The sequence below is a fragment of the Delphinapterus leucas genome, unplaced genomic scaffold, assembly GCF_059928025.1.
Source record: "Delphinapterus leucas isolate spDelLeu-1000000601 "Yukka" unplaced genomic scaffold, BTC_Dleu_Yukka2 spDelLeu_asBTCV2_sq25, whole genome shotgun sequence".
Taxonomy (NCBI): domain Eukaryota; kingdom Metazoa; phylum Chordata; class Mammalia; order Artiodactyla; family Monodontidae; genus Delphinapterus; species Delphinapterus leucas.
In genome coordinates, this window is record NW_028322234.1 from 10,359,684 (window position 1) to 10,637,544 (window position 277,861).

Sequence of the window (277,861 nt, forward strand, 5' to 3'; positions counted from 1 at the left end):
GACATCAGTCTTCTCTTGCCCCAGGACTGGGATGTACGCCATCGGCTCCCCTGGTTCTCAGACTGGAATTATGCCACCGGCCTTCCCGGGTCCCCAGCTTCCAGACAGCAGCTTGTGGGGCTTCTCATCCTCCATAATCACTTAAGTCAATTCCTCATGATAAATCTCCTTTTATTTGTATAGATTTTATATAAATACATAAAAGGATACACATGCCTATATATGTAAAAGGATATATATAGCAACTGTATTATATATATCCATATATACTATATATACACATATTTTATATATATACGCACGCACATTTTATATGTGTGTGTGTGTGTATATATATATATATATATATATTTCCTTGAACTGCATGCGTCCACTTATACATGGATTTTTTTTCACTAAATTTGTGCTACAGTACCACACCATGGCGGGCTGAATCTGTAGATCTGGAACCTTGGATTTGAAGGGCCAACTGTAAACTTATACACGGATTCTTGACTATGCAGAGGGTCAGCGTCCAAACCCTCACACTGTTCAACGGTCAAATGTATATACGTGTATATTGGGCAGGCAAGATCATTCCACAGAGCAAACAACCCCAACAGTTAGTGACTAACATCAGAGTCGGTCATCCCCACACCGCGATCTCAATAGATCAGCAGCAGGGGCCTCGGAGCCACAGTCACTCTGCGATCCAGTCCAAGAGAGACCGCACTGGCTTGAACAGCAGCCTCTGCGTGGCTGGCGCAGTTGAAGAGAGAGACTCCCCAACACTTTTTCAGGGCTTCCACTCTGAAGGGCCCCTCTACCCTCCTGCTCGCGTCTCATTGGCAAGGATTAGTCACGTGGTCCTGCGTGACCGCAAGGAAGGGAGAAATCGACGGGGGCTGGGCGGGGCACCGGGCTGGCGAAGAGAAGCAAGTGGAATATTAGGAATATTACCCTCTCTGCGACACCCAAGGACCAGCCATCTCTTCTTACACAGCCCCAACACGTAGGCACAAGGACGTTCCCTGCAGGCGCGTTAACTGGAATAAGAATTCTCTCTTGCTCTCCATCTCACAAGGCTGGCAACTTCATTTCCGCAGAGAACCGCCCCCCCCCCCTCACCAAATCCCCTGATCAGAAGCAACTTTTTGGACTCTGTTTCCTCTTCCCTGCCTTATTTTTCTTCCTGGCATTTCTCACATCCTAATTTATATTTCTGCCCACTGGCCGTCTCCCCCACCTGAATATTAGCTGTATGGAGGTGGGCACCAATGTCTCCCCAAACCTAGAACAGTGCGTCTTGAGTGCCAGGTGATCCATGAACATGTGTTGTGTGAGCGAGTGAAAAAAATCCCGTAAGAGGGGAATAGATAAACAGACAAAAAAAAAAAGTGTCCTATTAAAATAATAGACAGCAAGATCTAGGACGCACAAGGGACTCTACACATATTGTATTCATTTCCTGCGGCCATTGTAACCAATGACCACAAACTGGATGGCTTTAAACAACATCAACAGATTCGTTTCAGAAGTCCAAATTATTTATTTGGACTTGTGGAGGCTAGAAGTCCAAAGTCGAGATGTTGGCAGGGTTGGTTCCGTTCGGAGACTACTTTGTCTCTCTTCCAGTTTCTAGTGGTTGCTGGCAATCCTTGCTGTTCCTGAGTTTGTAGCTGCATCACGCAAATCTCTGCCTCAGTTTCCACGTGGCCTTTTCTTCTCTCTGTGTGTGTGTCTGTGTTTCTCCTCTTCTGTCTCTTTTAAGGACGCCGGTCATTGGATTTAGGGCACACCCGGTTAATCCAGGATAATCTCACAATCCTTCATTTAAATATATCTTTTTTTCCCAATAAGGTCATACTCACATGTTCTGGGGGTTAGGACGTCAGCACATCTTTTTGTGGATCACCATTCAAACCACTATACGGATTAGTGTGAGTCGAGCTAATCTTGTGAAGAGAAAAAAAAGTTGCAGAGCCAGGCTAACAATAGCGATCATTTTCATAAACTAAACATTTTCATAAGTTGGCTGTCTCTGAGGGGAGAACTGGGTGGCTAGTGCTGAGAGGAGAGGGGGCTTGCCACCAAATATCCTTGTATATCTGTTGAATAAAAAATTTGATTGAGATATAGATGACATACAATAAAAATGAAAATATTTAAAGCATAGATGAGTCAAAACTCATTTCTGCCACTGGAGACTGTCATACTAAGTGAAGTAAGTCAGAAAGAGAAAGACAAATACCATATGGTATCACTTGTATGTGGAATCTAAAATACGACACAAATGAACCTATCTATGAAACACAAACAGACTCACAGACATAGAGAACAGACTGGTGGTTGCCAAGGGGGAGGGGGTTGGAGGAGGGATGGAATGGAGGCTGGGGTTAGCAGATGGAAGCTTTTATATAGAATGGATAAGCAACAAGGTCCTCCTGTAGAGCACAGAGAACTATATTCAATATCCTGTGATAAACTATAATAAAAAAGAATATTTTAAAAAAGAATATATATTTATAACGGAATCACTTTGCTGTACAGCAGTTAACACAACATTGTAAATCAAATATACTTCAATTAAAAAAAAACTCATCATTTCAAAACTCAACATGGATGCACCTGTGATGAAACCATCACCATGGTTTAGTGAACATTTCCATCACCCCCAAAAGTATCTTCATGCCCCTTTGTCAGCCTTCTCTCCCTCCCTCCCTTTACTCCCCACCCCAGGCAACCACTGGTCTGCTGTCACCATAGATTAGGTTGCATTTTCTAGAAATTAATATAAATGGAATCACAGAGTGTGTACTTTTTGTTGTCTGACTTCTTCCATTTGGTAGCAAGGTTTATCCATGTTGTCAAATGTAACCATAGTGGTTTTTAAAAAATTATCTTTATTTTTTAAATTAAGATATAATTGACATAAAACATAGTTTTACGTGTACCATAGTTCGTTCTTTTCTATTACTTGATAGTCTCCAGTGAATGGATAGACCAACTTTTTTTAATCACATGTTGATGGACTTTTGGCTTGTTTCCCATTTTTGGATGATACAAATAAGGCTGCTGTGGATAGTCATATATGAGTCTTTGAATAAACATATGTCTTTTAAAAAATATTTATTTATTTGGCTGTGCCAGGTCTTAGGTGCAGCACGCAGGATCTTTGTTGCAGCATGCAGGATCTTTAGTTGCAGCATGTGGGATCTAGTTCCCTGACCAGGGATGGAACCTGGGCCCCCTGCATTGGGAGCGCAGAGTCTTAGCCACTGGACTACCAGGGAAGTCCCAAACATATGTCTTTTAGAAACTTCGGTAAATATGTAGGAGTGAAATGGCTGGATTGTATGGTAAGTGTACATTTAACTTTTTAAGAAACTGCCAAACTGTCTTCCAAAGTGGTTGTGTCATTTTCCACTCCCGCCAGCAGTCTAAGAGAGTCCTAGTTCCTCCACATCCTTGCCAACACTTAGTGTAGTCAGTCTGTTTAATTTTAGCCATTTTAGTGAATGTGTAGTGGTACATCATTGTGACTTTATTTGCTTTCCCTTAATGACTAATAATGTTGAGTAACTTTTTATGTGCTTACCGCCCATTCTATGTCTTCCTCCTGCTGAATTTTCAATCGTGTGAATATAATACTTATTAAGAATCAAATGATTGCACCCATTAAGTTGGTTTGTATCAAACAAACAAACCAGAAGATAGCAAGTGTTGACGAGGTTGTAGAGAAATTGCAACACTTGAGCACTGGGAGGAATGTAAAATGGTACAGCTGCTGTGGAAAACAGTATGGCAGTTCCTCAAAAAATTAAACATAAAATTATGTTCCAGCAATTCCACTTTTGGGTATACACCCAAAAAAACCAAAACAGGGAATCGAACAGATATTTGCGCACCATGTTCATAACACCACTATTCACAATAGTCAAGTGTCGATTGGTGGCTGAATGGATAAACAAAATGTGATATATTCACACAATGAAATATTATTCAGCCCTAAAAAGGAAGGAAATTCTGACACATGCTACAACATGGATGAACTAGAGGACATTATGTTAAGTGAAATAAGCCAGTCACAAAAGAACAAATACTTTATGATTCCACTCATTTGAGGTCCTTAGAGTTTCAAATTCATAGAGACAAAGTAGAACAGTGGTGGCCAGGGGCTGGGGAAGGGGGAATGGGAAGAGATGTTTAGTAAGGACAGAGGTACTGTTTGGAGTGATGAAAAAGTTCTCGAGATGGAGGTAGTGATGGTTGCACAATGATATGAATTTACTTAATGCCACTGAATTGTACACCTAAAAATGGCTAAGATGGTAAATTTTTTTTTTTTTGTGGTACGCGGGCCTCTCACTGTTGTGGCCTCTCCCCTTGCGGAGCAACAGGCTCCAGACGCGCAGGCTCAGCGGCCATGGCTCACGGGCCCAGCCGCTCCGCGGCATGTGGGATCTTCGCGGACCGGGGCACGAACCCGTGTCCCATGCATCGGCAGGTGGACTCTCAACCACTGCGCCACCAGGGAAGCCGTAAGATGGTAAATTTTATGTTATATACATTTTACCACAATTTTTAAATGTGATAAAAAAATTTTTTTACTACAAATAGGCAAGCTTAAGTGGTGGTTTCTTTAATAAATTGTACTTGTTACAAATATGTGTGTAATATATATGTATACACATACACATACAATTTAAGTACAGACCTCCCTGACAGTCCGGTGGTTAAGACTCTGCACTTCCAGTGCAGGGGGTACGGGTTTGATCCCTGGTTGGGGAACTAAGATCCCACATACTGCGTGGTGTGGCCAAAAAGTTAAAAAAAAACAACTTAAATACAATGAAACGAATGTATTTATATATGTATATATAAAAAACTTAAGTACACTGGAATACAAAATGTATATGAAATGTGTATATACTATATACAATATGTATACAAATTGTGTATATTTATTAAAAAGAAATGTTATGTACATATTGTATTAGTTTGCATACAGGTTTGGCCACAGTAATTAATAGTGGCTTCATGAGGGCATCTTGTATCCTTCTTCTGATCCCATGCTTGCCACCATCCCAGCAGGTGGACCCCTCCTCAGAAGCTACCATGTTTTTCTGTGGGTTCTACACATACAGTAGAATCTACATATCTTAAACGTGTGTCAACCACAAGTCCATGGAAACAGTAACAATGCCGTTATGGGAGAAGGAAACACAGAGAGGCCACCAAGCTTGGGGGAGGAGGCTTCCTAAGGGAGGTTACACCTTTTTATAACTAGAATACGGATACCTTTCCTGATTGGGATACTCCCAGCAGGGATGAATGACACATCAGTGCTGTGTTTCTGACCTGGTAAAGGACACGTCTGAAGAAGTCTCACTATGTCAAGTGTTGCTGCAGATGTAGAGCAACTGGAATGCTCATACATTGTTGCTACAGGTGTAGATTGGCACAACCACTTTGGAGAAACAATTTGACACATACCAGCAACTCCACTCCAATGTATGAGCCTCAGATAAACTCTTGCACAGGTTCCCTGGGAACCCTATGTACAAAAAGGCTCATAGAAGCACTGACCATGATAGCCCTCAAACTGGAAATAGCTGCACTTTCCACCAGCAGGACTATGAATAAATAAATCATGGGGCATTCACTATATGGTAGTGAAAATAAATGCATCCCCAACTACTCACAATATGGATGAATCATAAGAGCATATTGTCGAGTGAAAAGAGCAAGTCATAGGAGACCCCCACCATTATGAATCCACTTATATAAAAGTACAAAACAGGCAAAACAAATAATATATTATTTAGGGATATAAACATATGAGAATGATAGAACAAAATTCCAGAATATTGTTACCTTGAGGAGGAATAAAGATAATGGAATCTTCAAGGATATTGGTAAAATTTTTATTCTTATACAAGGCATATACATGTATTTAAAATTATTATTTTGTATATTCAATATTTGATAATTCACATTTATCAACATTTGATAAGATGACTATGGCAGATTGTAATTTCCAAAGGTGGCCGTAACAATAACTCAAATGCCATGTGCTTTTAAAAAAATATATTAAAACTTTAGGGCTTCCCTGGTGGCACAGTGGTTGAGAGTCAGTGGTTGAGAGTCAGTCTGCCGATGCAGGGGACGCGGGTTCGTTGTGGCGCGCAGGCTCTTCGTTGTGGCGCGCAGGCTTCTCTCTAGTTGTGGTGCACAGGCTCTAGAGCATGCAGGTTCAATAGTTGCAGAGCGCGAGGGCTCAGTAGTTGCAGAGTGCCAGGGCTCTCTAGTTGTGGTGCATGGGCTCTAGAGCGGGCAGGCTTAGTTGCCCCATGGCATGTGGGATCTTAGTTCCCCCAAGAGGGGTCGAACCTGCGTCCACTGCATTGGAAGGCAGATTCTTAACCACTGGACCACCAGGGAAGTCCCCTACTTTTATTATTATTCCCTCATCTTCTATAAGGAAGATTGGTCCCTTCCCCCCCCAATTATTTATTCAATCATTTATTTATACCAGTATGGACTCATGGGTATTTAATTCTTTGGATCACAATGATCTTTTAAAGTTCATCTCAGATTCCATCATCTTCTGTTAAACACCTTCCAGAGACTTCCTTTTATGCCTTCCCTCTTCCTTAAGAGTGAAATTCAGGTGTCTTTCTTACCTACAAGCCTCATACACTCCCTACCTGCTTCCTGGTCCTTGTCTGTTTTCCTTTCTTACTTTCTTCCTTGCTCATTCCTGCTCTGGCCCAACTGGTCTTTTTATGGTCTCTCAATCTTGCCACCCTGAAACCTTTGTTTTTGCTGGAATATTCCTCCTCCTCACCTTCACAGGGTCCCTCACTAACTGCCCTGTTTAAGCAGCCTTCTTCCTTCCTCTCTAATCCTAGCTGGAATTAGATAACATAAATTAATTTCCTTGTTTATTACCTGTCTTTTTTACTGCTGTATCCCCAGCGCTTAGAACATAGTAGGTGCTCAATAAGTATTTGTTGAATAAATGAATGTGAGAGGCTTGGAAGAATATGAGAGCCAGATCCATTTAATTCTTCTCTAATTATAGTAACAGTTTGCATCTGGGGTATATATGTACCATTCAGGAGCGCTACACTGTAAGGCTCAGTTTCATCGTGTGTAAAATGAAGATAATAAAAGGACCCATCTCCAAAACGGTTTTGAAAGTTAAATGAGCTAAAAGCACAGGAAGATGATACTCATAACAGACATTAAACAATTGTTATTACTATCATCTATAAAAAGGGCATAACAGCGACCTACTACATAGAACCGTAAGCTCAGAACTGTTTCTGGCAAGTGTAAAGTGATATACAAGTGATTAATGTTGTCATTATTACCATCATCATCATCCAGTCTGGCCGCCCCCCAGGCCATCTGAAAGATGTTTTAATCGAATTTCTTCCTTTTATTTTGCAAATCCCTTCCTTCGGCCCGGCCCGGTGGCCCCAGGATGCTCGCCAGGCCTCCGCGCACCCGGACGGGGCGCGGAGATCCCTGGGCTGGGAATTCTGGCCCTTCTGGACCACAGGCTCCCATCGCCCCGCCCACAGGCCTGGACCACCTGGGTCTCCATGGAAACCCACCAGCCACAAGGGGGCGTGACGCCGTGGGGACTGATGGGCGCCTCTGCCTATTGAGTCAAAGTCATCTCGGCGAGGGGCGCAAATGGGGCCTCTGACGGGGGCGTCCTTGCGGGAAGGCGGGAATACGGCGACAGGACGCGGGGACTGTACCGTCTCTACCAATCAAGGGCCGAGGTGGCTGTGATGGACAGGCGTAGCGGGCAAAGGCCCTGAGTGAGGGCTTTCACCCAACCCGCGGGCGGCAGTGCCGAGAAAGGGCCAATGAAGAGGCGGAGGGGGTGGGGCTAAGAGGCCGGTTGCTCCGGAAGTGGAGGGAGGGGGTGAAAATGGCGCCCAGCTCGAAATCGGAGCGGAACAGCGGGGCCGGGAGCGGCGGCGGCGGCCCCGGGGGCGCCGGGGGGAAGCGGGCAACGGGGCGGCGGCGGGAGCACGTCCTCAAGCAGCTGGAGCGGGTCAAGGTGAGGCCTGGAGTCTGGGAGGAGCGCGTCGAAGGGTGGGGAGGAGGGACGAGGGAGGCGGAGGGAGGGAGGGCGTTCGCGGGGTGAGGGGTTGGGGGCGGAGCCCCGGGGGAGGGGGGCTCGGAGGAAAGGGGTTGGGCGGGGCCCCGGGGAGACGGCTTGGATTGGGGGGGCTGCTGCGGGAGCTTGGATGAAGGGGGTTGGGGGCGGGGTCCCGGGGATGGGGCTTGGATGGAGGGGCTGGGGGCGGGGCCCCGTGAAGGGGGCTTGGATGGAGGGGGCCTTAGAGGCCGCTGGGGGAGTAAGGAGGAAGGGGGCGATCCAGGGTCAGACTCATTTTTCAAAACCCTGCTCCCACGGCCCTTCCGTTATGGAGCTTTACCGCCCCCTTGGCAGAGCCCTTGCTACCGGCTTTGGGATTCCTCCGCCTGGGGTTCCTCTCTCTGTCCAGCTCTGACCACAGGGGAGCTGGGAGTTCCTGTAGCTGCGTCTGCCTCCCGCATTGAATGGGACGGAGCTCCCTGGAGAAGGCCTGATCTTCAGCTACCTGAGCAGGGCTCTGTCTCCCCATGATACTGTAAACTCTCAGTGTGCTGGGATCTTTCCCCCATCAGTTTGGGAGCTCTGGGAGGGCGGACAGTCTGCTGTCAGGTCAGCAGCAACTGGGGCAGGTCTGTGTCTCCATGGATTGGGAGTAGTGTGCCTTGTCCATTAGGCTGGAAACTCTGTGAGCGCAGGGCTGTGGCTTCTCCTTTTGACTGGAGTTCCTGGGGCAGGGACAGTCTCCACCCTCAGCTTGACTGCTCCCTGGGTTGGGCTGTGGCTCCGCCCTTAGCTTGGAAGCTCCCTGGACAGGGATTGTGTCTCCCCAGCAGCCTGGGCCTCGCTGACAGGGCTGTTCCACCCTGGGATCTCCTTGAGGGCTGGGTTGTATCTCCCCCATTAGACTGGATAGCAGGGTCCAAGGTGCTCTGATCCCCCAGTGCCCAACTTGTGCCTGCCTGGCCCCCCAAATCCGTCCTTGGTGAAGTTTTTGGGATGAGGGAGTCTGTTGGAAGGGGGAATTGGGCAGGAGTTCGAAGGTCACTGGTCAGGTTTACCCTTCTGTCTGACTCAGCTGGCCCCCGAGGGGCCTGTGTGCCCCGTGTATGGGCTAGTGGGTCAGGAACAGGTGAGTGTAGTTGGTCAAGCCCCCATTCCAGGCTCCTTAGCGGTTCTCGATGCCCACAGCTCACTGTGCAGTGAGGCAGCCTTCAGGAAGGCAGCTCCGTGGCCCAGTGTGGGCCAGGGGTGACTGGGGGCGGTGATGCCAGTCCTAGTCCTCAAAGGTTGGGGGCTTAGGCAAGAGGAACCTTGAGGCTATGGAGGTGGGAGGATGGCTCGGGTCCCTGGTGGAGAGTCAGGCTCACACCGTTTGCACCTTCCAGAGCTTGGACCTCCCTGGACCGTTATGGTTGGCAGGGAGTAGGCCTGCATGGCTGGGCTGGACCCCAAAGGTGCTGCTCGGCCTTGGGTGAGGGGACTGGGGGGCTGCAGGCTGTTTCCGCCACGTGGTGCCTCAAGAGCCCTGGCTGCCCCTTCCTCAGATCAGTGGGCAGCTCTCTCCTCGCCTCTTCCGGAAGCTGCCACCCAGGGTCTGCGTGTCTCTCAAGAACATTGTGGACGAAGACTTTCTCTATGCAGGGTGAGGCTGGGGCCAGGCAGGGGGGTGGCTGGGTGGGGCGTCAGGCTGGCCCTGACCTGGTTACTCTGCCCCTCCCCCCATCCACACAGACACATCTTCCTGGGCTTTTCCAAGTGCGGCCGTTATGTTCTCTCCTACACCAGCAGCAGCGGGGACGACGACTTCTCTTTCTACATCTACCACCTGTACTGGTGGGAGTTCAACGTCCACAGCAAGCTCAGGCTGGTAGGGCCAGGCCTGGCGCTGGGCGTCCCTTCCAAGAGCGTGGCTCCCACCGGTCACGGCACCCCTCTGCGCCTCGGGTTTCATGTCCACAAATGAGAACAGCGCACTCGTGGGGCCGTGGCTGAGACTCCGAGTGTCAGGTCGGAGTGTAGGAAATGGCCATTTTTAGAGTTGAAAATGGGTCAACGGTAGCAATTTCATATGGTTTGAGGGCTCAAGCCAGGAGGGCCCGTTAGCTTTGTTAGGGCCGAGCAGGCTGCCACACCCACTTTAGCCCTGACCTCGACTCCTCAAATGCCCTACCCCAGGAGGTGAGTGCCGCTAACCCCAGTTTACACACGAGCTCAGAGAGGAGAACAGGTTTCAGGGTGGGTTGGGCTTGGAACCGATGTGTCTGGCTGAGCCCCCTCTGCTGGGGCAGGGCTCTCCTTGGCCGTGTCCTATCCTGGGCCCGGCCTCCCTGTGTCCCCCACTTGTGAGGGGAAATGCTTGTGAGTCTCCTCAGCCTGTCCTCAGGAAGGCAGAGGGGTGCTGGTGGGGGCTGTTTGGGGCTCCCTGGCCCGGTACTGCTGGCTGGTGCAGCCTCGGGTGGGCCTTGGGCCCGCTCGGACCCCCGACCCAAACATGCCTCTCAGGTCCGGCAGGTACGGCTCTTCCAGGATGAGGAGATCTACAGTGACCTGTACCTGACCGTGTGCGAGTGGCCCAGTGACGCCTCCAAGGTCATTGTCTTCGGCTTCAAGTGAGACTTAGGGATAGGGTGGTCAGGGGTGGGTGGGGCGGGCGCCTGGGCCAGGCTCTGAGGCTGTGCTGGCCCCCAGCACTCGCTCAGCCAACGGCATGCTCATGAACACGATGATGATGAGCGATGAGAACCACCGAGACATCTACATCAGCACCGTGGCCGTGCCGCCGCCAGGACGCTGTGCCGCCTGCCGGGACGCCAGCCGCGCCCACCCAGGTGAGGGGCCGGGGCCGGGGCGCAGGCTGCCTGCTTCCCCGCCCTGGGGCCACAGCTGAGCCTGCGTGGCCTGTGTCGCTGCAGGTGACCCGAGCGCGCAGTGCCTGCGGCATGGCTTCATGCTGCACACCAAGTACCAGGTGGTCTACCCCTTCCCCACTTTCCAGCCCGCCTTCCAGCTCAAGAAGGACCAGGTGGTGCTGCTCAACACCAGCTACTCCCTGGTGGCCTGCGCCGTCTCGGTCCACTCGGCAGGTAGGCCCCCAGGTCTGAGGACAGGCCCTTTGCGCGTGCGCTGTCAGCCTCGGGGCCCTGTGACCTAATGACTTGGCCAAGCGGCCCTGCGCGCTCGGTGCTGTCACTACCCTGCATCACAGATGAGGAGACCAGGGCCCTGGGGAGGTGAAGTCCCTCATCCAAGGTCACACAGCCAGGAAGTGGGAATGTGGCATCCAAACCCAGCCACTCCCCACCCCAGCGCTGTCCACTAGAACTTTCCACAGGGCTGGGATGTTCCAGATCTGCTGTATCTAATTTAGCTGCCACCAGTAGCCACTTGACCGTGGCTCATGTGACCAAGGAACTGAGTTGTTCAATTTAATTTTAGTCATGTTAAGTTCAAGTAGTCACATGCGGTCAGTGGCTACCATGCTGGACAGCGCAGTGCGTTCTTCTCCGCGAAAAGAGAAACGTTGATTAAAAATTTCAGGGAGTGGTTAGTGGACAGATGGCCTTCTTACATCTTTGATGATCGCAGAAATGCCAGTGAAAATCAGGTGATGTCCCCCAGCAGAGTGGCAGATGTTAAAAAGCTGGATAATGCCACTGGCTGGTGGCAGCGTGGGGCCCTGGGGGCTCTCCCGCTCTCCCAGGGCCTTATGGCAACAGACGTGCCTGTGGCCCAGCAGCGCTGCACCCAAACATGTCTGAAGGTTTGGTGGCAGGAGCCAGGGGCTGCCTGGTGTCCATCGCTGGGGTTTGGGGAGGTAGGACAGGGTGGGCACTTCCCTTGGGTCAGCAGGGAGAGCCCCAACGTGAACATCTGTGGAGAGTGTACCTTAAAGACATGTTCAAGTGCAGAAGAAACACAAGAAGATCTGTCACCTGATACTGATACCACTTATATTTAAATTTAAGACGTGTTCCAATTTTGCCAGAATGCAGTCAAATAAAGATGCCCACTGCGAATTCCCTGGTAGTCCAGTGGTTAGGACTCCGTGCTTTCACTTAGGGCCTGGGTTCAGTCCCTGGTCGGGGAACTAAGATCCTGCAAGCTGCGCGGTGCAGCCAAAAAAAAAAGATACCCACTAACTACATTTAAAATGGTTGTCCCTAGGGGTGTGGGAGGGTATTGGACATGAAAAGAGGATTCTATGTATATAACTAAGCCCACAGACCAGCAAGGGGCAGGGTGCTTTGTCCTCAGGCCTGTCCAGGGGGCTCCCACCCCTGCCCTGGCCACCTGTGCCGGCACGGGCAAGGCCCTGCTTCTCGCCAAGCCGTGAGCCCCCAACAAGCCAGGCCTGGATGGGGCCGCCACCCCCTGCCCCGTTAGGAAGGACCACATGGGACAGGATTCAGCCCGTGTGCACACAGCCCAGGTGAGGGGCATTGTCATCAGTGTTTAACACTCATCTCACCCTAGGAGGGTATTCACACAGAGGGGCAGTTTTGACTTGAACATTTTCCACTCACTCCCCCTCCCCTCCAGAAGAAGTGCCACCACTCTGGCAGACAGGAGTTCGTTGGCAGACTTGTATTATCTCTCAGTGTGACCTTGGACAAGTTTCTCTGAGCCTCAGTCCTGAGTCTGAACTGGGAGGACAGTTCCCCTCTCCAAGGGTTGCTTGAGGGGGGCCCAAATGAAGCAGGGCAGGCAGAGCCCAGGGCCTGGCCATGCTGCTGCTCGTGAATGCGCTGGGTTCTCCACACTGACATTCCCCAGAAGGGGATCTGCCTCCCAGTCAGATGGAGTCATAGAGGCCTGGGATTCGGGCAGTCTGTGCCTGTGCTGGTCTGGCTCGCGTTGGGAAGGACAGAGGGCTGTGTAGTAAACTGTCAGACTTAAGTGGCTTTTACCTGGTATGATGATGGCATGTCAGCTTACCAAGCGCAGGGATTTTTGTCTGTCTCGTTCACTCCTCAGTCCTCAGTGTGTGGCATACAGCAGATGCTCAAGAGTAAGGTTTGAATGAACATGATTTTGTGTGTGTGTGTGTGTGTGTGTGTGTGTGTGTAAAAGTCCTTTTTCCCTTTTGGGTGTTTCAGACTGATCTCAGAATATGTACATCTTCTAGAGGGGTCTCCTCATGGTGGATTTCTAAGAACCCCCCAGCATAATGAGGGAGATCGGAAGAGCATTCTGGACTTGAACTCATCTGTTGACCCCCTTCCCACATCCATCACTTTATTTTTATGTTCCAGGTGATAGCAGCTTCTGCCAAATCCTGTACGACCACACCACCTACCCCCCGGCCCCTCCCAGCCCCCCTGGGCCCCAGAGCCCAGAGATGCCCCCTGTCCTCCCCACCCTCTGCCCCGAAGCGGCCCCAGCCCGGCCCTCTGGGGCCCCCGAGCACTCGCCTGCCATCGCCAAAGCCAAGGAGTTTGTGGCTGACATCTTCCGCAGGGCCAAAGAGGCCAAGGGTGGGACCTCGGAGGAAGTCCGGCCACCCCCCTGCCCGGGGCCCTCTAGCAGCCGCTGCCGCCTGCCCTCTGAGCCCCTAGCCCCAGGTGGGGAGGCGGCGCCCCGGGACAGCCCCCTTGCAGCAGAGGTGCCCGCCTCCGAGCCTGGATACGTCAACTACACCAAGCTGTATTATGTGTTGGGGTCCGGTGAGGGGACGGAGCCAGAGGATGGTGAGCGGGGAGCCCACCTGGTGGGGTCCCAGGCGTGGGAGGCTGGCCTGGAGGGGCCTCTAGGCCTCCTACCGCCATCCCTACCCCCACATCCTGCCCTCTCAGAGTTGGAGGATGACAAGATCTCCCTGCCCTTCGTGGTGACTGATCTCCGCGGCCGCAACCTACGGCCCATGCGGGAGCAGGCTGCTGTCCAGGTTGGTGCTGGCAGCGGGCAGGCCAAGGGGCAGCTCCCGGGGGACCTGCTGGGATGGCAGTTGGCGCAATCCTCCCCCTCCCCCTCTGCCCACTGTCCACAGGGTCAGTACCTGACAGTGGAGCAGCTCACACTGGACTTCGAGTATGTCATCAACGAGGTCATCCGCCATGATGCCACTTGGGGTCACCAGTTCTGTTCCTTCAGTGACTACGATATTGTCATCCTGGAGGTGGGCCCAGGTGTCGGGCAGGGCAGGCCCAGGGCCTCCCAGCTCTGGGCAGCACTCTCAGTATGTGTCACCATCCACACCCCGCCCCCCAGGTCTGCCCAGAAACCAACCAGGTCCTCATTAACATTGGCCTGCTGCTCCTGGCATTCCCGTCCCCCACCGAGGAGGGCCAGCTCCGGTGAGTGGGCAGGGACCCCACCCTCACCCTTGCCCAGCGGGGTCCTGCACTCAAGACCTCTCAGTGGGGGGAAGGGGGGATGTGAGAAGACTCCCCCTGCCCACCAAAACTTGGACTGGCCGCTCCATTACTGCTTCAAAGATAAAGGCCCCTCTGGGTAGCCTGGGTTCAAGCTCAGGGACCCTGTGGTCCCACTCCCTTTCTCCTCTGCTCACCATCCCTCCCCGCTGTAGACCAAAGACCTATCACACCAGCCTCAAGGTGGCATGGGACCTCAACACGGGCATCTTTGTGACAGTCAGCGTGGGCGACCTCACTGAGGTCAAAGGGCAGACCAGGTGAGGCAGGGCCGGGGGCCAGGGCTGGGGGTGGGTTGGGCCAGGGTGAGGAGAACTGCTCACCCCCTCTCCCTCAGCGGCAGCGTCTGGAGCTCATACCGCAAGAGCTGCGTGGACATGGTCATGAAGTGGCTGGTGCCTGAGAGCAGCGGCCGTTATGTCAACAGGATGACCAACGAGGCGCTGCACAAAGGTGGGCCCCGTGACCTGACGACAGTCCAGGACTGAGGTCCTTATCCTGGGGCCAGGCCAGGCCCAGAGCACGCACTAATCCCTAAGTGTTGCTGAATGGAGGAGCACATTGGCTGAGCTAGTGGACACCGTGGCATTGGGTGAGGGGAGGGCAGCCCAGGCCAAGGCCAGGGGGCCAGCTCAGGTGTGGCACCTGGGGGCCCCCGGCCAGTCATTCAGTCATTCAACAGACATTTTATTGAAAGGCTGCAGGCAGGAGGCAGACATAACTTTGCAGGGTGCCTGCCTTCCAGTACCTTTTGGGCCCATATCAAGTCAGGGAAAGAGGCCTCTCCTACAGCCTGGGCAGGCCAAGGTTCCAAGGCTTTGTCCCCACCCTTCCCTGCAGGGTGCTCACTGAAGGTTCTGGCAGACAGTGAGCGATACACGTGGATTGTGCTGTGAGGGCCCGGCCGCCCTGGACACTGACTCCAACTACCTCCGCGGCCTGGGAGCTGGCCGCCTTCCCGGCAGCCTCTGCCGACCGACCGATGACCGGCACTAGTGTTAGGCTGCGGGAAGGGGGCTGGGCGGGGCAGCCCCTGGTGGCCTGAGAGTCTGGACGCTTCTTATTTATGCCTATTTAAGTTGGAAAGGGGCAGAGGGAGGGAGCCCCCTGCCCCACCAGCCTTGAGCGCCCGCCTTCACCCTAAGCTGGGCGTGGGCCCTCGTTCCTCACGAGTTTGCCCCTTTTCTCGGCTACAGGTGTGGACGTTGCCCCCCTACCCCCACCCCAGGGAGGCCAGATGGATCCCATACCCCTGCCCTGTCCACCCCCAGCCTCTCCCCTGACCTGAGGTGGTGAACCTCGTGGCCATCACACCTCCCCTTCCCGGCCCTGTTGTTCCTCTTCACATAATAAATGTTTTATTTCTGAACCTCACTGAGTTCCCTTTCCTGCCTGCCACTCAGGTGCTCGGGGCCCAGCTGGAGCCCCCAGCCCCAAGGTTCCCACCAAGGCCCGGCAAGTCAGCAGTAGGCAAATATCACAGCGGAATTTATTGTGTTTTAAGAAAGACTACAAAAAGGTAGAAAACAGCTCGGCACACTAGACTACCACACGCGTGGACACTTCCACCACCAGGAGAAGGGAGGCCCCGAGGGGTAAGGAGGGGGAGTCGGCAAGCCACCCCAAAAGCTGGAGCACACGGAGCACACAAAATAGTGATTTTTATACAATAGATCAGGTTTGTTTTTTCTCTTTTTTCGCTTTTTGCCATAAACATCTATCTCACAGGTTGAAAACACTGAGAAAACCGGAACAGATAAGGCCATGATGGTTGGAAAAAAACCCAACAAGTTACCGACTCCGCTCAGGCGGCGCTCACAAATCGCACAATAGTCATGTGGAGGGCGGGGATCGCACGCATGGAGGAGAAGCACGGTCTCCAGGGAGAGTAGGAGCGTAGAGATTCCATTACAAACCAGCGGCGAGGAGGGCCCAGGACTCAGGGTCCAGGATCTGAGCGAGTGGAGCACCCAGCCCTGGCTGGGGCAGGCGTGGGCACTTCCGGGCCCGCTGCCTGCAGCAGGTCCCTCTGGGCTTGGCGCCCGGTCCAGCCTGCTGCTCTTTGGAAGCTGGAGGTGGTGCCCCTTCTGCCCTCCCCCTATCCAGGCCGGGCAGTGCCCCCCTCTAGGGCTGCGGGGCAGGGGAGGGCCCAGCTCTGGAGAAGATGCGACACCCACAGCTTTAATTGCACTTATACCAAGGAGTGGGAAGCGGCGGGGCTGCTGGGGGAGGGATCCCGGGGCTGCTGCTGACAGTGGCGGGTCCCCAGGTGATGCCCACCTGCGCCCACCCGGGGCTCAGGGCTGGGCCTAGGACAGGCTGTGCAAAGCCAGCGAGCTGAATAAGTTAACAGTTCTGCAAGGGAGGGGGCCTGCCTGCCTGCCCCCTGGGGGGGGTGGGGGTGGGGCTGGGGGAGGGAGATGCTGCGGCCTTTGGGGCCAAGGGCCAAGCTGGCTGCCCCAGGGGGCACCTGGGCACGTCGGCGGGTTCCTTAAGGCACGTCTTTTGTGTCAGAGTTTGCAGCTGCGGCTCCGCCCGGCCCTGTGATTGTGCCGGCTCCATCCGGGGCAGGGACCCCCTTACCTTCCCTGTCTCGGAGGCCCCCTCCCGGCCCCGGCCGAGGCTGGAGCGGTGACAGCGAAGCCACAGAAGCTGTGAGGGACCCTGGCGAGGAGGGGCAGCAGGGTAGGGCGGGCGGGGCGGCGGGGTGCGGCGGGGGAGGCCACGGGCTTAGCTGGAGGGCAGCGCCTGCACGAAGAGGCCACGTGCGTCTGTCCGCGCCAGCTTGGCCGGTGGCTCCAGAGTCTCGGGGCCCAGCGCGGGTGACTCGCCACCGGCCGCGAGCGAGATGTCCTGCGGCAGCTCGTCCTCGCTTTCCTCCTCCTCTTCCTCCTCCTCGTCTGGGGTACACGGACCAGGCCTGGCTCAGCGTGGGGTGGCGGCGCCACCAGGCCGCCACATGGCTCCCCAACCGCCGCCTCCTCCACCCCAGCCTCGCTGTACGCCACCCCCTGGACTCTGGCCCTCGGTAGGGGCACGCTTTACCTACCTTTGTCCGGGTCCAGGGGGTTCAGCGTGGTGGCCAGGTTGGCGAACTGGAAGGAGGGGAGAGGAGAAGGAATGAGGGTCTTGCCTAGGGGCACCCCTCCCGTGCCCTCAGCGGACCCGTCGTGCGCACCTCGCCCATGACGGCAATGGGGGTCTCGCCCTTGGCCTGGGCCACGCGATGCTCGATCAGGTAGTACATGTACTCATCGTAGAGCAGCCGTATGAGATGGAAGGAGCCGAAGCTGGCGGCGCTGCGCAGAGTCAGGTCCCGGATCACCATGGAGCTGTGGGAGGCGACAGAGAGGAAATCCTCAGGCCGGGACCCGCCCCGCGCCCCTCTTCCCTGCCGTAAGGACCCCAGGCCCGAGCAAGCCCAGTTACCACCGCCCGGCCCCGCACACAGGATTCCCGGTCAGAGAGGCAGGGCGTCCCTCAGAGAGGGAGGAGGGCCCGAGCCCCGCCCACCACCAGCAGGACCCTCGACTTTCTAAAAGGCACCCGAGTCCCCCCAGGGGGTGGGGCTTTCTCTGGTCCAGCCAGAGAGGGTGGGGCTGGGGCCCTCATCCAGCCCCACCCTCCTCGAAGAGGCAGAGCCTTCACTGGTCCCATTTTGGCCTGATCCCAAAGCAAAGGAGCCTTCTCTGGGTCCGGCCCTGGTGGGAGGAACGTCCTCCCGCCCAGCCCCTTCCCCGCCCGCATCCCGCCCAGCCAGAGCGCACCTGTAGAAGGACCACTTGAGGAGGAAGAGCTTAGCGGCCTTGGGAAAGCCGGCGCTGCCCTGGTAGGGCTTAAGCACTTGGCTCACGACGCCGTCCAGCCAGGCCGCCCACTGCTCCAGTGAGTTCTGCTGCTGCAGAGTCACTTTGAAGTCCTGCTCCAGCCGCTGCACCACGCGGTCCTCGCAGCGGCATACCCACGAGGCCTGCTCCTGGGACACAGCGGGCAGGTGCCCGGGGCTCAACCGCCGCCCCGGGCCCGAAACGCCGGGCCGCCCCGCGCTCGCCTGCCCCGTCCACGCTCACCTGCACGTTGGCGAAGTCCACGCGATTGAGATCGCTCAGCATCTGGTTGATCTGCGCGGTGTTCTGCAGCACAGCACGCGCCGCCTGCGCCAGGTGGTTGAGCGACGTGTAGCGCCGCAGGGTCTGCGCGAAGGCGCCGGCCGCTGCCACCTGTGGGGCCCGGGGCTTGTGGCTTCCGCGGAACCCACCCCGCACAGCCCCCTGCCCCACCCAATGCGACCTCTCTGAGCCTGTTTCTTTCTCCTAAAAGGGAGGAATGTACCTTGTTGCTTTCGTTGGGAGATCAAAGGGTCGGGGTTTTCAAACTTTGGGCGACCACCCACCCAAAGAATGCCTCCCAAAAAAATCAATGTATTGTATCTGAAGAGCATTATTATTTTTCATCAAAGGACACAAGTAAATCTCGGAGGGCATTGCCCAGAAAGGGCACTACTTCCATAACCTTTGGTTTCATTTTGTTTGTATTATTATTCCCTTGAATGTCAGCTCCGGGAGGGCCAGAGTTTTGTGCATCTTGTTCATTGCTGTGCTCCCAGCACTCAGAACCATGCCGAGCACACAGCAGGTGCTCAATAAATGCGTGTGGAATAAATGAATGAATACATAAGTCTTACCCGTTCTGAAGGGCTCCCCCGGGATCCAGCTTCTACTCTCTCCACAGGCCCCCAACCCCAGCCCTGTGTCCAGCGTACCCAGGGGTCATTCTTCAGACATCCCTTTCTGTTTAGCTGTCTTGTTGGCATTTTCGGGACTTTGAAAACAAACTTTTTTTTTTCTCTCTCTTTTCTTTTTTTTTTCTTTTTGCTCAAGAGCAAGCACACTCCATCTAATTCCTCACATCTTGGTAGTTAGTGAATGTGCAGCATTGACAAAGAGGGCTATTCTGTTTCCTTATAGATGTTTTTGGTTTTGGTTTTTTTGGTTTTTTTAAGATTTTATCTCTTTCTGAACACCTAAAGCACTTTCTGTTGAAGCTCTCTGAAGAGAACTACTTCAAGTGTGCATTTGGTTTTAATTTTTTTAAGATGCTGTGTTGCATACAAAACACCACACACAGGTTGTGTTTCAGAAGTGGGCTCCTGAGGAAGCTGGTTTGTAAAGACAACGCCCAAAGCTCACTCTGATGGGACAGACACGGGGACAAATCTTACTGCCTCTGTCAGGCAGAGGAGACCGAGGCCCCCAGCCCCGCCCCCCCCCGCAGCCGGGAGGGAGGCCCCGGGCTGTGGGCCAAGCTGGCCCCTCAGCCCCCGTCACGCCCTCACCTTCACCCGCAGCATCTCCTCAGGTATGTTCACCATGGCGTGGGTGAGCCAGCTCTCCAGGCTCTTGGCAAAGTTCCGGATCGCTTGGGTCAAGGCACCTGTGGGCGGTAGGGGGGCTGGTCAGGACTTAGGGGTGGGGTGGGGTGCGGGGACCGGGGGGCCGTGCACTTACTGGGGATGGGCCGCAGCACATCGGGGATGAGGATCTCCACCAGGCCCTGGTACAGCACGTTGTCACAGTGCTTGGTCCACTGGAGCACGGGCTCGAACTTGGAGAGGAGCACCAGGCTGGCCTTGGGCAGCCGCTTCTCGGCCTCATCGTGCCTGTGGGCACCCACCCCACCCGGGGGTCACAAGGACATTCCATGGTCCTGTACCCAGGGTCAGAAGGGCACAGCGCCCTCACCCCACCCTGGGGTCAGGCAGGTACTCTCTGTCTCTGGAAGACTCCCGGGGTCAGGCTGACACAGACCCCACTGCCCCCAGGGTCAGACAGGGATCTTAACACCCTGCACACTGGGGCACAGGCATCTACCCACCGCAGGGAGGAAATGGCTTGGTGGGGCACGCCATCCCAAACACCGAGCATCAGACCGGTACCGATGCACACTCTGGAGGCGGGCTCAGAAGGCCACGTGCACCCCACAAACTGCAGGGGTAGAGAGGAGCCCCCACTCCTGCATGAAGTCTGAGGTCTGGCCGCCCCAGCCTTGGGGGCTGACTCACATGGTACCCAGCCTCCTCCCTTCCTCCCCCACTCCCCCAAAGGCACTCACACAGCCAGCGGCGGTGCCTCGCTGGGCTGGCTCAGGTTGTACCTCCAGAAGGTTTTCCACAGCGTCTCCACCAGGGTGAACTGCAGGTTCACCATGACATCGACGATGGCCTGTTGGGGAGGCTGGATGCTCAAGGGGGCTGAGCGGCAGCGTGGCCCTCCCTCGCCCCTGCCCACTGCCCAGATGCCCTACCTCACAGTGTTCCCGGTACAGGACCTGGAAGGCCTTGATGTCCCCAGGCCCGATGCCTTCGGGCAGCACTTTGCCCTGGAGGTCGAGCTCTGAGAAGTCAGGAAGGCTCCTCGAGGCATCTGGGGGCAGAGGAGACACCGTGAGCCCCTGTATCCCCCAGCTGCCTGCACCCTTGAGCCTCATCCTGGGATCCTGCTAAGTCGGCACCACTTTGCTACCAAGCAGAAGTTCCCCCGTGCGCACTGGGGGCGAAGAGGTTCCGGGAGGACAAGTGAGCCATCTGCACACTCTCCGGGGGGCCACAGACCCTGCCCTGGGCCCGCCCCAGAGGCCAGGGAGCCCTCACCCAGAAACTGCTGGTACTGCTGGACCTGGGCGCTGATGTCCGACAGCCCAGTGGCCTGCTGTGGCCCCACGGCCACACCGTTGGTCATGCCCTCCATCTTCTGGATGGGTTTGAGCCTGGAGAAGGGATAGACAGGGGACTGGAGTGGAGATGGGCTGCCATGCCTTTCCCTGCCCGCCAGCACCGGGCCAGCCCTGCCCTCCTACCTCTGTTTTTGCGAGAAGGGTTGGCCCCGCATGGCCATGTGCTGCTGGTCCTCCATCAGCCGCAGCAGGGGTGAGCTGGCCTTGATGCGCAGGCCATAGTAGTGGTACTTGGAGTTGCCCCTGGGAGGGAGGCAGAGGATGAGGGCTGGGCTGGGGGTGGTCACCGATCGTCCACCGGGAGCTTCACATCACACCTGCCTCTCCTCTCTGCTAGGGGGCCGAACAGAGCCCGGGGGCGAGACCCATATTTCCACAGAGCTGGGGGTGCTGGGCTGGGGAAGCCACAGGGACTATGGGTGCCAAGGAGAGGCCCCCAACTGCAGACTGAGCTCTGTGAAGACAGGGCCAGAGTCAGGGGCAGGCACTTAGCAGGTGTTTGCTGCCTGCTAGTCATAACAATCTTCCAGGCACTGTTCTGAGCACTTAGCATATTCGAATCCACCTGCTCCTCATCCCTACCCTATGAAGGGTACTCCTAGCATCCTAGATTGACAGCTGAGGAAACTGAGGCACAGAGACATGCAGTACTTTGCCCAAGGTTCCGCATGTACACATGCATGAATGCATGAATGAGGTGATGTCTAAGGCCTAAGCTGGGAGCTGGAACCAAGAGAAGAGCGGGGCTCAGCCTGGAGAGGTGTGGGGGATTGCAAAGGAGAGGCAGGGAAGAGCGGGTTCATGGGAGGGCTCCTTGCTCCTTCCTAAGTGAATTCACTGACTCATAGGCCCTGATTAAGCAATGACTGTGTGTAGCCCCTGCACTCTCAAGGGACGTGCATTTCAGCACTGGAAAACAGATCAGAAAGGAGAAGTAACGTAAGAGGCATGTTGGATGGTGCTCAGTGCTAAGGAGAATAAAGTAAGGGGGTTGGATGCCAAGGAGGTGAGGGAAGCCTGGAGTTTTAGTTAAGGGGGTCAGGGGACGTTTGAGTCAGGAGGTGGGGAAAGGTACGTGAGGCAGAAGGCACAGGCAGTGCAAAGGCCCTGAGGTAGGAGCATGCAAGTGTCAGAGGAGCTGTGAAGAGGTCAGTGGGGCTGGAGTGGAGTGAGCGAGGGGACAAGGGGAGCTGAGGACCTCGATAACTTAGGGTGAGGTTGGGCCCTGTGGCTGCTAGGGACTGTCAGGGGCAGGTGGCCCCACCTGGTGCCGAGACGTCGGGTGCGCAGGCCCATGAAGACGGAGCGGATGAGCTTGCCGAAGGAGGCGGCGTTGACGGGCTCCAGCTTCTGCTCCTGGCAGTGCAGCAGGTAGTGGCAGTAGAGGGTGCTCCGAGGCAGGCTCACGCCCTCGGCTGTCTCATAGTTGTCCAGGAGCCACTGGACCTGGGGCCCGAGGAGGGATGGAAGAATGCTAAGAATTGCTTCCATTTCTCAAGTGCTCGTTGCTAAGTGCTCTCTATATTTATTTCTGATTGTGATCTTGACAACCACACTGCAGAGGGTGTCATATCACAATCACCCATGGGAGCTAAATCCAGTGGAACTCTCTAGAACTGCACTGTCCAAATCAGTCACCACCAGCCACACAGAGCTGTTAAATTAATTTACACCGAATGGAAAAAGCCAATGTCAAAAGGTCACATAAAGTATGAGTCCATTCATAGAACATCCTCGAAATGACAGCATTAGAGAAATGGGGAACAGATTCGTGAGTGCCGGGGGTTAGGGATGCTGGGAGGGGGGAAGGCAAGGGTGACTACAAAGGGTTAGCAGGAGGGGTGTGTGGTGACGGAACAGTTCTGCATTTTGACTGTGATAGTGGTTTCCCAAACCTACCCATGTGATAAAAAGACACAGAAGTAGACACCCTCACATTGTACCAATGTCAGTTTCCTAGCTAGATGCTGTGCTACGGTTACGTAAAATGTAATTAGTGGGGTAACCTGGGTGAAGGGTCCACAGGGATCTCTGTACTTTTGTGCAGCTTCTGTGACTATAATTCTTTTGAAATAGTTTTTTAAAAAAACAACTCAGTTCCCGGGACCTTGAAACTCACATTTCAAGTGCTCAATAGCCTCACGTGGCCAGAGGCCCCTGCACTAGGCAGCACAGAGAGAAAATATTTATCACTGGGGGATGTTCTATCAGACGGCACTGGTCTAGCAAAGCATGTTTTCAGGACCCATTAGGGAGTCATGAAATCAGTTATGTGGGTTATGACCAGCATTAAAATATTACACTTAGAAGCCAGGCTGCATGGGTGCATAAGGGAGGTCCTGTCTTCTGAGAAACCTTCTGTCTTGGTTATGGGTCCACAATGGGTCGCCATGGGAGAGGGCGATAGTTAAAAATGAGGGGAAGGGACTTCCCTGGTGGTGCAGTGGTTAAGAATCTGCCTGCCAGTGGAGGCGACACGGGTTCTATCCCTGGTCCGGGAAGATCCCACATGCCATGGAGCAGCTAAGCCCATGCGCCACAACTACTGAGCCTGCGCTCTAGAGCCCGCGAGCCACAACTACTGAAGCCCGCACGCCTAGAGCCCGTGCTCCGCAATGAGAGAAGCCACCGCAATGAGAAGCCCACGCACCGCAACGAAGAGTAGCCCCTGCTCACTGCACCTAGAGAAAGCCCACGCACAGCAATGAAGACCCAACACAGCCAAAAATAAATGAATGAATAAAAAAATAAAAAAAATAACGAGGGGAAGCCATCGCATCAGACGTCAAGCTCCAAGAGGACAGGGACCACCCCAGGACAACCCACCTACAGTCACAGAGCTGGTGAGGGGCCCAGTCAGGATTAGGATCTAGGGCTGCTCCACAGAGCCACGCTAGGCAGAGGAAGGTTATCTCGCTGCCTTCGGGATGGACACAGAACCTTGCTCGGGGCAGCTGCTTGCATGGTGGTGCCTGCATCTCCCTCCCCTTGCTATCTATCCGCCATCACCAGTTACTATCAGAGTAGATGACACTTCTTGGGTAATGGCTCCAAGAGCGTCATGCATATTAGCTGAGGCCCAGAGAGGCTGAGTAACTTGTATGAGGCCACACAGCGAGGATTCAATCCAAGGCCATCTTCACCTGAGCATCCTGACACCAGGCTAACCAGGCTCCTGCTGACGGTGGCCAGCAACCACCATCCACCACCCACCACTCCCACCCAGGGTCCCCCTCCCACCCCCGCCTCCCCTGGGGCCTGGGTTGGCACTTACAGTGGCTGGTGAGGCACGGGTGGTGTGGGAGTAGGACTGGCTGGCACTGCCCAGCATGTAGCCGCCTTGGATCACGTAGGTGCCTGCTCCGCTGCCACTGCTGCTGCCACTGCCACCGCCACCGCCACCGCCTCCCCCGCCGCCACTGCCGCCGCTGCTGCTGTTGCTGGCCCCACTCCCACTGCTGGTGGAGCTGGCGACGACCTGGCTGCCGGACACGTACATGGGCACAGAGCCACTGCTGGCCACCGCCTGGGAGGTGGCAGGTGTGCTGACCTGGGCAGCCGTGCCCGCAGCCTCGTAGTAGCTGGTGCCTGCCGTCTGCGTGTACAGCGGCGTCTCGGGGTAGGGGTAGGTGCTGGAGCGGCTGCAAAAGTAGAGGGAGGGAGTCAGGGGACAAGAGCTGGGTGGCACAGGGGCATGACTGAGGGGGCAGAAGGAGAGCAGGAAGCAACAGCCCCGTGCATCACCCCAGGTGCATGATGGGCAAATTTTCACTTAATCCTCAAAGTGGCCCCCTGACTTGGGAGTCCCTACTTCAGATGGGAGGAAGTGGAACTGGAAGAGCTAAGTAACTTGCAATAGGCTACACACTTCAGTAAATCATAAAAAGAGCTACTGAGGGAATTCCCTGGTGGTCCAGCGGTTAGGACTCACGCTCTCACTGCCAGGGGCCCGGGCTCAATCCCTGGTCAGGGAACTAAAATCCCACAAACCACGCACTGCAGCCGAAAAAAAAAAAAAGAACTATTGAGTGCCTGCTGTATGCTGGGCACTGTTCTAGGTACGCTGGACCCAACAGTGGATGAGAGAGAAAAGGTCCCCCACAGGGGAGTTAATGCCTTAGCGAGGGAGCCAGAGGAGAAGCCAAGTGCAAAGGTAAATTGAGGGCACTTCAGAAGGTGGTACACACCAAGGCACATGAGGCAGGAAGAGGGTGCTGGAGAAGCGGGGGCTCTACTTCTAAATCCAGCAGCCGTCACCCTGAGGGGCTGGTCAACAATGACTATCGGGGTACAGATGTGTTTCCCTTTGACCCAGAAACCCACCCCACCCCGGAGAGCTCTCCAGCTATCCCAGGATCTGCATCAGGTCACATGAGCTCAAGGCTGCAAATCATAGCAAGAGAGTAAAAATGACTGGCGGCGGGGGGGGGGGGGGGCGGTCCATCTTTAGTGGGATGTCAAGTTAAAAGGTGATGGAATCTTACACAGGGGTGAGGAAGGAGGAAGAAGGTCTTGGGGTCCTGCCAAACAAGCTCCAGAACATTCGGTTAGGTGAACAAAAGAGGCAGGGAAGGGTGCAGAGAGTGGGAAGAAGGGGGAGATTACATGGCATTTCGTATCTATATCTGCCATCTGTGAGGGTGGAGGGCCCGCGGACTGGGGGCAGGCACTTCACTAAACGTGGCTGGACACAGTTTTGAATTTTGAGCCCTCTCAATGTATTAGTGATTTAAAAACATAAGTTAAATTTTTAGAATCCAGAAAGGGAGGGAGGCCCGTCAGGAGCGGCCTGGCTCAGAAGGTGCTGAAGGATGCAGCGGAGGGAGTCTTGGGGGCCTCTGCGGGCAGCAAGGAGAGGGACTGGGCTGGGGGATGTGATCACTTGAGGTGCGCAGCATTGCCCATCAGACACCAGGATGCAGCTCTTGATCACTGTGCCCTGGTTCGCATCAGTTCACATCTACTGCACGGGTGACACCCAGAGTGCGTGACCTGAGCAGGGACTGGTAAGTGCCCATGCCCACCTCGGCAGGAGCCAAAACCAGCCCAGCACCCTACACGCGACACGTGCTCCCAGAAAACATTGCTTTGGTAACTGTTTGCTGAATGACTGAATAAATGAATGTGTGTATCTCTGGACACAAGCTGGACAGGGCCAGGGACGGAGGCCCAAGGGCTGTGGCTTTGGTCAGCGTGGGGATCTGGACCAGCAAAGGGCTGGGAACATGGTAATGACCCACTATGAGGGAGAGGTAATATACAGTGTCCTCAAAAACTTCACATAGCAGAAGAATCTGATGGCAACAATGGACTCCGTGTGATCAAACACATAAACACAGAAGGAAGAACTGAACCCAGAAGCAAAAGACAGACCGGGACTTCCCTGGTGGCGCAGTGGTTAAGAATCCGCCTGCCAATGCAGGGGACATGGGTTCGAGCCCTGGTCCGGGAAGATCCCACATGCCACGGAGCAACTAAGCCCTTGCACCACAGCTACTGAGCCTGCGCTCTAGAGCCCGTGAGCCACAACTACTGAGCCTGTGTGCCACAACTACTGAAGCCCGTGTGCCTAGAGTCCATGCTCCGCAACAAGAGAAGCCACCACAATAAGCCCGTGCACCACAACGAGGAATAGGCCCCGCTCACCGCAACTAGAGAAAGCCCGTGCGCAGCAACGAAGACCCAATGCAGCCAAAAATAAATAAATAAATAATTTTATTAAAAAAGAAAAAGAAGCAAAAGACAGACCAGGAGAGGCAGAAGAGCCCCTGGGGGCCCTCGGGAGCCCGGCTCCTCTTTGGAATGTCCTCTGTGGTCCCTGCCAATTCTGGTCAACTGCACAGATAAGAGAGACTGGCAGCACTGGAAATAAATCAACAGAACTATGAGGTAGCTGCATGCTGTAGACCACGACTCAGGTGCCAGGGTCACACCCTTTGGGGTCAGCCACAGCATCAGGACCCAGAGACCAAGTCGTTCCATGAGCTAATCCACCCCCAGCATCATGCCCACAAGAACAGGTGGCAGGGACATAAGAAAAAAATCAGGCAAATGCAAAGAAAGCCAAATGAAGCTTCCAAAAACTGAAACAACAACTAGAGACTATAAGCCCTGGAAATATTCCCATGGAGAAGGGGAGCTCCTTCTCCATGGTAATATATATGGAGCATCCCCAGCAAGGAGCCAGAGCCGGGGTTAAGGCAGGCCTGGGGCTGACATCTGCCTGATGTGGCACATGCTGACGCTGAGCTGTGTGCAGCACCAGTGAGTGGAAGTCACCTACGTGTTGGCTGGGTGGGGACTGGCTATGTCATTCATGCTGCGGCTGTATGATGGAGTATCACACAGCAGTTAAAGAGGGTGACTGGGACCCACATGGTCGAAGAGCTTCGAGCTACATGGCAGGGGAAGAGATAGGGGACAGAACACGCTGCCTCTATTTCTGAACAAAGAAAGGGGGTAATTTCTATTCTCAGAGTATCTCTGGGAGGAAACAAAGAAATGGGCCACAGCCTCCCCTCTGGGGCATGTTTGGGGGTCAGGAGTGAAGGAAACTTTTTTTTCACAGTTTAACATTCCCTATTCCTTAGAAATTTTTATCTTGTAAAATTAAAAAAAAAATTTTCCCATTTTTGTTTTCTGTTTTCTTGCATAGAACCAGACCAACCTGATTCCAAAGCTCTTATGCCTTGCTGGGATGCCCTTCCCAACTTGCCAGGGTCCCCTCTGCTTTACCGCCACTTGAGGCCTTGAAGGCTGGCTGGTCCGCTGGGGGCTGGGGCCTCAAGTCCCAGGCGGTCCTGAGCAGACCCATGCCCCTCCTCCTGTCCCCTCCCCACTCACATGGCGCTGGCCGTGTAGCTGGCATCACTGCCCTCCACATACTGCACTTGGCTGGAGTACACATGTGGGACTGGCACCTGCTGGAGCTGCTGCACCTGGCACAGGAGGAAGGGTACACAGAGGGTCAGGGGTGGGCCAGCTCCTCGCCTCTGCTTCTAAAAGTCTGGCAGCTCCCCAGCTGGAAGGCTGCACTTCTGGGCTCTCTGAATACCCTGGACGGGGCCAGGGCTGGGAATCAGGCACAGCTGTGTCAGGAGAAGCCAGGACTCTCTGCTTGGGCTGGGGACAGTAAAGGTAGGGCCTGAGGTGCACAGAGGGGACCCCAGACAGGGTCCTACCGTGGGCGTGAAAGTTGAAACCCAGCGGCAGAGCCAAGTCCTGGTACAAGGCTGTCACTAAAGCCGGAGCCTGGAACTACAGACATGGCTTCAGGGCTGGAGCCTGCATCAGGGACGGACCCCAGTCTACAGGGACGCGGCCTAGAAACCTTGAACCGGATGCTAGGGGCGGAGCCGGGGCCAGGGGTGGGGCCCCGTTTGTGGGCCAGAATCTGGAACTACTGACAAAGTCTTTGGGGCGGGGCCTGAGTTCCCCACCCCATCCCCCACCCCAGTCTGTAGTGGCAGAGCCTGGGACCTGGAGCCCGATTTAGGGGGAATCAGAGGCGGGTCCCCAGACTGGCTGGGTGGAGGTGGGGTCTACAGGGCCTGCGGGGCCGGGCGCGGGCCGGGGCCGGCGGATCCCGCCCCCGCCCGCTCTTTGCACCCCGCCCATTCGTCCGCCACCTACTTTGAGGGCCGTGGCGGCCGTGCCGAACACTAGCACTTGGGGGACTCTCTGGATCCTGACCCTCTGGTCGGGGCTGGCTCGGGCCAGGAGCCCGGGCCGTGGCTCGAGGACCACTTTCTGCTGCGGCAGGAGCAGGTGCGGGGGCAGCACGCCCACCAGCTCCACCCACTGCTCGGCGCCCGGCTCGTAATGGGGCGGCGGCGGCTCGGGGCTGCCTAGCTGCGGGGCCTCCCCGCTGCACGCTGGCGGTTCCGGGGCCAGCACGCCCGGCCCGGGCCCAGGCGTGGGCGGCCGGGGCGGCGGCTCCGGTGGCGGCGTGGGCCGGGGCTCTTGCTGCTCTGCCTTCCTAGCGGGAAACTGACTGCCTGAGCTCTGGAGGACAAACAGAGACACTGGGGGGTCACCGGGGGCGGCCGCGGGTGGGGCTCCAGGCCTCCACCGCCCACGAGGCTGCTGAGCTCACTCAGCAACCCGACCAGAAGATCCCCACCCCGTGTGAGGGAGGGAGAACCGAGATCTCTCTCAGCGAAACCTGGGCCTTAAACTGCCAGGTGCCCGGAAGGAGTAAGGCTCCAGGACCGCATCCGCAGCCCAGGGCCAGAGGTGGAGCCCAGGATGGGGCTGGGGTTCTGAAGGCTCCAGCTGCCTCCCCACCTACCCACCCACATCCCCCCAGGGGAGCTCCACTCCCTCCCTGCGGCCTGAGGGGCCTGCACCCCTCCCCAGCTCAACCCAGGCCTAGCCCCAGTTTGCCCAGAGGTAGGTGGGGGAGACACACACCTCTTGAGCCACGTGGACCGGCTGGAGCCCTTGCACTGTGAGCTGCTGCACGGGGCCAGCTTTGGGCACTTGTGGAGTGGCCTGGACCACGGACCTCTGGGGAAGGAAAGGCAAGTCAGACTACGGTAACGATGGCGATGATGGCTGCCCACCTGCCCCTAAGCACCACCCCCTGCCCACGTGAACTCATGTAAGCCTCACAGCAGCCCCATAAGGAAAGACGCCACCTTTCTCCGGCTTTTCACTGCTGGCCCTGCACCTAGTGCCTTCCAGGTTCATTATCAGGTTGCCTCTGGGCGCCATGTTACAGGTGTGTAACCCAGGCTCAACAAGGTGAGGCTGATGGGAAGTAGCACTGAGTTGAACTTGGGACTGACTGAGGGGTTCCCTGCGCTCTACCCCCACTCCCTACATGGGTTATCCCGCTCGCCCATGATACTGGCTGTCCTTACTTCCATGCTATGGAGGGGATGCGGCATTACCCTCAGGGTACAGAGTGAGGGACAGAGGCTGGGAGGCGGGAAGCTGCTCAGTGATGGGGCCAGGACTTGAACCCAGGCCTAGAGGTTCAGAGGGGCTCTGGTGCCAGGCAGGAGAATATCTGTGAATCCTTCAGGGTGGGGTTTCTGCTTTCCTCCAGGGAAAGGGTCTATGGTTTTCATCTGGTTCTCCAGGGGATTGGGAACCTCCCAACCTGAGTGGTAACGACCAGATGGCAGACAGCCCTTGCCTCTTAACCTGCTCTGGCTGCCGGGGGGGGGGGGCAGCTCAGAGTGAGGCCTCCTCCAGAAGACTGGGCATGGTTTTGGAGGCTGAGGCCTCTCGCTGAGCCCCCGAGGGGCGAGCCAGGACTTGGCCTTGGGGTTTCCTCCAGGCAAATGGGCCCAGAGAGGCCAAGGCTGTTTCTCGAAGCTGTTTCCAGTGCCTGCTCGGTGTCAGGTGCTTTCCACGAGGACGCACTTCATCCTCACGGCGGCCCCAACCGCCCTGCTCCCAGGCCCTCAGGGAGGAGCCGTTATTTAGGTGAGAACGTGAAGTCTGGAGAGAAGCAGAGGTGCTTGCCAAAGGCCTAGGTGGCAGGCTGGGGCTGGACCCCCATCTGCTGGTCTCTCACAGGCCTTCCCCACTGCAACTCCCACTGACAAGTGAAGGAGGACGCAGAGGCCGCCTGGCCAGCACCCTCGCCCCTGCCACTGCCCGCCTTTGCCTGGCACCTCTTGGGTGACGGGGACACTCTGCTGGACGCCGTGGACTTGCAGCTGCTGAGGCACTGTGCCCGTGGGGGCCCCAGCCGTCTTGCTGGAGGAGCTATTGGCCTGCACTGGCGACCGCTGCAATGGAAGGAGACACGGTGTGTGTGTGGAGCGGCCGGGGCCTGACAAAACGCTGCTCGAAAGGGCTGTCCAGAGAGCTATTAGGGGAGGGCAGCAGCCAGAGGGGACGTAGCCAACCACCTAAGCTGGTAACCATCCTTTGCATCCAAATGCCTGGTCCCCACCACAGCCCCAGTCATCCCAGATGCAAGGCTCAGAGTTCAGACCCATCTTCCCCAGCGAAGAGGGCTGGGACTCGAGCCTCAGCTCATGGGCCACCTGCTGCCTCCATCATCAGATGGGCTGCAGCCCTGAAGTGAGAAAGGATAGGTGAGGGCACCCCTGCTTTCCAGATGATTTGCTGACGCACAGATGGGGAGGGACGTGTGCAGGGCCACACAGTGGTGAGTGGTGGCACCGGGTGCTGACCCCAGGTGGGCTGGCTGCAGAGCCCGACAGCTCTGGGCCGTGCTGTGTCACAGTGGGCATCATTAACTGTTTCACACATTTCTAACTCGGGGCTCAGTAGGCTCTGAGGGCCTGCCCAGAGTCGCCAGGACTGAATGGCTGAGCCAGGGATCTGACCTGGAGCTCTGATTGCTGACACCCATGCTCCCGGCCACCCACGGCTCGCCTGCCTCCACACCCTCACTGGTGTTCAGGGGTCCCTGGATTCCATCCTGTGGTCAGAGGAGGAACCTCTACCCACCCTGTCAAGGGAAGAGGGGCCCACTTTGCCTCCTGGGATGCAGTGCCCTGAGCTGGAGCTTCAAGGCCCATCTCGACCCAGGGGAGAAGCTGCCTCCTCCTCCTGGAGCCGGGCTCAGCTCAGAGCCAGCAGGGGTAGGATCTGGCGGCCGAGCCACCCCAGCCAGGGTCAACAAAGACTTGGGAGGAGTGAGTCCTGACTCCTCTGGGGAGAGGGGTGGGGAGGGTGGCCAAAGGGGCCGCCACCTACCTCAGGAGGTGAGTGCACCTGCTGCGTGCCATGCACCGTCAGGGAGACCTGGCCACTCTTGCCGCCCGGGACTGTGCTCTGCACCACCAGACGCTGTGTGGGGAGAGCCTGGAGCCAGAAGGACCACAGTTCACTGACAACGGCCTGTGTTTTTTTTGTTTTTTCTGTTGTTTTTTTTTTTTGCTGTACGCAGGCCTCTCACTGCTGTGGCCTCTCCCGTTGCGGAGCACAGGCTCCGGACGTGCAGGCTCAGCGGCCATGGCTCACGGGCCCAGCCGCTCCGCGGCATGTGGGATCTTCCCGGACCCGGGCACAAACCCCTGTCCCCTGCATCGGCAGGCGGACTCTCAACCACTGCGCCACCAGGGAAGCCCCGGCCTGTGTGTTTTTAATGAGCACCTGTGTCGTGCCAGGCGCCGTTCTAGTGCTGCATGCCTGCTAGCTCACAGAATCGCCCTGACAGTCCTGATGCTGCAGTCACTCCCCCACTTCACAGAGGTTTAGGACAGTGAAAGTACTTGCCCGAGATCCTGGAGCCCATGTGCAGCAGAGCTGGAGTTTGTGTCCAGGGAGCCTGGCTCCACAGGGCACAGGAAATGTGCTCTCACCCTTGAAACCTGACAGGACTTTGTCCCGGTCCACTCTGGATGCCAGCACCCGGTGTGTAGCCTTCCAGGCGACAGACCACCGTGCACTCACGCCCCTGTGCTGGCTATGGGTTCTTGGTTCCTAACCGGCTTTGGCTTCTCTGCTTTGGGACACTGGGGCTGGACCCACCAGCCACGTTCCTTACTGTCAATCCTCAGGTCTCTGTTAAGATGACTCCTGCAGCTCTTCCTTCCCCAATGGGCCCTGACTGACACGGCCTCACCGGCTGGAGGCAGCAGGTAGGGCAGCCCCTGGATAGGCCCCATAGCCTATGATGCTGGTGAGGGTAGATAAGAGCAGGCCACAGGGGTGGGTTCTGCACCCTGGGGAGGCTGTGAGGGTGGGGGCTGGATGCGGGGCGCTTACCTGTTGGGGCACCGGGATGTTGGTGAGCTGGAGGGGTGACACGTGGCCCGGCTTGGTCTGCACACTCGTCTGGACCAGCAGCCGCTGTGGGGGAAGGAGGAGGGACCTGAGCCACGCTGGCTTCCCCAGGGAGGCCCGGCCCGGAGCAGGGAGGTGGGGGGATTTGCTGGGGCGGCAGCAGTGAACATCTTGATAAGAACAGGTGAGCAGATGGTTCGGGCAGCAGAACCAGGGGGGAAGCAAGGTACCCACGGCCACAGCCTCGCTGCCCCCCTCAGGTGCCCTCTCTACACACCCCTGGGGGAGGGGTGTGTGTCCTACCTGCTGGGTGCCCTGCACCTGCTGCACCACCTGAGTGGGGACTCCAGTCTGGCTGGCCGTGGAGCCCGGGCTGGCCTCTGACACAGTCTCGCTGGCCCGCATGGCACCTTCTGTAGGGAAAGGTCACCAGGTCAGCTCTGCCTGCCGCCACTGCCCCCACCCTGAGCCTGAGCCCGCTGGGATGCGACAATGCAGCCTGAAGCTAGCTCTGGATGGGGCTAGGCTCTCCAAGAATCCTGCCTGGCCCCTGGTCAGCCCCAACACTGCCCAACATTGGGGTGGGCTGGGGGCCCCAAGGGCCTATAATCCTTAACACCCAGAAGCAGCCTCCCTCCTCACCCCTACCCTCACTGTCCCGAAGTCAGACCAGAAGCGGTGACTGAGAAGCCATGATGCAGCGGAGGCTTGGAGGGATGGATGCCTCTGCCCAACAGGCAGGACTGTGGACCGTGACTGACCCCGCCCCCCGCCCCCCCGCAGGTCCCACAGCCTTGCAAGGCGTCGGGGCCACCTTCCTTGAAATGACCCCTGGCTTCCCAGGGATGGAAGCTGGTCAGAGAAGTCGCCCCAGAAGATCTCACAGGCCTGCGGCCAAACACCCCCTCCCTCTCCACCGTCCCTGCTTCCCAGTCCTCACTGGGGTGTAGGGGGGCAGAGGGCTTGGAGCTGGGCGGGCGGGTACTCACGCTGACAGGCAGCCAAGAAGAGGCAATCATAGAACATGGTGCCCACCTGCCCCACCGCCCCGGGGGAGCCTGCCCAGCACTCTTCGCCCACCTCTTTGGGAACAGCAGGCTGTGCGGGCGGCTTTATACCTGCAACCTTGGGGAGCTAATCCCCCCAGTGGATGCAGAGTTCCTGGCTGTCCTCTTAGGATAAACACACTTCCCTCCCAGTGGGCAGAGCCTTCGTGGGGCCTTCGTGGGGCTGGGGCCACTGTGTGGGGTCAGGAGGGAGGCTGGTACCCAGAGATGCTATCAGGAAGGCACGGGTCGGGTTTCATGCACATCTCGCTAAGTGATTAACAGGGGAGCTGGGGGCGGGGGAGGGGCGTGGAGCACGAGTGTCCCTGAGAGGCACTGGTTGGGAGACCCTCACCCCAGCTGGGACACAATCCACCCCACCCCCTCTGTGTCGCCTGGTTGCTCCCAGCAGTTTCAGTTGTGGGGTAGGGCTGGGGGCACACATGCACCTGCCCTTCCTCCAATGTGCTGCCAGAAGGAGCCAAGGTCCCAGTCCCATGCCCTGGGAGCCCTCTGGTGGGATTGGAGGGCAGTGGGCAAGGAATAATAAAAGTAACTATAGCACTTCCGGTGCCCCAGGCACTGCAGTAGCATCTTCCTGGGCAGCTGGAAATGGAAAGAACTTTTATTACCTCTGTTTTTAGCGAGGGCAACAGAGACCAGAAGAGGGGAAGTAACTTTGTCCGAGGTCGTCCAGCCGGGAACTGGCAGACCAGAACACAGGCTCGTGTCTGTGCCCACATGACTGTCACACCATGTGTGGAACCCAGAGTCAACGGTCAGGCCCAGGCTGAGGGCCCAAAGGCAGTGGTGTGCAGACTCAGGCCTGTGGGTACCGGAGGACAGTGAGCCAGGGGCCTATGGGGACACCACAAGGTCCAGAGCATCCCTTTGGGGCTCAGCCTCCAAAGCGGGGAGCTGGGCCTCAGCTGCTGTGGGGAGACATGGAGAAGGGCCTGGCCGGGACAGAAAGGTCACCCTAGGTAGAAGCAAGGACCTCAGGGGCCAAGTCTGGGGCAGAGCACATGAATGTATGTATGTTGGGTGTGGGGGAGTGGTAGCCAGATGTGGGGCGGACAGTAACCGCAGGCCTGCTTGGCCAGCTGCCTCTGCAACCAGTTCCAGGGGTCACCGATTCCTATGTTTTGCTGGAATTGTCCCTCGCATCTATTGTACTTAGGCTTCCCTGAATGGTAAAAGAGGAGGCCCTCCCTGAGCTGGCCCGCTGGGAGGAACCCGAGAAAGCCCCACGTCATGTGAGGGGCCCGGCACACCTGGGTGTCCATGAGGCACAGGAAGCCAGGCACAGCCCAAGGGACAGTGCCTGACAGAGGAGGCCCGTGGCAGGTTTGGCCTGGCTCAGGGTGGGCAGCGAATGGGGGGCTGGCCCCAGCCGCCTCCTAGGCCCCGGTGCCCTGATGAAAATGCCAAGGCTGATCCTTAAGCGGGACCCTGAGCAGTTGGAGGCCTGGGGACTTGCTGAGATCAAGCATCTGCCTGGGACAGGGAAGCCCTGGGAGCCAGTGTTGTTGCCCATCTCCTGCCTCTGGGGTAGCCCTCAAGGCCAGAATCCCCATCTTTGCCAGGCCAGGAGGGCATGCCGGGCAGGTGAGGTTCCAGAGTCTACTCTCTGGACAAGGGGCTTCCGATGTGTGAGCCCCTGTCTGCCTGTAGCCAGGGCAGGCTTCCTACCATTGTGTCTAGCCCTGGCTCTGAGTGTGTGTGTGTGTGCGCGCGTGCGTGCAAACTCCATTCTGGGCATGTGCACCAGACCAGAGAGGGCCCTGCTGTCTCAAGTCTCCAGTCAGGAAGCGGCAGCTGACTCCTGTCCCTTAACCTGATGAGTGTCTCTTCCTCCCTGGGCCTTGCACTTCCTCACTGAGACCTACTCAGGCCTCGAATGTCACGAGCTACTTAGGGGAAGACGGAGGGAAACCTGAGGCTCGACTCCAAGCTGGGACCCAGTTCACCACGGACAACAGATGGGGCAGTCATGGCCCTCTCCCTCCTGATCCTTTGCTCCCATCCTAACGATGATTTCAGTCAAAGGTTCTTTGCGGGGCCTGTGGACTCCTGCTGCCCCCAGCGTCCTGAGTCCCTTGTCTGCCCTGACCTCGGTTTCCCCATCTATGCTTGGGGACACTGACAAACACCCTCCATGTCCCTCTCCTGGACACAAGTCTTGTTGGACTCCCAAGGACTCCAGGTCAGAAGCAGGGAAGAGAGGCTGGACATGGTCCCTCCTCCAGCCCAGCCCTATCCCCTTCCACAGGCTCACTTTCGCTTTCCTAGGGACAGCTGGCGGGACCCTTCCACCCGGGTTTTGGGTGAGAGTCCGGTTGCCTCTGAGGACAGGGATTTATGGATCTAGAGGATTGCTCCTAAGCCGGGAAATTTGAGCTTCCTTCCCATCACCTCCAAAGTCACCTTAGGGCAGAGCTTGCAAGGATCGGGTTAGTTGAGCTGCTTCTGGTGCTGCTCCTGGCTGGCTTCCAGCCTAGGCTCCAGGTCTGGGTCCAGGGCCCCTCCCTGCCTCCTCCCTGCCACTCCCTGGGTCCCTGCTCAGCTCAGATTGCTTCTGGCTCTGGAGGAACCCCAGGCACCTTGCTGAAGCCTTTGCTGGTGTCAGTTACACCCCCACCTCCACCCCTAGGACTGGCTCACATGGCCCAAGGGCCACCCTTAGATAAAAGGGACACTAAAAGTGGGAGAGGGTTATGGAGGAACCCTAGGAAATCACGGCAAGGGGATGGCGGAGGGGTGAACGGAGCAGCACAAGTTCAGTGACAGGGCGCAACCCAACCTCCTCTTAGAACAAATCAAGGAAGCACTGCCCAGTAAGCCTTCCGGGGACAGGCTTGCTCCTGGCAGAACTGGGAGCAGAAGGGAAATGAAATTCCCCAGGACCACTGTGGAAGACAATTAAGCCACTGCCTGACCAAAGAAGGGAGGTTAAGATTCACGCCAACAGCCATTCACGCCAACACTGCAACCTGTCCACACTGAGTGCCCCACAGCAAGATGGGGGGACCAGGGGAGGAGGGAAACAAAGGCTTTGACCTGTAAGCACCAGGGACTCCCTGGGGGAGCGCTGGGAGGAGCTGGAGAAGACAAGGGGAAGGGAGGAGGTAGGCTGGGACTTGGGGTGTTCTGGGGCCTGGAGATGTGCCTCCATTGCAGACCCTTGTTCTGGGGACCCTGGACACCTGAAGCAGCAAAAGCCAGCACTCAGGAGGTTCAGGGCCAATAAGATGCCCTGTAGGCTACGAAAAGTCCTCCAGCAGTGACAGACAAGCCCTCCTACCTGCTCTTGGCTGCCCAGGGGCTAATGGGGTATGAGGACTGAGCTGGGTCAGGCCAGCATTCGCGAGGGATGAACCACCAGAAGGTCTGGGATGGGAGTGCTCCCGGCAGAGGGCAACGCGAGTGCAAAGGCCCAGAGACGAACTAAGCCTGGAAGGTTTGAGGAGCCACAGGAAGACCAGTGGGGCTGAAGCAGGTATGCTAGGGGGCAGGTTAGTACCAGGTAGGGCTGGGTGGCCAGCAGGCCTTGAAGGCCAGAGTCAGGAGGTTGGACACTTGTCAGCAGGGGCACAGGGAGTGTGGAGCTTTTTAAGCCCCTTCCTGTGAGCCACAGGGGGCCAGATCTCCTAGGGCCAAGAAAGGCCAGGCCAAGGTTTCTCAGAGAGTGCTCCCAGGGCCACCTGCCTTGGAATAATCTGGGTTGAGCTGGGACATGATGGAACCTAATCAAGAGCTGGCAAGAGGCTCCCTCTGGTTGCTGTGGGGGGAGGACTGTGAAGGGTATGAGCAGAGGCTGGACCAGGGTAGGGGGCCGTGGAGGTGGGAGAGGTGGTGGGTTCTGGCTGCATTTAGGAGGTGGAGCCAAGAGATCTTGCTTGCTCAAGGGTGGGTGAGACAGGGGACTTCCTTGGCGGTCCAGTGGTTAAGACCCTGCGCTCCCACTTCAGGGGCAAGGTTTCGATCCCCGGTCAGGGAACTAAGATCCCACGTGCCACACGGTACAGCCAGAAAAAAAAAATAAAAAAGGATGGGTAAGACAGGAATCAAGGCTGACCCAGACCTGGGGGTGATATTTACTAGGACAAGGAAGTCTCAATGGAGGCCAGATTTGAAGAAGGAAACAAATCCAGACTTCTATTTGGCCATGCTGGTTTGAGAGGTCCCTTTGATGGCTCCCAGGTAGCTAGGGCTCAGGGCTGAAGCCCAGGATGCAGACCTCAACATGGCACTGTCAGCATAAGAGGTGGCATCGCAAGCTGAGACACTGGACAAGGCCACCATGAAGGGAGAATCACTGGAGCAGAGAGGAGACGTCAGACCTGATGAGGTCATTGCTGACAAAGTCAGGGAGATGAGGAGGAAGGAGGGACGTGGGCAGAGACCAGGGCAGGAGGGCAGCTCTGGGAGGAGGGGGACCAGTGTGTCAGGCGCTGCCCAGAGGCTAAGGAAGAGAAGAACAGAGAGTGACCAGTGGATCGACAAGACAGGGGCCATGGGTGACCCTGACTAGGACTATGGCGAGGGAAGGTGCAAGTGGCTGAGGTGAGGGAGAAGAGACTATGGAAGGGAGCATGAATCCTTTGAGGAATTCGAACTTAAAGGGAAGAGAATCGGGCAGCAGCTGAAGGGGGTGCAGGGCCTGGGAGGCCCGGTTAAAATGGGAGCTGTTGCATCTTTTCAAGCAGGTGGAGAAGATCGGCAAGAGAGGGACCCAGTGAGGAGGCCAGGATGGCAGAAGCAAGTCTTGGAGGGGGCAGCCTGGAACAGGCAGGGGGCCGATTCACCCTTCCAGAAGCCAGAAAGCAGAGCTGGTGGGTGCAGATGGACCCCGGGTGCTGGGAGGCTGGCTGGGTGGGAGAAGGGGTCCTTCTTGTCATGTGATGATGCCTTGTCCCCAGAGAGGTCAGCAGCAGGGTCAGGGGTCAAAAGCACAGAGTGAGAGGGAGGTGACAGAGGTGAGAGATGCGGGAGTGGGTTTCTCGGACAGTGAGGGGTATGCTGGCTAGGAAATGTAGCAGGATCCCTGTGCAGCACCGAGAGCCCCCTGGAGATCTGTGGCCCGGTGACCCTGGCCACGTCCTTGGCCTGGCCTCACTCTGCACTCAGCTGACTCTTGCGTACCATCCCTCCACACCAGTCTGTGTGTTAAAGAGTCACTGTCCTGAGCCCCTGCGTGCCCCACCCCCTGGCCCTCCCTGGGGACCCCGACACAGCCAGGAGCCTCCAGGATGCTGCCGGGGCCCAGCTGCTTCTGTCCTGGTCCTAAGGGGCCATGTCAACTGCCACAAATTTTGACCCTTTATTGTCCTATGGTCCTAAACGCAGTCTTGACCTGCTCCTTCCGCAGCCTCCCAGGATGCCCTTAGGATCCCCACCACTTCCTTTTCCACTCTGGGAGGACCAGGGCCAGCCTCAACATGAGGTTTTGCTGCATCCTCCCCTCTACACAGAGCACATCAGAAACCACTAATGACGCCGAGCCCTGTTCGGAGCTCCACATTCTCCCTTAGGGGAGAGACTGCCTGTCGTGACCCTGTGCTCCCACTTCCCTCTGCTCAGCCCATCCCCATTCTAGAATAAGCGGGCATGGGGAAGATGCTCTAGGCAGGAACCATGGGTGCCATGACCCAAGCTTCCTGGTCATTTGCTCCACAGCCTCAAGGGGCGGCCACAGTGACAAACAGGAGCCCTTGGCCACATCACATGCTCACGAGCTCGCCCAGCCAAGAGCCCCGCTTGGCCTGAGTCTTGCCAAAAATGAAATGGGAGGGGAGGGGAAGTGGTCCCTCCAGGCCTCCCAGCGGACCTCCCTGAACTGCCACAGGGAGCACCTCACACGCAGCCCCTGAGCGCTTGAAGCTGTTATGATCCCTTTACGGATGATGGCTGTGTGTTCACCCTCCATCTCCAGCAGGCGTTTGCAAATTAACTCCACTGCCCAATCCTTTCTTCAAGTGACACCTTACTTGAGGATAGAGACAGAAACAGCTCTAAGAGCTGCCCCGGTGGGGAGGAGTTTGGGGGCACAGAGGCCTCCCTGCTTGGTCTGACTACTCCTTCCCCAGAGGTGCCCCCCAGATCCCACCTGGGAACCCCAGAGAGTTTAAAAGCTGCCCTCCTGGTAACAGGCATAATAAGTGACAATGGGAGGGCGCCAGGGTGCCCCGACATCCAGGATGCTAGGCTCCCCAAAACTCCCTTTGGGGTTGTTCACTGAGTGCCCTCGCTCTGAGCACGTGTCCACTTACCGGAGACGGTGACCACGATGTACTGCTGGGACGCCGGGGACGGGGCGGGTGTGCCGGCCGGCTGTGAGGGCGTGGGGGTGGCCGGGAGCTCTGTCACGTACTGCTTCTGGCCGCCCGGTGGCTGTGCCTGAGGCTGCGGACTCTGCAGCTCGGTGACATACTGGGGCTGAGGGTTGGCGGTGGTGGCGGGGGGCTGGGGGGGCTGGGGTGCTGCTGAGGCTGGTGGTGGCGGTGGCTGGGGCTGGGCTTGTGGAGGGGCCTGTGGCGGCTGGGATGGTTGCGGGGCTGCCTGTAGCTCAGTAACGTACGCCTGTGTTGCCATGCCAACAGTGGGGAAAATGATAATAAATAAGGCTTTTCTTTTTTTTTTTTTTTGCTTGCTTGGGAAGAAAGGTGGGGCGGGGCGGGGGAGAAGAGGAGGAAAAAACAAGAAGGAAAAACAAGAATTAATCTACAGGCAGAGGAAACCAGGGACAGCTCCTGGCTCCCTAGAGACACATTTGAGTTCATCAGTAACTTAATTAAATCCTGAGGCTGGTGGCAAGATATAACAAATCCATCACTGCAGGGCAACTAAGTATGGACTGGAGCTGGTCTGCACCTCTTCCACTCATCCCTGCCCAGGATTCCTGCCTTCTTCCTTCCTAGGCCCCAGTGCCTGGGGGACCCCTGTGCTGGGAGAGCTCCGGCTCTCACCCAAAAACAAATAATACAGCTCTCCTGAGGGCTCCTGCAGGCTGGGCACTGTGCTGAGCGCTTTCTTTACATTACTCAATTTTAATTTTTGTTTTTTGGCCGCGCCACGTGGCACGTGGGATCTTAGTACCCTGACCAGGGGTTGAACCCGTGCCCCCTGTAGTGGAAGTGTGGAGTCTTAACCACTGGACCGCCACGCCAGGGAAGTCCCTACATGACTTTTTTTTTTTTAAGCTTGTGGTTTTCTTTTTTTTTTAATTAATTAATTTATTTTTGGCTGCATTGGGTCTTCGTTGCTGCGCACGGGCTTTCTCTAGTTGCGGCGAGCGGTGCCCGGGCTTCTCATTGTGGTGGAGCATGGGCTCTAGGCACGCTGGCTTCATTAGTTGCGGCACGCGGGCTCAGTACTTGTGGCGCACGGGCTTAGTTGCTCCGCGGCATATGGGATCTTCCTGGACCAGGGCTCGAACCTGTGTCCCCTGCACTGGCAGTCAGATTCTTAACCACTGCGCCACCAGGGAAGTCCCCCCCCCTACATTACTTAATTTAAGACTTTGCAACCATCACATCTGAATTTGGGTTCCTTCTGCCAGAGGAGGAGCTGAGGCTCAGAGAGGTTGAGATTGCCCCAGGCCACACAGCAGGGAAGTGGCAGGACTGCATCTGAACCCTGGGCATTCTAAGCACTTGACTAGCTGGCTAATTGCCAGAAAGGAAAGTCATGGGGAAAGCTATCTCCCGGCCAACCTGTGCCAGTTCCCTAATTGCCTGCCATCTGGGCTTGGATCCTTGGCTGAGTATCATTCCCAGTGGGGTGCCAGACACAGGGATGCTGTTTGAGTCCAAAAAGCCTCCTGAGCTGCTTGCTGCCACAAAAGTGAGGGCAGCTATGGGTGGTGACACCAGATGTGAGCTCCTCAAGGAAAGTGGCCTTCTAGGACCAGGGGCAGCTGGGCTGGGAACAGGTCCTGGCCACAGGGCAGGCCCAGCAGCCCCCGCTGACCTCAGAATGGGGCCCACCTGACCAGGCAGAGGCAGCTTTTGTGGCTGCTAAAAGGTTGTGGTCCCTCTCCCAGGAGCTGGGTGAGGCACATGGTCTCTCTTGCCAAGGGGGAATGGGCCCTGGTTCAGGTCCAGGGGCGCTGTTCTGGGCTTTCCCACTGGGCAGGACGGAAGGGTGGCCTGCCAGGGACTCAGGCAGCAGGGGGAGCTTGCCCACCGGGAGAGGGAAGAGGCTACTGCCTGCCATGCACACAGAGAAGACATCTTCCCCCAGCCCCTGCACTTCCCAAACTCTTTTCTGCCAGCATTAGAGAGGCCCACCTCCTCCGGTCTCATGCTACTGGGTCCAAACTCTGGCCCAGATCAGGTGCTCAAGTCACTGCAGCTGATCAGCACCTGTCTGCCCAGTGTCAGACCCACCTCCACATGAACCCTGGCCTGTCTCTTAATTCATAAACGTGTAACTGACTTTCCTCCGGGCCTCAGTTTTCCCATCTGTCACCTGGGGATGATAAGAACACCTGTTTCATAAGGCTGTTGTAAAGATCCAATGTGATCAGCCCAGCACCCAATAAGCACTGAGAAATGGAAGTTGCTATTATTATTATTCATTCAACAAACATCCATGCCAGTTGGGGCTGGAAGGGGGAGAGAGACACAGTCCTCAAGCTCTTGGAAAGAGGTGCCAAGGGGGACTCTGACTCTGGTGTTCATCAGCCTCACCTGGGGAGTTAGTTAAATGCAGGTTCCTAGGCCCCACTGCCAGAGTCTGGGATGACCCTGGAGTTTGCTGTTTGAGCTAGTCCCCTGGATGATTCAGAGGCAGGTGGTTCTGGGGGCACTGAGAAACCCTGGCTTGGACCTTCCCAGCCCTAAGAGAGCTGGCCCCTAGGGGCCCCTCCCACCACAAAAGGGCTTTAAAAGCTCCACACTTGCTGGTGCTTTCTCCTCCTCGAGGTGCCAACCCTGCAGGCCTCCTCCCTTCCCCTCAGGGGCAGGGGGAGGTGGCGATGAGACAACTGAAAGGCTGAGCTCAAAAAGGGGAAGAGGGGCTTCCCTGGTGGCACAGTGGTTGAGAGTCTGCCTGCCGATGCAGGGGACACAGGTTCATGCCCCGGTCCAGGAAGATCCCACATGCCGCAGAGCGGCTGCGCCCGTGAGCCATGGCCGCTGAGCCTGTGCGTCCGGAGCTTGTGCTCCGCAACGGGAGAGGCCACAGCAGTAAGAGGCCTGCGTACCACAAAAAAAAAAAAAAAAAAAGGGGGGGAAGAGGAGATGGATAAAACAGTTAAACCAACTTCTCTGTTGGGAGACCTTCTCAGCACTGTCATTGTTAGTCTCCAGGAAGAATGATACAGAATGACATATTTCCCATAACTATTTCACCAGGGAACCCCCATTTTTTTGCCATTTGTGGAAGACTAGGTTAAGCAGAGTTCTGTAGGGTGTTCCCTAGAGAGGAATAAGTCACAAATATTTATACAGGATGAGGCATTCCCGGTCTATCTGAGCATGACTCAGCAGATCTGTTCCTTAGCAACGAAACTGCCAAAAAAAAGCACCAATGGCTGCACCTATCTTCAAAGCCAACACCTGTTTTTGGAGAATGTTTGAATCAATTCTTTAGGTCAGAGGCTGGCAAATTTCTGTGCAGTCAACATTTTTGGCTTTGAAGGCAGACAGCCTACTGCAATGACTCAGCTTTGCCCCTGGAGTATTAAAGTAGCCATGGACAATATGTAAACAAGCAAGTGTGGCTGTGTGCCAATAAAAGTTTATTTCTAGATACTTAGATTTGAATTTTCATAATTTTCACATATCATGATATATTAATCATGTCACAAAATATCAGTCTTAAAAATGTAAAAATCAGTCTTAGCTCACAGGCCATATAAAACAGGTGAAGGCTGTAGTTTGCCAACTGTTTTAGATGCCAGATACTTAACTGAATGGTTTACATCTTGGACAAGGCCCTCCCAAGGAAATGGAAAGAAAACCTCACTTCCCTCACTTGTAGACTGGCTTCAAAAATGAACTTTTGGGGGAATGGGGAAATTAAATATAATAATGTGTGTTTCCTTTATCCTCTATATCCAGTTTTTTTGTTTTTTGTTTTGGCTACACCATGTAGCTTGTAGGATCTTAGTTCCCCAACCAGGGGTTAAACCTAGGCCTCAGCAGTGAAAGCATGGAGTCCTCACCACTAGACTGCCAGGGAATTCCCTAGCCACTTAGTTTTTAAGACTTGTCAATAATTCCTCCAAAATAGATCCTAAGGCTGGGCATTTCCCTCCATCTTTATCAATACCATGCTAGTCTGGGCTACCATCATCTCTTGCCTGGACCCTCTCATCACTGGCTCCTGGCTTTACTCTTGCCTGTATAGTCTATAAGATCCTTTGAAAACACAAACCCTATCATGTCACTTCTCTATTGAGAAGGCTCTAAGGCGCCCCATCACAGAGAATAAAATCCAGAGCCCTCCCCATGACCCATAGGGCCGTGTGGGATCTGGCCCTTTCCCCTTTCTCATTCTGAATGTTCTAGCCACAATGTGGCTTCCCAAATGCTCCAGGCCTCCTGCTGCCTCAGGACCTTTGCACCAGCTCTTCCATCTACTGGCATGCTCTCCTCGCCTCCAGCTGCTGGCTCCTTATCACTCATGTCCTAGTTCATATGCCACCTTCTCAGGTCTCAAGTAACCCCCTTCCAAGCCCTCTGGAGTACATACTCCTGTTTTATTTTTTTCCTGGCCCTGTATCCTGTTTATTTTCCTCTTCCCTCCACGACCAGGAAGGTAAGCTTTCCCCAGGGGTGGAGATGTGACCTGCCTTGCCCATGACTCTATCCCCAGCTACTTAAACACTGACAAGCACACAGCTGGGGCTCAACTTTTACTGTCAAATGAGTGTCCACAATGCTGGGAACACACTGCTAGTGACTGTCAAAAGCCGGTTCAAATCTGCCCACTTGGTAAGACCTTGTGAAAAAGTTACTGCCTCCTGCCAGCAGCAAGCTTGTGCTACAGGGGCAGGTGATGTCTCCTGGTCCAGAACAGGCCCCTTAGGCCAGGAAGACTATGCGCTGTGTGGTTGCTATCTGGAGGCCGTGTCCCTAGTAGGTGGTGATGGGGAGGGGGGTGGATCCTGCCTAGCCTATCCCCTGTCTTCAGCCCCAAAATGCTGGAGCATGTGGCAGGAAGGGGAGGGAGAGACCCTTAGCTCCAGAGACACCCTTCCCAGGTCCCCACCTTTCCCATGACACCCACAGCCCCAGCTCATCCAGCTGCCTCCCGGAAGGTTGAGTCTGAGCCTGGGCCCAGGGAAAAATTTTCTTTCTGGCTACCTCCTAAAGCTGGAGAAGGGCCTTAGGAGAGTGACACTTTCCCACTAGAAACTAGAGTCCTAGCACTCAGCTTCCCGGGAGCCCAGTCATTGGCCCACACAGCAAGTGAGTCAAGCCTTAAAGCCACTAGGCTGTCACCCGATTCAAAATGATAAAAATAAATGCGAATGGTATAATTCCAAAGGCTGAGCAGGAAGCAACAGCCATCATAATAACAGTAGCAGCCAACATAGTTTGAGCAATTACTATGTATTTGATGCTCAACATGTATTCTTTTATGGGATCCACAGCATAGTAATATGAGATTAAAATCATTACCAATGATCACTGTCCCTAGTTTAGACGGGAGGAAACTAAGGTCCAGAGAAGTTAAGTTACTTGCCCAGGAGCATACAGCTAGAAAGCAGTTGATTGTTTCAAGGACAAGGGACCAAAGCCAGTGTTCCCTTCAGGAACCCCTCTGGGCTTGGGCCTTTCAAATGCATAAGATATAAGAACGGGGAGGGGCAGTTAACAAGACTAGATCACTTTCTGCTCAGAGCCCGCCTTTCTAACAGGTACCGATGACCTGGCAACTTGGTTATTTCTAGAGTTTAGAAATATTTCCCAGATCAGGTTATTTCCTGACCTGGGAAAAATCCCTGGAGAAGTGACACTCCCAAGCCTTATCTCAAATTCTTGAGGGAAAGCTTTGGGAGAACCTGAAACGTTCCTTCCCCCTGAAGTTTACTGATTGATTTTAAAAGAAAACGGCTGCAGCATGCACTCGGTTCTGCTGATGCCAAGCTCCAAAGCAAGACAGAGAATAAGCACAGTGGACTTGGCCCAGCTGCTGTTTAAAAAAAAAAAAAAAAAAATTCTTCCCCAAGCTGGCAGATCTTGTCCCGGCAAAGCAGTCACTCAGATTCTCCTCTAACAAATGTGGAACACTTCCCCTTCCCTCTGATCTCGGTGTCCCAGCTCCCTGCCCACGTGGCTCTGTAAACCGGTACCTCCTCAGTGACATGTGACCCAGTTGACACCAACTTGACTGACACAAAAACATGTGTCTAGCCAAGAGAAGCAGCGTCAGAAACTTCCTCAGGCGCCCTTTACTCCATCATTTACTTCCTTCCCCAAAGGAAGACCAGAATGGGCAGAACAGCTAGGAATGGTCCCATCTCCAGGAACAAGCCCCCTGCCCAGGGACAAGACGAGATCTTAGATCTTAGAGCTGCTCACATAGAAGCAATCAAGTTTCTGTTCTTCTAACTCAGTCACCCAAGATCACTCCTCTCTGCCATGGGCTTCGCTTTCTGCGAACCAAATCGTCCAGACTAAAGCCATACCCCTATCCCACAGCTTCATGAAATTGTCTACCTTCATCTCTTCTCAGAGAGAAGGCAGACTTAGGAGCGAACAGCATTGAAATCAAGACTAACAGTTAATCTATAAAAAACATTCAGAAAAAGTAGATAGGAGTAAAAAGTTCAAGAATGAGCCCTAGAGAAATTCCTGAAAGGAATTAGGAGTCCCTGAAATACAAAAAAGAGGCGATGGCAGTGATTCTCCCCACTTTACAGGATAGAAAACTGAGGCCTCACATGTGGTACACACTTGAGTCCTGGCAGGTTCTAAAGTGACAAAGCACAGGCGGCTTCCATCTCTTACGCGAGCAGGAATGCCTAGGGGGCAGCTGCCCCACCCAGTTCCCGGGGCACCGGCCGGTCCCGCCCACACCTTATGGCCCGGCCCCGCCCACTCACTTCGGTCCCGCCTCGCCCCTCCCTCGTTCCCATTGGCCCAGCCCTCCCAGTCCCGCCCCCTTGTGCCTCCCGACATATAAAAGCCCCCCGCCCTGGCTGGCCGGCCTACCTCCACTCGCCGTCTGCCTGCGAGCGCCCGCCCCTCGCGGGGGCCGGGCTGCGGGGCCCGGGGGCGGGTGGTGTAGCCCCAGCCGGGCCCCAGCCCCCTCCCCCACGGCCCCGACAGTCGCCGCCGCCATTTTGACCGCCCGCCCCTTCCCCCAAGATTATGATTACAGAGACACCCGCCGCCCGGGCCTCGCTGTCCTCCCCGGCCCGGACCGCCACCCTGGGGCCGCACGGGTTACCTCGGCTTCTCCCTACTTCTGTCCGCGGAAGGGCTTTCCACAGGTCTCGGAGGCGATGTTGGGAGGGGGACAGAACGTGCCGGGGTCCCCGGGCCGGGCCGGGGGGGTGGGGGTGGGGGTCGGCCGGTCGGTTGTTGTTGTTGACTCGCGTTGCCGGGTTGCTTGGTCGCCACGACTACCGTGGCTATGGCGCCTCCGTTTCCCTCACCGGGGCAACTGTTGCTACCCACCCTACTTACGTCACGCGCTGGGGGCGGGGTCCAGGGTGATTGGCGGCACTGGGAAAAGTGATTGGATGGCGCCAGGCCCTGCCGCTAAGCTATTGGCTCCAAGGCACGTCTTTCAACAGCCTCTCGACTTCCCGACGCTCTGATTCATCGGTGTGAATGTCCATCAAGGGAAACTAAGCCTTCAAAGGCAGAGGAGCCCGTCACTCCCTCAAGGAAGCTGCGGGCTAAGAATAAAGGGGTGGGGCCTGTAAGGTCGGGACTGGTTTGCGGCCGTAAAACTTGCCTTTTGGTTCGACTAAAGGGACGTCAATCTAGCCCAAAGGCTTGCCGCGCGCTCTCGCTGGAAGCTGTGCGCAGGCGCAGCACGCAAGGCCAGATGGGAGTGGTAGTCCGTTTCTGCGTACTTTAAACGCCTTACCAAATATGAAGTGCGAGAAAGTAAAGATCTTCCTTCAGACTTCTCCCTTCCCCTATGGGCCAGTTCTTGGCCTTGCGCGCTGACGTCACGGGAGGAATGCGGTGACGCTGCGCTGCTTGTCTGTGACGTTGGCGGCGGAGGCCGGGCTCGGGGTTCGATGACGTCACCGGGCGCTCTTTCCCTTCCCCTATTACCCTACGGTGGTAGGATGAACTTGGGGAGCCGAGACGGGCGGGGTTCGATCCCAGGGCCGCGATACCCACCGCCACCATTTCCGCCTAAATCCATCCCGCTCTCTCCCGCCTCCCCGCCCCATTGGACTCGGAAAGGTCACCGCTGCCGGGGCTACCGCGGCTGTCTCGGCCCTGTAGGAGGCGCGGGCCGACCTGGGAAAAGTCTCCCGCAGGCGAGGGAGACTTAATTAGCTGCTTATTCCGCGGGCGATAAGCAAAGGTCACCGTCCAGCCCCTCCCGGGGCAGCTCGGGTTGCTCAACCGACTCCACACAGCTCCCCCATCCTTCCCCCACTCCCACCCCGAGTCCTCCGTGCCTCAGTTTCTCTAGGGGAGGAGAAGAGACAGAAGCGGGGCTTGTACTAGGGTGAGCGTCTTGGGTGGAAAAACTCAATCATCAAGATGAATAACATTCTAATGAAGTATTGCAATATTTTTTAAATATCAAAATTAATGGGAAAAAAATAAATCCATGGTGAACAGAATAGCAAAATTTTAAATAAAGACGGGATCTGCCAGGACTGGGATTAGGGCGGGGTGAGTCATGCGAGTGCAAGGTCGAATCTTATCTTTTGCTTTTTGTTGACATTAATTTTTTTTTTTTTTCCTGGCAGTGACACACAGCTTGCTTCTTTCTACTTTTTTTTTTTTTCCTGGCAGCGGCACAGCTGGCCAGGATCTTAGTTCCCAGACCAGGGATTGAACCCCGGCCCTCCGCAGTGAAAGCGCAGAGTACTAACCACTGGACCGCCAGGGAATTCCCAATTTTGACTTTTAAAAATATCTCGATGACTAATTTTTTTGACAACCCTTAAGTTTTGTGTCCTAATCCCCACCAAAGAGGGAGGGAAAAGAAAGCAAAGTCTTGGAGCCTGAAGTTCTAATTCAGATTTTGCTGTGTGACAAATGAGAAAGTGGCTCCACCTCTCTGGGTTTATGTTTCCTAGTTCAACGAACATTACACTTTCCTCAGGCAAGGCCCTGCCTGTAAAAGTGAAAAAAGCAGACAAGTCCCTAGACTCTGCATTCTACTACAGGAGGAGACACAATAAGCAGTGAAATTAATACTCAAGATAGGTTCGTAAGAGCTGTGAGGCGCTACTATGTAGAAAATAATCAGAAAGGACTGATAATATAGCACAGGGAACTATACTCAATATTTTGTAATAACCTATAAGGGAAAAGGATCTGAGAAAGTGTATATATATATATGAATAACTTTGCTCTACACCTGAAACTAACACAACATTGTAAATCAACTATACTTCAATTTAAAAAACAACAACAACAAAGACTCTTAAAAAAAAAAAAAGCAACATTAGAGTGTGCGTGATAAGAGAGACCGCTGTAGCCCACGTAACCTGAGGAGGGGCTCATTCGAACTGCGCCTGAGTTGTAGAAAGCAAGCAAGCCCCACAAAGCGGAGGTGGAGGGAACTGCAGAAGCAAAGGCCTGGGGACTGGAACAAACATCTGGCAGGGGTGGAATTAGCAAAGAGGAAAGTGCCAAGAGGTGAGGTCAGAAATGTAAAGGTAGTCTGATGATTCTGCTGAAATCCTCCCAAGAACCCAGCAAAGCGGAATATTCCCCCCACTTGACAGGTAAGCAAACAAAGGCTCAGAAGGGAAAGTACCTCCTCTAGGATCATGTAACTGAAGGCAGCAGAACCCAGACAGCCTGTCTCCTTCTCTGGGACTTTCCAGTGTGCTTTTCTGCCCCTGGGTGTGACCCTCGATGGAAGACTAGAAGGGGCAGCCCCCGTCTGCTTGGAAATGCTAGCTGAGCCCCAAGAATTAATGAGACTTCCAGGCAGGAGGTGCCCGAGATAAACCCTGACTGGCAAAACAAGTCGCTCGACCCTTGCAGCTACTTCTGTGAGACAGGTTTGGGTGCCAGAGCCAGCCATGTTGGGTGGGGGAGTGCCAAGAAGCCCTATTTTTACTTCTCACCCATTTTCCCACCTTCCTGAAGTCCTTGAACCCCCAAGATGGGTACAATCAAGCCTGGAAATCATTTCTTCAATTAAAATTACTCATTATAAAACTTAATGGCAGGGAAGGCAGTGTGGGATTAGAAATGCTCTATATTTTTATCTGGTGGTGGTTGCACGGGTATATAGCTGTAAAAATTCCCTGAGCTCTCCCTTTAAGATCTGTGCACTTTATGTATGTTATACCTCGATTTGAAAGTTAAAACACACACACACTTATTAACCCATTGGAAGTAGCTCTCAACCAACTCCTTTCCGAAAATGTTGGTAATTAAAAGTAAGGAATTAAGCACGATCTTGCCTTCCCAGTAGTAACTTTTCATGGTCACCAAACAGTCTAAGAATGCCAGCTAAAAAATGTGGAAGGAGAGAATTCCCTGGCGATCCAGCGGTTAGGACTTCGCGCTTCCACTGCAGGGGGCCTGGGTTTGATCCCTGGCCCCATCCCTGCTTGGGAAACTAAGATCCCGCAAGCTGTGTGGCATGGCCAAAAAAACTGGAAGGAATGAGAGAATTAGAACAATCACCATTTTGCAGAAGCCAATAAATAATTGATTTGGGCAGTATTCATCGATGGGTGTTCTCAAACAGCGGGTGAGAAGATGTTGGGGAGCAAGATACGCCCAGGGTTCACTAGGTGTAGGGATGCAGACTTCATCACAGAGGCCAGACTGTCACCAGTGTTAGCTGCAGTGAAGCTGAGCATCACAGTAGAGGGACCCTTGGGCCTCCGGGGCCTCCTGATGTGATACCAGTGGAAGTTCACAGCTTCCCCTGGGACACATCTTGCCAAAATGTTAAACTTGACTCTGATCAGGTCTCTTGACCTAACATCCAGTTTGCAGGAAATGGGAAGCGTAGAGGAACAAGTTAAATGACATCAGGAAGCAACTGACAAACCCCAAGGGTGGAGTGTGCTACAGGACAACTGTCCCGGTGTCTTCAACGCGTCAGTCATGACAAAAAGGAGTGGGGGACTTCCCTGGTGATCCAGTGGTTAAGACTCCACGCTCCCACTGCAGAGGGCACAGGTTCCATCCCTGGTCGGGGAACTAAGGTCCTGCATGCCTCGCAGTGCGGCCAAAAAAGAAAAAAATAAAAGATTGGGGACTATTGTAGGGCAGGCGACATCATCGACATTTGAGGCCAAATTGTTCTTTGTCGCAGGGGGATATTTTGTGCACTGTAGAGTATTGAGCAGCATACCTGGCCACCACTCACTACATGCCAGGAGCACACAACCTCCCCAACCCCTCCCTTTGCCAGGTGTGACAACCGAGGATGTCTCCAGACACAGCCAAATGTCCTTGGAGATACTGCCCTGGAGGATGGTGGAGCAACTGACAGAAGGACCCAGGGTCCTCAGGCTGTCTGCCAGCAGAGACAAACATTCTCTCTTGTTTAAGCCAGTTATTGGATCCCTGTTAAATTGAGAGAACTACAACTTTGGTAATTCTCTTCCAAGTTTTTATATTCACTGAGTTTTGCACCAGATAAGAATGCTCATTGAAGCAGGAAGTTGGAAGCAATGTAGGTGTCCCTCCCTCAGGGACTAGAAAGATGAAATAAGAATGCTGAATGATAGAGTACTAATCTAACAGCGAAAGCAACAAAGTAGCTCTTAAAAAATGTGATGCTGATGCGGTGAAACTCAGACACTATAGCATTTTAAAATAAGGCAACCTTGCTCCTGACCCAAGAGTGAGAGGTCTTCATGGAGTTTTGCTAAAAGAGAGAAAAAAAGAAATTAAGAGCCATCCATTAATGTGCCAGTGAGTAATGAAATAAGAATCTGACACTTGGTGCATTGAAATGCAAACAAGATGTCCTTCTGTTATGCTGGAAATTCATCTTAAAAGCCTGTGCATTTCTGCTGATTAAACATGAGGTGTAGTGAATGATTAGCAGGCTTGTTCTTTTTTTTTTTTAAATTTTTAAAATTTATTTATTTTTGGCTGTGTTGGGTCTTTGTTGCTATGTGCGGGCTTTCTCTAGTTGTGGTGAGCGGGGGCTACTCTTCATTGCGGTGAGCGGGCTTCTCATTGCGGTGGCTTCTCTTGTTGCAGAGCGTGGGCTCTAGGCGCGCGGGCTTCAGTAGTTGTGGCACGTGGGCTCAGTAGTTGTGGCTCGCGGGCTCTAGAGCGCAGGCTTAGTAGTTGTGGCGCACGGGCTTAGTTGCTCCGAGGCATGTGGGATCTTCCCGGACCAGGACTTGAACCCACGTGCCCTGCATTGGCAGGCAGATTCTTAACCACTGTGCCACCAGGGAATCCCAGGGTGGTTCTTCTAACTTTTCAAACTATGTACACAGTAGGGTAAAAGAAATATATATATATATATATATATATATTTATTTATTTATTTATGTTTGATATATAAACACTGTGCAGATATATCCATGAATCTGATGCATGAAGACAATCTTCACGCGTGGAAGATGAGGAAGTCATATTCTATATCTGCACTGTCTTATATGGTAATTGCTAGTCCTGTGTGGCTATTTTTACGGGAGGGGATGCCTTTTATTTCTTTTTCTTGCCTAACTGCTCTGGCTAGGACTTTCAGTGCTATGTTGAATAGAAGTAGTGAGTGGGCACCCTTGTCTTGTTCCTAATTTTAGAGGAAAAACTTTCAGTGTTGAGTATGATGTTAGTTGTGGGCTTGTCGTATATGGCCTTTGTTACATTAAGTACATTTCCTCTGAATAGCAGTTTGCTGAGAGTTTTTATCAGGAAAGGATATTGAATTTTGTCAGATATTTTTTCTGCCTCTATTGAGATGATCACATGATTTTTATCCTTCATTTTGTTAATGTGGTTTATCACGCTGATTAATTTACAGGTGTTGAACCTCTTTGCATCCCTAGAATAAATCCCACTTGATCATGGTGTATGATCCCTTCAATGTATTGTTGAATTTGATTTGCTAATTTTTTTTTTTTTTTGGCCGAGCCACAGGGCATGCAGGATCTTGGTTCCCTGACCAGGGGTCGGACCCTAGTCCCTGCAGTGGAAGCTCAGAGTCTTAACCACTGGACTGCCAGGAAGTCCCTGATTTGCTAATATTTTGTTGAGAGTTTTTGCATCTAGCTTCATCGGGGATATTGGCCTGTAATTTTCCACGTGGCTATTAAAACTTAAAGAAAGTAAAATAAAATACAATGAAGAATTCAGTTCCTCAGTCTCACAGGAAACATTTTAAGCGCTCAACAGCCACATGTAGCTAGTGACTACTATATGGGAAAACACATTCTCATCATCAGAGAAAGTGCTATTGGCCAGCACTGCTCTAAACCAACTCTGAACAGATATTTCAGAGACTCGGGGAAATGTTAACATTCGCTTTGGTGTAAGATGATACTGAAGAATGACTGTATATTTTGTTAGGTGTGAAAATGGCATTATATTATGTAGGAAAATGTGTGTTGTAGTATTTAGAGATGAAAAATGGTGTCAATAAGGTTGAACAGAGATGGTGTGTTTAAAGAACCTAGGACAAAGCCAGACATGTAGCAAATCCTCAATAAATGTTAGTGGTCAGTAATCTTAAGAGTTTAGGGAAATGACAGATCGGGAAAAAATATTTACTACACGTTTCATAACCATATGGTAAGCTTCCTTAACATATAAGAACTGCTAGGGGAGTTCTGGTGGCCTAGTGGTTAGGATTCTGGGCTTTCACTGCCGTGGACCGGGTTCAATCCCTGGTCAGGGAACTGAGATCCTGCAAGCTGCATGGAGTGGCCAACAAAACAAAACAAAACAAAACAAAAGAAGGGACTTCCCTGGTGGCCCAGTGGTTAAGAATCCGCCTGCCAATGCAGGGGACACGGGTTTCAGCCCTGGTCCAGGAAGATCCCACATGCCATGGAGCAACTAAGCCCGTGCACCACAACTACTGAGCCCACATGCCACAACTACTGAAGCCTGTGCGCCTAGAGACCGTGCTCTGCAACAAAGAGAAGACACCTCAGTGAGAAGCCCACGTACTGCAACAAAGAGTATACCCTGCTCGTGGCAACTAGAGAAAGCCGGCTCGTAGCAACCAAGACCCAACGCAGCCAAAAATAATTAACTAATTTTTTTAAAAAAGAAAAAAATTAAAAAAAAAAAACTCCTAGAAATCAGGAAGGAAAAGATCAACAACCTGAAAGAATAATGGACAAGGAAGGTGACCAGAGAGGAAAAAGAAAACTATAAATAGCTCTTAAACACATGGAAATATGGAAACATGTTCTGCCTTGCTTGTGGTTAGGCAAATGCAAATTTTCTCTACTCTGAGATACCACTTTTCACTTGTTCTTTTGGCAAAAATCCAAAGTTTGATAATATTCTATTGGTGAAGCTGAAGGGAAACAGGACTCTTATCCATTGCTGGAGGGAGTGTGAATTAATCTAACCCTCAAGGAAGGAAATCTGGTAATATCTGTAAAAATTACAAATGCACATAATCTTCGAGCCAGAAATCTCACATTGCAGAATTTATATACAGATACACTTGCATACGTGTGAAATGACATTTGTGCAAGGTTCTTCACTGCAGTGTTAACCTAAGAACAAACGAATGAAAAACTGTCTGTCTCTGGCAGTGAAATTAACCATGGGGTATCTACATGGCAAAATACCATCCGGCTGTAGAAAATGACAAGGATGCATAAAGAGAGCTTCGGAAAGGGGAGCACTCCAGCATTTGTTGTTAAGTTGGGGGGGGGTGTGGAGGAGGAAGGTGCAGAAGAATATGTAAAACATGTTACCTTGAACTGAAATTCTGACACATTCTACCACATGGATGAACCTTGAATGATTACGCTAAATGCAAGAATCTAGACGCAAAAGGGAAAGTCCTGTGTCGTTCCAATTTGCAATGTACCTTGAAAAAGCAAATTCATAGAGACAAAATGTGGAATGGTGGTTACCAGGAGCTGGGAGAGGGAGGAATGGGGAGTACCTGTTGAACTGGGTACAGAGATCAGTTTGGGAAGATGAAAAATTTCTGGAGATGGATGATGGTGATAATTGCATGACAATGTGAATGTACTTAATGCCACTGAACTTTATACTTAAAAATGGTATATTTTATGTTATATATATTTTACCACAATAAAAAACCCAACATTTTAATGCTACCTTTAATGTAAAAGCAGGTGTGTGTGTGTGTGTTGGAGGGGGTGGAGGGATAAGGACTTGTATTCATATTTCTTTTCATATGTGCACAGAAATTCCAGAAAGATACTCAGGAAATCAAGAGCAGTGGGTTACCTGTGGGTGAAGAGAGGGGAACTAAGACTTGGGAGGGAGATACTGCAGCATAAACCTTATACTTTTCAGTTTTTGAAGCCCATGAATGTATTAACTGTTCAAAAATAAAATTAACTGGACTTTCCTGGTAGTCCAGTGGGTAAGACTCCACACTCCCAAAGCAGCGGGCCCAGGTTTGATCCCTGGTCGGGGAACTAGATCCCACATGCATGCCGCAGCTAAGAGTTCACATACCACAACTAAGAAGTCCGCATGTTGCAACTATGAGCCCGCATGCCGCAACTAAAAGATCCCGCGTGCTGCAACTAAGACCTGGTACAGCCAAGAATTAAATAAATAAAAAAATAAAAATAAATAAAATTAGTTAACAAATTAGGAGAATGGCTTTATTTAGGATTGATTGGTAAGATTTGAGTGCTTTTTTTTTTTAAAGATCTGGGTTGTGGGTGTTTTTTTTAATATAAATTTATTTATTTATTTATTTATTTTTGGCTGTGTTGGGTCTTAGTTGCTGCACACGGGCTTTCTCTAGTTGCGGCGAGCGGGGGCTACTCTTCATTGCGGTGCGCGGGCTTCTCATTGCGGTGGCTTCTCTTGTTGCGGAGCACAGGCTCTAGGCGCACGGGCTTCAGTAGTTGCGGCACGTGGGCTCACTAGTTGTGGATCACGCTCTGGACTGCAGGCTCAGTAGTTGTGGCACATGAGCTTCGTTGCTCTGTGGCATGTGGGATCTTCCCGGACCAGGGCTGAAACCCGTGTCCCCTGCATTGGCAAGAAGATTCCTTTTTTTTTTTTTTTTTTTTGTGGTACACGGGCCTCTCACTGTTGTGGCCTCTCCCGTTGCGGATGGAGCACAGGCTCCGGACGCGCAGGCTCAGCGGCCACGGCTCACGGGCCCAGCCGCTCCGCGGCATGTGGGATCTTCCCGGACCGGGGCACGAATCCGTGTCCCCTGCATCGGCAGGCGGACTCTCAACCACTGAGCCACCAGGAAAGCCCTGGCAGGCAGATTCTTAACCACTGTGCCACGAGGGAAGTCCCTTAAGTGCATTTTTATGCTGCCCATGATAATGGTGGTGGTGGTGATGACAGTAACAATAATGATATTGGCAGCAGATAACATTTCCCAATTCTTATATATGAGTTTCCTATGGCTGCTGTAACAGTTCACCACAATTGGGTGGCTTACAGCAGTGGAAATTTATTCGCTCACAGTTTTGCAGGCCAGAAGTCTGAAATCAAAGTGTCAGCAGAGCTGTGGCTCGTGCCCAAGGCTCTAGGGGAAGATCTTTCATTCTCTTGCAGCTTTTGGTGGCTCCTGGCATGACTTGGCCTCTTTGGCTACATCACTCCAATCTCTGCTTCTATCTTCACTTGGCCTTTTCTCTTCTGTCTCTGTCTATTAACACTTGTCATCGGATTTAGGGCCCACCCAGATAATCCAGGATGATCTCATTTCAGAGTCCTTAATTATATCCACAAAGATCCTTTTTTCCAAATAAGATCACATTCACAGGTCCTGCGATATATCACCAGGAGGTGATCACCATTCAACCCTCTGCACTTGGGTGTTATGCCCAGTGCTAAGCGCTTTGCATAATTTCACCCAAGTCCTCAAACAACCCCATAAAGTAGATATGCTTATTATCTACATCTTCCCAATGAACTCATAGAGGTGCAGCGCCTTGCTCGCAGGAAGTGGGATTTGCACTCAGCTGTGATGGGCTCAAAATTCTGATTCTGTGTGAGGCACAAAAGAAGCTTCTGGTTCTGGGACAGTCAGTTAAAGTCAAACAGGCAACAAATATTTCCTGACGTGTTTGTTCATCAGCAGCCCCTGGGCCAGGATTGGGGATATGGAGAAAAGGGCAGAAGGGTACATCCGTAGAGAGCGGCCAGGAGAAGAGGCAGAGGAGGGGAACATATTATTCATCAACCCTTTTGAAGCAGTACAGTCAGATACGACTCCTGTCTTCTGGAGCGTTGTCCTTGGCCTTGGGGGCAACCAAGGCCAGGAGTCTGTCATGAAGAAAAGGACAAAGGAATAAAGTTCAAATCCAAAAGGGATGTGTCAAGTAGACATAACATTTAAGGGGCTTCCCTGGTGGCACGGTGGATAAGAATCCACCTGCCAATGCAGGGGACACGGATTCGAGCCCTGGTCTGGGAAGATTCCACATGCTGAGGAGCAGCTAAGCCCATGCACCACAACTACTGAGCCTGAGCTCTAGAGCCCGCGTGCCACAACTACTGAGCCCATGTGCCGCAACTACTGAAGCCCGCACGCCTAGAGACCACACTTCACAACAAGAGAAGCCACCACAATGAGAAGGCCACACACCACAATGAAGAGTAGCCCCCGATCGCCACAACTAGAGAAAGCCCTCGTGCATCAACAAAGACCCAACACAGCCAAAATAAAAATAAAAATTTTAAAATTAAAAAAAAAACATTTAATTAAACAGCACTTACTGCATGCCACAGGCTGTTTTAAGAATTTGACGCACTCATTGAATCCTCCTTGTTTTACAGGTGAGGAAACCAAGGCACAGAGAGCTTAAGTGACTTGCCGAAGGTCACACAGCAGGAACTAGGCAGACATGGGATTCGAACCCCGCTCTGCCCATCACCAGAGCCCTTATTGTTGTTTTTTTGTAAATTGAGGTGAAATTTTAAAATATATAATATAAATAATTAAATAGGACTGCACTTCCACTGCAGGGGGTACAGTTCCGATCCCTCACTGGGGAAGCTACACAAGCTGCACGGTGTGGCAAAAAACAAAAAACAAAAATAAATAAATAAATAAATTGAGGTGAAATTGACATATAAAATTAACCGTGGTAAAGTGAACAATTCAGTGGTATTTATTATATTCATAATGTGCAACCACCACCTCTGTCTAGATCCAAAATGTTTTCGTCACCCCAGAGACATACCGGTAGGAATTACTCCTGATTCCTCCCTCCTCCCAACCCTTGGCAACCACTAGTCTGCTTTCTGTCTCTATGCGTGTGCCTATTCCAGACATCTCCTATAAATGGAATTATCCACTATGTGACCTTTGGTGTCTGGCTTCTTTCACTCAGCATAATGCTTTCAAGGTTCATCCACATTGTAGCATGTGTCATTGCTTCGTTCCTTTCTAGGCTGAGTGATATTCCATTGTATGGATGGACCATATTTTGTTTATCCAGTCATCTGTTGATGGGCATCAGGGTTGTTTCCACTTTTTGGCTATTGTGACTAGTGCTACTATGAACATGCATGTACATGTAACATTAAAATGGTCAATTTTGGGCTTCCCTGGTGATGCAGTGGTTGAGAGTCCGCCTGCCGATGCAGGGGACACAGGTTCGTACCCCGGTCCGGGAAGATCCCACATGCCACGGAGCGGCTGGGCCCGTGAGCCATGGCCGCTGAGCCTGGGCATCCGGAGCCTGTGCTCCGCAACGGGAGAGGCCACAACAGTGAGAGGCCCGCGTACCACACACACACAAAAAAGGTCAATTTTATTTCATATGAATTTTACCTCAATATATTTTTTTTAAAGTGATGCTGTCAGCTGAGAAGGCCCAGAAGCAACAACATCAACTCCCACCCTCAGTAGCAATGAGCAGACTCAGCATCCAGGTCTTGGCTTCTCAATGCCACTCTCCAGTAAAGGGAACACAGGCTCCTTGGGAAAATGGCTGATACTAGGACTGGGGCAGGGGAAATGCAACATGAGCCTGGAACATCTTGTGGTGCCAGACAGTAAGAAAGTACTTAAAAAAAAATATATATATATATATATATATATAGAGAGAGAGAGAGAGAGACAGAGAGACAGACAGACAGAGAGACAGAGAGACAGAGACAGAGAGAGATAGTCATGTCAAAAGAGCAGTGCCTGAAAGAAAATGCTTAGAGCAGAGACCAATTGAAAGAGCTCCCAATGGCCAAAGCTGGAACAATTTGGGTGGTGAAATAAATAATAATAGTATTGAATTTTAACCCAAAGAATAAAAATAACTATTCATGAGTCCATATTGGTATAAACAAATAATTGCACAAGTAAATAAATGGAGATGAAACAACTCTTCCTTACAGAAGAATTCCAAATAATAAATAATAGCATATGCACACGATCCACCAATGAATGCTAATATCAGTGGGTGGAACGGGAAACAGGATCTTTGCATAGCCTCAAAGCATTTATTAGTTAGTATAGTTTTAACATATGTCCACAAATTCTTCCATACTCCTCCTCCCAGATGGTGGAGTTTAATTTCCCTGCTCTGGATGGAGGCTGGGAATGTTCTGTTTCTGGACCCGAGGGGTGGATGCAGAAGTGTGTTCAGTTTGTGAAAATTCTTCCAGGTGTCCACTGATGATCTGGGCACTTTTCTGTATGTGCCCAGATCTGTATGAACTTTGATAAAAAGTTCAACTTGTTAGAATGAAAAAAAAAAAAGGAAAAAAAAAAGATATAGACTCAGTTATGTTTCAGAGATTCAGTTATCTGTTTCAGAGATGCCCAGGTTGGTGTTAAAACTAATTAAAAGCAGGGAATTCTCTGGCGGTCCAGTGGTTAGGACTCCGAGCCCTCAATGCAGAGGGTCTGGGTTCAATCCCTGCTTGGGGAACTAAGATCGCATAAACCATGCGGCATGGTGACAAAAAAAAAAAAAAAAAAAAAAACGAATAAAAAGCAAAGAAGTGGTGATGGCTGAAGTCAGGATGGTGGCTACCTCTGTAGGGGAGAAATTGTGACTGGGGATGCGGGGCGGGGGGGCTTGACACCTGTGGTGCTGGCACTGTCCTTCTTCTTGATCTGGGTAATGATGACATGAGTGTTTAAAAAAATCATTATTTTTTAAATTGAGCGAATTGCAATGTTTTTCACATTTTGGTGGTGTCCTGGAGCCGGCTTATACTGACTTGTGAAAACTGATTGTTACCTTTTCAGGAATTTGGCAACATCACACTGATATCACGCTGGTAGCTTGAAATTGGCCAGAAACCTATAACTGGTATAAATCAGGGCCTTTTTTTTTTTTTTTTTTTCCCGGAGAGCCCATTGGGGTTTACTTGTTTTGTTTTGTTATTTTTTTTAATATTTTTAAAAAGTGAAGTATAGGGGACTTCCCTGGTGGCGCAGTGGTTAAGAATCTGCCTGCCAATGCAGGGGACATCCCTGGTCTGGGAAGATCCCACATGCCGCGGAGCAACTAATCCCGTGTGCCACAGCTACTGAGCCCGTGCTCTAGAGCCCACGAGCCGCAACTACTGAAGCCTGCACACCTAGAGCCCCCGTGCTCTGCAGCAAGAGAAGTCACCGCAATGAAAGGCCCGCGCACCGCAACGAAGAGTAGCCCCCGCTCGCAGCAACTAGAGAAAACCTGCATGCAGTAATGAAGACCCAACGCAACCAAAAATAAATAAAATAAAATAATTTATTTTTAAAAAAATTGAAGTATAGGGACTTCCCTGGTGGTCCAGTGGCTAAGGCTCCGTGCTCCCAATGCAAGGGACCCGGGTTCAATCCTGGTCAGAGAACTAGATCCCGCATGCCACAACTAAAGATCCCGCGTGCTGCAACTAAGGCCTGGTGCAGTCAAATAAATAAATAAATAAATATTTTTAAAAAATTATTTAAAAAATTGAAGCGTAGTTAATTTACAATGTGTTAGTTTCAGATGTATAGAACAGTGATTCAGTTTACACACATATATATATATGTGTGTATATATATATATATATATATACATATATATATTCTTTTTCAGATTTTTTCCCTTATAGGTTATTACAAAATATTGAGTATAGTTCCCTGTGCTATACAGTAGGTCCTTGTTGGTTATCTATTTTATATATAGTAGTGTGTATATGTTAATCCCAACCTCCTAATTTATCCCTCCCCCACCCCTTTCCCCTTTGGTAATGATAAGTTTGTCTTCTGTCTGTGGGTCTATTTCTGTTTTGTAAATAAGTTCATTTGTATCTGGAAAGCCCACTGTTAAACATTGCCCAGCACACGACAGTTCCTCTCTGTATATGATATTAGTTAAACGTTTAAAAATTATATTTAAAATTATGGTAACATACACATAACATGAAATGTACCATCTTAACCATTTTAAGTGTCCAGTTCAATGACATAAAGTACATTCACATGGTCGTGCAACCATCACTACCATCCATCTCTACAACCCTTTTCATCTGCGAAACTGAAACTCTGTTCCCATAACAATTTTTTAAAAAATAAATTTACTTATTTATTTTTGGCTGCATTGGGTCTGTTGCTGCACGCAGGCTTTCTCTAGTTGCGGCGAGCGGGGGCTACTCTTCGTTGCGGTTCGCGGGCTTATTGCAGTGGCTTCTCTTGTTCGGGAGCATGGGCTCTAGGCGCGCGGGCTCAGTAGTTGTGGTGCATGAGCTTAGTTGCTCTGTGGCATGTGGAATCTTCCCGGACCAGGCCTCGAACCCGTGTCCCCTGCATTGGCAGGCAGATTCCTAACCGCTGCACCACCAGGGTAGTCCCAACATTTTTTTTAATCCTTAAAAATTTTCCCTAGGGGGAGGGATACATTTGGAGATTGGGACTGACATACACACACCACTACAAATAAAATAGATAACTAATAAGAACCTCCTGTATAGAACAGGGAACTCTACTCAATACTCTGTAATGGCCTATATGGGAAAAGAATCTTAAAAAACAGTGGATACATGTGTATGTATAACTGATTCACTTTGCTGTGCACCTGAAACTAACACAACATTGTAAATCAACTATACTCCAATAAAAATCAAAAAAAATATTTTTTCCCTTGGAGAGCATGAGCTCTGGAACCAGAGGCTCTGTTTGAACCCCAACTCCCACCTCCACTTACTAGCTGATCTTGGGCACCTTAGGTCACTCTTCTGTATCCTCACCTGTAACCTGGAGACAGTCTTAGTCCTAGTCTCATAGTCCAGTGGCTCTTAAAGTTGTGGTTTCTGAACAAGGACCTACTGTAGAGCACAGGGAACTCTGCTCAATGTTATGTGGCAGCCTGGATGGGAGGGGAGTTTGGGGGAGAATGGATACATGTGTATGTATAGCTGAGGCCCTTTGCTGTGCACCTGAAAATATCACAACATTATGAATTGGCTATACTCCAATATAACGTAAAAAGTTAAAAAAAAAAAAAAAGTGTGGTTTCTGGACCAGCAGCATTAGCATGGCCTGGAAATTTGTTGCCAATGCAGATTTTAAGACACTCTGCACATAGGGCCCAGTGATGTGTGTTTTAACAAGCCCTCCAGGAGATTCTGAGGCTTGCTCAAATGAGAACTATTATCATAGGCTGTTGGGAGGATTAAATCAATTAAACAAATATACATATTTAGAGCAGTGCCTGGCCCCACAGTGCATACTGTGTAAGCACTCATTATTCTTGTTGTTATGGAGAAGGCCTGGGACCCTAGCAGTATGGTGGTGATGGGGGGCTGGCTGTGCCCTCTCTCCCGGTCTGGTGGGGGTCTGGGTTCCTGGTCTCTGCTAAGTGGAGGCCTTCTCACCTCTCCCTGTTGAAGATGACAGTGAGCTGGACCACGTCACCCCATCCCTGGTGAAAGGTTATCGCTTGGTCTAGGAAACGGGAAAGGTCAGTGCTGGAGGGGTGGAGGGGGCCACGTGCCTGCCTCCTCTCTGCTAGTGGAGATAAAGGAGGTCACTTCGCTCCCCCATGACAGGCATGACAAGAGGGGGGAGCTAAGATGTATAAATGGGGGGCCAGGAGGCGGTGGAGGCACCAACCACAGGAAGCTGCCTTGCTGTGCCACCTCTCACATCTCAGGCAGTCCTGTCCAGCATGGCCAAACGTCCTCTGCTGCTGCTGCTGGCCATGGGGGTGCTGGCTGGGGAGCTGTGGACCGAGGCCCAGGCAGCACCCTACGGAGTGAAGCTTTGCGGCCGTGAATTCATCCGAGCAGTCATCTTCACCTGTGGGGGCTCCTGGTGGAGAGGTCAGACATCCAGGCCTGTGAAGCTATGGGTGAGGCTGGGGAGGTGCTGTGTGTGTGTTAGGGACATTGACAGGACACAAGATGGGTCCAAGGAGCCAGGGACAGAGGTGAGATGAGGGGCTGGGGCAGGAGAGTCCCTCCTCCACCACATGCAGCTGGGGAGATGGGCCAGGCCCTCAAAGCTGTGTCAAGGCTGGGGGAGCCGGATGGGGGAGGGGCAGCAAGCCATCCACACCAGCTAAAAGTCTGCTGCTACTTGGGAGCCCTGTGCCCTGCATTAGGCAAGGCTGCTCTTTGCACAACACTGGGAAGTGCCTTTCAGAAGCCGAAACTAAAGTGTTTTCCAAGCCTTCAGAGAAGGGAGTGTGAGGGGTGTGGTGAGTACAAGGCTAGATTTGCCACCTAGTAGGTGACCCTCCTACCAAGTTGCTTTCCTCCCCTGATCCTCTTTATCTGCAAAAGGGAGGCACAGCCCCTGTATCTTGCAGGTTTGTTAAGCAGCAAAATTCAGTGAAAACAGATTAGGACAAAGTTGAGTGCCTACCATGTGCCAGACACTATTCTAAGTTTTTTTTTTTTTTAATGGGTATTAATTAAATCATCTACTCTGTATAAAACCCTGGAAGGTAGGAGTTATTATCCCCGTTTTGCCGACAAGGAAACGGAAGCTGAGAGATGATAATGGGATTGGTGCTCAGTCAGTTCAGCTCAGCTCCCAAACACATGTTCTTAACCATCAGGTCCTCAGTAAATAAATAGTAGGGGAAAAGATACGACAGAAGAGGAAAGTCAAGCTCAATGAGGTTGAGTAAGCTGCCCATCAAAGCGGGAACCCAGGTCTGAATGGAATCAAAATCTTTACTCAGGAGGCTGAGTCACAAGAACAGAGAAGTAGCTGGACCAGCCAGGAGCCTGGACTCTGGGTTTGACAGAGTCCCAAGCACTAACTCTTTTCATCTTTTGCAAGGGATGCCTTCCCAGACGCAGATTCCAATGCAGACAGCGAGCTGGATGAGGCAGTGGCCTCCAGCGAGTGGCTGGCCCTGACCAAGTCCCTCCAGGCCTTCTATAGAGGCTGACCGGGCTGGCAGGGCACCCCAGGGGCTCTGCGGGGCAGCCGCAATGTCCTGGCTGGCCTCTCCAGCAACTGCTGCAAATGCGGGTGTGGCAAGAGTCAAATCAGCAGCCCCTGCTGGAAGGGCAACTGGGCAGCCCGGCAGCACCAGGGTGAACGCCCCAGCCCTGCCATCCACCTAACCGGTATCCAGCTGGGCACCTGTTTCTGGCCCCTCATGCATTCATTCATCAGCGAGTCTCAGAGGTCAGGCACTGCGGACTTGGACAGAGTCCCCCCCGCCCCGACCCAATCCTGACCTTTGAGCAGCCTGCCTATCCTGACCCTGAGCAAGCTGTGCCCCTACCTGGCCAAATGGGGACCCTGACCTCTCCGCAGCCCATATCACGCCTTTCCTGTCCTATACTGTCTCCCGCCGCAAAGGACGCCCCTACTCTACCCAAACTGGCCACACCGAGACCCTTACCCAAACTGTGACTCTCTCCTGTCCCAACTGTGGCCGCTGTCCCCTTGCCAGCCCCAATTATACCACCACCCCATTCCAGCCTTTGCCCGCTCCCGTCCCCGTCTGCCAGCCCCTCTTCCTCCGACCTCGCCTGCTGGGGGTTCTAAAGCTGCGGACCCCAGGGTTGGTGGAGGGGCCCCTGGGTTCCCTTCATATCCTGGGGTGGGAAGCTCAGTGGGGAGAGCGGATCAGAACCTTCTCCAACCCCAAAGATAAAAAGTTCCAAAGGACTCGGCAGCCTGTTGGGGGAGAGGAGGGGCAGGTGTCTGCGGAGCTCGGCCACGCCTCAGCGCCGCCCACCCCCTACTACCCCTCCTCAGCCCCGCGAGGGACTTTCCGGTGCAGCGAAGGGGCGGGAAGCCGAAGCGCAAGGTGCGGAGGCGGCTGGGAGGGGCGGCTCCGCTTCCCTTTGCTGTTCGGGCGCTGGACCCAGAGAGATAATCGGGCGGCGCTGCAGCGCTGGGCCGGGCAGGGCCGGGCCGGACTGGGGGCGCGGGGACGCCATGCGGGGAACCCGGGCCGCTCCCTTCCCGCCGCGGCGGCGGCCGAAGCTGGTTTTGCTGCCTCTGTTGATGCTGCTATTCTGCAGGACTCGGCCCCAGGGTGAGTTACGGAGCGAACTCGTGTCGGCGCTCTGCCGCCGCGCTCCGCGGAAACGCACATCCTCCAGGGTGAACCGCAAGTTTGTGGAATGAATGACAAAGGTCCGGATGCCACTCTGCTCCCCCCCGGGACAGGGACCGGGCGATGAGAGGAGTTGGGGAATGGGCGGCAGCGAGGTGGGAGCCGGGGTCCGGGGTTGGGGGGCGGTAGGGGAAAGGGCTCTTCGGGTGGTAACAGGATGTAGCTGGTAGAGGGAGGGGAGGAGTTATGCCCGAAGCCTGGGGAGCGGTACCCAACGCCCCCTTCCTGCCGATCACTTCCGTCAGGGGTGGGGGGAGTTCAAGTTCTGGGGTGTGAGGGCGGCTTGGGGAATTGACCCCCTTCCCTCGGACCCTCCCTCCTCCCTCTCCAGGCAGCCCTGGGCCATTGCAGTGCTATGGATTTGGACCCTTGGGCGACTTGAACTGCTCATGGGAGCCTCTTGGGGACCTGGGAGCCCCTTCCACGCTGTACCTCCAGAGCCAGAAGTAGTGAGTGCGATGGAGTGATGTGGGGAAACAGAGGCTTTGGAAGCGTCACCACTCAGGTTCTAGACTTCTCAGGTTGAGAGGACCCATGAGTCCTGCCCACCCGCACCCCCCAGCCCTGCCCCACTCTCAAGCCCTTCACTTCCAGGTTCCCTCATGTCCTTGCTGTGTTACCCCGGACCAGTCACTTTCCCTCTCTGAGCCTCTGTTTCTTCCTCTATCAAGTAGTGATAATAATGGAACCTGCCTCTCAAGGCTGGTTCTGAGAATTCAATGAGTTAGGCGCTTGGGAAAGAAAATGCTTAATGATTAGAAGCTGTTTTTATTGCTGTGTGACCTTAGGCAAATAGCTAAACCTCTCTGAGCATATGAAAAGATCATTTGGTCTGGTGCCAGGGATGCAGCAGTGAAAGAGACACAGAAAGCCTTGTGGAGCCCACATTCTGAGGGGGTGACTGATGTTGCTTCACAATGAATCACACCTGGAAACACAAATTCATTTCAAATTTGGCTAAGTGAGAGGAGAGGGAAAGGAACATTTGAAGATGGGAACTGGGATGGGAGGCTGGTCTTTTTTTTTTTTAAACGATGGTAAAATACACATAAAATTTACCAGCTTTTTTTCTCAGCCTTTTTTAAGTGTACAGTTCAGTGGAATTAAGTACAGTCACGTTGTTATGCAACCATCACTACCACCCATGTCCAGAAGGGGGGCGGGGGCTGGGGTTTTAAATTGGTAGAGGATGAGGGAGTAAGAGAAGGTCTTCCGCTTTTTTTTTTAACGAGGTGAAATTCACATAACATGAAATTAACCATTTGCAAGTGAACGGTTCAGTGGCATTGAGTACGTTCGCAATGTCGTGCCACCAGTGCCTCTATCTAGTTCTGAAACATGTCCATCACCCCAAAACGAAGTTCCATCCCCAACAGCAGTCACTTCCTATTCCCTGGCAACTACTAATCTACTTTCTGTCTCTGAATTTGCCTGTTCTGGACATTTCACATAAATGGGATCATATGGCATGTGGTCTTTTGTATCTGGCTTCTTTCACTTAGCATGTTTTTCAGGTTCATGTATGTCGTAGCGAATCAGAACTTCGTTCCTTTTTGTGGCTGAACAATATTCCACTGGACGGATATACTATGTTCATCCACTCATCTGTTGATGGACATTTGGGTTGTTTCCACCATTGGGCAATTGCAATTGGGTGATCGTGACTAGCACTGCTTTGAACATAATGTGTACAAGTTTTTGAGTCCTGTTTTCAGTTCTTTGGGGTATATGCCTAGGAGTAAAATGGCTGGGTCATATGGCAGTTCTGTGTTTAACTTTTTGAGGAACCACCTAACTGTTTTCCGCAACAGCTACGCCGTTTTATGTTCCTACCAGCAGCGTAACATAACACATGTGTTTTTGTTGTTTTTTTCTGAAGGCCTTGATTTGAACCTTTGAAATCCAACCTTTTGGGATGTCCTCAACTCCTCTCTCTCTCTCTCTCTGTCACCCACAGCAGGCCTTGCCAGCTCTACCTTCTACATTATCCAGAATCTGGCACCCCTCACTTCCTCAGCACCCACCATAGTCCAGTTCCCATCATCGCTGGCCTGGACCGTGCAGTCACCTCCTCCCTGGACTCGGTTTCCACCCTTAGCCCCACAGTCTGTTCTCCACCAAAGCATCCAGAGGACACCTGTGAACTTCTGTTTTATTATTTTTTTTAATATTTCTTTCTTTCTTTATTTGGCTGTTCTGGGTTTTAGTTGCAGCATGTGGGATCTTCGTTGCGGCATGCGGGATCTAGTTCCCTGACCAGGGATCGAACCCGGGCCCCCTGAATTGGGAGCACGGAGTCTTTTTTTTTTTAATTAATTTATTTTTTAATTTATTTTATTTTTGGCTGCGTTGGGTCTTCATTGCTGTGTGCGGGCCTTCTCTAGTTGTGGCGATTGGGGGCTACTCTTCTTTGCGGTGCGTGGGCTTCTCATCGCAGTGGCTTCTCTTGTTGCGGAGCACAGGCTCTAGGCGCGCAGTATTCAGTAGTTGTGGCACACAGGCTCAGTATTTGTGGCTCGCGGGCTTAGTTGCTCTGCGGGGCATGTGGGATCTTAACGGACCAGGTCTGGAACCCCTGTCCCCTGCATCGGCAGGTGGATTCTTAACCACTGGACCACCAGGGAAGTCCCGCACCTGTGAACTTCTGAATCAGGGCATGCCCCTCCCCAGCTCACAGCCCTCCAGGGCTCCCACCTCACTCAGGGTAAAAGCCGAAATCCTTCCTGCAACCCATCAGGCCCTGTATAATTTGCCTGTCACCTCCCTGCCCTCACCTCCTCCCACTTTCTCGCTCACTCACTCTACTCCAGAGTACAAGCCTCCTCCTCACTGTTCTTCGTAGAACGCCAGGCACAGTTTGGCCACAGGAGCTTTGCACCAGCTGCTCCCTCTTCCTAAAATGCTCTTCCCGAGGTATTGCGTTGTTCCACACCACATCCTTCAGGCCTTTATTCATATGTCTCATCAGAGAGCTTTCCTGACCACCTTTCCTAAAATAGCACTGTCACTCTTCATCCTATCATCACACTGAATCCATCTCACCCTGCTTTATTGTTCTCTGTATCGCTTATACCACCATCAGTTATATATTTATGAGTTTCTCATTTGCCTCCCCCACTGGAACACCAGCTCCGGATAGTGGATCCTTGCCTGCTTTGGTCATAGTCCTGTTCCCAGCTTCTACAACAGAAGTATATATTTCCTGACTGAACAGTTGCATAGAAGTAAATGTGCGTATATGTAATAGGTGCTCAGTAAACAAAATAACCAGTGCTCATATAACATGTATTGTGCCCCTGACACTTGCTGTTCTAAATGCAGTCCATTTCTCATCTCATTGTTCCCCTCCCCTATCCAGCCCTTTCAGCAAGCACTTTTTTTAAAAGACATTTATTTATTTATTTATTTGTTTGGCTGTGCCGGGTCTTAGTTGAGGCACACTGATCTTCGTTGGGGCGTGTGGGATCTAGTTCCCTAACCAGGGATCGAACCGTGGTCATTGGGAGCACCGAGTCTGAGCCACTGGACCACCAGGGAAGTCCCTCAGGAGGCAGTTTTATCACCCTCGTTTTGTAGATGAGGAAGCTGAGGCACAGAGAAGTTAAGTTGCTTGCTCAAGGTCACACAGCTCTGAAGCAGGAGAACTGGGATTTGAACCCAGGCAGAAGATATGTTATCATTGCGGCTCTGGGCCCAGTCCACCGTATGCTGCCCCGATTCTCGCATCTCTCCTCACAGCCATTCCAACAAAACCTGGACTGTGGCAGTGCCCACTGGGCAGAGCTGGGTGACCATTCCACGGGAACAGCTCACCACGTCTGACGAACTCCTTGTCTGGGTGGCCAAGGCAGGACAACCTCTCTGGCCCCCAGTCTTCGTGAACCTCGAAACCCGAAGTAACAGGCGGGAGTGGGGGTTTGCTATGTGTGGGGTGGGTGGTCTTGGAGGCCCTGGCTCAATGCACCTCCTCTTCCTCAGTGAAGCCGGATGCCCCCCAACTGTACCCTGATGTGGACTTCTCAGAGGATGACCCCCTAGAGGCCACTGTCCAATGGGCCCCTCCTATGTGGCCACCCCATAAGGTCTTGGTCTGCCAGTTCTACTACCGAAGATGCCAGGAGATGGCCTGGATGCTGGTGAGTGTCAGGGACCCTTTTCCCCCACCCTGCTCTGGGCGGGGCCCGGGACATCATTCCCAAATCAGACACCTAGCTCAGAGCTCATTCCTCAGCTGGCCCTGGAGTCTGTCCACATTCCTCACAGAAGGCCTGTACATGCATCTTGTTCAGCTAAAAAATGTTCCCCCAAGATAACCTATAAACCATGCAGTCCCAATCCAAATTCCACTTGGAATTTTTTTTTTTTTTTTTTTTTTTTTTTGGCCACGCCGCAAGGTTGTGCTTGCGGGATCTTAGTTCCTCGACCAGGGATTGGACCCGGGCCCTCGGTAGTGAAAGTAAGGAGTCCTAACCACTGGGCCTCCAGGGAATTCCTTCCACTTGGAATTTTTGAGAAACTCAGTAAACTTCCTCTAACATTTTTGCGAATGAATAAAAATCCTCAAATAGCTTACATTAACCTTAAAATAAGAGGTTAACAGCAGACACTTAGCATCTACTGTGTGCCGTCCAGTGTTCTAAACTGTCTATTGAATCCTTACAAGACTCTTTGAGGTAGATGTGTTTTATGCCTGCCCATTTTACAGATGACGAACAGAGCCTGGTTTTCAGTAAACGCTCAAAAGTAATAAAAGCAGCTCACATTTCTGAGCACCTGCCCCGCATCAGGGCCCAAGCTAAGCAATCTGCATGGATTATCTTGATGAGTACCAACCTCCCTATATAGTAGATGCTTTTAAGATCTCTATTTTATAGTTGGGGAAGCTGAACCTCATAGAGGTTAAACAACTTTCCCAAGTTCACACAGCAAAAAAAAAATGAAAGACAACTCCAGTGCAATGGGACCCCAGGAGTTGGGGAGCCTGCCCATGCACTTTAAGAGCACAGCACCAAAGTTGCAAGTATTTTTCATCTCATCTCTCATTGGCCAGAACTTAGTCACATGGTCTCACCTGATTGCAAGGGAGACTGGGAAATGTAGTCTTTATTCTTGACACACATGTTCCTGACAGATACTCAAGGGTTCTATTTCCAAAGGAAGAAGGGGAGAATGGATATTGGGGATAACCCACTGTCTCAGTTACAGCTTTTCATGCAAAACGCTACAATATAGAGCAGAGTTGTCGTCACTGTGAATATTCATGCAATTCAGAGCAATGCTAAGATGCAGACTTTGCAATCTAACTGCCTGGGTATGAATCTCAGCTCCAGAACTCACCAGCTATGTGACCTTGGGTATGTCACTTCCCCGCTCTTGGCCTCAGTTTTCCTCATCTGTAAAATGAGAATAATATTAATAAATAGAATTTACCACCTACTGCTATACCTGGCACAGAGGATAATCAACTTGTCTCTTTTTTCCAGGGATTGTCCCAATTTTAAAACCAAAAGCCCTGTGTCCTAGGAACCCACTTGATCCCAGGCAAAGCAGGACAGTATTGGTCATCCTATTGACATATAGGGCCAGGTACTTTCAATTCAATCTTCAGTCTCATCGCTCTCCCCTGTCTCTCCCCCAGCTGGAACCTGAAGTGAAATCCATACCCCTGACCCCTGTTGATATCCAGGACCTGGAGCTAGCCACTGGCTATGAGGTGTCTGGCCGCTGTCAAGTGGAGGAAGAAGAGGATCTGTGGAGCGAGTGGAGCCCCATTCTGTCCTTCCAGACACCACCCTCTGGTGAGGATCTCTGGGTTTACCCCTACACCCCTCAGCCCCTCTCCTGGAAGTCTGGCCAATCATGCCATTCTCATTTGTCATATTTTATAGTTGGGAAAGCTGAACCTCAGAGAGGTTAAGCAACTTTCCTAAGCTCACACAGCAAAAAAAAATTGAAGACAACTCCAGCGCAGTGGGACCCCAGGAGTCGGGGAGCCTGCCCTTGCACTTTAAGAGCGCAACCCCAAAGTTGCACGAATCTTTCATCTCATATCTCATTGGCTAGAACTTAGTCACATGGTCTCTCCTTTTTTCATCCTGGCCAGCTCCAAAAGATGTGTGGATATCAGGGAACATCTGTGGGGCACCAGGCGGACAGGAACCCCTGCTTCTGTGGAAGGTGAGTTGTGAGGACCATGTCTCTGCACATGTCAGGAAACCCCAAATAACAGTGATGTAGAGGACTTCCCTGGTGGTCCAGTGGCTAAGGTTCCGCACTCCCAGTGCAGGGGGCCCGGGTTTGATCCCTGGTCAGGGAACTAGATCCCACATGCTGCAGCTAAAGATCCCACATGCTGCAACTAAAAGATTGCTCATGCCACAGTGAAGATCCTGCATGCCGCAACTAAGACCCAACACGGCCAAATAAATAAAATAAATAAATATTAAAAAACCAAAAAACAATGTTGTAGGGAGTTCCCTGGTGGTCCTGTGGTTAGGACTCTGGGCTTTGTCTGCTGAGGGCCTGGGTTCAGTGCCTGGTTGGGAACGAAGATCCTGCTGAACAGTGGGGCAAAAAACAAACAAACAAACCAAGAAAACAAAAAAAAAACAAGCCAAACCAAAAAACCCCCCAAAAACAATGATGTAAACAAGACAAAGGTTACTATGCTGCCCTCTTGAGGTTGCTTCAGGGCTTCAAGGAGGGGACGCTCAGAGAGGTCCTGGCATAGTGCTGGGTGCAGAGAAAGACTCCACCAACGTTGGCTGAATCTAGGAGATCTGAGCTGAGACATGAAGATGGGTACAAGTGTTCCAGTCAGGGGGGACACCAGGTGCAAAGATTTAGAAGCAAGACTAGGCTCAGCTCCACAAAATATAGCGGAATATGCTAAGGACTTTGATGCTAGTGTTAAAGGGCATTGTGAGATGACAGACAAGAGTGAAACAGTCCTCACTGAGGCAAATCTGCTGAGCACCTACCGTGTTCCAGACATTGCAAGGCCCTGGCTCAGAGTAAATATGGCAAGAAACAAAACAACAGGGCTCATACTTTCTTGGGCCACACAATCTAATATCACTAACTTTAACCATGCATAATACTTACAGAGCTCTTACTATGTGCCAGGTCCTCGCCTACAACACTTATTTACATTAACTAACTTTACAGATGAGAAAATGAGACATAGAGAGGCTACCCCAAACCAAACAACAGCTACGTGGCAGAGCTGAGGTTCTTTGGCTTTCAAACCTTAATTCACAGTTTCAGTGCCTCTGTTTTATTTTTTTTTTAATTCATTTTTTTCTTACTTTTTTTGCCATGCTGCACGGCATGTAGGATCTTAGTTCCCCAACCGGGGATCAGACCTGTGCCCCCTGCATTGGAAGTGCAGAGTCTTAACCACTGGACTGCCAGGGACGTCCCTCGTGCCTCTGTTTTATAACACATACTTTGTAATGCCCCCTTACTATACTGAAATGAAATACATAGCTAATATAACCCATATATACATATATTTTAAAATGTGTATAATACAGTGTATTGTATTATAGCATACAGTGTACAGTGTATTGTAATATTCAGTAGAAAATAAAGGGGAAATAAGGCTACAACATAACGGCAAAATATTCAGTTCACCAGTATGATATGAATACTAAATCTCTACGTACCTCATAACGTGGCTTTGAAATACATAAAGTAAAAATTGACAGAACTACAAGGAGAACTTATGAATCCACAACCGTCGTGGGAGATTTTAACATAGCCCTCTAAGTAATTTCACAACGAGCAGATGGAAAAACAAGTCAAGATCCAGAGAATCTGAACATATGCATAACAAACAACCTAATGGACTCACAGAGGAAACATCAGAACATGCATTCTTTCCGTATGCAAACAGGACATTTACCAAAATCATCCACATGCTAGGCTATTGAGCTGGTTTCCAAGGACTTCAAAGGGATGAGGTGATGCTGGGCACATTGAAAAATTCTCTGATCAGAACACAGATTGTGCTGGAAATAGATAATAAAAAGTGCTTAGAAAGTCCCCATATGTTCAGAATATTTCAAAATTCAGTGAATGTTAAAACCAGGTCCCAAAAGGTTTTGTATTTATACATCAAAATATGTTTGGTTCTAGGATCAGTTAAAATTATTAGACAGGGTTTTTCATCTACAGAAGTTTCCAGTTGGGATGACCTTCAAAAGTCACAAGGGACGTGGGACAATTTTTTTATTTCTAGGAGAGGGTAGTGTCCCTGGCTCTTGCCCATCAAATACCAATCATTGAGGCAACCAAATATTCTCACAAGTTTCCCCAAAGCACTCTGGAGGGTACTATCCTCTTTGCTATGCATAATTACCCCTCTATACGACAGCGGGAATTTTGCAGTCCCTAAGAACTGCACAAGACAGACTAAGGTAAGGTGAGGGAAGACGGGGTCATATAAGTGCATGGTCAGATCCTGCCTGTCTTTAGTTAAAACCTTTATTTATTTATTTATTATTTATTTATTTTATTTATATTTTTGGCTGCATTGGGTCTTCGTTGCTGCGCGCGGGCTTTCTCTAGTTGCGGCGAGCAGGGACTACTCTTTGTTGCGGTGCGCGGGCTTCTCATTGCAGTGGCTCCTCTTGTTGCAGAGCATGGGCTCTAGGCACGCGGGCTTCAGTAGTTGTGGCACACAGGCCCGGTAGTTCTGGGTCGCAGTCTCTAGAGCGCAGGCTCGGTAGTTGTGGCGCACGGGCTTAGTTGCTCCGTGGCATGTGGGATCTTCCCGGACCAGGGCTTGAACCCGTGTCCCCTGCATTGGCAGGCGGATTCTTAACCACTGTGCCACCAGGGAAGTCCTAGTTAAAATCTTGATAATTTGTTTGTCATGGTTTTTCTTTTTTGCATTAATATTTTTTAATTAAAAAAAATTTTTTTTGACCGCGCCGAGCCTCATGTGGGATCTTAGTTCCCCGACCAGGGATCAAACCCACGCCCCCTGCATTGGAAGCGCAGAGACTTAACCACTGGACCGCCAGGGAAATCCCTGCATTAATTTTGATTGATTAAAATATTGCGTACAACAGGGTCCTACTGTATAGCACAGGGAACTATATTCAATACCCTGGATAAACCATAATGGAAAAGAATATGAAAAAGAATGTATACATATGTATAACTGAGTCACTTTGCTGTACAGCAGTAATTAACACAACATTGTAATTCAACTGCACTTCAACTACAACTATACTGAAAAATAAAAAAAAATTTTTTAAATATTGCATTAAAATATAATTCATCTTGATTGGATTTTTGGTATCCTCTTGTTTTGCCACCGAGGTGAGTGCCTCACTCACCTCACCCTAGTTCTGGCCCAGGAGCTGTATTCTAATTCCACCTCTGCCACTGAGCCACTCTTGAGACTCGGTTTCTTCATCTTAGAGTGAAACAAAAATATTTCACAGACTGGTTTGTCAGGTGACCTCACTGAGAAGCACAGTATGTGCCTGATAACGGGGAGATATTAACCACTTCTTCCCCTCATCCCTCAGGCCTCGGGGCACTGCGTGCAGGTGAGCTACAGAGTCTGGTTCCAGATTAAAGATCAGGAGGTGATCCAGGAGGAGACCTCATGTTGCAACATCTCCATCCCCACTCAAGCGGAGTGGGCTGGGGTGTCCGCCATCAACGCCACAAGCTGGGAGCCTCCTACCAACCTCTCTTTGGCCTGCTTGGGTAAGAGGCTGTGAGCTTCCTCTGAGCAATGCCCTGGAGGTGCAAGAGGGGACTTCCCGAGTGGACAGCTGAGATTTCTCCTCCTTATCCTCTAGGTCCAGGCTTTGCCCCTCGTGGTGTGGTGGTCAGCATCATCCCTGTAAGCTCGGACCTGCTGGTGACTTGGCAACAGGGGTCCGGGGGGCTGCAGGAGCATGTGGTGGACTGGGCTCGAGATGGTGACCCCCTGGAGGATCTCAACTGGGTCTGGCTTCCTCCTGGAAACCTCAGTGCTGTGTTGCCAGGTGAGGTCCCAGGACACCTGGGTTCCCATTTCAGCTGTTGGAGAGCGGACTGATGGCTGGATTTGCAGAAGAGAGTGTTAAAGTATCATTAATTCATGCAAGAAATATTCATCGACTACCTACTGTGTGCCAGGCCATGTTCTAGACACTGGTACACAGTGATGGCCGCTGATGTGTATTGGCATTTACCATAAGCATTAAATCATTCAAACTTCCTTATAAAGTAGGTTTCTGCTATTATCATACAGATAAAGAAAAAGGCCCAGAGAGGTTAAGCAACTCACCTGAGGCCATACAGCAAGTATGTGGTAGAACCAGGATTTGAACCACATAGTCAGGCTCCTGAAGCTAAACCCTGAACCATCACCCTACTCTCCTCTCAGCAGCATCCCCACCCTCATCCCCACCAACATCTCCATCCTCATCTTGTAGGGCAGGCACCCAATGACACAAAAAACAAGTACATCTGTAATGTAATTGGGGCAAAGTAAATCAGGGTCAGGGAGAGGAGGGAGGATAGCTATGTCAGAAAAAAAAGGTAGGAAAGGTCTCTCTGGGAAAGTGCCATTTGAACTAAGACCTGAAAGAGGCGAGACAGAGAGCCATGAGGATGTCTAAGGGAAAAGCAAGAGGGAACAAACAGTGCAAAGGCCCTGGGGCAGGATTGTGCCTGATGTGTTAGAGCAGCAGTGAGGAGGCCAGCGTGGCTGGAGTGGAATGAGCAAGGGGGAAAGTGGGAGGAGGTGAGGGCAGGGAGGTGATGGGGCCGAGTGTGCAAAGCCTTGTGGGTCATGGGGAGAACTTTGGCTTTTTCTCTGAGTCAGGTGGGAGCCACAGAGGGTTCTGTGCAGAGGAAGGATGTGTCCTGACTCAGGTGCTTACAGGCGCCCCCTGGCCGCTGTGGGAGGAACAGACTGGGAGGGCAAGGGTTGGAGGTAAGAGACCCAGGAGAAGGGACTGTGTATGTCCAGGTGGGACATGGTGGGAACTGGACCAGGTGGGGACCAAGGAAGGGAGAGAAGCAGGCAGATTCTTGTTGGGGAGTCTTAGAGCAGAATTTTGGGGACCCGTTTGGATATGTTGCACCTCATATGCTCATCCAAGTGGACTTGTCCATGGGACTATCAGATACTCAAGTCTCAGGTCTAGCAATAAGTTCTAGGCGGAGATTTAACACTGGGGAGTCTGTCCTTGGTGTAAAGACCTTGGGAGAGCATGAGAAGGTGTTGAGCGAGAGATTTAGCACAGAGTCCCAAGACCCATAAGTATATATGGACAAAAGAAGAGGAGCCCCAATTCTGGAAAATTCCCAGTTGGGGAAGCCCATATGGCAGCATTAGGTTTTGAGAAGGGATTTCAGGAGCCTTACTTACTGTGATGGGCGGTGTCAGGGCCCCACTCATAGTCCAGCATTTGACTATCTCCCAGCCTCTGGCACCTGCATTCCTGGCCTGAGGGCTTTTTCTGATCTGAAGCATTTTGCCTGCCTGGACAGCTGGAAGTGCCGGGGAATCAAAGCCCCTCAGATGCGGCCCTCTACCGATGACTGATAACGGTTGATGGATAAATACCCCAGCTCCCACCCTCCTCGGGTGGGACGGTGCTCAGGACTGCGCTCTCTGCTGCCACACAGAGTTCGCCAGCAGGACTGAGCCTTGGTTGGCCATGTTGGGAACTTGTTCTCTAACACATATTTACTGGGTGACTCTCCTTCCCTGCTTCACTTCCCCACTGCCCTATTGGTGTTTTCTGGGGTTGCCTCCCAGATCAGTTACATTTATTCAAATTCTTATATCAAGGTGTCCTTCTGGGGACACAAATGAAGATTCCTACAAAATAAGAAATGAGTCGGGGAGGGGAGCCAACTCTAACTGGTCTTTGCTCCTCCCCCACTCAGGGGATTTCGAAGGAGGGGTGCCCTACCAAATCACGGTGACAGCAGTCTCTCCTTGGGGCTTGGCCCCTGCCCCCTCAGTCTGGAAGTTCAGAGAGGAACTAGGTAAGTGGTGGGGCTGGAGGATGGAGGGTCCTGGAACCCTGGCAGAACTTGACCCGCTGACTTTCTCTCACCAGTACCCCTGGCAGGGCCAGTGCTTTGGCGACTCCAGGATAGCCCCCCAGGGACCCCTGCTGTAGCGTGGGGAGAGGTCCCAAGGCACCAACTTCGGGGCCATCTCACCCACTACACCCTGTGTGCACAGAGTAGGACCAGGCCTTCTGTCTGCATGAATGGTGAGCTCCACTGCCGCCTGCCCCTGCTCCCAGCCCTGGCAAGACCCACCCATCAGCCTACCCCTCCCCTTACCCCCAGATGGGCCCCTTTGGCTCCCTCTCAGCCCCTGGGAGAACACACACTATCATGGGTTCCCTAGTGGATAATAACCCCGGTGGCTATCAGTGTAATAGACTGTCATTTGGCTGTTAAAAATGGAGACTCCGATCTATATTTATTGACATTGAAAGATGCCTGTCATATTTTATTAAGTGAAAAAGATAAAAGGATTGTAAAACTCTGTGGGGTTCCATTTTTGTAAAATAAACCCAGCACTGAGTGAAGCAGAGGCACAAATATGAAAAGAAATTCCCCCACAATGTCAATAGGGACTGTAGGATTACATATGATTTTTTTCTTTTTTTTCTTTTTTTTTTTTTTTTTTTTTGCGGTACGCGGGCCTCTCACTGTTGTGGCCTCTCCCGTTGCGGAGCACAGGCTCCGGACACGCAGGCTTAGCAGCCATGGCTCACGGGCCCAGCCGCTCCGCGGCATGTGGGATCTTCCCGGACCGGGGCACGAACCCGTGTCCCCTGCATCGGCAGGCGGACTCTCAACCACTGCGCCACCAGGGAAGCCCTACATATGATTTTTTAAATTTATTTATTTGGCTCCGTCGGGTCTTAGTTGTGGCATGTGGGATCTAGTTCCCTGACCAGGAATTGAACCCAGGTCCCCTGCATTGGGTCTTAGCCACTGGACTACCAGGGAAGTCCCTAAAGATGACTTTTATTTCTTTTTCATACGTTTGGGTGTAGGCCAAATTTTTACACTGAGCACAAATTCCTTTTTAAAATACCTTTTTTACCCTTTCCACTCCAGTTTTATTGAGATGTAATTGACAGCATCACCGTGTAAGTTTAAGGTATACAGTGTAACGGTTTGGCTTACGAATATTGTGAAATGATTCCCATAAGTTTAGTTAACATCCATCATTTCATATAGATACAATAAAAAGAAAGAGCAGAACAATAATAAAAACTCAAAATACCCTTTTTTTCTAATTACCAAAGTTATCTGTTCTTTTTTGAAAAACTGACACATTGAAGTATACTCAAGTATATCGTCATTCTCATCATTTCACTGATACTGACAATGCAGCTTCCATATTTTGCCATGTGTACGTTAACATAGAGATAGGAGTTGTGCTTTTTGAAAATTTTAAACTTTTTTATTATAGAAAATTTCAAGCACAAACAAAAGTTGGAAAAAGGGCTTCCCTGGTGGCGCAGTGGTTGAGAGTCCGCCTGTCGATGCAGGGGACACGGGTTCGTGCCCCGGTCCGGGAGGATCCCACATGCCGCGGAGCGGCTGGGCCCGTGAACCATGGCCGCTGAGCCTGCGCGTCCGGAGCCTGTGCTCCGCAACGGGAGAGGCCACAACAGTGAGAGGCCCGCATATCACACACACACACACACAAAAAAAGTTGGAAAAACAGTATAACAAATCCTTGTGTACCCACCATCCAGTTTCAATGGTTTTATGCATTTTATCAATCTTGTTTCAATTTATCCCCCCACTTTTTTTTTCTAGAGCCTTTGGCATCATTTCACCCCTAAATAATTTGGTACTTCAGCATTTGTCTCTAACCGATAAAGCCTTTTTTTTTTAACATAGATACTTTGCCATGATTGCAACTTGCACAAGTATATAGATATCATTAGGTTAAAAATCATATATATTTATGTGTACATGTACCTGTAATTAAAAGAGGACTATGTTATAGGCCCCTGAAGCTTATGAACGTGATGGTTTGCAACTTTCTTTTTCTCACCTGATTTAACTTGGACATCTTTCTGTGGCAGTATATCTTGATCCGTATTCATGTCTCCTGTAATCCTATAACAAACCAAAAAGCTGCTTCCTCTCTTGGCTTAAAAACCAAAAAGGGCAATTCAGTTAAAAAGTAAACAAAAACAATTCCGGGAGATGCAAATGTATTCCCCTCGTCTGGGGTGAATTTCCCTTCACTGGATTCTGTGCAGGTGAGGGATATGATACTCATGCATCCTTTTATTTATTCAAATATACAGTTGACCCTTGAACAACAGGTTTGAACTGCGCAGGTCCAGTTATACATGACTTTTTTCGATAGTAAATAGTACAGTACTATCTGTGTTTGGTTGAATCTGCAAATGTGGAACTGGGCATACAGAGGAACCGCAGATAAGGAGGGTGGACTATAAATTATACTGTACTTAGATTTTTTAAAGAGTGGAGGGTCGGCACCCCTAACCTCTGCATTGTTCAAAGGTCAACTGTATATCTTTTGGTGTCGTTGGGTCTTTGCTGCTGCACGCGGGCTTTCTCTAGTTGCGGCGAGCGGGAGCTACTCTTTGTTGCGGTGCACAGGCTTCTCATTGTGGTGGCTTCTCTTGTTGCGGAGCGTGGGCTCTAGGCGTGCAGGCTCAGTAGTTGTGGCGCACGGGCTTAGTTGCTCCACGGCATGTGGGATCTTCCCGGACCAGGGCTTGAACCCGGGCTTGAACCCGGGCTTGAACCCGTGTCCCCTGCGTTGGCAGGCGGATTCTAAACCACTGTGCCACCAGGTTAAGTCCCCTGTATATCATTTTTGAGTGCTTTTTATGTGCAGGCGCTGATCCAGGTGCTGGGAATATGGCCCTCGTGGAGCTAACTTTCTAATGGGGGACATGAAGGTATAGACAAAGTAAATAAGGTCTAAGCAGTGTGTCAGATGGTGATAAGTGGTGGATAGAGAATAAAGCAAGGAAGATGAGTGGTGAAGCAGGCGCTATTTTACTCGCGGGGCGGGGGCGGTCAGGGAAGGCCTCACTGAGAAGGTGACCTTGCAGCAAAGAGCTGAAGGAGATGAGGAAGGAGCCATGTGGATATCTGGGGGAGAGTGTTGCAGACAGCATGGCACGTGCAAAGGTCCTGAGATGGGACTTGACTGCCTCCCCAACCGCTCTGGGTGTGTCCTTCAGTGAGCGGCAGCACCCGGACCATCACCCTGCCCGACCTTCACTGGGGTACCTGTGAGCTGTGGGTGACCGCGTCCACCATCGCAGGACAGGGCCCACCGGGTCCAAGCCTCCGCTTTCACCTACCAGGTATGGGCCTGGGGCAGGACTGCCATGGGAGGGGTCCCGGAGGGAGGGGCATTGGAGGGGGTTATATAATCATTACTGAACTTCAGGGGGTGGACATTTAGACTTCGGGATGTTGATGATGCATTTTGATGCTGCTAAATACTGCTGTGGATTATCAAGCAATGTGTGTCTCCGACCCTTTCACCCCATCCCTGACCTTGACCTTTTCACAAGCCCCACTCCCACCCCAAGATTTCCCCCACCCTTAGCCCCTACCCATTCATAGGCCCTGCCCTTTTATCCACCTCCCTTACCTATTCCCAGCTCCACCCATGAGCCTTACCTGACCCCTCCCCACCTCCCTGGTGTCCAGATGTTCTTCTGCCCCTCCCCCCTCCCTCCAGATAACACCCTGAAATGGAAAGTTCTGCCAGTTGTCCTTCTCGTATGGGGTTTGCTCCTGACGGGCTGTGGCGTGAGCCTAGCTACCTCCGGAAGGTGAGGCTGTCAGACACATGGGTCTCTGCCCAGGTTGGGAGGGCAGCTGGACGTTAGCTGAGCTTGGGGAGAGATGTGGTAAGGGGATGATGCTTCAGGGCTCTGTGACGTTCCTGGACCCTACGATCTGGACATGGGTGTCTAGCCGCCTGGATTCCCTGCCCTGACTCTTACCTGCTTGCCAGGTGTGTCCACCTGCGGCACAAGGTACTACCCCACTGGGTCTGGGAGAAGGTTCCTGATCCTGCCAACAGTAATTTCAGCCTGCCCCACATGAAGGTGAGCAGAAAGCTGGGCTTATCAGGGCCCTCTGGGGGATTGGGGAAACCTCGGACAGTGGGGCGTAGGTGAGAATTGGCGGGTATGAGGGGAGGAATCTCAGCCTCTTCTCTTCCCAGGAGGTGCCCCAGGCCCAGCCCCCTGGGGACTTGCCCATCCTGGAAGTGGAGGAGATAGAGCAGGTACCGATTATGGAGGCCCCCCAGGCCTCAGCCCCACTGGACTCTGGATATGAGAAACACTTCCTGCCCACACCCGAGGAGCTGGGCTTTCTGGGCCACACCCCAGGTTCCAGGTTATGGACTGAACCAACCCCAGGAGGGGAGAGGGGTGCTCATTTGACAGATGAAGACACTGAGGCTCAAAGAAGCTGAGTCACTTACTTGAGGACACCCAGCCAAGGAAGAGCTGAGATTGAAGGACCCCTACAGAAAAGGGCCTGGCCCTACAGGGAATATACGGATGGATGAGGGAGCAAAGAAAAATATATAAAATCCAGAGTGTCAGCTGCCTTCCCAAATCTGTCCTGCTGCTATAACAGAACTGTAGTTGGGTACACTCCCAGCCTCCCTTGCAGCTAGGTGCAGCCATGGACTGAGTTCTTATGAGTGGAACATAAGCAGAAGTGACATGTGCCTACAGTGGGTCTGCGTGGGGGCTCTTCCACATTCCCTTCCCTTTCCCATGAGCTGGAGCATTGGTGTGCCCTGTGATCCAGCTTTGGCCATACCCAAGGTGAAGGTGGAGCAAGAAATGGAAAGGAACCAGAGCTCCTGAGTGATGGCATGGATCAGAACTGCCCAGAGAAATAAATTCTTTCTGTTTTGATAGCTACTGTAGCTTGAGGTCTTTTTGTTACAGCAGCCATATCTACACTCTCACTGATTCAAAATCTTTGATTCTAGCAGAGTGAAGCCCTCCACTTCCCACCAGGAGACGGTGAGGTGGCTCTGTGGCAACAACACACACACTCACACTGTCCAGATGCTCAACATTTTATTTTCAAGTATAAAGGCTTTGTCACAGAAAGGGGCCAGGGTCACGGGCAGTGTGCAAGGGGTCCAGGAGCCCAGGTGGAGATGGACATGTGGACCAGCTGGCTCCCAGGTGCCACCACCAGTCCCGTGGTGCCCTGTCTGCGCCTGGGACCATCTGCTGATGCCAAGAGGCCGAGGTAGCTGTGAGAGGAGCTGGGAGTGGGGTAGAGGGCGTGGGCTCACATAACCGCACAACACTGGCACGTCTTCTGCTTAGGGCCACTCGCCTCTTCGCCCTCAGGAGGGGCAGATGGCTCCGGCTGCTGGGCAGGCGCGTAGGTGGGCACAGCGTGGGCACTGGGGTTGGCCCTGGGCTCCTCCACCTGAAGCAGTGGCTGGCACTCAGCAGGCTGCTCCTGAGCTGGGGTCTCTGCCAGGAGGGGTGTGGCATCCCCAGAGGGGTCCTGGCCCTCATCAGAGGTTTGGGGCTTCACTGCTTCTGCTTCTGGGGAGCCTTCCTGCTTCTCCTGGGGCTGCTGTCCTTCTTCCTCCGGCCTTGGCTCCTCCTTGGCCCCCAGGGGAGCCACTTCCTCACTCACTTCCTCTGCCTGACACTCCTTTCCTCCTCCTGACTCTCTCTGCTCTTCCGGACTCAGATCTCCCTCGACCCCTTGAGTCTTCTCTGTCTGCAATGGCTCTTCACCTGCCATTCTCTCTGCCTTCTGTGATTCCTCATCTCCTTTTGTCTCTGCCTCCGACGGCTGCTCACCGCCCGTTCTCTGTACCTTCAGTGGTTCCTCATCTCCTTTTGTCTCTGCCTCCGACGGCTGCTCACCGCCCGTTCTCTGTACCTTCAGTGGTTCCTCATCTCCTTTTGTCTCTGCCTCCGACGGCTGCTCACCGCCCGTTCTCTGTACCTTCAGTGATTCATCTCCTTTTGTCTCTGCCTCCGACGGCTGCTCACCGCCCGTTCTCTGTACCTTCAGTGATTCATCTCCTTTTTTCTCTGCCTCCGACGGCTGCTCACCGCCCGTTCTCTGTACCTTCAGTGACTCCTCGTCTCTTTTTTCCTTTCCGTCCAGTGCTTCCTCACCTCCTATTCTCTCTACCATCAGTGATTCCTCACCTTCTTTCCTTTCTGTCACCAATGGTTCTTCAATTGCCTCTAACTTTTCCTCACCTCCTTTCTGCTGTACTCCCAACGGCTCCTCCCCTCTTTCCCTCTCTGCCCTCAGAGGTCCTTCAACTTCTTTTCTTTCTGCCGACAGTGGTTCGTCACCTCCTCCCATCTCTGTCTCCACCTTTTCCTCAACTCCTCTCCTCTCCGGCTCCAAGGATTTCTCGCTTCCTTTCCTCTCCACTGCCAGTGACATCTCTGCTCCTTCTGGCTCTGCGCCTGCCATTCCCTCACTTCCTCTCTTCCCCGCTAATTCCTCTGCCCACCTCCTCTCCGCCCCCCACGTTTCCTCCCCGCCTCTGCCGCCTGCCCCCAGTGGACTGTCATCCTTTCCCTCCCTTCCCAGTGCCTTTGGCCCTTCCAACCCCTCCACCGCCAGCTCTTCCCACTGCTCACTGAGGGTCACTCTCTCCACCCAAATGAAGGACCCCTCCTCTCCTCCAAAGCCCCCCTGCCCATCACCATCAGCGCTGCCCCTGGGGGCACCTTCCCCTTCTCCAGAAGCTGCTGCCCCCGGTCCCTCCTGGAGCCTCAGTGAGCTGGTGTGTGCAGCCTCCAGGCCTCTGCCCGCCTCCCCCATGGCCTCTGAGTCGCTGCCCTCTGTGCCTCCCACCCCTTCCCAGACTACCTCCACGATATCCCTGTCCTCCCTGACCCATGAAGGGAGCTCTCGGCGTCCGGCTTCCTGTCTGTCCCCGATGGCCTCCATGACCATCTCCTCCACCTTAGCCTCCAGCTCTGGGCCTGTGGCCCCCGTGGTACAGTCCTCCGTGGCCCTCAGCCCCTCCCAGACCACCTTCACCGTGCCTCCCCCTTTGGCCTCATTCACTCCCCCGTCAGACGCTGCCACTCCCTGACTCGGCGCCTGCTCCGGAGGGGGGCTGGATCCAGGGCAGGGGCCATTGGCTTCTGAGGAGGCCACTGCTGCCCCAGGGATCCTCCTCGGGGCTGGTGGAACCCCGACAGACTCGTCTCTGGACTTAGAGGGGGACTCTGGGTATGTGCCCACTGGTCCGGCTGGTATGGAGGCTCTCTTGTTTAGATCAGTCTGGCCTGGGGGCGTGAGGGGAGAAGGGGAAAGGAGAGATGGGGCAACAGAGTGAGATTCAGGTCCTTCCTCTTGCGACCCCCAGACCTCAATACACCCACCTGCAGGACCTGCCTCCACGGTGGGCTGGGATAGAGGACGGTGACCCTGCAGGGATGGAAGAAACAAGGTCAGGCCGGCCCACATCTCCACTTCCAGCTTCCTGCATGCCAGTACCCCTCCCCTGCTCAAACACCATCGATGGCTCCCCATTACCTTCAGGACCAAACCCTCTGTTGTACCTCAGCCTTCCTCACCTGTCTCATCTCCCTCTGCTCCACTGCGTTGCACACAGTAGGTGCCCAATCAATATTGTGGCCATGCAGCCAATCCCTCTGTATTGGGGACCTACTCTGCCAGCTACTGAGGTTACTTAAGGGACACTTAAGCCTTTTGCTATTGGAACTTACATTCCAGTGGGAGGAAGCAGGTAATAAACATAAAACAAATCTGTAATTCAGGGAGTGAGAAGGGCTATGATAGGAAAAAAAGAAAAGAAAAGAAAAGCAGGATAAGGGGCTGGGGAATGCCTGGGAGGTGATGGGGTGCCTCCTTTAGGTATAAGATGCAGAAGGGCCTCTTGGAGGAGGTGACATTGAACAAAGGCCTGAAAGGTGAGAAGAGCCAGCCTTGAGTCAAAAGGTAGGAAAGGGCATTCCAGGCGGAGGGGACAGCAAATGCAAAGGCCCTGGGGCTATAGTGATTTAGACAAGTTCAAGGAATAGAACAGAGGGTCAGGGTGGCTAGAGTGGAGTGAAGGAAGGGATCAAGGGAAAGATGAGCCCAAGGGAGGGGAGCTGAGGACAGCCCTGCAGGCCACCTATGCCAAACCCCACAGATCTCCTATCCTACCCTCCTCTTTCCAGCCTCTAGGCCTTTGTCCAGGCTGTTTCCTCTGCCTGTATTCCTGATTCCCTTCCAGATTCAGCATAGATGTCACTGCCTCCAGGAAGCCGTCCCTGAGCCCCCAACCTCACTCAGGTGCTTCTTATGAGCTTCCCCTATATCCTGGGCTCCCCCCTCACAGACTCTTTGCACCCCATCTCCTCATCTCGACCGTGAGCTCTCTTGGGCCAGGAATCATGTCTTGCGCATCTCTAGCAGGGAATTCCCGGCTTAGACTAAAAACCCAACAAGTGCTTCCTATCCCAATTAAAGGTCTCCTCTCCTCTTTTGTCCTGAAACAGGCACCTGGGAGCCAAGGTAAAGCATCAGGGAGAGGTGGGGACTGTGGAAAACCCACACATCACCATGGCCAGGTGCAAATATTACTGGATCTTTGGACTTCAAGGACAACACGGAGAGCCAGATTTTAATGTGAAGTTGTCTTGGTTTTCAAAAACCTGTATGTTGTATGGCCTGCGTTGTATCTTAATAGAGGCATTACCAAAACAAACCCCAAAACTCCAAAAGCCACGTAGATGCCCCAAATCATGAGAGCATCTCACGATGACCCTTTCCCACCTTTGAGACTGAATTCCATGAACACTTCCCCACATTTGCTGACTGCTTTCCTCATTCAGGTCATATTGGCAACCATATATCAAAACGGTCCCTTGTGCCTGTTCCAGGTACTAAGCTATGATCTCACCAACCCTCTCTCACACCTCTTCCAGGTGTGTGCTGTTGTTATGCTCATTTTAGAGATGGGGAAACTGAGGCTTGGGCAAGGAAAGTGACTTGCCCAAGACCACAGAGCAGAGGACCCAGAATCTAAACTGTACTTGGAGAGGTCCTGCTTTGGGTTCTGCTTGCCACACCCCCTCCTCCCACCGCCTGCTCCCCTAGCTCCTCACCTGTCGGCGCCAGGTGGGCCTGCCTGTGGGCTTGTGCTGGGCACCTGTGGATGCACTTTGTAACAGCTGCAGCTGGGACTGGAGTCTGGGGAAGAGAAGGGGCTGCTGGGAGCCTGGACCTCGGGCTTATGGACCAACCCCACCCGAAGTGTCAATTGGAGTGGGCTGAGGGGCCTGGCCTAGTCAGGCTGGGGCAAAGCTGTCAGGCAGGGGCCCTACTCACGTGAACAAGCTGCCTTCCAGGTTCCGGATGCGGGCCTGAGCCTGGTCCTCAGGTGACTGGGGGTCCTGTGAGGCGGGGTCCTGGGGCCGCTCCGGCTCTTCAGCTGCCCCGTCCATTAGCCAGCGTTCCCGGAGAGACTTCCTCTGGGCATGGGAAGGGGCACATGGACTACCCCATCTCATGTAGCGCCCCCCTCTGGATGTCCCACCCTGGGCAGATTTCTTATTGCCCTACGACCACCCAGATGGGACAGACATTTCTCCCTCAGGCTGGGATACGTGCCCCAACGATGCCAGGTGGGGCAGACACCCCGTTACCAACCCATAGCTTTCCCACGCTGGAAAAAAAACACCCATCGATCTCCCCAACCTTTCCAGAATGGGACAAACACCCCCAAAGGTGAACTCAATGTCCCTATTAGCCCCTCCCTACCCCAAAGAGGAACAAACACCTCCATTGTCCCCATACTCTTCCCAAAGGTGGAACAAATGTCCCCATCACAACCACCCACTCTCCCAAGCTGGGGAGGATGCCCACCCCCAAAGCTGGAACCAATGCCCCCCCCATGTTTAGACAGAGCCTCCTTTGGTTCCCAGAATTGACTCTCACAGACACCCCCACTTCATTGCCCGGGCTAAGCAGGCGCCCTTGCCCGCCCCCAACCTTGAGCCGCTCCACACGGAGTTTCTCCTCCTCCAGCTCCCGGCGCGCGGCGCTGATCTCCTCCTGCAGCCGCCGCTTCTCCTGCGCACAGAGGACCCGGAGCTGCCCGCGGGCCGGGTGAGGCCGGGCGGGGCCGCCTTCCCCCCTTCCTCCCTCCCTCCTCCGCCGGGCTCCCGGGGGCTCCCGGGGGCTCCCGGGGCTCCCGGGACTCCCGGGACTGAAAGCCGCGCCGGGGGCGGAACACAAGTCTGGGCCCCGGGCCGGGAGGCGGCTGCGGAGGCCCTGACTCAGCAGCGGGTGGGGGCGGGGCCGGCGGGGGCGGGGCCGGCCGCGCCCGGGATGCTGCAGAGGCCTCGCCCGCGCGGAACTGGGGTCTGTGGGTGGGAGGGCCTTGGAATGGGAATCCGGGGGTAGGGGGTGTCTGAGATATGGGGTTAAGAGGGACGGGATTCAGAGAGATGGGGGTCCAGATATGAAGATCAAAGGGAGGGGGCTAGTGAGATGGGGGTGTCGGAAATGGAGGTGCAGTCATGGGGATCCAGCGAGACTAGGATGTAGAGAAGGGGTCCAGAGAGATGGGGGTTAGTGAGATGAGGGGTTCAGAGAGATGTGGTCCACAGAGATGGAGATTTAAATATGGGAGTTTAGAGAGATGAGGTTCAGATATGGGGGTCTGAGAGATGGGGTTCAGACATGGGGTATCTTGGAGACTGGGGTTCAAGAATGGAGCATCGGATGCTATAGATTTCAAGAGTGCGGAGTTCGCAGCTCTCCATTCTAGGGGTGTCAGTGATCAGAGGAACTGGGGAGCGGAGGGGCCTGAGGATTTAGGTGGGGCGCCCCGAGAAAGGCGCACCTTCAGAGCCCTAGGCCTGCTCCCTGTGATAGGAGGGAGGAGAGGAAAGGGCTTGGGGCAAGGTTAGGGTTGCCCAGGGCTCCAGGCTGACCGCACTGGTAGGGCTTCACTTACCGCGATGACCTCTAGCCGCTGCCGGTAGAGGGAGCTCTCTGCCATGGGCCTGCAGGGAGAGGGAGGCGGCTGCCAAAGGGGTCTCCCAGGGGCCCACACCTCAGCAGGCTCACCTCTCGAATACCCCTCTCTGAGCCAAGATCCCTGAGCTGCTTGGAAGCCAACCAAAACCCAGCACTTTCCTCTATTTCCCCTTTGCACCTGGGAGGGGTCGGGGCAGAGGGCAGGGGTTCTGTGAGGGAGAGAGAGCAGAGACCATGACAGACTGAGCTAAATCCCTTCCTAGGCTTGACAACACCTCTCTGAGCCTCAGTTTCCCCATCTGTAAAATGGACCAGGATAGGTTGACCTTCACCTTGCAGAGAGAGATGGCCTTGCAAGGAAGTATCCATGCAGGAAAAAACTTAGGACATAGTGCTCCAAAAACAGTAGCACAGTTTATTATTAACAATAATTTTAGGGAATTCGCTGGTGGTCCGGTGGTTAGGATTCCGTGCTCTCACTGCCGAGGGCCCAGGTTCAATCCCTGGACGGGGAACTAAGATCCCACAAGCTGTGTAGCTCAGCCAAAAAGAAAAAAATAAAAAAATTTAAATAATTCCCACGACTAATAATGTTTTTGATTAATTATAATAACCATTCCCAGAAACTCTCGAATCCCACCAAACCCGAACAAGGTCCTTTCTGGACCTTGGCTCCTACACAGCATCCCTTAAGTGCTGGGGGGTGAGGGAGTCTGGGGAGAAAAGTGTCCATCCCACCATGGACACATGCCATTGCCATGGTAACTCCGGAGTTGCCTCCTCCACCTGCAAGCCACCATCCCTGGGGGCAAGGGTCACCAGGTCACACTGCCTAGTGCTGGACTCTGAACTGGGAGGAGGGGGAGGGGGACTCGCCGTTTAAGGTTTAACCTGAGATTACCCCCATTGTTGTCCTCCTCAAAGCACCCCAGGATCCCCAATTCCCAGCCTCCAGGGCCACCCCTAGTCCGTTTGGGCTCCCCCTGGAAGCTGGAGGCTGACTGGTACTGCAGGGCACTTCAGGGACAGTCATCATTACATCAGCCTCTCATCAGAGACATGCACTGAGCACTGACTATGTGCAGGTGCTTCACAGGCCAATAACTAGAAGGATATATCTGTCTGCCTGTTGGCCCTGACGCTTAGCCCAGGGTGGGCACAGAGCAAGCCCTCAAACATTTATTAAGTTGAGCACTAACTAACCTCATTGCCCAAACTCTGGTGGGGCCTCCCAGATCTTCTCTGGCCTCACCATGAAGTTATAATAGTGAGTTCACATTTAGCACTTACTATCTATAGCGCTCTAAGTGCTCTATGGGGCTTTTGCTAGGCTCCCACAGCCACCTCCCCCTCCCCCTCCCTGCCCTGATCTTGAGACACTGTAGTCAACTTTTTGCTGAGTTGACATTCCAACTGAGAAGAAAATCAGCCAACCATTAGCCAGTGCACACCAGGTGCCAGGCACTGTTAAATGCTTTACTCACAGTAACTTATTTAACCCTCTCTACCATCTTAGAAGGTAAGTATCAATAGTAGTACTGTCCCCATTTGACGGATGAGAATACTGAGGCTCCAAGAAGTGGCAAAAAGACTTGTCTAATGTCCCTGAGTCAGGACTGGAACTCAAGGCTCTCAGATCCCAAATATTGGGAACACTGTGGGGAAGAGGGAAGTCTAGGCATCCTCCTCTTGACGGCCAGGAGACAAGAGATCTGTCTGGGGTGTCCCCAATTCCAGTTGGGGCAGGATGCTGAAGTCATGCTTTCCAAGGTATCCCAAAGGAAGCTCAGACCCCCTGTTAATAAGTTTGCCCCTGGGGGGAAGGCTAAAGTCCCCCCTCTGCTCTCCCACCCCCAAGATGTAATCTCCCTGCCTCTTCCTTGCTGGGGGGAGGATCAGATTCCCATTGCTAGGCAACCAGGTTTGTAGTTGGTGAATAATGCAACGGGGAACCCAAAAGAGTGAAGAACCAAATTGGGGTCCCTGGGGGGATCCCCTTTTCCAGAACTCTTTACAAACCTCTGGAGGCCCTCCACCCTCTTACTTTAAAAAGCCCTCACACCTCGAATATTAAAATAATCTGCACATTTCGTTAGATGTTGCTTATCTCTAACTCTACAAGAAGAACATTCACAGTGGTGGCTTTTTGCCCCACCAAGAACAGTTGGTGGTCATTTCATTAAGCAGGTGATCATTTCCATTTTCCCATTCTCTTTCCCAGTTTGGGAGCTGTTAACTTTTTCCTGTTGGATCTCAAGCATTTCCTCCCACCCTGGACACTGAGGGATGATTCTAGAGGCAAAACATAGGAGTCAGAGACCTTGACATTCCCTGCCCCTCACCCAAGTAATAGCCCCACCCCCCAGGCTGGACTTTGGGCTTGGGCCTGCCAGCGGAAAGTCCCCAAAAAAGAAGGGGGTGAGGGTTCACACCTCCCACCCGACTTTCTGGGGAGGGGGGGCATTGAAGAGCCTGGGGGGCTGGCTGCCGGCCGCCCTTCACTCTCCCTGGCCCCCTTAGGAGAGGCTAGCTGGAGCTCTCACCTCCCCTGCTCCGTGGAAAGGCCAGTGTCTTCCATGAGCCCCTCCCAGGCCCTGCCCACTGGCCCCCCTGACCCCAGACACTTACATGGGTGTGGCCGGAGACCACACCTGGCTTTGCAGGGCCATCTCTGCCCAGAAGCCCACGTTCTGGTCCCTGAGTCCAGGACCCACCACCCGCTTGCCGAAAGGTGCCCTGGAGGCTGTGACTTGGCTGTCGGGAGTGGGGGGGGGCTGCAGGCGGGCACTGGGAGAGCTGGTCCAGCTGGTTTGGGCCAGGAGGCGGGAGACGCATGGGCCGGGGCGAGGGGGGCCGGGGGCTGGCGGGGCAGTTCTGGGGAGGTACTATCAGCTGTCCTGATCAATTATTTACCAGCCAGTGGCCTCGTTGCTGCACTCAGCTGCCTCCTGGCAAACACACTCTCACATGTGTGGTCTAGCGGGTGGACGGACGTTTGGAGTCCCTGACCCCCTCAGACAATGGCACCTCCACTTGCCACCCTAGACATTTCTAGTCCAGTTGCCCACCAAGGGTCACCCGCCTTTGAGTACTGTTGAACACCACACAAGGGATACTTTTACAGGCTAACTGCCCTCCCTTCTTGGACCCTGGTTCTGGGGCGAGGAGGAAGGGCTGATCCAGCTAGAGGATTCTGGAGACCAGAGCCTGTGCCCCATGGGAACCAGAACGTCTGGGCTCTGGACAACTCTGGGCAACTTCCCCTAGGTTTCTAGGCTTCGGTTTCCCCTTTGGGAGAATAAGAGAATTAGATCAAACAGCCTCCAGGACCCTGGACACCCCTTAGATGTGATAACTATTGGGGGAGTGTGGTGATGGGAAAGGTCTAGAGAGCTTCCTACCTAAATCTTGAGGGTCCCTGTTCTACCCCACATCCCATTCTTAAAGGGCCAGCACCCCTTTTCTCAGCTGATTATATGTTTCATCCAACCACTCTCTTGGGGAAATCATTTTTACTCTCCAGGCTGGTATCCTGCAGCCCCCAGTGCTTCCCTTATCACAGCCCTGGTCACACTGTGCAATTCTGACATAAACCTCAATGAGAAGAGCCCTTGTCCTGGGCTCTTTGCTTTACTTATTTATTTTTTAAAATTTTAAATTCATTTATTTTTGTTTTTTATTTTTTGTGGCCACACCGCACTGCATGCAGGATCTTAGTTCCCCGACCAGGGATCAAACCCCCTGCATGGAAGCGCGGAGTCTTAACCACTTGGCCGCCAGGGAAGTCCCCTGGGCCCCTTGCTTTAGAGGGCCTGCTCCCCATGGGGCAAAGGGAATGTACCCAGCTAAATCGTCCCTCCCTGCTCTAGATCCTACGCAGGGTGTCCAAGAAGTGGCCAAGGGCAGCTGTGGGCAGAGGGGTGAGGAAAGAGCATGGGCATGTGGGATGGGCTCCTTAGGTGCGTGCACAAGGCTCCTCGCTGTGTAGGACAGTTGGGGGTGGGAAGTAAAAGGGGCCAGACTGAGGGCTGGGGTTTTCCTGTGTCCCACATTCAAGTACAAAACTCCTAGGGATTCAAAATATTTTCAATTGAACGTGGTCATCTAGGTCATTCTACAAGTATATTTGTCATGATAGGAAGAAGGAAATATATATATATATATATATATATATATATATATATATATGCAGCGCCACACGGCTTGCAGGATCTATTTCTCGACCAGGGATTGAACCCGAGCCTCGGCAGTGAAAGGGCCGAGTCCTAACTACTGGACCATCAGGAAATTCCCCTGAGAGAACATTTTTTTTTTTTTTTTTTTGCGGTACGCGGGCCTCTCACTGTCGCGGCCTCTCTTGCTGCGGAGCACAGGCTCCGGACGCGCAGGCTCAGTAGTTGTGGCTCACGGGCCCAGCCGCTCTGCGGCATGTGGGATCTTCCCGGACCGGGGCACGAACCCGCGTTCCCTGCATCGGCAGGCGGACTCTCAACCACTGCGCCACCAGGGAAGCCCCGAGAGAACATATTTTTAAAAATTAGTTTTTAATTGTGGTAAAATACACACGACAAAATTTACAATTGGTGGCATTCAGTACATTCACAGTGTTGTGCAACTTTTGCCACTGTCTCATTCCAGAAATTTTCCTCACCCCAGAAGGAAAGCCGGTACCCATTAAGCAGTCACTCCCCATTCCCTCCTACCCCCAGCTCCTGGCAACCACCGATCTGCATCTGTCTCTATAGATTTACCTATTTTGGACATTTTCTATCAATGGGATCATACAGTATGTGGCCTTTGGTGTCTGGCTTCTTTCACTGAGCATAATGTTTTCAAGGTTCGTCCACATTGTAGCATGAATCAGTGCTTCATTCCTTTCTATGGCTAAGTAATATTCCATTGTATGGATGGATCACATTTTGTTTATCCATTCACCTGTTGATGGACATTTAGGTTGTTTCCACCTTTTGGAGGAGAGAATATTTTTTACTTCATTGCTTGTAGTTTGATTTTATAACTGTTAACTATTTGGATGTATAATATATAGGCTTCCCTTTGTACCCTTGTCCTGTGTTCCACCTTGAGGCAAGATTGTTCTGTTTATAATTGTGTCTGTCTCCCAAGCTCAACTGCAACTTCCAAGTCTGGTTTATCTCTTTGTTCCCAGCATTGGGAACATTCTTAAACAAGTGTTATGTGTCAGGCACTGTTTTAGGCGTGGGGGAGTTTGGTGAGCATGACAAACAGAAAATGCTGTAATGCAGCTCACTTTGCAGCCTGGGGTTGGGGGAGACAGATAATATACAAATAAAGGAAGAAATAAAGGTAATTGATGATAACTGCAGTATTGGGTGAGTTACAGAAAATAACAGGGATAGGGTTAAAGAAGAGCTGTGTTTGATGTAGGCTGGGTGATCAGAGACCACTTCTCTGAAGAACCAAGACCTGAATAGCAGAAGCCAACCATGTGATGAGTCATTCCAAGCAGAGGGAAAGGCAAGTGCAAAGGCCCTGGGGGTGGGAATGCAGCTGGGGGGTTTGAGGAAAGCATGAAGGCTGGGATGGAGGAGTGATCAAGGGAGATGTCAGGAGATGAGATCTGAGAAGTGGGAAGGGACTTCTAAGCCAGGGTAGGGAATTTGGATTTTTCTTCTAAGTTTGGTGGGGAGTCACTGGAGGACAGTGAATGTCTGGGACAAGGGTGGTGAGAAGTGGACGAATTCAGAATACATTTTGCAGGCAGAGCAAACAGCAATCCAGTATATGAATGGATTGGGGCAGGGGCTGAGGGAAAAAGAGAAATTGAGGCTGACTTCTACATTTTGGGCATGAAAAACAGAATGAGTGAGTTGCTATACATAGTAGAGAGGAATAGAGTTGGGGGAAACCAAGAGTTCAGTTTCTAAAGTGTTCATTTTGGCATATCTATTAGACTAGGGACTGCTGGATATGAGTCCAAAACCCAGGGGAGAAGTCAGAGCTAGAGACATAAATTTGGGAGACATCAGCATAGAGATGGTATTTAAAGCATGACATTGGAGTTTGTCAAGGTCTGAGTGTTGGCAGGAAAGAGACTGTATACTTGAACCAAGTAATTGATGAGAACTCAGTAGAAGGAAATAATCAAGGCATAGTGCATACCCTGGATTCGCCACAGCCAGGAGCTGTTACCACCCCATGGACCTGGAGGGAGAGAGCTATGTGGAGCTGCTGCCTGCTGTGGAGGGACACAGCCAACAAAGCTTGGAGGAAGGGGGCATGGGATAAACATCCTGACCTCACTCACCTCTCTCCCATCAGCCAAACCCAATGGAAGCCAGAGGGGAAGGAAGCCCATTGATGCAGGTGAACCAGAAGTCTGAGAAGGGGTGCCTGGGAGGTAGGAGGGAAATCAGGAGAGGATGGTGTCCTCCAAGACCAAGGAGCTAATGGAGAGGGAATCAGGGAGGAGCCAGTGATCAGGTCTGGCAAATGGAGGTCACGGAGGTCCTTGGACAGAGAAGGTTCAGTGGCATGGTGGAACCAAGAGCCCAGTAAGCATGGCTAGAAGAGGGACAGGAGGTGATAAAGAGTCCACTGTAGAGACAACTCATTCCAGAAGTATAGTTTTCATCCTCATCACCTCCTGAGGGAGTAAGCACTATTATCCCCATTTTACAGACAAGGAAACTGAGCCTTGGAGAAGGCTGACACTTAGGTTCTGAGTGGGCGGGAATCAGGTGGGCCTGATTCCAATTGGGTCAATAGAGTCAGAGGAAGGAAGGAGGTCAGATGGTCAGAGGGAGGAGGGTAGCAGCTTGAGATTGGGATCAAGGAGAGAGTAGAGTGGGAGGGTGGACAGAAAGGGGAGTCACCAGGGTAGGCAGAGAGTTGGGGGATTATTGGGGCTCCTGAGGCTGTGTAGCCCCCCACTTTCTTTAGGTAACTATATCTTTCTTACTGGTCACCCCAAAATGGTGGGGGGTGGAGGCAGGTTTTGGAGAGAGCCCAGGGGAAGAGAGTGGAAAATGTCCCTGGGGGTAGGTCGCCTGCTCCCGGCATCGATCCTGGCCTTGAACGTCACAATCTGGCCCCAGCTGCAGGGAGCTACTTCCTCCCGCAAGTCTGGATACCTCTCTGAGCCTTCCCAGTCGCCTGGGTCCAAGGTGACCGCCTTTCAAACCTCAGCCGCTCTGCTGAGCCCTGGGCGTTCTGTGTGTGCGTCCCTCCCTCGTCCCTCAATCTGGGAGTGCACTTGGCGGTGGACGCCTCGCGTGCTTTTCCTGGAGAGGGTGAGGGGAAGGGCCCTCTGGGCTTGGCGCGGGCGCTGGCTCACCGCTCGGAACCTTGCTGAACCCAGGCACTGGGAGGGAGACTGGGGCGGGCGGTGAGGCGGTTCCTGGCGCCCCCTCCAGCCCGAGCTGTGCGCTGCAGGGGTGGAAGGTGGAAGGACAGCCCAGAGGCCGTGGGCGTTGCTGCTGCGCGGGACAGGCAAGGCCCTGGAAAGATGGCTTCGGGGGACACCCCACCAGAGGACAGCGTTCAGAGGCCCAGCCAGGCGTGCAGCTAGGGCCAAGCCTCCTGGCAATGCCGGGGACGTGAGGCCGAAAAGGTTCTAGGGTGGCGCCCCCTGAGTGAACACTGCACCCAGACTGGCGTCCCAGGTAGCGGGCTAGGTCTAGGGAAGTCCTCTTTTAAACGGGCCAATGCCCTGAGCTGACTTGAGGCGTGCTAGTGGAAGAAATCCAGCGCCCAGCTGAGGCGCCCCCGTCTCGAGGGCGGGGCCAGGGCGGAGCCCGGAGTCCTGCCTGCAGGTGCAGGGGGCGTTGCCCGGCCCTGCCCCCGGGGACAGTTCTTGGAGGCCAGGGGCGGGTCAGAGAAGCGGCCGGTGCAGGCTACGCCTTGGAACCCGCGGACGGCGACTGCAGCCACAGGTGCCGCGCAGGGCAGTGTGTCCCAGCTCTGGGCATCAAAACTCCAGCGCTGGGAGCTAAGGCTTCCCAGCTGCTCCCAACCCTGGACACCGAGGCCCTCGGGCCGGAGAGCGAAGCCCTGGGGTCGTCCGAAGAGCGGGGCCCTGAGCCCCCCGGGTTAGACAGAGAAATTCCCGGGCCTGCCGCAGAGCAGGATACCGAGGTCCCCAGGCCAGGAGGCGAGGTCCCCGTGCCCTCCCCAGACCAGGGCGCGGAGACCCCCGAGCAAGAGAGCGAAGTCCTCGGGCCATCAGCGGGGCAGGAGGCAGAGCGCCCTGGACCGACTGCAGCTGAGGGCTTTGAGAGTCCTGGGCGAGGCAGCGACGACGCTGAACCGTGTGAAGCGCGAGGCGCGGGGCTCCTGGAGCAGTGTCCCTCTCAAGGTCCGGAAACCTCCTCTGAGTCAAACTCGGAATCCCCCCAGCTGCGTTTTCTACTGCGCTCCGAGACCCCACAACAGCCCCCAGAGCAGCCGCTCATGGAGACGCCCATCGAGCGCGAAATCCGCCGCAGCTGCGAACGCGAGGAGAGCCTGCGCCGGAGCCGGGGCCTGAGCCCAGGTCGCGCGGGCCGCGAACTCGTCGAACTGCGTGTGCGGCCGGTGCTCAGCCTGCCGGGCCCCGGCTCCGCGCTCCCGCGCGCCTTGGAGCGCGCTCGGGCGGGCGCGCAGATGCAGCGAGACATCGAGCGGGAGGCCCATCGGCAGGCGGCGCTAGCGCGTCCCGAGGTCCCAAAGCAGCGCGCCCGGCAGCCGCCTCAGCCGCTGGGCGAGCTCAAGCGCTTCTTCGAGGCTGCCGGCGGGTGCGGCTCCTCGCTGGCGGCGGAGGGCAGCGCGGACCCGCAGCGGCTGCCTGAGCCCGGAGGCCGGCCACGTTCAGTCGTGCAGAGCCGGTGCCCGGTGCTGGCCCGCGCCCCGCCGCCCATCGCACCATCGCTGCTGGAGCAGGAGGTGCGCGAGGTGAATGAGCGCGAGCGGGAACTGCAGCGCCAGCGCCTCAGCGTCTACGGCACCGCCGAGTTCAAGGAGCCCGCGCCCAGCCTAACTGGTAAGCCACTGGCGCCCCTACGCTGGGAATTCCCAGGGCTCCAGCCGCTCTCACCGACTGCCCAACTCCAGTGGCCCTCTGATCCTCAGGGTCCCCCTTCCTGGCTCCCAGACTCCTCGGGCCCCTCTCAACTCACCTCTTCTGGGCTGCCCATCCCTATGCTCCACACCCCCGGCCCCCGTCGGACTCCCAGATCCAGCCCCCCTAGGCTCGTGGTGGGGGAAGGGAGGAGGATCCCACATGTCTTTGTCGGGTTCCAGGGAACCCTCCCTGGGTTCTGGCACACCTGGATCCTCCCTCTGAATTTTCGGGTTCCTACCTCCCCACCCTGGGTTTGTTTGCCTCTCTCCTCCCTCGGGTTCCTCCCTCCTCCCTCATGATGGAGGCCTCCATGGGGAGGAGGGGGGTGAACGCCTGTGTGTGTTTAAGGGGCGCGGCCGCTCTCCTTCGTCCTGGCCGCCTCCAGCTGGTGAGAGGAGGGGCAATCTCGGCTGAGCGCCCCTTCCCCCGCAGCGAGCAGGGGCGACGGAAAGCTGGCGGTGATCTGGCCTCCCCGCAGAAAGGCTTCGGAGAACTGTCTGGAGCAGGTGGGAACCCCTTTCCCCTCCTGCCTCAGGCGTTTGTCGCTGCCCCCCACCCCAACCCTCTGCGTGCGAGAACGCTGGGCTGGGGAAAGGACCCCCTGGGAAGTCACTCTGCGCTAGGATCCAAAGTCCCGGACGTGGCCCAGGGGTGTCGAGAAGGCGGTGGTCCTGGGGCCCAAACTGCCCCACCCGGGGCCTGGGTGTCCCCACTCGCGGTGCGCGGGCCCCCGAGGCATGCCTTCGGTCTGGCCCCTCTCTCCAGGAGGAGCCGAAGCCTTGAGGTTCGAGCCGGCTGGGGTCCCCGGACGAAGGTAACATGCCCGTCACAGGACCCAGGCAGGGGCGCCCAGGAGTGCCCTCCGGATCGGCGGAAGACCTAGAGAGGGGCTACAGGTGTGAGCCAGGAAAGACGCAATCGATCAGCCCCTCCTCGAACCTGACTTTGTGAAATTGACCAGAATCTTCTATAAAACTGTTAGTCCCAATTGGGAAACACCACTATCACAACCCCGCCAGTAAAACTGCCCCGCCCTTCTCCACCTAACTGCAAACGGAGCTAGCCTCTCCTTCCGGCCTTGACTGTTAGATAGGGGTCACCTCCTCGGCTGTCCCCACTCCCCAATAAAGCCCCTTCTTTCTGGGCAGTGCAGGCTGCTTTTTTCTGGGTCCTCTTCGTCTGCGGTGGGGTGGGGCGGGAGCGCGGCGAGAGGAGCAAGGCTTGAGAAAATCGCCGGAGGCGCCGGCCGGAATGCAGAATGTCCCCTATCTCCTTGTTCCAGGGCCGCATATCTCCCCCTGCCCGGCCGGGGCCCTAGTGCCCCCTGGCGACGCGGGCGCGAACTGCGGCGTTGGGACAAACGAACTCATGCCCACCCTTTCCAGATTTCGTCAACATTTATTGGTGCCAAACCACATGCCCCGCGCAGGGTGCTGGCTAGACAGAGGTGATAAGAGGTTGTTCCCGCCCTGGGGACATAAACAATGGCTACAAAAAAAAGGGAGTGGTATTGGTTCAAGCTCCTTAGTAGGGCATGCAAGGCCATTTATAATCTGCCTAGCAATTGCAAACCTCACATGCCTACAGACCTTAGGCAGATATTAAGAGAGAGACAGGGTGTGCTGTAAAACAAATGCCTCATTTCAACAGGCAGGTCGGTGTTCTTGCATATCGCCAGTGCTATGAGTGAGTGAGCTTAGTGGTGTCAAGCTTCTGCTTTCCAAAAGCAACTGGAGGGAATTCCCTGGTGGTCTAGTGGTTAAGATTCTGTGCTTTCACTGCCCAAGGCCTGCGTTCAATCCCTGGTCTGGGAACCAAGATCCCACAAGCCCCATGGTGCGGCCAAAAAAATAAAAAACAAACAAACAAACAAAACCCCCAAAGCAACTGGAAGCCCAGGCTTTAAAAGAGAAATCTACCAAACTTTAATTGTGACTATTTAGAAAACTTTAATTGGTGGGGGGCAGGAGGGGACAGCAAGCAACACCTGTTTGCAGTAGGGCTTATGGCTGTCAGTTGGCAAGCCCTCCTTAATTTCCCTCTGTCCCAAGACAAGGGGTCCAAGGCTCCCCTGGATGGGATTCAAGATAAGCTGTAAGACTGCATCTGTGCAGTATATTCTGCGGTGTTAGTGTATCAGCTTCTTAGAGGTGCGCTGAGACCCAGAAAAGACTTTTAGAATCATTGTTTAAACTCCTGGATTTGTCCAATTCTGTATGCCCTGGGTCTAGCTCACACAGCACTGCACCCCAACAGTAGCTCAGCCCAAGGACCCACCCCTGACCCCATCATCAGCACACTGACCACATGGTTGACCGTGACTCTGGGAGGTGCGGAGAGAATAGCAGGAAAGAGCCAGCACTGCCAAAGTGGAAAATGGAAACGCCAAGAACCTGTTCTTAATCCCTGGCAGGGGAGCTAAGAATTAGGTATGTAGAGTTGACAGAACTGCTTAAGTGTAGGCCTGGGTTCTCTAACTTTCTTGCATATTAAAACTACCTGAGGCACCCTTATGCCAACTAAATCAGAATCTGATAGAGGCCTTGGCATCAGTAAAGCTCCCCGGGTGCTTCTAACATGGAGCCAAGTTTGAGAGCCATGAGGTCGATGTAGGCTAGCATTTCTCAAAGTGTGGTATCTGGACGAGCAACGTCAGCATCACTTGGGAACTTGTAAGAAACACACATTCTTGGGCTCCATCCCAGACTTAGTGACCAAACCCTCGACATGATTCTGAAGTTAGAGAATCATGGGTGTAGACAGGACCCAAGAAATTAAGCCTGTTTCCTTCCTCTCTCAGTGTTGTCACCACCCACCAGAAATCTAGTTTTAAGTGGCTTGTGGATTTGCCTTAAGGGAGATAGATTAAATCTGCATGTCGCTAGTCCAAATTGAGATGTGCTGTAAGTGTAAAATACACAAAAGATTTTTAAAACCTAGTACAAAAAAAGAGGGATATCTCATTAATAATTTCTTACATTGATTATATGTTGGAATAATATCTTGGATATATGAAGTTAAATAAAAATATCACTAAACTTATGACCTCTTTTTCTAATGTGGCTACTAGAAAATTTGAAATTACATATATGACTCGCATTTGTGGCTCATTTTAAATTTCTATTGGACTGGGCTAGTCTAAACAGTGGAGGGGGGCCTCAAATCCGTGTCAGGGAACTTCAGAACCCCTTTGGACCCGTTCAGACCTGAGTTGTGGACTAAAAAATCCTTGATGCAGTCAGAAACTGTCACCAGAAGCCTCCAATCCCACCCCGAATGAACAAGGGTTTTGGTCCAGTCCTGATTTACTTCACCTCTCACGTTCTTTTTTGTCATTTGTAAACTGGGATAATCATAATATTTATGATAATACTATGTACCAGGGACTATTAGGTAAGCGAGTGTTTTGCTCCATGAAGCAGGGCTCCAAGTCTCTCCTCCCACTCTGAAAATGCTAGGGGGAACCAAAAGGTGTCCCTTAGTTTAAAGCGGGGCGTTGCTCGCAGCTGAGTGACAGCCGGGTCAGCAAGGACACCCCTCCCCTCGCAAGTGACCAGTTGCTATCAGAAGAACCCAGCTCAGGTCCAGGCTCCGCCACTTGGTCGCCGTAGCTCTCGGCAGGCGAGTTCACCTCTCAACCCGTGTCTTCTCTCCGGTCCAAGGTTGGGGTGAGGCTTAGCGACCCTAAGTTGGATTGCCTCCAGGCTCTCCCACCCAGCCCGCGCCCCGGACACCCCAAGGGGTACAGCGACCTGCACAAGACAAGACCGAAAAGCTGGAAGAAAAGATCTAACCTCGGCTCTTAGGAAACTGATGGCTGGCCCTTTCCCGGGGCACGTTGGGAAATATAGTCTTTTTCGGTACAGGGAAATAATTTCCGGGTCAAAACATAAGAGTGGGCGTGGCTCTGCGTCCCTTCCCACAGTGGGCGTTGAATTTCCCGGCTACCCAAAACTTGAGGTTTTCTGGGTTCCGGTTGTTGACAGGAGCAGCTACTTCCCTTTTTGCTTCATGCGCGCCTCTGCGCATGCTCTGAGCTTCCGTCCTCCCGTCGGTGGACTATGGTTTTGTTTCCAGAGACTACATTTCCCAGAAGGCCGCGCGAGTGGGCGGGGCCCCCTCTCCCCAAGGGGAGGGGAGCGGCGATCCGAGCGGACGCTGAGCCTGTGACCTCTTTCTTTCTTTTATTTAACATAAAACCGGTGTGTCCACCCGCAGGGCCCCGCGGCCGGGCCGGACCCAGTGCGGACGGGCTAGCTCGGCCTGGCCCCTTGGAAGGCAAGGCGGAGCTGCACTAGGAGAACGAGTGAGCCCCTCCACTACTCCCTCTCCTGGAGTTTGGAACTGTCAAGCTCCAGCTCCCATCCTCTCTCCAGGTTCAAGGCTCCTGCGCGGCCCACGCCGCGGGCCCGGCGGCGCTCGGGGGCCGGGCCGTGCCTGCCTGGCCCGTGAGGATCTGCACCAGCAGGTCGGTGGCCAGCATGTGCGACGGCTCCTCGAAGCCGATGGTCAGCAGCTGCTCGTAGTCCCCAGAAGGCTGCGGGGACAAAATCCTGGGGGCCGGGGAGAGACAGGCCTGGATGTGAGCGCCCCCTGCTACTCGGGAGCCCCTCCCCTTGAGTGAAAGGCTGCGGCTGAGAGAGGCTTTGTTTCAGCTAGGGGTGGGAAAAACCCTGGGGGAAAGTGATTTTCTTGTTGATGAGAAACATAGAGGGTAATGGCTCTGGGAGGCTGAACAACTCTGGCCCTGACCTGGCCAATAACTCAGCTAGCTGTGTGTCCTTGGGCAGGTAATTTATCCTCTCTGAGCACCTGTTTCCTTCTTTGTAAAGTGGGGCCAGTAGTATAGACCTCAGTGGGTTGTTAAACGAGTCTGCATAAAGCGCTTTTCGGGGCACAATAAAATGCTATCATTATTACCAATGGAAACAGTGTTGGGGGAGGTAGATGGTGTTTGTTTGGGTTCTGCCCCTCCCTCCAGACCCCACGCCCACCTTGCCATAGCCCTAGCTCCTACCACGAAGAAAGGTCATCCTCAGCTGGTCCTAGGGGCACCCATCGGCCGATGGACCACAGCTTCTGAATCTGGGGGCATGAGTTGGTTGGACTCTTGCCTGTGTCTTCCCATGTATCTCTATAGCACAGGAAGTAGCTGGGAGGGGAAGGGGCAGCAATTAAATGTGAGCAGTTTCCTAACTTCTGTTGGAGGGTTTTAATTTTGGAGGTAAGGTAGAAACTCCTCAGAAGTTGCCTTCAAGTTCTCAGGTAGGGATATGATTCAAGACTGAGGCTTTTTCTCACTGTCAGCCTACTTTTAAGATGAGGGCTTTTATTTTGATGGGGGCATATATATATTTTTAAAGGTGGGGATGACCTTTCAAAGGTCCTTGATTTCCTGCTTGGCTTTCCATTCTTTGATGGTGGTGGTTCAGTGGCCCAAACTGGCATTCTCCATAGAGAGGGGAGGACTTTGATTCTGATAAGGGGACTCACTAATCCACACGGGAATCTTGCCCCTGGCTGCTGGACTCTGGGGTGGTTTCCAGGTTCCAGCGCATCTTCTTATAGAGGTATCGGGGGAAGCGGCTGGCGGTGTAGGCGGCAGGGGCACAGTATCTAAAGATGGACACCTCGTGGGAAGGACTGATGGAGAACCTCCCGCAGAAGAAACAGGAGATGCTGGCAGGAGATGGGAGAGTGGGGAATGAGGGTATGCCCTGGACTCCTCCACCCCTGACCCCAATCCCAGTCTCCTAACCTTTTACCTTAGGGGGTCAGTCTCCTCCAGGTTCACAAACCCAAATGATGCATACATAAGGACCAGCTGTTCCAGGCGCAGAGTCAGCTGTTGGGAGATCTCCAACAGCTGCATGGAAGAGGGGGCATTAGCTGGCCTGATTAGCTGGCCTGCCATGAGCGTCCTCCCCATCCCCCAGGCCTGAGGCATGAAGAAAGGGACATAGGGTCTAGGAAACCTGCTCCACACACCCCCTTTCGGATCAGCTCCTGCAGGGCTCCAAAGATGGGGGGCACACTCCGTGCAGCTGCCTCCAGGTACAGGAAGTAGGGCTCACACATCTGCAAGAAGGTGGGCATGGCCCTCGCCAGCTGTTCCTTCTGCACTCGGTCCCTGCTGAAGGGAGAAGGGGGCCTTTGCCTGAGGTCCCTGGCTCCCCCACCAATTTCTCCCATTCCACTCACTGCCCACCTGTATCCCTGACCTGGACCCCAACTACAAACCAAATCCCCCAGTGTCAGGCCCTTCTCAGAGCATATTCCAGGACCACCAGCATCAAAAACATTTGAAACACTTGTTAAATGCAGACACCTGAGTCCCAAGACTGACTTTGACTTACTGTTCCCTGGGTGAAGCCCAGAAATCTAGGGTTTAAACAACCTCCCAGGGGATTCCCATGGACATTGATATATGAGAATCACAGTCCCCTTTCCCTTGGTCTGGGAATCATATTATCCTTTGAGGCCTCAAACTGGTAGCCAGTAGGCCAAATCTTGCTCAGATAGGTTTTGTTTAGCCTGCCCAGGGTTCAAAGCCTAAGCCAACGGCTACAAAGTGGGAGAAGAGTTCTAGCGATTTGGCAACCCCAAGGGCCCACATAATAGCCCGCACTCCCTAACCCCAAATTTCTACACAGTCCTCATAACTCTTCGAAATTGGATTGCTGATCAGCTAGCTTCATTTACCTCCTCTGGCTCCTAATGCTTTTGAGTTTGCAAATCTAGTGTCGTCTGTCACCTATTTTGTTATCCCCTTCTCCATCTCCTTATCCATGGGTAGAACCTAGGACCCCGTCCAACATCACCTGTAGAACAAGTAGCTCTGGAAATCATCTGCCTTCTTGAGCAGGTAACGGAGCTGTTCGCTGATGGGGCCGAACATGGTGTCCAAGGGTAGGCGAGGAGGGGCGGGCCCGGGGCCTGGGGCCAGAGGCTCAGGGAAAGGCGTAGAGGTGGAGGCCTCGGGCAGCTGCCCCTGAATATCCTCGGGCTCCGCCTGGGGTGAGTCCCCAGGTCGGCCAGTGGGGTCTTCGCAGGGCTGTACCCGAGGTTCCAAGTCGTCCGGGAGCGGCGTTTCCCCAGGGCCCGCGGGGAGCGGCCCCAAGAACCACTGCCTGGTTGCCATCGTGCGGCGGGAGGCGGGGACCAGAGCTCTTTAAGCCTCCGCTGCTCACATTGGCCGCAGGTTCGACCCCGCCCAGGGTACCTCGGACTTGGCTGGGAGCGCGTCCCCCTCCATCTCACCCGGGCCTCGACCTCTCTGCCGGCGCTGCGTGGAGGGAGTTCAGTTCATTTGAATTTCAACACGCAGGAGGGGCGAAACGTTCCGGCTCGCGCTGCGCGGCCCGGCCGCGGCGCCTCGCGCACACGCGCGCTCCCGGAACCTGGCCGTGGGGTACGCGCCGGGGGAGGCGACCTGGGCCGCTGCTGGCGCGGCAGTGTCCTGGGGGTGCGACCTGGGGCCAGCGCATTTGACTCTCTGAGGCGGTTTCCTAGGGAGGAGGGGTCTCTACCGAGCGTCCAAACCCCGGGGTTGCAGGTATAGAAAACGAGGACGGCCCCGCCCCACTCGCTGAGTCTCTGACTCCCAGCACACGGAATCTGTATATTTTTTTAAAAAACTAATGGAGTTGAGAAACTGCACTAGAACTTAGCAGCACTTGTGATGTAGTGGTTGTTACTAACAATAATAAAAATTTTCACTTGGAAAAATTTTCCCATCCCATGACCTCATCTGATGGCCCAGTCCTTTCCGCCCCTTTTATGGAGAGGGCCAGGAGGCCTGGAGACCCTACCATGGGCCCAAAACAGACCCCTGCCCACAACAGTTGTAGGCTGGATTCTTTGTAACGTGCAAAGGTTGTCAGATAATAGAGCTATGAAGCCAAACATATTAATTATACTTAAAGACTCTGGGTAAAGAACTCAGACAGGTGTCAGGCTGCACCCTGCGTGACCCTGAGCAAACATCTTTGCTGTGATGAGCCAGTTGCCACATCTGTAAAGTGGATTTTTCACGAGCCCTGCCTCATGGGGCTGTGGTGAGACCCAGAGAATGCCCGTAAAGCCTAGAGTTAACTGCTAGTCACTTAACAAATATTTGAGCACCTACTGTGTGCCCAGGCGCTGTTCTGGGAATGGGGAGATGGCAGAAGCAGCAAATATTCCTGTCCTCCTGGAGCAGTTAGCTGGCTGTGGGGCAGCCCCATTCACTACCTGTCTCCCTCCTCAAACAATTCTGTCCTAACCCAAGACTCCCAGGAGGCTGGTGTGGATCTTCACGTCCCCGACTACATTCATAAAATGGACGCTGTGCCATGTTTTTCTTCTCTCTTTTTTTAAAATTTTATTTAAAAAACCTTCGGTGCAATATTAAAAAGCAATACAGCCAGCTGGAGCGACAATGAACAGAAAGAAATGGGAGGGGTAAGGAAGATCCAGGGACCCCCCTCCCAGCTGCTCCCAGGGGCTGGAGGCCAGGGACAGACTGGGGAGGGGCCTGGGTGGTGGGGGAGGGAGGAACGGCCACCCACCAAAATGAACAGACAGAATAAAACATTTATATAGGAAACATCTGGCTGAACTGAAGAGGATCTAGGGAAGATGGGAAGCCCCCATTTTACTTTTCCAAAAATGTCCTAGACTGGGTGAGGGGGAGGGTTGGCCTCCTGGGGTGAAATGAGTAGGCCCTGTCCCACCCGACACTCCTCTATCATGGAGTACAGGCTGTGCTGGGCGCCAGAGGTGTGTGTGTTGGGGAGACACAGGGAAAAGATGAGTAGGAATGCCCCCTCACTGGAATCTGTTGTGAGGGCTGAGGGTGTCCCCGACCAGCTCCCGGACTCTGGGGGTCTTGTGTAAGATGGGGACTGGAATGGGTTGGGGCAGGGGCGAGGCTTGGCGCTCAGCCTAGAAAGCCATCGGGGTCGTCATCCTCAAAGTGGCCTTGTTGCAGCACCTTGATGTGGTGCTCGTAGATTTTCAGGGCTGGGCCGAGGCGGATGGACAGGCCGGTCAGCACATCTGTGCGCTGCATGAGCAGCAAAGACTTGCCATCGATTTCCTGGGTGGGACAGAGAGAGAGAGAGAGAGAGAGAGAGAGAGAGAGAGAGAGAGAGAGCGAGCGAGCGAGCGAGCGAGCAGGGTCAGAGCACACCCCCCCACTAAGGAACGCTGGGGCTAAGTTGAGGGTCAGGAACTCACTTGCTCTTGGAAAGCTGTTGCCTGCTCGGGGAAGCCGGCCTCGGTGAAGTACTCTACCACATCTGTCACTGTCCACTCCACAGGATCAGCCGGCTTCTCCTTGCGCCCAGAACTGTGTTGGAACAAAGGGAACCAGTGAGCAGTGATGCTCCTCTGGTTCTGTGATACACACCTGGGCGGCACCCCTGTGTCTCAAACACCCCAACTTACGGACAGCCAAAGGGGGTCCCATCAGCCCCAGGTAGGGCTGGTTTTCCTGGGGGCAAAGGCACGGGGGATGGGGAGTCTGGCCCAGTGGCAGCAGAGGCTGGGAAATAAAAAGCATATGCCTGTGGTTTTGTCTTGGGGCTCGGTTCCTTCCCACCAGGCACCCTCCCCCACCCGGCGGGGTCCTTACCTGATCCCCCTTCCTTATTCATGGCGGCCATGGAGAATACCTGTCGGGTACCACTGCCTGGTGCTGGCCCCCGCCCTTCATCCTGGCCCTGGTGGGGTCCACAGGGTGTCCACTCCTTGATCCTCTCCTTGGCACTCTGAGGGCCCCGCTCGCCATTAAGCTGCTGGTGCTGGGCACCTGCAGGACGGTCACCCTCGGGCACCTCGGAGCCCTCAGACACTTCGTCTTCATCATCTTCACCTACATGATCTTCATCCTCCTCTTCCTTCTCAAGCACTCGCTCTTCTCCACCTCTCTGGTGCAAGGGAGACAGGCACGCAAGGTTAGTAGCTGTTCTGGCCCTGGGCCCAATCCCTGGGATCCAGGACCAAGTGGTGTGCCTCACTACCACCTTTAATATCAACACGGACTAACTTTTACACATTCACTCCATGCCAGGCTCTGTGTTAATAAAGCCCTCAGTAGCCCAATCTCATTAAACGCGCTCAACAACCCCAAGGAGTCGCTACTGTTATTAAGTCGCGTTTTACAGCAGAGGAAACTGAGGCTGGGGAAGATCAAGTCACTTGCCAAGGTCACCACCCGCCGAGCCCGCCGGGAAGAAGCGCAAAGCCCCGGCCGCCTGCGGCCCGGTTACTCCCGGGATTCGCGCCCCGCTACCAACTTCGCCCGCACCTGCCCACCGCGCGGCGCCCCCCTCCGCGGCGCGCTCACCTTGCTCCGCGACGCGCGGGCGCTGGCAGCCGATGGTGCCCGCCCGGGCCTGTCCCCGCGGGGCAGCGCGAGCGCTCCGAGGCGGGTGCGCTCCAGGCGGCCCCGCGCCGCCGCCTCCTCCTCTAGCAGCCCCTGCACGCGGCCGCGGGTTAGGCGGCCGCCGGCGCCGCCGCTGCCCCCGAGGTAGCGCACGACTTCCCGCAGGCTCACGGGCCGCGCCGGGCCGCCGGCCCGCGCCGCGCCCCCCTCCGGCGGCTGCTGTGGCTGCGGCGGCGGCTGCTGCTGCTGCTGTGGCGGCGCCGGCGGCTGTGGCGGCGGCGGCAGCGGCGGCTCCCGGGCGGCGACGGCGGGCGGGGGGGCGCGGCGCGGGCCGGCCGGGGGCGCCACTGCCGGAGGAGCAGCGGGAGCGGGCGGCGGCGCGGCCAGGGGCGCGGCCCGCTGCGCGCGGGGGCCCGGCTGCGCGGGGCCGGGCGAGGGGGGCGCTGTGGCGGCGGCAGCGGCGGCCGCGCGGGGCGCCCGGGCCGGGGCGGCGGCGGCGACGGGCGCGGGCGGTGGCGGCGGGGCGGGCGTGGGCGGCGGCGCGGCGGCGGCGGCGGCGGCGGCGGCGGCGGCGGCGGGGCCCCCGCGGGGGGCGCGCGGCGGGGCCGGCGGGGTGGCTCCGCGCCGGGGCGGCTGGACGCGCGCCGCGTTGCGGTACGAGATGCTCCCCTTGTAGCTGACCCGGAGCACGGCGCGCTGCTGGATCAGTTTCTCGAGCTCGGCGCGCGTGCGCTCCGGCTCCGGGCCGTGCCGCCGCCGCACCATCCGGCAGATGCGCTCCAGGTCCGGCCGCGCCTTGCGCGAGCGCAGCGAGTCGATGGTGTCCAGGATCCACTCTTGGTAGTGCGGGGAAGCGGCGGACGACGAGGCAGCGGCCGCCGTGGTGGCGGCCGCCGCCGTCTCCGGCGGGGGTAGGGCCGGGGGCCCCGCCATGCCTCCCGCCCGGCCCGGCTGCACCGTGCGCGCTGCCTCCCTCCCCGGCTCCCCTCCCTCCGCCGCTGCCCGCCTCCTCCGCCTCCCCCCCCCGGGGGGCGCAGCGCCTCGGCGGAGCGGCGGCGGCGCTGCTGTTTCTTTGGAAAAAAAAAAAAAAGAACGAGAGAGAGGGAGCGAGAGAGAGAGAAAAAACAGTGAGAGAGAAAGAAAAGAGAGAAAAATATATGCACACACTCACTCACTCGCACGCACGCACACACAGACCCGCTTCTGCTGGGCGCGCGCGGGGCCGGGGATGCGAGGAGGGAGGAGGGGAGCGCGGCGCGGCCGGCCCCTCCCCGCCGCCGCCGCCGCCGCACGCGCGCCCTGCGCCCGGGACACTCCGGCCCCCCTTCCTTCCCTCCCTCCCTCCTCCCCGCCGCCCGCCTTCCTCCCTCCCACCCCCACGCGCCCGCTTTTAAGGTGGAGCCCGGGCCCCCCGCCCGCCCCCTTTACCCTGCGCTTTCGCTCACTCAGGCTCGCTCCGGCCCCCCCTTACAACTCCCGCGCGCTTTTTAAGGAGGCGCCGCGGAGTTGGCGCCGGGGCGGGGGCGGGGGAAAGCGGCGGGCGGGGGAGGGGGAGGGGAGCGCCTGGGGGAGGGGAGAGGGGGCGGGCGGGGCGGGCGGGCGGTGCTCGGCCGCCCTCCAGCCATTGGGCGCGGGACCCAGACGTCCCCGGCGCCCAGCCCCCCTCTCCACGCCTCCCCGGCGCGCTCCGCTCCCGGGACCGCACTTACCGGGAACTCGCCGCCCGTGGGTCGGGCCACCGCGCTCTGCCGGGGCTGCGGGGATCCTCGGACCACCGACGCCTCCGCGCCCCTTGGGCGCGCTTGGCTCCGCGGGGAGGATGCGGGAAGGGGGGCGCGCACCGTCACCCCCACCCCATACCCCCCTACCAGGGCCGCCCCCGCCGCCGCTCGGCCTCCCGGCGCGCCGGCCCCAGCTTCTCCCTAGAGCGCCCGCCCTTTCGGCCTCTGGTTGGACGCAGAGGGGGCGCGCCTCAGAATGTGGGGACCCCTAATCTGGGGTCAGAGGGCAGTTTGGCGCCCCCTTCTCCTGCGGGGCGGGGAGAGTGGCAGAATTCCAGCTAAACCCGGTTTTACAAGGACTGCAGACCAGGTGCTGGTCAGCCTGGACGCTGTGGTCCGAAATTCCCTTTCCAACCCCCTGGGGGTGTGTGGGTGGGTGCCCGAAGTCAGGAACACCAGCGACACTTTTTTTTTAAACAAAACTTTATTGATAATAGTTTTCAAATATGTTTACAACAGCACACTGTTCAAGAGGAAGTTGCGTCCTTCGCAGCACACAGGTTGAATCGCCCCCGCGCCCACCCGGGGCCCCACCCCAGGCCTGAGAGCTCCTCCTGGGATGGGGAGAAATTATGAGAGGGACAAATATGGGGATGAATGGGGTGACTCCCGACTTTTCTATTGAGAGAAAAAAACCACAATGGGGGGGGCGGGGAGAACGGGTGATTGACAGCGGACAGCTAAGCAGAGGAGGAGCGCCCAGGATGGGGGTGGGTGGGGGCGGAGGCTCCTGGGTGAATAAAACAAGCAGCCCCTCCCCAGCAACCTTGGCCTTGAACTCTGGGCCGTCTGCGGGGTGGGGGGGGGCTTGGCCTCCTTTTGCGGGGGTGGCCTTCCCAACTGAAAGGAGGCTGGACATTAAAATCTAGTTGAGAATAAAATTAAGAAGTTTGGGGAGAGTGTTACTGGGAGGAAAGACCCTGGGCTCGGGGCTCCCCCTCTATCTTTTCAGGGGACAGCTCCTCTTTGGCAGGGAGAGGGGCAGCTGCTTTGTCTAGGTCCCGAAGCCCAAGGGTGAAGACAGGTCTATTGGGGCAGAAGGGAGTGGGGACTTCCTAAAGGGGCTGAGACCCTTCCAGGCTTGGCAGGGGACCCCGAGGGGGCAGGGGGTCGGGGGAGATTAGCAGCTTGGGGGAGAGGTTTGAACCCCAGCTCCTTCCTTTACAGTCTGCTTCCCAGCCTTGTTAAAATGGATTTGGGGAGGAGGGGCATGGGAAGGGGTGGGAGAGGAAGGAGCGTGGGAGGCATTGGTGGAACTTAAATAAGATTGTAAATTGTTTTTTTAAAATATTGTATTAAGTAGCCCGCTGAACATGTCACTAAAATCTTTCCTTCCCTGGCAAGATTGCTCTGAAGGGAAGGTTAGCCTTTCATTCATTTGCCCTTAGAGAGTGGTGCCTGTGGTTTTTTTTTTTTTTTTTTGGGTGGGGGGCAGGTGGCAGGAGTTAAGTTTGGGCCCCTCTTTCCACACCCTGTCCCTGACACACCAGCAAGACCTGGTCTGACCTGAAGAAGGGAAGAACTGAGAAACTCGTTTAAAACAGGCAGAAATGGGCTAGGGTGGGGGGCTGTGGGGGAGGAGGGAGGCAAAAGCAGTAGGGGGGGCGGGGGGGGCAGGAGGGAGAAGGGGGTGGGGGGAGCAGCTGGTGTTTCCCTCCAAATATCTGGGCTTCCTGCTCCCCCTACCCTGGAGGGTGGGGCGGGGGCGGGTGAAATTAGATGCAAGGGACTCTGGGGCCCTCTGGCTGTTCAATCCAACCCTCCCACCCACCACAAAAAAAAAAAAAAAAAAAAAAAGAAACAAAGAAAGAAAACCCATGGGGGCACAGGCACACCCCTAAAACTCAGAAAACTCCTTGCCACACTTCTCATTGATGGAGACTCGGATCTCTTCCTCCTCATAGTCGTCAAAGTTACTCGTGTCCCCAGGGCCTTTAAACTTTGGTATGAAGGGAGCTTCCACCTGGAGAGGGGTCAAGAGCCATTCAGACCTCAGCAGTCAACATAATCATCGTTACAACAATAAATGCGAATGGGCTAACATTCATGAGATCACTTACTCTGACCCAGGCCTGATCTTAGCATTAGGGTATGGACTCATCTTAACAACCCAAGAATCTTATTATAGCCAATTCACCCACAGGGAAACTAATTTCCAGAGAGGGAAGTCTGTTCAAGGTCACAGAGTGGCCAAATGACCCCACAATTCTGTTTCTATACCCCCAATGCTCTAAGTTGCCTTATCTAAACTGACCCAGAGCCCGCAGCCTACTTTCAAATTCCCCTTCCCTTTTCATCTCTCCATTGGCAATACTCCCTGGCTCTTGCCCACCCCCCTCCAAAACCCTCAGAGCACAAGGGGAAGGGGGGGGCCTACCTTCCTTTGGTAGATGGCGATCCAGTCGGTCGTGGCAAACCACTTGTGGTTCTTGATGTCATTGACCCCGTTCTTGAGGTTCCCAAAGCGTTTGGTGAGGTCCACCTGCAGAAGGTTCCGCAGCAGATCCTTCAGGTCGGAGCTGAAGTGGGACGGGAACCGCACCTGGAGAGGGGGTAACACAGACAGATTGGGAAACTGATCTGGAGCTTGGGGAGCCCAGAACACTGCCTTCACCATCCAATTGTCTTATTGGGCGGAGGACCCCAAACCAGAGTGTGCATCGGAATCCCGTTAGAACAGCTTGCTGGGCCCACTGGAGTTTCTGATTCAGGATATCTGATTCAGGTGGGGCCTGAAAGTCTGTATTTCTAGCCACTTCCTGAGCCATGCTGATGCTGCTGGAGAGGTAAGAGCTATGAGGTTCCCATTTTATTCTTCTGTCGGCACCATGCAGCTTGTGGGATCTTAGTTCCCCAACCAGGGATTGAACCCAGGACCTCGGCAGTGGAAGTCCAGAGTCCTAACCACTGGATTGCCGGGGAATTCCAGAGGTTCCCATTTCTATTTCCTGAGAGAAGGAAACTGAGGCTCGGAAGGATTAAACAGCTTGCCCAAGATCACTCAGAGGAGCAGGGCAAGTTGGTTCCATCTGGGGTCTGCTGGACTCCAGAAGTTGCATTCTTAGCCACTGCTTCCTAAGGCAGCTCTGCTAGGGTCTGGGGACTTCAAAAATATTCATGCTTCTGAGAGAAATAATTGTTTGTCTATTTCTCTCTCTGCATAGCTAAGGCTCTTCCATTCTCTAAGGCTCAGTTCAACTCTTCCAGAAACTTTCCCCAAATGCTTTGAGTCCACAGCTTTGTATGCAAGCAGTCACTGGATTTAGAGCTGCAAGAACCGACTTCCAGCACTGCTCTGCCTCTTCCATGCTGTGTGACCTTGGCCACGGCCCTTAACCTCTCTGGGCCTGTGCCTGCCTCTCTGGCATGGGGCAGATATCCCAGGGTTGCATGAGGGAGATAATCCCGCTGAGGGTGCGTGGGAACTGTGAAATGCTACAAAGAAGGGAGTCACGCTCATTTCTCTCCCGCCTCGAAAACTTCTATGGCTTTTTCTTTTTTTTTTCCCCCACTCTGGGCCATTTTCTTGGCAATTTCTGTTCTGCCTGGTGGCAGACACCTCATCTTTCCCTTTTTTAGTGACCCCACTTTGCAGGTGGTGATTCTCTCAACCTCTCTGAGAGGCAAGTGGCTAGTTCCCCAGTTCTGAGATGGATAAGACTCAGAGAAGCGAAGACATTGGCCTGAGGTTTCAAAGCTGATGGGTGGCAGAGCTGGGACTTAGAGCCAGGTCAGCCCACCTAGGCTGAGCTGGGAGCCACTCACACCATTTCCTGGGCCAGATGGAGGGATGGTTGGTCCTCCTGGTGAGGTGGGTGAGCTGCAGTCAGAGGTGGGGTCCCCAACCTCTCTTGAGACGATGCTGCCGTGTGATCTTGAACCAGACATGTCCAATCTCTGCACCTCGGCTTCCTCACTCCCTCAGAGTGGTGGGGTACGACCGAGGGGGTGCATGGGGCAGCGGGTACTTAATGCACTCCGGGGCTCTAACGGTTCCGCCACCCCTTACCCACACCCTGCAAGTTAGAAAGTCTGCATTTGGGAAAGGAGGCAGGGCCTTATGTCCAAAGTGACTCCCCGGAGGGGTCTGGGGCAGCGTCTGGGAACTGAACATGCTTGCTTTTTTGCTGTGAAACGTGTGAAAATTCATGCTAACGGGGCCGACTAGAGACGAGACCAGCCTCCCGGCAGGCAGGGCAGGAGTTTGGGTGAGACCTGGGGTTTTGAAAACCCTTAGGATTTCGGCACTGTGGTCCAGAATCAGACAGCGAGGTTGTGTGAAGTGGTGGCCTCAGTTAGCGCAGTGGGTGTGTCTGGCTTCACCACCCGGCCTGACTTGATCAACTTCTCGATTGTTCTTTTTCTGTTTTTCTTTGGCCGCCCCACACAGCACTCGGGATCTTAGTTCCCCAGCTAGGGATCGAACCTGTGCCCCCTGCAGTGGAAGCAAGCTCAGAGTCCGAACCACTGGACCGCCAGGGAATTCCCTAGGCTGTTCTGACAATGAAGATCAGGGCTCCACAGTGAGCAGGACAGGCAGGGAAGGGTCAGGCTTAGGCCTGAGCCCCCATATCCGGGCCTCACCTTCCCAGAGACAATCTTCTCATAGATCTGGATGGGCTGGTCAGCGAAGAAGGGCGGGTAGCCAGCGGCCATCTCATAGATGAGAACGCCCAGGGCCCACCAGTCCACAGCTTTGTTGTAGCCCTGGAGCGAGAGGAGGGGAGCAGGTGAGGGGAGAAGGGTGAGGAGGGGGCCGCCGGCAGTGGAGCAGGCCTCACAGCGGTGGGAGGGGTAGGGAAGCGCCTACTTTACTCAGGATGATCTCGGGGGCCAGGTACTCGGGGGTGCCGCACAAGGTCCAGGTGCGGCCTTTCACACGCTTGGCGAAACCGAAGTCTGTCACCTGTGGGCACAAGAATGGGCGGTTGGCCGGGAGGGTGGGAGGGTTCAGGCTGTGGCCACCTGGGGCTGCCCCTCGCCCAGCCCAGTGGGCACCTGAATGTAGCCCTGCTGGTCGATAAGGAGGTTCTCCGGCTTCAGGTCCCGGTAGATGAGATCGAGCGAGTGCAGGTACTCAAAGGTCAGGACAATCTGGGCTGCGTAGAAGCGGGCATGGGGCTCACTGATGGGGACAAGCAGGGAAAGGATGGGTGAGAGTGGGTGGCCACACCAGCAGGACCTGCCCACCCCCTAACGGTCCAGCAGGTGGGCCTATCGAGCTGCCTCCAGCCCAGCGATCAAAATGCATCAGCAGAGAAGCCTTATTCATATACAGCCCCAAACTGGAAAGAGCCCAAATGTCCATCAACAGAGGAATGGAATCACAGATTGTGACAGATTCCTATAATGGGATCCTACCCAACACCACCACCAGGACAAACGATGAATATACCCAACAATGTGGCTGGATCACAAAACGATTATGTGAAGCAAGAGAAGAAAGGGACAGAAGAATATGAACTGTGTGATTCCATTTATATCAAGTCCAGACCCAGACCAAACACATTTGTGGTGTTTGAAACCATAAAGGACGTTTGCCTTTGTTGGGGTGGTGATTTGCCAAGAAAGGCATTTGAAGGAATTTTCTGGGGTGGTGGTTACACATGTGAATGCAGCTGTCAAAACTCATGGAACAGGGTATTGAAAACCTGTGCACTTTATTGTATGTAAAGTGCATATCTATATAGATAAGATAGCCCAAATTTTAAAACGACATGAAATTGCCCACTTACATGGTGACGCCTAAGTCACCGTGTCTGTTTTGTTTCGTGGTGGCTGAGACATCGTAGATTCCTCAGCTCGGGGGAACAAGGACCCACAGGGACCTGAAGAGGCCACTTCCACGGACGACACCCATGCACACCCCAGGCCCAGGGTGGCAGGGGGCGTCGGGCTCACCTGAACCTCCCGATCCGCCGCAGGTGTGAGAACATCTCCCCACCAGGCACGTACTCCATGATCATGTATAAATTTGAGTTGTCCTGTGGGAAGCAGCAGCTCATCAGGGCCCCACTCCCCAAGCCCCAGGCCCCACCTGAAGGCAGGTGTCAGACATAAAGCGACAACAACAATTTTGGTTCCCACGTGAAGCACGTTCCAAGCGCCAGGCACTGTGCTCACTGATTACCTGTCTCATTTCATTCTGCCCGTGAGAAAGAAGGGGCAGCCATGATCCTGCTTACGGGGGCCAAAAGCGAGGGCTGGCTAGAGATACATCAGGGACCTGGCTGGCATGCCTGAGCTGCAGAGAGAACTCTGTGGTGGCTCCTGTCTGTGACTGTCTTGAGCAAGGCTCTTGGGGCCACAGTTTTGTCATCTGTCACATGGGACCAGGATGGGCTACAGATTTTGTGTCCCCCCTCAAAATAAAAGTGAGGCCCCTTGTTAAAAAAATGATTATGAATTTCAAGATGGTGGCAACAGAGCCTTAAACAAAGCATGGGGTCCTTGTGGCTGCTAGGGTCACAGGCCCCGAGGGGCCTTTCCCAACTCTCACAGTCATGGCTTAGGACGGCACCCAAAACAGCTCACGCAGGGTGCTCATGATGTGGTTGGAACTGTCATGGCAGCCCCACCGTGATGATCCCCATTTTGCAGATGAAGAAACTAAGGCTCATGGGGGTGAAGTTTCTTGCCAGGGTCACACCGCCAGGAAGTGCAAGGCTGGGATTTGAACCCAGGCTGAGCGGCAGTTTGTGGCTGTGTGTCAGGTTCTTGCTGTAAATGGATCGATGATTTTGAGGGATGTTATCCAGGTTGGGGGACTTGCCCAAGGTTATCAAGCTATAAGTTGGCAGGCCCAGCTGAACTTGGGGTCTATGAGAGCCCCAGGCTGACTTGCCCTCCACCCCCGGGGGCCTTCTTCACCGCTCCCCCATCAGTGGGTCTGCCTTTTCGGGCAACCACTGGTTGTGGTTGGCTGAGCCCCAGCTCTGGGAACCCAGAGGCTGCACCACCTGGCAGTGGCCCTGGTCTGCGGCCGCTGGGACCCCACCTTGAACGAGAACTCGAGTTTGACAAGGAACGGAAAGTTGACCGCTTGCAGGATGCGCTTTTCGTTCAGGGTGTGCTCGATCTGCTTCAGCTTTACCACCTGCAGGGGTGGGAGGGGAGAGGAGCGAGGAGTGGGTGTGAGAGAGCTCTTTTCTTCCCTGCCACCCAAAAGTAGATGTGCCAGGGCCGGGCTGGGTCCTCCATCCAGAATCGTTTGAGTGCCTGGGGCCTGTCAAGCCCTGGGCTGGGTGCCTGTCCCCACATGGCATGCAGTTCAGGGCAGGAACACATGAGTCACCAGGCCACAGGGGTCAGAGCTGTGGTGGGGGAAGCTTGGGGCCTGTGGATGCCCAGATAAGGCATCCGGTGAAGCCTGGGGAGTCAGAGAAGGCTTCCTGGAGGAAGGGGCAGCTGAGTTGAAACCAAACAGACAGGTGGGAGTAGCACCCAGGGGGTGGGGGATTTCGAAATACCTTCCCTGCATCTAGAGGACACCCCGCCCCCCACATCCACTTGAACCCAGGGCTAATTCCTCCTCAGCCCTCAGCTGTCCCCAGCAGCCGTCTCACACTCTCTGACAGGAGCCCTGAGGGGTATGCAATGGGAGCATGCAAGTTTGGAAGCCCAGACGCAGAGAGGGGAAGTGCCGTGCCCAAGTTCACATGCAGCTAGTCAACATCAGTCCAGCTTGTCACACGCAGGCAGCCTGGCCCCTTGGTCAGCTCTAAGCCCCACTGCACTGGGGCTTTTTCTGCTTTGCTCACAGCTACATCCTTTGGGTCTATACCTGCACTGTCCAGTAGATTCCACACTAGCCACGTACGGTTGCTGAGTACTTGAAATATGGTTCGTTGACTGGGGAACCAAGCTTAAAATTTGAAGTATCTAAAATGAAAATTTAGGGCTTCCCTGGTGGCGTAGTGGTTAAGAATCCACCTGCCAACGCAGGGGACACGGGTTTGAGCCCTGGTCTGGGAAGATCCCACATGCCGCGGAGCAACTAAGCCCGTGCGCCACAACTACTGAGCCCGCACGCCACAACTACTGAAGCCCTTGCGCCTAGAGCCCGTGCTCCGCAACAAAGAGAAGCCACTGCACTGAGAAGCTTGTGCACTGCAACAAAGAGTAGCCCCTGCTCTCTGCAACTAGAGAAAGCCCGCGCTCAGCAACGAAGACCCAAGGCAGACAAAAAGAAAGAAAAAAAAAAAAAATATATATATATATATACATGTAAAATGAAAATTTAGGGACTTCCCTGGCAGCACAGTGGTTAAGAATCCACTTGCCAATGCAGGGGACACGGGTTTGAGCCCTGGTCTGGGAAGATCCCACATGCTGTGGAGCAACTAAGCCCGTGTGCCACAACTACTGAGCCTGCACTCTAGAGCCTGTGAGCCACAACTACTGAGCCCATGTGCCACAACTACTGAAGCCCTCGCGCCTAGAGCCTGTGCACCGCAAAGAAGAGTACCCCCTGCTCGCTGCAACTAGAGAAGTCCATGCACAGCAACGAAGACCCAACTCAGCCAAAAATAAAGAAAGAAATAAAGAAATTTAAAAAAAAAGAAAATTTAAAAACTGATACTTGGCACAGTTACCAGACAACTTTCAAGCCTGTTTGGAACAACCTGGGCTATGTGAATCTGCTTTCTCAATTTCTCTACTTTTTCTTGTCTTTCCAGTGAAAATTAACATCTGAATGGAGATGTGTTATATGTGTAAAATGCACGCTGGATTTCTAAGACTTAGTACGGAAAAGAAGAATGTAAAATGTCTCATTAAGGATATTTCTACACTGGATACATACGTTTAAATGATAATATTGTAGATATACTGGCTTAATTACAACATATTGTTAAAATGAATTCTGCCTTTTTTAAACTTTTAAAACTAGGATTCTAGGGAATTCCCTGGTGGTTCAGTGGTTAGGACTCCGTGCTCTCACTGCCGAGGGCCGAGGGTTCGATGCCTGGTTCGGGAACTAAGATCCTGCAAGCCACGCAGTGCTACCAAATAAATAAAAATAAATAAAATGAGGATTCTAGAAAATTTAAAACCATATGTGGCTTGTGTGATATGTCTCCTGGATGGTGCTGCTCTAGAGCATCGCCTGGCAAAAAGTAGGGTTTCAAAAATATTTACAGGGGCTTCCCTGGTGGCGCAGTGGTTGGGAGTCCGCCTGCCGATGCGGGGGATACGGGTTCGTGCCCCGGTCTGGGAGGATCCCACATGCCGCGGAGCGGCTGGGCCCGTGGGCCATGGCCGCTGGGCCTGTGCGTCCGGGGCCTGTGCTCCGCAATGGGAGAGGCCCCAGCGGTGAGAGGCCCGCGTACCGCAAAAAAAAAAAAAAAAAAAAAAAAATTTACAAAGGGCAGGGGGTGGTGTGATGAATTGGGAGATTGGGATTGACATATATACACTAATATGTATAAAATGGATAACTAATAAGAACCTGCTGTATAAAAAAATAAAATAAAATTCAGAAACAAAGTATTTACAGAAGGAAGGTCTGTGTAAACATCACTTCCCCCAGGAAGACTTCTGGCTTCCTCGATACAGGCTAGGTGTCTGAGCCCGTGTGGGCTTTACGTCTTAGGGTACTTTTCCTCCTGGGGAAAGCTTCCTGAAGGCAGCATGGTACCCTTCCCGCCCCTGGGTCTGGCACATTATGGAGGCTCAGGAAATAGCTGGTGAGTGGATAGGTGGGAAGACCACTCCAGGTGGTGGGAACAGCCCAGGCAAAGCCCTGGGGGCTGGGACCAGGGCCTTGTGGCAGGGCTGGGCTCACCTTCTGTTTGTCGAGGATCTTCATGGCAAAGTGGTTCCCGGTCTCCTTGTGCTTCACCAGCATCACCCGCCCGAAGGAGCCCGTGCCGAGGGTCTTGATTCGTTCAAACTGATCCAGATGGGCTGTATTCTGTGGGCACAAGGGTCTGGAGGGTCAGGGACCACCCCCCACCCCCACCCCGTCTAGCCTGCTAGGCCAAAGTTTGGGGTGTTCCCTCTGCAACCAGCAGAGGGGGCCCTGGGGACCAGGTGGAGCTAGGGGGGTGAGGACAGGGGGTGGAAAAACAAGATGGCGGAGGGTACATTCCTCAAGGCTGGTGGCAGGGGCCGGATCCGGCCCTGGCCTGGGGCCCAGGAGCTGCTGGCAGCTGCCTGGGGGGCAGGGGCTGCCAGTTGGACGGGATTGGTGGGGTGGGGGAACCTGGCAGTGAGTGACCAGGTGCCCCCATGGGCATCTAGGGAGAGAATGAGGGCAGGTCTGGAGCCCTCCACAGGGCCGTAAAATCCTAGCCATGGCATAGGGATGCAGTTGAGGGGCAGGGGGCTGTCAGCTATCCCTCCCAGGGCTCTGTACCCAGGGGGCTTACCTGAGCGGGATTTTCCCATTTTTTAAGAAAATCTTCTTTGGCTTTGGCTAAGAATTCTTTCACTGAAAGGAAAAGAGGAGAGAGTGAGATGGAGACCCCATCTTGTTGGCGCGGGCCTGGGCTATTCCTGGGGAGAGGCCGGTTTGTGGAAAGTGGGGTGCAGTCGTCTCAATCCAGAGCCTGACCTTCTCCCAGTGCCTTCGGGTGTCCTGGCTGAGTCTGAGGGTAGCCTGGTGGGGGGGCCCTGATCTGGGCTGGGGTCTGGGGTCTCCTTTACTACAGAGAGGTGGGGTCCAGCCTCAATTCTGTCCCAAATGGGGGACAGGGCAATTCGGGGGTCACTCTCAGGGGGACAGAGAGCGGTGCCCAGGCCAGCCCACCCCCACTCGCCCCAGTTCTGACTGACATTCCAGGGCCAGGGGACGACGCCAGCCGAGGTATTTATAGCCTCGGGATTTGGCTGTTCCTCTGGCCCCTTCTCTGGGGAGGCCGGCCCAGGGTGGAGGCCTCTGGGGCTCGGGTAGCAGGCGCCCTTGGGGGGTTCAGCTGTTGCCTTGGCCCCCGGCTGGCTCCATTCCCACCTTTGCCAATGGAGGGGCCCTCGTTCCAGAGCTCGCTCAAGGGAAGCCTCGCCTGATGCCTGCCCCCTACAGGCCCTTCAGCACCCCAAGGTGAACATCACCATCTGGCTAACATTGAAGACTTCCTGGCGGACCCTGGGCTTGCTGCTTTGCGTCCACTATCTCATTTGGTTCACTTGTCAACTTTCATTTTAACCATTCTGTTTACCACCCTAGGAAACTGAGGCCTGAAAACAGGCATTCCTGCCCATGTGGAGAGGCAGCCCGGCAAAACAGTTAAGGGCCAGGACTCTGGGATAAGAGCAAGTTCAGATCCCAGCCTGGTCCCTGATGAGCTATGTGACCTTAGGCAACTGATCGCACCTCTGGGCCTTGGTTTTCCTCATCTGTAAAATGGGGATAATAATAGTAATGACCTGGTGGGGTGGTTGTGAAGACCGAATGAGTTAATCTTGGCAAAGGGGGTTTGGACGGTGGCCGGTTACAGGGGTTAGTGCCATATAAATGTCAGCTATTAATTTTGCTTTTAAGTAGTTTTTAAAATGGAGGTATGAAATACAGGAGGAGCACTGAGTGCTCAAATCTTAAATGCTCAACCTGATGGATTCTTACGGTATGGATGTGTCCTTGTAACCGCCCCCTGGGGTTAGGCGCGCTGTTGTTCAGGGACCCTCCCTGTGTGCCAGCTCTGTGCTGGGTGCTTTCCATGCTTAATTCCTACACTGATGGCTCAGAGCTGCTATTACTCTCATTGTACCCATGAGAAGACTGGTCTCAGATCACTTCCCGGACCCCACTGCCCACGGGGTTAACTGCTTTGCTTCTGACTGGTTGCAGGGCACCAGGATGGCCCATGGACAGAGCTGTCCTCAACCCTGATGTTCCTGGGACGGATGCCACCCTGAGGGGTCCTGCACACTGGTACTTTGGCCTTGCCTGTCAGATATCTGCCTATCTCACCCATATGCAGTGCCAGGAATCCCCACAGCCTTGTGGGTAGCCACCCCCCCTGCCCCCCATCACCTGCAAGGCTCTCCCTCAGCACCTGCAGAGAAGAGCCTTCCGTGGAGCTGCAAGCGTGGCAGATGGAGGAGAGACTGTGGGCTAGGAAAGCCCTACAAAGAATGACCAGGCGGAGAGGGGGTGGTCAGGGAATGGCCAAGAGTCCTAGGCTGGTGCCTGGCTGAGCCACCAACTGTCTGAGGCCTCCCTGAGCCTGGGGGCTGCACCACATCCAATGCTTTCTCTGGCAGAATCTTTCTTGACACACAACACATTCCTTGGAAACCTCCAAACGTACACACTGAATTCTGGATGAAGGTGGGGGTGAAGGCACCCTCTTGGGTTTCTACCGTCACTCACCCAGAAAGGCAGAGAGGAGCGAGTTTAAGAGGAATCCAGGAGAAAGCCTGGTCCTGCCTCCTCTTTTGCTCTCAGCAAAATCCCTGAGAACTGCCATGTCCTGTTTTTCCCAACTTGGTGGGTCTGTCTGTCTGCTGGTACCCCACTAAGAGGCTCCACACGGTGCCTTGATTCTGACACAGCCCTGTTCTGGCCTTTCGAAATGCTGAAGGGCCCAGGCTGTGTGCTCTCTGGTGCCATCAGCTTGCCAGATTTGGGGATGGGGCACAGGGTGTGGCAGTACCAGAAAGAGTGGGCAGATAAAGAGGGATAATGATGGGGGGAACCCCAGCCAGGAGCCCCCATACTCACCTCTGCTTTCTGCCTCTTCCAGCAGAGGGCAAAATGGGGGGTAGAGTGGGATGGGGTGATCTGGGGCCCATCTACCCCTGGCCAGCGAGGCTCTGCTTAGGTGCCCAGAGGGTGCAGCGCAGGTAGCCCAGGAAACGGACAATCACATGGCCCCAGAGAAGCAGCTGCAGCCACAGCTGGAAGGTGGTCTCTGAGTCCCCATCCCAGCCTCCACCTGACCCCAGATCCATCCCAGGCCTCCCTAAGCTCTCCCTGGAACCTTCCCTTTGCAGGGAAACCAGGAATACGCAGAGCCTCTGAGCTGGCTTCCTCGGGAAGGCCTCGGGGGACAGGGGAGGAGGAGCTGGTTGCCAGGGAAGCATTTAAAGGTACCTGCTCCCGCTGGCCAAGGTTTGTAAAGGCCCCTCCTTGGCAGGAGGTGGTGGGAAGATTGTCCTGAGGGTGTCCCTCCTCAGGCTGGCCTGCCTGCCCTGGGGGTGGGGTGCTAAAGCTAACTTCCCATTCCAGGGGCTACACTGCTCCCGGGCTGCCAGGCCCTGCCTTTCTCAGTGGGTGCTGGACTACCCTGAGGATGACACCCAATGTGCCCAGGGCAGTGCCCACTGGGCAGAGGGGAAGGAGTTAAGGCTCAGGCCCAGGCAGCAGCTGGGGCCTCCCTGGGGGCCAAAGAGGCCCCAGAGCTCCGTTAATTAGCCGAAAGAGCAGCTGGAGAGAAAGGCGGGAGTGGGCGGGGGGGGGGGGGGGGGCGGGCAGTGAGAGCTACCCTATCTCCTGCCCCAAGTGCTCTCTGAACCTGGAGCCCCCAAATTCTGCTACTTTGAGAAAGAAATGGGTACATCTGACTTTGTCTTGCTTCTATGCAGGGGCGGAGAGGGGAATGGCATCCTGGGATGTCCTTGGCCTCTATCAAACCTTGCCCTGTGCTTGGCTCTGCTCTCAGCCATGCAAGTCCAAACCGGAAACGAAACGCTAAACCCCGGGGTGGGGGAGGGGGAGGCAGCCTTGACCATCTTCCTCCTTCTTTCCAGATCCCAGAAGAAGTGGAGGGTCAGTGGCAGCTTCTCCTGAGAGTGCCTGGCACCCATGGCCCCTGCTGACAACAGGAAGTGGCAGAGAAGGGAAACCCAGCTGGCTGCTGTCTTTAGAGCTTGTCAGCCGGCCCATGTCTCCCACAGGAGGGATGCCAGCCTCCACCGTGGTCTGGATTCAATTGGAGCTCACAGAGAGAGCATCCCTCAAAAAGCCAGGGCCCCATCACGAGGCAGGAGCCCAGCCTCAGACCCCCCCCAGACAACAATCTCAGGACCTGCTGCTCCCCGAAACCTGGTTGTCCCGGAAATTCTGGGGCCGGAAAACCAAGCCCTGGACTGGACCATCCCCCAGCCTGAGCTGGACCCCAACACTGGACTGGACCGACCCGCAGTCTGATGGACCCTCATTCTATACTGGGCCACTGTCCATTATGACGTGGACTCCATCACTGAGCTGGACCAACCCCCAATCTGAGCTGAACCTCAACACTGAGCTGGACTACCCCATTGCCTGGCTCTGAGCTGGACCCCCGCTCTGGGTGACCATCCCCTCCGTGTCTGAACTGAACCACCCATCTCGCCTGCTCTTCCCCAGGCCCCCCGGCTCAGGGTTGTTAGTAAGGGAGGGTTTCTAGGGCCAGCCAGGGGTCCACAGACTTTTCCTCTTCACCTGTTCCCTAAACTCTACTGCAGTCCTTCCCTGACTTGAGTGTCAGAGAGTGCCTGGTAAGTTGCTATAGCAACAGGGCTCAGCCTCACCATCGCTGGGGTTGGAAGCCATCACTCAAGTCTTCCTCTCAGGGCACCAGGACTATGGTGGCTGGGAAGGCTCATGAGACCTGCTGCACCAGCTTGGCTGCCCATCCCCAGAGCCCTGCCTATAAGGGGAGCCAGGGAGTTGCGGGGTGGTGTCAGGAAAAGAAACCCAACCTGGGGCCAGTGGGTGCAGGGAAGGGGCAGAGAGGACCCTCAAGCTTCTGTAAGCCTGGCTGGGCTAAAGGAAGAGCTGCCTTGACAGGACCCTCTTGGGCACCCATACAACTGCCAACGCACAGACAGTGTTTGGCCCTCTCGGACTTCTGTAGTAGTTAGAGGGCCACAATTCTTCCCATTTAGGGACCTCTTGGGGGGCAGTTCTCACTCCCGGAGCCTGGATCTGCTTGTCCCTGGGAACTGGGAGGGGGGGGTGATGGTATCTGGAGGGCTCCTTCTCACCAGACCTGTCCCTTCTCCCATGGACCAGCTCTCAGGGGTGCCTTTGGTCAGGGCAGCCAAGGCCTGAGCCCCACTTGGCCGCCTGTCCCAGGGCCTCTTGAGGCCACTGCCCTCTCTCAATTCCTCCAGGTTGCTCAGGGCCCAGGGCTTGGTCTTGTTTTTCTCTGCCCTCTTAGCGTCTTACCCAGGCCCCTGCCAATGGCTCTGGCAACTTTGGGTACAGATTTCCCTCACCCCACCCCAGGGCTCATTCTGGATCCCTACCCTCTTGGGAGGAAGCCAATGCTGTCCTGCCCCGGCATGGAGCCGGTAGTATAGGGGGCTGCGGGATGCTGAACTGGTGCCTACTAAGGTTCGGTCATCTTCCTTACTTCAGTAGGGCTGACATCTGGCAGATGAAATTCAGGTGCCCCCTGCAGGCTGGCCTGGCTACTACTACCCCACCCCCAGCCGACCCTAGTTACGAGAAGGCAAATTTTGTCTTAACTCCATCCTCTCAGAATTGGAGATTTGAAGTGAAGAGGGGCTCCCTTCCTCATCCTATTTCCTTCTCTGAGAGCCCCTGCAAGCCTCTGGAAGGGAGTACAGCTTAGGGCCTTTCCCAAAGTGTGACATAGGTCCCACTGGCGGGGCATGAAACGATTTTAGGGATGTTTCACTTTTCTAGTTACATTGTATTTTAATGCATATCAGGGAGAATATCACTGGCACAGCAATCCCGTGATTTCATTTATAATATTGCTTAGGACAGATCAAAATTTACATCTGAACAAAAGTGAGTCAAAATTTTTATTTAAGTTAACAAAATAGAAGTGAATATAGTAAAAATCAGGGAGGCGGCTTGAGAATGTTTGAGTTGGGAAACTCTGGGGTCCAGGAAGTTGTCTGGTAGGTGGATCTGGATGTGAATCCTGCCTCTGTGGCATCATCTATGTCAAACTCAGAGAGCTTGTTTGGAAAATTCAGATAACAGCCCGCTATGAAAAATCACTCGAGCAGATAGATCTGTGGAGACCATTTAGCCTGGCACATCCTAGATGCCCAATAAACAGTGGCTCTATTTCACCTTGATAGTCCATTCCTGGGTGTCCGGACTGTGCTCTGAATCAGTGGTTCCTTCCGAGGCCTCTGATCTTTTTCTTAGGGCTCCTTTTCCTTGTGTGGCTTTCCACCCCCACTCCCCACTGCATGTGTTTGATACGCCTTGAAAGTTTTCCAGGACTATGTCATCTCCCCAACTTTCAACTGAGCCACTGCAATGTACAGCTGCCTGCCTCCACCTTCCACCTCTCAGCCGGTCTCACCTGCTGGGGGCCCGGCCCCTCCCCCTCTGCCTAGTCCCCTCCAAGCTCATGCCCAGACCTTTTTTGGTCACTACCCACCTGCTCCTCTGTCATCAAGCTCTCAGCTACAGGCACTTGCCTTCCCGTCCCCCACCCATCGGTGACATGTCAGGCCTCTCCATGGTTGCTCAGTGACTCTGAGTTCTGCCATTTGAGTCTGGGTGGGAATAAAGTTCCCTGGCTTTCATGCCTGGGTCTTTCGGGAGGGAGCATTCAGGGAACTCAGACACTGGGGTTTGAGACCAGTAACTGGGAAGAGCATATCTGGATGTGGCCATTCCTTTTCAACTCTATTTCTGGGTAACTGGAAGGGGATCCTAGCTGAGGTCCAGCTTTAGGCCTGGAGTGATGACAATTTAAGAGCTGAAGGACTTGAGGATGGGGCTGGAGACCATTTCTGAAGGCGTTTCCAGATAAAGAATCTCTTTCCCCGGCTGGCTGGAAAAGGCCAATATATTTGGGAGCTGAGGGGGAAATAGTCCCTTCTCTGGCTGAACGCTGGGAATGATCAGAATCTGTTTGTCTCTTGGCAAAGCAAGTCATTAGATGTCAACCACTTCTCTTCCCAACTGCCATCCCTTGATACCTCCTTCTCACCATCCCAGCTCAAGCTGAATGAGCCTTGCTAAACCCAGACCCTCTTCATCCTCTACTTTTCATCCCAAGCCAGGAGCGGGTGAAGAAGCCTGGGGGACTGGGTGAATGACAGAGCCTCAGTTGTGAAACAACCATTTATTGAAGGGCCCTCCAAGGAGCCTAGAGCTCACGGAACAGCAGGAGATGGGAAGGGGCTCTCTGCTGACACCACCCTCCCCCCGCCCCAACCCCGGAAAGAGGATGCAATGAATTCCAGCAAGATCGGCTCAAACTTGGCTTTTGAAGCACAGAAGTAGTTCTCTAGGTTCATAAACAGTCTGCTACCCCAGCCAGGGACAGACGCTTGCTTAGAGGAGGAGGCACAGCAGAGAAGCAGAGCGACAGAGTGAGAGAGAGGGGCAGAGGGACCCAGAAAGATCCTGTCCCCCATGCCAAGTGACACAGAAGAGAAAAACAATGCTGGAGGTGGCTCTGGGAAGTGCTCAAAGGGGACGGAGTGGGTTTGGAGGGGGGCTGTGATAAGGTGAAGAGGGGAAGGGCAGGAGAAAGATGGCGGGGGCTGGAGGGGGGTAGGGGTGTGGTCACCAAGTGGCCAAGGTCCCTGCGGGGTGGAGGCATACCCCATAGCACTCCCAGACTGGCAGAGGCCTGGGTCGGGGTTTGGCAGTGGGTCGCATCTGTGTAAGAGGTGAGTGAGGAAGTGGAGGGATTAGAATCTGGGGAGAGGGACCAGGAGAGGAGACAGTGGGGTGGTGACAGGGCCCCATGTGGGGCCCCAGCGGTCATACGTACCATGGTTGGCAGTGACAGCTGGGGGGGAGCACAGTCTTTGCAGTGGGGGGCGGTCTTTGGCAAGGGGGCTCCTACGGGCCATCTGCGGGCCTTGGGCCCCAACCTTGGACAGGCAGGGGAAGGGGCGCTGAGGGGTAAGCAGAGAGAAATGGGGGGGCGCGTAGGGGGAGGGGCCAGGCAGTGATGGATAGGGAGGGGGCTGGCAGCGCGGGGCCGGGATCGGGGTCACGGCCCGGGCACTCACCGCTCTCTTGCTCGCTGCCCTTCTTGGCCGCGGCGGCGTTGCCCATCGCGGCGGCGGCGGCCGGGGCCGGTCCCGGAGCTGCGGCGCGGCGGGTGCTGGAGGCGGCCCGCGGCCCCGGAGCGCGCTGGGCGGCGGCGGCGGCGGCCCCTCGGGTTGGCTGCGCTGGCTGCGGCGCCGCGACCCCCGCCCAGCCCCTGCTTCCCGCGTCTCTCCGCGCCCGCCCGCCCGGGAACCTCAGCCCAAGTCCGCTGCTGCTGTCCGTGACGCCCCCGCAGCCCGCAGCTCATTGGCCTAGGCCGCCCTGACTGACGGTGCTGCGCCGCCGCCCATTGGTTCTCCGTGACCCTCCCGTGCTGCCATAGGCTCTCGGCCCCATGACTCTCCCCTAGGACGCCTGGCCACTCGCGCGCTTGCGAGGCCCCAGCTGGGCGGGCCTACGCGTCTGATTGGCCGAGGCTCGCGACAGGGCCTGGGGTCCGCCCAGGGAGGCCGCCAATTGGCGGAGGCGCGCTGTCCGGCAAGCCCCCGGCAGAACGTTCGGTGTCAATCCGGGGGTGAGAGGGCGGGGCGGAGGTGCAGTCCGCGGCCCGGGCCCGCCCGGCGGGGCGGCGGAGGCTGGCGGGCGGCGGCGCCGAGCTCCGAGGCCCAGAAGGCGGTCCAGGCGGGCGCTCGCCCGGGTCCGTGCGCGCCGCAGTCCCCCGCCCCCGCTCAGTGCTGCAGCGGCTGCCGGCCAGCCAAGGTTGGCGCCGCGGCCCCCCCACCCCAACCCCGGCGCAGCCGCTGTCCACCTGCCAGCGGGGGAGGGGCGCGGCGAGCGCCGCGGGTCATAGGTCTCCGGGCCGCCAGCCGTCGTCATTCATGAGGCCTGGCGCAGGACAGCAGCAGCAGGCCCAGGGTCCATGCCGGGGTCGTCCTGGGTCTCCCTCAGCTACAGCCCGAGCTTCAGGAGGATGCTGAGCTCCGGGAGGGGGGCGCTCAGTAGCCATCCCTTTGCTGGGTGCCCACGCTGGGCTCATGCCAGCAGTAAGAGCTGGCACTTGCTAAATACATTACTTCGTACCACACTCCTGTCATGTAGGTACTAGTCTCATCGCTCCCGTTTTACAGATGAGGAAGCTGGGGCACAGCCAGACTGAGGACTCCCTCTGTCTGGGCAATGCAAAAGGAACCTCTTCTCCTGGAGCAGAAGTGCAAGATAAGCCCTGTTTTCAGGGTGCCCTTTAAATACAGCCTGAGGACGGTCAGTTTCCCATTGCCACATGTCTGACATTCAGGGCCAGATCATCCTACGCTGGGGTGGAGGTGGGGGGGGGCTGTCTCGTGCACTATAGGGTGTTTAGCAGCAGCTCCAGTCCCTCTACCAACGGCACGCCAGTAGAACTTCCCTCTCTTCTGGCAGTTGTGACAACTAAAACTATCTCTAGACATTGTTGAATGTGCCCTGCGGGGCAAAACTGCCCCCAGCTGAGAACCACTGAAGTAGAGGAAGGCCCAAACAGGAAGTGACACGATGGGCAGGAGACTGGATGAGCCAGCTCTCCTTGGCTTGGGCAGGCTAGCTCGTCTGAGGTCTACAAGCCAATTCACTGCTCTGCCTCTGGACTTGTATACAACCTGCACCCCACCCAGCAGCTGTCTGGACCTATGTTCCTAAGTCCACCACAGTCTCAGGGAGGGAAGAGTCTATGCTTTTCTGTGAATTGTGGGGAAATGGCTCATCAGCCAAACCACTCCACCTGGGGCTGTGGAGTTACAAAGTAAGGCTAAGTAAAATTTACTAAAAGTGTTGCTGTGTGTATCCTTGGAGCACAATGTTAACTAATTTCTGTGGGTCAAGGTCAAAGTCTGAAAAATCACTGGTTATGTATGCTCTATCTACAGAACAGCTGGGTTGCTTAAGTTTTGACAAAGAAAAACCCCTCCCTGGACCTCAGTCTGGAATACAACTGTAACAAGCAAGACTAGAGTAAGAAGCTGAGCAAGCGGACAAGGAGCAGTCAACCTACTGGCTGGGGAAGGAGGCTGCCCGGTCATGAGGCGAGATGGACAAAACTGCCTCAGTCTACCCAAGACAAAAGCAGAAACAGTCTAGATGAAGTGCTTTTTATTTTTAGACCAACCAAACATATTTAATATAAAAACCTTTCAATAGACAAACTACCATCACAACAGCATCCATGTAGCAGCGAGGGGATGCGGGCAAGGGTGGGGAGCGTGGTGGAGGGGGGAAGGTTTTCAGGCTCCCTCCTGCTTCTCTTGTCTGCACTGCGGCCTCTGAGAGCATGAGGTCTTAGGAGAGGGCAGATCAAGGCAGCCAGAAGCAGAGGGGCCCTGATACCGATACTGAGACAGAGCACAAAAGGCCCCTCCAACATACCATCTTCCCACAAGGGCAGCCTCCAGGGAAAGCCAGATCCAGCTGGGAGGCAGCAGGAAGGTGGCTGCGACTGAGGGGAGCATCAACCATCTCTTCTCAGCATCCTGCTGATCACCCTTCTGGGAACAGAGTTTTCCAGAGGGCTACTGGATTGAAAAGACCTAAAAATCATCCTAGGAGAAGGACAGAAATTGTGTCCGAGTCCACCTTCTACCAAGGCTCCTGGCCTGTGACTCCAGAAAGCTGGGTGGGTCTGCTCAGATGTTTGGGAAGGAAAATGAATGACAGAGCCTTTGGCCCAACAAGGCTGAAGCCTTGCCAGGCATAGACCAAGAAATCCTCAAGGCAAGCCAGGGAGGTCTGTGGGAAGAGCTTTGGGTCAACGGTACTATTGGAGTGCAGTGGCACAGTGGCCCGCAGGTGGAGTTTCTAATGTGTGTGGAAGCGAGAAAGGACACGAGAGAGAAAAAATTAAGAACTGAAGTACCTGCTTCTTTCAGGCCTGGGCAGTAGAGGTGAGATGATCCTCTGGGCCGGGGCTGGGAGAGAGAGACCTGAAGCCCCTTCCTTCCTTGGTGCCAAGTTTGACTGGCCTGGATATAGTTGATGGCCCCAAAGTCCTCCACGTGGCCTCCCTGAGACTCTCTGGTAGGCCCGGCTGCCCCCTCCAGATGTGCCAGGAGACTGGCCCGCAGTCCCAACTGGGCCCAGGTAGGGCCTAGAGTCCCACAGTTAGATGCAGTCCATGGAGTTCTCAGGGAGGAGCCCAGGGATGCAGCCAGGGAGACCTAAGCCCTTGATGGGAGTGCAGCTGAGGGGGAAGCCACAGCCCAGGGCTGGGTCGTGGTTCTCTATGGCCTCCAGCCTGTCTGTGGTGTTGTCCCAGTTGATGTGGAAGCGGGTCACCCGGGGGTTTGAGGTCAAGATGTTCCGCTGGAGCTGGGGCAGGAAAAGGAACGTGAACCCTCGTTAGCATGCCCTCGCGTTACTCCCATACAGCAGGGCGCTCTGAGATCCCGCCCCAAGCCCAGGAAGAGCAGACCTTGTTTATTCCATCCCCACCAACAATATGTGTAGAACTCCAGGGAATGCCTGTGCACCATGATTTAGGGCCGGGGCCTATCTAATCTTGATTCTGCGAGGCAAAATTCTGAGAAACAAAGACCTTTCTCTTTCCTGTTCTAGCCCGGCGCTCCGAGAGCTGAGCACTATGTGAAAACCTTAAGAAGTGACCTTGGCTCCCAATTCCAACGACTCAACTACCCCCAGGTGCCGAGGAGCCAGCCTGTCTGAAGCAGGAAGCGTGGAGAAAGGACCCACCTGAGAGAAGTCTGGCTTTAGGGGCGGGTTCTCCCGCAGCTCAGGGTTAGGGTACTCATTGTTGACGTAGTAGCCCACTCGGATGAACTCCTGTCCGTGGTAGGTGCAGGTGATGAGGACCACAGTCACACCCACGGCGTCAGTCTCAGGGATGAGGGATGGGTTGGGGGCATCGGCCTAGGGGAAACACAGGCTGGGCCTTAGCACTGATTGCCCGTCACACCTTGACCGGTAATACGATTCTCAAGCAACGTATATTTACTGAGCCAAAAGTATGGGTCTCTGCCCTCAGGGGTTTTCAATCCAGTGGTGGAGACAGAGTCAATCACACAAATGCCTGTAAAGTGCCGAACGTGACAGGTGCCATCGAGGAGAAGTATATGGTGATGAGGAGGAGTGTAGCAAGCAAGGGGGAGAGCGGCATAAAATGAGGCTGAAGAGGTGAGCAGCTAGGTACCAGTCAGTTAAGGGCTTGGGAAAGATCGAGAATGTTTAGCAGGAGATAAGTGTGGCATCACTCCTGCCAGCTGAAAAGACGACCCTGGAGGCCAGTGGAGCTGCGATAGGAAGAGGGCTAAGTGGGAGCAGGGAGACTAGGCAGGAGGCTACAGAGGTCATCCTGGAGAGAGCACAGTGGCTTAGATCAGGCAGTAGAGAAGGAGAGAGAGTGGACAGATGTGGGGTGTGTTGTTAAGGACAGGATCGGCTATATGACTGGTGCAAAATGAGACGAACACAAATGAAAACACAAGGGACTTCCCTGGTGGTTAAGAATCCGCCTGCCAATGCCGGGGACACGGGTTTGAGCCCTGGTCCGGGAAGACCCCACGTGCTGCGGAGCAACTAAGCCCATGCGCCACAACTACTGAGCCCGTGCTCCGCAACAAGAGAAGCCACCGCAATGAGAAGCCCGTGCGCTGCAACGAAGAGTAGCCCCCGCTCGCCACAACTAGAGAAAGCCTGCACGCAGTAACGAAGACCCAACACAGGCAAAAAAAAAAAAAAGCAACAAACAAACAAATGCAAACTTCAAAAATTAGTAAGTTTCAGCCAGTGACAGCAGAACATCATACCAAGAGTGGGGCCCAGTGTGACTGCATGGGTCGCATGCCTAGGAAGCCGGTCCTGGCTGTGGGGTAGGTTAGGTGGATTGGATATGGGTGGGTGAGGGCTTAGGTGATGGGGCGGGAATAGCCAAGATCAGGTAAGTGAATGGATTTGAGCAGAGGCTCTCAAACTTTAGTGTGCCTAAGAATCACATGATACCTGCATTTCTGAAAACAACCCCTGTGATGCTGGATTAGAGAGCTACTTAGCAGCTACAGTGGATCCTCATTATTCATGCATTCCGTATTTGCCAATTCGACTACTTGCTACAATGTATTTGTAACCCCCAAATCAATATTCAGGGGCTTTCACGGTCATTTAAGGACATGCACAGAGCAGGGGTGGGTAGAACCAGGCAGTCTCAGACTGTAAACACGTGCCTTTTGTGCGGTCTCAGGGCCACGGTTTCTGCATTTTTGTTGGTAATTTTGCTGTTTAAAAGGGCCCCAAAGCGTAGTGCTGAGTGCTGCCCTGTTTCTAAAAGCAAGAAGGGATGTACTTCATAGAGAAAACGTGTTAGATAAGCTTTGTTCAGCCATGAGTTATAGTGATGTGGGCCATGCGGCCAATGTGAATAAATCAACAATACAAAGTAAGTTGTCTTTAAACAGAAAAACATAAAACAAGATTGTGTATTGACTGGTTGATAAAAATGTGACTCGCAGGAAAATAACGCTGTATTTCCTCTAGGGGCAATGATCTAGTATTCACTAATTCACTAATTCGGTGTCTGCAGCAACTTTACAGGACATAACTCCTGTGAGTCATGAGAATCCACCGTAAGTCAGTGGCTCATGGTAACAGTTATGACACAGCGGTGGAGGAGCGGGAGGGGTCTGAAGTACCTTTGAGAGAGGTCAGACAGTGCTTGAGAGCAGAGCTAGGATTTGAACCTGAACTCTGACCAATGAGCCATTCTGTGTGCTTTTGGGTAGAAGAGGATATCTCTAGGTGTCAAGGCCTAAGGCCTAGTCTTTCTTACCTGAAAGATGAACGTGTGTCTCCCTGCTGGGACAGGGCCCACCAGCACCGAGTCTAAGATTTGATCAAGCTCCTCACTCTCGGCTGAGCCAACGTAAATGACCTTCCATTCCAGGTCTGCAAGGACACAGGGTGTTAAGAACTGAGACAGCCTGCCAGCAAGAAGGCTGGGAAAGGGCCTTCTCGTGTTAGTTTTGGATAGGTCCTTAATATATCGATAGGCTTTTATTCTCAAGGGCACCTGACACCCGCTGGGCACTAAGTGCCAGGCACTGCGGTCCCGATCACTGGGGCAGGCGCGAAGCTCTGTTTCCGGTGGGGAACTTTCTCCTGTGGGCCTAGCTTTGCCAGGCGACCTTGACTCGGCACCTCCGGGGAAACTTGGGCCTCTCAGAGCCTGAGGGTGAACCGTATGGCAGAGGTTGAATTAAGAGCCACGTGACAGAGGCGTGGAGGCGTGCTGAGGAGGGAACAGCAGGGAGTTGGGCCATTTGAGGGCCCTGCCCACTGGGTGCCAGGATAGGAAGCAGCATCCTCTTTCACACACAGGGACCAGTGCCACTGAACTGAGTAGATCCCTCGACAACTGGGGCAGGGCAGCAGACTGCAATCCAGTAGGACAGCCAGCCGGCAGGAGGGGAAGATAAGGTCGCTGGGGGAGCCAGCCAGTCCCCAGGTCCTCCAGATCCAGCACCAAGTCATGCCTGCTCTCAGACATTAGGGCAACAGCGACTCAGTCAACAAATATGGCATCATACGGCCATCCTCTGAACCCCAATTTTCTTGCATCCCATCCAGTCGGGGACTCACATTCCTGGGTATGTTCCGGCAAGATAAAAGGGCAAGTGCTCAATGAGACCCTGCCCGTCCATCGCAGGAAATTCCCAGTGACTGCGGCCTCTTGCAGGAGGTCCAAGTGTATCAGGGGCAAGGTCAGGCTACTACATGGAAATTTGGCAGGAGACCTGAAACTTATTTTAGGTTCTTTGCAATTACACAACCTATGGCTCCAGCAGCCGGGGGAAGTTTCACAAGCTGTGATTTTCGCAGGAAGCAAACTGTCTTAGAAGCTGCCCTGTTCCTTGGTCTAGTGTCCCACAAGAGCACCCAACTTTGGAAGCACAGCAATGCCCGGCCATGACTATGGAGGTTTGTCACCAGGGCTCCGTGCCCTTTCTCGATACACTGGCCTCCTGTCCTTCTGCAACTGACACCCAGGCCTTCTACTCACAGATCTGTAGGAGGTGGTGGCCATTGGGCTCACTGGGGTTCAGTCAAACTCCAGTCTCTTATTATTTGCAGGGAGGAGTTAAGTTTACTAATTTATTTTTATTACAAGTAGTGGCACAACCAGAAATAACGTTTTTGGATGAAAAGAAAACAAGCTAGCTCTGTTCTCACCTTCCTAACATAGCTTTATCATTTGATATCTTTCCTTCTGGCCTTTTTTCCCATCACCAGGGGAGTCACACATGTGTGCATTAACTAATGTGCTGCAGGGGGAGACAAAAAGGAGATTTTAATAGACCAGGCCGGGGTGTATGCCGTGGGCTCTCGGCGTTCAATACTGTCGGCAAGGGAGTTCCCTGGTGTCCTAGTGGTTAGGATTCTGGGCTTTCACTGCTGTGGCCCGGGTTCAAACCCTGGTTGGGGAACTGAGATGCCACAAGCTGCGTGGTGCAGCCAAAAACAACAACAAAAAATACTGTCAGCAAAACCTAAACTAAGATTTTGTTTACCGAGAAAGCACGTTGGCTGACCAGAAGAGAGAAATGCAGGTGGACGAGCAAATGGATCACGATGGCTCCCTCCACACAGGCCAGAAAGAAACCAGAGAATTAACCAAGGACTGCAGAGAAATACTCAAGGGTTAGAGGAGCTGATAAGATCACCTATGGAAGACAGAAGATGACTGAAGTGAGGATCTACAAATCGGAATTGCCTGAAACCTGCTCAAATGTCTTAAGCAGAAGCATACTGAAGTGACTTCATTTTTGAATGAGATACGGGGCATCAATCACCAGCACAACACAAACTGACTTCTCCTGAATATGGGACACGGTCACACACATGTAGTATTGTGTGCCTAACCTTCTGAGTAATTTCAAGGGTAAAATGACTACATTACTTTTGTTTTTCCTTCTTGGCCATGCCATGTGGCTTGTGGGATTAGTTCCCCGACCAGAGATTGAACCTGGGGCTCCTGGAGTGGAAGTGCGGAGTCCTAACCACTGGACTGCCAGGGAACTCCTAACGTTACATTTTGTCTTTATGCCTTAACTTTATAATCTGACCACTGCACAGCATGATGCTCTACTCTGTATGAAAACAAAACCCAAACCAATGATGTGATGAAAGACATGTTAAAAAATATATATCATAGTTGAACTAGCTGGAGAATCTGTTTCCTGCCTTAAAAACAACAACAGGACTTCCCTGGTGGCGCAGTGGTTAAGAATCCGTCTGCCAATGCAGGGGACGCAGGTTCGAGACCTGGTCCGGGAAGACCCCACATGCCGTGGAGCAACTAAGCCCGTGAGCCACAACTACTGAGCCTGCGCTCTAGAGCCTGCGAGCCACAACTACTGAAGCCCGCGTGCCTAGAGCCCGTGCTCCGCAACAAGAGAAGCCACCTCAGTGAGAAGCCCATGCACCACAACAAAGAGTAGCCCCTGTTCGCAGCAACTAGAGAAAGCCCGGGCACAGCAATGAAGACCCAAGGCAGCCGAAAATAAATAAATAAATAAATAAATTTATAAAAACAACAACTTATCTAGCAGGCCTTTTTCTGTTTATCACTTTCCCTTTGTTCGTAATCATACAGATGAACCTTGGCCTGACCTCAGGGTGTTAGGTGTGGGTCAGAACATCTGGCTCCAAGACTTATTCAAGTAGTACCTGTTGAATTTCTCAACTAAACAAGGGAAAAACACACCCAATGTACTGAATGTAGACCCATGCCTTGGAAGCATCTGGAAAGATGCTGAGGAGAAAAGAGAGCAAAAGGGGTTCAGAACCCTTGAGAAATGGGTCAGACTGGGGATTGGGCGTTCAGCTCTTCAGTTGCCAGTGTCTGAAGTCACCAGGTAACAAGACTGAGATTCCTCCAGAATCTGAGAGACTTCTAGAGCCAGACCCATTCCATCTGTCTGGGAGGCAGGAAACAAATTCTGTCTGCTCTGTGGGAAGAGGCAGAAAGGGAGTTGGCAGGTTAGAGTGAAGGACAGCTCAACAGGTACAACCAAAGAGTCTAGATTTCTAGGCCAGAGTTGGCTTTCCAACTGGAATTTCTCTGAGCAAAAGCTTTATTGTCCAGGCATAAATAATAATAGCACCCCCCTTTCCCTCCTCTGAGTCCTGTTTATGCTCCACTTCTAAAATAGGATGCCTTCTTTCCCAGGTTATAGCAAAGATACAGAACCCTGGACACAGAGCTCAGAGACAAAACCTAGGGTTAATAATTCTACAAACCGGCTGTGTGACCTTGGAGAAGTCATTCCATTTCTTTCTATTAAAAAATAATAACCAGCAGATTGATTTTAGCCTTTCCTGCTCTGATTCTATAAACAGATTAGTAAAGTAACAGAGCAGGAGCTTTGTAGGAATGAAAGTACTAGATAATGACCATGCAACCATTTTTAAATGCAAGAAGCGCAAACAGGCTGATTGAAACCCGATCTCCTGCCATCTGGGAACTGTGGATCCCTTAACCTATTAGCTCCTTACATCTCCTCCTGGCTTTAAAATTAAATCTTATTCCACAGGGTCATTCTACACCTTATTTATTTATTTACACCCTGCCTTGTTCCAGAAAGGATTTAACTGGGCTTATTCTACAGTTAGTCCCAAGCAGACCCCTTCATTTAAAAAGGAGAGAAACTGGGGAGAGACTGGTCCAATGGCCCAGCCCAAGCACACACACATTGTATCAACCCCAGGCTACTCCACGGGCTGACATGCAGGCAAACCACCCACCTACCACTGAGAGGTGCTGCTTAGCACGCCCTGGCCTCACAGATCTCCACCTCCTCAGCTGCTGCCTCTTCTCTTAACCACCAAGGGGAGAAGAGATCTAATGGAGTACTTCCCCCCTGAAAGTCGTGCCAAGACTCGCTGAATGACCTCAGATTTTTCGATTTTTATAGACCTTGACTTGAAAGGTCTTTTACTCTTTGTGGCTCCCATCTTCTCATCTGTGAGATGAGAGCCATGTCCACCTTTGTTACACAGATGAGTAAGTACATCTGTGAAAGCACCTTGGAAAAGATGCACAAAATGTTGTGACCTCCCAGATGATTGTTTGAAGCCAGATACCTTCACGGCTCAGCCTGGAACACCCACCCCGCAAGACTAGGTCAGACCATCAAAAATCTTGGGGGCATTGTTGCAGTAGGTCAGCAGGAGTCTGGCAGGCAAACAGTAGGAACCAGCTAATGCTTGCCTGGCCATGCCACCCCTCAGATTTGAGTATGCTCATTGAAGCCCACAGTCAGAGAGGCAGAAAGAACAGGAGCTGGGGAGATCAGGTTATCCTCAAAGACTGGAGCCAAAAGCCAGGCCATGCCTCCCCAGGTGGAGTAGAGGGTTGGGGCCAGACTAAGGAGGGAAGCCAGGTTCTAGGGTATGTGGTTTGGGGTAGAAAACAAGCAGAAGTAGCTGGGGTTGGGGTTAAGTATCAGCAGGTAGGGGAGGAGATTATGGGGAGACAAATGGGGAGATGGGGACGAGTGAGGTCTTGCCACAGGGCGAAAAGATCTTCACAGGGAAAATGGGGGAGGGGGCTGAGGTTTCCATATGGGAAATTGGGAGGGGGCTGGGGTTTCCGTTGGGGAAATTCGAGGGGCCTGGAGGTTAGGATCGCCATAGGAAATGAGGTGGGAGTGTCTCACCACAGGGGAGAGGGGATTGGTGGGGAGGACTGGGTGGCTGCAGTGGCAGTCTACCCGTACAGAAACAGAAGGTGGGGCGTTTATTGCTACAGGGAAGACGGGGTGGCTGAGTGTCTCTGCAGGTTAAAGAACGGAGGCTGAGAAAGTCTCTACATAGAACACAGGTGCCCAGGAGAAGCGCCACAGGAGAAAGAGGGGAATGATGAGGTCTCCACGGGGGAGAACGGGAGTAACCGTGGGGGTGGGGGTAGGGTAGTCTCCAAGGGCAGGTTGGCACTGGGAGGGGGTTTGGTTCACCGGAGATCTCGGTTGGGGGAGGGGGGGTGTGTTTCACAGGGTTGGCCTCGGGGTTGTCTCCAAGGGGAGGTCGGGGTTGGCCCAGGGGAGAGGGGGTCTCCACACGGGCCCAGCCTCACCGTCTGCTAGGGCCTCATTGCACTCGAAGCTGATCTCGAACCGGAAGGGGCTGTGGAAAGGGCTCGGATTCTCCAGCACCGCCACGTTCAACACCGACACCTTAGCCATCGCCTCGTCGGGTCGCAGCCGGGGCCAGAGCTGGGGCCGAGCCCGCGCCTGGGTCCTATCGGTTCAGCGGAGCAGTGTTGCCAGAAGCCGCTCCCGCTCCCTCCGACCGCGATCTAAAGTGCGTATCTCCTCCGCGCGCCTCCTTCAAATAGCAGGTCCCACCCTCCGGCTAATCACAGTCAACGCTCCACGACTGCGCGAGCTCCCCCTCAGCCAATCCTGGAGCGTCGGGCTGCGCGCCGAGACTCCCGGGACCAATCCGTGGAGCTCCCTCTCCGGGATGAGGGAGGGAGGCGGGACCGTCTCTTAGCTTCTTTGGGTGTCCGCGGAGAACCAATCCCCAGAGTCTCCGACTCGGAAGTCTAGGGAGGGGTGGGCGGGGTCACGGCGCAGGGCCCCTCTTGGCCAATCCTGAGGGTCCCCGCACCAGCGAGGTCAGCGCTTAGCCCCGCCCTTCCGGGAGACGCATCCAGCTGGGGACAGCGCAGCCAACCTCCGAGCGGTGGCGCGCGGCGCTCGCTTAAGAGGGAAAGAAGGGCGGTGCTCGACCTGCGGTGATTGGCAGGCAGGAGTGGGGAGGGAATAAAGCAGATTCTGTGAGAGGTTATTGGCTGAGATGGCTGCGGGAGGTGGGAGGGGAGAAGAATCGGCCGGGGATTCGTGGGAGTGGAGCGGAAGTCGGCTGCTGGCGCGGTTGAGCCGCGTGTGAAGAGGAAGGAGGAGCGTTTGTACCTTTGGCGTCTGTCAGCTGGTGAGCGTTGCCGGAAGTTTCTCGAAGGGGGCTCCTGGCCCCTCGGGCCCAGCGGCCTGGGAGAACGTTGTGAACGTTTAACTCACCCTTGAGGGGAGACGGTGGGGCCGGTACGCGGCGCGCTGAGTCCTGGGACCGGGAGTCGGGCCTGGTTCGAATCCAGTTCTTACACCCTCGAGAGCCCCTGGGGAGGTTTCATGTGGACAACGCTGTAAGTGGGAGTTCGAGTCCGGCCTTTGCCAGTCGCTACCCGAGGCCACGTTTCCCTGCCCATTGAATGGGGTCGTGAAAATTGACTTTCCTGACCTATGATTGCATAATACATCTAGAAACTTCTCTCCACACTCCCAGGCGTAGGCCGGACCACCGTGGCCCCCAGCCTGGAAGACTCTAGGGACCTCCGCACTCACTGTGCTTCCACCAGCGGCAACATACCTAATTTTACACTTTTCTATAGTAACCACGTTAAAAAAGTTTTAAAAAGTTAAAATAATTTTAATATACTAAAAATATAGCCACAATATCATTTCAACATGTGATCGGTATAAAAAAATACAACAGAGGTATCTTACTTGTTACTTAGTACTAAGGCTTTGAAATCCTGTGTGTTCTACACTTTATACCACATCTGTGATCCGGACGCTGCATTTTCACCGGAAATAGTTTAGGTTTCATAAAATTTACAGTTGAAATGTAGATTCACATACCCAAGCTGTATCCAGCATACTTAAAAGTTTCCCATGAGCTCAGTCTTCTGTCGGTGTTAAATTGAAATGTTAATTGATGAAAGTTAAGCGACGGGAACGTTCTGTTTCACAGCTGGCACTAAGCCACATGCAGGAGCTCGTGATCCCCTGTGGCTTCTGTATTGGACAGTGCAGATCTGAAACAAATTGGATCAGTCACCCCCCCCCACTTAAAATGTGAGTGGTTTTCTGTTGTTCTCAGTATGAGAATATTGTCTTCAAGACTCTACATGCTTTGTTTACTACCCACCCAGCCCCCAACTTCAGTCCAGCCAAACTGACCCTCTTTTAGTTTCGTAAAAATCTGACATGGCAGCCCCACCTCTTCTTCCAGCTCTTGCCATGACTGGTGCCTTCTTGTTATTCAGGTCTCTGCTCAGATGTCCTCTCCTGGGAGAAACCTTTCCAAGGGTCCCCTGGACAGTGTTCAGACTCAGAGTGTAAGCCTGAACAGTACTGTTTCAAGCCACTAGCATTTTTTTTTTTTTTACTTACTAGATTACAGGTTTATTACAGAAGGATCTAACTCAGGAAGAACCAGATGAAAGAGATGTAGAGGGCAAGGTATGGGGAAGGGGGGGTTGTGTGTGGAACTTCCACGCTCTCTGAACTTCCATGCTCTTTGAGCGTGCTCTCTCTCCCCATTGTCCACGTGTTCACAAACCCAGAAACTCTCTGAACCCTGTCCTTTTGGGTTGTTACGGAGGCTGCATTAGGCATGATTGATTAAATCACTGACCACTGGTGACTGAGCTCAATCTCCAGCCCTTCACCCGTCTCAGAGGTGGGGGTGGGTTGAGCAAGCCACTAGCATTTCTTATCCAGCCTCCTCTGTGGCCTCATGATGCTAGGCATTATTATTATTATTTTTTTTTTTTGTATCTCTGTCTCACATCCAGCCTCCTCTGTGGTCTCATGATGCTAGGTATTATTATTATTTTTTGTATCTCTATCTCACATTAAGTAAAAAAAAAAAATTTTTTTTAAATTATAAATTAGTTTATTTATTTTTGGCTGCATTGGGTCTTTGTTGCTTCATGTGGGCTTTCTCTAGTTGCGGTGAGTGGGAGCTACTCTTCGTTGAGGTGCACGGGCTTCTCATTGCGGTGGTTTCTCTTGTTGCGGAGCACGGGCTCTAGCTACGCAGGCTTCAGTAGTTGTGGCACACAGGCTCAGTAGTTGCGGCTCGCGGGCTCTAGAGTGCAGGCTCAGTAGTTGTGGCACACGGGCTTAGTTGCTTTGCAGCACGTGGGATCTTCTGGGACCAGGGCTCGAACCCGCGTCCCCTGCATTGGCAGGTGGATTCTCAACCACTGCACCACCAGGGAAGCCCAAATTTTTTTCCCCCATTGAAACGATTTGGCTGCAAGAAAATTCACATTACAATCAGTTATGATTTCTTGGCAGTCACTGGGCATCCTTGGGAATTTTTGTGACTTGAGAAAATCTAATTTTCAAATTATTTCCAAATGTAATTCGATTGTTTATGAATACAAAATTTGATGAATGAAGTTGTTATGGTATGTTTTCTAGACATTTAATTAAACATTTATTCATTACAACTTCGTAGTTTTCTTTTTGCATCGTGGAACTTTTTTTCCTTTATTCCCAGCCCCAACCTTTTCATAGCCTCTGAAAAGCTCATCAGCCGTAAGCATTATGTCTGTGGTGCTAATGAAGAAAATGGCCCTGTCTATAATGCCTTCTCCCTACAGCTGGCTGAGTAATCTTCAGTTGTAAACCAGATCATGTCATTACCCTGCTTAAAACCTTCAAAGGCTTATCATACTTAGAATGAAACTTACGATCTTTACTTTGGCTTAGGAGGCCCTGCACACTGGCTTAAGCTGACCTCTCAAGCCTCAGCTACCAGTCTCCCTCTTGTGACCACTCTCAAGCCCTGCTGGCTTCATTTCCCGTCTTTCAACACACCAAACTTATTCCTGCTGCAGGGTTTTGCACTTGCTGTTCCCTCTGCCTGGAATGTGCTTCCTTCAGATAATTGGGTGGCTGTCTCATTCTCATCATTTATGGTTCACCTCAGATGTCTCTCCCAAAGAAGCCTTCTTGGACCACCCTAGTTAAAGTAGACCTTCGTTAATTACAAAAACCTGCTTTATTTTTTATCTTAGGAGCACTTACCAGAATCTGTAGATATGTTGATTTTAATTGTGCTTCTTTTTTTTGGCCGCACGGCTTACGGGATCTCAGTTCCGCTACCAGGGATTGGACCTGGGCCAGTGGAAGCGCCGAATGCTAACCACTAGACCACCAGGGAACTCCCTAATTGTGCTTTTTATCTCTCATCATCCCTCAGTAGACTGAAAGCTGGTTGAGGACAGAGATCTCACCTGTCTCACACTGAAGTCTCAGTGTATTGCCAGAGCTTAGCATAGGAAGTCTTCAATAAATTTTTTTTTAAAGTGTAAATCCATATAAAGACTTAGCATAGTACCTGGAATGTGACGAGTACTCCATAAACACCATAAACATGGACTGTTAGTAGCGCATAGTAATTAGGAGATAAGTCATCATTTTTCTTATGTAGTATTTCAGGTGCACTCACACTCAAAAACAAGCATAAGAAATGCCATGACAAATATGTTTTTACCCATTACCCAGCTTAAGAAGTAAAACATTAGCGATGCAATTGAAAGGTCTTATATACCCCTGCCTCAAACCCGTTCCTCTCCCCTTTTTTTCAGATGTAACTACAATCCTGGTTTTGGTGTTTATTTTTCAGTGCATGTTTGTATATCTTTAATATGTGCCTTTAAACTATGTATAGTATTGTATGTCATGTTCTACAACTTTATACAAAAGAGTCAACTATAGCAGGCCTGAGACTGCTCTCCTTAGAAAGGCCTGTTTGCAAGGTTGGCCCTTGGTTGGTGTCTAGGAACTTGGATTTCAGGAGGGTTCACACCATTCCCTAAATAATACAAGGGGCTCATGGTGCCTAAACTGTACAGACAATGTGATTTGTGTCGAGCACCTGCTTTCCTTCTGGAGTCTGGAAGTTTGGTACTTGACCAGCTGCCCCACCCCCCCACCCTAATACCCTGGGCACTGTATCTCTAAGGAGCTTTCCTGGTGGACAACATTTCACACGTGTTGTCACAGCTCTGCTATAGGAACTAAGCATGTTCTTTGTAACTCCACTGGGAGAGGACTCTTGGAAGCTTGTGCCTGGTTTCCTCCAGACTTCGCCCCATGCACCTTTTCCCTTGGCTGATTTTGCTTTGTATCCTTTCACTGTAAGAAATCATACCCTGGGGAATTCCCTGGTGGTCCAGTGGTTAGGTCTCTGAGCTTCCACTTCAGGGGGCACAGGTTCAATCCCTGGTTGGGGAACTAAGATCCCACATGCTGCATGGTGTGGCAAAAAAAAAAAAAAACCAAAACAACAACAACAAAAAAGAAATCATACCCTGAGTAGGCTATATGCTAAATCCTGTGAATCCTCCTAGTGAGTCAGGGATGATCTTGGGGACCCCCAACACAGTATCATACCACATATATCCTGACAGGGCTAGAACTAGGATGAGGAAAGCAAGGGCACAACATTTAAGGAGACACACCCTCCAAGTCACACAAGTGCCATCCTGTACCTGCATGACTCTGAGGGTGAGTGCCTCCTAAAATTTTCATTCTAGACACCTAACTTGCTTCACTCTGGTCCCAGCCCTTGCTTCACTCTGGTCCCAGCCCTACCTTCATTTTTTTTTAAAATTAATTAATTAATTAATTGTGGCTGCCTTGGGTCTTCGTTGCTGCGTGCAGGCTTTTTCTCTAGTTGCGGCAAGTGGGGGCTACTCTTCGTTGCAGTGTACGGGCTTCTCATTGCGGTGGCTTACTCTTGTTGCGGAGCATGGGCTCTAGGCATGCAGGCCTTAGTAGTTGCCGCTCATGGGCTCTAGAGCACAGGCTCAGTAGTTGTGGTGCACAGGCTTAGTTGCTCTGCGGCATGTGGGATCTTCCCGGACCAGGGATCGAACTCGTGTCCCCTGCATTGGCAGGCGGATTCTTAACCACTGCGCCACCAGGGAAGTCCCCCAGCCCTACCTTCTGAAGCTGCTTTTTTTTGGTCAAACATAATGCTTTTTTTAAAAAATAAATTTATTTATTTTTGTCTGTGTTGGGTCTTCGTTGCTGTGCGCAGGCTTTCTCTAGTTGCGGCGAGCAGGGGCTACTATTCGTTGCGGTGCGTGGGCTTCTCACTGCGGTGGCTGCTCTTGTGGAGCATGGGCTCTAGGGTGTGCGGGCTTCAGTAGTTGTGACTTGCGGGCTCTACAGCGCAGGCTCGGTAGTTGTGGCGCACGGGCTTAGTTGCTCTGCGGCATGTGGGATCTTCCCGGACTAGGGCTCGAACCTGTGGCCCCTGCATTGGCAGGCGGATTCTTAACCACTGTGCCATCAGGGAAGCCCCGAACATAATGCTTTTCAGAGGTATATATATGACACGTGTATAGCTCTAGTCGTTTATTTTCACTGGTGTATGGCTGTGCTGTCTGATGTAGTAACCATTAGCCACATGTGGCTGTTTATATTTCAGTTAATCAAAATTAAATGAAAAATTCAATTCCCCAGTCACTTAGCCATATTTCATGTGTTTAATAGACACCTGTGGCTAGTGGCTACCACATTAGACAGCTTAGATAAAGAATACTTCTGTGATCACAGAAAGTTTTGTTGGACAGTGTTTACTTATCCATCTACCTCTTGCTTGGTATTTAGCTTGTTTCTGGTTTTCTACTCTTACAAACAGTGCTGTAATGTTTATTGTTGTGCATGGCTCTTTGTGTACACATGCAGGAGTTTCTCTAGGCTACATACCTAGGAGTTGAATTGCTGGGTTTTGGGAATATTCACCTTTACTAGATATTGCCAGTTTGTTCTTCAAAATGATTGTTCCAGTTCTCACTCCCACCGGCATTGTTGCTATTGCTCAGTGTCCTTATCCATACTTGCTATTGTCAGACTCTTACATGTCTGTCTTTATGATGGGTGTGAATTATTGGTTTCAGTTTGCATTACCATGATTAATAGTGAGATTGAGCTTTTTTCATGTTTATTTACCATTTGCCTTTCGTGAATTGCCTGTTCATATCTTTGCCCATTTTCCTGCTGGATTGTCTTCATCTTACTGAGTGCAGGAGTTCTTACATCTGAGGCATGCCTTTTCATTTGTATGGTGTCTTCTGATGTTCAGAATTTACTATTTTTATTATCATCATCATCATTATTTTAATGTCATCAGAATTATGAATCTACTTATAGTTTGTGTTTTTTTGTGTCTTGCTTAAGAAATCTTATGCTGCGATCAGTAAGATATCCTACTGTATTTTCTTCTGGAAGGTCTACTTTTCATATTTAGCTTAAAAAACAAACAATCTGGAATTTATTTTTGTTTATGATGTGAGGTAGGTTTAGTTTTTTTCATTTGGATAACCACGTGTCCCAGCTCCATTTATTGAGTAGTCCAGTGGTTCTCAAAATGTGATCCCCTGGGGATCCCCAAGAACCTTTTAGGGAATCCATGAGATAAACTATTTTCATAATAATTCTAAGGCATTATTTGCCTTTCTCATTTGTGCTATGTTGTCTGTGCACTGTTGGTACAAAAACAATGGGTAAAACTTCTGGCCCCTTAGCAGGAAACAGTGCAGTGTCACCATATTGTGGTGGTGGTTGTCATTGTATTCCTCACCACCACACACACGCTCAGTGTTAAAACAGTTTCACTTAAGAATGTCCTTGAAGAAGCAGTGAAAGTAGTAATTGTGTTAAAGCTTAGCCCTACAGCAGGTCTTTCTAATATTCTGGGTGGTGAAATGCGACGCTTGCATAGAGCACTTCTATTGCATGCTGAAGAATGATGGTAGTTGAGGTAATGTACAGTTGTTTGAGTGGAGGTGGAACTGCTGACTTTTTTCATGAACACAGTTTTTACTTGAATAATTGCTAATTATTAATTATTCAGACTAGGATATATGCTATGTATTTTCTCAGAAACAAATGCAGTGAGTGGTCACTTGGAGGAAAATTAACAGTGTGTTGCCAATGATAATATTTGAGCTTTTAAGCAAAACTTAGACATTTAGGAAACTTTTATTTACCACCATCAGCCTGACAACTTTTCAATATTTAAAGGTTTTCCTGATGAGATCAGTGGTGATATTATTAACAGATATATTTAAAAAATACTGTAGAGTGAAATGTAATAACTCAGCATATCAATATTTTCCTAAAGACCAATGCATGATGTTACAAAATCAGTCATAAAAGATCAATTAAAATTTGTAAGATAGACCAATGGGTTTCAGTGTAACAGAGCATGAAAAGTTTATTGATACAGTTTCATATTCAACATTGTAACTAACTTTAATACGCCACCACTTGTTGAGTTTTGGTATAGTAACAAAGTAAAATATCCCCAATTAGCTGAAAAGGCTATGACACTCCTCCCTTTTCCGACTATGTATCTTTGTGAGGCTGGCTTTTCTTCACATACTTCAACCAAAACAGCATATTGCAACAGATTGATTGCAGAAGCCTGATGTGAGAATACAGCTGCCTTTCATTACACCAGACAGTAGGAGTTTTACAAAAATGTAAAACAATACCATTCTTTGCACTGCTTTGTTTTTAAAATATGCATATAGTTACTTTTTAATAAAATAGGTCATTTATTTTAACATTTAATAGATTTATTAACCAATTTAATTTAGTTAAATATTTAAAAATTTTGCTCAGTTTTAATTTCCAATTCAGTAAATATAAATAATCTCTATCCCCATAAACAACAGCTCATTAGGGTCCCCATTAATTTTTATTTTGCGGTACATGGGCCTCTCACTGTTGTGGCCTCTCCCGTTGCGGAACACAGGCTCCGGACGCACAGGCTCAGCGGCCATGGCTCACGGGCCCAGCCGCTCTGCGGCATGTGGCATCTTCCCGGACCGGGGCACGAACCCGTGTCCCCTGCATCGGCAGGTGGACTCTCAACCACTGCGCCACCAGGGAAGCCCCACATTCATTTTTTAAAAAAAGATTTAATTTTTTTTTAGAGCAGTTTTAGGTTCATGACATAGATTTCTCATATACCTCTCCCCCTCCCACATGCATAGTATCCCCCATCATTAACATCCACCACCAAAGTGGTGAATTTGTGTACAATTGATGAACCTATATTGACACATCATTATCACCTAAAATCCACAGTTTATGTTAAGGTTCACTCTTGGTGCACATTCTATGGGTTTGGATAAATGTATGACATGTATTCCTCATTACAGTATGATACAGAGTATTTTCACTGCCCTAAAAATCCTCTGTGCTCCTCCCAGTCATCCCCCTCCTTATCCTCATGAATTTTTAAAAGGGTAAAGGGATCTCAAGACCAAAAAAATATAAGATCCTCTGGATTAATCTATCCTTTTCCTAGTGATTTGTAATCTCTGCCTAAAGCAAGTTTCCATCTAGTCACAGGTCTCTTCCATTGGACTTTTTGTCTCTTCCTGTGCCAGATACCACATTGACTTAAATATTACCACACTATAACCAGTGTTGGTAAGGCTAGTTCCCCACCTTGTTCTTTCTTCTTCCATTTGTGCTGGTTATTCTTGGTCTTTGTTCTTCCATAGAAAGTGGGGCACACAAATATTTTTTCCTATTACAAAAGTAATACATATTAATGCAAACAATTTTTAAAATACAGAGCTGCGAGAAAGTTAAAATTACCCTGTTAGTATTCTGGTGTATAGCTTTATATTCTGCATATATTTTATTATTATTTTTTAAAGTCAATTAAAATTATTTTTTCTTTTTTTAAAACGTTTAGTTTTTGGCTGCATTGGGTCTTCGTTGCTGCACGCTGGCTTTCTCTAGTTGCAGAGAGATGGTGCGCGAGCTTCTCACTGCAGCAGGTTCTCTTGTTGCCGAGCAGGGGCTCTAGGCACGTGGGCTTCAGTAGTTGTGGCGCGTGGGCTCAGTAGTTGTGGCACTCGGGCTCTAGAGCGCAGGCTCAGTAGTTGTGGCGCACAGGCTTAGTCGCTCCGCGGCATGTGGGATCTTCCTGCACCAGGGCTCCAACCTGTGTCCCTGCATTGGCAGGCGGATTTTTAACCACTGTGCCACCAGGGAAGTCCCTGCATATATTTTATATTTATACACACATATACACATACACACATACACTTGTATATATACACAGTTTCATATTTGTATACACACACTTTTTGTATATACATGCCATCAAAACAAAAGTAAGGTCATACTTTACCCTGTTTTTTATATCTAGGTTTTTACCCTTAGTATTATTATGAATATATTTCCATGTCCTTTAGTGTTCTTCTGCATTATCATTTTGAATGGCTGCATGGTATTCTGTTTATGGATGTGCATTATTTATGTAACAGTTTTCTATGCTAAAATTTTAGATTCTCTCTTGTGTTTCACTCTTAGAAGCCTTACTACAGTGAACTTTTCTTGTCGTTGTCTTCATGCACATGCATGGTTCCTTAGGATCAATTCCCAGGAGAGGACTGGTTGGCTTAAAGTGAGGGCTTCAGCTGTGAGAAGCTGGGATCACTTGGACAGAGGCAAAGGTTGATGGAAGACAGTGGGGCAGGACAGACAGAAAAGAGCAGTGGTTGCGAGGGTTTTGGTCAAGGTGAGTCCCAGTGAAGTAAGAAGGGATATAAATGGGGGAGGGTCCTGTCATCACAGCTCATTGCCATGACTGAGATGTTTGAAAGGGTAAGAGAGAAGCAGAATAAGCCTGAGGATATTGTAGGGATAAAGGAGTAGCCTCAGCCTGGCACCCCTAGGCCTTCCCAAGAGTTCACGGGAGAGAGGAGGTTTTCTCAATGGCAGAGGCTCCAATGCTTTCAAGCCTTTGGGGATCTGAAGCGAATCCTCTGTTGCTCTGCATTAAGACCTTCCCTCTGGCTTAACTCACGTGAGTCCGCTCTGGACAATCCTAACATACTAGCTACATAGGGACCATCAGGGTGTGGCATGATTAGTGGGCATCTCTGATGTGGGGAGCCAGATAGTCAGCTTCCCTTAGTGAATGCCGAGTGGGGTTGGTGGGCAGCGATGGGGCCTGGGCAACTGCAGCTGGGTGCAGACAGTCCTCAATGCAGCCCCTGGGACAGGAGGACCAAGGTGGAGGCCTGGTCCATCTTTCTCTTACTAGCTGAGTGAACACGGGTACGTTCTTGAACCTACCTTTCTGGGCTTCAGCTTCTGCAGTTGTATATTGGAGCTAACTAAAACCTGCCTCACTGGGTGGTTGAAAGGATTAAATTGGACAGCATATGTAAAGCATCTACAGGGTGTGGGCACTTTGAACTGCATAGTAATCTTATTTTTTTGAGTAAGTCATTTACTCACCCTAATTTCAGTTTCCTCATCTGATATATGGGGATAATATATATCTTGTGATAATTAAATAAGATGAAATGTAGGAAAGAGCTTTGAAATGAATATCAACAAATGTTACTGTTCCTGGGCACATGCTAATGGTTGCCCCAAGCGTGTACAGGTGCCACTGACAACCACTGAGGGTCACAGGTTGTCAGGCACAGCAGGTTTCACGGTATGGGTAGAGGAGTCGGATGTGTACAGTGCCGGGAAAGTAAAGGACAAAAAGGTGGAAGAACTGGCTGCGTTCTCATCTTATGCTAGGATAAAATTTCAGAGTCAGAGCATGAGGTCAAAATCATAAAAAATTAAGTGAATTTGCTCACAGAGCATCTCTCGGTAAGTCTAGTAGAACCAGTTCCTCTTCAGCATAGGATAGGGTTGGGCACCGGCTAAATTGCTGGACTTAGATTTCAGGGCCATGCTGAAGTAACAACAGCATCGCACAGTGAGGGGTGCATGGGAACTGAGAGCAGCTGAGGGAATGGTCTTAACTCTCATCTCAGGCCTACTCTGGGTCCTGTGCTCCATTCAGCTGTGTGTCCTTTCACAGACATTTATTGAGCACCTAGTGTGTGCCAGACACTGTGCTAAACAGTAGGGAACAGCAGTGAAAAAACAGACGATTGTACATTATTTTCTGGTGGGGGAGGCAGACAAGCAAAAGGCAAAAAAGGCAGTTTGTGAGTTGGGAGCACTATGGGAGACAAAGCAAGACAGGGGTTAGGAAGTTCTGGAGTGGCCAATTGCAATTTAAATGGAGTAGCCTGGGAAGGCCTGCTGGGAAGCTCTTATTTTCATAAGTCCTAAAGGGAGAATAGGTGAACCCTAGGAACAACCAGTGTAAAGGCCCTGAGGCAGGCAGGAGTTGCCTGCATGTTTGTGGACAGTGAGCACCCCAGTGTGGCTGGAGTGGAGGGAAGGAGGAGAGCTGTAGGGATGAGATGTGATGCTGTAGGGCCTTGTGGGCCATTGTGCTGACCTTAGCGTTTCGTCTGGGTGAGAGAGGAGGCCTTTGGAGAGTTTTGAGCAGAGGAGGGACAAAAAATATGCTTACTGAGATCATTCTGTTTTGTGTGTCCCCTGAAGAGGGACAAGGGAGCTAGTTAGGGGACTGTTACAGTGGTCCTGGTGAAAGACAGTGGTGGCTTGAACCAAAGTAGTGAGAACTAGTTAATTCTGGGTATTTCAAAGTTAGAGGCACTACTGCATCTACTGTCAGATTAGATATGGGGTATGAAACAATGAGTGAGTTCAAGGGAGGCTCCAGGGGTCTTATCTTGAGTCTCAGGATGGACTTGCCGTTAATCAAGGTGGGGAAGCCTGTGGGAGGAACTGGAACAGTGGTGTGTGTATACATGTGCGTGGAACTGGGTTTAACTTTGAGATCCTGCCAGACACACAGGGGGAGATGTGGAGTGGGTAGTTGGATGTAAATGAATCTGGATCTCAAGATGGAAGTTCAGGCTGGAGCTCTACGTTTGGAAGTCATCAGCATAATAGATAGTACAGCTGACACTTGAAAAATGCAGGGGTTAGGGGTGCTGACCCCTGTGCAATCAAAAATCTATGTATAACTTTTTTTTTTTTTTTGGCTACACTGTGGCATGTGGGGATCTTAGTTCCCAGACCCTGTGCCCCTGCAGTGAAAGCATGGATTCTTAACCACTTGGACCACCAGCGAAGTACCTCCACGTATAGTTCTTTTTTGGTGGTACGCGGGCCTCTCACTGTTGTGGCCTCTCCCGTTGCAGAAGACAGGCTCCGGACGCGCAGGCTCAGTGACCATGGCTCACGGGCCCAGCCGCTCCACGGCATGTGGGATCCTCCCGGACTGGAGCACGAACCCATGTCCCCTGCATGGGCAGGCGGACTCTCAACCACTGCGCCACCAGGGAAGCCCCATGTATAACTTTTGACTCCCCCAAAACTTAACTACTAATAGCCTACTGTTGACTGGAAGCCTTAACCATAACATAAACAGTCAATTAACACATATTTTGTATGTGTATTATATGCTGTCTTCTTACATGAAAGTAAGCAATAGAAAAGAAACTTACTAAGAAAATCGTAAGGAAGAGAAAATACATTTACAATACGGTACTGTATTTATCAATACCGAAAGCGTACATCATTTATTTACAAGATGAATCATCTGTCAGTACCTACATCAATATTGTCTTATAAAAAACACTGTAGATATTACACATATTACTAACACTAGACATCAAAAATGAAAAGAAAATGTGAAAAAGAAATTCATTTTTATTTACAGGTATAGTGATTCATGCACTGAAAATGAAGCAGCAGCAATATGATTGCTTTATGGTAGCCTAGTGCAGTCGATGGGGCTGTGTACGGTTTGTCAGTGTGTGCATAAGTTTTGATACATTTTAACTTTTTATAATAGATATGTGTGTATTTTATGGTAGTAAATGATAAAATAGACTAGTATCTACATATATTCTGTTCATTCATGACATGCCTCTTAATTTTTTTTGAAGGTTTCGAGGTTACATGGTTCATTTGCGAGTTTTTTCCAATTGTCGCAAATCTCCAAGGATTTTTCCAATATACTTATTGAAAAGAATCCTCATCTAAGTGGACCTGTGTGGTTCAAACCTGTGTTGCTCAAGGGTCAGCTGTATTTAAAAACCATTTAATGGGATGAGATCTCCCAGGGAGTGAGTGTAGGTAAAGGTCCAAGGCTGAGCCCTTGGGCTCGCCAACATTAAGAGGTCAGGAGATGAGAAGGAACCAGTGTGGAGACTGGGAAGGAGTAGCTGGGGAGTGGGGAGGAGGAATGGCTGAGTGCGGCATCCTGGACGCCAGTGTTGAGGGCAGAGGGGCATGGAGAGAAGTGCTTGCACTGCTTGGTCATTCCTCTCTCTCTGAGCACTGTGAGAATGTGAAATACACATGATGCAATTCCACTGTGCTGTCATGACCGAAAATACACCATTCCAGTAATGTGTGGGAGTCTAGAAATAGCAGCTGGAATCAGACAGGCACAGCACACAGTTCCTATGCTGTGCTCTAATATAGCCTGTGGACCGAAGTCCAGGCTGAGAAGGGATTGAGGTGCAACATGGCACAGTGGCCTGGCCCACAGAGACTTGGATGTGCATCCAGGTGCTATAAGCCTCAGTTTCTCCATCTGTAAAATGGAGCTCGAATAACCTCCGCCCAGAGCATTTATGAGGATTCATAAAGAAACTGCACCTGCATTGCCTAGCAGGCCCTTGAACCTACCAAGCTCTATAAACATTAATGATTCTGTGACTCACCAGTCCTCTGCTGTGGGTTCTAAATGCGGCAGTGCAGGTTCCTCACTCGGTCACGGCCTCACGGGGATGCTCCGTGCAGATCCACTCACCTGTTTCTTGCCTCCCCCCGCAAATGAGTCACGCTACTCTTGTCATTCCAAGAAATCTTAATTTCTTTATTGTTTGATTTTTTTTGACTCAACAATTTTTTTAAACTTTTTTTTCTGAAACGTTCTTGTTGTTATGAGCCTTTTGTTTTGTTCTCGTTAAATGCACTCGACCCAAAATTGGTTTGGCATATCGAAAAGGAGACCAAGGAGGGACTGGGGGCATGGGAGAAGAGGGAGGAGGCCCAAATGGACAGAGAGAAATTGAGGGTAAGAGAAGGGGAACACAGAGACAGTGAGAAAGACACAGGGAAAGAGGTGGAGACACAGAGAAAAAGGCAAGGAAAACCAAAACCAAAGCCAAAAAACCCCCACCAAACCCAGAGAAAAATAACAAGATTTGAAAGCAAATGAATTCAGGAGCCCAAGAAAGGGAGTAGGAGAGGAAACCAAGACCCTTCCTTCTTTATACCGTCCCAGCTGGAGTGGGGGCATCAAGGCACCAGGTCTGGTTGGGGTGGGGGGACACCTGGGCTCTCGGGGTAGCTTTGTGCTGGACTGCAGAGGTTTCCAGCCCTACCAGGGGGCCCTGCCACACAACTCTGAGGCCTGGGAATCCACCTTGGTGATTCTGGCTGGAATGGGAACCAAGGGACCCGCTGTACCCTCTCTCTCCCTTTGACTGTCAGAGTCTGGAGAGATAAAAGGAGGACTGGGCAGGGGAGAGGACGCAGGAGTTCCCCTGGGAACTCCCCCACCCCACCCTCTCTTCCAGACCTCTTTGCTGGTCAGAGGCATTCTTTGACTCTAGCTGGGCTGATGCCTGGGCCGGGCCCACTCTTCCATCTACCCTTGTCTCCCACCATCTCTAGCCACCCCTCCCCAAAGAGGAGTCCTGGCCTAGTGAAGCCAAGGAAAGCCACGGAGCTGTCTCCTGCCCTCCTCACAGAGCCATCTGCGCAAGACCGTTCCTATCCTTACTTCACCTGCCCGTCCAGACTCACCCATGGTCTGGTGAAACGGGTTAAAACTCCCTACCAGAAAACAGATGGAACCCACCTTTACCTTCTCCCCACACCTGTCCCCCCATGTGGGACAAACCACCATCTTCGGGTCTGGCCTCTTCTCCCCCATAACTGATGGGGACAAGCCAGCCCTAGCTCCTCAGGAGAAGGGAGGGGCTTTTTAGCAGCAAAAAGAGTCCCTCCAGCCACCTATCTGTCTCTTTCCCCCAGTTCCTCCCTGGAGTTCCTCCCCATTAACCCAAAGTTCATGGCAGCGGCAGGCTGAGACCCGAAGATGTTTGAAAACTCATGGCACTTGTGAGAAAAGAGGGAGGGACAAAAGAGATGAGGGGTCAGAGCAGAGGTGGAGGGCCACCCCTGGGGAAATGGCAAATGACAGGGCTGGGCTAGTATGGCAGTGGGACTATGCTACCCCCAAAGAGTTGGGGGGGGGGTGTTGCTGGGAAGGCCAGGGTGACAGGCTGGAGAGGGGACTGGGAGAGGTACTCAGGAGACATCCCAAGCCTGGAGCTTCCAGCATCTGCAGGTTTGGGGTTGAGCCCTCTGAACATGGGTGTCCTGACCCCAGCCAGGCCCTGGTACCTGGCTTTGTCTCCCCTGCGGGGGCGTGTTGGGTAGGGAAGGCAGTCTCTCACCTCCCACCTCCCCACCCCGTGAAGGAGAACCACCTCACCGCCCCCAGCCCTCCCTCCTCAGTCATCTGTCAAACCCTGCTGCCCTCATTTTCCTTCCCCTCTCAACCTCTCTAGGCGGGAAATCGGCCCCTTCCTCCCAGGCCGAGTCCCAGAAGCAATGTACAAGAAGCAGGAACTCCAAGGGACAGCGCAGCCACCTTGGCAAAAGCATCTTTGGGTGTGAGGGTGCCTCCCCTGGGCCAGTGGGGAGGGGAAGGGGAGACAGGCCCCAAGTCCTGGGGCAGGCAGTGAGGTACACGCCCCAGGAGGGCTGACTGATGCCAGGGAGAGGCGGATCAGGGAAGGGTGCCGGAAAGGAAACGGGTTCTTTGTTTCGATGTTGCTTCTAGATTTTGTTTTCTGTCTCTGGATTGTAAAAAGCTGCTCTGGCGGCCCGCCCACCCGGCTGGGGATGCACACGTACACAGAGAAGTCCTGGCTGCCAGGGCCCGGCGGCGCAGCTCTGCTCCGGAGAAATCCCGGGCTGGCCGGGCCGCAGGCTCCTGGTGGCTTCAAGTGATGAGATTTTCTTTCTTTCTTTTTTTGTCTTTTTTTTTTTTTTTTTTTTCCTTTTCCATTTCATTGAAATATTTACAGCAATGGGGACGGAGGAAGAGGAGAGAGGGAAGGGGTAAGAGGGCCCCCTAGGGAAAGATCCAAGCCCAGGACCCACTCCCCAGGGAGATCCAGACCCAAAATCTGCTCCCCATAGCCAAGCCCACAGGACTGGGAACTGCTCACATACGGCCACCCCTGTGGGCTGGGGGCCCTGCGGGGAGTTGTGCTTCATCAGGAGTCGCCCCAAGGGAGGGGGTCATTGGGTGCACTCAAGGAGGGCTGAGGGGGCAGGCTTGCTGGGAAGGCTGGGACGAAGAGCAGAGAGAAGGAGCTTCGGAGAAAGGTCCACCTTTAAACCACCAGCCACAACCGCCCATTCCTCTTGCCCTGGGGCTTTCTCCCCGCTAGGGCTCTCTCCCCGGTCAGAGGCCCCAGTCTCCGTGGAGCAGGGAACTGTAGTGCAGAGGAACCTGTCCATCTGTCCTGTCCCCACTGCTCCATCCCGGTGCAACTGGCAGCACTCGGGCTGCAAAGAGAGGAGCAGCTGACGGGTTCCATCCAGCAGGGCCTTTGACCCAGGGAAACCAGAGCCCTCACTTCCCTCCAGGGAGTAGGATGAGTAGGGGGTGGGAGGGGGAAGTCAAGAGTGGGCTGCACCCTTCCAATTTCTCCTTCCTCACTCCCCTGGGGACCTCCTGGTTCCTCACTGCACTTGCCCCAAATTGAGCTGGTGCACACGGCTGGTGGGAAACCCTGTCTGTGAACCCTGCACCTCGGGCCCCCAGAGCAGAGCCCCCAAGGGGCCTGGAGGGCCCATGGCAAAGGGGCACCTGGAGAGAGTGGCCCAGCAGCCAGTCTCCATCAGCCTCCCCCTGCCACCAGAGCCCTACCCAGGGTTCAGTCCCCGGCCTGGGACACCAGCCCCTGGTCCGTGAGGTCCCTCAGAGACTGGTAACCAGTTGCATCTGCCCATCCCCATCGGGCCCTGGCCCCTCGAGGCCTGGGGCCGCCAGGTAGCCCTCGTGGCTGGGCCGCCGCACCTGGTAGTAGCCCTGCAGGGGGTTCCGGGCCACCAGGGCCGGCGGGCGCGAGGTGTAGTAGATTTCGGGGGGGCCAGGGGGTGCAGGTGGGGGTGGGGGCAGAGCCTCACTGGGCCCCTCGGGGCTGCTGTCCGGGTAGGAGGGCGAGTCCCGCAGGTTGGCCCCGCTGGCGTAGAGGGAGTCCCGGCCCGGAGGGGAGGAGAGGGGCCGGCTGGTGGCCCCGTCCTCCGCTGTGCAGCTCTCCGACTCGTCCAGATCGCTCTGGTACAGCACCGACTGGGCCCGGGGCAGCAGCAGTGGCTCCTCCAGGGCCTTGTAGAGAAGTTCGATCTCTGCCCGGTCAGCACCCCCGGGCCCGCCTGCCTCTTCCTCGCCGCTGCCCCCTGGCACTGGCGGCACGGGGGGCTCAGGCGGTGGAGGGCCCCTGGCTCCGCTGCTGCCACCCCGAAGGTTGTTGTGCACCAGCTCCGAGATGATCATCTTCTCGAAGGCGGCAGCGTCGGCCAGGTTCCGGCCTCGAGGTGGCTCGGGGGCCCCATCCCCTGGAGGGAAGTCCCCGCTTCGCAAGGAGTAACTGTTGTTGAAGTTGCCATTGAGGGGCAGCGTGTCCATGCCGCAGGCTTCTCGGCCTCCCAGGGGGTGCTCTGCAGGCAGAAGGGAGCTGCTCAGAAGGAGAGCCGGGCAGTGAGAGGGGCGCAGGCCACGTGGACGGGGGTGCCCGCTTTCACCTGGCCTTCCCTGGGCTCACCCCTGCCCCTGGGGACTGGGGTCTTGTATTCCCTCTCTTCCTCACTGGCAGTGAGGATACCAGCTCAGCAGAAGACTAGTAGAGGTACGTGCGGGGACCAGTTCCCCCAGGGTCCCCTTGCAGCTGGGGGCTTAGAGTCTCAGCAGTATGAGGAGATCTGGGTGACCAGATCCCTTTCCAACGCTCTGTCCCCCCCATCACCTTCATTCCCCACCTAACGCGACACCCTCCAGCCAGCTGCCAAGCCGGAGACTGTCTGTATGTGTGTGTGTGTGTGTGTGGGGGGGCACTCGAGTTCTCTCTAAGTTAGGCCATTTGAGGAGGCCACTGTCACCTTCCCCTCCCAGCCTTGGAAATGTTACCAGGAAACAGTCACACTTACTGGGTTCCCGGTAGCTCCCTGCAGGTGCCGGCCAGGAGGGAAAAGAGAGAAGGAGAGAGCGGGCTCAGGATGCCAAGTCTCGGCTCCAGTTCAGGAGGCACAAGGATGCCACCTGACCTGGGCCGTCACCCTCTCCTGGCACCACAGTGCTCTCACCTGGGGAGTTGAAGACGGCGGGTGAGGAAGGATTGAAGCCCACCGACTCGGCAATGAGAGTGTTGTAGGGGCTGGTGCCCCCACGGGGCTGCAGCACGGGGTTGGTCAGCAGATGGTTCCCCATGGTACCTGCCCAGGAGGTCAGAGGTCACAAGGCGGCCAGGAGACCCGGGCTCGGGAATCTTGAGGGACTGAAGCCGGGGGTGAGGGATCCAGTCTCACCTCGGTTCAGGGTGGGTGTGCTGTTGATGTCGCCCGCCATGAAAGAGGATTCCGTCTGTTTCCTCACGGTGTCGTTCCACATCCTCCGGATTCGGCTCTGGGGACACAGCTCAGACGTGAGGGAGCCCTTGGGCCGCCCACCCTCCACGATCTTTCTGAGACCACTTGCCTGATGAGCACCACCAGGGACCTGGGCAGAGAACTGCCCTGCCTCTTGGGCTCTCGGTTCCAACACTCAGCCCCAGGGAGCCCTGCCTGGCGCCCCAGCCCCCGGCCTGGATACCTGGGTCCCCGTGTAGTAGCGGGTGTTGCTCCGTATAGCTGAGGTCTTGAGTGAGCCGTGAGCGCCCCCGGGCGGGGAGCGAATGCAGCAGTAGGAGTGACGCAGGCACTTGCTGTACTCCTTATGCACCTGGGGGGGCGAGGAGGACAGGCAGTAGGTGCCCCCGCCTTGGGGGTCCAGTGACCAAGCTGCTGGTGGGGATCAGAAGCCCCACTGTCTCCTGTCTCCCAACAGCCAGCCAAGAAGGCTCTCTTCTCACTCAGGCCCATCCTCCTTTCTCCACCTCCACCAATAATTTCTCATCCATTCACTCACTCAACAGATCTTTAATGAGCATCCTCTATACGCCAGGCATGGTTTAGGCCCCGAGGACAGACACAAATCAGACCCAAAGCCCTACTTCTCAGGGCTGGTATTTTCTAGCAGACAGAGACTGAACACGGGTGAAACATCAGTACGTTATGTAGGGCGTCTGATGGTGTGAGGTGCTGCCGAGAACTATGGCCGCGAGTTAGGCAGTGCTGTCGGTGGGGGTCGGGGGCACGATTTCAAAAAGATCAGGGGAGGCCTCACTAAGGAGACATTTCGGCAAAGACCTAAAAGAAATAAGGCAGTGGGCCCTGTGGATATGTGGGGAGGGGCAGGGGACAAGACCTGGGGAGGGTCCATGTCTAGGTGTCTGAGGGAGCAGAAGGCTGGAGGGAAGGGAAGAGAAGGGGAAGCCCAGGTTGGACCGTATGGGCCTGGGGGCCTCTGTAAGGATGTCACTGTGTGTCCAATGAGGACCATGGGACAGTTTTGAGCAGAACAGTCAACCTTGCACCCAAGACTTGTGATCACTGCCTCCTTCATCCCCTCCTTAGCCTTACCCACCTCAATGTCCCCTAAGACCAACAACAGTCTGACCGGGCCTCCCCACTGCCTTCAGGATATGAATCTACAAACGCCTTGGCTCAGTTTCCCTGGCTTTAGTCTTGAGTCTACTGCCCGTACACCCTTCTCCACATTCTTCTGCTTCTGTTATCTCCTTAATTTATTTTTTTTTAAGATTCAGACTGTAACACACTTTATTTTAAAAAGAAACTTCCCACCACCACAAAATTCACATTTTATCCCACAACTATTGAAGTCGGAAATGTTCTGTCTGGGTGGCACCCAGAGTCATCTCCCCCCACATGCTTGACTTGTGCCCTACACCCTGGGGAGGGTCCATCAACCATGTCCCTGCCCTGTGCTCTCCCAACTCCCCAAATCTGCCTTGCTTTCTCGTTCCTCTAGGCCCCTGTATCTTGCTCTTTTCCAGAACCCTCTGCACCCCTGCCTAAATCCTCCCTGTGAGCCTGTGCTTCCCTCCAGGCAGACACAGGTCCCGCTACAGAAGGCAGGCACCTGGTCCCTTCCCTGGACCTCACCTTCTTCTGTAAGGCGCAGTGAAAGACGAAGATGAAGACCCCCTGGAAGGCGTTGAAGGTGGTGAAGAGATAGGCCATGACCACCGACTCCTTATTGATGAAGAGGAGGCCGAAAGCCCAGGTGAGGCCCAGTAGGAAGAGCAGCGCAATGGCCCCCAGGGCCCAGGATCTGGGGAGAGGTGGAGAGGGAACAGGGACATCAAAGTCCCTGCCAGCAGAGATGCCTCCCCCAGAGCCCTGCTGCGTGTCCCTCTTTGAGCAGGCCTGGACGCTGCCCTGGGATGAGCAGGCCTGCCCAGTGACACTTTCACCCAAGCTGACCCTGAGGGGCAGGCAGAGGTCAGGGGTCAGGGCTCTGTGAATGGCCATTCTCCTGCATCCTTCATCCTTTTGGCCATATTTCCAGACCTTTAAACTATCTTTCGCTGCCTATCTGTCTTTAAGTTGCCCTGAAATGGACTTTTTTTTTTTTTTTTTTTGCCGAGTCGCATGGCTGGTGGGATCTTTAGTTCCCCGACCAGGGACTGAACCTGTGCCCTTGGCAGTGAAAGTGCAGAGTCCTAACCACTGGACCGCCAGGGAATTCCCTGGACTCACTTTTTGAACTCAGTCTCACCCTTAGCAATTATGTGCCTAAAACCACGGCTGGATGTGCTAATACCATGTTTTCTAAGACTCGTTAAATAGATACATAACACACACAGTAAAACACCATCTTTGTCCTTAAAATCACAGTATGTGACACCAGAGGCGAGAACACCACCTTTTAGGAAACGCTGGGAGAGGCCTGGAAAGTCCCAGGGCATGGGTGGGGCGAGGGGGCGCTCACTTAATGTTGTCGAGGCGACTGGAATCAGGCTTGAGCACGGATGAGCTCCGGATCATCTTGTGCAGAGTCACCATGAGGAACACCAGGTTCACCTGGGGGCGGGACAAGGGGAGGGGCTGGGCCAGGGTCCCTCTGCCTCCTAGCGTCAGCTCCTGGCCAAGTCTCAGCCACGACCCCCCTTCCTCAGGGTCCCCTCTGCTGCTGTACCTGCCCCCAGGCGCCTGCCTACTGGTGTAACTGTTAATGTGGCTTCGGGGCCGGGGGGCAGGGCCCATGGCCTGACACAGAGCAGGGGCTCAAATCACAGCTCCTGGAAGGATGGACCTCAGTGCTGGAGCTCTACAGGCCCACTCTGCTCTCGTTTTCTTAGTTGGCTGCTCAGTTCTGATGCTTTTCAAGGGCTTGGGGAGAATGGGGGCCTTGGGGTCAGAGCTAGGCTGGATGAAGGACAGAGACTCAGTACTGGGGGTACTGCCTTCCAACTTACCACGATAACAAAAGAGACAGGCCCAATGAAGCTCCAGATGAAATAATTGTCCACTCGGAGCCAGCAGCTGTGAAGGAAGCAGGGCCGGGGTATTGAGAGGTGGCGGGGGTGGGGGGGCAGGCTCTTCCCTCCCTCTGACTCCAGGAGCCCAGGGACTCTGCTGGCTGCGGCCTCGGGGCTCAGGAGAAGGGAGGCCAGTGCCCTGAGGGTCCTGGCCCAAGGGATGCTGCTGAGCAGGGAGCCAGCAAGGGGGAGAGACTCGGGGGGAGAAGGGGGCACTCACGCCTTCTCGGTGCCGTAGCTGCGGTAGTCGATGGCGGCTGCGATGCCCACCACCAGGGCTGGGAAGCAGTACCCGCCCAGGTAGTAGTATTTGGTGCGGGAGTACTCGCTCTCAAACACCTCCACCAGCAGCAGGTAGAGGTGCACGCCCTCCAGGCAGAGCCAGGAGAAGGCAGCCAGGAAGAAGTAGTGCAGCAAGCCAGCGAAGATGGGGCAGGCAATCTAGAGAGTGGGGAGCACCACAGGTGAGGGGCTGCCCCGGCCGGCCGGTGTCGTCTCTCCCCCCATCCTCTCCTGCCCTGGAGTCCTGCTCACCTCATACTGAGTCTTGTCTATCCCAACCAGGAAGAGCAGCTCGGCCAGGAAGAGGTTGATGCACAGGTTCTTGTGGATGGTGTTTCGGTCAGTCTGCAGTCCCCGTAGGAAGCAGAAAGTGGAGATACAGATTGCCAGGCAGACCAGGGAGATGACGATGCCCACCCAGGTGATGACTGACAGCAGTAGCTCGTTGATGCGGCCCTGGTACTGGGGGAAGGAGCAGGGGGTGTACTTAGCGCCTCTGGTCTTGCACGTGGCCAGGGCTCAGCTTAGGTGCCAGCTACGGGCAAGGCCGTGGGCCACGAGCACCACTGGTGCAGCCCACCTGGCCTTCTGCCCCCCTGGCCAACTTGCCGGCCCCCACCCCTCTGCAGGCGGCACGCTCACTTCCTCATGCTCTGGAAGGCTCGTGGAGAGATGACAAAGGTGACACCAACGTGCTTCTCCAGAGTGCCTTGGGAGAAGGTGGGACCGTGACCAAAGAGAACCAGACGTGTGGCCTCATGCCCCGGGCAAGACTCAGGCCCCCCATGCCCACGAAGCTGGCCTTCCCCGGCACCGCCCATGCAGCACTTTCTATGATGCCATGCAAAGCCGGGCCAGAAAGTGGGCCCGCCCGGAGGAGCGGAGTGCTGGCCAGCTTACGATCTCGCGGTGAGCCATGAGCACGGCAAAGTTGGTGAGGTGGCTGCAGGCACACGTGGTGTGGGTCTTGTTGGACTCCACCAGGCGGCAGCCCTGGGTTGACCAGTAGCCCAGCATGGAACGCTCCGAGTAGTTCCAGAAGGAGCAGTTGGCATTGAAGTGGTTCTTGGCCTATTGTGTGGTGGTGACCGGGGGGTCAGATCCGGGGAGTCCCACTCCAGCCCGCACACCCGGCTATGGGGATAGTGACAAGCAGGAGACGAGTGCCTGGGGCTTTGGGCTCCAGGTGACAGTCTGAGACCTCTGGGGACAAAATGGCCCAAGCTGCTGAGGTGGGGGCTGAGGCCCCAGGGAGGGGTTGTAACTTGCTCTTGGGGTGGGTGAACACACAGTAGGGGGGCATATACAACCAGGGACAATGGAGGATGCTGGGACCTTCACGGAGGGAGGGGGCACCTCAGCTCACCTCCAGGTGGGCCACAGTGAAGATGACAGGGTCCATGAGGAAAACTCGGCTGGACTCCTTGTTGATGGATGCTGCGATGACCTGGGAGTTCACCACCAGGGAGGCGCCCCCCAGGCCCCCCGCGCCCGCTTCACCTGCCAGCTTCACCGTGGCATTCTCGGTGGACAGGAAGAGGCCCAGGTTGTTGTAGAGGATGAAGACAACCTTGACCACTCCTGGGGAGAACAGGTACAGCAGGGTGTGTTGTCAGCCCCTGGCTGGTGTGCAGCTCCACCACGCTGGCCGCCAGGACCTCTGAAGCCAGACAGGCTGCAGCCCAGGCAAGTGGGGCTCTGGGAGCCCTTCTGTGGGACCACTGCTCAGTTATAGGCAGTTTTCAACGGCAGGGCAGTGGGCCGGGATACACAGGCTGGGTCCCCGGCCCACCTCTCACTTACTGTGTAACGTTGAGCAAATCCCTAACCTCTCTGGACCTTAATCTCAAATGGCACAATCCTCCCCGAACTGCCACTGCACCGGAGTGAGCCCTACAAACTACAAAGTGTGCTTGGTTCTGTGGGGCTTCGAGGGGGGGTCTCCACGAATCCCCTGAAATGTTAACACTAGCTTGAATGAAGGACACCTCTGTGTGTTGCCATGGGTCCCAACCTCCTTTCAGGTTCTTCAATCCGATAAAAGCTAAGAACCGCCGTCCTCCACGAGAGGAGCAGAGGTGCCAGCACGGGGCTCGGGCACTGACCGTTGCGGCTGTTCTGCTTGATGGTGTTGGCGGACAGCTGGATGGAGTTCTCGCTCGGGTACTCCTGGGGGAACACCAGCTCTTGCACTTGACCCTCTGTGTTCAGGACTGTGACCTCGAGGACTGTGGGGACAGGGGACGGCAGGGCACACAAGGTTGGGGGTCTGTCCACAGTCCGGAGGCCCGGGCTGTGGCAAGAGGCCCAGGGTCGAGGGCCAGGGTATCCCCCATGGTCTCCAGGCCGAGTGGGCCCCCACCGTTCAAGATTTGCGCCCAAACTTGCCCTAGTGCGATTGTAGCACTCACCCACATTCTGCTTGGCGGCCAGGAAGCGGGCAGGCTCCCTGACATTGTCGGCCAGCAGGAAGGCGCCCTCCTCTAGGACGTCCAGGAGCATGGTGGCCGTGTGCACCTGCTCGGTGGCATTCATGTCCTTCCAGGACTCAAGAGCCTCTGGCCGCAGCAGGTTGTCCACCGTCTCCACCACGGCCTGCAACGGTGCGGGGGCAGCTCCGTGATTCCCCCTACATCCTCCAGTTCCCTGGGCTGGGCTCTGCGCCCCCTTCTCCGAAACTCCATCCCCAGCGCCACCTGGGGCCTGCCCAGGAGGGACAAGGGCTGCCCCACCCCCTCGGCCAGCAGGAACCCTTGAGCCTCACCTTGATATAGTCCTTACAGGTTCTCTCTCGCTTGTGCATCTGGGGAAAGAGATGGAGGTGCTCTCAGGGCTGGTCTCCCAGCCCCACTCCTCTAACCCCGACACTCATGTCTGGGCCCCAGGGAGCTTGCTCTTCTGCCTCTGCTACTGACCTGGGGCTAGGCCATGAGCGAGAACCATTCCTAAGGGAGCCCACACCCCCAGGACCGTCCAGGGCAGTTCAGAAGGGAGCCCCAGTAGACCTGGGGTCTGTCCTTCCTTCTTCTCCCGTCACCATGGGTGGCAGCCCAGCTCCGCGGTAACAGGCCAGCTATCTCCTAAGTTCCCAGGGCAGTGCCCCCTGCCCTGCTGGCCCTGCTGCCAGGCTCTACCTTGTTGTAGTTCTTGCCAGCTGACTCGCGCTCGATGGGCCGCAGGGCCTGCAGCTGGGCATCCAGGATGTCCAGCAGTTGCTCCATCAGCTTCACAGAGGAGGACACATCACCCGCATAGATGGAGCCCCGGGTGTGGCGGGCCAGCTCGCTGGCAATGTTGGCTGCGTTCTCCCCGCTCTTGATCTGTGTGAGGCGGGAGTGGGATGCCCCGGCTCTGTCAGGGACCGTTTTGCTTCCCTCTTCACGCGCCCAGCCTGCTCAGCCCCTCTCATCCCTCTCTCTGCTGCCCCTTCTCCGTCTGCCTTCTCCCTCCCCATCTATCTCTGCTCCCTCTGCAGGCCAGGGAATGGACCCCTGCTTGTCTCCCCAGTTGTTCCATTGCCCCCACTGTGCCCTGTGCCCGGGCACCCAGGGCCTGCTGTGTGAGCACGTGCGCCTGACTGGGAGGGGCAGCTTCTGCTGGTACCTTCTGGGCCACCTGGTTGACCCAGGGGGAGGTGCAGTTGCTGAGGTCAGGGCCCCGGGGGTTCCAGAGCCCCAGGGCTGGTAGACACTGGAAGGAGGCAATTCCTGTAGGGACAGACACACAGGAACAGAGAAGGGAGCCACAGGGAAGGAGAGAAGGATGGGCCAAAGCAGGGAGAAAGGAGATGACAGAGAGAGGGGGACGAGTGGGTGAGGAGAGAGGTGAGGGGAACACGGAAGACCAGACATGAAGCAGGTCGGACAGTCAAGAGAGGTGTCACTCTGAGGTGACATAAGCCACTCCTTCTTCCCCTAAACCCTCCCTCTGGGCTCCTCTTCCGTCTTTGCCTACCACAGTTGGAGCCTTCTAGCAAAGCTCGCCTTGGAAGCCCCCCCGCCCCCCGAAGCCTCTTCTGACCCTCCCCTTGGGATCCCTAGAGCATGCGGTCTGGCTCCACCCTCTCTGGCACTTCAGCTGCTATGTCCTGTCACCAGCTGCTCCCGGGCCTGTTCCATTTCAGTCTGAAGCCAGGACTCAAGTTACCTCCCGTGGGCTCCCTGCAGGGTCCACCCAGCGCTTTGCACGTGGCGGGTGCTTAGTATTGCAGGAGGGGACGGGGGCCGAGGCGTGGGGCACTAACTGAGCTGCTGCTGTGTCCTGGGAGCTCTGCTGGGCTCTGGGGACACAGCTGCAGACATCAGGCGTGACCCCTGCATGAAACCCACACTCTGCCAGGGGAGATGGACAGGTAAGTGCATCTATGTTGAGCTGAGTTAAGGGCATGTCCCCTGTCCCTTCCCTGGCCAGACCCAGCAGTGGCCATTCCCCGAGCCAGCTGCAGCGGAGGTAACCTCGGCTCTGCACTCACCTCGAGTCCCCTTGGGGCAGGGCCTCTCCACCAGCATGCCCTGCTGGGTGGCCGGCCACTGGACCCGCCGCACCTCTCGAGGTTCACAGAAGAGTTCCGGGGACACGTGCAGATTGGGGGCGGGGGGCCGCCGGGTGCTGGGGGCGGGGGCAGTGGCTGGAGGTAGGTCAGGTCCCAGCTGGTTGATGGCACCCACGGGGTGCGTGGTGAGGGGCGCCCGGCGGAGTGGGGTGGTGGCCGCAGGCGAGGCTGTGCTGGTCAGGGGTGTGGGCCGGGCCGTGGTGGTCGTGCTGAGGGGTGGCGAAGTGGCTGGGCCTGGAAGGGAGAGGGGATATGAGATGGGGTTACCCCCACGCTTCAGGCCTATTGAAAGATATCCTGGTCCCCACTAGGTCTGGGAGAGCTCCCCTGGCCCCTGTCTGCCCACAGAGGTCCCTCGTACCCCTGGGACCATCTGAAGCATTGGAAGGTGGCAAAAATTCACTCATTTGTACTTTGAAGTCTGAGAGAGCAACCACAGAAGACGGGCCAGGAAGGAGGTGTCTGGAGGCTGTTGTACGCAGCCACCTCCCATCCTCATTCCACTCTTACTCTGGTCTCTCTGACCTGGCCACGTCCCTTCCCTCTGGGGGCCTCCGCTCCTCCTTTTGGATTAGATGGGACTCCCTGGAGCCGTGGGGCTGCTCAGAGCTGCTTTGGGGCAGCTGAGGGGGCAGAATGAGACTGTGGAGGGGCCCCCAATCCTGGCCAACATCGGCGGCTCGGCTTTGCTGTTTTACCAATACTGGGCTTCCACCCAAGATTTTGGTTGAAGAGGTTCCAGGGCTCAAAATGCACAGGCCTCTAGGAGACATAGCGCAGCTTGGTTAGGAGCCCAGAGTCCTTGGTCCAGATCCTCAAATGAGCAAGCTAATCCCATACTCACCCAGTGCTTGGGTTTCCTCATCTGTAAAACGGGGCAATAATAAGCCCCGTCTCCTAGGCTGCGAGGGTCAGAGGAGTTAATTGCGTGCTTAGAACAGCCTCTGTCACATTGCCATGTCACACTGCCATTGCCTCCAGGGCTCCCCCGAACCCACCTCCAGGCCCCCTAAGATGTCACAGAGTGCACCCCCCGACCCTGGGACCTAGGGGGCGTTTGGGAGCGAACTTGAGCTGTCCTCACCAGCACTGGGGTCGGGTGGCCCGAACTCCAGGCTATAGCGCACCACGAAATAGTTGTTCCAGACATACAGCTGGTTGTCACGAGGGTTATAGTCAACGGAAGAGACGAACTGGTAGGGGTTGGGGAAGGCCAGGCTGACGGGCTCCTCGCGGTTGGCGTTGGTGTTGAAGGCGTAGTCCACGCGGTTGCCGGCCGCCTCGCTGTCGTCATCCACGTACACGGAACGCAGCACGTAGAGGACACCGCACACCATGAAGGCGTTGGACGCCGAGCGCTTGTCGTAGCCGGTCTCCCACGTGCCCTCGAAGCGCAGCGTGTAGGGGTTGAGCTGGCTCACCACCAGCCGCCCGTTGTTGCCCTCGGTGGCGTAGATGACCCACAGCCCGTTCTCGTCCACGGCCAGGTCGATGTCGGTCTTGCCCCCCCAGCGGTAGGGCGAGGTATCGTGGTAATTGGCCGTGTTGATGACCGTCTCCCCGCTCTTGATGCGCGTGCGCAGGTCGTACTTGACGATGTTGCGCGTGCGCTCCTTGTTGTAGAAGACGGCGCCATCATAGACCACGAAGCCAGTGCCATCCACACGGTTGGGCAGGCGGTAGGTGGTGGTGTGGCGCGCCGCCACGTAGTCCTCCCACGAGGCGTACTCGGTCAGCGTGTCCGTGCGGTAGGGGATCCAGGGCATGACGTAGATGCGGTCACCCGCCTGCAGTGGGTCCTTGCACCATGCGCCAGACTGGTGCTCCGACTCGTGTGTCGAGGTGGGGTCCAGCACCTTCTGCAGAGTCCCTGGGCACACGAAGACTGGGCCAGGTGGGTGGGCGGGGAGGACAAGGGGAGAGGAGCAGGGGCAAAGGAGGGGGAGAGAGAGAGGCAAGTTGGTCACGCGGCCGGGGGGGTGCCAGGCTGTCCCCTCCTGCTGCTGCAGTCACGGTTGCTTGGTAGGGCTGGTGATGGGAAGGGGGTTTCCGGGCTGGGACCCCTGCCCCGCCCAGCTGCCCCTCTCCCTGGAGATGTCAACCCTGGAGGCCATTAAGAGCAGGGTTAGTGGTGGGAGGTAGTGCCCCTCTTTCCTTCCCTGGCTGCTAGAGACCCCACAGGCTGGGGATAAGGGGTTTGGCAAGAGGCATCCCAGAGACGATCTCGTGTGCCTTAAGCAGGAGTGGAAAGATTTCCTCACTGCAGCCACTGGTGGCTTTGAGGTTCCAGGGACTCAGGGCCCTGCCCCTTCGCCATCATCTGTGCCCCTATGGAAGAGCTAGGGGTCCAGGGTCCCATCCTTCACCAACCACACCAGGACACAGATTTTTTTTTTTTTAACTCCATTTTCTTCCTCCTGCAAAAACTGCAAGGCAGAGTGATGTTTCCGTACCCACTGTGGGTGGGTGTCAGGAGCGCACTTCTATTCCAGGGTGGGAGAGGCACCCGAGGTTCCTGATGCAGCCTGTGGCAGCCCCCACCCCCAGTACCCGTGAAATCAGTAGCTGAGGAAGGGTATTCGGAAAAGTCCAGCCCCTCCTGAGGGTGCCCAGCCCTGCCCCCAGCCGGCAGGGTCTCTCATGGGGTTTATTCAGCAGCAGACGCTGACACTGGTGCACAGGGGTGAGGGGGAGAACTCGGGGAGGGAGAGGACTGCCGGGAGAGTTGGGTGGGGGGGGAGGAGAGCTGTGTGGAGGGAAGAGAGACAAGGTGGTGGTGGTGGGGCTCGGCGAGGTCCTGGCTCCAAGGGAGGCACACTGGAGAGCACCTGGGAAGAAAGGGTTAGTGCTGGCGAGGAGAGAGGGGGGTGAGCAGAGAATTCACTCCAAGGCCCGGGCCCGACTGAGGGTCCCTTGGGGGGGCAGTCCCAGGTCCAGCTCAGAAGGGGCAAGGGAGGGAACCAGGTGCTAGGATAAAGACCCAGCCCGCCCCCAGCAGGCCCCGCCCCCCCACCTCCCCTGCCCTGACCCCGATTTACCTGCAACCATCCCCGGCTCGGGAGGAGGGACCAAGGCAGCGCTGATGTCAGAAAGGTGGGGGGCCCCGCCCCACCCCCCCATTCCCTGAAAAGGAGGAAAACCTCAACTGCATCTCGTTGGCCACCAATAGCCTGCCCACCCTTGCCCCGTCACGTCCCAGCGCCGCCTACTCCTAGCCTCCCCTTACTGACCGGGTGGGGGGTCTGGACTTTCAGTGTGGCCAGGCTCCCCTCCTCCTCCTGTAGAGGTGATGTCCCTCCATCCAGGACGGCTGGGGCCCTCCCTCTCACCTCCCTGCTAGCAGAACCCACGGACAGGTCAGGGTGAGAGTTTGTAGTGAATTCTCTGCTCCTGCTTGGTCTGTCACCAAAGCAGCTGGCCCCGAGGGGACAGGGAGGGCTGGGACTTGGTGCCGGCTTGGGGGGCGGGGGCTTGGCCCCAGTGGTTAGAGGGGCTTGGACACTTCTCATTCCCCCACTTCCAGCCTCATTCTTCAGGAGGCTCAGGTGGGTGGGTGCGGAGATCCAGCCCTCCCTTCACAGCAGCAGGGGGACATTTTGACCCAAGGGTCTCCAGGCACAAAGCAGCCAGGAGCATGCCCTGTTTTAGGAGGGGGAGGGGAGCTTGGGGCTCCACCATCTCCCTGTCCCCAATGCCCTGAGGGGTTGGCCTGCACCTTCTGTTCAGCACACTGGCCTCTGCCCTTTTCCCCTGTCCCTGGGTCTCCCCTCTCCCCCAAGCTAGGTCCCCCGCCAGCTTTGTGACGACTGAGCAGATGTGCTTGTGTGTGTGTGGGGGGGGGAGGGGGGGGGCAGTGGGAGGTCTCAGAGCCTAGCCTGGTCGGCAGGGCATGGCGGAGGAAAACGTGGTTAGAGGTTACCCTGGGGAAGGGGGAGAAGATGAGGAAGGGTCTGCCTGGGGCCTCTGCCAGCAAGGACACCTCCCCAGCACCAAGCTCCCAATACCTCCTCTGCCCTCCAGCCTCCTCCCACCCGCCCTTTGAAGAGAAAAGATCCCAGGCTGCCGTATCCAAACCACCACCGGGCCTGCAAGAAGAGTGTCTGGTGCTGGGTGGGAGAGAGACTCCAGGAGAAAGAGAGGGAGAGAGTGGAGGGGTGCAGTGAGGGGCAGGGCGGTGGGCTGGTTGCCCAGGCCTCTGTGAGATGGGGGAAGGGACAAGGGGGAGGGGAGCAGCTCGGAGGGACCCCGCCCCACCTCCCTCAAAGGGGATGCTCCACTGACCACCGTAATTTCAAGGCAGAAGTGATCCTGAAAGGTCATCCCCTCCATCCGTGGCCCCTGCTGCCTGCCTCAGAGCTGCAAATTTCCCAAAACTTTCAGGGGAGGAAGTGACCATCCCCAAGAGCCCAGGCCTGCAGCTGCAGCCCTGCCCGACTCCACTAACGGACAGCTCTGCCCCCTATGGAGTTCTACCCAGCCCCCGCTGGAGGTTTCACCCGCAAGAAATTATGGTGCTCGTGGAAGTCCCCAGACCCAGCCTATACCTCCCCCGCCCCTCTCCCTGTTCCTCTAACCACAACAGCCCAGAAGAAACCCTGACTGCAGCTTCGCAAGTATTTCAGAACCAGAGAAAATGCTCCCCCGCCCCTCACTCCCCCAACCTTGAGGCCCGCCCCCACCCCCTCGTCCCGATTTGGCAGGCTGCCCTCCCCGGGCTGGGGACAGCTTATACCCCTCCCCAGGGCTGGGCCCCCCGCTGGTGGAGGACAGGGGTTGGGACTGGGGGAAACTGGTACTCCATGCTCCAAAACAGCTCTGGGCCTTGGAAACGCCAAACCAGAAGGAACTGAAGCTGCCAGGAGCCAGAGAGAGAGAGAGAGAGAGAGAGAGGAAGAGAGAGGAGGAATCTGCTCCCCAAAAGGAAAACAAAGGTGTCCCCTCCACCCTGCCTCCCCCGAACCCCGACACATGTTACAAAAGCGGGGGGCAGGAGGAAGAGAGGAGAGAGACGGCTCACCCGGTGCCCTTCACCCCTGGTCGGGAGCCAGGGAAGGGGGTCCCTCCCTCCCCACCCGCCCTGGATGCTTACACACTTCTCCTGAAGGAGGCAAAATAAGTATGAGAGAAGGCCAGGTCCCCCCCGGCCCCGCAAGGGCCAGGGACTAGGAAGGTGGGCCGGGGGGGTGGGGAGGCTTGGGGGGAGAGAGAGAGAGAGAGAGAGGGAGGGAGAGAGAGAGAGAGAGAGAGGGAGAGAAGGGCAGAGAGAGAGACGGAAGATCCTGCCCAGGCTCAGAGAGGAGCTTCCTCAGGTGTCTGGAGGGTGGAGTCACCCGGCTGCACCAGGGCTTGCCCCACCAGGGGGACACTGGGGTGGGGAATAGCGACTGGACCAAGTTTGGGGTGGGGGGAGAAGAAGGGGCCGGAGGGGAGGGTGGGTCACATAAGTATGGTGCAGGTAAAACAAAGTCTGAGTTAGGGGTTAGCATTGGTAACAGTGCGTTTACCTTTCTGCTCCACTTCTACTTTAAGCATCGGAAGAGAGAGAGAAAACAAATTGAAAAAAAAAATGTGCAAGAAAAAAAGAGAAAAAAAAAAGATTAAATTGCTTTCGTTTCTTTTCTGGCAACACGCCCCCTTTTCCTTTCTTTCCTCACTCCTGGTTCCCCAACCCCGAAGGTAGCATCAGCCCCCGCCCCCAAGTCCTTTCCTTCAGGGAGGGTGTCAGGGAGACAGTCACAGGGAGGGGAGACACATGGGAGGACAGAGACCAAGAGAGATGAGGGGTGGGGGGGGGAGGGGGGTGTACAGGCAGGCATGGGGGCAGAGCCCTCAGATGGGAAGGGGAACCCTCAGTGCAGTGGGGACTGGGGAGGGGAGCCCCAGCTGGGAGGCGGCTCCGCTTAGGGGGGCACCAGGCAGGGATGGTGGGGAGGGTGAAGGAATTACTTAGATCCCCTTCAGCCCGGCCTGCTGCCCTCCTGCTAGAACCAGGGGCCCAGGGGAGGGGGTTCAGTGCCTCCTGGGGCCTAGTAGCCTCACGAGAGAGAACACATTGGACTCCTTCCCCTTCTGTGCTGGCCTTGCAAGACTCCAGCTGCGTTTCCCCAAACCCTCAGAACCCCAAACAAGCCAACACACAGAGAGGGTGGCAGCATCAGACACAGAATGACGGAGAAGCAGACAGGCAGAGCCCCCTGGGCCTCAAAGAGCCCGGTGGGGGAGACAGAGGCAGAGAGGGAAGAGGTTGGGGTGGGGGGACATCACAGATGGGGCAGGACAGCAGGTGGGGCACAGACACGCTCCCACACTCCCCGGGGCAAGCCCGAGGCTCAGTTTCTCTGCCCAGCTCCCCCCTGGGGGCCCAGGAGCCGGGAGCTCCCCAGCCCGCTGTTGGGATGGGCGGGCGGCACCTGGGGGAGGAAGGGGGCATGGTTAGACTGTGCTCAGCTGCAAGGCAAATCCAGTGTTAGTCGGGCCTGTGCGGTGTGTGTGTGTGGCAGGGAGCCCTGCACACCCACTGCTCCCTTCCCACGGTAGCCCCTGCACCCACCCCTGACCAGCACTGGGGTCACCCCAGCTTCTGAAGCCCAGGGCAAGATGGCTGCCCAGGGCACTCCCCCTCCAGGCTCTGTGTCCCTGACCCCTTAGGAACCTCTGACCAGGGCCTCGCTCTCCTGCCACCTCTCTGGAGGAGCAGTGTTTGGCTCCCTTCCCAGCGCCTCATCCAGGGCCTGGTACGCAGGAGGTGCTCAGAGAAACTCTGGGGGATAAGTGAGTGCCCGGCTTCCCTGTTCTGCGGCGTGGCTTCCATCACCCTTGTAACACCAGCCCTCTTCTTCTGGGACCGGGAGTTAGCTCAGCCCCCCCAAGACACATCCTTCATGTCTGTGACTACGAGTGCGTGTATGCGTGTGTGCCCCTGCCTCTCCCAGGGCTCAGGCTAGCTCTCTCCCATGAGGCTGGGGGCTGCCCATCCCCTGAGCCCTCCTGCTCTCTGAGGGTCATGCCCTCCCACCCACACTTGGAGGTTTGGCTCCAGGAGGTCTCTAAGCCCCTCTCCTCCCCACACCCTCTAACTTTTTTCCTGCTCCTTTCCCTGCACGGTATCCACTTTGGATGCCACTTGGATCAGGGGATTTTTTTTTTTCCCTGCCCTTTATCTTACCTGCCTCAGGAGAAATTGGGTTTGTCATCTGTTGTTAGTTTTATTTTTGATTACCGATAGCAATTATAATAATTGGTAAAAATCATGAGGAGTCACAAGAAAAGCAACAACTACCGAGTGCCCAGCGCTTACTCCGTGCCGGGAACCGTGCTAAGCACCTCTCGGGCAGCCTTTCGAGAACCCTGTCTATAGAGGGGGAAAGAGGACCAGTGAAGTGAAGCAACACGGCTGAGGCTACCTGGCTATCAAAAGCAGGCACCGTTTCCCTCACACCTATGGCTGACGGTGCACAAGGAGCTTTTACCCACGTTCTCTGTACTCCGGGCAACACCTCAGGGAAGGTGTTTGATTCCCCTCCCACCATTAAAGAGGAAGGTGTAGGTTCAGCTGGATCGAAAGGGCACCCAAACCATTACTGAGCACATCCTGAACCAGGCTTGGGCCTGGGCGCTGGGGGGGTGAAGATGAGGCCTCTACCCTGGAGGAGTTTACATCCAGCACTCTGTCACCGGGAGCAGCCCCTGCGGCCAGCCCTGGGTTAGGCGCTTCGCACACATGATCTCCTGGACTTTCGCCTCCTTCTGCAGCGGCCCAGAGAAATTAAGTCATTTGCTCAAGTTTCAGAGCCAGAAAACCCAAGGGCCGGGGCCGAGCCTCGAACCCAGCCTGATTTCCCCACTGTGCTACACTCCCCAACTCCTGCCCGTCTTCCCTGCTGCCCCAGCCATGGGGCTGGGCGGTGTCCCCAGTGCTGTGGGGAGGCTTCAAGGATCAGATGGGCGTCCCTCTCAGGCAGTGGCTGGAGGCCTTGGTCGCTGAAAGGAAAGGGTGAGGAGTAAAAGAAGAAGGTTATGGAAGCACATAAGCTGTCCCGTCTCCCCCAGCACGTCTGCAGTCACCTGCGAGGAGAAATCAAAGGTTGGGGGGAGGGGGGAAGGCTGGGGTGGGAGGGGAGAGGAGGGAGAGTCACAGGGCCTGCTGCGCCCCCGCCCCTACCCCCTCACACTCAGACACCCTGGTGGCCCTGCCTCCTCCCGCCTCTGCCCGGAGGCCCTACCTCCAGGTTGCCTACATGAAGCTGGGGGTGCAGGGGAGGGGATGGATGATGGGGGAAAGGGAGGGAAGAGTAAGGGCTGGAAAGAAGGGCCACGTTAAGGGTGGGGTGCTGAGGAGGAGAGACCCTGTCATTGTTTGCTCCCCTTGGCCAGGTGCAAGAATGGCAGGCCCCTGGCTCCCCAGATCACCTTCCTCAGGCTTCCTGGTGCCACCCTCAGTCCAACATGGTGGCACTTCCTTTGCAGACAGGAAGTACTACTGTGGTAACGGGCAAACAAACCAAGAGTTAGGAATCTGTGGAAGATGCCCCTAGCCCTTCACACCTGATCTGCCACCAGGCCTCAGAGGGTGGTCTGCCTCTGTATGAGTACAGAGTCCAGCTTCCAGGACTGGGAAGGGGCAGGACTGGGGGCACGTGAGGGGTGAGGGGGACAAGAGAAAGGAAAGGGAACTCAGAGAAAGGGGGGTGAATGAGAGGGGAGAGCAGGTGTGTAAGAGGGGGTCACGAAGGGAAGGGGTGAGAGAAGAGGAGGGAGGCAGAGGAATTAGAGGGCAGCGAGGTCGAGGTCCAGGGAGAGGAGAGGAGAGATATAAGTGTGCCAAGTGGAGTACATGGGTGTGGCCTTGGAGTGTTTAAATAAGCCCAAGGGCATGTGAAGAAGCAGGGTGAGCAGGCCAGAGTAACAAGAGTTGGAGAAGGTGCCCAGTGGATGGGGACAGAGTCTATGAGGGTGGGGGTGTGGGTGGGGCAGACACCAGTGTGGACAAGGGTGTCTGGGTGAAGAGAATGTGTGAGGGAGGGAGCAGGCCCAGCTGTCCCCCGTGTGCCTGGCCCCGACTTGGCCCTGTGTGTGTGTGTGTGTGTGTGTGTGTGTGTGTGTGTGCGCGCGCGCGTGCTCAAGGTGTCTCCTCCTCACTCACTTCTGGAAGGGGGAAGGGCCCGCGTCCGCATGAGGAACAAGATGACTCACTGTAGGGGACACAGTCGTACTGCACCTCCAGGTACTTGTAGGTCCCGGGACAGGGATCGGGAAAGGCGTCGGAGCCAGCGACCACCACGCACTGGGTGCGGTTGTTACACCTGTGGAGGAGAGACGGGGAGCTGGCAAAAGACAGGCCTGGAACTGGGGGGGGTGGGGCAGGGTCAGGAGAGGAATGGACAACCCCAGATTGGGAAGGAACTGTGGAGACCACACCAGGGACCTTGTGTGGGCATTGTTTTCTGTTTCCTGCCTGCTCTCTCCTACCAGATAGGATTCTTCTATTTCTAAGCCCTGGCATGGCATGAAGCTTAGGGCTGGGCCAGAGGGGTGGCCCCATAAACTGCTCCCCCAGCCACACTTCATCACTTTCATCCTGAGTGTCACCAGTGCCATTATGTCCTTTTTTTTGTTTTTTCTTCCTATATTGACCATAAAGCCCCCACTTTGTTCACAGAAGAGTAAGATGTGAAGCCATACACGCAAGGTGGTGTCTTTGCAAAGATGCTGTTAATGAAATGCTCACAGTGTTTGCCTGTGTCCACCTCAGACCATGTCTTGACATGTCCTACCCTTTGGACAGCGCTGCTGTGAGGCTCTGCAGTCAGGACAGGGGCAGAATCTTCACCTCATGCTGAAGCCATCCTTGGTTCCCCATGGGGAACACCCCCGAGTCCCTGTCAACTTCTCAGGAGGCTGGCTACCATGTAACAGGAGGCCTAGTTAATGACAACAAAAGATGTTTCTTGCTGTCTGTTCCCACGGTCAAGGTCTCCGTTTCCCTGGAGCAGGCCAAGTCTTGGCTGGGCAGAACGGTGACTTGACTGTGGGTGTGTTCAAGTGGTTTGGGGGAGCTTCCCGACAGGTACAGGGCAGAGGGGGCTCCTGTGTCTTCCCTTCAATCCTGCCCTTAACCAATGAGTGCTTAACTCATGAGGATCTGCTTATACCCACCCACCTCAACCCCCTTCTTTAAAAATATAACACTGACCTCATAAGGTTAAACAGAGACTTAGTTACCTATGACCCAGAGAACTAGTTATATTCCCCAAAGTGCTTTCACCTGCTGTAACACTGCAGGTGTATTCCTGTACGAATTCTTGTATGCGAATGTTCATAGCAGCATCATTTACACAATCACCAAAAAGGTGGAGACAACCCATCGACACATGAGTGGATAGACAAAACACGGTACATCCATACAATAGAATATTATTCAGCCGTAAAAAGGAAGGAAGCTCTAATACACACTACAATGTGGACGAGCCTTGAAAACATCACGCTCAGTGAAAGAAGCCAGCCACAGAAGCCACGTGTTTTACGGTTCTATTTATATGAAATGTCCGAAACAGGCAGATCCAGAGACGGAAAGTAGATTAGGGTTGCCAGGAACTCGGGGGAGGGTGGGGAATGGGGAGTGACTGCTAAGGGCGACGGAGTTTCCTTTTGAGGTGATGAAAATGTTCTGGAACTAGATGGAGGCAGAGGTTGCATAGTATTGCGAATGTAATTAACGCCACTGAATTGTTCACTTTAAAATGGTGAATTTTATCTTATGTGGACTTCACCTCCGTTAAAGATGAAAACAAAAAGAAACACACAAAAACGCTGGCTTTCCAGCTGGAGACTGCATGTCCCAGCCTCCCGTGCAGCCGGGAGGAAGTGCCCAGGAGGAAGTGCCCATAACTGAGTTCTGGCCCAGGGGGTGGGAGTAGGGGTGGGGTGGGTTGCAGCGCTGAGACAGAGAGAAGCGGGTGCTGAGGGCCTTTCCAATTCTGATCTTGTTCAGGTCACTGTATTTATCCTGGGGGGGTCTCCGTCAGAGTAGTGGAGCTGGACCCTAACTAATATAAAGAGCCTCCAGGTGTGAAGACAGCGGAGCAGTAGCCTCATCACAATCCCTCAGCCCCCGTGACCACCCTGCTCAGTGTCACCCCTCTAGGACTGAGACCCCACGAGCGTTGGAACTGGGTCAGTCGCTGTGCTAGGTACTTGGGCACATGGCGGAGAACATCACGGACCCTGAGGCCGGTGCTGAGTGAAGTGGGCAGGGAGAATTTGGAGGCAGGAGGTAGGAGGAGAGAGAGGCTGGACTGGGACTGTCCATGCAGGGGTGTCGGGAGACGGGAAGCGGGGAAGGAGGGACAAGATTGCTGGAGGGGAATGGAGGTTTGATTTTTTTCCTTTTTTTTTCTTTTTGCCGCTCTGTGCAGCTTGTGGGATCTTAGTTTCCCGACCAGGGATTGAACCCAGACCCTCGGCAGTGAGAGAGCACAGTCCTAACCCCCGGACCGCCAGAGAATTCCCGGAATGGATGTTCGAGAGAGAAACAGTGGGAGGGAGGGGATGAAGCGGTTCTGGCCTGGCCCACCCACCTGATCACGCCAGTCTCCTGCCCAAAACTCTCGGGAGGCTTTCAGTGACCCCACCCAGTGACATACTCTAGAATCCCCAAGGAGCTGTAGAGCTGGCCCCAGGCCTCCTTCCCTTTTCCAGTTTTATGCTCAGGATCCTGGAGTGAACCCTGCATTCTCTCAGGCGTTTGGCAAAAATTCAGTGAGCGCCTGTGGTGTATCTGGCTGTGGACACAGCGGTGACAGACAAAACTCCCTTTCCCCGTGGGGCTGACAGCCTAGTGAGGGAAGACGTAAAAAAGACACGATAAAGAGGCGAAATAGCCAATGGGACTGTGAATGGAAGTCAGGACTAGGAAAGAAAGAGAGAACGCAGGGAAGGGGCTGGGAAGTGGCAGGGGCGGGGGCCGGGTTGCTGTGATTTTAGAGGGTGGTCAGGCAGGCCTCGCTGAGAGGTTAGTTAGGTAAAAACAAAAAATCCCTGGGGCTTCCCTGGTGGCGTAGTGGTTGAGAGTCTGCCTGCCGATGCGGGGGACACGGGTTCGTGCCCTGGTCCGGGAAGATCCCACATGCCATGGAGCGGCTGGGCCCGTGAGCCATGGCCGCTGAGCCTGTGCATCCAGAGCCTGTGCTCCGCAACGGGAGAGGCCACAACAGTGAGAGGCCCGCGTACCATAAAAAAATAAAAATTAAAAAAATTAAAAATCCCTGAGTAAGGAGAGGGAGGGGCCATGCGGGTGTTGGGGAACAGCATTCCTGGCAGGGGGAACAGCCAGTGCAAAGGCCCTGAGGGAGCCCTTAGTGGAAGATGCCTAATGGGTGTAAGGAGTGGGCCAGATAACTAAAGCCCAGCGAGTGAGGAGGTGCGTGGAGGAGGTGAGGGCCGGGAGAGGACAGGGCAGAACGTGCAGGGCCTTGGGGGCCTCAGGGGAGGACTTAGGCTTTTGCTCTGAGTGAGGCTGAAGCCAAGGAGAGCTGTGATCTGAGGAGGGACAGGACCTGACTCAGGTGCTCACAAGCACCCTCTGGCTACTATGGGGGGGAACAGACTATAGCAGGCAAGGAGAGGGGGCAGAAGATACTGTAGCAGTCCTGGGGGGCTTGGTGGTGGAAGTGGCGGTCACATCAGGGTATAATTTGAAGGAAGAGCTGACCAGCTCTAGGTGGTGCGGGTGTGAGTGTGAAAGAGGCTTCTGCAGCTTTGCACACATGCACCCCACACTCACACACTTACATACATCAACAGTCTTCACACTCCCTCCCTCACGTTCTCACACACGTTCTCTCTGACACTCACAAGCACATACACTTCTGCCATCTGTGTTCAACTATCACCTCCTCAGGGAAGCCTGACCAGACCTCTGGGCTGTCTGTCAGTTCCCATGACATCTCACTCTGTCCTGCCATGGCTTTTACTCTGCAAGCCCCGACTAATCTCGGGATGAGCTTCTGGAGGCAACGGGCTTGTGGCAGAGGGTACAGGTTGGGGAGGTGACAGGCTGGCAGGGCATGGGCTGGGTCTTATTTGCTGTTTGCATGGGACCCGGCCCCTAGTAATTGCTCAGGAAACATGGGTCGAATGCATAAAAGGAAGACTAAAGGTGAACGGGATGTGCTGGCCAGGGGCACATGGAGGACAGCCACCTTATTGACCCCAGGGACTGCTGCCACCCCATCTCCCAGGAACCCCGCAGGGTGGGGCCCCTCACCTCTGGGACATGATCTTGAAGGCGTCTGGCAGATAGCACTGCACGTTCTCCATCTGGAAAGGGTCAGCGTCGCAGATCTTGTCATCTGTGCGCCCATAGTTGGCGTTCTCCACCATGATGACGTCGCTGCCTGGGCACCGCAGCTCGATGGGGTAGCCTTCACATGCCAGCTCACGGCGCATCAGCCCAAACGGAAGCCCAGCCCGGCTCAGGCCTGCAGGGAGGAGGGGGAGAGAGTCACACCCGGGCCCAGGAAGGGAGGGAAGATCCCCGCCGAAGAGGCGCCACCTCCAGCTTCACTGTATTGGGCTGCGGACTGTATGAACATTAGTTTACTCATCTGTAAAATGGGCTTCTCAGTGTGCCCACCTGTGTAGCAAGGCCATGAACCTGGCCCAAGGAGGGTCTGGCCTTTGCCTTGGCTCCTGGGCGGTGCCCTCTAAGCCCCTGAAGTGTCCTGCTTGAGAAGAGTGTCTTTGTTTACCTGGGGGCCTTGAGCCACGCCAGGCAGCCTGTGCTAACTGTCATGGGTTGAACTGGGTCTTCCCCCTCCCCAAATTCAAATGCTGAAATCAAGCCCTAACCCTCAGTACCTGAGAATGTGGTCGAATTTGGAGATAGCTTCTTCACAGAGGTAATCAGATTAAAATGAGGTCATTAAGGTGGGCCATTAATAGGGCCCTATTGGGTCCTAATCCAATATGAACGGTGTTCTTATAAAAAGAGGAAATTTGGACCTAGAGGCACACACAGAGTGAAGACAATGTGGAGACACAGGGAGAAGATGGCCATCTACAAACCAAGGAGAGGGGCCATGCGGGTGCTGGGGAACAGCATTCCAGGCGGGGGGAACAGCCAGTGCAAAGGCCCTGAGGGAGCCCTTAGTGGAAGATGCCTGATGGGTGTAAGGAGTGGGCCAGGTAACTGAAGCCCAGCGAGTGAGGGAACTGATCCTTCCCTTGTGACCTCCAGAAGGAACCAACCCTGCTGACGCCTTGATCTTGGATGTCTAGCCTCTAGAACTGGGAGGGAATACATTTCTATTGCTTAAGTCTCCCAGTCTGTGGTATTTTGTCACAGCAGCCCCAGCAAACTAGTACACTCACAATGTGGTTTCAGGTAGGCACTTTGGGTCACGCGGTATCAGCTGACCTCTGGAGGGGCTGGAGGCTGAGGTCAGCCATGTCTATGTGACTGAGCCCCAGTAAAGACTCTGGACACCAAGGCTCAGGGGAACTTCCTGGGTTGGCTGGACAACATGCGTGTTGTCACTTATCATTGTCAGGAGAGTTCCTGCTGCCCGTGACTGCACTGGGAGTGGACCGCCAGAACCCCCGTGCATGGAACTTTCCTGGATGGTGCACCATGCACCGCTTCTCTTGGCTGATTTTTCTTTTTTTTTTTGCGGTACGCGGGCCTCTCACCGGTGTGGCCTCTCCCGCTGCGGAGCACAGGCTCCGGACGCTCAGGCTCAGCGGCCATGGCTCACGGGCCCAGCCGCTCCGCGGCATGTGGGATCTTCCCGGACCGGGGCACGAACCCGTGTCCCCTGCATCGGCAGGCGGACTCTCAACCACTGCGCCACCAGGGAAGCCCTCTCTTGGCTGATTTTAATCTGTATCTGTTCACTGTAATAAACTATAACCACGAATATAATGGTGTTTCTGAATTCTGTGAATCCTTCGGGCAAATCATCAAAGCTGGGGGTGGTCTGGGGGACCCCCAAACTCGCAGTTAGTGTCAGAGGTAAGGGTGGCCTGGTGCACTTCCCTAACTTCACATCACCCCATGCAAGGTCCAGAGATGGTGCGGGAGGGAATGCGCTCATGTTCTGGAAGAAACCACAGAGTCTGGCTTTGCCACTTCCCAGCTGACAGGCCAAGTGTGTCCTTTGGACCAGGGCTTCTCCTGGTGTGTCCCAGGAATCAGCAGCATACACGTCATGTTCAGAATGATTCTGACCCAGGCCTGCTGAATCAGAATCTTGGGGATGAAACCAGGAGCCTTTGGATGGATACACCCACCAGTGATTCTGATGCACACTATAGCTTGGACAGCCACTGCTGGAGCCTCACCAGGCCTCAGTTTCTGGATCTGTAAAATGGGCCACCACAGCCCAGGGCTGTACTGGGAGGATTCTGTGCTAGAAAATGTTCTTGAAGGAGGTGCTGTGCATGGTGCTGTGCTCGGTGAGGACGTCACAGGGAGGGGCCTCCTTGCTTTCACCTAGGAAACCTCCCAGGGTTGCCATGACAATGAAAGAACTTGCCACGGGCATGCTCTGCTCTCAGAGGGGTTGCATTGTCACACGTCAGTCTCCATCCCATGCCATTCGGAGACTGAGAGCTGGGACTCAGGAGCCAGATGGCCAGGGTTTGTTTGTTTGTTTATTTTTTGTAGAAATTTATTTATTTATTTTTGGCTGCGTTGGGTCTTCATTGCTGTGCGCGGGATTTCTCTAGTTGCGGTGAGCGGGGGCTACTCTTCGTTGTGGTGCGCAGGCTTCTCGTTGTGGTGGCTTCTCTTGTTGTGGAGCACGGGCCCTAGGTGCGCGGGCTTCAGTAGTTGTGGCGCACGGGCTCAGTAGTTGTGGCACGCGGGCTCTAGAGCGCAGGCTCAGCAGTTGTGGTGCACGGGCTTAGTTGCTCCACGGCATGTGGGATCTTCCCGGACCAGGGCTCGAACCTGTGTCCCCTGCATTGGCAGGCGGATTCTTAACCACTGCGCCACCAGGGAAGTCCCTGGCTGGGGTTTAAATCCCGGCTTGGCCGCTCCCTGGCTGGTGGCCTCGTCCAGTCACTGACCACCTCTGTGCCCCCGTTTCTTTCCCTGAGGAGCCGATAACGCCTATCTCATAGATCCATGCAGAGGGTTGCAGCGCACACGGTACATAGTGAGATGGCAAGCCACTAATTACTATTATCATTAAGATGATTAAGGCAGCTAGCCTCTGTCGGACAGAGTGGGCTCAGTACCATCCATGCCTGCTGGGGCAGCCACCTTCTTGGACACTGGTCCCAGCCAAGCCTTGCAGGGTGTCAGAGAGAAGGGGGGATGCACAGAGTGGCCCTGGGCTCCAATGCGGGGACTGTCACTTGTAGATGAAGAGAAGGCACCAGTGCATGATGGCAGCAGGGCCAAATGGGCCCCTTTTTCAAGATCTAGTGCCTCCAATGCCACCTGGGGGCCCAACGGGGCTGGCAGCTAGGCCCTCGGGGTATTTTGGGGTGAGCTGAGGCCCACTTGCGGGAAAGTTTTACGTGCGTACGTGCGTTCCTCTAGCAACATCTGCTCCCGTAGCTAATTTTGGCCCTTCCTGGGCCCGGGAAGGAGGCCGGGGGTGGAGGGCTGGCTTGGATGGGTCTGGGGGTGGAAGCAGCCCCTCCCAGGCCAGCTGGCGCTGTGGGGCAGGACCTGGATAGGTAGAGAACATGGGTGCTGGGGGAGGGGAGGGTACCAGCTGGCTGGAGCAGTGCCAAGGCCCTGTGACATGGCTGAACAATGCCCCCTTCACCTCTGTGGCTCCCCGGAGGGTGGGGCTGTATGAGGCAGCAATGGGGAGCAGGGTCCGCCATGAGTGCCCTCCAGACAGGGCTGGGAGGGGCAGGCAGGGGGCACACCCAGGGCGAGGGCGAGGCTAGCGGGCCTCCTCTCTTCCCGCCCTGCCCTTGCCCCCGCCTGGGCCCACCATGGGGATTGTAATTGAGTAATCGGTGAGGGTGGGCGGGCAGGCTCGGGGCACTAATTGTGGTGTGTGCAGGATCCCGGGAACGGCATAGGGCCGAGCCGGGTAATTAGTTGTTTTTAAATAAACGTCAGCGGGCATGCTTTAATTAAACCTTCTTCCCAGCGAGAGCCTCGGAGATGTAATCACACTGAGAGAGACACACACAAGACAGAAGAGCATCGGCTCACCAGGAAGGCCTGTCCCGGTCCCGGGAGGCCACATCCCGAATCCCAGGCTCTAGGACCCCTGGTGGGGTGGACCCTGGTGCTCTGGGTTGGGGGGTGAGGGGCTGATCCGGGGACCCCTTGGTGGTGCTAGGGGGCATAATCACCAAGTCTTCCTCTGGCCTGGTTCTGGGTGGTCTGAAGCAGGTACTGTAACGAGTGGTCGGGAGGTATTTCACTGTTTTATCCGCCCTCCTAGCAGGGATTTGGAGGCACGGCCCCTCCCCAGCCCCAGCAGCACCTACCTTGGGTGGCTGAGGTGACCAGGACGGCAGTGACGCAGAGACTCCAGAGCACAGCGGCCAGGCGGGCCATGGTGGCGGCTGGGGAGCGTTCGGGGCTCTCAGTGGCCTGTGCAGGCGGCCTCGCCCCGCATCACCAGGTGGGTACCACGGCCTGGCCCACCAGTCTGGGGAGGACAGGAAGAGTGAGGTAGGGGGCAGCGGCCGACCCCCAGCGGGCCTAGTAGGAGGGGTGTTTGGGCCGGTCCCCTCTCCTCCTGCTGGTGGCTGAGGGCTTCCATCCTGCAGCCCCAAGAGGGGCTGGGCGATGTAACCCGCCCGAGCCAGCCATATCTGACAGAAGCTGCACCCTTGAGCCAGAGGCTGACCCCTTCCAAGGCCTCTGGCTTATACTGCACCCTCCACTCCCACCCCAACAGATGGACCCACCCATCTGGGCATCTTGGACCTCCTGGAAGCACCTCCTGGTGTCTGACAGCCCCCCTCGGGTGGCTGGGGCAACGCTTCACGCTGTCACAGCTATGAAGGGCCCACCTGTACCCAGGCAGGCCTCAGACCCTCCATCACGGAGGAGGAGAGCCCTCTGGAAGCCTCTTCCCCGACCCAAAATCAAGACCCTGCCTGTTTGTCTCCCCTGCCCCAGCTTTCTCACCCAGCACAGCGTCCAGGGTGGGGGACCCAGGCGTCTTGGCCGCAGCTTGCAGCCTCTGGGTCTTGGGCAGGAATCCAGGTCCCCACCCCTGGTCCCCTGCTTCCCGTTTCTCTGGCTCTGGTAGCTAATTAGAATCCAGCTGGCTGGTGCCACAGATCAGGGACCAGGGATGACTGAGTCCCCTCTTTCCTCTCAGGAGAAACCTTCAGGGTAAGCCAGAGACAAGCAGGCAGGGTGAGGGGTGGGTGCAGCCCCTGGGGGGCCAGGGAGGGTGAAGGAGGGGTGGAAGTTGTGTGGCGACCCCTGCAATTCTCTCCAACCCCACCCCGTCTGCCCATCCTCAGGCACAGCGGCTCTGAGGGCACAGAGCCGGGTTCTGACCCACTTCTTCTCCCTCGTGGCCTCTCCTCTTCTCACTGCCTCCGTCTTCCCTGGATCGTCTTGAGACTGGACACCCAGATCTTTACTTTCAGTCCTTTGCTTTATCTACACCCTGGTTCTCCAACATGGCCCCAGCCCAGGGGCACCAGCCTGGCCAGGAACTTGCTAGAAATGCACATTCTCTGAGGAGGGTCAGCACCCCATGCTTTCTTGTTTGTTTGCTTTTTGACCGCGCTGGCGCGGCATGCGGGATCTTAGTTCCCCGAGCAGGGATCGAACCCGTGCCCCCTGAAGTGGAAGTACAGAGTCTTAACCGCTGGACCGACAAGGCCAGGACCTGTGTTTTAACGGGCCCTCCAGTGTGCAAACCCCTGGTCTGTCCTCTCCCACCGTCACCCCAGCCTGTCCTACGGGCTCAACACCACCGACCAGCCAATACTTTCCAAATCCCTTATGTCCAGTTTGGAATCTCTCAAAAGAACCCCGACTACTGTTTCCCCCACACACAAAATGAAAGCCTATCCACCAGTCCAGGTGATTCCCTGTCCCCACCTCTGCTCCAGCCACTCCTGCTATTCCTCAACCACACCAGGTCCTGCCCCAGGGCCTTAGCACTTGTCACTTCCTCTGCGTGTATCTTCTGTCCACCATTTATTCACATGGCCTCTTCCTCTGCTCCCTCACCCCCTTTGGGCCTTCGTTCAAATGTAAATATTTCTCCCTTTTATGGAAGGGTCCCTGCACTGGGCAGTGATATCGTTGAATTGCTTTGTTTTGTTCCTGCTTCTAGAACAGGCCTGACACACAGCAATGAATGTTTGTTGAATGAATCTCAGAACCCAAACCTAGGAATCCTCCTCAATTCCTCACTCCTCTCCTCCCCTCCCCTTCATAAACTCCATCAGCAAGTCCCACGGGCTCTGCCTCCAAAGTATCTCACCGACCTGCCCACTTCTGGCCCTCAGTGCCACCACCAGGACCAAGCCACCATCCTGCTGCATCTGGACGCTTGCCCTGGCCTCCTCCTCCCAGACTCCCTGCCTCCACGCATGCCCTCCACTCAGTGCTAAGGGAACATTTAATGATGTAAATCCGAGTATTAACCTCCCACTCTGCCCTCCCCTGGGGTCTCTGTTCCTCATCAGGGCCTAGAGGCCGCTGGTGACCCAGCAACACCATGCTCTCTAGCCTACCCACTTCCCGTTCCTAGAAGCTCCAGCTTCCTTCCAGCCCGAGCCCTTGCCTGGGCTGCTCCTTTGTCTGGAATGCTCTCCCAGCATCCCCAAACGCCTGCTGGAGCTTTTCACCATTCAGGGCTCAACTTCAAGGTCACCGCAGAAGAGTGACCTACCCTGACCACCCTAACCGCTCCCGCCACCCTCGCTTGTCATCCTTCAGCTCCATTTTTGTTTGTTTGTTTCTTGGCTACGCCGCGCAGCATGCAGGGTCTTAGTTCCCCAACCAGGGATCGAATCCTTACCCCCTGCAATGGAAGCACGGAGTCCTAACCACTGGACCGCCAGGGAATTCCTTAGCCCCATTTTAAATTCACGGCACCTGAAATTACATTCTTGTATAAATTACCTTCCCCACTAGACCATGGGCAACTTGAGGCCAGGGACTCGGCACAGGTTCCCAAGAAAGATTAGGGCAGCTCGCTCATGGGGCAGGACATCCCTCCCTCCAGGCCTGTCTCGTCTCATGTGAAACGGGAAGGTAGTTTCACAGGGCAGCCCTGCAGCCCTGTTCCCCGACCCTGACCCGCAGCAGCTCTCTGCACCCTCCCCAGCGCCCAGCCTTCAGGAAACTCCCCCCTCTACTTCCTCAGCCCACAACTGTCTCTTATCCCGCAACCCTGTCCAGATATGGCCTTTGATGGGTTTTGGTTCATTTCATAGCACTTTACAATTTTACATGGTTTGGGGGGGGCATTCTTCACCACTTCATTTCTCCTGCACCCCATCTTCCAGCCATGGTCAGATGAGGGGGTTGGGGGACTGACCCTAGGCTGATGGCTGCTCCCCTCCCTGACTCTCCCCTAGAGAGTTAAACTGGTTAGCATCTCCTCCCTGGCTCTCCCTTAGGGAGTTAAACTGGTTAGCGTCTGGTTAATGCTGGAGAGGCTGCTGGATGCCAGGCTCTGGGGACAGCGGGCCAATGTGGGTCTGGAGCCCGACCCTGCCATTTCATGCCCCGTGAGCCTGAGCAGGTCCCCCCCCACTCATGCCCCCAGTTCCCTCGAAACCTCGGATCTGCAGGGTTCTGGTAAGGACAACAGTCTACAAACACGGTAGACCGCCAAGGGACCCATCAGAGGGTACTGTCACAGCACAGCGAGAGTCAGGGCACGGGGAGGACCCATCTGAAGGAGGCGGCTCCTCTCCTCCTTCCAGGCTGCACCCCGGGACCCCAGGACCCCAGGCCTCTTGCCCGTCCACACCCCGCCTCAGGGATCCAACCAGCCTCATGGCTTTAGACACCCCCTGTACCGTGACGACTGCCACATCTGAGTCCCAGCCCCGCTTCTCTCCTCATGTCTACACCTCCATCTGGGTCTCCAAGGCATCTGGAGCCTGACCACACTGGACACAGTCCCCCATTTCAGTGCCTGGTCCCCCCGCCCTCCTCCCAGGTCCTTGGGCCAAAACCCCAGGAGTCAAAATCTTGGATTCCTCTTTCCCTCACCCCCACAGCCAGTTCAGGAGTAAGTCCTGGGTCTACATCTCCAGAACACCCTAGCGTCCACCTGTCCATGCATGGCAGCCCCCCTCCAGACCTGGGCATCACCATCTCTACCAAACGGCCCTGACCTCTTCCCAGCAGCCCTCCAGCCCCTCTCACTCCTGCAGCCCAGGCTCCCCCCACCTCCCCTCACCTGCCACTGGCACCCAGAGGGATCTTTAAAAAAATTATGGTATTTTATATATATATATATATATATATATATATGTGTGTGTGTGTGTGTGTGTGTGTGTGTAACATAAAACTCATCATTTAATGCTTTTTAAGTATAGAATTCAGTGGCATTAACTGCATTCTCAATGCTGTGCCACAACCAGTGCGATCTATTTCCAAAACGTTTGTATCACCCCAAACGGAAACTTGGTACCCCGTTAACCAAGAACTCCCTCTCCCCTCTCCCCTCAGGCCCTGGTGACCACTCATCTACTTTCTGTCTCTACGCATTTGCCTGTTCTGGGCACCTCATATGCATGGAGTCATATCGTGTTGGCCAAAAAGTTCGGTCGGGTTTTTCCATAAGAAGTTATGGAAAAATGCGAACGGACTTTTTGGCTAATCCCCACACAATCTGTGGCCTTTTGTGTGTGGCTTCTTTCACTCAGCAAAATGTCTTTGAGGTTCACCCATGTTGTAGCCTGTGTCAGTTATTCCTCTTTCTGGCTGAGTAATATTCCACTGTGCAGCCGGACCACATTTCGTTTACCCATTCATCATTTAAAAAAAAAATTAAAAAAAATTAAAAAAAATTTCTTGGGGGCTGCGTTGGGTCTTCGTTGCTGCGCACAGGTTTTCTCTAGTTCCGGTGCATGTGCTTCTCACTGCGGTGGCTTCTCTCGTTGCAGAGCACGGGCTCCAGGTGCCACGGGCTTCAGTAGTTGTGGCGTACGGGCTTAGTTGCTCCGCGGCAATGTGGGATCTTCCCGGACCAGGGATCGGACCTGTGTCCTCTGCATTGGCAGGTGGATTCTCAACCACTGAGCCACCAGGGAAGTCCTAAAAATTTTTTATTGGAGTATAGTTGATTTACAATGTTGTGTTAATTTCAGGTGTACAGCAAAGTGAATCATTTATACCTGTATCCACTCTTTTTTAGAGTCTTTTCCCATATAGGCCATTACAGAGTATTGGGTAGAGTTCCCTGTGCTATACAGGGTCCTTAGTAGCTATCTATTTTATATGTAGTAGTGCGTAGATGTCAAAGTTTTTGGTTTTTGTTTTGGCCACGCTGGGCAGCTTGCGGGATCTTATTTTCCTGACCAGGGATTGAACCCATGCCCTCGGCAGTGAAAGCAAGCAGTCCTAACCACTGGCCCGCCAGGCAATTCCCTATCCATTCATCATTGATGGACACCTTAGCTTGTTTCCACAGAGGGACTTTTTAAAGATGTCGGGAATTCCCTGGTGGTCCAGTGGTTAGGACTCGGTGCTTTCACTGCCGAGGGCCCGGGTTCGAGGAACTACGATCCCACAAGCCGCTCGGCACGGCCAAAAAAAAAAACACCTTGACACATTGCTCCCCTGCTTAAACCCCTGCCGAGGTTCCCACTCCACATCCCAGGAGGTCTCGCACACCCGGCTCTTGCCCCTTTCCTGCTGCTCCAGCCACGCTGCTTCCCACCATGCAGTCTTGGCCTGTGTCTCTTCGATCTCAGCTCATGTCCCCTCCTCAGAGATGTGGGTGGGCCTCCGCCACCCCACACCACAGCACCTTGCGTTCAGGGCCCGTTTGTCCCGTCCCCGCCATCCCATAACCTCCCATGTCTCCATCTTCCTCTCTGTAAAATGGGGCTACCTCATAGGGTAGCTGCACGACAAGATGAATTCATACCCGTGAAACACACAGGGCCATGCCTGGTGCATAGTGAGCACAGAGTGTCCTGGGCCGAACTGTCACCACCATCCCCACCAATCACGTCACTGCTGTGTGACCTGACTCGTCCGCTCGTGGATTTCCTTTGTAGCCCCCGGAGAATGGAAGCTCCCGAGGCCGTCCCTTGGTGCCTAGACGTGCAGTAGGTCCTCAAACAAATATTGACCAGATGAACACAAGGATGGTGATGGGGGCAGCTGGACGGGGCGTCTGCCCTGTGACCTGGGGCCCAAGCCTGGCCCACACAGGCTGGGCACCATTGCCTCAGGGGCACAGAAAGTGTTCCCCATGGGCTGCCTGCTGCTCCCTGAAGCCCCTTCCCTGGAGCAGCTCCTCCAGGAAGCCCCAGGCACCCCCAGAACTGTCCGTACCTCGGGGCTGCAGCAGGGGGAACTGGGCACTGCAGCTTCTGTTCCCTCTCGTCCTGGCCTGTGCATGCCCACTCGGCCCTGGGGAGTTTTACCTGCTGCCTGGTGCTCACCTAAGCGAGGAGGTGGGTGAGGTCAGACGTGGATAGGTGGGAGCCACCTGGGAGGCCCAGGCCTGACTACCCCTGAGGCCTTGGGATGAATGGAATTGTGTTCCTCCCCCCTAAAAAGATACACCGGCATCCTATCCCCCAGCACCTCAGAATGGGATCTTCTTTGGAGATAAAGAGGTAGTCAAGTTAAAACGAATGAGGTCATTAGGGTGGACCCTAATTCAATCAGACTGGTGTCCTTATAAAAAGGGGATATTTGGACACACACACACACACCCAACCACCAAGGAGAACGCCACGTGAAGACGGAAGCAGAGATTGGGGTGATGCGTCTACAAACCAGGGATTGCTGGCAAACCACCGGAAGCCAGGGGAGAGGAAGGAACCAACCCTGCTGACACTTTGATCTTGGACTCTGGGCCTCTAGAACTGGGAGATAATAAATTTCTGTTGTCAGAGCCCAGTCTGGGGTATGTTGTCACAGCAGCCCTAGCAAACTCGCACAGGGTATCAGGGCACGTGGCGGGGGAGTTGAGGCAGAGATGGGGGCAGGGCCCTGAACCACACAACTTCAGGGGAGCCTTTCAACTACAGGGCGTGGGGACCCAGCTGGGATCTCCAGTGTGCCAGAACCACCCACCATGCCAGGGGCAGCGGCTGACACCTCTGTGCCCCGTTCTGAGCACTGCATGCCTGTATCTCCTTTAATCCTCAGAAGAACTTAGTAAGGGGGTGGGGAGTGTATACCCGCATTTTACACAAGAGGAAAGTGAGATCCCAGGGGCACCTGACTGGCAAGGGGTCTTTGAACCCCAGGCTGAGCATGGGGAGCTGGGGAGACCTGGGGGCCCTCGAAAGCCCCCTCCTCTGGCCCCACCGCACCTGTGTAAGCCTCCTGAGAAGTGGACGCGCCCACAGGGGTCAGGTGAGCCCCCACCTGTGTCTGTCCCCACCTCGAGCCTCAGAGGGCTTGAGCGGCCCCAATTCAACCCATGGGAAACAGGGCCCACCACCCTCTGAGCCCCAGGTGTGTCGGACCCCCAGGTCACGTGGGCCGCCCACGGGTCCCACACCTGCCTCCGGGTTTGCCTGAGCCCCATATCAGTTTCAAGTCGAGGGGCGGGTGCAGGGGGGTCCCAGGGCCGGGTGACATGGCCCAGGCTCTGTCCTCAGGTGCCCTGGCGTGGGGCAGGGGAGGGTGGGTGATAGGAGAAGAACCAGCTGCTGGAGGAGGGGAGGCACTGCTAGCTTGCCCTCGAGTGAGGTTGCCATGGCAACCCTCAGTGCTTGAGTGGGTGGGAGTCTGAATGTTCCGGGGCCCCTCAACACAAGCTTCCTGCCTCTTGCTCTGTCCCAAGCAGCCTTGAGTCTTCCCCAAACCCAGCAGCCCGAGAGCCCAGCTCCACAGGCCCACCTCCTCCAGGAAACCCTCGGGCATGGCAGAGTGGGTAACCAGCAGGCCCTGGGATAGGTCCAAGGACTTGGCTCCTGGGTGTCAATCTGCTGTGTGATCTCGGGCCAGGCTCTTGGCCTCTCCGAGCCCATTTCCCCATCCCTACTCTGGGACTAACAGACTTCCCTCACAGAGATGGAGCAAGTGCCCAGAGAGTGTCCGTCACATAACCTCCTTCAGGAAGGGGGCTGTGGGCTCAGGGAGGGCAGGGTCCCCACCAAACCCTCAGCTCCATCCCCTCATCTACCCATATCTCAGCGGAGGGCAGCCCAGTCCTCCCAGGCGCTCAAGAACCATACAGATATCCTGGACCCCTCTTCTCCTCTCATCCCTACAGCAGCTCCTGCGTCTCCTTCTTCAGAATCTGCTCACTTTCTCCTGACTCCTTGGTCCCCTCCCTGGTCCAGCCCTGTCGCCTCCTCCCCTGTCTCCCAGCTCTCCATCCTTGCTGCCCAGTCTGTTCCACATACAGCCACCAGAGGGCGCCCGTGAGCACCCCGAGTCTGGGCACATCCCTCCTCTGCTCAGAACCTTCCAAGGCTCCCACCTCACTCAGAGCAAAAGCCAAAGCCCTTCCTCGGCCCACAAGGCCCTGCACACTCTGCCCTGTCCCCTCCCTACCCTCACCTCTTTACACTTTCCCCCTCGCTCACTAACACCAGGCACAGTCCCCTCTCAGGGCCTTTGCACTGGCCGGTCCCTCCTCCCCAGATAGCTGCAGAGCTTCTCCCTTGCCTCCTTCAGGTCTTTAGGCAAACGCTGCTGGCTCTGGGAGGCCCTGCTGGCCCCAGCACTCTTGCGTCCTGCTCTGGCTTTATTTCTACGTGGCCCTCATCGCTAGCATGCCAGCCACACGTTTTACTTATTTGCTTATTATCTCTCTCCCACTAGATGTCGGTGCCACAGGGTGGGGTTTGTCCGTCTTGTAAATTTTAAAAGGTCACTCTAGCTGCCAAGTGGCGCTGGACTGCAGGGGGTGGGACCATTCAAAACCTCCCCTTCTCCCTGGATGCCTCCTTCCCGGTCTCCCCCGTCTATCTGCTACTCCCACCACTTCCAATCTCTACCCTGCAGCCAGCGTGATCTTTGCAAAATGAAAAGCCAATCACATCCCTCCCTGCCTACAGTCCTCCATGGCTCCCTATTGCCTCAGAGGCCTCAACATGGCATTTCAGGCCCTGGTCTCCTGCTACCTTCTCATCACCTTCTCTGCTCTGGCCTATCCTCACCCTCCACATCTCTCTCTCACATACCCAGAGGACTCCTGCCCTCTGTCCCTTCTTCCTCCAAAAGGCTCTGCCTGCCAGGACTGTGTTGGTCCCTCCTGTACCCACACTAATGGCACACTGGGGCTCCACATTTTACTCCCCTAATTGGACTTGGGCTCTGCAGCTGAAAGTCTATCCCACCAGGGAAAGTTCCATCGTGGGTTGGCCTGGCTGTCTGTTGCATGCCCAGCCCTGGGCAAGGAAAGGGTTCTTGTTAATTTGTTTAATGAACAAAGATGAAACAGACCCACAGAAGAGGTTGTCCATTCAGTGGATAGTTACCTAGCTCCCACCTGGTCACAAGTGCTTTGGAGGAAAATAGGCTTGTAGGGGAGAGAGAGAGAGGACGGGGTATGCGTGGGTGCAAATGTAGATGGGGTGGTCAGGGAACACCTGGCCAAGAAGGTAACATTTTAGCAAAGGTCTCAAGGAGGGGAGCCATCTAGGTACTGGAGAAAGAGTATCCAGGCAGTGGGAACAGCATATGCAAAGGCCCTGAGGTAGGAATGTGCTGAAGTGTGGCTTTGGCCCAGTAAGTGAGGGGAGAGAGGGAAGAGGTGAGGGCGGGTTTTACAGGGCAGAGCGAGCAGGGCCTGTGGGAGTGAGGTGGGAGCCGTGGAGGTTCTGAGTGGGGACAAGACGTGCCCTGACTCGGGTACTCACAGACTCCTGCTGGCAAGGGAAGATCAGACTGTGTATGTGAGGAGGGGTGCTTCCCACCCCCTCCCTCTTTGTTTCTCCAGGTCCACACTGCTGTCAGAACCAGAAACCTGCAGTTTCCCCCTCCCCCTCCCCTTCCAATCGATCATCTACTAAATCATGTCAACTCTGTCTTGAAAGCCCCACACGGGTCCATCTCTAATGTCTCAAGGCCTCCACCTGGTTCTTCACCTTGACAGCTGTGGTGGCCTCCTACCCACACTGGCCTCTCCACTACCCTCCCCTGCCCCACCCACCCGCCCTCTGCAGTTCTTTCCTACAAAGCAAGCCAGAGGGAGCGCATGCTAAACATTCCAACCATGTCTCATGGGCCTTGACCCCTTCACAGGTCTCCCCAGCCCCGTGGACAAGTAGAAACGCAAACCCACAAACAGTCCTTCAGCCCCCAAGACCGGCGTCCTCTCTCCCCACCTGGCCAGGAAATATCTTTCCTTCCCCCCCTGAGCCACCCCCTTCTTTCTGACCTCAGGGCAGGCCCCTCCCTCTCACAAACTCTCCCTCTCCTCCACTTTATCCCTCTTTCCCCTCCAGATCTTAACTGGGAAGCCCCCTCCACCAGGAAGCTCTCCCTGACTTGCAGGCCAACCGGGCACCTCTCTGACGCTCCTCGCCACAGTGGGTTGGTACCATGGTGGCCTGTGGTCCATTTCCACCCCAAGGTGTTCCCTGACTAGCCACAAGTCTCGCACTCACTCCAGGCATGCAGAGCAGTGCTGGCTCCCACGGGAGCCAGAGCCTGAGGCAGAGTGCATGGAAGAAGGCTCTGGGGCCCTCTGCTACCACCAGAGTAGCAGCGAAAGGGCAGAGACCAGAGGGATGGGGAGACGGTGCTCCGCAGGGCAAGAGTGAAGAGGCCCTGGGTCTCAGGGCCCTAGGTTCAAATCCCAGCTGTGCCCACTTTAGGCTGTGTGACGAGGCCCCCACCTCCCTCCTCTGCATTCTGTCTCTTCCCCAGGGGAATGGGTTGAAAGTCTCACAACAGTGGTTATGGAGCTTAGAAGTGATATCCAGCAATCCTACGCGTCTCTTTTAGAACACGTACTGTGTACCAGGCGCTGATCTAGGTGCTGGAGAGACAGCCATGCACGAGCCAGACACAAAGAACAAACACTAAAGAGGTCAATCCCGTGATGTACTAGTGTTGTGTGTGTGTGTGTGGGGGGGTGTCATGCAATCTTAAATACGGTGATGGGGAAAGGCTGGGCATGTCAGCAAAGCTCTGGGAAGCTGAGGGAGGAGCCACAGAGGTGCCCAGGGAGGAGAAGACTCGTGCAAAGGCCCTGGGGCTGGCCGGGGGCTGCCATGTTTGAGAACCAGTGAGGGAGCGACCACAGGGGAGTGGGATGAGGTGAGGGCAGGGAGGCGAAAGGGACAGACAGCACCAGACTTGCCCCCAGTGGGGCTGTCCCTCTGCTGATGAGGGGCATCCAAGGATGCCCTGACCTCCACCACCAGGGGCAATGGGGCGGGAGGGCGGTGGTGCTCCAGGGTGGGAGTTGGGTACCTATGGCCTGGACACTGCCCACAGCCAACGGGCTAAAAATGGTTTTGCCACTTTCAAAGGGTTAAGAAGAAGAGGGAGAAGACTGGTAAGCCCGCCAAAGTCTCCAGTACTTGCTGTCTGGGTCTTCACAGGGGGACTTTGCCGACCCCGATCTAGAGCAGTGCTACTCACCTGGGAGGGCGCACAATTTTGCTCCTCCTCCCAGGCTGTTTGGCGATGTCTGGAGACGTTTTTAGCTGTCACAACTGGCGGGGGTGGGGGGCGGGAGGGATGCTCCTGGTATCTAGAGGGTTGAGGCTAGGGATGCTAAAAAGTCCTATGATGCACAGGTCACTCTCCCTGCCAAAAATGACACAGCCCCAGTGTCAGGAACGCCACAGCTGGGAGACCCTGCCCGGGGTCCCTCACCTGTCTGCACCACCTCCCCGATCCTGGACAGGAGCGCCCACCTGGCTGCCTGGCCTACCGGGTATTTTTAGCCTCTGAGGGAGAGGCCCTGGCTATTTTTAGCTTTGGGGGGGGGTGGGCAAGGCTATTTTTAGCCTGAGCATCTATTTATTGCAATTTTTGTCTTCCCCAAATTTTGGAGTTGGGGGGAGGGTGGCAGGGGGGCTTCTACTTGGCTAATTCCCCAGCGCCGGGACAGACCACTGAAACAAGGGTGGGGCGTGAGAGAGAGCCTGGGTTAGTGTCTCCACAAAGGAGGGGTTGCTCAGTCCTTGACCATGGCACTCCTACCCCTGGCAAGGGCAGGGGGGCCCCACATTACCCTCCAGGCTCTAAACCCTATATGCATGCGGCCCTGCAGGGGAGCCGCCTGCCCACACTGACACCCTCACACACAAGAGCACCCATGAGGCCACCTCAGGGAGAGGCCTCACAGGTGTCTTCATGGGACAGGTGCAGAGCTGGCCTGGTCTGGCCCCTGGTGGGTAGCCCTGGATCCCCCAAAGGGACCGGGGTCGATGGGGAGCCCTCACTGTGCAAAGCCTGGGGGGAGTCCCCTGGGGGTCTCCAGTCCTTTGAGAGGCCCCCTCCCACTTACTCAGCTAAGAGTTCTTGAGCACCTACTGTGGGCCAGGCATAAGTCTAGGCACCTGACATCCGAAAGCAAACCAAGTAAAAAATTCCCTGAGCGCTTGGATCCTGGTCGGGGAGACAGACGATAAACAGGCACAATATATCAGGAAATCACAGAGTGTGCGAAAAGCCATCCACGCGACGGAAAGCCAGGAGGCGGGTGGGAGGCTGCAATTTTAAACAGGTTGCATGGGTAAAGGTTACTGAGGAGGTGACAACTGAAGCGGGTGAGGGAACAAAGTCTTTGCAGATGTCTGGCTGAGGGGTCCAAGTGAAGGAGCGGCCAGTGCAAAGGTCCTGGGGTAGGACTGCGTTTAGGAGCGGTGAGGAGAGAGCGGGTGAGGGGGAAGAGGTGATAGGGAAGGTCATGCAGGTTTGGACCACAGGACACCCCACGGGATTGGGATGTGCTGTGGTGCCAAGACGCAGGGGCTGCTGTTTTCCGAGTCAATGGCTGCCTCTCCCCAGCTGGGACTCTGGCCCTTCCGGATGGGGAGACACAAGCCTTCTCCCCCACTGCTACGACAGGAGCCCCTTGACTGAAATTGCTTTTGTCACCAGACTGTGTGCTCCCTGAGGACAGGACTGGGGCACTGTCCCCACGGCGTCCCCAGCACAGCGCCTAGTGAAAAGACACTTGGCAAATATTCACAGATTTCATGAAAAGGTGCACCCAGCCTCACTCCAAGGAGCCCTACATACATACACCTGGGAGCATGCCTGCAGGTGCCCACAAAATGCAGAGAGCTGCTCACACATGGAAACACACACACACACGCACGCACACGCACACACACACTGCCAGCCCCTCTGCAAAACTCACAAACACGAGTACAGAGGAGACCCTTAATGAACATAGGACCAGCCTGTCGGACACGTGGCCGGCTGCACACAGGCTCCTCCAGGTCACCATCCAAATCACACAGAACGGGTACACACAGGTGCGGACAGATGTGTAACAGAGGACTGGATTCCAGGGGCAGTGGGAGCCACTTCCAGACCTCTGTTCAGTGGTCCCCTCCCACCTGGGACCCCACTTTCTGTTTCATCAGGGTGGCCGAGGCGAGAGCTGGGAGGAGTGCCGGTACAGTCAGGTCCAGCTCCAGACCCAGGGAACCCCCATCTCAGGAGCATCCCCCCCATCCCGCCCCCCGCCTCCCTGGAGGGTCTGGAGGAGGGGAAATGTCTGGCGTCTGGAAATTGAATCCTCGAGAGGAGCCCACACAGAAACCAGAGCCTCCTGTGTGTCCTTGGCCACACGTCTGGCTGGAGAGGTAGGAGGGGGCAGAGACTGAAAACTTCAGCTCCCCGTGGCCAGAGGGTGGGGACATCGGGGATCCCTCTCCTCCTGTTCTCCATCACGGGCACCCATTTTGGGGCCAAGCAGCACAGCCTCCTGGGATCGGCACCCCCACCCCCAGATGCCCAGGCTGGGGCTGAAGCGCCACACTCTCTCCTGCCAGCCTGGGCACCCAGGGAGGACGCAGATGCCAGGCGCAGGCAGCAGGCAGCCCCGCACATGCAGGTGGACCCCAAGCCGGGACCAGATCGCTTGATGCGAACAGACTCCAGAGCAGCCAGGGCGCCCGCTGGCCCCTCCCCCACTGGCCGGTAGGGTCCTCCTTGGGCCCCCCAGGAGAAGAGGCTCCCCAGGGCAGGCTGGGAATAGAAACCAGGCTTCGAGTCTCCTGCGTTCCACCTCCTCCCTGCAGGCCCCACAGCCCAGATGCGCTGGTCCCCAGCTACCTGCCCTCCCCCAACCCCGGGCATCGTATCCACGTCCAAGGGCAGACATAGCACGGGTGATCCTGCCTTAGGCCAGCTCCCCACGAGTGGATGTTGGGATGGGCACCCCCTGGAGTGAGGGAGGGCCTGGTAGGGCACTGGAGAGCAGGAGTAACAAGCATGGGGTGAGCTAAGGCCCCGTGGGAGGCCAATGAGGAAGAAGAAGGTGGCAATGGCAGCAGGGGGGCCGGGCACTCACATGTGAGCACACACGTATGTGCTCGGTGCGTGGGGGCCACTGTTGCCAGCCAGGGATCGAATTGGTTCCCTTTTCTGCTTTCCAGATGATTTTTCATCTCCGTAATTAATGGGCAAGTCAGTTCTGAACAGCATGGCAGGCAAATTACTAGTTAGGAAGATCACAGATAACTTTCTCAATATGATAATGAAAGTTGTATTCCTTCTCTTAGTCTCCCTGTTTTCATCCTACTTTTAAGTAATACATTTGGCATTAGTGGGAGGGGAGTGGGGAGGAAGGAGAAGTCACCTGCCCCCAGAGCTGGGGCCTGACCCAGGCCGACCCGGAGTCCTGAGCCCCTGGCCATGGAGCAGATGGAGAGGATGAGAGACGGGGACCCTCCGTGGGGCACCCTGACACCCCGATGCCCGATTCAGGGCATCAGGCCTAGGAGACCACGTGGAGGGCAGGGAGCCCCCAGGCTGCTAGCCAGGGTGAAGGAGTTGGGACTGGGGTCAGGTTACAGGCTTATGCCGGCCCTTGGGTGCTGGAGAGAGGAGCAGAGATCAACGGCCTCTCCCCAAGGAGGATTGAGATCCACAGGCCCAGAGCAGATATCCACTCTCAAGCGTAGTACCCCACACCTATCCTCACACTGTCCAACCCGGTCTCCTCGATGACTCCTGAAGCAGCTAAGAGAACAGGGCAAGCAGAGAGCGGGAGAGAAAGAGAAAGAGAGAGGCGGAGAGACAACCAGCCATCTTGGCAGCCATTTTGAACCCCTCCCCCTGCTTCCCCCTGCACACCACATGTTTGGAGGTGGGCAGCGGAACCCAGGCCCTGGGTCCTGCAGAAGCCAGGAGGAAAGGGGGCCCTGTTCTCAAGGCTGGGACAGAGGGACACCCACTCAGCTGCCATGACTGTCGGGGGGAGAGGTGGGGGAGGGAGGAGTGGACTGCGGGGGAAGGTACAGTGAGGTGCTGGGTAGGGATGGGGCTGGGTGCTGACCGAGACTGGGAGACTAGGGACAGGGATGTGCGTGCGGGCTGTGTGCAGGCAGGGGGCTGGCTGTCTTCGGATGGGTGCCAGAGGTGCACTGGAGAAATGCCTGTGGGGCCACTTTTTGGCCAGGGCTGGAGCACACACAGCGCTGCCCACCCTCTTCTGCACGGACTCCGGTCACGGGACCCTCAGATGGAAAGATGACAATTGAAACCCCCAGGCTTTACCCAGTGAACACCTGGGAGAGAGGGAGGGCTTGCTCTCAAAGCCCGAATCCGGGTGGATTAAACCCAACAGCTTCCCACGCTTAACCGGGTACCGCGGAGGGAAGATGCTCTCGGTGGCTACAGCCGGCCAGACACCCAGACAGACCCCTCCCCATCCCCCGCGCCTCTGCCTCCCAGAGAAAAACAACCCCCAGCCCGGCATCCAGCGGTGCCAGCCCCCAACGCGGCTCCTCTGGGGGCCAGGGCCCGCGCGCGGCGCGCACACGCACCCTCTCCGCTCACACCCAAACACCTACACGAACAGGGCGCCAAGCACCCGCGCGCACACGCACCGGGGACACGCAGGCACCGCCGCGCCGCTTCCCCACAAAGGCTGGCGCGCGCGCGGGCACACGCAGCCACGCGCGGGCACACTCGCTGTCTCCTCCCCCCACCGGGCACCCCGCGGCCGCGCATCCGCACCCCCGACACTCCATGGGGGCTGCCCCTCCCGGTCCGCTGGCCGATGCGGGTGAGGTGCAGGCCGCCCTCGATTCTCCTCGCGCTCCTGTACGGTGACCCGCGGCTCCAGCATCCCCTCCCCCTTCCCGGCTAGCACAGGCCCCGGCTCCCACCCTCCCTACCTCGGCCCACACACCTGGCCCAGGTACGGCGTCCCCCTCGCCCTGGGGCCGCAGACACTCACCTGTCCGGCGCCGCTCCGGGGTCGGCTTTGCGCGTCTCTCCTGCGGCTCCGCGAACCCAGGTCCCCCGCCCGGCACATCTCCCGGAACCGGGGCGGGGGTTAAAAGGGCGAGGGTTGGCGGGGCCCAGCACCACCGCCACCAAACAAAAATTAAAATTAAAAAAAAAAAAAAGCGGATTACACAGTTCCAAAGGCGGCCCCCTCGCGGCAGCGGAGACTCGGGGCTGGGGGCGACCGGGTCCGCGCCCCTCCCAGGGAGGTAGGCGGCGGAGCGGGGGCGGTGTCAAAGCTCCGGGGGCTGGGGCGAGGCGGAGCCCCCCGAAGAGGCGCTAGCAGCTGCCCGCATCTCCCCCGCAGCTCCGCGGCCCCGACGGAGGCTGCACGTGTGCGCCCAGGCGACTTCCCAGCCCCCTCCGACGGTGGCAGCCGAGGGGTTAACGGGGCAGCTGGGGCGCCCCTGCAGCCCCCCGCCGCCCGGCGGCGCCGCTCCGGGGCCCGCGGGGCCCCATCCGCCGGGGCCTTCTCGGCAGACGGCGGGGCGGGGGCGCCGCAGCGACTACAGCTCCCGCGCCGACGGCTCGGGCTCCCCGCAGTGGCCGCAGGGGGCTCGGATAGGGGGCGGGCGCCGCGGAGCTTGAGGGGGGGCGCGGCTGTAGGCAGGCGAGGCGGTGTCGCGCCCCCGGGGTGGCTGAAGGGGGGGCGCCCAGCCGGGCCCGTGGGCACCGCAGGACGCGCGGACAGAGCCGGCGCCGGGCACCAGCAATGACAAGCCGCCTGCTCACCCCTCTCTCCGGCGCACCAGCTCCAGGAGGGGGGCGCGGGCGCGCATAAAACGCGGCGCGGAGCCGCCGCCCAGGACCGGCCGCAGCAACCTGCCCGAGCGCACCGGCGGCAGGCCCGAAAACCCGGGATGGACTTTACTCCCCTTCACCCCCTCTAGCCCCTCTGGAAAAACGGGGAGAGGGAAGGCGACGAGCTGGATCCCGGCGTTGGAACGGGAAGTGGAGGAGGGGAGACAAGCTCAAGGAAGACCCGGGGCGGATTTTGCCCGTAGCGAAGTAACGGAAAGGCGCCGAGCCCGGTGAGGGGAGAAATGGGAGAGATCTGGAAGAGGTATGCAAAACCCGGGTTGGATTAGATAGAGATGGGAGGAACGAAGGGAGCTGCGACAGGGCCAAATGCACCCGGGGCACGCAAATTTCGGGCCGGATTCTTCCTCGGGAGACGGAGTAATGCGTCATGCCTAATGCAGTGGGAACAAGCAAGACCTGGCCTAGAGTTCCCAGACCTGGGCTCGCAGGGGGCTCCAGGAGGGGGCTGCTTAGCGGCTAAGGCGCGTGGGCCGTCTTCCTGGCAGCTACGTGCAAGAAGGAGGGGCAAAAGGAGGGATGGACTCGAACTCGAAAGGATCCGGAGCGCTGGCTGCACCGAAGCGGGCAGGTAAAAGCGGTTTCACAATCCAGGGGTGATGCGCAGGGAATGCAATGAGGAGGCCGCTACCCTGAGAGACCAGACCTACAATGAAAGGCGAGGGAGGGCCGCAAAGCCAGGACTGGAATAGGCGGGATGGGACAAGACCCCCAGCAAAAGATCCCTGGCAACTGGACAAGGGCTTGGAGCTGACCGGGCCGGAGGAGCGGGGAGGGGGGGGGGGTGTTAGGGGGAGGTTAGTATCTATATAAACACCTCAAACGTCTCGCTTTGGGAGGGGGTCGGGGGAAGGGAGAAAAAAAATTGAATTTTAGGTTCTTGGCAAGAGCAAAACCTCGGTACGGATTTCCACAGCCTAGCAACTGCACTGCAGCCGGTGGACTTGAAGAAGTAGGGCAAGGAACCAGCGTGTTCCTAGGCATCTGGCCGAGTGAGGCGAGGGGCAGGTTTCAGGCTGAGGCTACCGAAGGGAGCCCTGCACCGCTCCCCCACCCCGGGGTGGGGAAGACAGTCCGACTTGGCTTAGATCCCCGGAGCCAGAGATGTGACTGCCAAGACCCACAGTGGGGACTATAAAACCGGGTCCCGGGCCAAAAATAGGCACTTGGGCAGAATAGACAGCTCAGTGCAAGGTGGGGGCTGAGGAAAAACTGGAGGGGGGTGGCAAGGATCCTTGAGGGGGGCGGGTACGGGAAGGTCCTGAGAGGTAAGATCCGGTGAGGATCTCGGGAGAGCGAACCTGGAAGCCTGGCATTTTATGAAAGATGGGTGCAACGCGAAGACTGATGGGTGGGGAGGAGCAAATCCCTGGCTTGGATGCTCGGGGAAGGGAGTCCATCCAAGGGAGACCTAAATAGTAAACCGGCCAGTTCATACAAAGTCCGGGCTGAATCTTGGCAGACACAGAGCGGGCAACAGTGGGGGGAGTAGGGCAGACAAGTCCCGATCTGGATTATAGAGGAAGGGGACTGGCTGAGGATGGGGAGGGGGGCAAACCCTTGCCTCTACCTCCAGGGAAGAGAATGCATTACCACCCCAACTTGGCTCTGCAGAATGGGTGAGGAATTGGGAAAGTGTGGAAGTAGCAGCGGGGCAGGTGGCATCGTGGTAAATACACAAAACTTGGGGCAGGCTAGGATGGGAACTATGAATATCTAAGAAAGCCTAAAGGGAACATCTGCAAGTGAATTAACCTGTCCTCTAAGAATCCCTTCCCAGAAGCCTGTCCCGGTGGCTGTGGCTGAATTTAGGGAAAGGCAGAGACTCCAGACTTCCAGGCTGGCTGGATAACCAGGGGCTACCTCTAAGGCACCCACCACCCTACGCCCCCTGCTGTGGGCAGCCATCGTTTCAGGGCAGGGATTCTTATAGCCTGGAACCTGGGCCAAATCCAGCACCCAAACTTCAGGGGTGGAGAGAGTAGGTGGGCTACCTTTGTTCCTCCTTCACACCCAGGGTTCCCTGGCTGCAGACTTTGGGCCTTAAATCTGGGTGACCCGGCCCATCAGCTGGATCTGAGGGACCAAATACGTATGAAGTTGAGGTTGGTGGCTGCGGAAAGGATCCCATCCATCTGTGGTTGGTGCAATACCAGGATGGGAGGATGGGGGAGGTTCCACGTCTCCACACATCAATTTCCCACTTTGAGGCATCTCGACAGCACCTGGTAGGACCCACGGAAGGCTTTGGTGTGCTGGGGAGAGGGGGCGGTGCCACAGGGGGCAACCAGGAACCCTCCCCCCACATCCACACAGTCAGCTTTCTATAAATCCAGCAGGACTGAAAGGGGGAAGAACGTGCATCTCGGAAAGCTGAGCATCTCCAGAGCCCTCTGGCTCCAAGCCTCCTCCCACCACTCCACCCTCCGGTCCTAAGCAGTCCACCCACCTCCCTCTGTGGAGCAACCCTGGGAACCTATGAGGGTGCCTGGGAGATGGCTCTACCTTGCATTCTTCAGTGGCTGCGAGAGGCAGTGTCTTTAACTTATATTAGGGTAAGGAGAGACATGCTTTAAGAAACCCCCGGCTCAGTTTGGCAAAATCCTGGCCAGGACGCCCTCCCAGCCCCTCCTATTTCTCCCAAAGCCCGTGGTCAGCGGAGCACCCCTGGTCGTGGCCGGGATCAGTTCACTAGCCTCCATTCCATCTCGGTTTTCTGGCCTCACGGGCGAGGGGCTCACGAGGCGAAGGATAAGTAGAGGCTGGGGGCGCGAAACAGCCCCAGCGCCTCTTCTCTCCCAAGACCCTGGGCTGCGCAGTCGCAGTGGAGGCCGCGCCAGCAGCCCGGCTCCGGAAACTAACGCGTCCGCGCGCGCGCGCGCGCAGTCTCTCCCGGGCTCTGAGTGCCCAGCACTGCGCGTGTCCGTCCCCGCGCCCAGGACGCCCTACTCCCTACTACCGGGGCGCTCCTCGCTTCGGGCATCCTACCTTGTGCCTCGGGATTCCCACGCCCAGCGTGACCCGCACCTTGGATACCCAACGTCCTGTGCATCCTGAGCCTGGACGTCCCACTCTTCTCTGCACCCTGTGCCAGAAAACCCCCGCACCCAGGTTGCCCCACGCCTAGGACACGCCATGTAGCGATCCCCCGGCGTCTTGGAGACCCTACATTCTGCGCACCTAGCACCTGGGGCACCCTGTACTCAGACGTGGATGGCTCTCTTCACCTGTGCCCTCTGCCCTTGCCCTGTGCCCTCCATGTGTGATGTGCCCACTGCTTCAGGCTCTTATGCTGACCGTCCTGGGCGCTGCGCTCCTCCACCCTCCCCTGTCCCCAGTGCTCTGTGTCCTCTGTCTCAGGCCTGGCGCCCTCAGTCATGGGTGTCCTACCTTGGGTTCCTTAGGTCCGGTGTGTGGCGGGGCTGGGGGATGGGTGAGGGGCGCAGACCCAGAACACGTGCGAGGGGGGAGCGGGGCTTGGGGTTGGGGATGAAACACGTTCCTGGATTCAGGAACAACGCTCAGACCTCCACTGCCCAGCAGGCGTCCCCAGCCCGGCTCTTCCTAGAGCCCGCTCAGCACGGGATGTACAACCCTGAGGGTCTTCTCATCATTCGGTTCATGTATTCATTCCTTCCATTTATTCTTCAAACACAGAGGACCCCTGACAGCCTTCAGTGTGGCCGGGTGCTAGGTGCTGAGAATGCCCTAGTGGCCTGGCAGCAGGACTGGAGGCCCTCTCAGGGTGCATCCCCATCCCGTGGGTAAGGCAGCTACAGAAAGCACGATGGAAGTAGCTCTGGAAAGTGAGCAGGGGGCTAGGGTAGTGGATGGTGAATCTGTCCAAGCCTTGAGGGGTGGATGGGTGGGGTTCTGTGTGCCCCTGACTCTCCTGGAAGCTCCCTGTACCCCCATCTTGGGCAGTGACTGAGCCCCGTTCTGTCCTATGCCTTCACTCAAATGAAAAGCCAGGTAAAGTGGTCCCAGAATTGAGCTGGGGGGATATTGCGTGGGCGGGGATTAATTCCAACTGCTGTCTTTGGGTGTGGGGGGAGGTATGCATTCAGTCAACAAGCATGTATTGAGCACCTGCTAGGTGCTGGGGGCACAGCAGTGAACAAGGCGGACAAGCTTCTCTGTTCTTGGGGCTGACATTCCAATCAGGAAGACAGATGAGAAATCAGACAAAAGATACAGGGTGTTAGATGATGATAAGTGCTATGGGTGCCCCGGTCCGGGAAGATCCCACGTGCCGCGGAGCACCTGGGCCCGTGAGCTATGGCCGCTGAGCCTGCGCGTCCGGAGCCTGTGCTCTGCAACGGGAGAGGCCCACGTACCGCAAAAAAAAAGAAAATTAAGGAAGGAAGACAGAAATTTTAGATAGAGGAGGTCAGGAAAGACCTCACTGAGAAGGTGGTATTTGGGTAAAGACCTGAAGAGATGGGAGGAGTCATGGGGAGATCTGGGGGAAGGGGGTTCCAGGCAGAGGGAACAGCCCATGTAAAGGTCCTGAGGCAGAAACATGCTGGGTGTTCAAAGGATCCATGAGAGGGCCTGTGTGGCTGGAGGGAGGGAGTAAGGGCAAAAGGAGGAGGAGGTGAGGGTAGGGAGGTAATGGGCCAGATCGTGCCGGCCTAGTGTGCTTTGGGGAGAACTGATTTTTGCTTGGAGTCAGCTGGGAGCAATGGAAGATTCTGAGCAGAGGAGGTATGTGCCCTGACTTAGATGTTCACAGGTGCCCTCTGGCCCTGGTGGGGGAACAGAGTGTGGGGGTCAAGGGCAGAAGCTGGGGGACCAGGGAGGAGGCGACTGCACTGGTCCAGGTGATCAATACTGGGGTAGGAGCAGGGAGGTGACAGGAGGTGAGCACCGGGTGGATTCTGGGTGTACTTTGAAGGTGGAGCAGATATATGGGAAGTGGGATGCAAGGGAAAGAGGCAGGTTAAAGCCTGTGGCCTGAGCACCTGGAAGGATGGAGACCCTCGAAGGAGGGGTGGTTTTGGAGGTTAGATCCAGGAGTTACATTTGGTTTAATAGATATTCAAGTGGAGGTGTCTGAGTAGGTGACTGAGGAGAGACCCAGGCTGGCTGAGAAGTGGACCGAGTCTCATTTAGTCTTTATTTTTTGGCTTTTTAAAACAGCTTTATTGAGGTATAATTCACATATCATACAATCTACTAGTCTTTTTTTTTTTTTTAATGGTTATCTTTATTGTTTTTTATTTTTTGCTGCACCGCATGCAGGATCTTAGTTCCCTGACCAGGGAAACCTGTGCCCCCTGCAGTGGAAGCATGGAGTCTTAACCACTGGACCACCAGGGAAGTCCCTCATTTACTATTAATGATCTCCCCGTGAGGTAGTTACTTTCTCCCCATGTTACAGAAGGGAAAACTGAGGCTTGCCCAAGTAGTTAAAAAAATTGAAGTCAGCTTCTGAGTAGGACTGCCTGACCCAGGACCTCGCTTGGAGCCGCTGCCCTGCTCCTCAAGTGTTGGTGGTTGCCTGGCTCCCAGCTTCCCTCTGGCTCATCCATTCATCCTCAAACACCAACAGATGGAGGAAGCGAATACTAAGCTCCAGACAGGGCAAGCACTGGGATGAAGCGAATGAGGCACTTCCTGGGCCACAAAACTTAAGAGGATGTCAAAAAAACTCAGCGATCAAGAAAAATAATATTGCAATGCAATATTTAAGAAACCCAAAATTCATGTAAAAAATCCACACTGACCAAAATAATCAACTTTTAAAATAAAGGCAGGGCCTTCCCTGGTGGCGCAGTGGTTGAGAGTCCGCCTGCCGATGCAGGGGACACGGGTTCGTGCCCCGGTCCGGGAAGATCCCACATGCCGCGGAGCGGCTGGGCCCGTGAGCCATGGCCGCTGAGCCTGCGCGTCCGGAGCCTGTGCTCCGCAGCGGGAGAGGCCACACCAGTGAGAGGCCACAGTAGTGAGAGGCCCGCGTACCGCAAAAAAAGAATAAATAAAGGCAGGATCAATATGAGTGCCGTATGGAGCCACATTGGAGCCTGAGGGGAAAGGGAACGTCAGGAAAACTGGTGCTATCTTTTTATTGAAGATTTTGACATTTTGTTCATCATGAATTTTTGCATGAATTTTTTTTTTTTTTAAGTATTGCATTAAAATATGCTTTCTCTTTTTTTGCCTCACCCTGGTCCTGACACTGGTTCCAGGCCCTGTTTTGGAAGCTGAGGGTATGATGGTGAATAAGAAACACAAAGTCACTGTCCTCCTGGAGCTTGCACTTTACTGGGGAGGCTGGTGATTCACTAGTAACAAGAAGAAAATTTCAGAATGTGAACAATTCTATGAAGGAAAAAGCAATGAAGAATCATGAGATGGGATGTGGGTGAGTATGATTTAGGCTAAGGTGGCTGGGAGGGTTGTGCATGTGGAGACATTTGAGCTGAGACCATGTGCAATCTGGGGGAAGGGTGTTCCAAGGAGAGGAAACAGTAAGTGCAAAGGTCCTGTGGTTGGAACAGACAGGACAATTTGAAGAGCAAGAGGGCCAGCTTGGTGGGACCACCAGACACAGCCTGAGAGGCTGTGGGGAGGGTCTGGATTAGATTCTCAGTGACAGAAGGGGCTAAGGGAAGACTATGATCAGGGGGATGGCATGGTCTTATTTGAACATGTAACAGATCATAGGATCAATAAATACAACATAGAATTACCATATGACCCGGCAATTCCACTCTTAAGTAAGTACCTAAAAGAATTGAAAACAGGTACCCAAATAGATACTTGTACACCAGCGTTCACAGCAGCACTATTCACAGAAGTCTGAAGATGGAAACAACCCAAATAAATGTTCATCAATGGTTGATCAGATAAATAAATGTTGTATAATCATTATTCACCCGTAAAAAGGAATGAAGTTCTTATACATGCTACAATGTGGATGAACCTTGAAAACATTATGCTGAGTGAAAAAAAATCAGACCTAAAAGGTCATGTATTGTATGATTCCCTTGATATGAAATGTCCAGAACCGGCAAATCCATAGAGACAGAAAGCAGATTGGCGATCGCAAGGGGCTGGCGGAGGGGGGAGGGCAAGTTACTGCCACTGGATACAGAGTTGCCTTTTGGGAGGATGAAAATGCCTTGGAACTAGATAGAGGTGATGGTTGTACAACGTTATAACATTGTGAATATACTAAATGCTACTGAATAGTTCGCTTTAAGATGGTTAGTGGTTAATTTTGTGTTTTGTGAATTTTACCTCAATTAAAACAAAATTATAGAGAGGATTTGAGAGGGAGCCAGGAGACTGGGGTGATGGATTTCACAGTCAATGCAGGTGAGGGCGATGGAGGCCTGGAACAGGATGCTGGGGAGAAGTGGTCAGATTTGAGGCATAGGGTCAGAGCCAACAGGACGCCCTCCCTCCATGCACACCCCTCCCCCATCAGGACTACTCAAATGTCACCTCTTTTTTTTTTTTAAGATGTTGGGGGTAGGAGTTTATTAATTTATTTTTGCTGTGTTGGGTCTTCGTTTCTGTGCGAGGGCTTTCTCTAGTTGTGGCAAGCGGGGGCCACGCTTCATCGCGGTGTGCGGGCCTCTCACTATCGCGGCCTCTCTTGTTGCGGAGCACAGGCTCCAGACGCGCAGGCTCAGTAGTTGTGGCTAACGGGCCCAGTTGCCCCGAGGCATGTGGGATCCTCCTAGACCAGGGCTCGAACCCATGTCCCCTGCATTGGCAAGCAGATTCTCAACCACTGCGCTACCAGGGAAGGGAAGCCCTCAAATGTCACCTCTCGATCACGCTATTGAAAACTGCAAACACTCCACCATCCTCACTCCCGTAAGGCAAGAGTCCAGGAAGCCTCCCCCGTCCTGTCTGACCAACATTAGGCAGGCAGCAATGGTGGTCCATTCCCACCAACTGGGAGGGGAGGCCAGTTGGGCTGCGCTTCCCTCCCCGGCCGCTAGGGGCCGCTGCCCCGCTGCTCTGTGGCCGCCAGGTGAGGAGGCCCCGCCTCTTCTCCACCAGGTGCGCTGGAGGCAAGTCCCAGGGGCCAGGGGAGGAGGGTGAAGGGCGCAGGGCCAGGGGAGGAGTCCGGGGTGAGGGGACGAAGTGCGAGTGAAAGGAGAGAGCTGAGCGTGTCCGACTTGGGGGCTGCTGAAAGGGGGGGAGAAAATAAAGCCATGGGGAGGTTGGAGGAGTCAGGTAAGGAGCAGAAGGCGATGGCTGGCTGAGTGCTTGGGAGAGAGGAGGGGTGAGGAGGGAAAGCTGAGGGGTCTGGCCGAGGGCGGGGGTGGGGGGTGGAGGTGGGGGACTACCGAGGGCGTAGAGCACAGTTGGTGGAGGGAAGACAGGTGAGGAGTCAGGGAGAGTCCTGGAGGTGAAGGACGTGACTGGGGGACATTTTGACAGTGCATGGGCAGCTAGGATAGTTGGGGGGTGGGCCTGGCCTGTGAGAAATTAAGGATCCCAGGGAAGGGGCCCTGCATTTTGCCAGCCATTGCTGGTATAGACTGTGGGGGGGGACGGGCGAGGAGGGTAGTTTCTCAGGCCTTGACCCCTAGGGCCAGCAATGGGGAAGGAGCTTCTGAGGAGTGATGTGTGCATGTCAAGCTCTGCCTAGGAACCCAGCTTGCTTCTGCAACCTGGCAGGAGGGCTCTCTCTCTTCTTCATGCCCCATGCCCCATGGCCAGTATTCACTGTGCATTGAGTTGGGTGGTGGGCAAATGAAGGAGACAGATGCAGTCCTGCTTGACTGGGAACTGGTAAGGAATCCACGATGTGAGGGATGGAAGACAGTTAGGGGCTGTGGGAGAGTTCAACCTGGAAGCGCTACCCAGCCAGGGGGCTCAGAGAAGGTTGCCCTGGGGAAGTGACCTGTAAGCAGACAGCAGGAGCCCACCAGCTGAAGATAGAAGACCCTGGTGGTCTGGGCAGAGAGGAGGTTCTGAGGATGCTGCCAAGAAAAACGCCAGCAGGGCCCAGGCTGCAGTAGGGCAGGAGGAAGGTGAAAAGTGATTCCCGAACTTGCATGAGCCCAGGACAGGGGCCTCAATGCCAGATGCTGACAAGGGAAGAAAACCAGAAATGGGGCAGGTGTGAGGCAGCGAGGAGGGAAGGTGACAGCTGTGGGGAGCTGGATATGCACCCCCTTTTAAGCCGGCAGCCGCTTGGTACTGCTCAGCTTCAGCTGAGAGCTACTACAGGGGAAGTCAGGCTCGGAATTGACAGAATAGACTCTTCAAGAGAGAAGTCAGGGGTTTTGTGCAAAATTCCCTGAGCTTTAACTCTCACAGACTGATCTACTAATTGCTGTCAATTGCTCTGACCCAGCAATTCCATTCTTGGGTTTATTATCAATGGGAATGGGAGCTTCTGCCACCAAAAGTCACATACATGAATGTTCATAGCAGATTCATTCACCATCGCCAGATGCTGGACACCGGCCATGTGACCATCGACTGGCAAATGGAAAATTAATTGGCGTATACTCATTCAATGGAATATGGTGCAGCAATGAAAAAGAACAAAGTATGGGGACTTCCTTGGTGGTCCAGTGGTAAAGAATCCACCTTACAATGCAGGGGATGCAGGTTCCATCCCTGGTGAGGGAATTAAGATCCCACATGCCGCGGGGCAGCTAAGCCCGTGTGCCACAACTACTGAGCTTGGGCGCCTCAACTAGAGCCCGCGTGCCGCAAACTACAGAGCCCACGCACTCTGGAACCCCTGCGCCACAACTACAGAGCCCACACGCCCTGGAGCCTGTGCACCACAACTAGAGAAGAGAAAACCCACATGCCACAACTAGAGAGAAGCCTGCGCACCACAATGAAGAGCCCACACACCACAACGAAAGATCCCACATTGCCTCAACGAAGATCCTGCATGCTGCAACTAAGACCCGATGCAGCCAAAAAGAAAAGAACAAGGTACGAACTCATACACAGCCCTGTGCATGATGCACATGACACAAATAGGGTTCACGGCATGATCACATTCCTGTGACCGTCAAAGATGGGCAGAAGTAATCCGTGGAGTCGGGGGAGCCCAGTGTCTCCTAACTTTGGACCACTGACATTTGGGGCTGGACGATTCTTTGTCGTAGGGGGTATATCCTGTGCATTGGAGGATGTTGAGAAGCATCCCTGGCCTCTCCCCACTAGATGCCAGTAGCATGTGCCTAGTTGAGATAAATGTCCCTTGTGGGACGGCACGATCACCTTCAGGTGAGGACCACTGGGAAATTGATATTTTGAGGCAAGGCACTCACCCAAAAGTGGCCTTGGGGAGCTCTCAAGGGACTGGCAAATTCTATATCTTAAGCTATGGTGGTGATCGGGGTGGAACATATTTTAAAAATTCACAGAACTGTATTTTAGAAGTATGTGCTTCACAGTAAAAGAGTGAACCCTACAACATGAATGACCCTCAAAAACATGATGCTGAGTGAGAAAAGCCAGACACAAAAGGCCACAGATTACATGACTCCGTTTATATCAAATGTCCAGAAGAAGCAAATCCATAGAGACCGAAAACAGATTAGTGGTTGCGGGGGGGTGGGGGTGAAGGGAGGGGGTAATGGAAAGTGGCTGCTAATGGGTCCGGGGTTTCCTTTGGGATGATAGGAATGTTCTGGAATTAGATACTGGTGATAGTTGCACAACACTTGAATATACAAAAATGCACTGAAGTGTACACTTTAAATGGTTAATCTTAGGTGAATTTTCACCTCAAAAAGAAATTATATTTTTAAAAAAAGCATTAACCCAAACAGGCTGAACAGAACTGGTCCCTGGGCCAGCTTGGCCATTTTGCAATGGAGGGAGGGGATGGTAGGAAAGTGAGGTAACAGTTTCTGTCCAGAGAAAGTGCAGAGCCAGGAGCTTTGGGCCTTCTTGGCAAGGGGAGGGCTGCAGCAAAAAGTATGTCTCGGCTCAGGGGAGCAGTCTCTCTTAACCCAACCTGTCAGCCCTGGAAAGAAATTGCAGGCAGGTCAGAGGCCAGCCTGTGAACTGTTGAAGGGAATGCAGAGTTCTGACACGTGGAAGAGAAATGACAACCGCTCAGCTCAGCCTGATGCCACAGAGGGCTGATAAACCCCCACCACAGTACTTGCAGGGTGGTGGGATGTTCTCTGTGTATGGGGGCTCACCCCAGCTCTTCGGCAGCTCACAGAGGAGCAGACTTCCTGAGAGCTCGGCCTGCATTGGAAACAGAGGGCCACTGGGTGACATTTGGACCTATGCGCCCTGTAGGTGGGGCTGGGGGTGGGGGAGGGAACCACCCACTGTGAGCCAGAGGCCAGGGGCCAGAGGCTGGGCTTCCAGGCTCTGAGCCTCCACTGGCTTCAAAAAACTGAATGAATGAAGAGAGAAAGCAAGAAAGCTAAGGGCTCCAGAAGCTGTTGGGACCTGGCTGGTGGGCCAAATGGCGGCCCCCACAAGATATGTCCACCTAGAACCTGGGACTGTGAGCTTATTTGAACACAGTGCCTTTGCAGATATACTTAAGGCTCTTTTTTTTTTTTTTTTTTTTTTTTTGCGCTACGCGGGCCTCTCACCGCTGAGGCCTCTCCCGTCGCGGAGCACAGGCTCCAGACGCGCAGGCTCAGCGGCCAAGGCTCACGGGCCCAGCCGCTCCGCGGCACGTGGGATCTTCCCAGACCGGGGCACGAACCCGTATCCCCTGCATCGGCAGGCGGACTCTCAACCACTGCGCCACCAGGGAAGCCCTAATTAAGGCTCTTTTGATGAGACGATCCTGGTTAGGGTGAGTCCCAAGTCCAATGACAAGTATCCTTAGAAGAGAAGGGGCAAAGACAGAGGAGAAGGCCATGTGAAGACAGAGGCAGAGATTGGAGTGACACAGCCACAAGTCAAGAAGCACCAGAAGCTGGAAGAAGCAAGGAAGGATCTTCCCTTAGAACCTGTGGAGGGAGCACCACCTGGCTGACATCTTGATTTCAACTTTGGTCTTCAGAACAGTGAGAGAATAAATTCCTTATTTTAAGCCACCCCGTTTATGGTCTTTTGTTACAGCAGCCCTAGGGAACTAATACAGGCCCTGATATTCAATTCTCTGAACATTTACGAAGACCCTGGAAGGCCTTGTGGTACAGTGAGGAAGGCAAACATTTGAACAGATCACTCCAATATATATATATATATATATATATATTTGGCCACGCGGTGAGGCTTGCGGGATCTTAGTTCCCCGACCAGGGATTGAACCCAGGCCATGGCAGTGAAAGCGCTGAGTCCTAAACACTGGACCACCAGGGAATTCCTGGGATCACTGTTAATGGAGGAGCACATGGAGGGATGGACGTCCCATGGGGTGGAGGACTGCCTGGGAACTCTGCAGCAGAGGTGACAACAGAGAGCTGGTGACAACACACGCCTATAGAGGACAGCAGGTAATATAAACATGCTGAGCAGCCAGGTCAAGAAGACAACTGCATCAGCAGTGGCACACGTGACCTTCAGTTCAGTGATGGGGGGCAATAAGGAGTGGTGAGGACTGTGGCAAAGAATAATAATAATTGCTAACATTTATCAGCACTTGCTAAGCCCTCTCCTTACACAGTACTAACTCATTTACCCTTGCATCAACTCTAGAGGCAGGTATTATCCCTATTTACCAGGTGGGTTAACTGAGGCATAGAGGCTGTATCACAGTCAGGGCCCTAGGCAGGAAACAAAGGGTGCATTCAAATTGGGTAATTTGATCAGAGTTCAACGAAGGGACGAATTTATAAAGCATGGACAGATGTAGGGAACCACAAGGAATAATGCCACACCTTGGGCTAGTAGAGGGGGGAGGGTTAGCACACTTAGGTCTGAGAGGCAAGGGGAGGGAGCAGTTGCCATAAGCCGGAAACACCACAGGTTGCGTGGATGGGGAAAACCCGTGACCTCAAGTGACAGGGACACAGGTGGTCCACAGAGGCCACAGGGTGAGGGACCAAACTGAGGGACAGATATGTCTCTCACTTCCCCACCACCACCACCACAGGGGTCCTCATGGGCTGAATCCAACTTGAGCCAGAGGACCCAGAAGCCTGTTGGGGTCCACACAGCCCAGCCTCCCAGGAAACCAAGCTAGGTGGAGAAGCCAGGAGAACTGCTTCAGGTGGGCAAGCAGAAGATTCCAGAACAGGAAGGTTGAGTGGTTCCGTCTGGGTCCAGAGTCCCCTTAGCTACTCACCGCATGAGAGCTGGCCAAGCTGTGCTGTCTCCTCGGTGTGGGGCTGCCCTTACTGAGCGCTGCGCCTTGCGCTGGGCGTGTGCCCTCGGCTTCACAGAGGCTGCGTCTTTTGATGGAAAGCCAGGAGCGCAGATTTTTATGCAACAGTTGCCTGATATTTAAAAGGTGGCGACTCATTACAATTCTTAAGAACCTTGCATGGGCCAAGCAAATCACATCCGTGGGCTGGATTGGGCTCTGGGCGTCAAACTCCCAGTTTCAAAAGGTGGACACAGACAGGGCAGGGTATCCAGGTGCGGAAATGTTCAGAGGTAGCCACGCAAAGCATCATGGGTGAGATAGGGACCACCCAGCGGATTTGACTAGAAAGTGCCTGGGTCCCGGGCGGCTGCGGGGTGTTAGGATGAAACTGCGCAGGTGTTTTGGGTCTAGATTGGGAGGGGCCATTAGAGCCACGCTAACGGGTTTCAACTTTGAAGGAGAGAAGCCACTGATGGCTTTTAAACGGCCAAATGACTCAGTCATGCTCGCATCACCCCCCCACCCCAACGCGGGCTGTGCGTCAGGCTTTCTTTGGGGGTGGAAGTACCGTGGATCCATAAATGAGTGGAAGAAATGAAAGAGCGCCCTCCTTTGAGTGTGCTCACAGCTTGGCGGGGAGGGCAGACGCATAAATGATAACGTCAGAACATGATGCGCGGGGTAATGGTGGGTTAGCCCATGTCTGCGTATATTTGACCAACTGCTGTGCGTTCCGCCATGGGGGTGAAGGGACAGGACATGGTACTGCTTTCGAGGAAAGAGGCAATGGATGAGGGAGGAAATAAAAGGAGAGGAAAATCCCAGGTGGTGACAAGAAAATGTAAAAATTAAAAGAAGGTGATTGGGGGAAGGGGCTCAGATCAAGGGGCCCACCGACCCATGTGGCACCACAGGAAGCGGGCAGAAAGACAGGGCATCCTGGCTGGGCCCCAAGCCCCCCCTTGGCCCCTGGGGCCCAGCAGCCTGGCCCGCCTACTCCCAGAGTCGCCCGCATCACACCAAGAACATACCCAGGGCTGACATGGATTCCTGACTCGGAGCCCGAGCAGGGGGAGAGAGGGGACGAAAAACACCCATCTGTTCTCCCTCTGATGTAACGCGATTCTTCACCCAGTGCTTAAACCCGGCGCTTCTCCTCCCATTTCCTCTAGGCAGCCAGCCGCGGTGATGCGATATAAATCGCTGCAAATGGGTTTTCCCAGCCGGTCGCCGTGTTGTTTTAATAATGGTTCATTTTCTGCCCGGGGGAGGAAAATATTCCGTCGAGAAATTGGGGTCTGGGTGATAATTTTGTGTGTGTGTGTATGTGCGCCTGGTGTTCCCCTCACGCCAGAGAAGATTCCAGAACATCCACTGAGACACCAAGTCACCTCTTGGGTTGGGTGATACCCAGAGCATCCCCCTCACCTGAACAAAGGAATTCCTCCAGCAACCTGGGCCCATTTACTGAGCACCTGCTGTGTGTGTGCCATACCTGAGCTAGGTGTAAGGGACATGGTGGTCTCCCAGGCCTGGCCTCCCCAGGCCCACATTCTAGAATGGGGGGAGAGATTGACATTTAAAAATAATTGTGCAGAACTATGGGACTTCCCTGGTGATGCAGTGGTTAAGAATCTGCCTGCCAATGCAGGGGACATGGGTTCTGAGCCCTGGTCCAGGAAGATCCCACATGCCGTGGAGCAACTAAGCCAGTGCGCCACAACTACTTAGACCATGCGCCGCAACTGCTGAGCCCAAGTGCTGCAACTACTGAAGCCTGCGTGCCTAGAGCCTGTGCTCTGCAACAAGAGAAGCTACCGCAATGAGAAGCCACTGCAATGAGAAGCCCGTGCACTGCAATGAAGACCTAATGCAACCAAAAATAAATAAATAAATAATAAAAAAAGCAATAATTTTGCAAAACTATGTAATTACAATCATGGAAACTGTTCAGGAGAGAGCGAGTGTTGTGATGGAATCGATAACGGGATTTTTGGCATAACTAAGGCCCCCACCCACTGAGGAAGAGACCCTTAAGCTGAAACTTGGAGGACAGATGAACAGAGTTGCAGGCGTGAAGGCCATCCAGGTTGGGGGAAATTCCTGGGTAAACATCTTTTGTTTTTGGCCCTGCCACGTGGCATGTGGGATCTTAGTTCCCTGACCAGGGATCAAAACTGTGCCCCCTGCAGTGCTGCAGTGGAAATGCGGAGTCTTAACCACTGGGCCACCAGGAATGTCCCTTGGGCAAACATCTTTTTTTTTGGCTGCGTTGGGTCTTCATTACTGCACACAGCCTTTCTCTAGTTGCGGCACCCAGGCTTCTCATTGTGGTGGCTTCTCTTGTTGTGGAGCATGGGCTCTAGGCGCGTGGGCTTCAGTAGTTGCAGCATGCAGGCTCAGTAGTTGTAGCTCGCGGGCTCTAGAGCACAGTAGTTGTGGTGCACGGGCTTAGCTGCCCTGAGGCATGTGGGATCTTCCCGGACCAGGGATTGAACCCGTGTCCCCTGCATTGGCAGGCAGATTCTTAACCACTGCGCCACCAGGGAAGTCCTCCCCTGGGCAAACATCTTGAGGCTTGAAAGAACATGGTGCAGGCTCAGACCTAGGAGAAAAGTCATGGGGTCCAGTGAGGTGAGGGCTAGGTAGGTGCTGAGGAATGGCGTGTATCAGTGGCCAGAGACTTGGGAGCTTTCACCCTGTTTCTGGGCAGAGAGGTTTTCTCCTGTATTGAGATGTAGCCATGACTGTCCTGTGCATATTCAACCTTTAGTCTCAAGGCCAGTGACGGTCCTTGTTTCGCTGATTTAGAAACAGCAGCTGTGGGAGGCCATGTGGATTGTTAACGTCACCCCCTTATCCCTCCCCATCCCCAACCCTGTTCCTTTCCTTCCTGTAGTGGGTTGAATGGTGACCCCCCCAAAAGATATGTCCACATTCCTACTGCAGAACCTGCAGATGCGAACTTATTTGGAAAGAGGGTCATTGCAGTTATCATTAAATTAAGAATCTTAAAATGAGATCATCCTGGGTTAGGATGAGCTCTAATCCTTAGAAGAGAAGAGAAAGGGAGACACAAACATAGGGGAAAAGGCCATGTGAAGTTGGAGGCAGAGATTGGAGTGATACAGTCACACACCAAGGGACACCTGGAGCCATCAGAAGCTGGTCGGGGCAAAGAATAGATTTTCCCCTAGGGACTCCAGAGGGTTGCCTTGATTTTGGCCTGATGACACTGATTTTGGGTTTCTGGCCTCCAGAACTGTGAGGGAATACATTTCTGCAGGGTTTCTGGTTTTGTTTTGCTTTGGTTTTGTTTTCTGTTGTATTTAAGCCACCCAGATCTGACTATTTGTTACAGCAGCCACAGGAAACTAATACATTCTCGGTCCCCAGCAAAGCATTCCAAGAGATGTCTCTCCTCCCCGGCTCTAGATCCTCTTCTCTGATCCCCTCTCCATCCCACTCCAGTTGGGCTTTTGTCCCTGCCCAGCCAGGGAAAGGGCTCCATCCTGCCAAATTCAAGGATCTTTTCTTAGCCTCCAGGATGGTATGCTTCTTGAGCTCCCCTTCCGCCTCCCCGACTGCCCCTGACCAGTCTCTTCTGCTGATTCCTCCTCATCCCCTGTCCTTAATATTGGACAGAGAGCCATGAGCTTGCCCTCTTCTTTCCTGTGTCTACAATCAGCTCCCTGGTGATCTTGACCAGTTTTGAGGGTTTAAATACCACTTATAGCTGGCAATGTTATCTTCCAATGACAGTTCCAGCTTGGGCCTCTCCACTGCCTTCAGCTGCCCCCCTGGTGTCTCCCCTTGGAAACCCGGTGGGTATGCCCAAGTATCATGTCCGAAACAGAACTCTTGACCCCTCCACTCACCCCACACCTGCACCTCTCCTGTCTTCCCCAGCTCAGTTAATGGCAGCACCACTGTTCTCCATTAGTCTAATGGGTGGAATAATGCTCCCCACCCAATTCATGTTCACCTAGAACCTCAGAATGTGACCTTATTCTTTGCAGATGTCATCAGCCAAGGATCTTGAGATGATAGATATTGGATCTAGGCTGGGCTCTAAATCCAATGATAGGTGTCCTTCTAAGAGGAGGAGAGGACACACAGAGAAGAAGATGGAGGCAGAGATTGGAGCGATGCAGCTACAAGCCGACGAAATCCAAGGATGGCTCACAGCCACCAGCAGCCAGGAGAGAGGCAAGGAAGGATTCTCCCCTACAGCCTTCAGAGGGAACACGGCCCTGCCCACACCTTGATTTTGGACTTCTGGCCGCCAGAACCGTGAGACAATATACTTCTGTTGTCTTAAGCCACCAAGTTTGTGGTAATTTATTACAGTAGCCCTAGGAAATGAACACAGTTGTGTTCTCCAGAATGAGCTCTGAGACACCTTGATTCGAATGCAAGTGATTTACCTGGAAGGCAACCGCAGGAAGCACCGGCAGGGGAGAGGGGAGGGGAGACAAAGGAGGGGGGGCACCCAGCAAAGAGTGTATCCATTTGTAGCTTATACTGGGACACTTAGGGCTTAATTCCCCCCCTGAGACCTGTGGGGCACACACCTCAGAGTCATCTCATGTGAAGGATGAGGGAGCTGGGTTATGTCCATTGGTTGAAGTATGCTAGCAGGGGAATGGATCTTCCAGAATGTCTGGTTACCCCCAGGCAGGTCTGAGCTGCCTCTGCAGCCAGAGAGAGCTGTCAGGCAAAGGGTTGCAGGTGCCGGCGATATGGAGCCATTGGCCTGATGTGCATAGTGCGGGCTCTAAATGGCTCCCATCAATCTCCACCCTTGTGTGGTTCCTTCTCCTTGGGTATGTGTGGGACTCTATGACTTGTTTCTAACCAACAGAATGTGGCTAAGGTGGGAATTCCCTGGTGATCCAGTGGTTAAGACTTTGCCTTCCAATGCAGCGATACGGGTTCCATCCCTGGTCAGGGAACTAAGATCCCACATGCCTCAGAGCCAAAAAACCAAAACTTAAAACAGAAGCAATATTGTAACAAATTCAATAAAGACTTTAAAAATGGGCCACATCAAAAAAAAAAAATCTTAATGAAGGAAAAACAAAAAGAAGGTACCAAAGCTGGTGGGATATCCCTTCCAAGATTAGGTTACAAAAAGTTAGTGACTTCCGTTTTAGGTATCTTCTCACTCTCCCTATCTTTTTTTTTTTTTTTTTGCGGTATGCGGACCTCTCACTGTTGTGGCCTCTCCCGTCGCGGAGCAACAGGCTCCGGACGTGCAGGCCCAACGGCCACGGCTCACGGGCGCAGCCGCTCTGCGGCATGTGGGATCCTCCCGGACCCAGGGCACGAACCCGCGTCCCGTGCATCGTTAGGCGGACTCCCAACCACTGCGCCACCAGGGAAGCCCCTCACTCTCCCTCTCTTGCTCGCTCTGAGGAAAGCCAGCTCTATGTTGTGACCTGCCCTATGGAGAGGCCCACATGGCAAAGAGCTAAAGGAGGCCTCCTCTGACCAATAGCCAGTGAGGGACTGAATCCTGCCAACAGCGAGTGAGCTTGGAAGTGGATCCTCCCCATTCAATCCTTCAGACAAGACCATAGCCCCGGCCGCCATCTTGGTCGCAGCTCTGTGAGAGCTGTGGGACCCCTGTGGGACCTCTGTGAACCAGAGGGACCCAGCTAAGCCACACCTGGATTCCTGAGTCACAGAAACTGTGAAATAATAAGTGCACGTTGTTTTAGGCCACTAGGTTTGGGGATAATTTGTTACATTGTGATTCTGCGTGCCAGAGGGACATGAGGGAAGGCACATAAACACTGACTGGTAAACCACCCACTTGATTGCTCTAGACTTCTCCCTTACTCTCACCTCTTACATCCAGTCCATTAGCAAACTCTGTCAACTCCAACTCTAAAATCTATCTTGAATCCATAGACCTTTCTCCACCTGTACTGCCACCAGCTCATGCCAAGCTATCCTTGTCTCTCACTTTCATCAAAGCCTCTCCTCCCCACCAGTCTCCATCCAGCTGATTTGCTACAGCCAGAGAGGCTTTTGTATTATAAATCAGATCCTGGAACACAGTGGGTGCTCAGTAATGATGGAGTTAAGTTAGGTGTCTAGTCAGGCTATCTGGGTCTCTCATATCCCCCCAATCAGCCCTTTTCCCTTCCTGTACCTACATAAGGAAGGGAATGATATAAGGGGAGAGTTCTTAGTCCACCAGTGCTGAACTTCTGGCCCTGGGGGCAGCTTGCTGGCCTCACATCTTCCTCCATGCACACGCTCAGCCAATGCTGTCCCCCCATGCATGGGACCAATACTCATTAAGCACTTACTGTGCATCTGACTTCTGAGTATCTGATAGGCATGATCTCATTTAATCCTTGAAATGAGCCAGAGAAATCCTGAGAAAGAACAAAGCCAGAGGTATCACATGTCCTGATTTCAAACTATATTACAAAGCAACAGGAATCAAAACAGTATAGTCCTGGCATTAAAAAAAGACACGTAGACCAATGGAACAGAATTGAGAGCCCAGAAATAAACCCATGCATATGTGGTCAACTACTATTTGATAAGGGAGCCAAGAAGAGTCAGTGCAGAAAAGACAGTCTCTTCAATAAATGGTGCTGGGAAAATAGGATATTCACATGCAAAAGAATGAAACTAGACCCTTCTCTTACATCGCTGGTAAAAATGAACTCAAAATGGATTAAAGACTTAATCCTTCACATATACACTACTGCATATAAAATAGGTAACTAATAAGGGCCTATATATAGCATAGGGAACTCTACTTAATACTCTATATTGACCTATATGGGAAAAGAATCTACAAAAGAGTGGATATATGTATAACTCATTCACTTTGCTGTACAGCGGAAACTAACACAACACTGTAAAGCAACTATACTCCAATAAAAATTGTTAAAAAAGACTTAATCCTTGAAATGGCCCTACCAAGGAGGACTGCCATTGTTCCTCATTTTACAGTTAGAGAAACTAAGGCACAGAGCAGCAAAGCCATTTACCTACAGGTGACTCAGCCAGTCCCAGGCAGGACTGGGATTTGGACCCAGGCATTTTCAACACCAGCATTGGGGTCTTCATTGAGACCCATGTGTGAATTCTCTTGCTTACAACCAGAGGGGCATTTCTGAGTGCCCAGGCACCTAAGTGGGTTTACACCCCTTGGTTTTTTTTTTCCTTTCTTTCTTTTTTGTCCGCGCTGTACAGCATGCAGGATCTTAGTTCCCCCACCAGGGATTGAACCACTGCATTGGGAGCACGTGCCCCCTGTATTGGGGAGCACGGAGTCTTAGCCACTGGACCGCTAGGGAAGTTCTACACCCCTTGGTTTTGTCCAGAAGACGGTTCTGTCATGCTGGGCTGCATTGATGAAAGGGCCATTTCTTGCCCTCAGGGAGGTTCCTGGCTTGCTGGGGAGACAAAGGCATCGATAATCTTAAATCCACAGGAATGACAGCAACCACCTAAACCTGCACTGAGGGCACCCTGGGATGTGTTAATTCTGCCTGGGGAGATTCTGGAAGGATGGAAGGACTTTGCAGCATGTGGAGTGATGCCATGCCCATGGGCAGAGGACCCTTGTTATCCATCTTTGTGCCCTGAACCTGCAGAGAGTACTAAACATACCCAGGAGTGGGCAATTTGCTCCAAGTCATGGAGCTGAAAGCCTGAGTGAGCCTCCTGCCTTGTATCCTGCTGTTTTCGACTCTTGCATTCATTTCCTAGGGCTGCCATCACACAGTACCACAAACTGGGGGTTTAAAGTAATGGAAATGTATTGTCTCACAGTTCTGGAGACCAGAAGTCTGAAATCAAGGTGTCGGCACAGCTCCACTCCCTCTGAAGTTTCTAGGGGAGGATCCTTCCCTGCCTCTGCCAGCTTCTGGTGGTTGCTAGCCATCCTTGGTGTTCCCCGGCTTGTAGACACATCACTACAGTCCGTCTCCATCACTACGTGGCGTTCTCCTGTCGTGTATCTGTATCTCTTTTCTTAGAATAATTTATTTATTTATTGGCCGCACCGCGCGTCTTGTGGGATTTTAGTTCCCCAGCCAGGGATTGAACCCGGGCCTTTGGTGGTGAGAGCACGGAGTCCTAACTACTGGACTGCCAGGAATTCCCTAAACTTATAATCCAGTCATATTGGGTTAAGGTCCCACCCTACAGTATGATGTCATCTTAACTAAATACATCAGTAACAACCCTCTTTCCAAATAAAGTCACATTCTGAGGTACTGGTGGTTAGGACCTCAACATATCTTTTTTGGGGGGACATAATTCACCTTGTAACACTCTCCCTCCCTTATAGACTGTCTCTTGTCACCTCTCCCTGGACTGTACAGGGACCCAGTTAAATTCATCCACTTTCCCTTTTTCTTTTTTTTTTATGCTCCCGCACCTGAGCCTCAATCTATACTTTGTTAACGTAAAAAAATATTAATAAACATCTACCCTGGGGCTTCCCTGGTGGTGCAGTGGTTGAGAGTCCGCCTGCCGATGCAGGGGACACGGGTTCGTGCCCCGGTCTGGGAAGATCCCACGTGCCGCGGAGCGGCTGGGTCCGTGAGCCATGGCCGCTGAGCCTGCACGTCCGGAGCCTGTGCTCCGCAACAGAAGAGGACACAACAGTGAGAGGCCTGCGTACCGCCAAAAAAAAAAAACCCATCTACCCTATCCTGAGCATTTTTGGAGATCCAGAAAAATTCAATATTATCATTTGGGAATGCATTGGGCTGCAAGTATCAAAATACCTTAGCTGCAGTGGCTTAAACAAAAAGGTTGCTTTTTCCTCACCAAACAATCTGGATTTTGGTGCCTGGTGCTGTTGGAAACCAGCAGCTAGACGGCATCAAGGCCAGCATCATGGTCACCTAGATATCCCTCTATATCAGTTGTGTGATCCTCACCCCAGCCAGTTGCTGTTTTTATCTCCATTTTATAGATAAAGCAACTGAGGCTCAAATAACATGCTCACCCTTCCCTGAACCCCCCAGCCAACTTCTGCTTGGGTCTCATTGGCCAGAAATGTGTCATTCAGCCACACTTCTGGCCAGTGAGAAGCAAGGGAGGCTAGGTAGCAAGTACAGAGCAAGGCAGATAGTCAATCAACTAGCGAATGCTCTGTTAGCAAAGGAAGAAAGCAAGAGTGTTGGAGGTAATAAGATGTGTCTCCCACAATTCTCCCTGCCTCTAGGTCTAGATCAATTATATTGCATACCCTCTAAGTACTAGGCATTATGTTGTAGACTCACTGTGAATTATTGCTAAAAATAATAACAGTAGCACTTATTTCATGGAATCCTCAACATCTGTGAAGTACATGCTATTATCATCCCATTTTATAGATGAGAAAACTGAGGCTCGGACAGGTCCAGTAGAACCTCATTTATTCATTCATTTTACAAACGGTTATTGAGCATCTATTACGTACCAGGCCATTTGGGCAATGAGAATACAGCAGTGAATAAAACAAATACTGCCCCCTGAAGTATTAGCCCTCAGAAGGGCTTACATTCTACTCAGGGGTGAGGATGAGAAGGAAGGAGAGAAGGTACCCAGAAATAATAGAAACAATATTACTTTGGGAATAACACCTAGTGTGGGCCAGGCACTTTTCTGAAGGTTTTCCATTTACCAAGTTGCTTATCCATCCCAACAGCTGTATGAGGCAGGTTTTATTACTATCCCCATTATATAAATGAGGGAACTGAGGCTCAGAGAAGTTAAATAACATGCCTAAGGTCACACAGCCAGTAACTGTGAAGCCAGGATTTGAACCAAGGCCCTTGGGTTCCAGAGCCTAAGCTAAGTAATATAATGTCAGGCGGCGATAAAACAGGTGATGGTAAACAACTCAGTGATGGTTAAGTGGCTAGGGAAGGTCATTCTGAGGAGGTGACATACTAGCAGAGATGTGACTAAAGGGAGGAGGGAGCTGTGGGGATGGATATCTAGAAGGAACAGCCAGTGGAAGCCCAGAGGTAGGAGCATGCTGGGTGTGTCTGGGGTTCAGTGAGGGGCTGGTGTGGCTGCAGCAACAGGCCTAGGGATTCTTGTACCCACTTTGCACGTATGACCTTTCAGCATCATAAAAGTCTCATGACATAGATTTTTGTAACTATCCTCACTTGACAGATGGGGAAACTGAGGCTCTGAGCAGTTAACCAATCTGCCCTGGGAGACATACGGCTAGAAAGAGGTGAGGCCTGGATCTGAACCCAGGCAGCTTGACTCCATTGCCCAACCCCATGGGAAACAGTAGGGAGCAAGTGCCAGCAGGCTGGGAGGGCTGCCTGGAGGAGGTGGATGTCACCAGGACCTAGAGGGATTGGAGCAGCAGGGAGTGCGGAAGGGAGGGTCCTGTACGAAGACCCTCATGGAACATGGCACCTGAATCCATCCCTGGGGGCAGTTCTTCAAGGATGGATTTCCACGCGCGGCCCTGACTCGGGTTCCCCCAGACAGGCTCTGCCTAAAGAAAAGGCAGCTGCAAGAGCTTCATTAGTGCCTCGGAAGTCCCAGGAGCACCGGGAGGGGGGGGTGGGGGAGAGGGGGGATGAAAAGGGCTGGAGAAGGGAGCCATCCTAATTTTGGCACACCTGGCAGGGGGCACAGGGACACTTAAAAGGAAGGACCTGGGGCCGGCTGGGCAGGCCCCATCATTGTTCCAGCTGGATCTGCCGTCTGGGCTTCAAATGCAAAACCAGAGTAAAGTGGGGTGGTGGCGCCAGTGGCCTCTGCTCCTCCTTTAATAGACCAAAGGACCCTGGCGGCTTAGCTCTTTTTCCTAATTTAAAGATATTTTCAGGCGTTTGAGAGCTCCCCCACGGTGAAGCAGGAAGGTTGGAATGGGGGGAGGGGCGATGAAACTCTCATCGTGCTTGCCAGGGAGGATGGGGAGTAGGCCAGGAGGAGGGGGCACTGAGGGTGGGACCCTTGGGGGGTAAGGAGATCTATAGTGTTCTTGGCGCTCTTCTGCCTCAGTTTCCCCTCTCTGGAACCTCGGCATGCCTCTCCAGAAGGTAGGACATTTGTAGATGTACCCAAACATCCTGCTAAGGAAAGGGGGGCTCTTTGGGGTCAACCCTGGAGGCCCTGAGTTGGGGGACACTGGGGATATTGCCCCATGCCAGCCCCTGGGCAGGGCAGGGTGCCCAGAGAGAGACGGATGGAGTAGGTTTGTTCCCTCTCAGTTTGGCACCCCTGGTGCCAGGACAGGAAGGAGGGTAGGGAGCCAGGCCAATGGGGTGCAGCCACCTCCATGGGGGAGCTCCTTGGCTCGTGTCCACGGGGGTGGCGTGTGGCGGGGTGTGTGTGTGTGTGTGTGTGTGTGTGTGAGGGGGTGTGGGGGGGGTATGTGCACCGGAACCAGGAAAGAGCCAGCGAGGGGCGGGGCTGGAGGGCGGGGTGGAGCCCAGCAACAACTTGTGGGTGGGGGGGGGTGTCCCTTCCCTCCTGTCCAGGCTCCCCTGACTGCCTTTTTCTCCCATTTTCCTTCTCTCTGTCCTTCCCTCGCCCCTCCCACTCCAGCCCGCCTCCCTTCCTGGGCCCCCAGTCCTCCCTCTACCGCCTATCCCTGGCTTGCTCTCCTGCCTCCCTAGGTGCCACCTCGTTGGGCTCCCTTTCTCTTGCCTCCTCCGGGTTCCCAGCCATCACCCGCCCCCAGCCCGCCCTCCTCCCTCTGACTGGCTCCCGCCTCCCCTTAGTTCTCCCAGCCTCCCGGCCCCCTCTTCCCTCCCTCTTTCTCTCTCTCCCCTTCCTTCCTTCACCCCAGCCTCTCTTCCCACATTCCCCAGCCGGAGAGAGGGCCGCACTTCCCCCTCCCCGGGCCGACTTGCTCGGCTTCGCGCCCGCCGCTGGGGCCGCCGCCATCTTGCAGGCTGCCGGGGAGGGAGCCGCGAGCGTGCAATCGAAACAATACATCTTTTATGAAGCGCTCCCCCCCACCCCCCGCCTGGAAATCTTACATTAGCGAGGCATTGATTTCCCCCGGCATAGCGGGGCCTCGCGCGCTCCCCCACCCAGGGGCTCGAGGGCCGGGAGGGACTTGCAGAGCGGAGGGGGTCATCCCGGGGGTGGCGGGTAGTCATCGCTCTGGACCGAGAGCCCTGCAGTTGGGACCCTCCCACCCCCACCCCCAAAGCCCGGGGCTCTGAGGGGCAGCCCCCGCAGGTGGGCTCGCTCGGTCATGGGGGACGCCAGGGACCTGGCAGCTGGCCTCGGGCTTTGGTTCCCAGAAGAAGGGGCTCCTGGGCTTCTAGTAATTCCTGGACTGAGGGAGCCCAACAGAGCCCCTCATCGACCTTGGCATTGGCCAGAAAGGGCTCAGAAGACCCTCGGTTGCCCCTGGAGCCCGCTCTCTGCGGCCAAGCCAACCAAGTCGTCTGGGACACATGCCCGCCTCGAAGAACCCGCCGTGGCTCCTCCTCCCCTCCCAGCCCTGTTTCCTTCCCCTGTTCTCTTTCATCTTGCCACCTCCCTCCCATCCTTTCCAGTTCCCGCCTACCTCCACCTCTCTCTTGCACTCCCGGTGCCCCCCTGCTGATTGCTTCCCCCCACCCCTTCCCTGCTTGCTAATGGCTCGGTGGCTGGCGGCTCCGCGGCTGCTTCCGGGGGAGTTGAGTTTGCAGCCAGAGGAGATGCTGGAGCTATTGGGGGTGGGGGAATTATACACATAAACCTGGGATAATGAAGGTGGTGCAGCCTCAGATCCTAAGCCCACCCCCACCCGCCATCCCTTCCCACTTAAGGACCAGCCAGGGCTTCCAGGCTCTCCTGAGGTCCCATGGCCCCTGTCATCTCTCTGAATGGGCTACACTACACTGGGTATACGGGGTCCAGGCTAGTTCGGGACACCTCTGATATGTCTCCCCACTGGGTCTCAGTTCAATTTGCAGCTTGTCACTTGCCAGCCCTGCAGTCCAGGGGCAAGCAGGGACCAACATAAGGACAGGTGGATTTTCTGGGTCTGAGGACCCCTCCTCCTAGTACCCCACCAGCACCCCGGATCCCCACCTCTCTAGGTGACCTGAGGTCACACTGCCCACAACCTGACATCTTTCATATAATTGAAAAGTCAGACTTGGATTTTCTTGCCCATTCCCCATTTCTGAGCTGTGTGATCTTGGGCAAGTCACTTAACCTCTCAGATTCTGTTCCCTCTAAGTTGAGGACGATAACAACCATCTTCAAATAGAACCTGACTTCACCCACTTCTTCCCACTTCTGTGGCCCCCACCCTGGTCCTGCCCCCATCAGGATTACTTGGATTATCGTGGTTACCTCTGCCTTGGACTCCCTTCTTCTGCCTTCACCCCATCAGGACTGAGTATTCAGGACACTGCAGTCCATTCCCATGACTCTTAGATTCAATCCAAATCCCTCACTCAGCCTTTTCTGGATCCCTCTCCCATTGCTTACTCCACTGAGCCTTTGCACCAGCTGCTCCCCCCTCTGGGAACACCCTTCCCCCTAGATCTCACATGGCTGGTTCCACCTCCTTCTTCAAGCCCCAGCCCCGTGTCACCTCCATGGGATCTTCCCCACCACCTCCAGTTGCTCTCCATCCACCACTTTTCCAGCACTCTCCACCCTCTGATATTGCCTTGTTTTTGTGTTTTCATGTTTTCAGTCTGCCTTACCACTTCCCACTGGAACACAATCTCTTTTTAGACCCTGACTCTGGTTCTCAGTGTGTCCCACAATATCTGGCATCTACTAGATTTTCAAATATGTGTTGAATAAGTGAGTTAAATAAATAAGAATGTTGTGACTGTGTAAGGGTAAGACAGATGTAAAGTCCTTGACATGTCTCAGGTATTCAATAAACCAGAGCACCTGCCTTCTTCATGAGGATGGAACCAGAAAAGGATACTCTGTGGCTATTTGCTCTTGTGGTCACTCCCAGCCCAAAACCTGGGGAGAATATTTGGAGTAGGACATATTCCCCCAGAAGGAAGATATTTGCCATAGGTATATCTGACAAAGGACTCATATCCAGAATATATAAAGAGCACATACAAATCAATAAGAAAAAGAAAACCAAATTGATAAAATGATAGAAGACTGGGACAGTTATCAAAATGGCCAATAAACACATGGAAAAATGCTCAGTGTCATCAATCGTCACAGAAATGTAAATAAAACCACAAGGAAATATCACATTCACCGGAATGGCTAAAATGAAAGACTGCTGATACTAAGTGTTGACAGGATGTGGAGCAACTGGAACTTTGGTGGGAATGTAAAATGATACAGCGACTTTGGAAAACTGGCAGTATTTCCTAAAACTACACATACACCTGCAAACAATTCAAACATCCATCAACAGTAGAGTAAATAAACAAATTGTGAGTAATCCCTACAATGGAATACTACACAACAAAGAAAAAGATCAGTCTAATAATACTTGCAACAGCAAAAATGATTCCCACAGGTTTAATGTAACATGAAAGACACCAGACAAAGAAGAGGACACATGGTATGGCTCCATTTATATGAAGTTCAAGGACAGGCAAAACTAATCTGTGATGACAGAGTCAGATTGGGGAATATTGACTTCCAGGAAAGGGCACGAGGGAACTTTCTGGAAGGATGAACCTGATCTGGGTGGCAGATACACAGGTATATACACAAGTAAATTTCACTGAGCTGAAACTTAAAATCTGAGCACTTTACCTATGCAAATTATACCTCATTCAAAGGGGGTGGGGGGAAGGAAAACAGAGAAGAAAAACGTCCCCTAGAGCTATATGTGGCCCATATGCTGGGTGAATCCTGACACTTCCCTCCTCAGACATTTCGCAACAGTCTTCTAGTGTGGACAAAAGTTGGAAAATTTAAGCAGTGGCCCCAGATACAGGAGGGAGGTCTAAGGGGGGGGAGCGCCCCTCCTCCATGTCCTGGGACTTGGACCTCTAGTCTCTACTGGCCCTGGGGAATGGGTGGTCCAGTCTGAATGCAAGAGGATGCTCTTGAGGTCTCTTTTCTACCCCTCAACCTCTTCCAGCCCAAGCTGTGGGTCCAGGCAATTCCTGAACCAGAAACTGCTATTGAATCTGGTTGCTGTGGCAACGGGGCCCGAGAGGCCCCAGGAACCCACTGCTTTGCCTTGTTGCGTGGGGAGCTTTTCCCCCTTAAAAGTGAAATGGGAGTGTGGAGAGAGGGAACCCCGTTCTTCTGATCTTGAAAAAGATGCTTCTCCCATAAGCTTTGCCACAAACCTCTCCCTGATTTGGAGAGGAGGGTCTGAGTGGAACACAGACAACGGTTAAGAAAGGAGAGGGGAGCATACACCTCTCCCGGGGTTATACCAGCCCCCTCCTAGGTCCCAGAAAAGCCCGAGAAAATATAGTCTTTCTCCAGCTCTGACTTTTCCCGTTTTTTCACTCATTTTTTCCCCGGGAGGTGTGGGGTGGCGGGTAGAAAGAGCACTGCATTTGGAGTCAGAAGGAAGGTCAAGGGTCCAGCAGCCTCACTGTGTGGCCTCAGCTCATTCCTTAACCTTTCTGTTTCCTCTTTCACAAAACCGAATCTATAATTCCTACTTTATAGCGTTATTGTGAGGACTTAAATGGATTAACACGCGAAAAGCGATTAAACAACTTCTAGCACACAACTGTCACTCAATACATCTATTACTGTTTTTATGTTCCAGGTCCTGGGACAATCACTTTTACATGTAATGATGTATGTAACCGTCACGGCAGCTTTGTGGGAGAGCCATGATCATACCCATTTCATGGATTAGGGAACTGATGTTTGAGCTCCCTTGAAGATGAGGGCATTCTCCAGACTCCCAGTAATCCTGGACCCTTGAACCACCCAATCCTTCAGCTGTAAAATGGGCCCGTGGCTCCCCAGTGAGGGTACAGAGAAGGGCTGCTTGCCCTCTGCCTGTATACATTAAGAGAGTCACAGCTGCTTCAGGACATATGTCCCCAAAAGTCACGATGGCTTTCTGATTCTGTCCCTCCCTCTTTTACAATCCATGGGGGATGCGGAGTTGGATAAGGTAGTTTCCGTGTGGCCTTCAAGACCCACTTTCACCCTCCTCCATCTGGCTTGGGGTGCTGGGGTGGATCAGGGGCTCCCTGGTCCTCTGGCTTCAAGTGGGTTCAGCCACCAGGAGGCACTGGTAGGCGATGGAGTATGGGAGGGGAGTGGAGCCAGCTCTGAGCCTGTCCTGCAAACTGGTCACTCCCCTGACCAGAACCACTGCTCCCAGGGGTGGTGATGGCTCCCCAACCTCACAGGGCCCCAGGTTGCATGGATGAGCTTTTCCTACAGCTTCCTTAATCTTTATAACAGACCTCAAGCCATGTACCTAAACTGCAGAGTTTGCTTCCCATGGGGACCCTAACCAAAAAGACTTCTTCCTCTTGAGCTTTCCTCTTACCTATATTTAGGGAGACTTTTTAAATATTTAGCTTTTTTTTTAAAGTTCCACTGTAATTTTATTTTTTAATTTAATTTTATTTTTTAAAAATATTTATTTATTTGTTTGCGCCGGGTCTTAGTTGCGGCAGGTGGGCTCCTTAGTTGAGGCTTGCTGGCTCCTTAGTTGTGGCGTGCAAATTCTTAGTTGCAGCATGCATGTGGGATCTAGTTCCCTGACCAGGGAGTGAACCCGGGCCCCTGGTGTTGGGGTCAAGGGTCCTAACTACTGCGCCACCAGGGAAGTCCCTTTCTTTTTTTCTTATTACAGGCAGGAAGCACACTCAGTGTGTACCAGAAGACAATAAGTTTTGCCCACATTTACGGCCTTGAGGAAATCACTGTTGATCTTTAGGCGTTTATCCTTCTAATCTTTCTCAGGACAGGACTTTGGGTCAGACAGAGCCGGGCCTGAGTCCCAGCCTGATCACTACATGCTGTGAGATCTTGGGCAAGTTTCTTAACTTCTCTGAGCTTCCATTTCCTCCTGTATATATGGGGTTATCATAGTACACGCTTCATTGGATTGCTGGGAGTTACAAATGCCCAGGAGTTGATAGTTCTTAGCTCTTATTACATATAGCAATGTTATAGGTAGTTTTTCAAATACCCATTCAGGCTTTCTATAGATAACAGGATCTCAGCCCTCCTTTTAGTGGCGGAAACAAGTTCTGGTCTCGTTCTGTAGTTCTCAAACCTCACAAGTTTGTTGCTAGGCTGCCATGCTTTTTGAGATCTTATGTAGTTTTTTTTATAGTTTTTCCATTGGCCTCCTCAAAAGTTCAAGCTAATGTTCAAGTCTTTTGAGCATAGGCACCATGCTAGATGCTTGACAAACATAATTTTTTGTAACCCTCATAATAACCCATCTTACAGAAGGAGGAATCCAGGCACAGCTAGTGAGTGGTAGAGGCAGGATTTCTCCCATCTCTTGCTTTCATCACCGTTGGTTTGTCCACCTTGAGTAGCCTCCTATGCTCATTTAACATAACCAATTATTACAGTAGTTATTATTGTGTCTAAATTATGAGTAAATAGGCTATAAGTCAGGGCCACAACCATCAGTTCAATTCAACTCCACAAAAATATACTGACCACATGCCAGACCTTATGATTCTCAAGAAAAGATTAATGGGATCCCCATCTTCTTGGAGCTTATAGACCTTCTTGGTCATGTGCTTTGGTTGATGCGTGGACTTGGTGGCATGTGCTTCATTGCGTAGATACTTTTTCCTTGCATTTAGATGCTCAGTTGAGTTCCAGATGGTTAGAGGTGCCAGTAAAAGGACTGGGGACAATATGGTGGTGCTATTGGTGTTACCTTGTCTAGGAGTCTGGGCAGGTCAGGGGGTGGGGAGAAAGCGAAACTGTGGTCCAGAAGGGTGGGGGCCCAAGCTTTGTCCCCCAAAGGCCTGGATTTGAATCCCAGATTCGTCATTTACTTGTGATGTGACCTCGGACAAGCTTCTTCACTTTTCTGTGCCTCAGTTTCTCCATCTGAAAAGTAGACCCCATGCTAGTGACTGTCTCCCAGAATTGGCATCAGAGCTGAGAAGCTAACTAAAGCTTTTGACAGCCAGCGGCACACAGTAAGCGCTCGGTAGAGGATAGCAGCCACTATTCCAGTGATCCCTCCAGACTCCCTGGGGGAGTGGCTGGATGGAGGACCCAGATTCTGAACGCACAGGGCTGGTGTGGAGGAGTAAAGAGGGAGCTAGGACTCCAGCCCCAGCTTCGGGGGGGGGGGGGCTGCTGAGGACGGGGTGGCGGCGGGGGTGGGTGCTCTGGCCCAACCCCTGCAAGCCGGTTAATCACCTCTCAGGGTCACGGATCTTCATCCAGCCCTCTGTATACTGTTCTCATCTAATCTCTCAGCAGGCGGGCGGGTCTCTAAATCCTCCTTTACTCTCCTTTCCTGCCCTTTCTGGGCAGGGAGGCCCCAGGCAGGGTTTAGCTCGCAGGAATGAAGGCTGGGAACCTGGTATGCTTTGCGGGGGTGGGCTCCTCGCTTCCCCTGTAACACAAGAGGGGCAGTGTGTTGTGTACCCCGGGACATCCCCCTGAGAAGGGCAGGCTGGCACTTCTTCCCCTCTGCCGGCCAGCATGCCAGGACACTGCCCATTTCTCTCCCCCGTCTGGAAATCCACCAATGGATTTGGCTACAAAACCCGGATAAATGGCCCCTCCTGGCCAGGCCAGCCGTGGCCTCCCACCGTCCCCATTGGGGCTGGATGAGGATTTGGGAGCTGGCAAGCTGCACCGCTGCACTGCTTTGCAGGCTGCCTCGCCTGGGGCCTGGCTGGGCTCTGCTGGTATAATTAGGCTTGTCCAAGGCGGGCACCTGGGCTTTCACTGGAGTTGCCAGTGCTTTTCAGGCCCTTGGGCGATGCTGATCATTCAGGGGGCTCCCTGGGTGCCTGGGAGGCCTCAGCTCCCACCTTGGAAGAGAGCTCCAGTTGGGTGATAGGAAAACCAGGAGCTCTGCAGGGCTGCCTGCTCTCATGGGCTGAGTCGAGGGGGAAGTTTGCTTGTGGGAGGCTGGTGGGACGTGCGGTGAGCTAGTCGGGGGCACAGGGGCAGCCTCAGAGAGGCAGCCTGGTGACGTTTTTACAAGCTCTGAAAACAGAGCAGCCTGGATTTGAATTCTGCCTCCATCACTTTCTGCTGGGAGACCCTGAGCAGGTGACCATCGCTCAGGGCCTGTTTCCTCACCTGTTATTTGTCGCCTCCTCTGTTTGGGTCGACACCTGCGTGAGTGAAAGGGCCTGGTTCCGAGTTAGTCAGGAGAGAAGGATATCAGGGGACTTCCCTGGTGGTCCAATGGTTAAGAATCCACCTTCCAATGCAGGGGACGTGGGTTCAATCCCTGGTCGGGGAACCAAGATACCACATGCCACGGGGCAACTAAGCCCCTGCACTCTAGAGCCTGTATGCCGCAACGAAGATTCCTGTGCCACAAATAAGACCCGATGCAGGGCTTCCCTGGTGGTGCAGTGGTTAAGAATCCACCTGCCAATGCAGGGGACAAGGGTTCGAGCCCTGGTCTGGGAAGGTCCCACATGCCGCGGAGCAACTAAGCCCGTGCGGCACAACTACTGAGCCTGAGCTCTAGAGCTCGCGAGCCACAACTACTGAGCCCATGTGCCACAACTACTGAAGCCCGCGTGCCTAGAGTCCGTGCTCTGCAACAAGAGAAGCCATGGCAGTGAGAAGCCCGCGCACCGCAACAAAGAGTAGCCCCCGCTCTCTGCAACTAGAGAAAGTCTGCACCCAGCAACGAAGACCCAACGCAGCCAAAAATAAATAAATAAATAAATAAAATAAATGTATTAAAAAAAAAAGAGAGAGAGAGAAAAGGATATCAACCGGCAGATACCTGAAGGACAATGAGGGGTATGGCGGGTTCCTACCTCCTGGAGGGCTGCAGGCTGGAGCCGACATGAGCATTTGCACTTGCCCTTGCCCAGGTGGCATGGATGGTGTCGGGGGTAAGGTGGGTCTCTGTAGGGGTGGGGGGTTGCCTGTTGGTCCAGGGGGTGGAGAGTCTGGGGAGGCTCCAGTTCACATTTCCCACCCTGGAATACATGATGTAGCTCTGTGGTTTTGTCCGAGTTCAGGGTCAGGCACGAGTGTGCCCTGACCTGGACCTCAGTGGTTGGACTTCCCTGGCACACAGCTGGTGCACACCTGGAGCACACCTTCCAGGCTTCCAGCCACTGGTCCATCTTGGTCCGGCTCAACCAGCGTCAGAGAGACATCAGACACCTGAGTGGGATCACTTTTGCCGATGAAACTCAAAATTGAGAACATGTAAAGAGTGCTCACTTCATGCCAGACACTGACCTAAGCACCTTGCACTCATTAACTCACAACAACCACCAGTGCTGCTGGCCAAGAATTGTGCTTCCTGACCACCTTGTGGGTGAGGTCGTGTGACTAGTTCTAACCAATGAGCTACAGTGAAACTGACACGCAACATTCCCTCTAGAGCATCTAATTGCCTGTGCATGAACTTCCAAAGCTCTTAGTATTTCCTTCCGGTGTGACAGCCAACAATGTTCCAGAGTGTTTCAGAATGTGAATGCTCCACTAGTGACTATGATGAGCAAAGCCTCCCCCCAATGACCCAAAACAGACATGAAACATGAGTGAGAAATAAATTTTGTGATTTTTCAGCCACTGAGAGGTTGGGTTTCTTTGTTTTTGCAGCCTAGCCTAGTTTCTATTAACCATTCAAAATTACATCCCCATTTTACAGATGAGAAAACTGAGACACAGGTTAAGTCACTTGCCCTCAGTCACCCAGCTAGTAAGTGAAGTTTTCAGAGATAGCGTCTAGGCAGTCTGACTCCAGAGACTCTGCTCTTACTTCTAAACTGTCTCTCTGGGTGAGACGGAGTCATTCTGGGGGCCTGGAATGTATGGAAAATTCATAAACCGCGGTGGATCCTGGGTGGGGTTAGTTTCTCCTACCCTGTTTCCTCTGATTGTTTGGTGCTTTTCATTCCTTTCTCTCTTGAGCACTGGCTCTCCTAGAAGGTTTCCATTTATCACATCCTCTGGGGGAGACACAGGAGGCTGGATGAGAGGACTAGGGAAATTTCTCCCCCCCCAATCCTCACTTAGAAAGTTTAATTCATTCAGCTCAGCCTTGACCTTCTGAGGGACCAATCCTCGCAGACGTCCACCCCATTCCCCAGCTCCTCCTACACCCTCATTGTGGTAGCCCCAACCCTTCATCCACTGCTGCCTGTAAGAGCTGGCAATCAGATATTACAAGGGAGAAAAATTCCAAGGCTAGAGAGCAGAGCTCTGAGCTGAGGTTTCAGAAATGTCTTTTCACCTCTTCACCCCAGCCGGCTTCCTTTCCTCTTCCAGGGTCTCTGAGGTCCCCCTGCAGTCCCCAGAGAACCAGAACCATGCCCTCCACCTGCCCTTGGATATTCCCAGGGAAAACTAGCCAAGCAGGGCTCAGGGCACCTTCACGCAAACCTCAGCAACTCCTGTCCTGACCAGTTAACTCGATACTTACTCTACATTAAGTACCAATTGGGCCAATTTTCTGCTGTAATTAAAACCTCTGTAGATGTGTTCCCTGCTCATCAGTGATGAGTTTATTAACCTCCAGCTCTGAAGGAATGTGGGGCAGAGAGGAGAGAAAGACAGAATATGGCTTGCTCTGGAACTGGAAGAGTGGATGCTGGGAGAGGCTGGGTTTGGAACTGTCCTTTCTCCTTGTTTGGCTCTAGGCAGGGGGCAGGCAACTGTGTTTACAAAGTGTCGGCATCTCTGTGCTTGCTGTTTCTGCAGTGGAGACTCAGAAATATCTGTCCCATCACACTGACCTGCTGCAAACCTGGGCCTGCCATATAACTGATAGTCTTTTGAAAGTCACATTTTCTTGATTACTGACAAACAGTGTGTCTGGAACCCGGAAACACAGCCCCTTCTAGCTCAGCAATCTGGGCTTGTTTGTTATGTAGCATAACCTAGGCTGTCCTGACTACTACATATTATATCCCCACTTATAGATGGTGAAACTGAGGTCCAGTTTGCTTACTAATCTAGGAGAAACCGAGGTAGTTCTTGCCGAGGGAGCCCAGATCCTGGAGACAGACCTTCAAGGTTGATAAAGGAAGCCGGCCAGGCTAGTCCCCACAACTGCCCAAAGTGAGAAGTTCATGGCTGCCAATCATAGGGCCTGGAAACTCAATGCCTAGTATACCCCTGGCAGCTCAAGCAATCAGCTCCTGTTCATCAGAGAACATCTGCACATTGGAGCATGATCCAGCCCCAAGAAGCCACTCTTTAATTTTTTTTTTTTTTGCCGAGGCTTGCGGCTTGTGGGATCTTAGTTCCCCAACCAGGAATTGAACCCAGGCCATGGCAGTGAAAGCCCGGAATCCTAACCACTAGGCCACCAGGGAACTCCCTCTTTATTTTTTTTTAATTGGTAGATTTAATTAATTAATTTATTTTTAATATTTATTTATTTGGTTGCACCAGTCTTAGTTGCTGCAGGAGGGCTCCTTAGTTGCCACATGCAAACTCTTAGTTGTGGCATACATTTGGGATCTAGTTCCCTGACCAGGGATCGAACCCGGGCCCCCTGTATTGGGATCATGGAGTCCTATCCACTGCGCCACCAGGGAAGCCCAACAGTAGTTCTTTTGATTGCCTCTATTGCTTTGCCTTTTCCAGAATGTCATATAGTTGGAATCATAGTCTGTAGCCTTTTTGGACTGGCTTCCTTCACTTAGCAACATGCATTTAATTTCCTCCATGTCCTCTTGTAGCTCATTTCTTTTGATCATTGAATACTATTCCATTCTTTATTTATTTATTTTTGGCTGCATTGGGTCTTCGTTGCTGTGCGTGGGCTTTCTCTAGTTGGGGCGAGCGAGGGCTACTCTTTGTGGTGGTGGTGCATGGGCTTTTCATTGTGGTGGCTTCTCTTTGTTGCAGAGCACTGGCTCTAGCCACGTGGGCTCAGTAGTTGTGGCTCACGGGTTCCAGAGTGCAGGCTCAGTAGTTGTGGCACATGGGCTTAGTTTCTCTGCGGCAGGTGGGATCTTCCCGGACTGGGGCTTGAACCCGTGTCCCCTGCATTGGCAGGCAGATTCTTAACCACTGCGCCACCAGGGAAGTCCCCATTCTTTACTTTTAAACATCCGTTTTATCACCAGGGCTCTACATTGTCACCTAATGTGTATTGCTTTGTAGGGAGGACTTCAATCCAAGAAACACCTGGGAAGGAATAACCTCATGAAATAAGAGGGCTGTCTTGGAAGTCTGGAGTGGGGTCCAGTCACCACCATGGCTCAGGATCACGTCCAATTTCTTGCCCTGAATCCTTCTGGCCACCATCTCCACGTTTCACCTTTTTAGGTGTGCTGGAGTGTCTGCTAGCAACTCTGCACTTCTGCGAACTACGTGTCTGAAACTCCGTTGTCAGCAGGGCTTTAGGGAGGAGCCTACAATTAAGAGGCATTCATGCGAGATTTGTCAGCCAGAAGAGAAACAGAAGCCATCGTTGTTCCTGTCCATGGTGAGCAGCAACTCAGGCCTTGGCACATGGCAGTTGTGTGGTTTTTGCTGGCACCTTCTGGGTGTCTTCCTGCAAATCGCCTACTTTGATGTTGAGAGCTGGGAGTTGAGATTATCAGCAATGATTCTCCATAGTTCCTGTACGCTCTGCCCTCTTGGATGCTGGCGGGGCTTTCTCCATCCCTACCAGGAGGTTTGCAGGCTGATTCCCAGAATTAATTCCCTTCCTGTTGAAATACCTAGAGCGGATTCTGTCTTCCTAGCCTGAGCCTACCCAGTGCAATGGGATTATGGGAAGGATGGAATGTCAGGCTACTGATAAGGGAAGATCTCCAGCCTGGCCATATGGACATTCACCTGCTCTCGTCGCTTAGTTCCTGGCCCTTGTCTGGTGTCGCCTGTCCTCTGCCTGTAGCAGCCATCACACCAATGCACAGAAAAGTCTTAGAGTTCCCCATCCCCACCTTTATAGCCTCCTTTATAGGGTCCTTATCTAACCAGTCACTAAATGTTGGGTCTGGGGCTCTCCATCTCTCTCCAGACCACCCCTCCATGCCCATGTGGTTAAGTCATCACTGCTGTTCTCCAAATATTTCTTGTTACCCCCATTCCAGGCAGAATCACATTTCCTGGCCCCCTTGTAATTAAGTGGGGCCACATGATGAGTTCTGGCCAATGAATTTTGAACAGAACTAGTGTGTCGTTTCTGGGTTGGATCATGTCATTACTGTCTCCCTTTCTCTTCTTTTATAAGTCATTGGATTTAGAGCCTGTCCAGATAATCCAAGATGATGACCTCATCTCGAATCCTTAATTACATCTGCAAAGATCTTTTTTTTTTTTTGGCTGCGCCACGCAGCATACCAGAAATCGAACCCATGCCCCCTGCACTGGAAGCACAGAGTCCTAACCACTGGACCGCCAGGGAATTCCCTGCAAAGATCCTTTTTCGAAATATGGTCACATTCACAGGGTCCGGGTATTAGGACATGGACATATCTTTTGGGGGCCACCATTCAACATACTATTATTATCTCCATTTTACAGACAGAGCCCCAGCATCTTGCTGAACATCACACAGCCTGCAAGAGGGGAGGGAAGTACGCAAACTCAGGCAGTCAGTTCGAAAACCTGGGCTCACAACCACCTTTCCTGTTAAAGAGAAAGCAGAACAAAACCCCTGCCCTAATGGACTTTCAATTCTGGTGGAGGAGGTAAAACAAATAAGCAGATAAGTGGATATGTAACATAGCGTCAGAGAGGGCTGTGAAGAGAAATCAGGCAGGGTAAAGAGCATGAGGAAAAGACTCTCTTTAGCTGGTGTGGTCAGGGAAGGCTTCCTGGAGGATGTGACAAGGGAGCAGAAACCCGAATGAAGCATCAGAGGGAGCCACACAGATATGTGGGTGGAGGGGCAATTCAGAGAGACAATAAAGCAATGAGCAAATCAGGAATGGGCCTTTTTCGGCCTTCTCTGTGCCCCCAGCACCACAGCAGCAGCGTCTGGCACCCAGACAGCAGTGGACAAATGTTTGTTGATTGAACAAATGAAAGTGTAAAGCCTTTTCCACAGACCCAAATATCATTTTTTAAACTACTAGAAAACATGATCTAGAGACAAAAGCTCTAGATCAGCACTCGCTGTGCAACAGAACTTTCTGTGATGATGGAGATGGTCACTTTCTGGACTATCCACGAGTAGCCACCATACATGGCCACAGGCAGACGTTGAGCTCTTGAATCATGGCTAGCATGACTGAGGGATTAGGTGTTTCATTTTGTTTAATTCAAATGAATTTAAGTATAAATAGCTACATGTAGCTAGTGGCTACCATACTGGACTCCAGTTCTAGACTGGAGGTTTGCAAACTAAGGCTCCCGGGCCAAATCCAGCGGGTTACTTGGTTTTGTGAATAAAGCTTTATTGGCATGCAAAGATGCCCATTCCTTTACATGTTGTCTACGGCACCATACAAGGGCAGAGCTGAGTCATTGCAACAGAGATTGTGTAGCCTGCAAAGCTGAAAATATTTACTCTGGTCCTTTACAGAAAAGGTTTCCCCACTCCTGTCCTAGACCCTCGTTTGGTCATTCCCATGATGAATACGTTCGCTCTATGATCTTGAGCAAAGGCTTCCTTCCTCTAAGCCTGAGTTTTCTTATCTGTAAAATGGGTGAGTTGTTCCTACCTATTGCACCAGCTTGATGAGCAATTAAAACTGAATGCTGGGCTTCCCTGGTGGCGCAGTGGTTGAGAATCTGCCTGCCAATGCAGGGGACACGGGTTCGAGCCCTGGTCTGGGAAGATCCCACATGCCGCGGAGCAACTGGGCCCGTGAGCCACAATTACTGAGCCTGCGCGTCTGGAGCCTGTGCTCCACAACAAGAGAGGCCGCGATAGTGCGAGGCCCACGCACCGCGATGAAGAGTGGCCCCTGCTTGCCACAACTAGAGAAAGCCGTCGCACAGAAACGAAGACCCAACACAGCCATAAATAAATAACTTAATTATAAAAAAAAAAAAAAATCTTTGGAAAAGAAAAAAAACACTGAATGCTGGGCTTCCCTGGTAGCGCAGTGGTTGAGGGTCCGCCTGCCGATGCAGGGGACACGGGTTCGTGCCCCGGTCCGGGAGGATCCCACATGCCACGGAGCGGCTGGGCCCATGAGCCATGGCCGCTGAGCCTGCGCGTCCGGAGCCTGTGCTCCGCAGTGGGAGAGGCCACAATAGTGAGAGGCCCGCTTACCGCAAAAAAAACAAAAACAAAAACAAAAGCAAAAACAAACTGAGCAAAGGGGCTTTGCAAGAGATACAGCCCCTGTAGGTACCCAGGCTGAGGTTGTGGCATCCACCCCTCCTGGGGGCACCCATGCCTTTCTCAATGCTGCCCCTAATTTTCCTTTCCTCCTCTTCATTTTTTCCTCCCCCATCTCTTCCCAATCCCTCCCTCCTGAGCCTCTATCTTTCCTTCTGTTCTCGCTCCCCATCGTCTCTCTCACTCGCTCCTCCCCTGCTCTCCGCCACTTTCTTGCCCCAGATGCGGGGATGTGAGAAAGTTCTGGCAGAAATTGCAATCTCTTCTCCTCTCATGTGGCTCCTAGATAAGACAGTAAAAATCCGATTTTCAGCAATTTGCTTCATTTGTGAGCTCTCCTGCGTCTCCCCCTCCCGCCCCCCGCCCCCACCCACCCACACCAGCTTAGCAAAATCGCCTGGGCAGGGGGGATATTTTTAACCACTTAGTAGTCAGGGGAGGTTCACAAAAAGTTTTGCAAGAAACTGGTCCTGGGCTGTGCTGCTGCCCGTGTGCTTACTGTGTGAGTGGAGGGGAGCTCAAGGAAGGAGGAAGGGCAGGTTGAAAGGCAATAACCAGGCAAGAAGGGGCACAGGGAGGGAACAGCGTTACCAGAATGAGAGAGAGAGAGAGATGTGGGGAGAGGGTCCGCCAGACGGGAGCTGTTGCTGCAGAGGAAGCCAGTCTGGGGACAAGGCTTCTTGTCTGGAAACAAAAGAGATACCAAAGCATCTTCCCCGGTAGTTTGGGAAGGAACATCTCCTTCCCTAAACCAGAGATGGCGGTGGTGGGGGAAACAATGAACATTTATTGAGCACCTATTATGTGCCTGGCGCATGCTAGGTGCTTTATGTGTATTCCCTCACTGAATCACCGCAATACTCAATAAAGGAAGCAGTTTATTTTATGGGTGAGTATCAGTCAAGGCAAACGTTAGGCTGTTGTAACAACAAGGTCCCCCAGGGCAGGTACCCGTCACTGTCCAAACGTCTGCTATTTGGAAAATGCAGTATTCATCACTACCTGAACTTGCCATCCAGGCTCTTGCCATCTGAACTCAGGAGCTGAGCGGATACGGAGAGCAAGGGAAACATTATCATGGCTTAAAGGACACACAAGGTTATTTCTGACTCACATAGTAGCCATAGCTGGTGCATGGCTTGTATTCCAGAAAGCCAACCACTCTCCCTAGAGCTACAGGCTGTCTTCAAGGATAGCACAGATGGCAGGTGTCTTAGTGTGTTCGGGCTGCTGTAACAGAATCCCACGGACTGCGTGGCTTATAAACAACAGATATTTATTTATCCCAGTTCTGGAGGCTGGAAGTCCAAGATCAAGGTGCCGGCAGATCTGGTGTCTGGTGAGGGCTTCACAGATGGCTGTTTTCTCCCTGTATCCTCACTTGGTAGAAGAGGCCAGGAGCTGTCCGGGGTCTTTCTCATGAGGGCACTAATCCCATTCATGAGGGCTCCACTCTCAGGACTTAATCACCTTCCAAAGGCCCCACCTCCTAATACCATCACATTGAGGATTTGATTTCAACCTCTGAATTTGGGGGGACACACACATTCAGTCTATAGCAGCAGGCCTCCTAAATGTTTTGTCCCTGCATAACAAAGGCCATCAACTTCCCAGCCTGTCATATCTGAATCCTCACCAGTTGCCCACTTGCTAAGGAACTGCCACGTATTTTAGATTCTATTACCAACTTCTGTGTTAGTTACAATATCATTTTGGTTGCTGGAACAGAAACCCAGCATTACATTGGCTCAAATAAGAGATAACTTTATTTAGCGTACACTTAATAATCTAGGTATAAGTAGTCAGGGCTGGAATGATTAGCAACATTGCGGTGGAGGCTCAGGCTCTTTTTGTCTTTTGTTCTACCATCTGTAAGGTGGGCCAAAATGATTCCTCATCACATCCACCTTCCAGCCAGTGGGACGGGAAAGGTCAGGTGGAGGCTCTGCTCTTCCCCTTCAAGGGCGTTGCCCAGAAGGTGCACACATCACGGTTGCTCCTGTGTCATTGGTTAGAATGTCACATGGCCATAGCTTCAAGGAAGGCTGGGAAATGTACTCTTTTTCTTGGATGGCGGTGCACCTAGCTTAAAAATGGACTTGTCCTATTAATACAAAAGACAAGGAAAGTGGGGGCCGAGGTATGGGGAGCGACTGCATAATGGGTGTGAAGTTTCCATTGAGAGTGATGAAAAAGTTCTGGAACTAGACAGTAGTGATGGTTGTACAACATTGTGAATGCACTGATACTTCATTTACTAAAATTTTATGTTATGTATATTTTAGCACAATGAAAAATAATTGCTTACAAAAAAACAAAGTAAGAAAAAAAGACAAGGAAAAGGAATATTAGGAAACAGTCTTTGCCCCAATCAGAAACCTGAGTGAAGAGAGAGAGCAAGCCCTGCAAATGCCAGCAAAAGCATATGCAAAGGCCCTGAGGCTGGCACCCACTTGGTGTGTTTGAGAAACATCAAGGGGGCTGGAGTAAAGTCAGGGAGGACAGTGGTAAGAGATGAGGGCAGGGAGGTGACAGGGGTTTATAGGTCATGGGGAGGAGCCCATATTTCTTCAAAGAGTGATGAGAAGCCAATGGAAGGTTTTGAGCAAGGGAGTGACCAGGTCCAATTTAGGGTTTAAAATAACTATTCAAGCTGCAAAACCTTAGGGTGCTCTTGGCCCCAAGTAGGCTGAAGTTCAGGTTTCCACAGTCCCAGGCTTCCTGGGTATAGATCAAGCCACTCCCATGATCCCCACCTGCCCTCCCTCATCTGTTCTCCCTTCCCCTCTGCAAGCTTTCTGCTTCTCCACTGGCTGTAAGAAGCAGTGGGTAGGAGCTTGGGTTTGAATATCAGTTCCAGCACTCAATAGCTCTGTGATCCTGCGTTATGGACGGAATGTTCTTCCCCCACCATGCATATGTTAAAGTCCCAATCACCAATGTGACTGTATCTGGAGCCCAGGTCTCTATGGAGATAATTAAGGTGAAATGAGGTCATTAAGGGTGGAGGCCTGATAAAATAGGATTAGTGCCCTTTTAAGAAGAGACAGAAGAATGCTCTCTCTTCTCACCATGTGAGGATACAGCAAGAAGGTAATCATCTACAAGCCAGGAAAAGAGCTCTCGCCAGAACCCAAATCAGCCAACAACTTGATCTTGGACTTCTAGCCTCCAGAACTATGAGAAATTTCTGTTGTTTAACTCATACAGCCTATGGTATTTTGTTATGGCAGCCCAAGCAGGCTAATGCACATTGTTTGAGTGACCTAACCTCTCCATACCTCAGTTTCCTCATCAGAAAGATGGGCTTATTAATAGACCATAGGGTATCTTTAGGATCCAAAAGGAAATAAAGGGCTTGAACAGTGTCTAGCACTTACAAAGCTCTCAACAGATGTCAAGTATTAGTCAGGACAGGCTGTGTGTTCCACCCACACTGTGGGTGTCCTGCCCATGTCCCCCTGACATTTGCTGTGCCAGTAATGCCAGCACCTGCAACCTTCTGCCTGAGGGATTTTTCTCAGGAGAAAGCATATGCAAGTAATGCCCTCAGGAGCAGTCTTGGCCAATGAAAGATGAGACTCGGAGGATAAATACACCAGCTCCATCACATCTCAGGTGGGACAACTCTGAGGTGCACTCTTGCAAAGTTTGAGTTCCCAACTCTTAGATTTTTACTCCCTGACAGGCAGGGTCGACACCCCTACTCAGCCTTGAAGAAGTTACAGAAGACAGACCATTGCCCTTCTGCTTCCCCTAAGAATATGGGAGTAAAATCTCTGAGGGGGCAATGAAACAGGAGGGAAGGGGGCAGGGCAAAACCTTTGAAAGAATGATATAGCCTGAGGACATGACACAAACGGATTAGAACCAAATGGGTCCGAGATGGTGGACAAGTCGACTTCCACTAGACCTTGAGCCTCAGCACACGCTCATTGTAACACACCAGCAAGCTAAATGACACACCCACAGGCGCCATGACGGTTCTAAGGTGACCATGAGGATCAAAAAGTGGGCGGTGGCCCAATTCCTGGAAATCCCTGCCCCTTCCGGAAATAGCTGGAATACTCCTCCCACTCATTAGCCTATGAAATTACCCACCAGTGTAAGAACTGAAACCCCATACCCTGGTGCCTTTCTCACCTTCTGAGATGGCCCACGCTCTGTCTGTGGAGTGTGTTTCTCTCTAAATAAATCCACGTCTTACCTATCCAAACAAACAAACAAAAAAAAGAGTTCCCAACTCTAAAACTTCTACCACCAACTGCAAATATTGGGGTCCCCCAAACCACCCTCACTTCTACCACCAATAGCAAGTTTGTGGTTCCCAAGACTACCCTCAGTTTCAATAAGTCTCACTGAAAAGCTCTCATACTCATGGTAATGGTTTATTACAGGAAAAGAATACGGATTAAAATCAGTCAAGTGGGGGGGCAATTCACCAGCAGTCCAGGGGTTAGGACTCCGTGCTTTCATTGTTGAGGACCTGGGTTCAATCCCTGGTCAGGAAACTAAGATCCCACAAGCCACAAGTTTCAGCCTAAAATAAAATAAAAAAATAAAATTAGACAAGGGAAGAGGTGCACGGGGCAGGATCCAGGAGACGCCAAGAGCAAGCATCCACTTGTTCCCATCTGGTGGAGTTGTGCATGCAGTAATAACTTCTCCCAGCAGTGATGTGTGACAACACGCATGGTATACTACCAACCTAGGAAGCTCACTCCAACATTGATGTCCAGAGTTTTGGCTGGGTCTTGGTCACATAGATATGATTGACCACCCATGTGGTTGACCTCAGTCTCCAGCCCCTCCAGAGGTCGAGCTAATACTGGGTGGTCCAAGGCCCCCATCATAAATAACATTGTTACTATCTAGTGTGGCCCAAGGCACCAACCATAAATCACAGTGTTAGCATGGGCTATCTGGCATCACCAAGGCCCCAGATAAACAAAGATACTCTCTCTTTTTTTTTTTAAATGTCAGGCATATTTGTGGGTCTGTTTTGGGGTTCTCTATTCTGTTCATTAGCCTGTCTATCCCCATACAGTTTTTTTTTTTTTTTTGGTTGCGCCAGGTCTTAGTCTTGGCGTGTGGGCTCCTTAGTTGTGACTCACCAGATCCTTAGTTGTGGCGTGCAAACTCTTAGTTGCAGCATGCATGTGGGATCTAGTTCCCTGACTAGGGATTGAACCTGCGTCCCCTGCACTGGAAGGTGGATTCTTAACCACCACACCACCAGGGAAGTCCCAAACAAAGATACTCTTTTTCTTTTTTTTAATAACATCTTTATTGGAGTAAATTGCTTTACAATGTTGTGTTAGTTTTCAAACAAAGATATTCTTATCAAGCAAGACATTCCTAGGGCTTAGAGGTCACCTACCAGGAGCCAAAGGTAAAGGCCAGACCTCTCTTTGAGTGAGGGTAATTCTTTATTGCACAGGTCCACACTCTCTCCCAGAATTCTCCAGTAGAATCGAGCCTAGTTTCCCACAGCAGTAATCTCAATAACATACTCATTCCTGGCTTCTTCATTTCCTCACTCTTCTTCCTGGAATCATTTTCCAAATATACTATTTTCTCTTGAATCCTTGCTTCTAGGGGAACCACTGTTTTAGGCTGAAGAGTGGCCCCCAGATATATGAGTTCCTGATCTCTGGGACCTGGGAATGTGACCTTCTGTGGCAAAAGAGGCTTTGCAGATGGAATTCAGTTAAGGCTCTTGGAATGGGGAGATTATCCTGGATTATCTGGGCGGGCCCCCAGTGCAGTCACAAGTATCCTTATAAGAGGGAAGCAGAGGGAGATGAGACTACAAAAACAGAAGAGGAGAAGATGATGTGATAATGAAGCAGAGAGTTGACGATCCTATGCTGCTGGCTTTGAAGATAGAGGAAGGCTCCATGAGTCAAGGAATGAAAGGGACATGGCTCTAGAAGCTAGAAAAGGCCAGAAAACAGATTCTCCCCTAGAGCCTCCGGAAGGAGCAGGGTCCTGCTAACACCTTAGTTTCAGCCCAGTGAAACCAATCTCAGGGTTCTGACATCCAGAACTGTAAGAGAATAAATGTTTATTGTGTTAAGCCATCAAGTCTGCGGTGATTTGTTACAGTCCCCATGGAATACTAATATGCCGACTGAGACACTAGGTTATGCTGCTGTAACAAATAACCCCAACATCTCAGTGACTTAAAAGTTTATTTCTTGTTCACGCTACATAACAATTTGGGGTCACCTGGGGTCATCCTCATGGCAGGACCCAGGCTGATGAGGCAGCAACTATCTGGAATGTTCCTAGTCACTGCCGCAGAGAAAGAGAGCAAAGTATCTTGCATCGGCCATTAAAAGCTCCAGCCTGGCAGTGACATCATCACTTCTGCTTGCAGCTGATTGGCCAGAATTCATCACATGGCTCCAGCCAATCACAGAGGACCAGGAAGTGTCACCCATCATGCGCTGAAAAGGTGGAGAGCTGGGAATATTTAGTGGTCAACATCAGTGACCCCCAGAGGTGGATATTACTAGAGTTAACAGGATGCTAAGATGGTCATTTTCACTGAGTCCCCAAAATAAGTAGACGCAGAACAGCGGGAGGTGCCAGACCACAGTGAAGATTTCTAAAGTTGATGGATCACTATGGGTTTCACGACTCTCGCCTTGACGGATCTGAATAGTTTGGGGAAGGCAGGTTTGAGAGGATTTTATGAGGAGGATTTCTTCAGAGGGGGCTGTGCTGTAAGCCTCATGCTCTCCTCCTCAAGAGAAAGGGGGCCTCTATTTTAAATATAGCAGTGTGAGGGGACTTCCATGGTGGTCCAGTGGTTAAGACTCCACGCTCCCAATGCAGGGGGCCCGGGTTCGATCCCTGGTCAGGGAACTAGATCCCACATGCATGCCGAAACTAAGAGTCCGCATGCCACAACTAAAAAAAAAAAAAAGATCCCGCACACTGCAAATAAAAGATCCCAAGTGCTGCAACGAAGATCCCGCATGCCGCAAATAAGACCCCTGCACAACCAAATAAATAAATATAGCAGTGTGTAAGATAACCGACAAGGACCTACTGTATAGCACAGGGAACTCTGCCCAATATTCTGTAATAACATAAATGGGAAAAGAAGTTGAAAAAGAATAGATACATGTATATGTATAGCTGAATCACTTTGCTGTACACCTGAAAATAACACAACATTGTTAATCAACTATACGCCAATATAAAATAAAAATAAAAAGGAGAAAGGAGGCAGGCAAGGGAAGGAAGGACATCCAACCGGATGGCCTGGAGAATCTGCTGTGGGTCTCCTGGACTTTGGGGACCTCATGACCTGTGGAAGGCAGGAGAAAGGGCCTGGTGACTGCTCTGCTGGATCAAAATATGGGGTACTTTCAGTAGGGTTCCCTGTAGGAGGTGTTGGGACTCCAACTGCAAGTATATGACTGGTTTCAATGGGGAGAGAGTCAGAGCCTGAGCAGACAGCAAGTCCCAAGGGAATGGCAGGGGCCAGGTCAGATGGTTCCTTCAAAGTATATACAAGAGAAAGTCTCCACTCTGAACACCTGCTATCGGTTCTGAAAGGCAGTGTCATCTGACAGCAGAACCAGTTTAAGAAGAACCATCTGACCCATGGTTTCCCGGGGCTGTCATAACAAAGCACCACAAACTTCGAGGCTTAAAACGATAGGAATTTATCCTCTCACAGTTCTGGAGGCCAGAATGTGAAATCAAGGTGTCTGGCCAGGACATGCTTCCTCTGAAGGTTCTAGGGAAGAATCTTTTCTTGCATCTTCCAGCTTTTAGTGACTCCGGGCTTTCGTTGGCTTGTGGCTGCGTCACTCCAATCTCCGCCTCCGTCTTCACATGGACTTCTCCGTGTGTGTCTATGTTTTCTTCTCTTTTGTCTCTTATAAGGATGCTTGTCATTGGATTTAAGCCCACCCGGATAATCCAGGATGATCTTAAGATTCTTAATTACGTCTGCAAAGACCCTTTTTTCAAATAAGCTCATAGTCAGAGGTTCTGGGGGTTAGGGCATGGGCACATCCTTTTGGGGACCACCATTCCACCCCCTACACTCCCCTTCCCTCCCCAAGCTCAGATCCTGGGTCTTGACAAAGACTCTCTCCTTGACCCAAATTTGCTCAGGCTCCTGTGGGTAATCTTTTTGGCGATGCCTCAACCTTGGGCTTCTCTGGGTCCTTCCTTGTAGAATCTAGTTTTAGCAAGAAACCAACTAAGTCAGGGGAGCCAGAATCCCCCCTACCCCTGATGTTTCCTCTTAGTAATTTTCCATCCACTGCCTCAACACCCTGCTCCTTGGCTGCAAATCCCCACATGCTCATCCTGCATTCAGAACTGAGCCCCCTTCTATACTTTTTTTTTAATGGTATTATTTTTTTACAAATTTATTGATTGATTGATTTTTGGCTGCGTTGGGTCTTCGTTGCTCCGCGTGGGATTTCTCTAGTTGTGGTGAGCGGGGGCTACTCTTTGCTGCGGTGCATGGGCTTCTCATTGTGGTGGCTTCTCTTGTTGCGGAGCACGGGCTCTAGGAGCACAGGCTTCAGTAGTTGTAGCACGTGGGCTCAGTAGTTGTGGCATGCGGGCTCAGTAGTTGTGGCTCACAGGCTCCAGAGCGCAGGCTCAGTAGTTGTGGCGCACAGGCTTAGTTGCTCTGTGGCATGTGGGATCTTCCACGACCAGCGCTCGAACCCATGTCCCCTGCATTGGCAGGCAGATTCTTAACCACTGCGCCACCAGGGAAGTCCCATAGTTGTTTTAAAAAATAAAAATTTTCTTCACCGCTATAACGTGTGTCAGGCTCTGGTTTTCTTTAATAGTGTGAAAGCAAAGGAGGGACAGCGGAGGTGAGGATGGGCCAGCACCACTCCAGGGACCCCAGAACTTGGCCCTGGGAAGAGGGGAGAATATTTAAGTCTAAACCATGGTCTGGGCTTGGGTCCGGATGTTCTGAATCGTGCCCAAGCTACCTCGTGACCTAAGGTGATCACAGGAGCATCTGTTATCTGAGATGAGCTGGGGTGGGGGGGGGGAGTCAGGAGGGTGAGTTTATCCAATGGGGGCAGGGCAGGGGAGATGCCCCCCCAACAAAGCATGTTAGAGGGGCAGCAAGAAGCCAAAATGGAGTTGCATTTGATCCCACAACGTGAGTAGGCCTGGTGAGTGTTGGTCCATTTCACCATAGAGTCCTCTTAACCTCTAGGATTCTTCTAGGTCTTTTGCTCTACCCCCCCCATACTGACCCCTCTCCACCTGCCCTTCTGCCTTCCCTGGGGTCCCTAAGTCCCCATCCATGCTAGGGCCCTAACTGCCTGCCCTCCGTTCACTCAACAAACACTTAGTGAGCACCTGCTCTGTGGCAGGGGCTGGAGTCGGGGTGAGTGGTGGAGAGGTGCTGAGGAGTATGGAGGAAATGGTGTTGATAAAGAACTTCCCCTGATGGAGCTGACATTTGGGTAGGGGAGAGAGACAAGAGACAAGACAAACTATGAGTAAATATCCTCGGGTATATCCCAGGCCGGTGAGTGCAATGCAGAAAAACAAAGCCGTGATGGGGGTCTGTGGTGGTTGTAAATCTGTGGGGGGTGGGTAGTGTGTATCAGGGAAGACTGTCCTGGAGAGGGGGCATGTGAGGGGACACCTGGAGGAGGTGAGGGAGAAAGCATGTGGATATCAGGGAGAGGATGATCCAGGCAGAGGGAACAGCCTGTGCAAAGGCCCTGAGGCAGGAATGTGCCTGATGAGTTTGGAGAACAGCGAAGTGGCCCATGTGGCAGCAGGGAGGGAGTGAGGGGAGGAGGTGGAGGGAGATGAGGGCAGGGAGGTGATGGGGGCAGAGTGTGCAGGGCCTCGTGGCCTTAGTGAGAACCTGGGGTTTTGCTCTGAGTGAGGAGCTTGGTAGACAGAATAACGGCCCTGCCAAGATGTCCTAATCCCTGGGACCTGTGAATACGTTACCTCGCCTGGCAAAAGGGACTTTGCAAATGTAATTAAGGATCTTCACATGGAGTTATCCTCATTATGGGGTGGGCCCAATCTAACCACACAAGTCCTTAAATGTGGAACAAGGAGGCAGACAGATGGCCAAGAAACACATGAAAAGATGCTCAACATCACTAATATTAGAGAAATGCAAATCACAACTGCAATGAGGTGTCACCTCACACTGGTCAGAATGGCCATCATCAAAAAATCTACAAACGATAAATGCTGGAGAGGGTGTGGCGAAAAGGGAACCCTCTTGCACTGTTGGTGGGAATGTAAATTGATACAGCCACTATGGAGAACAGTATGGAGGTTCCTTAAAAAACTAAAAATAGAGCTACCGTATGACCCAGCAATCCCACTCCCAGGCATATATCCGGAGAAAACCATAGTTCAAAAGGATGCATGCACCCCAATGTTCACTGCGGCACTATTTACAATAGCCAGGACATGGAAGCAACCTAAATGCCCATCGACAGACGAATGGATAAAGAAGACGTGGTACATATATACGATGGAATATTACTCAGCCATAACAAGGAATGAAATAGTGCCATTTGCAGAGATGTGGATGGACCTAGAGATTGTCATACCGAGTGAAGTAAGTCAGAAAGAGAAAAACAAATATCGTAGAATATCGCTTATATGTGGAATCTAGAAAAATGGTAGAGATGAACTTATTTGCAAAGCAGAAATGGAGTCACAGATGTAGAGAACAAGCTTATGGTTACCAAGGGGGGAAGGGGGGTGGGATGAATTGGGAGATTGAGATTGACATATATACACTACTATGTATAAAATGGGTAACTAATGAGAACCTGCTGTACAGCGCAGGGAACTCTACTCAGTGCTCTGTGGTGACCTAAATGGGAAGGAAATCTAAAAAAGAGGGGATAATACAGCAAGAACCTAACACAACATTGTAAAGCAACTGTACTCCAATAAAAATTAATTTAAAAAAAAAAGGAGGCAAGAAAGGGGGGTCAGAGAGATGCCATGTGAAAAGGACCCCCCTTTGCTGGCTTTGAAGATGGAAGGAGGGGCCACGAGCCAATTAGCACAGGTTACCGCTTCAGGTGACAGCCGGGAAGAAAACGGAGACCTCCATCCTACAACTGTAAGGAACTGAATTCCGTCAATAACTGAATGAGCAATTCACAGGATCCTTTCCTAGAGCCTCGCGGTCATTGACACCTAGATTTTAGCCCCTGGAGACCTGAACCAAACCTCCAGAACCTGAGATGATACATGTGTGTTGTTTAAGCCGCTACATTTGTGGGAATTAATGGTGGCAGCGACAGGAAACTCAGCCAAGGTGGGGGCCACGCAGGTTCTGAGCAGAAGACGGACACGACCTGGCTCAGGTGTTCACCCTGGAGGCTGTGAGAGGAGTAGGCTTAAGGGTGAGGGCAGGAGCCGGGGACCAGGCAGAGGCTGCAAGGTCCAGGTGAGCAACGCTGTGCTGAACCAGGTGGGGCCGTGGAGGTGGGGAGAAGTAAAGTCCAAGGTTTGGATGTAAGTGGACATAGAGAGAGAGAGGAACCAAGTCAAGGATGACCCGAGGCTTCTGACCTGGGTTCCTAGAACCCCCAGCCCCCTCCAGCTCCAAGCTCCGCCAGCACCCATCTCCCTCCTGTGTCCCCCCAGCCTCTATCCAGCCTTTTCAGGTGGAGGCCACATGTTGCCGTCTCCTCTGAGGTCTTGATCCTGCCTTGAGGCCTCTCACTCATCGCACATGCTCTCTCCATTTCAAGACAGGAAGTCAGGGGCTTCCTTGGTGGTGCAGTGGTTAAGCATCCGCCTGCCAATGCAGGGGACACGGGTTCAAGCCCTGGTCCGGGAAAATCCCACATGCCGTGGAGCAACTAAGCCCGTGCACCACAACTACCGAGCCTGCACCCTAGAGCCCACAAGCCACAACTACTGAGCCCACGAGCCACAGCTACTGAAGCCCACGCGCCTAGAGCCCGTGCTCCGCAACAAGAGAAGCCACCGCAATGAAAAGCCCGCACACCGCAACGAAGAGTAGCCCCCGCTAGCCGCAACTAGAGAAAGCCCGCGTGCAGCAACAAAGACTCAACGCAGCCAAAAATAAATTAATAAAAAACCAAAAAAGAAAAAATCCTTAAAAAAAAAAAAAAAGACAGGAAGTCAGATGGAGGCTGCAGAGGGACTGGGGGCTGGGACACCCCAGCCCCCAACACGACCGGGAACCTGCTTTCTCCCTCTCATCCAAACCTAGCCAAATCAGTTCCCAGCTCTCCCCCTGCTCGGCGCCCCTCTCTCTCTCCGGAATTTTCGTTCTCTTTTCGGTAACTGAATTATCCCATCTCTGTCTCTCGTTGGGGGCCATCCACCGCGGCGTGGGTGAGGAGGGGCCCGGGTCGCAGTGCAAGATATTAAACCATCAATCGAGATATTAAGCCATCAATCACCTGCCAACGCTGACTCCCTTGAGCTGGGGATCCTCCGCCGAGCTCGGCCCCTCTGTGAGCCCCGGGACCCAGAGGCAGCTCCAAGACAAGACTGGAGGCCTGAGGACCCCATCAAGGTCCAACCTTGGAAGAAGCTCACAGACCTCACCCATCTGGATCCGCAGACAGGCGTCCCGGGTTCAGATCCAGAGCTCTCATCAGCTTGGGCAAGACAATTCATCTCTCAGTTTCAAGTGAGTTTTCGCACCTGAAAAATGGAGATAACATTTTTGACGTCACTGGGGTTCACTGTGAAGGTTAAGTGAGTGAATAAGGAGGCAGATATGATAGTCTTATGTAGGATTTGCTGCTATGACTTTTGTCCTGGTCCTGGCATAGACTGTGGATCATCTACTGGTGATAGAAATGCAAGACTTTTGGCTTTGGGGGAGATTTGATGGGGGTCACATCTGTGTCATCTCACAGCTGGTGCCTCATCCAAGTCAGAATCGGAAAAAAAAAAGGCCCCAGCAGAACCTTAAATATGACTGAGCAACCCACATTGAGAGGGGTGCTCATTTCAGGTAACAAGGTTCAGCACTTCACAGCGGCTGTTCCCTCTGCCTGGCGTGCCCTTCCCCCACATAGCCACGTGACTGACTCCTAGCTGCCTGCTTCAGGACTTCGCTCAAACGTCACCTCCTGAGGTCGCCCAGTTAAAACTGAAGGCAGTGTCCCGGCTTGCTCACACCCCTGCGGGTTTTATTTCTCTCTACAGCACGCACCGCCACCTCAGGTACTGTAGGCCATGCTTGTTGGCTTTGTCTCTCTGCCCCACTGGCGTGTCAGCCCCAGGGCAGGGGTTTATTCATTCACCACCCAGCATAGCACCTGTCATGAAATAAACGACTCAGTAAATATTTGTGGAGTGAATGAATGAATGAATGAATGAATGAATTCCATTTAGCCATTCCCAGAGGGCCCCCAGGGCTGCTCTGGTCTGGGCCTGTCAGCAATCCTGGGTTTTCTGGGGAGTGCCGGGGTGGGATCAGCCGTGTGCAGGGCCCCAGCTAGTCCTCTATCTTCGCGTGGATTGTTTCTTTTTTCATTCATGTGACATTTTAAAGTATGCAGCTCAGTGACATTTAGTACCTTCGTAATGTGCAGCCACCACCTCTATCTAGTTGGAGAACTTTTCATCATCCCCAGAGGAAACCTGTACCCATTAAAGCAGTCATTTCCCAATCTTCCCCTCCCACCCCCCCTACCCCCCAGCCCCTGGCAACCACCAATCTGCTTTCTGTCTCCATGGATTTACTTATTCTGGACATTTCATATAGATGGAATCATACAATATTCACTCTTCTATACCTGGCTTCTTTCACTCAGCATATTTTCAAGTTTCATCCACATTGTAGCATGTGTCAGTACATCATTCCTTTTTACGGCTGAATACTATTCTATTGTACGGATGGACCACGTTTGTTTATCCATTCATCTGTTAATGGACTTTTAGGGTGTTTCCACCTTTATTATGTGGATCTTTAAAAGGCACCCCTTCCTCTGGGCACATGAAAGGTGCGGCAAGGGGAACAGATGGTATCAGCCCTTGCTCACGCTTCTGTCAAGCACTCTTGTGCAGTGAGCAACCTACACAGCTGTTCATGGCAACCCTGTCTGCGTGTTGCATCACCTGAGCAGTCGGGAGGTAGGTGGCACTGTGAAGACCAAGTAATCAGGAGCTGTACCCCCTCAGCTAGGTTTTCAGATGGCCACTCCCCGATCTCTGTGTCCCACTAACCCCTGTGGGAAATCTGCCAGGGAATTAGGCCATGCTGGGTGGTGCCCCAAACCCTCCTTTCCTGTTGCCCCCAGCTATACCTTCCTTGCCCCTCCAGACTCTGGGGACCCTCACCCCCTCTCCCCCTCTGCAGGCCTTTCCACCTAGCCTGGCGTCCCACACCTGGGATTTCTTCCAACCCTCTCTGACTCTCCAGCACAGTGGCTATTTTTATTTTCCCTTCTTATTAAATTTCCAACTTCTGCAAACACCATGGCCCCTGCCCCTCCGCCCCCCCCTTCCCCTTTCCCTCAGAGCGGATTTGATTCACTTGCGTCTTAGTAACAGATTAAAAAAAAAAAACAAAAACTCAGCTGCCACCACACTCTGCTTTCTCGGAGGTTTAGGGAAACTAGAAGGAGGGGGAACTAGGCTGCAGGTTCCCTCTGGGGGTTTAAGTTCGCCCTCCTCCCCACATCCGAGGACTTCTGGACTCTTCCACCATAGCCTGAAGGGGGAGGGGAGGGGCTGGGGAGTGAGGTTGGGTCCCTTGCTAGATTTGGGGGAATTTGATGGCTATCAGGCCTGTGCCTTCCCCCAGTCAGTGCCCTGTCCCAAGGCGGAATCGCAAATTAAAAAAAGAAAACAAAGAAATCCGTATGGCGTTGCCGTCCCTGCCCCGCTCTGGCGTTGCCGTCCCTGCCCCGCTCCCCGAGGAGGGGTGTAGAAGGCCTAGAGTGGGGAGTGTGAGGCTGCCCTGGTGGGGCTCCGAAGTGAGGGCTTTGAAAACCTCCACGCCAGAGCCGGAGTTGCCCCGGCGCTCTCTCCCTTCGGATGGCTGGTGGGGGCCACGGAAGGTTCCAGGTTCCTGGACACCACCTACCCTGGTCTGGCTCTCTCTCACCGCTTTTTCCTCCTCAGGAGATGCTGATCCGCGTCCTCCCCCCCCCCCCCCACCACACACACACCCCGCCTCCCAGAGCTGAGAGCAAATTGCTTCTTCATGCCCCGGGGTGTTTTTCCCCCAAAATTTTTTGTGGCAGTCGCCATGGCAACCAAGAACCCAGCTGCACTTTATTTCCCCGGGATACAGGTGGGGGTGGGGGTGGGGGTGTGGGACGGGGAAACAACTAGGTTGTTTCAGCAGGGACTTTTCTACCCTACTCCTCCCCCCTCTCTTGGTCCCCCGCCCCACCACTGGGCTTGGTCCAGCCTTGGTCCACAGAGGCCAGGCTGCCTGTCTGGGTGGGTTGCTGGGCTGCGGTTCCCCCCGGGGTCCCTCATCAATTTGAGGAAGGTCCTTCATTTGGCCAGAGGGCTAAGGTTAAATAGTGCCCTGGTTCCCAGTGGAATTCCTTTCCCCTTCTTTTTCTCTTCCCTTTTCCTCTCCAATCAACTAATCAGAGCTGGCTGGTATGGTTGTGCGGGTTGGACACTGCACAAGAGGGCACTGAGTGAGCTCAAGCCATGCTGCGAGTGCCCATTTCTCCTTTGCTCAGGGGGACCCTATGGACTTAACCTCTGCCCTGACGTAGCTGACACCGACTCTCGAGTTCACTATTAGGAGAGCCAACTATGTCAATAAAAATTTCCTGTTCTGGTCACATGTCAAAACTGAGGAGGAACGGAAGCCTTGTCAGGAATTTGGGGTTTTGAACAACACAAGCTACAGATCCTTCAGGACCTTAGAGAGCAAACATGGGCAGGAGGAACTTCTAAAAGGGTCAAGGCTGGGGTCAAGGGCTGTAGACTGACTTGGGATGACCAGGGAGGGACCGGGAGTGATTATCAAAATCCCCCAGAGAGGGCTTCCCTGGTGGCGTAGTGGTTGAGAGTCCGCCTGCCGATGCAGGGGATGCCGGTTCGTGCCCCAGACTGGGAAGATCCCACATGCCGCGGAGCGGCTGGTACCGTGAGCCATGGCTGCTGAGCCTGCGCGTAAAAAAAAAAAATCCCCCAGAGAAGTAAAGGAGCAGGTGTGGATTGACTGCTAAATGCACCCGGTTCTAAACCCCCATCATCTTCTCTCTTTGCCTCCTCATTGGGTAGCTCCTCACATCTGGAGGAGGAGCCTATTTCCACACCTCTCGAATCTGGGCTGACCTGCTTTGGCCAATCAAATGCCACAGAAGTACAAGGGCCATTCTGAATCTGGGTCTCAAGAGATGCAGCACGTTTTTACTAGCTGTCTGGAAAAAAAAAAACCTTGCCTCTGTCACGTGACCAAAGCCGGGGCTAGCCTGCTGGAGGATGAGGGACATGGAGCAGAGACCTGTCGGCCCAGCTGAGGCCATCCTAGACCAGCCAAGCCCCAAACGTGTGGAGAGCCCAACATGGGTAAACAGCATGCCTCCCTGGCTCACAGATGCCCACAGACTAATGAATGAGCCCAGCCAAGACCCAAAGAACGGTCCAGCTGACCCATGGAGCCATAATTAATGCTGATTGTCTAAGCCACTGGATTTGGGGATTGTTTGTTACATAGCATAATGGGCAATAGGTAACTGACATGGGGTCTGACTGGCACACATGTGCATTGGGCACAAGTTGCTCCTCCTCAGGAAAGAGCTGGACTCAAATCCTGGGGAACTCTGGTTTTGGTTGCCGTCTTCTTCACTTCCTTATGAATTCTTCGCCGTTCCTTCATTACTTGACATCTTTCTGATTGCGTCCCCTCTCTCTCTCGCTTCCATTTAGCCTCCTGGCTGATCCTCATACTTTCCAAGCTTGTTCCCACTCCCAGGGCCTTTGTACCTGCTGCTCCCCATGCCTGGAACCCTCTTCCCCCAGATCTTCACGTGGGTCCCTCCCTTGCCTCCCTAGGTCTCTGCTCACATGTCCACTCCTCTGAGAGGCCCTTCCTTGCGCAGAAAAGCACGCCGTCTTCTGATCCCTCACCAGCCCTTTCCTTTAATTTTTGTTGTTGTTACTCACAGCTCTTATTGCTACCCGAAATTGTATCCTTCCCTTCCCTGTTTCACTTCCCCATGCACCTCCTGGTCACCTCCCAAGTAAACTACTCAAATCCTTGTCTCAAGGTCAGCCTAACCCAATCTAAGACAGCTAGAGAAGATTTTAGATTTGGAGCAAGCACACCCAGTGGTTCTGGGTACCTTCTGTTGCTCCCACCAGAAGCCACTTCACATCCAGCTGTGTCACATTTAGGGATGCAAAGGTAGACCCGGGGCTTCAGATGGGGGCAAAAGAGCCCTCCAGGAATACATTCGTCATCTGCCTTTCCCCTAATGATTTCACCATCCATGGATGATTGTGTCCCAGATCCATGTTTTCATTACCAGTTGCAAAATAGTGTTATTTCCAGTCTATCGGTGCACTCATTTACACATCTGTCTTCTCCACCGGGCTGGAAACCTCACGTTGCCAGCGACAGAGCCACCGGATACCGAGGAAACATTAGCTAAAAGAATTTGAATTCAGGAGATGGAGCCCGTTGGAAAAGAAAAATGAAACAAATAGGTATTCATCGTTTAGGGCAAAGAAACATGGCACCACTCCTCCTGCTTCCGGGATCAAAGACTGCCCAACTCCAGCCTCCTCTGGACTCCAGGCTTAGCCAAAAGACCCAGGACACAGCCTGGCCCTTGGCCCGTCTCCACCACTAGCATCATCACGTGGATGGACTCAGGAATCGAAGGGGGCTTTGGGGAGAAGATGGTTTGTCTGTAGGTATCAACATTGCTTTCCTTTAAAAAAAATGTTTTTATTTTAAACCTCCTCACAATTCAAACGTTTTTCTTATTATCTTCTGCTGAGGGAAAAAATTAATAACATGGTGCAATATAAAATACTAAATTAAAGGCATTTTGGAACCAGCAATTATTTCATAAGCTTCTCTTTTATTGCTGCGCTAATGTGCCTAATTGCTGTCTTAATGAGGACATTAATTTCTTGCTAATGTGATGTTATTATAGAAATTACAGTCAATCTCTTAAAAAGGGGAAAGTGCTGGAAAGCTGTCCCACGAGGCAGGAGTTCTGGTCACCCTGGGGCTGAGGGCAAACGAGAGGGGAGGAGATGACGCTGGAACCCAGGCTGGGGGCAGGGGCGCACGGGAGCCAAGAAAGGGGGAAGGCAGGGGAGTCTCGCCTGTAGTGAGCAGTCTGGAGAGGCCCTGGTCACAGAACCAGCTGTTGCCATGCCTGGGGACTTGGGAGATGAGACCGAATAGCGGAAAATGTTAGAATAATAGTAAAACCTAAAACATCAGTGGCAGGCACTCTTGGTGTATTTTATATCTTAATCCTTGCAACAACCCTGTGAAATAGCTAGCATCATTATCTCCATTTGATGGATGGGGTAAACCGAAGCACAGAGAGGTTAAGCAACTTACTCAAGGTCACACAGCTAGTAAATAATGGAGATGTGACTTGAATCCAGCTCCTCTGGCTTAAGCACTGAGTTATGCTGCCTCTCGGTCAGTGCCCCACCGCCATCAATGATGTTAATAATCTCAAACATTTATTGAGAGTTTTTTCTGTGCCAGCACTACACCAAGCCCCTCCCACAACAGATCGGGGGGGGGGTTCCTTTCAGAAGAGTGGGAGGTCAAGCCACATCGGCACGCTGCCTGATGCAACAGGAAGGACAAGGCTGGGGGCTGGGGCTGCACGCCCCACAGGAACAGGACATCCACTGTAAGGGGAGAGACCTCCGGGACCAGCGAGGAGAAATTTCTCTGTCCTGAGTTGCACCTTCTGGCAGGGTCCTATGTTGGGTCAGAGTGGGCTCTGAAAGCAGTGGGTCTGGGTTAGAATTCTAGCTTTCCCACCTCTTGTATGACCTTGGGTGTGTAGCTGACCCTCTCTGTGACTCAGTTTCTCATTTATTTATTTATTGGGCTGTGTTGGGTCTTAGTTGCGGCATGTGGGATCTTCGTTGTGGCACGCGAGATCTTTCGTTGTGGCGTGTGGGCTTCTCTCTAGTTGTGGCGTGTGGGCTCTACAGTGCACGGGCTCAGTAGTTGCAACACGTGGGTTTAGTTGCCCTGTGGCATGTGGGATCTTAGTTCCCTGACCAAGGATTGAATCCACGTCCCCTGCATTGGAAGGCAGATTCTTAACCATTGGACCACCAGGGAAGTGCCAGTTTCTCATCTATTGATCAGGGATAACAATGGAACTTGCTTCGGAAGACTGTTTTGAGATTAAGCAAGTTCAAATATTGCATCGGTCAAAGTAAGTACACCCCAGCGGCTGTAACAAGCAATCCCCAAGTCCCAGCGACTTAACACACTCCAGGCTTATTTCTCACTCACATGGCAGGTGACTCTGCTCCACTTGCAAACCCGCCTCCCTGTGACCTGTGGTACCGCCTCCTTCTAGCACCTCAGAACCTTCCATGTGACTCTCTCTGTACAGCCAGGAGGTGACAAAGGCGAAGAGAGCATGAAGAAGGAGGAAAGCGCGGGAAGTTTTGGAGGCCTGAATGTAGAGTGTTTAGAGGCCACTTCCACCAACACTTGACAGAAGCAGATCGGGATGAAGATAAGGAATGAGTGTGAGGGCAAAGCAGCCCAGGTGGGCACCCCAGTGTCTCCCAAAGTTCACCCACTCACCTACATTTTCAGCACACCACCTCGTCAAGCACACAAGCACAGCCTGATGGATTCACCTGGTAAAAACACAACAAGCCATTTTAAAATTCTGAGTTTATTGCTTACATGAACAGTGAAAGGAGGAGAAGCCCCCCTATAGCCTGTATCCCACATTCCAAAAAAAAAAGATAAGAATGAAACAAAAGGATGCTGATTCACTGAGGTTCAAGCCTTTGCTGGCCTGGCCTATGGGAATACGTGCAAAGTCACCCAGGTGCCATGGTGGAGACATGCTCCTTCTTAATGTGTCAAAGTGGCTGGGCCATGGCCCAGATATTTCATCAAACATTATTTGGGATGTTTCTGTGAGGGTGTTTTTTGGATGGAAATTAACATTTAAATCAGATTACCCTTCATAATGTGGGTGGGCCTCAGCCAATCAGTTGAAGGCTTTAAGAGAACAGAGATGATGTTCCCCAACCAAGAAGAAATGCCTCTTCACACTTTTTAAATTTTATTTACAAAATTGACTTGACTTTTTTAAGTTTAAACTAATTCACGCATGAAAGGAACTTTCAGGGCCATGAATAGAAAACCACCATGGGTGGCCACAGATACAAAGTAAGTGTGAAATAAATATAATGAAAGCTAGAGTGTTGTCAAACTCTTCCTAGGGACAGAAAGTGTCCTGGGTCTCCAGAGGCCCTGAGCAGTCATTCTCTTCTATGGGCCTCAGTTTTCTCATCCATAAAGTAGGGGCAATGAGTAGATGCAGACTAGAGAGACAATTTAGAAAGTTCTGCTGTATTAGGGTTCCCCAGAGAAACAGAAGCAACAGGATGTATGAGTGTGTGTGTGTGTGTGTGTGTGTGTGTGTGTGTGTATGGAGAGAGAGAGAGAGAGAGAGAGAGAGAGAGAGAGAGAGGGAGTGAGTTAGTTTATGAAATTGGCTCATGCAATTGTGGAGGCTGGCAAGTCCAAACTCTGTAGGGGAAGCCAGGAGGTTGGAGATTCAGGGAAGAGTTGCAGCTCAAGTCCAAAGGCAGTCTGCTGGCAGAATTCCTTCTTGCTCGGGGAGTGTCAGTCTTTGGTCTCTTAAGGGCTTCAACTGATTGGATGAGGCCCACCCGCATTATGGAGGGTAATCTGATTTCCACAAAGTCCACTGATTTAATCTCATCCAAAAAACACCCTCACAGAAACATCCCAAATAATGTGTGATGAAATATCTGGGCACCATGGCCCAGCCAAGTTGACACATAAAATTAACCATCACATCTGCTCAGCTACAAACTCTGTTATCTATTATGGTGTAGCTATTATGGTCGGTGCTATTTCTATGTCCCCTTGGCTCATATTCTCCTGTGTTTCTGTGCCTGAGGCTTTTATACAAGCAGATGGGGCCTGCAGTCAGGAAGTGATTGGAGCTGCCACTCCCAGAAATGACTGTCGCCAACAGGAGACAGAATTTTGGAGGATAAATACTTCAGCTCCTTCCCCAAGGTGGGATGACTTTGAAGTATGTGCTCTCTGCTGCCTCCTAGAGGTCGCCAGTGGAACTGCACCCCAGTTGCCCACATTGGGAACCCGCTCAACAACACACCCTGTACTGGCTGCCTTCCCTTCCCTGCCTCACTCCCCGTCTCTCCCACCCGTGTTCCTTGGAATCACCTTGCAAATTAAACTTCTTGCACCTAACTGCCTGTCTCAGGGTCTGCTTTGGGGGAACCCAGCCTAAGACCTACAGGATTCCCACTATAAACTCTTTCCCACCACTGTAGCAACGAAGTATAAGTGAGAGAATGAAGTGAATTTCTTTTCTCAGAAAAGCGATACACACTCATGATAAAAGGAAAAGGTATTTGAGCCCTGTCGAATGAGGAGCGTGTCAAATTGAGCCTCCCTCTGTGCTGCTCCCTTCACCTTTTTTTTAAAAAATAAATTTATTTTATTTATTTGTTTGACTGCATTGGGTCTTCGTTTCTGTGCGAGAGCTTTCTCTAGTTGCGGCGAGCGGGGGCCACTCTTCATCGCGGTGCACAGGCCTCTCACTGTCGCGGCCTCTCCTGTTGCGGAGCACAGGCTCCAGATGCGAAGGCTCAGTAGTTGTGGCTCACGGGCCCAGTTGCTCCGCGGCATGTGGGATCTTCCCAGACCAGGGCTCGAACCCCACAGTGTCCCCTGCATTGGCAGGCAGATTCTCAACCACTGCGCCACCAGGGGAGTCCTCCCTTCACCTTGATACAGCCCTGGTAAGGCCTGCTGGGTGTATCCACCCAACATTTTGTATTCACACGCCAACATCTGTATGGACATCCTCTCTTTTCCTTTCATAAATGGGGATCGCTGCAGATGCACTGTTCCACACTTGCTTTTTCTCCAGTTAATTATATACCTTGGACACCCTCCCCAAATTGGCACATTTTTGTTTGCACATATGAGAACCCTTGCCATAATTAATTTAAAAGGGAGAAGACTCTGGCTCATACAGCTGAAAAGCACAATGGTTGTATAACTTCAGGCATGGCTGGATCCAGGCACTCAGATGATGTCACCAGGAGTCCAGTTCTGTCCATCTCTTAAATCATATTACCTGTGTTAGCCTCTCTCTCTCAGTCAAGTTCTCAACAAAGTGGTGACAAGATGGTCCCACTTGTCCTGACTTACATCCTAACAACTTGCTAACCCTAGCAGACAAAAAACATCTGTTTCCCAACAATTGCAGCAAACACCTAAGTGCGTACTCTCGTTCATCCACCTTGGGTCACAGGTCCATCCCTGAACCAATCTGGAGGAATGGAATGTTCTGATTGACCGATCTTGGACCACATGCTTGTTAATAGAAGTGAGGGGACTTCAAGCCTGTCATGGTGTTCCACATTCAAAGTGGTTTAGAGGTGGTTCCTCAAAGGAAAACTGTAGAAAAGGAAAGGGATGCCGGGAAGACAAAAGCATCAGATTTCAATGAGCCTAGACTCAGTGTAGGCTGGTAATTGAAACAGATGGGGCAGTCAGCCCAGAGCATTAGGACCTTGAACAAATGAAGTCTGGACATAACCTCTCTATCTTACTCTTGTCTCTTACATAATGATGTTTACACAGGATACTGTGTAGGAAGATTTGTGCGTATTGTTCAGGACATCAGAGTCAGAGAGAGGGAGGTAGATACTGTGGGGATAGGAATGGAGGAGCTAGGTAAGGACCCAAGGGGCTAGCATGGAGGAGAGGGCTGATGCCACATTAGTCTGGCACTAGCCATGATGCTATAACAAAGAGGCCCCAAAATTCAGTGGCTACAACAAGATGAGAGTTTATTTCTTTTTTTAAAATTTTTATTGGAGTATAGTTGATTTACAATGTTGTGTTAGTTTCTGCTGTACAGCAAAGGGAATCAGTTATACATATACATATAACCACTCTTTTTTAGATTCTTTTCCCATATAGGTCATTACAGAGTATTGGGTAGAGTTCCCTGTGCTATGCAGTAGGTCCTTATTTGTTATCTATTTTATATGTAGTAGTGGGTATATGTCAATCCCAATCTCCTAATTTATCCCCCTACCGCTTTCCCCTCTGGTAACCATAAATTTGTTTTCTACATCTGTGACTCTATTTCTGTTTTGTAAATATAGAAATGATCCCTGAAAGTACAGTCTTTGAGAGGTTATTTCTTACTCATGTAAGCATCAGGGGTTGGTGGTCCAGGGCTAGTGAGACAGCTTTGCCACGCACATCACTTGTGGATTCCCTCTGGGGTTCCCGGGGGGAGCAGGAAAAAGGAAGTAGAGGGCAAAATCTTCCTTCAAAGGACATACCTGGGAGTTGCACAAATCATTTATGCTCACAACACATAGGGTAGAACTTAGTCACATGGCCACACTTACCGATAATTGAGACTTGGAAATATAGTCTCTAACAGGAAAGCCAAGTGCCCAGCTAAAACTCAGGACACTCTAATACTAAAAGGAAAAAGAGGAGAATGGATGCCAGAGGCAACTAGAATTTCACGCTGCTGGGTGGATCTGTTCCATCTGGGAGTGGGATCTGCCACCTGGGACCATTGGCCCCATGTAGAGGGAAAGGGCTATCCCCAGTCTATACCCCATATGCTCTCTCCATGTATGCAAATTATGTAATTACCTTATTTATTATAATTTGTTTCAATATTTACTTGTTTTCATTTTAAAATAACTTATTATTATTTATTTGTTTGTCACTTTATTTATGTATTGACCAGAGCTGAACAGGATAACATGGATAAAATACCTGGCACTTAGTAGGCTCTCATGAAATATGGCAACTACAAAGCCATGGTCTCACCAAACCTGTTTCCTCTTCCTATATACACAGGAGGACTACATTTCCCAACTTCCCCTGTGGCTGGGCTGGGTCATATGGCTGAGTTCTGGCCAATGGGATACAGAGAAAGTAATTGTTCTGCACCAAGGATAAGACCCTCTCATTAAGTGTAAGCTTATCAGCCAGTCAGATGTGAAGGATGCAGGAGAGGACTCTGAACCTCTGCGGGTGGGGAGGAGACACTGTCTCTGTACCTCTATATCCTCATCTATAAAATAGAATAATAACAGCCTCTACCTCATAAGGCTATTTCAAGGATCCAGTGAAATGAATTAATATTTGAAACTTGAAATTAATTCATTTCACTATTCCTTCATCTCACTAGTAGTTGAAAAGTGAAATGAATTCGTCTCAATTAAAGGAATTCGTATTTGAAAAATGCTTAGATTAACAGGGAGTTAAGAGCTATATTGTGTTCAACATATTTTAAAAATATAATTTGATAAACAAGCACCTATATACCTGCAACCCTGGTTAAGAAATAGAACATGACTGATAACTAAGACACTGATGAAATAAATACCTAAATTACACAAATTTGTCATTACTAAATTGTGATAAATGCCTCAGAAGAAAAGAATAGGGAACTAGGAGAATAACCTCAGTGGCTAATTTAGATTGGGAGGGAAGCTGGGAAAAGCGTCTTCAAAAATCTACAAACAATAAATGCTGGAGAGGGTGTGGAGAAAAGGGAACCCTCCTACACTGTTGGTGGAATTGTAAATTGGTACAGCCACTATGGAGAACAGTATGGACATTCCTTAGAAAACTAAAAATAGAACTGCCATATGATCCAGCAATCCCACTCCTGGCCATATGTCTAGAGAAAACCATAATTCGAAAAGATACATACACCCCGATGTTCACTGCAGCACTATTTACAATAGCCAAGACATGGAAGCAACCTAAGTGTCCACTGACAGATGAATGGATAAAGAAGATGTGGCACATATATACAATGGAATATTACTCAGCCATAAAAAGAAGAATGAAATAATGCCATTTTGCAGCAACATGGATGGACCTAGAGTTTGTCATACTGAGTGAAGTAAGTCAGATGGAGAAAGACAAATATATGATATCGCTTATATGTGAAATCTATAAAAAGGGCTACAAATGAACTTATCTACAAAACAGAAATAGAGTCACAGATGTAGAAAACAAACTTGTGGTTACCAGGGGGTAAGGTGGGGGGAGGGATAAACCGGAGTTTGGGATTGACATATACACACTACTACATATAAAATAGATAACTAATAAGGACCTACTGCATAGCACAGGGAGCTCTACCCAATACTCTGTAATGGCCTATATGGGAAAAGAATCTGAAAAAAGAGTGGACGTATGTATATGTATAACTGATTCACTTTACCGTACACTTGAAACTAACACAACATTGTAAATCAACTGTACTCCAATAAAAAAAGAATAAAAAAGACTTTGCATTTGAGCTGAGTTAAGAGGATGTGGAAGTTAGCTGGTGAAGAATGGAGGGTGTAGCCTTCAGAGGAGTGACAATGAGTAGAAGGCCTGGAGATGGGCTAATATGTGGCATATTCAAGGAAAAGGGCCTGAGAGCCACAAGGAGGGGAGAGTGGCTGAGAGCTGGGATGGAAAAGGCCAGCTGAGGCCAAAAGGTTAGTTTGGACTTTATTCTAAAAGCCACAGGGAGTCATAAAGTCCTTTGGTCTGATTTACATTTTAAGAAGATGGCTCTTCCCCTAGCATCCCACACAATGGCAGAGGGAGGGTATATATGATAAAACCACTTCAGAAAACGTTTCATGACATCTACTAAAGCTGAATATTCCCCTCCTTCATTGACCAAGCCATTTTGCTCCTGGATAAATAGCTCCAAACTGGAAACTACCCAAATACCCATCAGAGTAGAATGGACAGATTAACTGTGGTGTAGAAAAGAGCAAACCATTGCTACCTGCACCAACACGGATGGATCTTGCACACTTAATACTGAAAAAAAGAAGCAAATACAAAAGAAGACATATTGTATGATTCCATTTATATGAAGTTCTCGAGCAGGCAAAACTATTCTGTGATGATAGAAACTGGGGTAATGGTTAGCCTTGGACAAGGAGGTAGTGGCTGGAAGGGAACATGTGTTGGGGGGGGGTGCATCTCCTGGGACTGGGAATGTTCTATTCTTGATCCGGTGCTGGTAACACAGGAGTATTCATTTCATGAAGATTTATCAAGCTGTATGCCTATGATACACATGCTTTGCAGTATGTTTTTTGTGCTCCAATAAGAAAGGGTTTTTATCAGTTAAGAAAACAAAAATGGCTATGGTCACTTTAAGGAGGAAGGATGGGGAGGGGCTTCTATTTTCTCACTGAAGCAGAGGGGAAGGTGGAAGGTAGGATACAGGCAGTGCTGGACCTGGCTTGTATGCACCCATCTCTTTCCAACACTGTTCAGTGACATCACATTGGTAGCTTGAAATCAGCCATGGTGGGAGTACTCACACCATGCAAACGGATGGATGCTGCAAAATCAGGGCTTTTTTGATTTTTAATTAAGAGCCAGTTTACCATAGAAAACAAACTTACAGTTACCAAACGGGAAAGAGTGGGGAGAGGGATAAATTTGGAACTTGGAATTAACAGAGTTAAACTAATTTTTTAAAAAAGAGCCACTCACGGGCTTCCCTGGTGGCGCAGTAGTTGAGGGTCTGCCTGCCGATGCAGGGGACACGGGTTCGTGCCCCGGTCCGGGAAGATCCCACATGCCGCGGAGCGGCTGGGTCTGTGAGCCATGGCCGCTGAGCCTGCGCGTCCGGAGCCTGTGCTCTGCAACGGGAGAGGCCACAACAGTGAGAGTCCGGCGTACTGCAAAAAAAAAAAAAAAAAAAAAAAAAGAGCCACTCACTACATCACTGGTTGTAGGTAACAGGACGGGTGTGGCAAGGGCATGCTTTCAACCAACTCTATTTGTGCTCTGTCATGCTAGCCCCTGACAGAAATCTGAGGGCAAAAAGCTGAACAAGACTCAGAGATGGTCCCCACAGAGCTCATAGATTGTTGGGGGAAAGAGACAAATAAATCTACTCAACAAAATAATACTCAGTAGGAGTTCCAGAAGAGTTCTGCTTTGGGTAATTTCTGAGTAGAGTTTTGCAGGATGAATAGGAGCTTTCCACTATAGTGGGAGGGCAGGCCAGGCAGAGGGAAAAGCATGTATAAAGACTTGGAGTTTTTAAAGGGTATGTCAGGTTCTCAGAACTGTAACCAATAATTGTAGTGCAGAGGGTGTGAACTGGTCGAAACCAGCCCACAGATGTGCTTTGTTTTAATAAATGTTTGGATTGATTGCCAAGATCTAAATAGTCAATGATTCTGTATAAAAATCCAGATTTCTGGCTTTTCTACAAAAATCAGAAAATCTGGGGACTTCCCGGGTGGTCCAGTGGTTAAGAATCTGCCTGCCAATGCAGGGGACACGGGTTTGATCCCTGGTCCGGGAAGATCCCACATGCTGCGGAGCAACTAAGCCCGCACACCACAACTACTGAGCCTGTGCTCTAGAGCCCACGTGCTGCAACTACTGAGCCCATGCGTCACAACTACTGAAACCTGTGCACTCTAGAGCCTGTGTGCTGCAACTACTGAGCCCGCATGCTGCAATTACTGAAACCCGTGCACCTAGAGCTTGTGCTCTGCAGTAAGAGAAGCCACTGCAATGAGAAGCCCGCGCACCTCAAAGAAGAGTAGACCCCGCTCGCCACAACTAGAGAAAGCTCTCACGCAGCAATAAAGACCCAGCACAGCCAAAAATAAATAAATACATAAACAAATAAAAGAAAATCTGGGAACTCTGGGCCTGCATTCCCACAAAGCATGAGGGAAATGTGTTCTCCAGTTTTCCCCAGTCCCCACCACTCCCTGTTGTCTCCCAACACTGTGGCCGAGGGCCTGTTACCATTTTACCATCTTGCTCACAGCATTGGCTGCTTTCCCTACAGTAGAGCAAAATCTAGCCATATTCATGACTCCATTTAAAAAGGGAAAATTTTTAAAATCCAGGACAATGTGCTTCTCACCCTCAGCTGGCTTTGCCCCTTGTCTTTCCTTCCCAGTGGCTTCTGTAGATGTTTGAGTTTGCCATCCCTGATGTAGCATCAGGACATAAAGCTGGGTCACAGTGGTTTTATGTGTCAGCTCAGAAGTGTGGATTTTGTCCTTTAGGCTATGGGGAACGATTGAAAAATTTTTATTCAATTATTCAACTAATAGTTTGTAGCAGAAGCCATTGATGCCCAATTCATATCCCTCCGGCCTCACCATTTCAACAGGCTCCTGCTGCCGTCCAGCTGCCGCCGTCTGCAGCGGCTCTTGACCAGAGGGCTTTCTCCAAAGCTTTTGAAGGCTTCTCTGCCCCGAGCATGGTGGGCTGAAAGTGCCAGGCAGTGATCTCCCTACCCCAGGAGCGCCTCTCAACATAACGGGAGTTGGTGGACAAATGGGCCACGCTTCTCACCTCCGGGAAGTGTCCTTCACTACCTCCCAGAGGTCCTTGGCACGGCTGAGCTTCAGTCGCCCACAGCGACTGAGTGACACACCCATCACCAGCTGTTTCCCTTCCCTTCTCCCCCACTGGTGTTTCCTGGGGTCACCTCCTAGATAAACTACTTGCCTTTGAATCATTAGCTCAGACTCTGCTTCTGAGAAACCCAAACTAAAACCTAGTTATTAAGCAGGTGTCCTGTGCTGGAGAACAAAGAAGACAGTTTCTGTTCTTGGGGAACTTACATTGTAGCTGTAGACAAGACAGCCCACAAATAAGGAAATGAGTGATATCTATCGATCTATATGTATATCTATATGTATATCTATATAGGGAATTTTAGGTGGCTACATGAGAAGAGAATAAAAATACAGTAGGGTGCGGTGGTTTTCAAATATGTCCCCCCACACCCATTTCGCCCATGGGTGAAGGTAGTCAAAAGGTATAAACTTCTAGTTATAAGGTAAATAACTCCTGGGGATGGAGTGTCCAGCATGGTGACCATAGTCAACAATAACATATTGTATATTTGAAAGTTGCTAAGAGCGTAGATCTTAAAAGTGCCCCCCCCCAAACACACACACACAAATTGTAACTTGTGTGGTGACGGATGTTCACGGAATTATTTTGGTGGTCATTTTGTAGAATATACAATATCAAATCATTATGCTGTATACCTAAAACTAATACAATATATGTCAATTATATCTCAACTTGAAAATTTAAAAACAAGTAAGTAAATAAAATATGCCCACAATACTTTGACACTCTTCCTTTCAAAAAAATGGAACCCCGGGCTTCCCTGGTGGCGCAGTGGTTGAGAGTCCGCCTGCCGATGCAGGGGACATGGGTTCGTGCCCCGGTCCGGGAGGATCCCACATGCCGCGGAGCAGCTGGGCCCGTGAGCCATGGCCGCTGAGCCTGCGCGTCCGGAGCCTGTGCTCCGCAACGGGAGAGGCCACAACAGTGAGAGGCCCGCGTACTGCAAAAAAAAAAAAAAAAAAAAAAAAAAATGGAGCCCCATCCACCCCTGTACCCCATCTTGAATGTTGGCTAGACTGAGTGACCATCTTCTAATGAATAGAGTGACACAAGTGACAGAACTTCAGCCTCTTTCTTGGATCACTCACTCTGGGGAAAGCCAATCACCATGTTGTGAAGACACTCAAGCAGCCCTTTGGAGACGCCCACGTGGTGAGGAACCCAGGCCTCCTGCCAACAGCCATGTGGATGCGCCATCTTGGAAAAGGATCTTCCAACCTCAGTCCAGCCTTCAGATGACTGCAGTCCCCACCACATCCTGACGACAACCTCATGAGAAACCCTGAGCTCAGATTCCTGGTCTTCAGAGACTGTGAGATGATAAACGTTTGTTGTTTTTAAGCCACTGTGTTTGGAGGTAATTCATCCCAGTAGCAATAGATAATGATGGGTGAATTTGGTGGACAGACACATACACTCAGTCCAGCTCAGAGTATCTACCTAGAAGCAGAACCTGAATGGGGACATAGACGCCTGTAATTGTTTTTGGTGGAGAGAACTCTCAGGAGAGAGAGAGAGTGAGAGAAGCAGGATGTGACAGAGGAAGGGGCTCAGGCAGGATGTGGGTCCAGCTGCAGCCTGATCCCATGGGGTGGGGGGAGCTCCGGAGTGTGAATTGCCCCATATAGTTGTTTCAGCTTGAGGCAAAGGGGCTGGCCCTTAGCAACCCTATATCAGACAGCCATTGGCTGTGGGCTGCACCTGGGGGGAGTAGAAGCCCCCCTGGCATCTCCAGAGAAGGGAGCTTTCACCAGCACAAGACAGTCTTCAGAGGAGGGGCAGGTGAGAACCATTAGCCAGCCAACACTGAAGGAAGAAGTAGATGGGTGTGCTGGCCCAGAAAAGGGAATCTAGTTTGGGTGGGGGCACTAGCAGTGTCTCCAGAAGTGGCCATCGGCCATATATAGCGGGCTTAGCCCCATCATTCGCCTTATTTTTGTTTAGCAAACACTTATCTATCATCTTCAGTGTTCCAGGCACTGTTCTGAGATCTGTACACATTTAAATCTTCACAACCACCTATAAATCAGGCACTGTTGTTACCACCACTCAGGAACACAGTCTCAGGGATCCTCCGCTCACCGCCCGGGGCCCACTGAGCGCTCCCTCCCTCGCCCCACCGCCAGTCACCCGCATCCATCTTGCGGCCCAGTGCCCCCAGCTCTCACCGCCTCCTTCCGGCTCTTAATTGATTCTTAACCTGCGGCCTTGGGGCAGCAGCCGCTTAGAAGGCAGGTGGAAATCATTTCCTACAGGGCCCACCGGTGCTAAGGGCATCTGGGGGGAGCCCCACCCCCAGCTTCTAGCAGTCCTGGGCCCGCAGTCCCTGCCAAGTCCTGTCACATTTATTCTCTGTTCCCCCCCTTACTCTCCTCATCCCAGGGGCTTTGGGGGAGGATGTGGCAAAAAAGAATCCCCCCCAACCCATGCCAAGGAAGGACCAGAGCTTTCTGGGAGTACTGGGTTTGGGCACCCATCCGAGGCCCACCTGTCCCCCCAGCCCAGAGGTGCTCACGGGGGGGTGTGGGGGTGGCGATTCTGTCCCCCAAGGGCAATATGGCCATGTCTGGAGCCATATTTAGTTGTCCCAACTCAAGGAGGGGGGTGTTTCTACCCACGGGTAGTGGGTGGAGGCCAGGGATACTGCTAAACACCCTACAGGGCACGGGAGGGTCCCCGCAGAGAACGATCCGGCCCCGAATGTTAGCAGTGCCAAGGATGAGACTCTACTCCCAGGCTCGGGGTGCAGCCGGCTGGTGGGCCAACAAGACACCAGGGACATTTTGAAGGTCCCCCTGGTGCCTCTAACCTGCAGCGTGGGAAACCAAGTGGAGAGAGTCGGTTTTCAGGCCCCCCTCCGCCTTTCCTCTATGGAGCTCCCATGTCTGTCAGCAAAGGGCCAGGAAAAATCTGTGGGTGGAAACAGCCTCACAGATCCCAGCCGGCGTCTCCTTCCACCTCCCTGGTCCCGGCACCTCCCTGGGCGCAGAGGACTCCGCAGTGGCCCGGCCTCCTGACCTTCCTGCGCGGGATGGAGATGAGGTAGACAGGCCCGAAGTGTGAAGTCCAAGTACCCAAATTAAAGGAAGGGAAGAGAAGCCTGGGAGGAGGGAAGAAGCAAGCCCTGAGGAGAAAGGGATGGATGTGGGGAAGGAGAGACAGCAATGGAGTGAGCCGTGTGGGTAGGTCCAGGGAGGCCGAGGCTCAGGGTGCATGTAAGTCCTGGGCAAGCAAGTCACCTGGTCTTCCAAACACACACTTCACACTCATCTAGTCACATGCTCACACCCTCGCGCCCCCCTCAAGTTCCCACACAACCCCACATTCTCACACATCCACACACTCACACATTCCACACTCAGTGACACAGCCTCCACACCTCAAATTCTCATACAGTCACACACGGTCAGTTGTGCACTCACACACATACACACTCACACACTCACACAGATTCTCACACACTCTCACACATCCACACACATTCCCATACTCACACCCTCAAATTCTCAGCTACACAATCTCACATTTATACACTCATAGTTCACACCTACACATCCACACACACACATTCACATACACACTCTCACATCCTCAAATTCTCACAGTCACACATTCTTATAGATCTTTAGTCATACACTGTCACACACACATCCGCGTCTCTATACACTCACACAGCCTCACACACTCTTGCACACTCACACCATCACACTTATCTCAACTTCACATACACACACAGGTGTATGGTTTGTGTCTGTCTCTCCGGGATGTCAGTCAGCCCAGTGCAGGCAGGGATTTATCTTGTTCACCCCGGTGCCCAGAACTGGGTCAGACGCACAGGAGGTGCATACAAAAACTCCTACACCCTCGAATTCTCACACTTTCTCACATTCATGCAATCACACACAGTTGCATCAGTCCCACACTCACACATCCTCACATGTGCACACGAACACACGCAGGCTCTGCAAACACTTGTGGTTTCCCCTGCCTGGGCCCCACTCCCCTCCGCCAAAGCCACCCTAAGACTGTGTAAATGTCACGGGCTGCGCTGCTCTGGCCCAGGCAGGCCGGGGAGGGCCAGGGCGGGAGGGGAACAGTGAGCTGAGCCCTGGTCCGCTCAGCTCCCCACAAGCCTGACGACACTCAGATCCCTCTGCTTTAGGACTGGGCAGATTTAGAGAGAGAGCCACCCTTCTGTAACCAGAACCGGCAAAACCCAGCACCCCACGGGCCTCAGGTGTGGGGAGATGAGGATGACTGAGGTCCTTTGTCATTGTTCCTTCACGGATTCATTTTGCATATTTGATTGAGCACCTCCTCTGTCTGACCCCGTTCTGTTCTCTGGGGGCACCGGGGTGAACGAGATAAAAATCCCTGCCTGAATGGGGCTGATGTCCTGGAGAGATAGACACTAAACAAACGCGTGGGTGTATCTGAGGTCGCAATAAGGGATATTAAAAAAAAATACTAATAAAACCAGAATGAAGCATGATGGAGGGAAGGTAGGATCCGTAGGCTGAGATTTGAGTGAGGAGAGACACAGAGAAGAGCTGCCGGCAGGGGGAACAGCACAGGCAAAGGCCAAGAGGTGGGTGTCCACCTGGCTGCAGGGAAACCTCTGTGTCCAGAGCTGGGGAATGAGAGGGATAGATGAAGGCGAGGAGGCCAAGGGAAGGCAGAAGCCGCCTGCCCCCAGGGTCCTGGGGGGTGGGGGTCACCGTCAGAGGTCAGCATTTAGTTCTAAGTGAGCCGGGTCCGTGGAGGGTTTTAGGGACAGGGGCTTCCTGTGGCTGCTATAACAAATGACCACAAACCAGGTGGCTTAAAACAACTGAAATGGGGCTTCCCTGCTGGCGCAGTGGTTGGGAGTCCGCCTGCCGATGCAGGGGACGCGGGTTCATGCCCCGGTCTGGGAGGATCCCACATGCCGCAGAGTGGCTGGGCCCGTGAGCCATGGCCACTGGGCCTGCGTGTCCGGAGCCTGTGCTTTGCGGCGGGAGAGACCACAACAGTGAGAGACCCGCGTACCGCAAAAAAAAAACAAAAAAAACCCAACTGAAATGTATCCTCTGACAGTTCTGAAGGCCTGAAGTCCAAGATGAAGGTGTGGGCAGGGCCGTGCTCCCTCTGAAGTCCCTAGGGGAGGATGCTTCCTGGTCTCTTCTAGCTTCTGGTGGCTGCAGATGCCCCTTGGCTTGTGGCTGCATCCCTCCAATCTCTGTCCTCACATGGCTTCCTCCTCTCTGTGTCTGTCTGTGTCAGAATATCCTTCTCTTTTCTCTAGTCTAAAGACACCAGTCAGAGATTTCCCTGGTGGTCCAGTGGTTAAGACTCTGCGCTTCCAGAGCAGGGGGTGCAGGTTTGATCCCTGGTCGGGGAACTAAGATCCCACGTGCCTCACGACACGGCCAAAAACCAATTTTTTAAAAAGTCCGTCTTTAAAAAAGAAAAAGAAATAAATAAAAATAACGACACCAGTCATTGGATTTAGGGCCCATTGCTTAAGGATCTCATCTCCAGATCCTTAACTGATTTTATCTGCAAAGACCCAGGTCACATTCTGAGGTTCCCATTGGACAGGAATTTGGGGAGGGAGAGAAACTCTATTCAATCTGATACACTGCGGTTGAAATAGTGGGGTCCCTCGGCCCCTCAGACTGAGTGCACTCCTGGGGGTCTCCCTCTCTGATGGCCTCCTTGCTTTCTGCACCCAATCTGGCCTCCCCACCTGGGGGCCCTGTCCCCTGAGGCTCCAACCCAGACCACATCCAGCCTGGCGGGATCCAGCCCCTTGGTCCTTCTTTCTTTCAGCCCTGGATGCCTTCTGAGGAAGCTGCACTCCATCCCACAACCCCGTGGGCATTTCAACCCCATTCTGCACCCTGGAGACTTTGCTGGAAAACAACTAATTATGTCCCTCCCCTGAAGCCAGTCTGGTGGAGCTAGGGTGGTATTGGGTGAATGTGCCCTGCGTCCACAGCCAGCAGCCCACACTCCAACACACAGAGATTTCTCTATATTTTTAATTCCACAGCAATACTTTGATTAGAGAGCCAATGTGTTGTGTACGACCTCAGGGACCTCATTATTTTTCTAACTCAAATAAATACGGCGTTCGGAAAGCAGGGAGGGGCGGAAGGGGGTGGAGGAAAGGAAAGACGCAGGAAACCTCATCTATAAAAAGAACGCAGGCCTTAATGAGCTTTTAAAACTTGCCAACCCCCCTCCCTCCTCACTGATCTATAAACAGAAGGTATGGCTTCTGGCTTCAGCTGCAGGATTTGGGGGTGCAGTATGGGCACAGGTGGGGAGGGGGGCTCATCTAGGTGTCTAAGATTTTGGAGGGTTCCCAGCTGCTGGGAGGATGGGAGTGGTCCAGTCTAAGCTCAGAGGGAATCGCCACCATTTGGGCTCCAAGTTTGACTGGCGTGATGATCTGAGAAATATCTAGAGTTCCCCGATCCCCTGGGCCCTCTTGCGCTGGGCCCACACTGGCATGAGAAGGAACGAAGGAGAGGTAGCATTGCATCATCCTTGTGTGTCTGGAAATTCATCCCCAAAGCCTCCTCTGGGAGAGGCTGGGGTGAGCAGATGGGGAAACTGAGGCAGGACAGAGCAAAGAAGGCTGGACCATAGTGTGTGTTGGGGAGAGACCATAGGCACTCTCCCCAACCCACTCTCATGGTGGGACAAAAAAGCCTTGGGCCTGCCCAGTGGCTGATGGGAAGGGGAGCTACCACCAGCCTAAGGAACCCCTTCAGTGGCTATGATGTTGGGGTGGATAGAGTAAGGCGATGACCATGGAGCTCCCAATAGGGCAGGGTGACCTTCAAGCCACTGCTATGTTCGTCCATTCAAACAGGAGCCAAGACGCTTCCCAGAGCAGGCAGCAAAGCCAATTTCAGGTGAAGGTGAGTTCTTTGAGCAGAAATGTGCTTGGACCTGACGAATTTCTGTGTGATGAAAATTCCAGGGAGCAGGACAGACCCAGGGCCTCTGGGCAAGGGCTTTAAGAAGGACCCAGGGTGGGGAGAGGGAGGAAGGGGTAAAAGAAAAGATTCAGGTCATGCAAAGACATGTGTGGCGTTCAAGTGGCTGATGGGGGAAGGGTGGGATGCAGGAAGATGCAGGGGAGTGGGGGAGGGCTACATAAAGGATAGAGAGGGGTGCTCAGTCTAAAATGCAGCCCCTATCCCTCATTTTCTCTCTACCCATTTTAGTTTTCCTCATGACATTTCTTTTGTCACTCTCTGACATGATGCTTGTTTGTCAGCTGCCTCCTCCACCAGGCTGGCCTCCTGCCTTGCTGCACCTGAGGGCAAGGGGTTTTGCCTATCTTGAAAGGTGGGCGGGCAGGTGTCAGTTGGGGCAGCTGTCCTGGGGTGTAAGCAATGGTGTGCTGGTAAACCAGCTGGGATCTGTAATGTTTGCCAATTTACATGGTGTAAATTCTCCCACCTTGGTCAATTTCAAGCTGTGAAAGTGATGTCACTGAGAGGGAGAAGGGGGAGCTCTTGACTGAATGTTATTTCCCCCCCAGATTCACAAGTTGACATCTTAACCCCCAAGGTGACAATATTAGGAGGTGGGGGCCTTTGGAAGGTGATTAGCTCATGAGGGCAGGGTTCCCATGAATGGAATTAGTGCCCTTATAAAAGAGACCCCAGAGAGGTACCTGGCCCTTTCCACTGTGTGAGGACACAGTGAGAAGACACCATTTATGAAGCAGAAGAGAGTCTCACTGGACACCGAATCTGCCTGCGTCTTGATCTTGGACTTCCAGCCTCCAGAACTGTGGGAAATCAATGTTTATTGTTTATAAGCCACCCAGTCTATGGCATTTTGTTATAGCAGCCCCAATGGACTGAGACAGCGGGCATGAGGGGGTCTCCAGATGGGTGTAAGCTACAGTGTGCTCATAAACCAGCTGGGGCAAGGGCATCTGTTTATAGTGTTTGCCAATTTCCATGGTGTAAATTCTCCCATCTTGGCAGATTTCAGGCTGTGAATGTGATATCTGATATCTGAGCCCTGAGCTAGGAAGACATATGCATAATTGGCTCTTGGGAGCCAGTTTGATCCAACTCAAGTACACCAATTGGTGTCATCTCCTGGCCTGGAATTGGTCCTTTTGCAATTTGGGCTCAGGAAGAAGGGAGGAGAAGGAGGAAGGTGAAGCAGGCCTTCCTGCCTTCCATTCCAGGGCCATTTCACTCACTGTTCCCCGGCCTGGCATGATCTTTCTCCAAATAATAACCAAGTCTTCCCTACCCACTCTGAGAAGACCCCATCCCACCCTCCTGCTGGCCCTGCCCCCTAAACAGCCCAGCATCCTCTGAGCCCCCTGCAGTGACTACCCATGCAGGTATCATTACTGCCAAATCTGTATTTTATGAGTAGGAACATGAGGCACTGTAAGATAAAGCGCAGGGCTAGAGGCACAGAGCCTGAGAGTGACAGGCTGGCTGCTGAATCAATTTGTGTAACAATGGGCTTTATTACTGCCCACCTCCATCTCCTCCTCAGTACATTGTAGGCACTTTTTGCTGCTTTGTCTGCTAGACAGCAGTGCGAGCACCAGCTCTGCTGTCTGAGCATGGCCAAGTTACTTCTTCTCTCTGAGCCTCAGTTTTCCCTTCTGCAAAATGGGTATAGAATAGTACCTACCCCCAACGTGGTGTCATGCACCTTCACAGAGGGAATACGTGGCTCATGTACCTCTAGAGCAGGGTTTCTGGACTTTAGCAATACTGACATTTATGGCTGGGTCATTGTTTGTTACAGGGTCCTGTCCGGTGCATTGTAGATTGCTTAGCAACAATCCCAGCCTCCACCCACTATATGCTGGTAGCATCCATGCCCCAAGTGAGACAACCAAAAATGTCTCCAGATATTGCCAAATGTCTCCTGGGGATGGGGGTGGGCAGAATCCCCTCTGGTTGAGAAACACCATTCTAGATCAGCAATTCTTCACCCTGTCTGCACGTTAGAATTACCTGGGAGTTGAAAACTCCCCAAAGCCAGCCTCACTCAATTTCCTTAGGTTCTCTGGGGGTGGGGTCAGGGGTCAGCATTGTTAAAGCTCCTTAGGTGATCCCAGTGGGCTGCTAGGGTTGAGGCCAGTGGTGGGAGACACATGATGCACCCAAAGTGGAGAATGCCAGAAGCCTCAATGAAGGTGTGGGCCACAT

The 277,861-nt window shown here is 53.2% G+C and overlaps 12 protein-coding genes and 1 long non-coding RNA gene across 27 annotated transcripts; 5 read left to right on the plus strand and 8 right to left on the minus strand.

Moving 5' to 3' along the window:
* Nucleotides 1-7,891: 7,891 nt before the first annotated feature.
* Nucleotides 7,892-15,849, plus strand: DCAF15 (DDB1 and CUL4 associated factor 15). Of its 2 annotated transcripts, none has more exons than XM_022558317.3 (13): nt 7,892-8,062; nt 9,649-9,746; nt 9,836-9,971; nt 10,607-10,713; nt 10,793-10,932; nt 11,017-11,187; nt 13,357-13,791; nt 13,855-13,988; nt 14,091-14,219; nt 14,312-14,397; nt 14,631-14,735; nt 14,813-14,928; nt 15,316-15,849. In XM_022558317.3, the coding sequence occupies exons 1-13, from the start codon at nt 7,931-7,933 to the stop codon at nt 15,369-15,371; spliced, it is 1,845 nt and encodes a 614-aa protein (XP_022414025.1). In that variant the 5' UTR covers nt 7,892-7,930; the 3' UTR covers nt 15,372-15,849. The 2 variants fall into 2 exon arrangements, with proteins under 2 accessions (XP_022414025.1, XP_022414026.1); XM_022558318.2 differs by having other exon boundaries at nt 13,897-13,988.
* Nucleotides 15,850-15,942: 93 nt separating this feature from the next.
* Nucleotides 15,943-47,586, minus strand: RFX1 (regulatory factor X1). Of its 5 annotated transcripts, none has more exons than XM_022558314.3 (21): nt 47,376-47,586; nt 40,241-40,620; nt 33,226-33,335; nt 32,905-32,988; nt 31,891-31,998; nt 30,834-30,950; nt 29,620-29,715; nt 28,051-28,145; nt 24,482-24,848; nt 22,472-22,653; nt 21,331-21,450; nt 21,125-21,240; nt 20,779-20,897; nt 20,587-20,696; nt 19,983-20,134; nt 19,811-19,908; nt 18,546-18,695; nt 18,243-18,451; nt 17,654-17,807; nt 17,525-17,570; nt 15,943-17,375 (listed from the first exon to the last, which is right to left on the minus strand). In XM_022558314.3, exons 2-21 carry the CDS (start codon nt 40,560-40,562, stop codon nt 17,206-17,208), a joined length of 2,925 nt encoding a protein of 974 aa, XP_022414022.1. In that variant the 5' UTR covers nt 40,563-40,620; nt 47,376-47,586; the 3' UTR covers nt 15,943-17,205. The 5 variants fall into 5 exon arrangements, with proteins under 5 accessions (XP_022414022.1, XP_089761518.1, XP_089761515.1 ...); XM_089905392.1 differs by lacking the exon at nt 47,376-47,586 and adding an exon at nt 28,840-29,211 and having other exon boundaries at nt 40,241-47,044; XM_089905389.1 differs by lacking the exon at nt 31,891-31,998.
* Nucleotides 47,587-62,515: 14,929 nt separating this feature from the next.
* RLN3 (relaxin 3) lies at nt 62,516-65,134 on the plus strand. The gene is given in 3 exon segments (XM_030762227.2): nt 62,516-63,493; nt 63,496-63,547; nt 64,467-65,134. Coding segments are annotated over 3 exon segments (693 nt in total). The 5' UTR covers nt 62,516-63,258; the 3' UTR covers nt 64,873-65,134.
* A 364-nt stretch (nt 65,135-65,498) lies between these two features.
* On the plus strand, nt 65,499-82,706 carry IL27RA (interleukin 27 receptor subunit alpha). 3 transcript variants are annotated; one of them, XM_022558518.3, is made up of 14 exons: nt 65,501-65,682; nt 66,095-66,212; nt 69,502-69,659; nt 69,742-69,899; nt 71,402-71,561; nt 71,867-71,940; nt 75,306-75,489; nt 75,585-75,773; nt 77,671-77,772; nt 77,847-78,005; nt 80,991-81,116; nt 81,500-81,593; nt 81,779-81,872; nt 81,992-82,706. In XM_022558518.3, exons 1-14 carry the CDS (start codon nt 65,583-65,585, stop codon nt 82,244-82,246), a joined length of 1,971 nt encoding a protein of 656 aa, XP_022414226.1. In that variant the 5' UTR covers nt 65,501-65,582; the 3' UTR covers nt 82,247-82,706. The 3 variants fall into 3 exon arrangements, with proteins under 3 accessions (XP_022414227.1, XP_089761522.1, XP_022414226.1); XM_022558519.3 differs by lacking the exon at nt 77,847-78,005 and having other exon boundaries at nt 65,499-65,682; XM_089905396.1 differs by lacking the exons at nt 81,779-81,872; nt 81,992-82,706 and having other exon boundaries at nt 65,499-65,682; nt 81,469-81,568.
* Nucleotides 82,707-82,858: 152 nt separating this feature from the next.
* PALM3 (paralemmin 3) lies at nt 82,859-87,902 on the minus strand. 2 transcript variants are annotated; one of them, XM_022558521.3, is made up of 5 exons: nt 87,796-87,902; nt 87,133-87,275; nt 86,910-86,994; nt 85,176-85,221; nt 82,859-85,079 (listed from the first exon to the last, which is right to left on the minus strand). In XM_022558521.3, the coding sequence occupies exons 2-5, from the start codon at nt 87,246-87,248 to the stop codon at nt 83,089-83,091; spliced, it is 2,238 nt and encodes a 745-aa protein (XP_022414229.2). In that variant the 5' UTR covers nt 87,249-87,275; nt 87,796-87,902; the 3' UTR covers nt 82,859-83,088. The 2 variants fall into 2 exon arrangements, with proteins under 2 accessions (XP_022414229.2, XP_089761520.1); XM_089905394.1 differs by having other exon boundaries at nt 87,133-87,852.
* Nucleotides 87,903-96,506: 8,604 nt separating this feature from the next.
* Nucleotides 96,507-101,163, plus strand: MISP3 (MISP family member 3). Of its 3 annotated transcripts, XM_022558799.2 has the most exons (3): nt 96,526-97,786; nt 98,300-98,373; nt 98,633-101,161. In XM_022558799.2, the coding sequence occupies exons 1-3, from the start codon at nt 97,219-97,221 to the stop codon at nt 98,648-98,650; spliced, it is 660 nt and encodes a 219-aa protein (XP_022414507.1). In that variant the 5' UTR covers nt 96,526-97,218; the 3' UTR covers nt 98,651-101,161. The 3 variants fall into 3 exon arrangements, with proteins under 3 accessions (XP_022414508.1, XP_022414506.1, XP_022414507.1); XM_022558800.2 differs by lacking the exon at nt 98,633-101,161 and having other exon boundaries at nt 96,507-97,786; nt 98,216-98,328; XM_022558798.3 differs by having other exon boundaries at nt 96,519-97,786; nt 98,300-101,163.
* An 808-nt stretch (nt 101,164-101,971) lies between these two features.
* Nucleotides 101,972-105,234, minus strand: CUNH19orf67 (chromosome unknown C19orf67 homolog). The gene is made up of 6 exons (XM_022558770.3): nt 104,689-105,234; nt 103,856-104,000; nt 103,633-103,733; nt 103,361-103,546; nt 102,885-103,019; nt 101,972-102,420 (listed from the first exon to the last, which is right to left on the minus strand). Exons 1-6 carry the CDS (start codon nt 105,006-105,008, stop codon nt 102,246-102,248), a joined length of 1,062 nt encoding a protein of 353 aa, XP_022414478.1. The 5' UTR covers nt 105,009-105,234; the 3' UTR covers nt 101,972-102,245.
* Nucleotides 105,235-106,202: 968 nt separating this feature from the next.
* Nucleotides 106,203-109,210, minus strand: SAMD1 (sterile alpha motif domain containing 1). 2 transcript variants are annotated; one of them, XM_022558397.2, is made up of 5 exons: nt 108,198-109,210; nt 107,484-107,778; nt 107,297-107,393; nt 107,087-107,198; nt 106,203-106,946 (listed from the first exon to the last, which is right to left on the minus strand). In XM_022558397.2, exons 1-5 carry the CDS (start codon nt 109,167-109,169, stop codon nt 106,788-106,790), a joined length of 1,635 nt encoding a protein of 544 aa, XP_022414105.2. In that variant the 5' UTR covers nt 109,170-109,210; the 3' UTR covers nt 106,203-106,787. The 2 variants fall into 2 exon arrangements, with proteins under 2 accessions (XP_022414105.2, XP_089761529.1); XM_089905403.1 differs by lacking the exon at nt 106,203-106,946 and having other exon boundaries at nt 107,297-107,415.
* Nucleotides 109,211-110,431: 1,221 nt separating this feature from the next.
* On the minus strand, nt 110,432-128,134 carry PRKACA (protein kinase cAMP-activated catalytic subunit alpha). The gene is made up of 10 exons (XM_022558603.3): nt 127,904-128,134; nt 120,388-120,449; nt 119,802-119,930; nt 117,015-117,113; nt 115,919-116,001; nt 115,016-115,142; nt 114,828-114,923; nt 114,602-114,724; nt 112,395-112,559; nt 110,432-111,980 (listed from the first exon to the last, which is right to left on the minus strand). Exons 1-10 carry the CDS (start codon nt 127,947-127,949, stop codon nt 111,855-111,857), a joined length of 1,056 nt encoding a protein of 351 aa, XP_022414311.1. The 5' UTR covers nt 127,950-128,134; the 3' UTR covers nt 110,432-111,854.
* On the minus strand, nt 120,466-127,844 carry SMIM46 (small integral membrane protein 46). Its single transcript, XM_089905405.1, has one exon. It carries the CDS (start codon nt 123,041-123,043, stop codon nt 122,753-122,755), a length of 291 nt encoding a protein of 96 aa, XP_089761531.1. The 5' UTR covers nt 123,044-127,844; the 3' UTR covers nt 120,466-122,752.
* Nucleotides 128,135-128,457: 323 nt separating the features above from the next.
* LOC111166720 (uncharacterized) lies at nt 128,458-136,491 on the plus strand. 2 transcript variants are annotated; one of them, XR_004023766.2, is made up of 4 exons: nt 128,458-128,642; nt 129,011-129,143; nt 129,785-130,795; nt 131,466-136,491. It is a non-coding gene; the product is annotated as an uncharacterized LOC111166720 (long non-coding RNA). The 2 variants fall into 2 exon arrangements; XR_004023765.2 differs by having other exon boundaries at nt 128,458-129,143.
* On the minus strand, nt 130,708-139,582 carry ASF1B (anti-silencing function 1B histone chaperone). The gene is made up of 4 exons (XM_022558682.3): nt 138,994-139,582; nt 133,690-133,805; nt 131,601-131,777; nt 130,708-131,219 (listed from the first exon to the last, which is right to left on the minus strand). Exons 1-4 carry the CDS (start codon nt 139,100-139,102, stop codon nt 131,013-131,015), a joined length of 609 nt encoding a protein of 202 aa, XP_022414390.1. The 5' UTR covers nt 139,103-139,582; the 3' UTR covers nt 130,708-131,012.
* A 13,311-nt stretch (nt 139,583-152,893) lies between these two features.
* ADGRL1 (adhesion G protein-coupled receptor L1) lies at nt 152,894-200,796 on the minus strand. 3 transcript variants are annotated; one of them, XM_022558834.3, is made up of 23 exons: nt 199,600-200,794; nt 183,575-183,738; nt 179,379-179,592; nt 175,307-175,416; nt 167,199-167,999; nt 166,034-166,348; nt 165,166-165,269; nt 164,697-164,882; nt 164,327-164,365; nt 163,974-164,157; nt 163,668-163,790; nt 162,929-163,143; nt 162,463-162,633; nt 161,815-162,024; nt 161,501-161,721; nt 161,218-161,284; nt 160,731-160,822; nt 159,902-160,070; nt 158,490-158,618; nt 158,207-158,303; nt 157,985-158,113; nt 157,829-157,846; nt 152,895-157,342 (listed from the first exon to the last, which is right to left on the minus strand). In XM_022558834.3, the coding sequence occupies exons 2-23, from the start codon at nt 183,642-183,644 to the stop codon at nt 156,600-156,602; spliced, it is 4,407 nt and encodes a 1,468-aa protein (XP_022414542.1). In that variant the 5' UTR covers nt 183,645-183,738; nt 199,600-200,794; the 3' UTR covers nt 152,895-156,599. The 3 variants fall into 3 exon arrangements, with proteins under 3 accessions (XP_089761532.1, XP_022414542.1, XP_089761534.1); XM_089905406.1 differs by lacking the exon at nt 157,829-157,846 and having other exon boundaries at nt 152,894-157,342; nt 199,600-200,796; XM_089905408.1 differs by lacking the exons at nt 175,307-175,416; nt 179,379-179,592; nt 183,575-183,738; nt 199,600-200,794 and adding an exon at nt 168,568-169,107 and having other exon boundaries at nt 152,896-157,342.
* Between the last annotated feature and the right edge of the window lie 77,065 nt (nt 200,797-277,861).

Coding starts and splice junctions, on each gene's coding strand:
- DCAF15 (XM_022558317.3), top strand. CDS start 7,931: ATGGCGCCCAGCTCGAAATCGGAGCGGAACAGCGGGGCCGGGAGCGGC. Junction 11,188..13,356: donor CGTCTCGGTCCACTCGGCAG/GTAGGCCCCCAG, acceptor TTTATGTTCCAG/GTGATAGCAGCTTCTGCCAA. Junction 13,792..13,854: donor GGGGACGGAGCCAGAGGATG/GTGAGCGGGGAG, acceptor AGGGGCCTCTAG/GCCTCCTACCGCCATCCCTA.
- RFX1 (XM_089905392.1), bottom strand. CDS start 40,562: ATGGCAACACAGGCGTACGTTACTGAGCTACAGGCAGCCCCGCAACCA. Junction 30,951..31,890: donor AGGTGCACTCACCTCCTGAG/GTAGGTGGCGGC, acceptor CTTCCATTGCAG/CGGTCGCCAGTGCAGGCCAA. Junction 17,808..18,242: donor CTCAAGTGGTCCTTCTACAG/GTGCGCTCTGGC, acceptor CGCCTCCCACAG/CTCCATGGTGATCCGGGACC.
- IL27RA (XM_022558518.3), top strand. CDS start 65,583: ATGCGGGGAACCCGGGCCGCTCCCTTCCCGCCGCGGCGGCGGCCGAAG. Junction 69,660..69,741: donor CGTGAACCTCGAAACCCGAA/GTAACAGGCGGG, acceptor CCTCTTCCTCAG/TGAAGCCGGATGCCCCCCAA. Junction 75,774..77,670: donor CCTCAGTGCTGTGTTGCCAG/GTGAGGTCCCAG, acceptor TCCCCCACTCAG/GGGATTTCGAAGGAGGGGTG.
- PALM3 (XM_089905394.1), bottom strand. CDS start 87,314: ATGAGATGGGGTAGTCCATGTGCCCCTTCCCATGCCCAGAGGAAGTCT. Junction 86,995..87,132: donor CTGGAAGGCAGCTTGTTCAC/GTGAGTAGGGCC, acceptor TCTCTTCCCCAG/ACTCCAGTCCCAGCTGCAGC. Junction 85,080..85,175: donor CGTGGAGGCAGGTCCTGCAG/GTGGGTGTATTG, acceptor TCACGCCCCCAG/GCCAGACTGATCTAAACAAG.
- MISP3 (XM_022558798.3), top strand. CDS start 97,219: ATGGAGACGCCCATCGAGCGCGAAATCCGCCGCAGCTGCGAACGCGAG. Junction 97,787..98,299: donor GCCCGCGCCCAGCCTAACTG/GTAAGCCACTGG, acceptor CTTCCCCCGCAG/CGAGCAGGGGCGACGGAAAG.
- CUNH19orf67 (XM_022558770.3), bottom strand. CDS start 105,008: ATGGCAACCAGGCAGTGGTTCTTGGGGCCGCTCCCCGCGGGCCCTGGG. Junction 104,001..104,688: donor CAGAGCTACTTGTTCTACAG/GTGATGTTGGAC, acceptor TTCTCCCTTCAG/CAGGGACCGAGTGCAGAAGG. Junction 103,547..103,632: donor GAGGAGACTGACCCCCTAAG/GTAAAAGGTTAG, acceptor ATCTCCTGCCAG/CATCTCCTGTTTCTTCTGCG.
- SAMD1 (XM_022558397.2), bottom strand. CDS start 109,169: ATGGCGGGGCCCCCGGCCCTACCCCCGCCGGAGACGGCGGCGGCCGCC. Junction 107,779..108,197: donor CCCGCGCGTCGCGGAGCAAG/GTGAGCGCGCCG, acceptor CCCTTGCACCAG/AGAGGTGGAGAAGAGCGAGT. Junction 107,394..107,483: donor GAATAAGGAAGGGGGATCAG/GTAAGGACCCCG, acceptor TTTATTTCCCAG/CCTCTGCTGCCACTGGGCCA.
- SMIM46 (XM_089905405.1), bottom strand. CDS start 123,043: ATGCTTCCCTGGCAACCAGCTCCTCCTCCCCTGTCCCCCGAGGCCTTC.
- PRKACA (XM_022558603.3), bottom strand. CDS start 127,949: ATGGGCAACGCCGCCGCGGCCAAGAAGGGCAGCGAGCAAGAGAGCG. Junction 116,002..117,014: donor AACTCGAGTTCTCGTTCAAG/GTGGGGTCCCAG, acceptor TGCTTCCCACAG/GACAACTCAAATTTATACAT. Junction 111,981..112,394: donor TCGCCATCTACCAAAGGAAG/GTAGGCCCCCCC, acceptor ACCCCTCTCCAG/GTGGAAGCTCCCTTCATACC.
- ASF1B (XM_022558682.3), bottom strand. CDS start 139,102: ATGGCTAAGGTGTCGGTGTTGAACGTGGCGGTGCTGGAGAATCCGAGC. Junction 133,806..138,993: donor CAATGAGGCCCTAGCAGACG/GTGAGGCTGGGC, acceptor GTGTCCTTGCAG/ACCTGGAATGGAAGGTCATT. Junction 131,778..133,689: donor GACACACGTTCATCTTTCAG/GTAAGAAAGACT, acceptor TGTTTCCCCTAG/GCCGATGCCCCCAACCCATC.
- ADGRL1 (XM_022558834.3), bottom strand. CDS start 183,644: ATGGCCCGCCTGGCCGCTGTGCTCTGGAGTCTCTGCGTCACTGCCGTC. Junction 168,000..175,306: donor GTACGACTGTGTCCCCTACA/GTGAGTCATCTT, acceptor CACCTGGCCCAG/TCTTCGTGTGCCCAGGGACT. Junction 160,071..160,730: donor AGTCGCCTCGACAACATTAA/GTGAGCGCCCCC, acceptor ACCTCTCCCCAG/ATCCTGGGCCCTGGGGGCCA.